The 288,358-nt window shown below is 41.8% G+C and overlaps 3 protein-coding genes and 2 pseudogenes across 4 annotated transcripts; 3 read left to right on the top strand and 2 right to left on the bottom strand.

Moving 5' to 3' along the window:
* Positions 1 to 38,089: 38,089 nt before the first annotated feature.
* On the bottom strand, positions 38,090 to 43,791 carry HHEX (hematopoietically expressed homeobox). Its single transcript, XM_050802826.1, has 4 exons — positions 43,368 to 43,791; positions 41,188 to 41,366; positions 40,981 to 41,031; positions 38,090 to 39,194 (listed from the first exon to the last, which is right to left on the bottom strand). Exons 1-4 carry the CDS (start codon positions 43,726 to 43,728, stop codon positions 38,973 to 38,975), a joined length of 813 nt encoding a protein of 270 aa, XP_050658783.1. The 5' UTR covers positions 43,729 to 43,791; the 3' UTR covers positions 38,090 to 38,972.
* Positions 43,792 to 61,850: 18,059 nt separating this feature from the next.
* On the top strand, positions 61,851 to 63,571 carry LOC126962056 (eukaryotic translation initiation factor 2 subunit 2-like; annotated as a pseudogene).
* Positions 63,572 to 78,450: 14,879 nt separating this feature from the next.
* On the bottom strand, positions 78,451 to 145,179 carry KIF11 (kinesin family member 11). Its single transcript, XM_050804441.1, has 22 exons — positions 144,792 to 145,179; positions 132,289 to 132,421; positions 131,963 to 132,060; positions 131,445 to 131,523; positions 129,086 to 129,271; positions 128,820 to 128,944; positions 124,866 to 124,956; positions 124,380 to 124,622; positions 121,248 to 121,343; positions 115,686 to 115,774; positions 108,103 to 108,190; positions 106,003 to 106,191; positions 104,052 to 104,259; positions 102,910 to 103,082; positions 99,067 to 99,192; positions 98,831 to 98,989; positions 96,470 to 96,576; positions 89,869 to 90,148; positions 86,804 to 87,026; positions 83,396 to 83,547; positions 82,861 to 82,977; positions 78,451 to 80,195 (listed from the first exon to the last, which is right to left on the bottom strand). The coding sequence occupies exons 1-22, from the start codon at positions 144,866 to 144,868 to the stop codon at positions 80,064 to 80,066; spliced, it is 3,171 nt and encodes a 1,056-aa protein (XP_050660398.1). The 5' UTR covers positions 144,869 to 145,179; the 3' UTR covers positions 78,451 to 80,063.
* On the top strand, positions 84,101 to 84,989 carry LOC126962972 (deoxyuridine 5'-triphosphate nucleotidohydrolase-like; annotated as a pseudogene).
* Positions 145,180 to 164,229: 19,050 nt separating the features above from the next.
* IDE (insulin degrading enzyme) lies at positions 164,230 to 287,738 on the top strand. Of its 2 annotated transcripts, none has more exons than XM_050804443.1 (25): positions 164,230 to 164,423; positions 198,756 to 198,940; positions 201,577 to 201,784; positions 205,005 to 205,174; positions 224,056 to 224,178; positions 228,679 to 228,791; positions 229,937 to 230,099; positions 230,613 to 230,705; positions 231,152 to 231,243; positions 232,320 to 232,400; positions 233,934 to 234,037; positions 248,493 to 248,595; positions 251,759 to 251,881; positions 255,735 to 255,817; positions 260,982 to 261,126; positions 263,776 to 263,886; positions 264,791 to 264,911; positions 269,422 to 269,513; positions 271,083 to 271,194; positions 274,245 to 274,412; positions 276,052 to 276,324; positions 278,802 to 278,863; positions 283,625 to 283,697; positions 284,379 to 284,446; positions 285,440 to 287,738. In XM_050804443.1, exons 1-25 carry the CDS (start codon positions 164,326 to 164,328, stop codon positions 285,533 to 285,535), a joined length of 3,060 nt encoding a protein of 1,019 aa, XP_050660400.1. In that variant the 5' UTR covers positions 164,230 to 164,325; the 3' UTR covers positions 285,536 to 287,738. The 2 variants fall into 2 exon arrangements, with proteins under 2 accessions (XP_050660400.1, XP_050660399.1); XM_050804442.1 differs by lacking the exon at positions 260,982 to 261,126 and adding an exon at positions 260,347 to 260,491.
* The last annotated feature ends 620 nt before the right edge of the window (positions 287,739 to 288,358 follow it).

Genomic DNA, 288,358 nt, shown 5'->3' with positions numbered 1-288,358 from the left:
CACCTCACCCGGCTAGTTTTTTGTATTTTTTAGTAGAGACGGGGTTTCACTGTGTTAGCCAGGATGGTCTCGATCTCCTGACCTCGTGATCCGCCCGTCTCGGCCTCCTAAAGTGCTGGAATTACAGGCTTGAGCCACCGCGCCCAGCCCCAAGAAGGATTCCTATTCATCAGTTATGCATGAAGACAGTGGGTATTCAAGAAAAGAAAGCTAAAAAAGATCCCAAGTTGGGGGAAGTTTGATATGTTTGAACAGAAGTCTGAGATGTGCATGGTAGGTTCTCCAGGCCAGGAGAGAGACCTAACAGGACAGACTCTTCTCCCAAAACAGGCATGCGTGGTGGTTACAGGTGTGGGTTTTGGTCTTTTTTTTTTTTTGAGACAGAGTCTTGCTCTGACACCCAGACTGGAGTGCAGTGGTGCAATCTCAGCTCACTGCAACCTTGGCCTCCTGGGTTCAAGCGATTCTCCTGCCTCAGCCTCCTGAGTAGCTGGGATTACAGGTGCCCGCCAGCACACCCAGCTAATTTTTGTATTTTTAGTAGAGAGGGGGTTTCACCATGTTGGCCAGGCTGGTCTCAAACTCCTGACCTCAAGTGATCCGCCCACCTTGGCCTCCCAGAGTGCTGGGATTACAGATGTGAGCCACTGCACCCGGCCAGGTGTGGGTTTTGAAGTCAAAAGGCAAGGGTTAAAGCCCTGCTGTACCACTTCTTTATTATATGACCTTAGGTAACTCAAATGTCAGTGTCCCCATGCATAAAATGTAATCATACCTCCTTTATGGGGATATAAAGAGAATTCAATAAAGCAACGCAGGTGAAATTCTCAGTACAATGCCCTGCACGTATCTGTGCTTACTAAGTGAAAGCTATCAATATTACTATACACAATCATAAAAACAGTGAATATACTCCCTGTGGAAAACCTCTTGGTTTATGCTGAGAGGGCTGGGCAGGTGTTAGTATTCTCTTCATCACTATGATGAGGCGATCCACTTAACACTGAGAATTAAGTCTAGGAAATAAACCACCTGAAAATTGTTACCAATTCTTCCCATTCTCTTCTATTACTTGCTGGCAAGAAGTCTCGCAAGTCACATTATGTACCCTATAAAGTGTATGCTTTTAACCACCATGCCTTTTTCCTGTGTTGAACTGACATTCTTACTGCCATCAAACCTGAAGGCACTTTGAATTCCATCCACTGAGTCCATGGGTGACATGGAGAGTACAAATGGTGAGTTTCACACATAATCCACAATTTCAATTTGACCCAGCTGTTTCAATGATCGCCCTTTCCATTCTCTTTCTAGGCTGGCCAAGAGGGCTTCCTCAAGTTCATGGGATGCCTCTGTAGCTCATAGACCCGTGGTTCCTGTGTGTCTGTTGTGGGAAGCTTGGTAGGTAGAAAAAGAGGCTCTTTCTCAAGGCTGGCAGAGCCCGGGGTTGGGTCCACCCCTTGGCAAATGGAGTGCAAGCAGGATTTCAGCTCCAGCCAGCTCCTCAACCAGATGTCTTTGTGCAGTGCACAAATTGCACAACTGAACACAGAAGACCTTTGTAGCTATCAGAGTAAATTCGAATTACATATCTGGTCCCTTCCTTTGTCCAATCAGAGATGAAAGCAGTACTGCTCCAGGATAGTCAGGAAACAGAGGGCAAGGAGAAAAGTAGAGGAGAGTGTCAGAGAAGCAAACCTCTAAATAGTGGAGTTGACTGTTTTGAACCCTCAGCGTCAGCTGCTCCATCTTACTTTGCTCATTGTAAACCCACAGTCTCAGTTGGAAAGCCAAGAGGATATTTATATAGGGTGGATCCAACCACAAACTATCTGAATTACTGTTGGAGAACCTGACTCTACTGTGCTCTGTAAGACTAGAGACAATATTTATTTGATTCACTGTTGTCTCCCCAGCTCTTCACATGGTGCTTGATAAATAAAAAAGGGTTCAATAAATGTTTATTGCCAAATTGATTTTTTATTAGGAGACTAATAAAGCCAATTGCTGCTCCTTTTTCACAGGCACTAGAGCACTTGCCCTCCAGGTCAGGCACAATAAAAATGTTTCAAACATTTAAAAGTCTGTAGGTATGAAGAAGAAAAGGCAGGTGGGAGAGAAGTGTGTTTGATTAAATCTATAAAGAGCAATGTTTGGTAGTTGAGAACATGAACTTTGGAGTCCCAGATTTCCACCTACTAAAGTGGGAACACTGCATAAAGTGACTTACACTGTATCAACAGCGTCCACATTTCTAAAATAGGGTTATAATACCCACAGCAGAGTTGTTGAGAAGATTAAATAACAACATATGTAAGAAACATTTAGGCCGGGAGTAGTGGCTCACGCCTACTAATCCCAGCACTTTGGGAGGCCGAGGCAGGTGGATCACCTGAGGTCAGGAGTTCGAGACCAGCCCGGCCAACATGATGAAACCCCGACTCTACTAAAAATACAAAAAATTAGCCAAGTGTGGTGGCAGGCACCTGTAATTCCAGCTACCCAGGAGGCTGAGGCAGGAGAATCACTTGAACCGGGGAGGCAGAGGTTGCAGTGAGCTGAGATCTTGCCACTGCACTCTAGCCTGGGTGACAGAGCGAAACTCTGTCTCAAAAAAAAAGAAAGAAACATTTAGCACATTTGCTGGCACATAGTAAACACAATGAATAGTAGCTAATGTTTCTGTGCCTTTAGAAGGCTAGGGAAAATTTTAAGTTAAAAAAGGGAAAAAAAATCATGTAAATGTGGCAAAATCTTGACAATTGGTGAACCCAGGTGATGCGTATATAAAAGTTCATTGTATTATTCTAATTTTATGTACATTTGAAAAATTTCACACATTTTTAAAGTTAAAAGGCAGGAAACACACAATTGCTTCCAAATCAACCAAATACTCAGTCTAGACTTCACGTATTCCCTCAACGAATATTTATAAAACACTGTGTGCCAGGCCATTGTGTGCCACTGCCATATGGGATGCTAAGTCTCTGTTCTCAGGGAGCTTATAGTCTAGCTGGGAGACAAACATTAAGTTATAGAAAATTCTCCAAAAGAAGTGCTGAGAAGGCCAGGCATGGTGGCTCACGCCTGTAATCCCAGCACTTTGGGAAGCTGAGGCAGGTGGATCACTTGAGGACAGGAGTTCAAGACCAGCCTGGCCAACATGGTGAAACCCCGTCTCTACTAAGAATACAAAAATTAGCCAGGCATGATAGCATGTGCTACTTGGGAGGCTGAGGCAAAGAATCACTTCAACCCAGGAGTCAGAGGTTTCAGTGAGCCAAGGTCATGCCATTGCACTCCAGCCTGGGCAACAGAGTGAGACTCTGTTCCCTGCCTCCCCCCAAAAAAGAAGTGCTGAGAGAACAGTGAAGGAAGGAATCAGCTTAGGGAAGGAAGCCAGGAAAAACCCCTCTGAGGAAGTGATATGTAAACAAAGACCCGAGGAGCTTACCTGGGCAAAGGAGTCAGCACCCATGTAAAGTGGCCATCATGTGCAAAGGTCCTGAGGCAGGAACGGTGGAAAGGCCAGTATGGCAGGAGCACAGGATGAAGAAAAGGTGGCTCAAGAGGAGGCTAGAGGCCGGGCATTGTGGCTCACATCTGTAATCCCAGCACTTTGGGAGGCTGAGGCAGGTGGATCACTTGAGGACAGGAGTTCAAGACCAGCCTGGCCAACATGGCAAATCCCGTCTCTACTAAGAATACAAAAATTAGCCAGACATGATGGCGTGTGCTACTTGGGAGGCTGAGGCAGGAGAATCTCTTGAACCCAGAGGCAGAGGTTGCAGCAGTGAGCTGAGCCACTGCACTCCAGCCTGGCAATAGAGCGAGACTCTGTCTCAAAAAACAAAAAACAAAAACAGAAGAAGAGGAGGAGGAGGAGGAGGAGGAGGAATGACAAGATGAAAGATTTTTCAATTCTTTTTCAATGTTTGCCCACAATTTTGCCACCAAGAAATTGGAAACTACAACTTTGTGCTTTCATATGAGAAATACAAAATGAGCAAAAATCGCGGCTTAGGACAGGTAAGGGATAGGTACTGCCAAGGCTTTGGATCTATGTCCACACATGTTTTTCTCCCACAGTCATCAAGGGTCAAAGATTTAATTTATTTCCTGATTCTCCAGCCCTACATTCCCCGCCCCCACCCCACTCCCCTAGCACCTGCTAGCTGAAGCACCCTCTTGAACCATATTCTTCACTTCAGCTGCCTTGATAAATTAACTTTCTAAACTGGGAAAGCAATACTCCACACCGCTAAGCAGAGGCAGTTTCACTAAGACAGATGGAAACAAAGAAATGGGACCACATTCACTTGTAGATTTGCATAGGTCCAGACACTGAAAGCTGGGGCCTCTAGAATTCAGACAAGTTGTTCTTACAGCTCCTGAAAAGTCACCCTGCCCTTGGTCCTCAGCCTCATTTGATGACTTTCCACCCCTTTAGGACTGTAACTGTGTGAACAGGGGCTGAGGACCCACCCCAGGATCAAGCTGCCGGGGTTTAAATCCTCACACTGCCAGTTCAACTCTGGGGACTTGCATAAATTTCTTCACTTCACTAAAACTCTATTTCCTCCTCTACAAAATGGGGTAATGTGTGAATTAAATGAGATAATGCACATGGCATATAGTGGATTAAGTGCTTGCAGAATGTGAGCTATTTTAAATTTCTGTAATTCTGCCACTTCTTCCTGCTACTTTTCACCTCAAATTTAAATTGCCCCCATTTAGACATGTATTTTTTTGCTTTCTCTCTCCCTCTCTCTCTCTTATTTTTAATAGAGACAGGGTCTCACTACATTGCCCAGGCTGGTCTTGAACTCCGTGTTTCAAGCGATCCTCCCTCCTTAGCCTCACAATGTGTTGGGATTACAGGCGCAAGCCACTGTGCCTAGCCTAGACGTCTGTATTTTTTTTTTTCTGTTGTTTGTTTGTTTTTGAGACTGAGTCTAGCTCTATGAACCAGGCTGCAGTGCAGTGGCTCTATCTTAGCTCACTGCAAACTCCACCTCCTGGGTTCAAGCAATTCTCTTGTCTTAGCCTCTTGAGTAGCTGGGACTATACATGCACACCACCACACCTGGCTAATTTTTGTATTATTAGTAGAGATGGGATTTCACCATGTTAGCCAGACTGGTCTTGAACTCCTGACCTCAGGTGATCCACCCCCTCGCCTCCCAAAGTGTTGGGATTACAGGAATGAGCCACTGCACCCGGCCTAGACATCTGTTTTTAATCAAAAAATATTCATTTTATTTTTGGACCATTTGGGAAATTTTGTCTGGGTTGCCTCTGAGATAGACGTCTGTCACAAATATAAAGGAGAAATAATTCCCTGGTTAATTCGCAACTTGATATTGAACAGTTGCTCAGAACAGAGTTCTGTGGATGAAAAACAAGAAGGGAGTAGAGGAAGAAGAGAAGGAAGGAGAAGATAGTATAGACCCAAGGTCTCAATGTAGGGAGGACAGATGACAAAGAAGTCAGGGAGGACTGGCACCCTGGAAGAGTTATGTGTTGAATTGTGTCTTTTTTTTTTTTTTTTTTTTTTTTTTTTGAGATGGAGTTTCGCTGTCTCCCAGGCTGGAGTGCAGTGGCGCGATCTCGGCTCACTGCAAGCTCCGCCTCCCGGATTCACGCCATTCTCCTGCCTCAGCCTCCCAAGTAGCTGGGACTACAGGCGCCCGCCACCACGACCGGCTAATTTTTTTGCATTTTTTTTTTAGTAGAGACGGGGTTTCAGCATGTTAGCCAGGATGGTCTCAATCTCCTGACCTCGTGATCTGCCTGCCTCGGGCTCCCAAAGTGCTGGGATTACAGGCGTGAGCCGGGCCCAGCTGAATTGTGTCTTAAATGAGGTGATGGAAAGAGATCAGCAGAGAGTCATAATAGGCTATTTAAGATTTGAATCTGTACATCCAGGACAGTGGTTCTCCACTGGGGGCAATTTTGTGCCCCAGGAGACATTTGGCAATGTCTACAGATCTTTTTGGTTATCACAATTGTTGGGGAGAGGGGTGCTGCTGGTACCTACTGGGAAGAGGCTACCCATCCCACAGTGTACAGGACAGGCACCCCACAACAGAGACTTATCCAGCCCAAAATGCCAGTATTGCCAAGGTGGAGAAACCTTGATCTAGAACAAGCTTGTCCAACTTGCGGCCCATGTGTCACACATGGCCCAGGATAGCTTTGAATGTAGCCCAACACAAATTCATAAACTTTCTTATACCATTATGAGGTTTTTTTGCAATTGTTTAAAGCTCATCAGCTACCATTAGTGTGAGTGTATTTTATGTGTGGCCCAAGACAATTTTTCTTCCACTGTGGCCCAGGGAAGCAAAAAGATTGGACAACCTTAATCCAGAAGATTTCCACTCTTTGAAAGAAGTATGTCCTCATCATCCTTTGCTCTTTTTTAAAAGATGAGTATTCACTGAAGTCATTATCAGTGCTTTCAAATACTTTTACTCCTGGCAATAAAGATAGTGTTTTCAGGCTAAGCTAGTAATAGCATCCTCTTTTCCTGTCACTGCTGCCGGGCCTCATCCTTACTTCCCTAATACCCCCGCCCCACAGACATGTCCTTCCTTTCAAGAAGAAAATCAAAATGCAGGAAAACAGTAGCCACATCTGTTAATGATTACATGATAGCACAATAAAATCCCAGGCCCAGTAGCCTTCTCATTAGTGCTTCTTTAGATAAGTCAAGACACTTCACCTGAATGGGCTGCTGTCCAAGCAGATTAAATTAAAAGAACTTGTAGCACACTACAAAAAAACTTATCAACATAATTAATCAGAAAGAGTTTTCCTGGCTGTTTGTTAATGCACTGCCCCAATCAAACAGCTGAGGAATGTGACTGCTGACTGTTGACCCTGGTAACCCAACACCACTGTGCTGTGTTGAATTGATAAACTAGTTTAAAAGAATGTTTACCTCCCTTTACTGTATGACCCTCTGCTTGGCATCCTTTTATAAGAGGATGAACCTGGGTTCCAAGAGTCTAGTGTGTAAGGCAAAGACGCGCTGGAGAGGCTTGCACAAAGAAACTGATCTTACCTTGGGAACTTACTGCCTCATACTCAGGAGGAGACTCCAAAGCCCCTTGAGAGCAAATGGCCACAGTCCCTTGTAAAAACTGTCCCTCTACTTATGTCCACTAAGGGAGAAAAACAAAGGCTGTCCACGAAGCCATGAATCTCTCTGGTGGGAACAGTAGGACATGCTCTCCAATCACACTCCCTTGTAGGACTCCTTGACTTCGGCAGCTAATCCAGGTTTGAGATGCACCAAGCAAACACACATGGCATTCCAGACAATCAACCATCACTGACCAGGAGTTTGAGTAAAGCAACAACTTATTGGCATTTGTAAGAGCCAGTGAATGTGCGTCGCAAGGGCTAAGAGGTAGTTCAAGAACTGACTGTTTGAAAGAAGTTGGCACTGGGGTCAGACTGGATGACTCCATGGCTAACAACACGTGGCTGCTTATTGAGCACATATTACGACCATTGTGCAAGGCACTTTCTCTCCATTGAATCAGTTAATCCTTGCAACAGTCTGTGAGGCCAGAATGATTAGACTTCCTTGATTTGCTGATGAGGAAATGGAGGCTCTGAGAGACTAAGTGACACACTGTCAGCCTTCTTTGGAAGTCTTTGAGGCGGGGTTTAGGAAAAATGCTCACAAAATTAGCATCTGTGTGGACCTGAATGAGTGGCAGGTGAGGTGAGGTACAAAGGCCTGAAGAGACTTGTAGAAGACGCTGGGAAAGAATGCAAGACTCCAAAGCTAACAAGGGAGTGGGTGGCTTGGGCATTCAAGGTATTAAGGCCAGAATAGAACCAGGTAGCGTGATTAGAAGACCATTTGCAGGGATCCAGAGCTCCAAAGAGTGGGATGTGGCTACTTTTAGCATAAGGGATCACTGTAGGCATTAAATAACAGTTGATTACTTAAAGAGGTTATTAGCTTTTTGTTTGTTTGGATTAAATCAAGGAGAAAAAAATCTGAGTTTGGTGCTAGTATGTTTTTAAAGTTTAACACTTGCTACTCCTTTTTTTTTTTTTTTTTTTCCCGAGACGGAGTTTCACTCTGTCACCCAGGCTGGAGTGCAGTGGCGTTATCTCGGCTCACCACAACCTCTGCCTCCCAGGTTCAAGTGATTCTCCTGCCTCAGCCTCCCGAGTAGCTGGGACTACAGACATGCACACCATGCTGAGGTAATTTTTGTATATTTAGTAGGGATGGGGTTTTGCCATGTTAGCCAGGCTGGTCTGGAACTCCTGACCTCAAGTGATTCGCCCGCCTCAGCCTCCCAAAGTGCTGGGATTACAGGCGTGAGCCACCATGCCCGGCCCTCCTTTATTTTTTTATTAGAGAAAGCAGGTCTTAAGTCAAGATTCTTATTAGGGAATACAGCTAGAATTTAGGAACACTGTTTTGTTTTCACTGTGTTAATTTTTATGGTTACCCTGTGTGTATGGTGAGTAATACTGGTTTCCCATTTATGGTAATAATGTAAAGTTCTCTTTAAAAATGAATCTATTTTCTTTTTTGTTGTTGTTGTTTTTCGAGATAGAATTTTGCTCTTGTCACCCAGGCTGGAGTGCAATGGTGCAATCTCGGCTCACTGCAACCTCTGCTTCCTGGGTTCAAGCGATTCTCCTGCCTCAGTCCCCCAAGTAGCTGGGATTACAGGCATGTACTGTCATGCCTGGCTAATTTTGTATTTTTAATAGAGACAGGGTTTCACCATGTTGGTTAGTCTGATCTCAAACTCCTGACCTCAGGTGATCCACCCGCCTTGGCCTTCCAAAGTACTGGGATTACAGGTGTGAGCCACCGTGCCTGGCAAAAATAAATTTATTTTCTAAGTGATTTTATATAAAGAAAGCTGGTTCAATGATAGGAAGGGTGATACATGGATATGGCAAAAACCAGGAGAGCGATATGGGAATGATTGAAGTTGCAGGTATCCGAGAGAGAGGTGCCTCCTCAGGAGAAAACTAAGACTCTAAGGGAATCAAAGCCCATTGGGAGGACTGTGAAGGAAGAAGAGAAAGATCTGATATCAGGTTAGCTATTCACACCAGAGGAGGATAGTAACAAAAGGAAAATCTCACCTTGAATTTGTGCTTGCTTGACTGTGTGACATTGTCAAAAGCAACTTAGCAAAAGTTCTCTTTGTCTTTGCAATGATGACTGGTTAAAAAGTGAAAATCCCAGTCAATTAACTGGCTATTTTGTTTACACAAAGGCAACTCATCACTTTTTTTCAACCAACAAATTGACAGGTTAAACGCACACACACGCACACACGCACACACACGCACGCACACACGCACACACACACGCCTGAATTAAGCAGTTGTTTGGCACCATTCTGAATTGCTCTGAACAGAAACTGAACATTATAACATTGAAATGGGGTTGACCTTTCCACTGCAACAAGGGAACAGCTTTACACCTGGTAGTTTGCAAGGGTAGTGTACAACTTTCACCCTCCATCAAAATGTCCTCATCACCCACAGGCAGGCGTCCGACGTGTATGCCACTTGGTTTATGAGAAAAAGTAGAAATCGAAATTAAGCCACTATCAACTGTTAATACCTCCAGTCAGACTAGTTCCAAGATGAGATCAGGAGCTCTGGAAGAACAAGTCCTTGAGGAAGGGAGGTCTTGGGTGGCTGAAGAACTTGGGAGGGAGTGACGGGGGTCTAAAAGAGGGGAGTATAGTCACACAACTGGAGGATCCTGAAGGCCATTTTGTCTGCTTACCCATTTTGATCAAGGTCACACCAGCTGGGATTAACATGAACAAATCAGCTGGCATTTATGAATGTTAGCTTAGTTTATTGTTGTTATGAAATATTTCAAATATTAAGGAAATTGAAGGAATATCTTAATAGCCAGTTAAATACTCCTCACCCAGTTAGAATAATATTAACATTTTTTAGCCTACTTTTATGAGTCATCTTTGTAAAATGTGTTAGAAGTGCAGTTCCTTGGGGGCTCTGGAGCAAATCATCTAGCGAACAAGAACTTAGATGTTGTCCAGGGCTACCCCACTGTTATGGACTGAACAGAATTCATATGTTGAAATCTTTACCCCCAGTGTGATAGAATTAGGAGGCAGGGATTTGAGAGGTGATTAGATCATGAGAGTAGAGCCCTCAGAAATGGAATTCATGCTTTTCTAAGAAGAGACATGAGCAGTTGCTTCCTGTGTCTCTCTGCTCTCTGCCATGTGAGCACCTAGTGAGAAGACAGCCATCTCTGAACCAGAAGGTGAGCCTGCTCCAGACACTAGATCTGTGAGTACCTTGACCTTGGGCTTCCAGTCTCCAGAACTGTGTGAAAGAAATGTTTGTTGTTTAAGTACCCAGTCTGTTGTATTTGTTCTAGCAGCCCAAACTAAGACACCCACCCCACAATAAGGAAGAGAACAACAGCAGGAATGGCCAAGTGCTTCATTAGTTAATAATGGTTTTTGCTTGGGGTTTTTTTTTTTTTTTTTTTTAAGAATTTAAAGATCCTTTCTTTTTATTTTTTTTTTAAGAGATGAGGTCTCACCCTGTTGCCCAGACTGGAGTTCAGTGGCACAATCATAGCTCACTGCAACCTCCAACTTCTGAGTTCAAGTGATTCTCTCTTCTCAACCTCCTGAGTAGCTAGGACTAAAGGCATGCACCACCACACGTGGCTAATTTTTTCAGGTTGTTTTTGTTTGTTTGTTTGTTTGTTTTTGTTTTTGTAGAAACAGGAGCTTGTTATGTTGCCCAGGCTGGTCTCGAACTCCTGGCCTCAAGCAATTCTTGCTCCTCAACCTCCAAAAGTGCTGAGATGACAAGTGGGAGCCACCGCACCTGGCCCTCCGTAATAATGTCAACAACAACAAGAATGACAATAGCTAACATTTATTCAATGCTCACTCTATGCCAGGCCCCCTGCTAAGTGCCTTATGGGTATCATCCATTTCACCCTCACACTGATACTATAGGGTTGTCAGTATGGTTCCCATTTTAGAAATAAGCATCGAAGCTTTGAGATTTTAAGACACAACCAAGACACAGCTGGAATGAGCTGGGATGCCGCATACTGCCGACCCCACTGGAGCATGGGTGGAGCTGATGTGCTTCGTGAGCCATTCTTCTCTTACAGCTTCGATCTCCCTATGACCTAAACCAAAGGGATTCCCAAGCCTTGCTATGCACGAGAACCACTTGGGGAGTTTGCTAAAAATAAGACGTTCAGGCCATTCACCTACTGAATCAGACTGTTCTAAGCTACAGCCCACAAATCTGTACTTCAAACCACCTTTCCAAGTGCTGCTGGTGCACAGCCGGCTTGGGAAACTGTCTAGAGCTGTTGACTTTTCCAGCCATCTGGAGCCAAAGAGTCTAGGCTACAAGACCTCCTGCCCTTCTCCTCCCTTCACAATGGGCTGCTCGTGTAGCTTCACTTTCTATACACTCATCATGTCCTTTGGTGAGAGCAAGGACACCGTGTCAGCCCAAGGATGCCTGACTGTTTAAGAAAATTCAGACCTCTGGGCCCTCCTGCCACCCACCTCCTGTCCAAAAATAGAGTTGTTACATGCAAGCAGAGGCCAGGTGAGCAGGACACAGGGGAAGACATAGCCATCAGCAGCTGCCCCACCCCTCCTTTCCCTGTCCAGCAGTTGAGGAGAGGCAGTTCTTCCCCATGTGGCCATCAGCCCTCCTAGTCAGTTGGTGTCCAGCTGGGCTGTGGGTCAGGAAGTTCACAGGAGCTTAGTCAATATCATTGAACTGACTTTACAGCATCCCAGAGGAGGCAGAACCATGGAAGGTTAGCCAGAGGAGGGACTGAGAGGCCACCTGGTCATTTTACAGATGAGAAACTGAGGTCCAAAGAGGGAAAGGAAGGAGAGGTATCCATATTTTGATCCATATTTATCCGTAAGAAGATTCAAGTCCCAAGGGATGTTGAGGGGCTTACCCAAGTCAAATAGTGTTAAATAGGCAGGTAGGTTAGTCAGTTGGTTATCCAGAACAAGGAATAGAATGGCCCACTGGAGTTTCCAAAGTAGCTCTCTGAACTGTGAGCAGATCTCTCGCCGGTACATATTGATTGGATGGGTTTGGAAATTATGACACCTGCGTCAGTAGGTACACAATTATTTGGAAAGTCATTCTCAGAAAGCAGTACGCATATTGCCCAGGGGGCAAGAAAAGAGAAAGAAAAAAAGAAAGCAGTATGCATATTGCCCAAAAACTTTTTTTTTACAAAAATCTCCTGCCCATATTCAAGACTAGAATTGATCGAACTGTCAACTCCAGGCATGTGATGAGTTCTGGGCTTACCAATACCCGGGCCTGGGTCTTGGCCTTCTTAAATCATTTCTTTTTCCATAATCTTTAATGATTGGTCATTATTAAATGGTTCTTGCACGTTGTCAGTTCAACAACTATTAATCAAATCAAATATTGCCTTTTTTTTTTTTTTTTTTTTTTTTACGTTTTAAAATGGTAAACAACCAGTGCCACAAAGTTTCTCGCCTGTGCAGTAAAAATCTCCAAACATTTCCGGAAATAATAGCCAAGGTTCAGTGAGCATTTTCTATGTACCAGGCACTATTCTAAGAACTATGTGTGCCTTCTCTTATTGGACTTTTGCAACAACCTTTTGCAGTAGCTACTATTCCTATCCTTGTTTTATAACAGAAGGAATAGGAAACTGAGAGAAGCTCTGCAACTCTCCTAAGGTCATACAGCTGGGATTCAAACTCAGCCAGGCTTACTGCAAGACCTGCCCCCTCGACTGTACTGTTCTTCATAATTCTGGAAATAGGATATGAGATATTGAGAACCATCTATTTTATAAACATTTCAATGAACAGTTTTTTAACTCTTTTTGGAGACAGGTCTCACTCTGTCACCTAGGCTGCAGTGCAGTGGTGTAATCATAGCTCACTACAGCCTCGACCTTCTGGACTTAAGCAATCCTCCCACCTAAGCCTCCTGAGTAGCTCGGAGTACTGGTGCTCACCACCACGCCTGGCTAATTTTTTTAAAAAACGTTTTGGCTGGGTGCAGTGGCTCATGCCTATAAGCCCAGCACTTTGGGAGGCTGAGGCAGGTGGATCACGAGGTCAGGAGATCGAGACCATCCTGGCCAACATGGTAAAACCCCGTCTCCACTAAAAATACAAAAATTAGCTGGGCATGGTGGCACGCCATTGTAATCTCAGCTACTTGGGAGGCTGAGGCAGGAGAATCGCTTGAACCCGGGAGGTGGAGGTTGCGGTGAGCCGAGATCACACCACTGCACTCCAGCCTGGCCACAGAGCAAGACTCCGTCTCAAAAAAAAAAATTTTTTTTTGCAGAGATGAGGTCTTGCTATGTTTCATAGGCTGGTCTCAAACTCCTGGCCTCAAGTGATCCTTCCACCTTGGCCACCAAAAGTACTGGGATTAGGGGTGTGAGCCACCATGCCCAGCCTCAATGAACATTTATTGAGTGCCTTTGATAGTGAAAGTCCTGCAGTATATAGAAGGTCGATGTAAGAGATAGCCCTTCCCCTTATAAAGAGTCAGACAGGTATTAAAATTAATGTACCAAAAGGTTCGAAATTAAGGACTACATTGGAAACAGACAAAGTACAATAAAAACACATAAGAAAGATGGTTAATAGTGAGCAGTCAGCAATGACTTCCTGGAGGAGGTGGCATGTGTAAGCTCCTTGAATGACAAAAAATGCACCACTGGTAGAGATAGAAGAAGGGCAGCTCCCAGCTGCCAGACAGTGTGAAATAGTGAGTGGGGTCAAATCCAGGTTTCATCACTTCCTAGCTACACAGCTTCATCTCTAGCCCTCGGTTTCCTCATCTGGCCAAGTAGAGGGCAATTACATGAACCTTTTGGGGGTGCTGTGGGATAACATCTCTGACAGTTTCAAATAGCACACAGTAGGGCTCACTGATGCCCTGTTCCCTTTCAGGTTCACCGAGTCATTTCAGAACCCACTGCTCTAGGGCCACCGTCCAAAAAAGCTTAGTCTGTGTTCCTCTGGGAAAACACTCTCATCAAGGCTACACTTCAAATATTCAACAGCAGGCCACTTAAACTCACAACAGGATTTGTAAAGGAAATGAGCACTGAAGCTTAACTTCAGTAGTGTGACTAGGAGCTACTGTCATAGAACAAATGGGTTGTTTATCAGCTTTCTATCTGTCCCTAACAAAACCATGTGAAATGAGGCATTCAACCCCTGTTTTTTTAAAAAGATGACAAACACTAGTTAATTTACTGGAGTAGAACATATTGAGCCAAATGTTTAGTTTTGCATTAAATCTATATCTAGCATTTTCATTAAAGGGGGCAAATTGTAGACTTTATTGATGCTTCAGTGCCCATTTCAGATTAATGCTTAACATTTAAAACTGTGCATGAAATTGCAAATGTATTGGCAAACACATAAGAAGGAGCAGACTAAGTGCTATGTGCTTATTCATAGCCAGTCATTTCTGAGGCTGCCAATGTGTTATTGCAGTGGTTATTTGCCCACACTTGCCTAGGCTGTGAATAGTTAGTACCTCTGATTACTTAGTTAAATATGCTTCTAGATGGAGAGAGGAAAGGCATGGAAGAAATGAAGGATTATCTAAATTTTGTGTAATGAACAATTAAGTCATAATATACTTCTTGATTCATGGTTGATATTTCCAGAGTAATTAGGTTAGTATCCTTCAGAAAGAGCTGTTTGCTTCCCTAATCATCATACATGGCCACATTTTAACTGATGTAGTTGAGGAATAAAAAGGACTAAGGATCTTAGAGTAAAAATAATTTTTCAAACAGAACCTTAATTTTTTGCCACCATTAAAACTAGTAAGATGAAACTTTTCCCTGTTATGAGATGAGAACTTTGGTTTATTTTGTGTAATCTTAAACCTTGACTCAAATATTGTCTGACATGTGGTTATCCAAATGACTGGAGAGAAACTCTAGTATATTTCACGATCTAGAGTGTTAAAAATTAAATGCAATGAAAAGCAATGCAATTTGGCACCAGGAAGCAAGCTAGAGTAATTTTTATGAAAGTGGGTTTTGGAGTCAGACCTCTTGGGTTTGAACCCCAGCTTTGGTCCCTACCAGCAATTACGGATAGGCAGACCCACCTGAATATAGGATGGAGGAGAGAGGTGGTGTCCCATGAGCAAAAATAAAAGGGATGTAAGGAGCTGAAAACAACAGGTGTCTAGTCTACTTCAAGGGATGGTAATGGAACTGAGGGGCACAGAGCAGAGAGACTAAATGCCCACTCTCAAATCCATGGGGCAGACCAGGGCCCAGAAGCAAAGGAGTTTAAATTTGAGGCTGAGAAATAATTTATAACTAGGATGAAGATCCACAAAACAGGTTCGCATCCAGCCCTACTATATAATAGCAGCTCCATATTCAGAGTCGGCCCCAGCCACAACAGGGTTGGTGAGGACCAGCCATCAGAGCAAGCTGTATAAACACAGGGGCCAGGAAGAGATTTCTTATTGGTTTCAGAGAGTGAGATGGGTGTGTCAGAAAGGAGAGTCCATGGAATGATCTAGAGACTTCCATTTTATTTTGACTTTGTGTCTCATTCATCCAGGTATCCTTTCTGAAGTCTTTTGTTGTTTCTGTTTTTGTTTCTGTGTTTTTGAGACAGAATCTCACTCTGTTGTCCAGGCTGGAGTGCAGTGGCGCAATCTCTGCTCACTGCAACTTCTGCCTCCCAGGTTCAAGCGATTCTCCTGCCTCAGCCTCCCAAGTAGCTAGGATTACAGCTGCCTGCCACCAAGCCCAGCTAATTTTTGTATTTTTAGTAGAGATGAGGTTTCGCTATGTTGGTCTCAAACTCCTGACCACAACTGATCCACCCGCCTCGGCCTCACAAAGCACTGGGATTACAGGAGTGAGTGACCACACCTGGCCATCTCTGAAGTTATAGCGTACAAGATGAAACACGGACTACTGACCAAGGCCATTGCTGAGTGCCTCGGTATCACCCAGAACCTCCACCCAATCTTCAGGATGGCTTTTGGTTCTAGAAATACCCACAACAATTCTGTTACTATCTTTATGGATCCTGGCTTTCTATTTTGGTTCCAGGTTCCCAGACAATAAAACATCAACATCCAGTCCTCTATTCCTAAACTGTGTTCACAGAATATTAATTCTAAGGGAAATAATGGGTGCTACACAAGCAAAGGGTTCTATGATCAAACAAACTTTAGGGACACTTTGTTAAACAAAGCTTAATTTACTTCTCTAGGCCGGGTGTGGTGGTTTATGCCTGTAATCTCAAGACTTTGGGAGGCCAAGGCTGGTGGATCGCCTAAGGTCAGGGGTTTGAGACCAGCCTGACCAACATGGAGAAACCCCGTCTCTACTAAAACTACAAAATTAGTCAGGTGTGGTGGTGCCTATAATCTCAGCTACTTGAGAGGCTGAGGCAGGAGAATTGCTTGAACCTGGGAGGTGGAGGTTGCAGTGAGCTGAGAGGTTGAACCTGGGAGGTGGAACCTGGGAGGTGGAGGTTGCAGTGAGCTGAGATTGTGCCATTGCACTTCAGCCTGGGCAACAAGAGCAAGACTCTATCTCAAAAAAAAAAAAATATATATATATATATATTTCTCTATTCTGCAAGAATTCTCAGGGTCTTTAAGATGTGAATGTACCATGTAAATATCCAGAAGAGGATAAGGCATGACAAATGTCTTAAGTTTATTCAACCCTAGGATCCTTTCTTTCTCATATCCCACACTCTGTGAGGCTGGCATACACAAGAAAAAAAATGGATAAACAGCCGGGTGCGGTGGCTCACGCCTGTAATCCCAGCACTTTGAGAGGCCGAAGCGGGCAGATCACCTAAGGTCAGGAACTCGAGACCAGCCTGGCCAACATGGCAAAACCCCATCTCTACTAAAAATACAAAAATTAGCTGGGCGTAGTGGCGGGCACCTGTAATCCCAGCTACTTGGGAGGCTGAGGAAGGAGAATGGCTTAAACCCAGGAGGTGGAGGTTGGTTGCAGTGAGCCAAGATTGTGCCACTGCGCACCAGCCTGGGTAACAGAGTGAGACTCTGTCTCAAAAACAAAACAAACAAACAAAAACCCTCAATGTGTCAAATAAATATATTAAAAAATGGATAACCTATAAGACATACAAAACCATAGTTTTGTTTTAGTTCATCAGCAAATTGAGCTATTATACAAAGCAATCAAGGCAACTGAATTCCTAAAGCTCATAAGTCCTTCCAAAGAGGGACAAGACACACCAGCTGTTTCCTCTTTTGGCAGAGAATGGGAAGAACAGACAATCATCAGAAAACTGGCTAAGAAGAAAACAAATTCTTACCGGCAAAGGATAAGCTAGCAGGGCAGTTTAGAAGTCCTGAGCATGCTGGACACAGAGAAATCCCCATCTGCTTGCCACATTTCCCACTGGCCTCTACTCGGTGTGCAGGAGAAAGACTGGAAACAGCGCAGTAGGCCTAGGAGACCCTTCCCCCTTGGTGGTACAGCCCTACAGCACCTGCCAAGGTTTTAGGGTGGAGCAGGCATACCTAGAGAAGCCCATTCATGCCTTGAGTCTTGTCTGAGGACAAGGTGGTGCCTGTCTGCCCCTGGGGGAGGGGCAAGAAACACACTCTGATATAAATTAGCAGTCTACTGCTGCCAGGTGAAGGCCAGAAATCTCTCTTGGGCCCCAGACACTCCATCAGTACAAAGTCAGAGTTCAGTAGCTATGGCAGAAAGGGCAGGAAACCTGCCTGTGCTCTAGATCCAGAACTCAGCAGGAAGCAGAGGTTATCACTAGGAAAAGCCCTGAAATGTTATTAAAAAAAAAAAAAAAAAGTTACCACTCCATGAAATTATTCATGTCAATGAAAGGGTCAAATCCAGGTAGACAGGGACAGACTGGCTGGTTGGGAGACTGGGGAGAGATACGAGGACAGTATAATGCGCACCGACGTTAGCAGACCTGGCCCAGGATCCAGGGTACCCCCTAATAGCTACGTGACTTTTGGAATGTTATCCAAAGTCTCCAAGTCTTAGTTTCCTACATGTAAAAAGGGTGAGCCGGGCGCGGTGGCTCATGCCTGTAATCCCAGCATTTTGGGAGGCCGAGGAGGGTAATCACTTGAAGTCAGGCATTCAAGACCAGCCTGGCCAACGTGGTGAAACCCCATCTCTACTAAAAATACAAAAGTTAGCTGGGCATGGTGGCAGACGCCTATAATCCCAGCTGCTCGGGAGGCTGAGGCAGGAGAATCGCTTGAACCTGGGAGGTGGAGGTTGCAGTGAGCGGAAATCGTGCCACTGCACTCCAGCCTGGGTGACAGAGCGAGTCTCTGCCTCAAAAGAAAAGAAAAGAAAACAAAACAAAAAGAGGTGAGAGTAGTGGAATCTTCCCCAGAGGAATGCTGGGGAAACTAGAGCCATGTAAAACACGTGGCATAGTGCCCGGCACATTGAAAATAATCAATTGCTTTGATTCCAGCAGTTGTTGGAAACTGATAAGGAGCGGTTGCAAAAGGCACTTTCCTATTTGTAGAGGAAATTAGTTGTTTTTACCTGACAATCATTCAGTTCCTCTTCTTCTGTTAACATCTCCCTAGTTTTCTTCCAGGGAGCCCCTTATCCACAATCAATTTACATGATTCATGTGGCACTGACCCCTGCCCATCCCTACCTTTAGGAGTAGGGACATGATCACATCCTGGCCAACCATCATGTTCCATGTCTGGGCTGTAGCGATAAGTTCAAGGATGAACACACATGTATGCCAAGGCAGCCCAATGAGAGACAGTCCTGAGACTTCTAATGAAACTCTCCTATCTCCTGAAGTTGCTAAGCCTGAAGTTGTGAGGATTGGGAACAACTGTAACTCTCAGGCACTGCTAGTGGGAATGCAACATGGTACAGCCTGAGTAAGTGTTCCCCCCAAAATTCATGTCCACCCTGAACCTAAAAATGTGAACTTACTTGAAAATAGGGTCTTTGCAGATATAATTAGTTAAAATGAGGTCATACTTGATAAGGGTGGGCTGTAAACCCAATGACTAGTGTCGTTAAAAAAAGGAAAAAACACAGAAAGACACAGGAGAGAAGGCCATGTGCAGATAAAGGCAGAGATTGAGTGACAGTTGCAAACCAAGGAATTCCAAGGTTTGCAGGAGCTACCAGAAGGTGAGAAGAGGAAGGAAGGGTCAGGCTAGTGGCTCATGCCTGTCATCCCAGGGATGGCAGCTGACCATGGCCACAGACCCAGTCCTCCTGCTCTACTGAGCAGGCAGGGGCCCTGCCCCCCTGGGTGCAGCTGCAGCCCCTGGACCCGCAGCTGCAGACCTGGGCCTCCTGCTCCACAGAGCAGGCAGGAGCCAGGGACAAGCAGAGGAAGAGGCTTCCAAGTTGGAGGGGTGGTAGCTCCTAGGGTGCAGCTGCAGCTGCCCTCCCAGGCACAGGACCCAGGCATCTCTGCAGCCTGCACCCTCGGGGGCCCAAGAAGGCCCCTCCCACCCATACCTGCAGGCCTGGGGTTGTCTGCTCCCACTGCCTGGCCTCTCTCCTCTCCCAGTGCCTGCTCCAATCTCTGAGCAGCGTGGGGGCTGAGCCCTGGGGTCATGAATGGCAGCAGAAGGCAGACAGATTCCTGCGGGGAAGGGAACACATTCCAGTAAGGCCACACCTTCAGGCCAGAGAGGGGGCTGGGTTGCCAGTCCCACAGACCAGAGTGAGGAGTTGTGGTGCCTCCTCCAGGCCACCTATGGCTGCCATGGGCCAATCAGCACATACTTCCTCCCCTCTGAGCCCTGGGCTCAGCAAGAAGAGGGCAGAGGATGGACAGACAATGGGAGGACTAGCTGCAGAGAGGAGCTACCCTCTCTGCTGAGAGCTTCAGAGACCTGCAGAGATGCCCTTAACAACCTGCCTGTGGAGAGGAGCTACCCTCTCCAGGGCCTCCTCTCTGCTGAGAGCTGAACACTCCATGGGACAACCTGCCTGCAGAGGGGAGCTACCCACTGTGGGTCTCCTCTGAGCTGTGCTAACACTAAATAAAGCTCCCCTTTGACGTCTTCACCTTTCACTTGTCTGCGTACCTCATTCTTCCTGGACACAAGAACTCAGGCAAAGGTGCCACCGGCCACAAAGGTTTCCAGGAAGAAAATCGATACCCCAAAGATCCCAGCACTTTGGGAGGCCAAGGCGGGCAGATCACTTAAGGTCAGGAATTTGAGACCAACCTGGCCAATATGGTGAAACACTGTCTCTACTAAAAAGACAAAAATTAGCCGGGCAAGGTGATGGGCACCTGTAATCCCAGCTACTTGGCAGCCTGAGGCAGGAGTATGGCTGGAACTCGGGAGGCAGAGGCTGCAGTGAGCTGAGATTGCCCCACTGTGCTCCAGCCTAGGTGACAGAGTGACAGTCTGTCTCAGGAAAAAAAAAAAAAGGAAGGAAGAATTCTCCCCTAGAACTTTCAGAGGGTGTATGGGCCTGCCAACATTTTGAATTTGAACTTCTAGCGTCACAGAACTATGAGGCAATAAAAATTCTGTTGTTTTAAGCCACCAAGACCGTGATAATTCGTTGTGGTGGCTCTACAAAACTGAAAATGTTTGGCAGTTTCTTATTAAACCTTAATTTATCCTATAATTCAGGAATCCCATTCCTAGATACGTACCCAAGAGAAATGAGAACATATGTTTACACAAATACCTTTATGTTAACTGTTTATAGCTGCTTTATTTGTAATCACCAACAACTGGAAAGAATTCAAATGTTCTTCAAGTAGCAAATAAATAAACAAACTGAGGTATATGCATACTATGGAATACTACTCAGAAACAAAGGAACTATTAATAAGCATATGAACACAGATAAACCTCAAATGCACTGTACTAAGTGAAAAAGAAAAAAAAATGCATTCAAAAGGCATGACACCACAAACCTACAGCCATTTAATCTTCAGCAAAGTCAACAAAAATAAGCAATGGGGAAAGGACTCCCCTATTCAATAAGTGATGCTGGGATAGCTGGCTATCCATTTGCAGAAGAATGAAACTGGATCCTTCCCTCTTACCATACACAAAAATCAAGTCAAGATGGATTAAAGATTTAAATGTTAGACCTCAAATTATAAGAATCCTAGAAGAAAATCTAGGAAACATCATTCTGAATATCGGCCTTGGGAAAGAATTTATGACTAAGTCCTCAAAAGCAATTACAACAAAAACAAAAATTGACAAATGGAACCTAATTAAACTAAAGAGCCTCTGCACAACAAAAGAAACTATCAACAGAGTAAATAGACAACCTACAGAATGGGAGAGAAAATATTCACAAACTGCATCAGACAAAGGTCTGATATCCAAAATTATAAGAAACTTAAATAATCCAACAGGTAAAAAACAAATAACCACATTAAAAAGTGGACAAAAGACATGAACAGACACTTCTCAAAAGAAGACACACAAGCAGGCAAAAAATGTATGAAAAATGCTCAACATCACTAGTCATCAGAGAAATGCAAATCAAAACCACAGCGAGATACCATCTCACACCAGTCAGAACAGCTATTATTAAAAAGTCAAAAAACATCAGATGCTGGCGAGGCTGTGGAGAAAAGGGAACGCCTATATACCATTGGTGGGAATTGAAATTAGTTCAGCCACTGTGGGAAGCACTTTGGAGAAATCTCAGCTTGAGTTTCCCATCCAGTGTAGGAGACTGACAGGAGGTCACAGTATTGACAATGTGGACAGCTTCAACAGGAACTACTTTTGAGCTATTGTGATAATAAATCAGATTTGTATAGTTTTCTCAAAATAGAAAATAACCTCAAAACATTCATCTGAAGAAATAAGGTCATGAAAAGAGGAAGACAAAGGAGGATGCAAAACTGAGCAGTCACAAACTTGACAAAAATTAAGTACTATATGTGAACAAGAAAAATTGCTCAGTATATCTATCAACCTAACTGTGGGTTACCAATTAAGAAACGTTCACTAGTACAAACAGATTTTTAGTCTTTTTGTTTATCTAACCTTTTGTAAACCTAAAGTAAACAACGTATTAAGTGCCAATGGTCTCTCCTCTTCGACAGAGACGGTATGTAATTCTTAAGAAAATAAGCTCAGGATCGGGCGTGATGTCACACGCCTGCAATCCCAGAACTTTGGGAGGCTGTGACGGGAGGATGACCTGAGGTCAGGAGATCGAGACCATCCTGGCTAACATGGTGAAACCCTGTCTTTACTAAAAAATACAAAAAAATTAGGGGGTGTGGTGGCAGGCACCTGTAGTCCCAGCTACTCGGGAGGCTGAGGCAGGAGAATGGCATGAACCTGGGAGGCAGAACTTGTAGTGAGCCAAGATCGCAATACTGCACTCCAGCCTGGGTGACAGAGCAAGACCCCGTCTCAAACACACACACACACACACACACACACACAAATTATCCAGGCATGGTGGCATGTACCTGTGGTCTCAACTACTTGGGAAGCTAGGCATGAAAATCCCTTGAAGCCAGGAGGCGGAGGTTACAGTGAACTGAGATCATGCCACTGCACTCCAGCCTAGGCAACAGAGTGAGACTCCATTTAAAAAAAAATTAAAATAAAAAAAAGAAAGTACAGAAATAACCCATATGTCTATAGTTAATTGATCTTCAACAGGGTGCTAAAACCATTCAGTGGGAAAAGCATAATCTCTATAAGTGGTACTAGGACAATTGGATATCGGCTTGCAAAACAATGAAGCTTTGGCTGGGCATGATGGCTCACGCCTATAATCCCAGCACTTTGTGAGGCCGAGGTGGGTGGATCACTTGAGGTCAGGGGTTCAAGACCAGCCTGGCCAACATGATGAAACCTGTATCTACTAAAAATACAAAAATTTGCCAGGCCTGGTGGCAGACGCCTGTAATCCCAGCTACTTGGGAGGCTGAGGCAGGCGAATCGCTTGAACCCAGAAGGCCAAGGTTGGAGTGAGCCGAGATCGCACTACTGTACTCCAGCCTGGGCAATAGAGTGAGACTCTGTCTCAAAAAAAAAAAAAAAAATTAAAACAAAAAGAATGAAGCTGCCTCATACTATATCCAAAAAGTAACTCAAAATGAATCAACAACTCAAATATAAGAGCTAAAATAATAAATCTATTTGAAGAAACCATAGGAGTAAATCTTTATGACCTTGGATTTGACAACTGATTCTTGACTGTGACATCAAAAGCTTGAGCAATGAAAGAAAAATTGAGAAATGGAACTTCATCAAAATTAAAGATTTCTATATAAAAAAGGACATTATCAAAAAAGTGAAAGAATGGTTATCAATAATTTATTGTATATTTCAAAGTAGCTAGAAGATGTGGAATGTTCTCAACAAAAAGAAATGATAAATGTTTGAGGTGATGGATATTCCAGTTACCCTGATTTGATCATTACACATTGTATGCATGTATCAAAATATTACACGTACCCTCTAAATAAGTACAATTGTTATGTATCAATTTTTAAAAAATGAAAAGACAACCTACAGAATGGGGAAAAAATATTTGCAAATCATATATCTGATAATGGTTCAGTATCCAGAATATGTAACAAACTCCTACAACTCAACAACAAAAAAGACAAACAACACAATTTTTAAATGAGTAAAAAATTTGAAAAGACATTTCTCCAAAGAAGGTATACAGGCTGATCTGAAGATAGTGAGTTATCTCAGTTGATTGTTCAGAGTCAGTTATAGATCGAACTCCTTGTTCTACTCTTTCCCCCTTCTCACTACTGCACTTGGCTACTCAAAAATAAAAAATAAAAAAGCAAAGAAGGTATACAAATGCAAATAGGCATATAAAAGGTGCCCAACATCATTAGTCATTAGAGAAATGCAAATCAAAACCACAAAGATATACCACTTCATACCCATGAGGTTGGCTATAATTTTTCTATAAAAGGAAAACAACAAGTATTGGTAAGGACGGAGAAACTGGAATCCTCAAACATTGCTGGTAGGAATGTAAAATGGCGCAGTGATGATGGAAAATGATTTAGAATTTCCTCAAAAAGTTAAATATACAATTGCCATATGGCCCAGCAATTTCACTCCTAGGCATATACCCCAAGTAACTGAAAACAGATACTCAAATAAGTACTTGGACACACAGGTTCATAGCAGCACTACTCACAATTGCCAAAATGTGGGAACAACCCAAACGTCCATCAACTAACAAATGGATAAACTGTGTTTTATTTATACAATGAAATATTGTCCAGCCATAAGAAAGAATGAAGTACCGATACATGCTACAACGTGGATGAACCTCAAACACATTATGCTAATGTTTTATAAATAAGACATGAAAGATCACATATTGTATTATTCCATTTGTGTGAAATGCTTAGAATAAGTAAACCCATCCAGAAAGCAGATTGGTGGTTGCCAGAAAATGGGGAGAAGAGAGAATGGGGAGTGACTGCTTAATGGATGCAGAGTTTTATTTTGGAAAGATGATAATGTTTTGAAACAGGCCGGGCATGGTGGCTCCTGCCTGTAATCCCTGAACTTTGGGAGGCCGAGGCAGGTGGATCACCTGAGGTCAGGAGTTCGAGACCATCCTGGCCAACATGGTGAAACCCCATCTCTACCAAAAATACAAAACCTTAGCCAGGTGTGGTGGCATGCGCCTGTAATCCCAGCTACTCAGGAGGCTAAGGCAGGAGAATCGCTTGAACCCAGCGGGTGGAGGTTGCAGTCAGCCGAGATCATGCCACTGCCCTCCAGCCTGGGCACCAAAAGCTAAATCAGAAAAAAAAAGGAAAAGAAAATGTTTTGGAACAAATAAAGGTGGTGTTTGTACAACATTTTGAATGTACTAAATGCCACTGAATTGTTCACTTTAAAATGGCTAATTTTATGTAATATTTCACCTCAATAAACTTGAAAATTTTTAATGAGTATGTATTAAAGAAAATATTTAACTTTACTGAGGACATTCATAAAGATTTGAAAAAAAATGCAAAAAATATAAGTCTCCAGTAAGTGTTAGCTATTGTTTTCATCTAAAGACTTTTTCTAATACACCACTGGAGTAGTATACTATAATTTAAAATAGAAATGGACTAGCAGGCAGGGCACTTGCTCCTCCGTGTCAGAGGATTCAGCCAATGATACACATAAAGCTTCCTACGTTCTGTTTCTTGAGTTCAGTGCTCTGTAGGTTCTGATAGCACTTTCATCTGCAGTGCAAGAGTCATGAACAGAAGGCCAGGCACGATAGCTCACACCTGTAATCCCAGCACTCTAGGAGGCTGAGGTGGGTGGATCACCTGAGATCAAGAGTTTGAGACCAGCCTGACCAATATGGTGAAACTGCATCTCTACTGAAAATACAAAAATTAGCCGGGCGTGGTGGCGAGCGCCTGTAATCCCAGCTACTCGGGAGGCTGAGACAGGAGAATCACTTGAACCCGGGAGACGGAGTTTGCAGTGAGCCAAGATCGTGCCACTGAACTCCAGCCTGGGCAACAGAGACAGGCTCAGTCTCACCAAAAAAAAAAAAAAAAAAAAAAAAAAAAAAAAGTCATAAACAGGAAAACCCAGATATGGTAGACTCTGAAGAGAATCTGATGAGAAGGCTAGCTATTGTTTGTTTTAAAAGCCAGCTCACACCTTTGAAGGAGAAAGCTGATTATATGTAAGAATGAACAGAAGCTCTCATCCTTCTGCTACAGAAAGCAAATTCTAGTCCGTAAGCCCAGCCACACAAAATACAAAAACAAAATTGAAAGAACATAGCAATTAGTCCAGAAACCAAGGTGTTTTTAGACATTTAATCCAGGAAAAGGGCAAAAAGGAATGATTATTGCATGAATGAAACAGTTAGGTATTTGGGGGTAATTTTTTATTTTAGTTCCTTACCTGATATTGTTGAGCAAAATGAATTTCAGGTAGATTAAGCATTAAATGTAAAATAATGAGGGGTTGGGGAGAGAAGGAAGAGTTTTAGGGGGAGGGTTTTTGTTTAATGTATGTGGATGTCCATTTGCTTTCTGAATGAGGGAATCTTTCTAAGCTTACGAGAAAAGAAAGAAATAATAAAAGAGATTGTTACATTTGACTACACAGAAATTTTCCGTTTTCCTAAACATCTTCTTAAATAACTGAGAAACATTTTTGCAATAAATAAGGCAAAAAGTTTATATCTTCCAACATAAAGAATTCAAATAAATCAGCTGGACATGGTGGCTTCCACCTGGAATCTCAGCACTTTGGGAAGCAGAGGCGGGCGGATCACCTGAGGTCGGGAGTTTGAGACCAGCCTGACGTAAATGGTGAAACCCCGTCTCTACTAAAAATGCAAAAAATTAGCCGGGCATGGGGGTGCGCACCTGTAGTTCCAGCTACTCGGGAGACTGAGGCAGGAGAATTGGTTGAACCTGGGAGGCGGAGGTTGCAGTGAGCCGAGATGGCACCACTGCACTCCAGCCTGGGCAACAGAGTGAACTGTCTCAAAAAATAAAAAAATAAAAAATTCAAATAAATCCACAAAAAGGACTAAGACATGAAAGACATTATACTAAAGAAGATAAAGAAATAAAAGGTTAGCTTATATACATTTTTTTAATTTTTGAGACAGAGTCTCACTCTGTCACCCAGGCTGGAGTGCAGTGGCGTGATTTCGGCTCACTGCAACCGCCACCTCCCGGGTTCAAGTGATTCTCCTCCCTCAGCCTCCGGAAGTAGTTGGGACTACAGCTACGTGCCACCACACCCGGCTAATTTTTTGTATTTTTAGTAGAGATAGGGTTTCACTGTGTTAGCCAGGATGGTCTCGATCTCCTGACCTCATGATCCTCCCGCCTCGGCCTCCCAAAGTGCTGGGATTACAGGCGTGAGCCACCGCGCCCAGCCAGGATATTTTTAAAATTCACCTTTGGGAATAATGAAATAAATGAAACATAAAACTAAAATACAGCATACTATTCTTCTCCTAAATAATTAAGATTAGAAAAACAGCACTTCCATTGGTGAAGATATAGAGAAATAATCCTTGTTCTCCACTGATATAAATTGATAGAACTTTCCCAGGAAGTAATTTCACAGTATTTATCAAATATTCATCCCTTTGCCTCAATGATTCATTTTCTACGAATATACTCTAGAAGGAATTAAACTGAAATGGAGGGAAAACATTCTCATTTTAGAAGATTTTATAATAACAAAACAACATTAACCCAACAAGAGAATTAAGAAACCATGCCATCTCTACCTAATAATATATTATGTGCCCAAAGGGTAGCTCATGCTTGTAATCCCAAGCACTTTGGGAGGCTGAGGCAGGAGGATTGCTTAAGGCTGGGAGTTCAAGACCAGCCTGGATAACATAGAGATCTTACCTCTATAAAAATTTTTTAAAAATTAGCCAAGTGTGGTAGTATGCACCTATAGTCCCAGCTACTTGCGGGCCCGAGGTGGAAGGATCCCTTGTGCCCAAGAGTTGGAGGCTGCAGTGAGCTATGATTATGCCACTGTACTCCAGCCTGGGTGACAGAGCGAGACCTTGCCTCTAAAAATATGTATACATATACTTTTATACATGTAAATATAGATATATATATATACACATAATGCAAACCTTGCCCAAGGTGGAGTTACCTGGAGGAAACCAGGGGAGATGGGCAGATTCACAGCCTCAATGCTAAAGGAAGGAAATGTCAAGGGAGAGATGACAGTCCTGGGTGTGGGATGCCAGATAATGCCATCTGTTGGAGACACTTTTATCGTTATTTCAACCACACTGTGTGGGAGGTGAAGTGGGCATTGACCCCAGAATGGAAATGAGGAGAGAAGAGGGCATTTGTGGGGACATGCTCTAAAAGGAGGTACACTTCGTTTCTTATTTATGACTTTGGAATGCCCATGTGTTATTAAATATTTTGCTATGGGTTGTTTGGCAAAAGTTTTGCAAGACAAACTCAAGAACTGAAACAGCATGAAATTATTATATAGCAAGCAAAATTATAATTATGCTTAGGATAAAAATAGGTTCATCCTTGAATATTGGAAATTAAAAGGATGTTTTTTCTGGTCTTCAAAGTCATCCTACTGTGCCTTATGCAAATTTATATCCCCAGGGCTTCTCATACCACTTGCCACATAGTAGGTGCTCAATAAATATTTTCTGAATGAATACTTGAATAATTTGATAGAAAAATTATAATCAACATTCGAGTTTACTTCAATACCCTATTATTTGTTTGAAAATATATGGACAGCTGGGAAACACTTCCCTAGGGTGAGCTTTTATAGGCTTTGATAGAGACTGAGCCTTGATTCAACCTTAGAACTGACCTTAAGTATAAGACAAGTCCTGCTCAGGGAGTGAACACCAGAAGGCTGGTGAAATAAAAGATTCTTCACTCCCCTCAACACCTAAAACACATAGCCACTGAAGTTTAGGGGATGAATATGTTGCTTAGAAAGATATAGAACAGAAAAACATAGCGTCTTAGTGTTAAGTGCAACATTAAAGATGACCTAGGCTGGGTGCAATGGCTCACGCCTATAATCCTAGCACTTTGGGAGGCCAAGGGGAGTGGATCACCTGAGGTCAGGAATTTGAGACCAGCCTGGCCAACATGGTGAAACCTCATCTCTCCTAAAAAATACAAATATTAGACAGGATGGTGGTGTGTGCCTGTAATCCCAGCTACTCCGGAGGCTGAGGCAGGAGAATCTCTTGAACCCGGGAGGCAGAGGTTGCAGTGAGCAAAGATTGCGCCACTACGCTCCAGCCTGGGTGACAGAGTGAGACTCCATTTCAAATAAAAAAAAAAAAAAAAAAAAAAAAAGATGACCTGGTTGAAGCGCCTCATTTTATGATGAGGAAACAGAGAGGTAAGTGACATGTCCAAAGTCACATTGCTACTTAACAGCAAATCTAGGCATAAAATCCAGCACACCATCCCATAGCAGCTTTATAATCATAAACATCAAAGCAACAGAAAATGAAAGTGGAATAGAATGCAAACTAAATTCCTAAAACTACTGAAATAAAATACTGTAACTACAGGGAGACCTATGTCCAGAATTAAAATAAAGTTGTCTTTAGAAAATTTTTTTTTTCTTTTTGGAGATGGATTCTTGCTTTGTTGCCCAGGCTGGAGTGCAGTGGCATGATCTCAGTTCACTGCAACCTCTGCCTCCCAGGTTCAAGCAATTCTCCTGCCTCAGCCTCCCGAGTAGCTGGGATTACAGGTACCCGCCACCACGCCTGATTAATTTTTTAGAGTTTTTGTTGTCGTTGTTGTTGTTTTTTGGTACTTTTAGTAGAGATGGGTGTCACCATGTTGCCCAGGCTGGTCTCGAACTCCTGACCACAAGTGATCCAATCGCTTCAGCCTCCCAAAGTGCTGCGATCACAAGCGTGAGCAACCGCACCCAACCTAGGTGATTTTTCATTTAACCCACATGAGTGGGAAAAATAAGTGGTATTTTGGTTACTGATATTCCCAGCCCTTCTGATATGTGAAAGGTTGCAGTAATTTGTTTCTTGACAGTCTAATGCTCCTGGTCTTTCTGCTGTCTTTCTTTCTCTACACCTAGGAGTCCTGGAGTCCAGTAAAATGTGAGCAGTGTCATTTTCAAATGTAAATTTTATGGTACAGTTTTTATATTTAGATGCATTATTTAAACTAACATGAAAATTCATACAATGGACCACTATGTAGCAGTGAGGATGAACAAACAACATCACACCATAACGTGGATGAATTTTACCAGCAAAAAACTAAAGGAATGGGCAGCCGGGCATGGTGGCTCACTGCTGTAATCCCAGCACTTCGGGAGGCCGAGGCGGGTAGACCACTTGAGGTCAGGACTTCGAGACCAGTCTGCCCAACATGGTGAAACACCATCTCTACTAAAAATACAAAAATTTGCCAGGTGTGATGGCAGATACCTGTAATCCCAGCTACTCAGGAGGCCGAGACAGGAGAATTGCTTGAACCTGGGAGGCAAGGTTGCAGTGAGCCGAGATCACGCCACTGCACTCCAGCCTGGGTGACAGAGCAAGACTCTGTCTCCAAAAAAAACAAAAACACAAAAACAAAAACAAAAACCTAAAAATTAAAGGAATGGGAGATAAAAGAGAAAATACTGTGGGATTTTACTTTCATAAAGTTCAAAAATTGGCAAATGAATCTATGCCATTTGGAATCAGGTTAGTGGAGTCCCTTGGAGTGGGGTTGGGGATAGTGACCTAGAGGGGGCATAAAGAAAGCTCCTTGGGATCTGGTAATGTTCTATTTCAAGATATAGATTCCAGTTACATAGTGTAGTCATGTTGTAAGCTGTACACCTATGATTTGTGAGCTTTTAAAATATATATATTATATTTTAATAAGTAGTTTCTTGAAAAAAATTGACAATCCATATCTCTTGACAAATTTTACTTGTAAAAAAAACTATCTTGTAAACATGCTTTAAAATACATTTGAAAAGTAAAACAAATACGAAATGTAAATATATGCAAAATGTAAATATATTTTAGTGCTCCATGTTGATACAGGATGGATAATACTGAATAATGGCTAAGATTCAGAACAATATATACCAGAAACTGCACACATAAATTCCCTGGTCACCATTAACATTGTGTTTTTCTTAATGCCTGAAATAACTTCTAAACAAGGGGCAGCTGCCTCAGGCAAAATGGTACTTAGGTGATTTTAAAGACCTTAATGAGATCAGGTAATTGCTTGGTGAAGCTAAAAATTTTACCTTCAATTAACTGATCAACAGCACCATATATCATCATAACTTCTCACTCCTTTCCACCTCCGTACTGTCAAGTCATTTCCTCTAGACGTCTGAACCTGCACTCAGGGTCCATTTTTTAAACACTTATTGAATTAGTCTGGTCTAATCTACAATTAATGGAAAGTCTGTAGTAATGCAGATTCCATAAGCAGCTAAGGAAAGTAAAAACTTTGAAAGAGCATGTGAAGCAAACACTTTCTGTTCCTTCTACACTTGTTTCTTTGCAATTCATAAAATACTTTCAGAAATAATTTTAAAACATTTGGATTTCCTGCTTCCATTTTCTGAATAGATGATGCTGATAAAAATAGTAGTGATCACAGCCCATCCCAAATAGTGTCATTTTTTTTTTTCCAGGAAACTGGGTATATTTTAAATAAAACTCTTGATTGAAATTGAGAAGTGTGAACTGGAAATTGAATGAAATTGCCAAGTCTGAAAGGGAAAAATGGCTAATAAAACCACAGAAGCATTTCCTCTTCAAATTTATGCTGGTAAAAAGATGGGAGAGAACATTTTCTTTTAGAGCTTGTTTAGGCTTAAATAGACCTAAATATGTCCTCCCCTCACCTGTGGCCCAAGTTGGCACCTGGCAAGTGTCTCTGTAGCACTTACAGCCCCTACCCACTATGCTTTCTGCTGTGCTCCCAAAGCCATTCAGGCAAGCTGTGTTTCTGGTGGCCAAAGAATAGGAAGTATAGTGAGAGTGCAGGGCTTGGGGAGGGAGAGAAACGGCTCTCCTTTCCTTCAGGGAGGGCACATGGCTTTCACTTTCATTCTGTAATACGATATTTATTAAAAGTTTACTGTAGGCCAAACACAGTGCTGGATGCTGGGGACACAAATAGTAAGCCATCACATTGCCATGTTCAGAGTCCCTTGTGGAACATGCCTCAATGGGCCAGATGAGAGGCAAACTTTTATATATATGGATATTTTTTATATATATGGACATTAAAAAAAAATATATATATATATATATATATTTTTTTTTTGAGATGAAGTCTCATTTTGTCTCCAGGCTGGAGTGCAGTGACCCCATCTCAGCTCACTGCAACCTCTGCCTCCTGGGTTCAAGTGATTCTCCTGCCTCAGCCTCCCAAGTAGCTGGGATTACAGGAGTGCACCACCATGCCCGGCTAATTTTTGTATTTTTAGTGGAGATGAGATTTCACCATGTTGGTCAGGATGGTCTTGATCTCTTGATCTCATGATCTGCCCGACTCGGCCTCCCAAAGTGCTGGGATTACAGGCGTGAGCCACCACGCCTGGCCAACTTTTTTTTTTTTTAAACACTTTGAAAGATATAAAGTATATCTTATAATGCTCATTTCCCCAGAAAACTGAGGGGAAAATGGTACTTCACCCAGCTTATTAGTTTCCTAATGTAATAGAATAATATGTTACATACACAGAAATTGCTTATCCCCTATACTGTATCATAATCCCTTCCAGATGTAATGCTAGACTTGAATCAAGGCAAAAGATTAAATAAGATGAGAAAAAAAAAAGCCTCAACTCTCTTCTTATAGCTAGAATTAGACTTGATTTGATACCTTCTCAAGAATGCAACAGATTCAATGAGGAATTTTTCATTACAACATTGACCAGTATGGTAATTGAGGTTTTGGGCTTAACTTCTCAGTGACAGTTTCCTTATCTGGAAAATGGGGTTGATAACAGCCTCTACCTCATACAGTCGTTGATGATTAAATGATATAAAGCAGGTGAAAGACTTACATAATATTTAGCAGCACATAGTACACGCTCAGTAATTCATTAATGTAACGTATGTTTAACAAGCACCTAATAGGTCAGGCTGAAGATACATAGCAGTGAACAAAACAGACAAAAATCCCTACCCTCATGATGTTCATATGTCAATGAGGACAAATAATAAATAAGGCAGTAAAAATATTATATCCAATTGCATTAAGTGAAATAGAGAAAATTAAATTGTTTTTGGGGATAGGAAGAGGAGGTTGGCACGTAGAAAGGTGGCAAGGGAAGGCCATGTCTGAAGTAGAGGAGGGAGCAAGCCATGAGGCTATATTTGGGGAGAAGAGAGTTCCAGAGAGAGGAAAGTGCCAATGCAAAAACAAAGAGACCTTTGTGGTGCGTAGAAAGAACATAGGTCCACAATCCCTCATTCAAAATTCTCAAATCCAAAATCTCTGGAGTCCAGTCATGCATACTCCCTGCCCTCTTTCACCTCCAGGCCTGTGTACAGGATCGTCCTTCTCCGTGGAACAGCCTTCCTTTTCCTTTTCTCTGGTTGGGAGTCCCTGGCGGACTCTGCCACAGCATCTGCTGTCCACCCCTTATTGCAGCATCTCTCTGTGTCAGCTCCGTTACACTCTAGTGCTACTGAGTGCCTGGACCCTAGAGACACAGGGATTATTACTCTTCTATTTATGTTATTTTTTTTTAATTATTTTTTGAGATGGAGTCCCGCTTTGTCACCCAGGCTGGAGTGCAGTGGCTCACTGCAACCTCCACCTCCCAGGTTCAAGTGATTCTCCTGCCTCAGCCTCCTGAGTAGCTGGGATTACAGGCACCTGCCACCACACCGTGCCAATTTTTGTATTTGTTTTAACAGAGGAGGGGTTTCACCATGTTGGCCAGGCTGGTCTTGAACTCCTGACCTCAAATCATCTGCCTGCCTCCGCCTCCCAAAGTGCTGGGATCACAGGCATGAGCCACCGTGCCCGGCCTATGTTATTATTATTGCTTGTTTTGTTTTGTTTAAAAAAAAAAAATCCCTGGTGGGATGGGAGCAACGCATTAGGACTCCAGCAACATTTCCCTCAAACAGGATTCTCACCTCAGCTAAAAGTTGAACATTTCTAGAAATGTAAAGAAAATCTTGGCCCCAATAGTGACATCCAAAGAGCGGAGATTAGTCATTTTCTATTCTAAATGGGGAAGTAAACTGAATGAAGATGAGGAATCCTAAAAGGGAAGGGGGAAAAAAGAGAAAGGGAATGAATAAGATGAGGAAGGAAAAGTGGGGAGCAAAAGGATGGAAGGGCATGAACCATGAAAGAAAAACATAAACAAGGTTATGAGCATGTCTTACTGCAAGCGTCTGCGAGCATCAGGGGAGGGATCCTCTACTGTTAACTGTTTGCCATACTTGTTCATCTATGAAGTTGTCTTCAGAGAGAATGAGATTTTTGAATACTTACGGTTTTTCAAGGACACCAAACTCACCTTCCAAAATAAAAAGGAGTCTAAGGAATGCTTAGAAAATATGTTTTAAACAAATGTTTTTAAAGTGGGAAGCGGCCTCATTGGCTTTCATGTGGAAAGTCGCCTGATACTGGCAGTGACTTTTTTTTTTTTTTTTTTTTTAAGTAGCGACGCAGGAAAGTGTTCGGCTGCTCGCGGCGACGGCCGGATGCTCCAAAGTCAAGATCCTCCGCAGACAGGAAATGCCTCTGCCAGCTCCAAGGTCCCTTCGCCGCAGCCCTCCAGAGAGATTTGTGTACATCCGACTGAATAGGTTTCCCGCCTGCAACTGCGAACCCAAGAGCTATCTCAGAAGAAGGGAATCACTCGGGCTGTCTAGCTTTTCTGACTGACACTCGGGGCCCACGGCGGGCCAGGGACGGACGCTTTCCGCTCTAGGAACTGAGGGACGTAGGCAGAGGATGCCGGTGTCCCCCGGGGCTCCGGCCAGCAAGAGAAGGGTAGGGGGTTCCATCTCCCCTGCTGCGAGCCATGCTTGTATCCACAACGGGGTGATTCTGGTTTTCCTACAGCCACATGTGAAGGGGTAACTGCTCTTCTGTAGACCTGGGGTCTCAGATCTTTGGGTGAGTGGGATGAGTCTCCAAAGTGCTTCTTATCTGGAGTTATCAGCAATACCAAAAAATACATATCAAGGGACAAAATTAGATTAGACATATACAGAGCCCAACTGGGACTTCCTAAAACTTCTATGGACTGAAAAATAAATGTCAGTCCAACCTGATTATTTTGACCACAAAATACTGAACTAATCATTTCTTTTTTTTCTTTTTTTCTTTTTTCTTTTTTTTCTTTTTTTGAGACAGAGGCTCACGCTATCACCCAGGCTGGAGTGCAGTGGCATGATCTCAGCTCGCTGCAACCTCTGCCTCCTGGGTTCAAGCCATTCTCCTGCCTCAGCCTACCGAGTAGCTGGGATTACAGGTGCGTGCCACCATGCCCAGCTAATTTTGTAGTTTTAGTAGAGACAGAGTTTCACCATGTTGGCCAGGCTTGTCCCAAACTCCTGACCTCAAGTGATCTGCCCACCTTGGCCTCCCAAAGTGGTGGATTACAGGCATGAGCCACCATGCCCAGCTTGAACTCCCAATCATTTAGAAGCATCCTGGGTGATTGTTTGGTATTCACATTCTGTCCCATATTGTAAGTAGTCACGTAAGTACCTCCAATCACAGATTTAAAGGATCATTGATTAGTAGATCTTGAAAAAAAATCAAAATCAGGAGATTTTGAGTTCATCAGCTTCCACATGCCAATATATCTGGAGTGGGAATTTTGGTGTCTTCTGTCCCTAGCAAAATGCATTTTCCCCAAGTCCAAATAAGTTTTCTTGAATCCCTGTCTGCCCCCATTAACTAAGATGAGTATTCACAGTAATGAAAACCACACACACACACACACAAGCTTGTCAGAAAAGTTGAAAGAGAAAAGGTACTTTCACTATCAGAGATGGTTTCCTCTTTTCCCACAAGATGTCTTATCAGCTTTCACCCTGAGAAAACCATAAAAAGTAAGAAAAAGAAATGTTATGCAATAGTTCTCTGAATAAAATACTACACAGTAGGCTAGTCATCTCTAAAAGTGATATTGTTTAAAGAGTCAAAGTACATCATCCAACAAAATCAATATCATATTAAGTTAGAAAGGGTTCTGAATATCAAAGACCAATGAACTGAATAACTTAAAGTATAAGTACACGACCCAGGGGATTAATCACACACTGTCATGGTGAAATTAGGGCAATTCTTCCAATCATTAACGTTTTGCTTACAAAAATGTGCTTTTCTGTTTGTCTTTCTGCTAAATGATAACCGTTTTCAAGTTGAATCTCCTGATAAAAAGAGTTAAAAACAAGACAGGAGTTGTGCTGTAAAGGTCATACGTGCTGCTTCGACATGAAATAGCCAAAAGACAAACAAATGAAAAATGCCCGGATCGTAGGAGGAATTTCTAAATCTTCATTGGCAATCTGCAATGGGGTACTTCAGAAAAGTGAATGCCTACCTGTGTCCTGAGAATATTGCACCTCCTCCAGTTAACATGCTCTTGATTCTTAAGGACATGTTTAGATTCAGAATGGGAGCGACTTGAAGAGAGTTAGGATAAGCTTGAAACTGGAAAGCAGCCTGATTTCAGGGAATTGTCAACTTTAAAACTAGATTTTACCCCTCAAATTTTCTAGTGTCAATCAATACATTAGTCTGTATTTCTCTGCTGAATAGTCATGATACAGTTACTCTCAAGAATAAACATTAACCAGGGTTTATCTCCAGAAGTGAAACACACACACAGGTTTCAGGATTACTTTAATATTACATCCATAAGCCTCCCATTCTCCAAAAATCTGATACGGACAATCCCATTTTCAGACGAGACAGATTATGACCTTTGAAACCCTGATGTAATCTGTTAGGCAGGGTCTGGAGCTTGGAGCCTACAGCTGATGGGAAGGGAAACTCTCCCTCTGGGTGGCCACTTTGGGTGCCAAGGCTGAGGAGACATGGGGAGTAGGGAGAACAATAATGACAGCATGAACTGAGTTGGGAATTTGGGAGCTGGAAGGGGTTCGTGTGGTTCAACTAGACCATCTTCATTCTACAAATGATTTGAGGCCAATAACTAAAACACCAACCCAAATCTTCCAAGTCTAACCACACCTCTCTGCTTAAGGGCTAGTACTGCTTTTCTCAGAAATCTTAATTCCCCTGCAATTCTAGGGGCCTTCTTAAAAAGGAGGCAGGATATGACAAGTCCCTAAGAGCAATGACTTTTTCACTGTCTTCATCTGAGTGTCCATATCTGGGGGTACCACAGCCCTGGGAGCCAGGCCAGGGGTAGGGGCATTCCTTCACAAGTCCTTAGCCAGGAGGTACCCAACTCTCCAACTAGAGGCCTCCATGGAGGCCAAGGCTAGAGAGAGAGATTTCCAGACCTCTCCCGAAAAGGTCTCTGTCATGGTTTACCTGGAATGTCAGAGACCTGATGGCTCAGCTAGGCAAGCAGCTGGCACAGACTAGCAATACCCTGAAGAGTCAGAAACCTGGGCCCCCACACCCACCTAACCTCAGCACCCCATTCTCCCTCCATCTCATAGTGTCCCCTCCTCCACCCTGCACCCTGGGCTCAGCCATCAAACCTCACTCCCACTAGCCTGGATAAGCCCCGCGTTCTTCTGTTCCCCCTCGCCTTTCCTTCCTCTCAGGCCTCCGCCCCAGCCTCTTGCTGGCCAGAGTTACCAGGGGGAAGCAGGTGGGAGGGAGGAGTGCCGGTCCCAGCTGCTTCTTCCACACCCCCAAGCGCTCACATCAGTGGTTCCCCAGGGGTGGTGTCTGGGCTCGCAGCTTTGGTGTCACCTCAGCGCTTGCTGGAAATACAAATTCCCTGGTCCCAGCCCAGTCCTAACAGCTCAGAACTCCAGGGACAGGGCTGGCAATGAGCTTCCACAAGCCCTGCAGGAGGTTCTGAAGTTCCCCGGGTTCGAGAACCGCTCTCAGTGCAAACCACCTCCCCGCTCCTCTCGGCCAGGGTCCCCCATCCCCCCACACGAACCTCCCCACCGCGGGCCCAGCGGTGCGGAGCCGGCTCCTGAGCCCCGGCCACGGAGAGATGACGCGGTGTTGACTCAGCCGGTCAAGGACAGCGAGGGCCAGCCCGGGGGCTGAGGCGAATCGATGGGGTCCGGACAGTCCCGCGCTTCGCAGCGTAGGGGGCCTGGGCCTCGGCTCTTCCCGTCACCTGGCGTGCCCGGGACTCGAACCTGCCCGGCTCGCCATCCGCCGGCAGGAGCAGAGCCCCAAGGCAAACGCCCCGGGAGAGACCCCAACCCACATTCCAAGCACCCAGCCGCGGTCCCGGGCCTCAGAGCGAGAGCCAACAAGATGCAGCCCCAGTCACTTCCTGTCCCCAGAGCCCAGCACCACGCCAGGCACCCAGGAGGTCAAGAAAAGGTGTGCAGATTTTTTAAATCAAAGAATTAGACTTGCAACGAGGTCAGTCGTCCCACGGACGGCTTTATTTTACAGTCAAGTTACTTATTTAAAAAAAAACATTTGGGCCATTTTTTTTTTTTTTACAGTGAACAATTCTATATACACATTATAAACATTGTTTGATATAAAACAGTATCTACAATCTACTTACATTTAATTAAGCTGTGACTTCTAGTTCATCTGCGATTAATTTTAGTCAGGTCAGTTTCTCTGCTTGAATTGGGAGGTACTATCCCCTTAACACCTTGGTCAAACAGGTACTAAGTGATAGTGCAAAACAAGCATTTAAGATTCTTATCAGCTATATCTCTGACAAAAAGAACACACATCTCTGAGACAAGAGCTCTGAAATGGTTTTGGATTTAAGACGCCAGTATAAGAATGTCATATAAAAGTAAAGAATGTTTTCATTTTAAAATACTCCAAGGCTGCCTGAAATGTAGGCACCTCTGGATTTGGGGTATTCCTTTGCCTTTCCATTAAGTGGGAGATACACAGATTACAGAAAAGACATTCAAGAAGGTCCTATTAAAACCTTTAAAGCTGTAACTTAAAAATTTAAATTTAACAAAATTACTTTTTTATAAATAGTGAAAACAACTTATTTTTTTTTAAAGGGGGATGAATTTAATCACTACAATGTCACTTTATGAAAACCACCTAAGATCGGTACATAAACTATTTGTTAAGTCAAAATCAAGGTCTCCATGTAGGTTTGTTAACTGAGCAGTGCACCAAATATTTTTAGGTTTCCAGAATACCAGAAAATTGATTCCCTTTCTTATATAGCCTTCCAGTTCTTCTATGAAGATTTTCTGTAGCAAAATATTATTCCTAAATCCAGTTTTCTGAACATGCCAATGCCAGTGGTCATCATCCAGCATTAAAATAGCCTTTATCGCCCTCAATGTCCACTTCCTGATCAGAATCCTCTGAAATCTCTGATTCAAGGTCTTCCTGGGAGGCAGGGGAGGGCGAACATTGAGAGCTATCCAAAGAAGCACCTTTATTCTGTTCACTGGGCAAATCTTGCCTCTGATCACAGGAACTGTCCAAACTTTCCAGTTCTTCTTTTTTATTGCTTTGAGGGTTCTCCTGAATAAAAGAAATGAAAATGGAGATTGGAAGGATCATAAAATATGGATAGTGAGAGGAATATATCAAAATGTCTCCTCATCTGATTCCATCTTTTAATTTTTAGTTTACTGTTTTTAGTTTATAATCTTATTCAGGAGATACATACTTGTGCTTTTCTCTCACTTTGTAAGAAAAGTTTCTGTCATATCAAAGATTATATGCTTAAAAGATGAGAACCAATCATGAATATAAGTGTGATATATTACACCAATTGAACATGAATTCTGGTTACTTAACACCAGCCCAGACCCATGGTTTCAATATTCTCAAAAGTTTAAGGGGGAAAGAAAATCCGATCTCTACAGATACACCTTAACTTCATTCTTTAATTATTTAAACACCTTGCCAATTAACAGTCTTTCTGACATTTTAAAAATAAGAATGCTAAATGGTGAATTAAGAATAAAGTTTTAAAATTATTAGACTGGATTTTTTTCATTCATTTTCTGGAGCAAATTTATAAACATCTACATGTGTAAATGTATAACAAGTTAAAAAATCATGGCAAAGAAAAAAATGTGTATCTGAAGAAGGCTGCCAACTGAGAACGTAGACAATTAGCTACAATTTACTTAAAATCTGGGGCAAATTTCTGGGAAATATCCCCATATTACATAGAAACCACTATTTTTAAGGTCTCTGGTAAACTAGAGTCAAGCCTTTGACCAAGAACTATTAAGTATATAAGCTAGTGAATTTTTAATCCTATGCTTGTCTAAAATGCATATAAATACTACACAGAAATATTACAACATCTATTTGTTATATAGTTGCAAGCCTATAGTCTCAACAAATAGATGTACAAGGTCACAAATTGAGAGTGAATCTGCAAATATTTAAATCACATTACAGTAATGAAATTACAGGAATTTTATTTTCTATTTCAAAATATTCTTTGGGACACTTTCTTTTTAATGAAAAAGTAATGATCAGTAAATTTTAAAATCCACTTTGCTTTAAATTTCTCTACTCATTGTTTCAAAGTATTTATTATAAACTGTATATACAATGACAAGTGAACAATTCAGCAATTATCAGATAACTATGGAGAATATATCCAGATTAGGACATCAAAAATGAATGTTTAGCTTTAAGTCAATAGACCTTCTTTTAAAAAACCAAATTAGCCTTTACTTTTTATCGCATATTGCGAAACAAGGTCACTGGAAGAAAGACTGTTAGAAAGTTTAAGCTACTTTTCAAACAGGCTTGAATATTTTCTTACAAGTTTTATATTTCATTTTAAGAGCTGGCATTAGATAGAAAATAATTTTTAAACTCCCTGACATTTAATTCTTCTAAAAAAACAGTGCAAACAAGACTTAAAGGTGTTTGTTTCTTTATATTTACCCTTGAGTTCTGCCTGGTTTTATTATGGCTGTGTAAATAAAAGAAACAATTTTCTCCCAAAGATAACTGCTTAAGTCATTTACTGTCAATTACTTTATCTTTCCTGCGTTAATTAGATAAACAACATATGGGATTTATAAAACAATTAGCTGGGAGTTTTACTAGCCAGTGTGTGAAAACCCAAGCATAATTGATATAGGAACCCCATTAGGTGCTTTTAGCATTACTGCCACCTGAGCAACTCATCCTGAATTTCAGCAGGACTATTTGTCTTTTTAATCAAGGTGAAGAGGTTAAATAGTCTCTTAAATGACTTTTGCATACAACCCATAACAGCCTTGCACTGAGATAACGTGATAAAAATATTTCCATAGAAACAGAACCATGTCCATACCTGTTTTAATCTCCTCCATTTAGCGCGTCTATTCTGAAACCAGGTTTTGACCTACAGAAAAGAGAGAAAGAAAACTTGCCACGAGCCCGCATCGGGACGTGCCAGAGGGCAGGGTGGCTCCTCGCCTCTCTCTCGGTGACCCGGCGACCCCTGCCCCAGAAGCCTTCCCTTCCCGGGAGGCGGCCCCAGGCCCCCGAACGAGCTCACCTGTCTCTCGCTGAGCTGCAGCATCTTGGCCAGACGCTTCCTTTCGGGCGGAGAGAGATATTTCTGCGTCTCGAACTTCTTCTCCAGCTCGATGGTCTGGTCGTTGGAGAACCTCACCTGGCCGCCTTTCCTTTTATGCAGAGGCCTCTGCAAGAAGGGGCTCCAGAGTAGAGGTTTGCCTGCGGGCGGAAAGAGCGACGCTCACCCACGGCCCTGGAGCGGCCTGGCCAGACCCGAGCTGCCGGGCCCAGGGGATGACAAAGGTTGGCCAGGAGGCCACCCAACCAGACACGTTCACATACACCCACCGGCACGTGGACCTAACACGTTCCCATCAACACATAAACATACCCAAAGTCACACCCGACACCGCAGATGCACACAGCCTTGTACACACACACAGACACACAGCCGTCACACCTAGAACTAAATCCAGACATATCTTTAAGCCCGAAAAAAATGCGCACTACCTGCTGGTTTTACAATACCATGACCCTCTTTCACCAGTGGATCTCGGATTTATACATAACTTTTTGCCCCGTTGGATCTCCCTTGGTGGGCCGCACTTTCGAACACCGGGTGTGTGCGTGTTGGGGAGGAGCGGGGCTGCTGCACCGCCGAGGCCTGGCTGCGCGGGAAGCGCTCCGGCCGGGCCGCCCGCATTAGGCCGCCCGAGGAGCCTCCAATCCTGGCTGGGGGAGCCGCGGCCTCCTCTGATTTCACACCCAGCCCGCGGGGGCGGCCAGTTAAAGCCACCCCATGGGCTATGGCAACATTTCCGTCAATGTGTTTCCTGTTGGTCTAGCTCGAAAAACCCTTTGCTTCCTCCTGCGCGGTCCCAGCAGTAACCCAAGGAAACTCAGGGCGCACTGTGAAAACGTTAGCCCCCAGGTCCGGCCCGGCTGAGGGTCCAGCTCCAGCCCCGACAGGCGACCACAGCCAGGCTCGGGCCGCATCATCAAACCCTCGAGGCTGGAATCAGACAGGATAACAACTGAAAATCATAAAAAGATGAACTAAAAATACAATCCCCCTCCCTGTAACGGCGAGAAGGTAAGGTAGAGGGCCGAGCTAGAGGCCGCGCCATAATAATGGCGACATTAAAATGCTAATTAAGACGTTAATTGTTTTCAGGGTCCCTACTGAAGCTTCTAATAACAGAGTTCATTTAAAACTCTAGAGGCGCCCCGTTTCCTTATTTACCCTAGGGCTCCAGACCTCGAAGGCGCCAAGGGTCACCCACAGCGCGGACCACGGGCGGCTTATTTCTTAGGCCGCACAGTGAGGGGACAAGCCCCGAAGTTCTGGAATATATGCCCTATGTGTCCCTGCTTCCCTTCCTAACTGGCGACCAGCAGCTGCTGCTTCCTACTCCCAAAGTAGTGTCGGTCGGTGTGTCCGTCAGTGTGCAGGCCTGCACCTCAACGCTTTGAAAGCTAGCATTGTTTTTTCGAGATTTTGCTTGCGTCAGGCTTCAGACTGGTGCAAAACAGCCTCGAAAAAAAAAATAGGAAGCAACTGGTTATTTTAGCTGCCATAAAGTCACATCCCACACAGAGGAAATGAACAATATCAGAAAAACGGATCCCGGCTATCAGAAGTCGAGTGTTTCCTGAATTTGTCTGTATTGAGGATGTCGATAAAATAATCAGCAGCGTGCACTACTCCGGGGGAAGGGTCTGCTTCATGCAGCCAGGAAAACACTTAACAGCTTCTGAAACCAGATTTACTCCTATCGAGAACTCAAGATTTCCTGTATGAACGGAAAGGGTCAGGCTCTTTCACTGCACAAGCCTGTTGAACCAGGTCCAGCCCCGTAGTCACCCGGGCCCGGCTGCCCCACGGGGGCCGGCCCAGGCGCCTCGACGCCCCTTTCCCCATCCCTCCCGCTAAGGGAGCCCCACCCCGGGTGACACGCGCGGTCCACGGCTGCTCTCGCCGCGAGGTCTATCGCCGGCCCGCGGGCCCCGACGCCTGCAAGGTGCAGGAAAACCAATCTGAGTCACGGTGCGGTCAGCCCCGGCCGCGCGCCTCCTGTCGCCGCGCGTGACCCACAGCCTTTTTTCCATCGCTTTTGCCACAGCCGTCTACGGCCTGGCCCCTTCGCTCCCTTGGCCTCCCCGGGGCTGCCACCTGCCGGGTGGCGCCTCCTCACCCCCACCCTCGCCCGGCCGCCTTACCCAGGGGGTCGTGGCGGAGCAGGGCGTGCGTGTAGTCGTTCACCGTCCGCGGGAAGGGGTAGAGAGGGCCCCCGAAGCCGCCGGGTCCGTAGGCAGCGGCCAGTGCGGCGGCGGAGTGGTGCGAGAAGGCGGGGTGGATCGGCGTGGGCTCGTACACCGGGGTCCGGTAGGGGGACACGAGGCTGGTGAAGGAGGAGTTGGGGGACGGCAGCGTGGGGGCGGGCGTGGGCGCGGCGGGCCCGCGGCCCAGGATGTCCTCGATGTAAAAGGGCGTCGGGTGTGCTGGCTGCAGCAACGGCGTGGGCGCATACAGCGGCACCCCCACGGCGCCCGCCGCCGGCCCGGGGTGCGGGTACTGCATGGCTCCGCCGCGCTCCGGCCCTTCGCAGAGCTACTAGCTCGCGCCGCGGCGCTACATTTATCCGCGCTCCGCGCTCCCGGCGATAGGCTCCGCCGGCCGCGGGGTGGGGCCGCGCTTGCTGGCCCCTTCCTGCCGCCTGGCCCTGCGGCCAATGGCGCGGGGCCCCAGGAGCTGCCGCCCGCCCCCACCCCGGCCCGCCCAGCCGGCCGAGCTCCCCGCCCCTGGGACGCGCTTGCTCCCAGGCTCCGGGGACCTGGCTCCCTGGTTCCCCGCCGCCGCCGTCGCCCCTCGGGGCTCCAGGCACCCCGGCTGAGGACGCCCTCGAGGGAAGCCCGGGGCCGCGTGCGTCGGGGGAGGCGCGAGGAAGGCGGCCGCCTGGAGTGCGGGCTCCAGCGGCCCTGTCCGCGGTCCCGAGGCACCTCTGCCGAAATTCGGGAGCGCCGTCCGGCCCCGGGACCGGGGTGGCAGCAGGCGTTTCCAGGCGGGGAGCAGCGGGACTCGGCGGGAGCAGAGGCCGCTGGCCTAAGACGCCTTCCCAGTGGGTGCGCTCCCTGGATTAACAGTGGCGCTGGCTGTCACCCCGGCCGTCTCCCGAGCTCAGAGCGGGACAGCGCCCTGGGTTCCTAGGGCTGCTCCGCGGCCCTTAGCTGCGGCTCAGCGGGGTTCGGATGGCTGGCGTTCAGGTGCTGCGGGCTCTTGGCCGCTCCACCCGGTTTCATTTGGAGGCCTCGGACTCAAGCCACTTCCGCGAGGATGCTGGCAGAAGCCGCACCGAGCAGCAATCAAGGGGAGACCCGGGTTCTACAGCGCCGGGCGGAGGCTGTGCAGTCTACAATCCAGTGGGGGCTGCTCCGTGTCTTTTCTGCCGGCTCTTGAGGGTCGCAGCTGCGCGCAGTCTGGCTCTCTGGTTTTGCACGTGTTTTCTATTGAGGCAGTCCGTACCGCTGGCCGGTATGGCCTCGGCTCTGTGCGGCTCCACTCGCCTGCGGGGCAAGGGGGCATTTTCTTGATTGACGCCCTCCTGCGGTCGTCACACCTCGCGGTGAGCGGTTTCTGCTAAGGTGCTCCATTAATCGTGGAAATGGAAAGACTTCCCAGCTTTTTCCCAGCTTTTTCTACTGAGACTTCTCAGGTTTTAAAGTTTATAATTTGGAACTATTTGTCCAAACGCAGCGGGACCACAGTAGGAAGAGGCGTGGACTGTGAGCCTGACCGCCTGTTCGAGTTTCACTTCGCACATTTTTGTTGAGCAACTAGTGTGTGCCAGCAGTGAAAAGGACAGATGTAGTCTCTCTCCTCACGGAGACAGGAAACAAATTTTAATACATGTATGTGCTAGGAAGGAGATGTACATAATGATCTAAAACCTGTAACAAGGGGACATCAGCTATCTGGGGGACATTAAGGAAGGGAAAAGCTTCCCAAGAATTGATGTTTGAAAAGTGAGTAGGTGTCAGCAAGCCCAGGGTGCTTTCACATTCCAAGTCCAGAGAACAGCATGTGAGCGTTGTTAGTTAATGCAACTTTCATCAAGTCACCATCCCTGAGTTTTTCTCACCTGAAACATTTGAGACTTGGCCTAAAGGCTCCTAATCTTTTTAGGGTAGTGTTAACAGGTATCTTTCAGAATCTAAGGACGAACAAGAGCTACAAGCCCAGACAAACTCAGAAATGTACTACACTGTCATTCGAGTTAAAGCATGTTGGGGGTAGGTAAGAATATAATTGCTCTATTATATAGTATATATAAATTATAATTTTATATATGATATAAACTATCTCTGGAAGGATAACGAACATTGGTTGACTATGAAGAAAAGGGTGGATTGGAGGGAACATGTATGGCTGTGAATATTTGGAGACTTGCACTAGATGGATGTATGACCTATTTGTCGTATAAGTAAGTCCTTGAAGAAGTGACTGATTCTAGGTCTAGGGCAAGAAAAGTACAAGGTAAGCTCAAAGACATCTTGTGCCAGAAACCGTGAAAAGAAAATAGGGACCACCTTGGAGTGGTTTCCATCGGCAAAATTTGGGGTGATTTAAGCTTTAAAAATACATTATAGATTTATACCACTTTGAATATAACAATTCGTGAGTCCGTAGTGGTACTCAGAGGGGGAAACGTGCAGTGGATGTGAAAGCTGGAAGAATGCCAGCTAACAGATGCAGAAAAATTGGTACAATCAAAAAACGTAATAATTCTTTCAAGAAAGTCATCATCAACTAACAAGTGAAATGTTGAGGATGAGGATTTTCACAAGGCCTCATAATATCATCCCAATTAACTGGATTCTAGATTTTAAAAAACTATAAAAGACATTGCTTTTTATGGGGGGATAATGGGGACAAACTATGAAGTGTATGTTAGTTGACATTATTAATCTTCTTTTAGATATGATATTGGTATTGTAAGTTACTTTGGAAAATGTCTGCGATCTTGGGAGTTGCAAGCTAAAGTGTTTAGGGGTGATGGGTCATATCTGCAGCTTACTTTCATATGCTTCAATATATACATATATGTGCACACACATCTACATGTATATTTATACACACATATCTATGTATATGCACATATATGTATATATAAAGAGGGAGATATCACAGGTTCAGTTCCAGACCACTTCAATAAATAAACATAGCAATAAAGCAAGTCACATGAATTCGTTGGTTTCCCAGTGCATATAAAGGAGGTTATCTTTATACTGTATTCAGTGTTCAATAGCATTATGTCTGAAAAAACAATGTACATACCTTAATTTAAAAATAATTTGTTACTAAAAAAATTGCTAACTATCGGCAAGGGGTGTTAGCTCATGCCTGTAATCCTAGTACTTTGGGAGGCCAAGGCCAGCGGATCACTTGAGGTCATGAGTTCAAGACCAGCCTGGCCAATATAGTAAAACCCCCGTGTCTACTAAAAATACAAAAATTAGCCGGAAATTGCTTGAATCCGGGAGGAAGAGGTTGCAGTGAGCTGAGATCATGCTACTACACTCCAGCCTGGGCAACAGAATGAGACTCCATCTCAAAAAAAAAGAAAAAATTGCTAACAATCATCTGTGCCTTCAGCAAGTCATAATCTTTTTGCTTTTGAGGGGTGTTGCCTTGATGTGGATGACTGCAGGGTGGGAGGCACAGAAGGTTGGGGTGGCTGTGGCAACTCCTTAAAAGACAACAATGAAGTTTGCCACATCTATTGACTGCTCCATTCATAAAAGATTTCTCTGTAGCATGTGGTGATGTTTGATAGCATTTTTATCCACAGTAGAACTTTCAAAATCGGAGTTCATTTTCTCAAACCCTGTGCTGCTCTATCAAGTGTGGTTGTGTAATAGTCTCTCTCTTTTTTGTCCTTTTTTTTTCCTTTTTGTAGAGAATGGAGTCTCACTACATTGCCCAGGCAGGTCTCGAACTACTGGGCTCAAGCTATTCTCCTGCCTCTGCCTCCCTAAATGGATTACAGGCATGAACCATTGCATCCAGCTATGTAATATTCTAAATCCTTTGTTGTCATTTCAATAATGTTCACAGCATATTCAGCAGAAGTAGATTCCATCTCAAAAAAACACTTTCTTTGCTCATCCGTAAGAAGTAACTCCTCGTCATTCAAGTTGTATCATGAGATTGCAGCAATTCAGTCACATCTTCAGGCTCCACTTCTATTTCTCTTGCTGTTTTCAGCACATATGCAATTACTTTCTCCACCGAAATCTTGAACCCCTCAAAGTCATCTGTGAGGGTTGGAATCAACTTCTTCCAAACTTCTGTTAATGTTGATATTTTTACCTCCTCCCATGAATCATGGCCTCTGGAGTGGTGAATCTTTTCCAGAAGGGTTTCACTTGACTTTGCCCACATCCATCAGAGGAATCACTATCTATGGCAGCTATAGCCTTACAAAATGTATTTCTTAAGTAATAAGATTTGGAAATCAAAATCACTCTTTGATTCATGGCCTGCAGAATGGATGTTGTGTTAGCAGGCATGAAAACAACATTCATCTTTTTGCATATCTTCAGAGCTCTTGGGTGACCAGGTGCATTGTCAATGATCAGTAATAATTTGAAAGGCATATTTTTTTTTTCCTGAGCAGTAGATCTCAACAGTAGGCTTAAAATATTCAGTAAACCACACAGTAAAATGATGTGCTGCCATCTAGGCTTTGTTGTTTTATTTATAGGGCACAGGCAGAGTAGATGTAGCATAATTCTTAAGGGCCCTAGGATTTTCAGAATGGCCAATAAGCATTGCTTTCAACTTAAGTGTCAGCTGCATTAGCACCTAACAAGAGAGTCAGACTGTCCTTTGAAACTCTGAAGCCAGCATTGACTTCTCACTAGCTATGAAAGTCCTAGATGGCATCTTCTTCCAATAGAAGGCTTTTCGATCTACATGTAGAATCAGTTTAGTGTAGCCATGTTCATCAATGATCTTAGCTAGATCTTCTGGGTAATTTGCTGCACCTTTTCTATCAACATTTTCTGCTTTACCTTGCACTTTTATGTTATGGTGATGGCTTCCTTCTTTAAACCTCGTGAACCAACCTCATCTAATATCCACCATTTCTTCTGCAGCTTCCTCACCTTTCTCAGCCTTCATAGAATTGAAGAGAGTTGGGGCCTTGCTCTGGATTAGGCTTTCGTGTAAGGGAATGTTGTGGCTGGTTTAATCTTCTATCCAGACCACTTGCACTTTCTCCAGATCAGCAATAAGGCTGTTTCACTTCTTAGCATTCATTTGTTCATTGGAGTACCACCTTACATTTCCTTCAAGAACTCTTCCGTTGTGTTCACAGCTTGTCTAACTTCTGGTGGATCTTAACTTTCTACATGACCTCCTTGCTGAGCTTAATCATTTCTTGCTTTTGATTGAAAGAGACATGCGATTCTTGCTTTCCCTTGAACACTTAAGGGCTATTGTAGGGTTATTAATTTGCCCAATTTCAATATTGTTGTCTCTCAAGGAATAAGGAGGCCCAAGGAGAGAAGGAAAGAGACTGGGGAACAGCCTGTCAGTAGGACAGTCAGAACACACGACATTTATTAAGTTAGCCATCTTATATGGGTGCAGTTTGTGGTGCCCCAAAACGATTACAGCAGTAACATCAAAGATCACTGATCACAGATCATCATTACAGATATAATAATAAATATTACAAGAATTACCCAAATGTTACACAAAGACATAAAATGGGCACATATTCTTGGGAAAATGGTGCCAATAGACTTGCTTGATGCAGGGGCGTCACAAAGCTTCAATTTGTAAAAAACGGTAGTATCTGCAAAGCACAATAAGGTGAAGCACAATAAAATGAGGTATGCCTGTATCGAGAATTATTAACTGGTGAATTTAGGCGAAGAGTATACAGGTATTTGTTTTACTATAATTTCAGGGTATATAAGTATTTGTTGTACTCTAATTTTAGCTTTTTTATAATTATACATAGTAATTAAATTACCATAATTCCTATAGATTTGAAAGTTTTCAATGTAAAAATGAGAAAAAAATGAAAACACCATTTCTTTTTTTAAATCTCAAATTCCTTTTTACCATCCTTTTTTTTTTTTTTTTTTTTTTTTTTTTTTTTTTTGTGACGGAGTCTTGCTCTGTCACCCAGGCTGGAGTGCAGTGGCGCCATCTTGGCTCACTGCAAGCTCTGCCTTCCCGGTTCACGCCATTCTCCTGCCTCAGCCTCCCAAATAGCTGGGGCTACAGGCGCCCGCCACCACACCCAGCTAATTCTTTTGTACTTTTAGTAGAGATGGGCTTTCACCGTATTAGCCAGGATGGTCTCGATCTCCTGACCTCATGATCCTCCCGTCTCGGCCTCCCAAAGTGCTGGCATTACAGGCATGAGCCACCATGCCCGGCCTACCATCCATTTTTTTAAAGGCAAAATGTTTTGAATAATTTGTGAAGATTGCGTACAATTTCAGGTAGTGCCTTGCCCCTGGAAACTATCAGTGAAGCGTTATTTGGGAATCATTGATCCCTCTGTGGGTCAGCTCCAATGTTATGCCATCTCCACCAGTCATCATTCTCATGAATGGCCTGATGAATTCAATGTGCTCTTCTGTGTTCCAAGGACAGAGACAAGCTCTGGGGACCAAGAAAGAACAGTTATCTGAAATTCAAACATACCTTCACAAGTTATGTTTGGGTCTTCAAAGATTGGGACCTCAGTAAACTAAGCAGAAAACTGTGCTTATTGTTTTTCTCACAAAATGTTTCCCCCTTGTTTTTGTTGTTCTCCTTTTTCCTGCCCCTTCTACTCCGCAAGTAACAGATGATGACTCCAATTCATTTAATGCTTTCACAGTAAATCACTAGCCAGCCTTTATTCCCCATCTTCAGAAATAGTATGAGTTTATGGTACTGGTTTATTCTGTGCATGATTCAACCACCAGCCAAAAGATCTAAATCTACAAATCTTTTAAAAATATATATTAAAATGCTAGGGAAATAATCACTAGCATAGAATTATTAAATAATCACTAATAAAGGAAGCATCCTCTCTTTCTTTGATTTAGCCACAGATCCTGGGAAGTAGATGGAGATCTGAGAAGGCATTGGTAAAACATTCCAACTCAGCTACATAATTCTCACTGGCAAACTGAAGCACTTAATTCTGTTAAGCTATATAACACTACCTTTTCTACATCTAATCATCAGATCCATGTTCACTTAGCTAAAGTTAAAAAAAAAATTACAACCACATTTGTGAATGTCACATTTATTGAGCTACATAATTTTTAATATCACTTGTGTACGTTTTATAGTTTGTTTTATTGTTTTAAAAGTCATTTGGGGCCCTAAAAGAACTAGATTTTTCCAAAGTTGTCCTTATGATTTTTTTTCACACAGTCAGAACTAATAAAACAAAACTGTTGTAGCTATTTAATTCAAAATCTCTTGGAGTTTCAATATTTTTTCTCTGCTGGATACTAAAACCAATAAAGCTACATGAGATTTTAATTATATTCTGAATTAAACAAGACTTTCTCCAAAAATTTGGCCCCATTTATTTTAGCCATTGCTGTTGTGCAAAAGACCAAATTTGTAAGAAGGTTCTTGTAATTTATCTAGAAGGAATTTAGGTAAACGTTTTGCAACTTACTTTTAATAAATATATGTAGAGGTAAAAATTCAAGTTAGCTATAGCTTGAAAGCATCAGTGGATTTTATTATAACAACTTGGTTCTATTTATACTTACACTAAGTTTTATCTTCAACTGTTGGGATGACTAAAGCATTTATTGAATTTCATATCAAATCATATATTTTTCAAATATTTGACAAAATCTAGTTAGTGCTTTAGTGGTTTACTAATTTACAAAATACTAACCTGATCAAACAGAAATGCCTCATCCACATCATAAATGGAATCAGAGCCCTGAAATACATAAGCAGTAGGCATCATGACATTGCTTCAGTGATGTTCTTTTTCCAATTTTTTTTTTTTTTTTTTTTTTGAGATGGAGTCTTGCTCTGTCACCCAGGCTGGAGTGCAATGGCGTGATCTTGGCTCACTGCAACCTCCACCTCCTGCATTCAAGCAATTCTCCTGCCTCAGCCTCCCGAGTAGCTGGGATTACAGGTACTGGCTAATTTTTGTATTTTTAGTAGAGATGAAGTTTTGCCATGTTGGCTTGCTCTGTCACCCAGGCTGGAGTGCAATGGCGTGATCTTGGCTCACTGCAACCTCCACCTCCTGCATTCAAGCAATTCTCCTGCCTCAGCCTCCCGAGTAGCTGGGATTACAGGTACTGGCTAATTTTTGTATTTTTAGTAGAGATGAAGTTTTGCCATGTTGGCCAGGCTAGTCTTGAACACCTGGCCTCAGGAGATCCACCAGTCTCAGCCTCCCAAAGTGCTGGGATTACACGCATGAGCCACCACGCCTAGCCTTTTTCCACATTTTACATACTACAAGGTGCATCACATACCACTGTCATGTGGGTGAATTTTACTGACCATGGAGCTTTAGGTAGAGCTTTAGGTAACTGTTCAATTTAAAAAGTGATGAAGAATTCAATAATAAAAAGAGCACCCAGTTCTTTAAATGGGCTAAAGGTCTGAATAGATACTTCTCCAAAGAAGATATACAAATAGCCAATAAGCACATGAAAAGATATTCAATGTCATTAGTCATCAGGGAAATGCAAATCAAAACCACAATGAGATGCCACTTCACATCCACTAGGATAGCTATAATAATTTTAAAAACACAAGTGTTGGTGAGGATGTGGAGATTTGGAACCCCATGCTTTGCTAATTGCAATGTAAAATGAAGCAGCAGCTTGGAAAAGCAGTCTATCAATGCCTGAAAAGTTTAAACATAATGTTACCACATGACCCAATGATTCTATTCTTGGGTATATTCCCACAAAATGAAAACATGTGTCCACACAAAAACTCGTTCACTAATGTTCACAGCAGAATTATTTATAATAGCCAAAAAGTGGAAACAACCCAAATGTCCCTCAAATGATGAATGTATATGTTCAAAGTGGTATATCCATACAATGGAATATTATTTGGTAATAAAAAGATACATCTGATACATGGATGAACTTTGAAAAGATTTATTTTCAAAAGAAGTCAAATGCAAAAGCCCACATATTATATGTATCTTTCAAGTTTGTCCAGCCCACGGCCCATGGGTCGCATGTGGCCCAGGATGGCTTTGAATGCAGTCCATCACAGATTCGGAAACTTTCTTAAAACATGATGAGATTTTTTGTGATTTTTTTTTTTTTTTTTTTTTTTTTTTTTTAGCTCATCAGCAATCGTTAGTGTTAGTGTATTTTAGTGTGGCCCAAGATAGTTCCTCTTCCAGTGTGGCCCAGGGAAGCCAAAAGATTGGACACCCTTGCTGTATATGAGATGTTCAGAATAGGCAAATGTGTAGAAATGAAAAGTGGAGTAGTGTTTGCCAAGGCTGAGGAGGTTGGGGATAAATGAAGGGTGACTGCTGGTGGATACAGGGTTTCTTTCTGGAGTGATGAAAATGTTCTAACAGTTATTGTGGTGGTTGTTACACAGCTTTGTGAATAGCTTTAATAACACTTTTTCTTCTTTTTTTTTTTTTTTGTTTTTTGAGACAGGGCGGAGTTCACTCTGTTACCCAGGCTGGAGTGCAGTGGCATGATCTTGGCTCACTGCAACCTCTGCTTCCCAGATTCAAGCAAGTCTCCTGCCTCAGCCTCCCAAGTAGCTGAGATTACTGGTGTGCGCTACCACATCCAACTAATTTTTGTATTTTTGGTGGAGACGGGGTTTCACCATCTTGCCCAGGCTGGTCTCGAACTCCTAACCTCAGGTAATCCACCCACCTCAGCCTCCCAAAGTGCTGGGATTACAGACATGAGCCACCACACCCGGCCAAAAAAAAACTTTAAATGAGTAAATTTTATGATATGTGAATTATATCTCAATACAACTGGTAGGTTTGGTTCTTTTTTTTTTTTTTTTTTTTTTTGAGATGGAGTCTCCCTCTGTCACCCAGGCTAGAGTGCAGTGGCGTGATATCAGCTCACTGCAACCTCTGCCTCCCAGGCTCAAGTGATTCTTGTGCCTCAGCCTCCCGAGTAGCTGGGACTACAGGCCTGTGCCACCATGCCCAGCTCATTTTTGTATTTTTAGTCGAGATGGGGTTTCATCATGTTGGCCAGGCTGGTCTCAAACTCCTGTCCTCAAGTGATTGGCCTGTCTCAACTTCCCAAAATGCTGGGATTACAGGTGTGAGCCACCACACCCAGCCTCTACGTAGTTTTTTTTTTAGACGATGAAAGGATATCATATGAAAGCCAGTAATGTACCCTATAATAATTTTAAACGAGGGTTACAATATCAGAAGTGAGATTTCTACATATAATCTAAATCTGTAGATATACAGCCAAACTCCTAGGCAACAAGTCCTGAGAAAGTACTATCAACATCTTTTTTTGGCGGGGGACGGAGTTTCAGTTTTGTTGGAGTGCCCAGGCTGGAGTGCAGTGGCGTGATCTCAGCTCACTGCAACCTCCACCTCCCGGGTCCGAGTGATTCTCCTGCCTCAGCCTCCAGAGTAGCTGGGATTACAGATGCCCACCACCATGCCTGGCTAATTTTTGTATTTTTAGTAGAGACGGGGTTTCACCATGATGGCCAGGGTGGTCTCAAACTCCTGACCTCAGGTGATCCGCCAGCCTCAGCCTCCCAAAGTACTGGGATTACAAGCGCAAGTCACCTCGCCTGGCCGTTTTTTGTTTCTTGAGACAGGATCTCTCTCTGTTGCCCAGGCTGGAGTGCAGTGGCATGATCTTGGCTCACTGCAACCTCTGACTCCCAGGTTCAAGCAATTCTCCTGTCTCAGCCTCCTGAGTAGCTGGGATTACAGGTGCATGCCACCACAGCCAGGGTAATTTTTTATTTTTAGTAGAGATGGGGTTTCACCATATTGGTCAGGCTAGTCTCAAATTCCCGACCTCAGGTGATCTGCCAGCCTCAGCCTCTCAAAGTGCTGGGATTACAGGTATGAGCCACCACACCTGGCCGGTACTATTAATCTCAATGATAAACCAGGACTCATGCTGTCTGGACCATGGACACCTCTATTCAAGAGGAACAGCCTGCTCCTCTTGATCCTGTGCCTTTTAATTTGCATGTTTTTCGCTAACCAGGTGCCCTTCTAATCACCACCGAGAAAGTAGGGGAAGAGGGACTTACTGCCAGAGATCTCAAAGTCTATTGGAAAACCTGGAAGCCAGTCCAAATTCTGTTCCTGATTTTAAAATTTTCACAATGTCCTCTCAGATCTTATGTCCACAAAATTCCACCATCCTTCACTTTAAGGAGCACTGTAAAGATTCCACTCTGAGAAAAGGAAAAGACAACAAATGTCACGATGCCAGGCCCACAAAGAAGTCGCAAGACCCGTGTTCTGTGGGGCTGCCAGTGTCAGAGCCCGGTTCAGACAGAGGTGGAAGGGAAGCAGTGTGGACTTTCTAAGTATGGGGATCTATGAGAGCTGAGGGTGGCCGCCTCCTAGAAAAACGGAGGCTTCATGGTAAAGACATTGTGAATTAACCTACAGGAACTCACCCTTCCGTTCCTTAAGGACTTCATCTCGTTTCAAACATAAGCTGCCTTCCCGAGACACATGTTTCCCCCAGACGTGAAATGGGCCTGAAACACTGAATTATTTAAGATTGGCTTATCGCTGGCCAGGCACGGTGGCTCATGCCTGTAATCCCAGCACTTTGGGAGGCTGAGGTGGGTGGATCACAAGGTCAGGAGTTCAAGACCAGCCTGGCCAACATGGTGAAACCCCGTCTCTACTCAAAATACAAAAATTAGCTGGGCGTGGTGACACACACCTGTAATCCCAGCTACTCGGGAGGCTGAGGCAGGAGAATGGTTTGAACCCGGGAGGCAGAAGTTGTGGTGAGCCGAGATCGTGCCACTGCACTCCAGGCTGGGTGATAGAGCAAGACTCCATCTCAAAAAAAAAAAAAAAAAAAGATTGGCTTATTGAAGAAGTCTGAGGTCATTTGGAGAGGTGTGAGAGTGGTAGGAGAGATTGCCCATGCCAAGGTTTGACCCAAAAAGGAACTCCCTGACTGAAGTTGCAGGCCTCACCAGAAACTGATAACATTGGTTGCTCAAAAGAGGGAAGCTGGTTGGTGGTGTAGACACAGTGGTGGAGAGAGGCAGGACAGAATGAGATGGGAAATGGCTTTATGCTGCCACTTTTGTACTTTGTGAATTTTGAACCCGGTTTCTAAAAAGTATCTGGCATATAGTAGGTGCACAATAGGTATTTTTGAAAAGCTGCATGAATGGAGTCAAATAAACATGATTGTTTAAAACTTTTAGTTTCAGGGGTACATGTACAGGTTGGTTCTATAGATAAATCGCATGTTGCAGGGGTTTGGTGTACATATTATTTTGTCACCCAAGTAATAAGCATAGTACCCTTTAGGTAGTTTTTCAGTCCTCACCCTCCACCTTCGGTTAGACCCTGGCATCTATTGCTCCCTTCTTTATCTCAATGTTCAGCTCCTACTTATAAGTGAGAACGTGTGGTGTTTGGTTTTCTGATCCTGCATTAGTTTGCTTAGGTTAATGGCCTCCATCTCCATCCATGTTGCTGCAGAGAACATAATCTCATTCTTTGTTATGGCTGTGTACTATTCCATAGTGTATATGTACCACATTTTCTTTATCCAGTCTACTTTGGATGGACATTTGGATTGATTCCTTGTCTTTGCTATTGTGAACAGTGCTGCAATGAACATGCAAGTGCATGCATCTTTATGGTAGAATGAGTTATATTTATTTGAGAATATACCCAATAATGGGTCACATGCAAACATGATTTTGAATTCAAGTCCCACCAATTTAACTGTGTGCTTTGATTAGTTTCCTCTTTTTTTTTTTTTTTTTGAGACAGTCTCACTCTATCGCCTAGGCTGGAGTGCAGTGGCATGATCTTGGTTCACTGAAACCTCTGCCTCCCAGGTTCAAGCGATTCTCCTGCCTCAGCCTCCCGAGTAGCTGGGACTACAGGTGTGCCCCACCACGCCCAGCTAATTTTTGTATTTTTAGTGGAGACGGGGTTTCACCATATTGGTCAGGCTGGTCTTGAACTCCTGACCTTGAGATCTGCCCGCCTCAGCCTCCTGAAGTGCTGGGATTACAAGTGTGTGCCACCAAGCCCAGCCTGATTAGTTTCTTAACTTCTTCGAGCCCCAGTGTCCTTCAGGTAGCATAGGGATGGTAATATCTTTCTCATAATAGTATTGTGATGATAAAATGAGTTGTTGCAGTAAATCACTAGCATAGAGTAAGCACTTAATAAATGGTAGTTGCTATGGTGATAATAATGCCAATGACAACTACAATAATGATAATGGAGAAAAGTAGCTCAAGGGGCTCTTCTAATTCTTTTATGGTAAAGTAGAGCATTTCTCTAGCAAATATTGCTTGAAATAAATGTGCCTTGTCTGAATTTTGGAAATCTGTTACTATAGGGAGGATTTCAGTTAGAAATTTACCCAGGGTCTATCGTGCTAGATGTAAATATCTAGTGGAGAATATAAATATTAATAGGACAAGGCTCCTGCCCTCAAGGAGCTTTGTTATAATGGTATTGGTAAATGAATGTCCTGAAAAGCTCCAGACTATCTGATTTTTGTTGGTGTTATTGTAGTGGATTTAATTATAATGAATATATAACATGAAGATTCAAGAGCTGGAAATTCAATGAATCTAATACTCTAGATTCTCTAGTCACTAGTGTGGCAATGTGCCAAATATCACATGGACAATAGTCTCATCTTCTTACCTTGGCTTAGCAACTGAATTTTTTGTATGGTGTTTATATATATTCCTGAATGTAGAAGGTAGTGTTACCCAGTAGTTAAAAGTATGGACTTTTCTCTAAACTTCCTAACTCTGTGATGTTCGGCAAGGCATTTACTCTTTCTCAGAGTGTGTTTTTTTATTGTTTTGATTTGAGTTTAGCCTTTTAAAAAAAGGCCGGCTAATAATCACACTCGTATCATATGGTTTTAAAATGTTTAGTGCTATGCCTGACCCAGTAAGTTCTCTACTTCCTTCTGTTTGAGGAGAGTCGAATAAATTTTGCCTAGTGGCAGAAAAATAGCTGTAGAAAAAACTAGTTCAGGCCAGGCATGGTGGCTCATGCCTGTAATCCCAGCAATCTGGGAGGCTGAAGCAGGAGCATCTTTTGAGCTCAGAAGTTCAGACTAACCTGGGCAACATGGTGAAACCCCATCTCTACGAAAACAAAAACAAAAACAAACAAAAAACCCAAAAACCTTAGCTCAGCCCATCTTTCCTTCTCCCATGTTTAAGGGCAAACAATTTTTTGGTTGATTGATTTTTTAACTTCATAAATTATGCAAATGCTATGAGTTGAATGTATCCCACAAAGTTTTGTGTTGTAAATGTAATCACCTAATGCAACAGTGTTGAGAGATGGGATGTGTAAAAGGTGATTAGGTCATGAATGATCTGCCCTCATGAATGGATTAAGGTTGTTATTATGGGAGTGGATTCATTGTCGAGATAGTGGGTTTGTTATAAAATCGAGTCAGCCCTCTCTCATCCTTTCCCACTCTCTCATCTTCCACCATGGGATGATGCAGCAGGAAAGCCCTCATTAGATGCTGGCACCTTCATATTGGACTTTGCAGGCTCCAGAACTCAAAAGTTTGGGAGCTAAATACATTTTTTCTTTATAAGTTACTTAGTCTTCAGATATTCTGTTACAGCAGCACAAAATGGACCAAGACAGAAAACTGGTACCAAGAAGCAGGGCTGATGCTATAACAAATGCCTGAAAATGTGGAAGCAAGTTTGGAACCGGGTAATGCATAGAGGCTGGAAGAATTTGGAAGAGCAGGCTAGAAAACACCTAGACTGCCATGAGTGGAGCACTAAGGGCAATTCTCAAGAAGGCTCAGAAGAAGAGAAAAGCTGTTGGCAAAGTTTGGACCTTCCTAACTTAGAGATTACTAGAGTGATGTTGCTTAGAATGTTCATAGAAATATGGACAGTAGTCCAGGCTCAGTGGCTCATGCCTGTAATCCCAACACTTTGGGAGCCCAAGGTGGGTGGATCACCTGAGGTCAGAAGTTCGAGACCAGCCTTACCAATATGGTGAAACCCTGTCTCTACTAAAAATACAAAAATCAGTTGGGCATGGTGGTATGTGCCTGTAATCCCAGCTACTCGAGAGGCTGAGGCAGGAGAATCACTTAAACCTGGGAGGTGGAGGTTGCAGTGAGCCCAGATCACACCACTGCACTCCAGCCTGGGAGACAGAGTGAGACTCTGTCTCAAAAAAAGAAAAGAAAAAATATGGACAATGAAGGCCATTCTGATGGGGTCTCAGATAGAAATGAGGAATAAGATATTGCAAACTGGAGTAAAGACCATCCTTCTTATACCGTTGCAAAGAACTTGATAGAATTTCGTCCATGTCCTAGGGCTTTGTGGAAGGCAGAACTTGAGTGTGATGAACTATTAATAGAATATCTGGGCTGGGCACGGTGGCTCATGCGTGTAATCAAAGCCCTTTCGGAGGCCATGGCAGGTGGATCACCTGAGGTCAGGAGTTCAAGACCAGTCTAGCCAACATGGTGAAACCCTGTCTCTACTAATAATACAAAAAAATTAGCCAGGAGTGGTAGCATACACCTGTAATCCCAGCTAATTGTGAGACTGAGGCAGGAGAATTGCTTGAACCCAGGAGGTGGAGGTTGCAGTGAGCCAAGATTGTGCCATTGCACTCCAACCTGGGTGACAAGAGCGAAACTCCATCTCAAAAAAATAAACAACAATAAAAAATAAATAGAATATCTCGTGGAAAAATCTCTAAGATGCAAAATATTGAAGGAGCTTCGTGGCTACTTTTAACTGCATGTAGTAAGATATGAGAGGATAGAAAGAATTTTTTTACTCCCACCAAGGAACTGATGCAAATAATTAATTTCATTTCTTTCTTTTCCTTTTTTGAGATGGAGTCTGGCTCTGTCGCTCAAGCTAGAGTGCTGTGGCGCCATCTCAGCTCAGCTCACTTGAACCTCCCAGGTTCAAGCGATTCTCCTGCCTCAGCCTCCTGAGTAGCTGAGATTACTGGCGTGCAGCACCACGCCTGGCTAATTTTTGTAATTTTAGTAGAGACAGGGTTTCACCATGTTGGCCAGGATAGTCTCAAACTCCTGGCTTCAAGTGATCCACCTACCTCAGCCTCCCAAAGTGCTGGGATTACAGGCGTGAGCCATGGCGCCAGGCCTGATGAGAAATAATTTAAAGATTGAATGTATCACTAAAAGGGAAGCAGAGCAGAAAGATTTAGAAAATTCACGGCCTGTCCTGGTAAAGAGTGAAAAGGCGTCTTCAGGAGAGCAAACCAAGGCCATGGCCAAGCAACAATTTGCTAAAGAGATTAGTAGGACTAGAGGAAAACCAGGTTCCGTTTATTAAGGCAAAGGAAGGATGATCGCAGAGGCATTTCAGAGCTCTTTAAGACAAGCAGGGGCCTTGAGGGCGAGGTTTCCAGAGAGGCCCCTGTGAAACCTCAACATTTGCTGCCCTGTACTGACTCCTGCCCAGGAGTCAACTCCCACCCAGGAGTTCGAGGCTGCAGTGAGCTGTAATCACACCACTGTACTCCAGCCTGAGCAACAGAGCAAGATGCTTGTCTCAAAAGAAAAGAAACACCCTCTAGCAACCTAGCCCCCCACCACACTACTGAAAACCAGAAAGAGAACACTTTGAAGACAACCAAAAACAGAAGGCACATTAAATGCAGAGGAATGAAGATAAGAATTATACCAGGTTTTTCATTAAAACTGTGCAAACCAGAAGACAATAAAGTGACATTTAAAAAATATTGAAAAAACCCACTTTTAACCAGAGTTCTATACTCAATGAAAATACTTTTCAAAAATGAAGGCAAAATAAATACTTCCTTAGAAAACAAACCAAACAATTTATTACCAACAGTCCTGTACTATAAGAAATATTGGCCACGCATGGTGGCTCCCACCTGTAATCCCAGCACTTTGGGAGGCTGAGGCGGGTGGATCACCTGAGTTCGGGAGTTCAAGACCAGCCTGACCAACATGGAGAAGCCCATCTGTACTAAAAATACAAAAATTAGCCAGGCGTGGTGGTGCATGCCTGTAATCCCAGCTACTCAGGAGGCTGAGGCAGGAGAATTGCTTGAATCCAGGAGGTGGAGGTTGTGGTGAGCTGAAATCGCACCATTGCACTCCAGCCTGGGCAACAAGAGTGAAAGTGAAACTCCATCTCAAAAAAGAAAGAAAAAAGAAAGAAAGAAAGAAAAGAAATGTTAAAAGGAGTTCTTAGGCCAGGCGTGGTCGTTCCCGTCTGTAATCCCAGCACTTTGGGAGGCCAAGGTGGATCACTTGAGCCCAGGAGTTTGAGACCAGTCTGGGCAATATAGTGAGACCTTGTCTCTACAAAAAAAAAAAAAAGGAAAGAAGTAGCCAGGCATGGTGGCGCACACCTGTAGTCCCAGCTCCTTGGGAGGCTGGGGTAGGAGGACTGCTTGAGCCCAAAAGGTAGAGGCTGCAGTGAGCTGTGACTGTGCCACTACACTCTAGCCTGGGTGACAAAGCAAGAGCTTGCCTCAAAAAAAAAAAGGAAGTTCTTTAAGCAAGAGGAATATGATAGCACAGAATCTGGTATTACACACAAAGCAAAGAAATCTACACACAAAAAATGAAGATTTCTGGAAATGACTAAAATTACATATAAAAACTTTTTTACTTTTATTTTTGATCTCTAAAAATTATTGACTTTCAAAAAGAAATATAGTGGAATGTTTTGTGGGTTTATTGCACATTTATAAATAAAATAAAAGCAATCATAGAAAAGATTAAAGAGAATAATTGAAAGTGTACTGTTATTAGGTTCTTCTTTTTTTTTTTTTTGAGACGAAGTTTCGCTCTTGTCGCCCAGGCTGGAGTGTAATAGGGCGATCTCAGCTCACTGCAATCTCCGCTACCCAGGTTCAAACAATTCTCCTGCCTCAGCCTCCCGAGTAGCTGGGATTACAAGTGTCTGCAACCATGTCCGGCTACTTTTTTTATTTTTAATAGAAACGGGGTTTCACCACATTGGCCAGGCTGGTCTCGAACTCCTGACCTCAGGTGACTGCCTGCCTTGGCCTCCCAAAATGCTGGGATTACAGGCATGAGCCACTGTGCCCAGCAGATAGTCTTTTTTATTATTATTAAAAAATTTTTTAAAAGAAAATAGTGTCCTATTGTATATCAAAGAGACATCAATATTGTTTGTAGAATTAATTAGCAGATATGACAAAGTTTTTAAATGTTACAATTTTAAAAACATTTTGCACCCGTAAAATACAGCTGTTTACACTCCTTAAAAAAAGAACCTGGTATACAGGCCGGGTGCAGTGGCTGACGCCTATAATCCCACCACTTTGGGAGGCTGAGGTGGGTGGATGACAAGGTCAGGAAATCGAGACCATCCTGGCCAACACGGCGAAACACCATCTCTACTAAAAATACAAAAAATTAGCTGGGCGTGGTGGCAGGCGCCCTGTAGTCCCAGCTACTCGAGAGGCTGAGTCAGGAGAATCGCTTGAAATCAGGAGGCAGAGGTTGCAGTGAGCCGAGATCCTGCCATTGCACTCCAGCCTGGGCAATAGAGCAAGACTCCGTCTCAAAAAAAAGAAAAAAAGAAAAGAAAGAATCTGGTATACAAGAAGATAGCCCTTGATCCAAAACCAAGAGAAAAGACAGACAATTAAAAAAATAAAAATAAAAAGCACCGGTGCGGTGGTGGGAGAGGTAACCGGCAGGAGCAGCGCTGCGCTGGGGCCTGGGGCTCACCAGCCTGACTTCCCGTCCGTCCCAAGCCCACTCGAGCCGCAGCCATGTCTGGGGAGGAGATGATTTTTGATCCTACTATGAGCAAAAAGAAAAAGAAGAAAAAGAAGCCTTTTATGTTAGATGAGGAAGGGGATACCCAAACTGAGAAAACCAGCCTTCAGAAACAAAACAAGTGGAGCCAGAGCCAAATGAGGACAAAGATTTGGAAGCTGATGAAGAGGGCACTGGGAAAAAAAGATGCTTCTGGTGATCTAGATGACTTGAACTTCTTTAATCAAAAGAAAAAGAAGAAAAAAACTAAAAAGATGTTTGATACTGATGAAGCTAAATAAAGCGTAAAGGATCTTAAGATTGAAAGTGATGTTCAAGCCGGGTACAGTGGCTCACGCCTGTAATCCCAGCACTTTGGGAGGCTGAGGCTGGCGGATCACCTAAGGTCGGGAGTTCGAGACCAGCCTGACCAACATGGTGAAACCCCATCTCTACTAAAAATACAAAAATTAGCCATGCATGGTGGCCGGCACCTGTAGTCCCAGCTACACGGGAATCTGAGGCAGAGAACTGCTTGAACCTGGGAGGCGGAGGTTACAGTGAGTCGAGATCGCATCACTGCACTCCAGCCTGGGTGACACAGAGTGACTCTGTCTCAAAAAAAAAAAAAAAAAGTGATGTTCAAGAACTAACTAAACCAGAGGATGACCGTGACATTATGCTTGGCAATAAAAAGAAGAAAAAGAAGGTCAAATTCCCAGATGAGGATGAAATACTAGAGAAAGATAAAGCTCTAGAAGATGAAGACAACAAAAAAGATGATGGTATCTCATTTGGTAATCAGACAGGCCCTGCTTGGGCAGGCTCAGAAAGAGACTACACATATGAGGAGCTACTGAATTGAGTGTTCAACATCACGAGGGAAAAGAATCCAGATCTGGTTGCTGGGGAGAAAAGGAAATTTGTCATGAAACCTCCACAGTTCGTCCGACTAGGAACCAAGAAAACTTGTCAACTTTACACATATCTGTAAACTATTACATCGTCAGCCCAAACATCTCTTGCATTTTTGTTGGCTGAATTGGATACAAGTAGTTCTATAGCTGGTAATAATCAACTTGTAATCAAAGGAAGATTCCAACAGAAACAGATAGAAAATGCCTTGAGAAGATATATCAAGGAATATGTCACTTGTCACATGTGCCGATTACTGGACACAATCCTGCAGAAGGACACGTGACTCTATTTCCTACAGTGCGAAACTTGTCATTCTAGATGTTCTGTTGCCAGCATCAAAACCGGCTTCCAGGCTGTCATGGGCAAGCGAGCAAAGCTCGGTGCCAAAACTAACTAATTTGCTAATCACTGATTTTGCAAAGCGTGTTGTGGAGATGTGGCTGGACAGGTTTGCCATCAGAGTGGATGTACCATTGTATTAAAAGCAAGATTTAAAAAGCTGCCAAGATTTTTGGCGAGTGGTTGATTGATCTGAAGTCCTTGCAAGACGCTGATGCTCAAGCTGTTGACATACTCATTGTCTACTTTAACACCTATCAAAGAAACATGATATGGGGTAAGAAGGTGCTTTTTTAAAATCGTTCCTAGACTTCTGTAAAATGCAAGTTAAATTAAAGTTATTATAACAGTGAAAAAAAAAAGCACCATACAGCTAATGGAGTTGTAAAACAAGATTTTGAGACAGGATCTTGCTCTGTATCTAGGCTGGCATGCAGTGGTGTGATTACATCTCACTGCAGCTTCAACTCTTGGGCTCAGGTGATCCTCCCACCTCAGCCTCCCAAGTAGCTAGGACTACAGGTGCATGTCACCACACCGGTGTAATTTTTAAAATTTTTGTAGAGACAAAAAGTCTCCCTATGTTGCCCAGGCTGGTCTTGAACTCCTGGCCTCAAGCAATCCTTCTACCTCGGCCTCCCAAAGTGCAGGGATTATAGGCATGAGCCACCATGCCCAGCCCAAACAAAGTTTTTAAAACTTGAATTTTCAAAAACTTTAAAGACAAGATGGAGTACTTTGGCTGAAAACTATAAAAAGTAATTGGATGGAAATTCTAGAATTGAAAAATGCAAAAAAATTGTGAACAGGGGATGGGTTTACTTACTGACTAGTACTGAAAAGAGAAAAAGACTGGGTGATAGTTGTAAGAAAATAGTTACAGTTGACCCTTGAACAACATGGGCTTGAACCGTGTGGATCCACTTATACATAGATTTTCTTCCACTTCTGCTGCTCCTGAGACAGCAAGACCAACCCTTCCTCCTCCTCCTTCTTCCCCTCCTCTTCTTCCTCTTCATCCTTTTCCTCCTCCTCAGCATGAACACAATAAAGACAAATACCTTTATGATGATCCACTTCCACTAAATAGTAAATATATTTTCCTCATGCCTTTTAAAATAACATTTTATTCCCTCTAACTTACTTATTGTAAGAGTACAGTATATAATACATATACAAAATATGTGTTAATGGACTGTTTATGTTATCAGTAAGGCTTCCAGTCAACAGTAAGCTATTCATAGCTGAGTTCTGGGGGGGGGGGTGAAAAGTTATACAAGGCCGGTGCGGTAGCTCACGCCTGTAATCCCAGCTACTCGGGAGGCTGAGGCAGGAGAATCACTTGAACCCTGAACCCAGGAGGCAGAGGTTGCAGTGAGCTGAGATCATCCCACTGCGCTCCAGCCTGGCGACAAACCAAGACTCTGTCTTAAAAAAAAAAAAAAGTTATACACAAATTTTCAACTGCATGGGGTGGGACAGCACCCCTAACCCCTGCATTATTTAAGGGTCATCTGTTACTAAGGCATGGGTAGGCAAAAGGATGAGAAACATAAAGAGGTTATGGTAAAGAAGTCTAACATACATGTAAGTGGCGTCTCGGAAAAAAAGAATGGGACTGAAGCGCTATGTATTAGTCAGCTCATGCTGCCATAAAATACCATAGAATGGGTGGCTTTTTTTTTTCTTTTTTAGATGGAGTTTTGCTCAGTCTGGAGCGCAGTGGCGCAATCTCAGCTCACTGCAACCTCCACCTCCCAGGTTCAAGCCATTCTCATGCCTCAGCCTCCCAAGTAGCTGAGACTACAGGTGTGTGCTATCACGCCTGGCTAATTTTTGTATTTTTAGTAGAGACGTAGTTTCACCACGTTAGCCAGACTGGTCTTGAAGTCCGGACCTCAGGTGATCCTCCTGGCTTGGCCTCCCAAAGTTCTGGGATTACAGGTGTGAGCCACCACACCTAGCCAGAATGGGTGGCTTGAACAGAAATGTTTTCAAATTGTGGAGGCTGAAAGTCTCGGATCAGGGTGCCAGCACAGTTGGGTTCTGGTGAGAGCTCACTTCCTAGGTTGCAGATGGTGCTTTTTCGCTGTGTTCTCATGTGGCAGAGTGGGATGCAGGGGGAAAGGGCCCTCTCTGGTATTTCTCTACAAGGATGTATTCTGTAGTACCAGAACCCCACCCTCAAGACTGCATTAAACCTTAATTCATTCCTTATAGGCCCTATTTCCAAATACATTCACATTGAGAGTTAGGGCTTCAATATGTGGACTGGGGCGTGGGGAGACACAATTAGGTCTATAGCACTGTATAAACCCTAAACGGGATACATACAAAGTCACACTGAGGTATATCATAGCAAAACTGCTAAAAACCAAAGATAAAGAAATATCTTAAAAGTAACCAAAGAGCAGAGGCAGGGGGATTGCTTTGAACTCAGGAGATCAAGATCAGCCTAGGCAACATGGCAAAACCCTGTCTCTACTAAAAATATAAAAACTAACTGAGCATGGTCATGCATGACTATATTCTTAGCTACTCAGGAGGCTGAGGTGGGAGGATGGCTTGAGCCCGGGAGATGGAGGTTGGAGTGAGCTGAAATCGTGCCATTGCATTCCAGCTTGAGTGACAGAGCCAGACCCTGTCTCAAAGAAAAAAAAAGAAACCAAGGAGAAAAAGATTATTTTCATAGGAACAATAATTAAACTGACTATGATTTTGCAACAGAAAAAATGAAGCAGACAATGGCATGATGCCTTCAAATTACTGAATGAGGTGAGGTCAGTAGGAATGGTGGAGTAAGGGCCTCTAAAAACCTATTCCTCCATAAAAGCAGTGAGAATATTGAGATAACTTGTAAAATAAAAATTTTCAGAATTCTGAAATTAACGAAAGCTTTGCAATAACCCAAAGAACTTTTTTCTTTTTTTTAAAGGCTGTATCTCAGTAAGAATGGTGAGCTTTGTGGTGTTTTAACTTGCCTTATTCTCAACACTCTCTTCAACTCCTCATTAGTCTTCAAAACCAACAGTTCTACAATCATAGTGAAGACCAGTAGCCTAGCAGCCACTTGTTAGGACAAAATGGGTTTGGAGATCCCCAAAATAGCATTATTTGAGACCTGTCCTTATTTGGCCTGTCTGACAATTCCCTGGAAATCCTCATTCACAAGACTTGCCTTGGCCAGCCACAGTGGCTCATGCCTATAATCCCATTACTTTGGGAGGCTGAGGTGGAAGGATTGTGTGAGGCTAGGCGTTCAAGACCAGCCTGGGCAACAGAGTGAGACACTGCCCCTACAACAACAAAAAAAAATTAGGCATGTGGCACACACCTATGGTCTCAGCGACTTGGGAGGCTGAAGCAGGGGAATTGCTTGAGCCCAGGAGTTCGAGGCTTCAGTGAGCTATGGTCACACCACTGCACTCCAACCTGGGTGATAGAGCAAGACCCTGTCTCTAAAGAAAATAAAATAAATGTAAATGACTAGTTAATGGGTGCAGCACACCAACATGGCACATGTGTACATATGTAACAAACCTGCACGTTGTGCACATGTACCCTAGAACTTAAAGTATAATAAAAAAAATAAATAAAATTAAAAAACAAATGTTTGCCTTTATTTGACCCAACTCAGACCATGCTCAGTGAAAATAGCTTTTCACCTGGGACATTTGTTGAAAATAATTAGTAGCATGGCTAACATGCAGCTAACTGAGGTAGTGATAACAGTTGAGGCAAACAAGCTGCCCCCCTCAGCCAAAAAAAAAAATCAAAAGAAGAGCTGAGGAATGAGGTGTCCATAAGGGGCTTTCAAAACTGCTGACATACTGCACAACTGTAATCCCAGCACTTTGGGAGGCTGAGACAGGCAGATCACCTGAGGTAAGGAGTTTGAAACCAGCCTGGCCGACATGTTGAAACCCCGTCTCTAATAAAAATAGAAAAATTAGGGGCTGGGCGCAGTGGCTCATGCCTGTAATCCAGCACTTTGGGAGGCCGGAGCAGGCAGATCACCTGAGGTCAGGAGTTGGAGACTAGCCTGACCTACATGGTGAAACCCTATCTCTACTAAAAATACAAAAATTAGCCAGGCATGGTAGCGGGCGCCTGTAATCCCAGCTACTTGGGAGGCTAAGGCAGAAGAATCGCTCGAACCCAGGAGACAGAGGTTGCAGTGAGCCGAGATTGCGCCATTGCACTCCAGACTGGGCAACAAGAGCTAAGCTCCATCTCAAAAAAAAAAAAACAAAAAAAAACTGCTGACATATTCATGGGACTCTAGAAGGCCACGCACATGCATGGGCTATGTGCATGCTCAAATCTGTCCACATGCTGAGGAAAGACCTAAGAAGGTCCGAAGTTCTTTTTTTTTTTTTTTTTTTTTTTGAGACGGAGTCTCGCTCTGCCGCCCAGGCTGGAGTGCAGTGGCCGGATCTCAGCTCACTGCAAGCTCCGCCTCCCGGGTTTACGCCATTCTCCTGCCTCAGCCTCCCAAGTAGCTGGGACTACAGGCGCCCGCCACCTCGCCCGGCTAGTTTTTTGTATTTTTTAGTAGAGACGGGGTTTCACCGTGTTAGCCAGGATGGTCTCGATCTCCTGACCTCGTGATCCGCCCGTCTCGGCCTCCCAAAGTGCTGGGATTACAGGCTTGAGCCACCGTGCCCGGCCGAAGGTCCGAAGTTCTAACACAACATCTGGCTGACCTTGAAGCACTGCAAAAAAAAAAAAAAAAAAAAAAAAAAAAAAAAATGGCAAAAGCTGTCAGCATTTTTAAATGCCTGCCTGAGTGTGAAGGGTGCCCCAACACAAACATACACAGAGCCTCTTGGAAATGGCTGGGACAGTAAACAGATTCAGTCATTTAAGTAACTATCTTTTTTTTTTTTTTTTTTTTTTTTTTTTTTTTTTTTTTTTTTTTTTTTTTTTTTTTTTTTTTTTTTGAGACGGAGTCTTGCTCTGTCGCCCGGGCTGGAGTGCTATGGCCGGATCTCAGCTCACTGCAAGCTCCGCCTCCTGGGTTCCCACCATTCTCCTGCCTCAGCCTCCCGAGTAGCTGGGACTACAGGCGCCCGCCACCTCGCCCGGCTAGTTTTTTGTATTTTTTAGTAGAGACAGGGTTTCACCGTGTTAGCCAGGATGGTCTCGATCTCCTGACCTCGTGATCCGCCTGTCTCGGCCTCCCAAAGTGCTGGGATTACAGGCTTGAGCCACCGCGCCCGGCCCTTAAGTAACTATCTAGTCACTAGCTGAGGACTAAGCTAAGTGAGCAGAGAATTCAGTGAGAAAGAAGACATACTTCACAGATTCATTTGGAAAAGCCACTAAAAAAACCCCAACATCAACAAGTCGTTAGAAGGGGAAATAGTTTGATTTCCAGAGTAGTCACATTGTATTATTAGAAATGTCAGTTTTTGGCCCAGCATGGTAGTTCACACCTGTAATCCCAGCACTTTGAGAGGCCGAGGCAAGCGGGTCATTAGAGGTCAGGAGATTGAGACCAGCCTGGCCAACATGGTGAAACCTCATCTCTACTAAAAATACAAAAATTAGCCAGGCGTGGTGGCACATGCCTTTAGTACCAGCTAGTTGGGAAACTGAGGCATGAGAACTACTTAAGTCCGGGAGGCAGAGGTTGCAGTGAGCTGAGATCGCAACAGTGCACTCTAGCCTAGGCAATAGTGAGACTCTGTCTCAAGCAGCAACAACAACAACAACAAAGAAATGTCAGCTTTCTGTATAAAATTATGAGACAAGCAAAGAAATAAAGTATTGTTCTTACACAGGAAAATAGCAATCTATAGAAACTATCCTTGAGGATATTTTAAATGTATTCAAAGCATTAAAGGAAATCATGTTTTTAAAAATGTTAAAAAGTGGCCAGGCGCGGTGGCTCATGCCTGTAATCCCAGCACTTTGGGAGGCTGAGGCAGGCTTCACGAGGTCAGGAGATGGAGACAATTCTGGCTAACAATGGTGAAACCCCACCTCTACTAAAAAAAAAAATAAATAAATAAATACAAAAAATTAGCCGGGCTTGGTGGCAGGTGCCTGTAGTCCCAGCTACTCAGGAGGCTGAGGGAGGAGAATGGCGTGAACCTGGAAGGTGGAGCTTGCAGTGAGCTGAGATGTTGTCACTGCACTTCAGCCTGGGTGACAGAGCGAGACTCCATCTCAAAAAAAAAAAGTTAAAAAATGCAATAACTGAAATTAAAAATTCACTAGAGGGACTCACAAGCAAATGTGATTAAGCAAAAACCAAGACTCGGCAAAAGTCCTTTTGGATCCATTGGATCTCTAGGAAACACCAGAATTGTCAGTGAAGAATATATTAAGTGGCTCGAGGCCTACTGTCAGGCCTATTTCTATGGCTTGACAGTAAAACTCCTAGACCTGGTTCCTGTTTCTGCAATGAGGTGTTCCTTTAGAGTCAATGATAACTCACAAACAAAACCTACAAGTTCATGCAAGAGACATCCTGAAGTTCTTTAAAAAGTCAGTTGAAGAAAAATTGAAGAAAAGTCAATTGTGATTGTCTAGTCTGAGGAACAGACAGGAAGAAGGATAAATAAAAATGAATACAACATCAGAGACCTGCGGGACATTATCAAGTCTACCACCATACACATAATGAGAATCCTAGTAGAAGAAAGTAGAAAAGGACAGAAATAATATTTGAAGAAACAATTTGCCAAAAAGTATTTTTTGCTGAAAAACAAAATAAATTTGTTGAAAAACATTTATCTCCATATCCAAGAAGCTCAGTGAACTCCAACTAAGACAAACTTAAAAAGATCCACACTTATACACATCATCATAATCAAACTGTCAAAATCCAAAGAAGAGTCTTGAAGAAAGAGAAATACAATTAATCATTTAGAAGAGCTCCTTCACATGATTAACAGCTGACTTCTTATCAGTAACCATGGAGGCCAGAAAGCCATGGGATGACATTCAAAGTGCTGAAAAAGACTGTCAACCAAGAATTTTATATCCAGCAAAACCAACCTTCAAAGATGAAGCAAAATTTAAGTCATTCCCAGATAAACAAAACTGAGACAATTTGTCATTAGCAAACCTGTCACACAAGAAATACTGAAGGGGGTCCATCAAGTTGAAATGAAGGAACACTAGACAGTAATTTGAGACCACATGAAGAAATAAAGAGCACTGGTAAAGGAAACTAAATAAATATAAAAGACCATATTAATATATTTTTGCTTATAATTCTTTTTTTCTTTTAAATGATTTTAAAGACTACTGCATAAAGTTATACTTATAAACCTGTGCTGATGGGCACACAATGTATGAACATGTAATTATGACAACATTGCAAAGAAGGGGAAAGGGAACAGAGCTACGTAGGAGCTAGATTTTGTATACTATTGATATTAAATTGGTAGTAACGTAAACTAGATCGTTAAATTAAGTTGTTAATTGTAATCTTCAAAACAACAAAGGAAATGACTCAAAAATATACATGGTAAAAAAAATGAAATGACAAAGGAATTAAAATAGTATATTAGAAAATATCTATTTAATACAAATGAGGAGAATAATGGAAAATAGAAAGGAAAAATGACATAAGACATATAGAGAATATAGCAAAATGGCAGATGTAATTCCTTCCTTAATAGTAATGATGTGAAATTGATTAAACACTCCAGTCAAAAGTAAGAGAATGGCAAATGGATTTAAAAAATGATTCAACTGTATATTGTCTTACAAGTAACACACTAGATTCAAAGACGTGAATATGTTGAAAGTAAAAGGTTGGCGGCTGGGTGCAGTGGCTCATGCCTGTAATCCCAGCACTTTGAGAGGCCAAGGCAGGCAGATCACAAGGTCAGGAGTTTGAGACCAGCCTGGCCAACATAGTGAAACCCCATCTCTACTAAAAATACAAAAATTAGCCAGGTGTGGTGGCCTGAGCCTGTAGTCGCAGCTACTCAGGTGGATGAGGCAGGAGAATTGCTTGAACCCGAGAGCCGGAGGTTGCAGTGAGCAGAGACCATGACATTGCACTCCAGCCTGGATGACAAGTGAGACTCCGTCTCAAGAAAAAAAAAAAGACGGCAAAAGCTACACTATGCATACAGTAACTCAAAGAGACCTGAGGTGGCTATTCTAATATCCCACAAAATAGATTTTAAGGCAAAAAGTGTTACCAATTATAAAAAGGGACATATTTTAATGATAAAAGTATCAGTTTATTAGCAAGGCTTAACTACAAACATATGTAATTAACAACAGAACCCCAAAATACATGAAACAAAAAATAACAGAATTGAAGAGAGAAAGAGACAATTAAAAAATAACAGTTGGGGACTTAAATATGCCACTTTTTTTTTTTTTTTTGAGACAGAGTCTCACTGTGTCCCCCAGGCTGGAGTGCAGTGGTGCCATCTCGGCTCACTGCAAGCTCTGCCTCCCAGGTTCACGCCATTCTCCTGCCTCAGCCTCCTGAGTAGCTGGGACTACAGGCACCCGCCACCAAGCTTGGCTAATTTTTTTATATTTTTAGTAGAGACAGGGTTTCACCGTATTAGCCAGGATGGTCTGGATCGCCTGACCTCTTGATTCACCCACCTCGGCTTCACAAAGTGCTGGGATTACAGGTGTGAGCCACTGCGCCCGGCCAAATATGCCACTTTTACTAATAAAACAGGCAGAAGATCAAGAGGGTAATAAAAGACTTGAACAATACTATAATCCAATTAGACCTAACAGATTTTTGTAGAACATTCCACCGAACAACAGTGTAAGATACATTTTTCTCAAGTGGGGATGGAACATTTCCAAGATAGACCATATGTTAGGCCATAAAACAAATCTCAATACATTTAAATTGATTGCAGTAATACAAAGTATTTTTCTCCAACTATAATAGAACAAAATTAGAACAGAAGGACATTTGAGAAGTTCACACATATGAGGAAATTAGACAACACACTCCTAAATAACCTGTTGGTTAAAGAAAAAGTCACAAGGGATATTACATAATACTATGAGAGGAAAGAAACAAATATACAACATATCAAAATTTATGGGATGTAACTAAAGCAGTGCCTAGAAAGAAATTTATAGTTGTACATACCTACATATATTATATAATTATACCTACATACATATATGTATGTATATGTATGTATATATTATGTATACATATATGTACATATGCAAACATGCATGTATGTACATACATATATATAACACACACATTATATATTGTATAATATACGTATATTTTATATATTTTTTTCTTTTTTCCTAGAGTCCTGCTCTGTCTCCCAGGCTGGAGTCCAGTGACACAAGCATAGCTCACCACAGCTTCAAACTCTGAGCTCAAGTGATCCTCCTGTCTTAGCCTCAGCTGGAACTACAGGTATGTGTCACCACACTCAACTAATTTTTTTTTTTTTTTTTTTTGAGATGGGATCTCACTCCATCACTCAGGCCAGAATGCCAGTCTCGGCTCACTGCCACCTCTGCCTCCTGGGCTCAAGCCATCCTCCCACTTCAGCCTCCCCAAGTAACTGGAAATAAAGGCATGCTCCACCACACCCAGCTAATTTTTTCTATTTTTAGTAGAGATGGGGGGCCCACCAGGTTGCTTAGGCTGGTTTTGAACTCCTGAGCTCAAGTGATCTGCCTGCATTTGACTCCCAAAATGTTGGATGAAAGGCGTGAGCCACTGCACCTGGCCAAATTTTTTGTTTGTTTATTTTGTAGAGATAGGGTCTTGCTATGTTGCCCAGGCTGCTCTCACACTCCTGACCTGAAGAGATCCTCCTGCCTCAGCCTCCAGAGTAGCTGGTATTACAGGCACAAGCCACCATTTAACATTTTCTAATTTTACATGTGACTTCCTCTTTGATCAGTGGGTTTAGAATTGTGTTGTTTAATTTCCAAATATTTGGAAATATTTGGGGAATTAAACTTGACTTAAAATTGAGTTAAACTTGAAGTCAATAATACATAGTTGGGGATTTTCCAACTATGTATTGTTGACTTCAAGTTGTATGACTTGGATTGACTTCAAGTTGTATGTATTATTGACTTCAAGTTGTATGTATTGACTTCATACTTGTATGATTTCAATTCTTTAAAACTTGTGGAGTTGTTTTTTAACGACTCAGAATATAGTTCATATTGTTTGAATGTTTCAAGCACTTCACAAATAATATATTCTCCTATTGTTGGGTGTATTGTTCTATAAATATTCATTAGGTCAAGTTGGTTGACAGAGTTGTCAGGTTTTCAATATCATTTTGATTTTCTCTCTAGTTGTGTTATTTAAGATGTTTATTAAAATATCATTATGTAATGTTCCTCATTATCCTTGGTGACATTCCTTATTCTAAAGTCAACTTTGGTAGTAATCTAGACACTCCAGCTTTCTTTGGATGAGGGTTTGTATATCTTTTCCCATCCTTTTCTTGTTAATCTGTATATAGCTTTTCTATCTGAAGTGGACTTCTTGTAGATAGATTATAATTACTTTTTATCCAATCTGATGATCTTTTAATTCGTTTATTTAAACCACTTCATTTAATGTGGTTATTAGGCTTAAATATATCCATTTGCTACTTCTTTTCTGTTTGTTTTCTTTGTTCTTTGTCCCCTTTCCCTCATTTTCTGTAATTCTAAAATTAACTGAGTACTTTTATGAATCTGTTTTATATCCATTAAAAATGTTGCCTAGTTATTGCCCAAAGGCTTACAAGATACATCACGAATTAATCATGGTGTACTTTCAAAAATTATTATACTGATTCATATATAGTTTAAGAACCCTGGCCAGGCGTGGTGACTCCTGCCTATGATCCCAGCACTTTGGGAGGCCGAGGTGGGTGAATCATCTGAGGTCGGGGGTTTGAAACCAGCCTGACCAACATGGAGAAACCCTGTCTCTACTAAAAATACAAAAATCAGGCCGGGCGTGGTGGCTCACGCCTGTAATCCCAGCACTTTGGGAGGCCGAGGCGGGTGGATCACAAGGTCAGGAGATCGAGACCATCCTAGCTAACACGATGAAACCCCATCTCTACTAAAAACTACAAAAAATTAGCCGGGTGTGGTGGTGGGCACCTGTAGTCCCAGCTACTTGGGAGGCTGAGGCAGGAGAATCACTTGAACCTGGGAGGCGGAGGTTGCAGTGAGCCGAGATTGCGCCATTGCACTCCAACCTGGGCAGCAAGAATAAAACTCTGTCTCAAAAACAAACAAAACAGTCTGTCACTCAGGCTGGAGTGCAGTGGTGCAATCTCGGCTCACTGTGACCTCCGCCTCCCAGGTTCAAGCGATTCTCCTGCCTCAGCCTCTCGAGTAGCTGGGATTACAGGCGTCTGCCACCACACCTGGCTATTTTTTGTATTTTTAGTAGAGACGGGGTTTCACAATGTTGCTCAGGCTGGTCTCGAACTGTTGACCTCAGGTATTGCACCCTCCTTGGCCTCCCAAAGTGCTGGGATTACAGGCTAGTTCCAACATATTTCCAACATCCCATACCCATTAAGCAGTCACTCTTCATTCCCCTCCTCACACCAGATTTAACCACCACCAGTCTGGTGATTCTATGAATTTACCTCTTCTGGATATTTCATAAAACTAGAATCATAGAATATGTGAACTTTTGTGTCTTACTTCTTTCACTTAGCATAATGTTTTCCGTGTTTATCCATATGGTAGCATGTATCTGTACTTCATTTTTATGGCTGAGTAATCTATCATATGTATATAATACATTTTGTTTATCCATTCATATATTGATGGGTTGTTTACACCACTGGGTCACTGTGAGTAGTGCTACTACAGCATCTGTGTATACATTTTTGTGGATGCATGTTTTCTTTGGGCAGACAGCTAGGAATGGAATTGCTGGGCTATATGATAATTCTGTTTATCTTTTTCAGGAACCACCAAACTCTTTGTTTACAGTGACTGAACCATTTTACATTCCCATGAACAATGTACAAGGTTCCCATTTTCAGGCTGGGCGGGGTGGCTCATGCCTGAAATCTTAGTACTTTGGGAGGCCAAGACAGGTGGATCACTTGAGACCAGGAGTTCAAGACTAACCCGGGCAACATGGTGAAACCCCATCTCTACTAAAAATATAAAAATTAGCCAGAAAAAAAATTAGCTGGGTGTGATGGTGGGCACCTGTAATCCCAGCTACTCCAGAAGCTGAGGCAGGAGAATCACTGGAACCCAGAGGGCAGGGGTGGCAGTGAGCTGAGACAGAGCCACTGCACTCCAGCCTGGCCGACAGAATGAACTCCATCTCAGAAAACAAAAAGGTTCCCATTTTCCAGCATCCCCAACAACACTTTGTTTTTTCTGTATTTTTTGTTATAGCCATCCTTCTGGATGTGAAGTGGTATCTCACTGTGATTTGGATTTGCTTTTCTCTGATGGCCACTGTCTTACTGCTTCCAAGATCCTCTCTTCAGTTTTGGACAGTTTATGTATGTCTCGACATGGATCTCTCCTGACTTATCCTATTTGGAGTTCTGCAAACTTCTTGGATGGGTACATTCAAGTGTTTTCACAAATGTGAGGTGTTTGGGGCCGTTATTTCTTCAAATATTCTTTCTGCCCCTTTCTCTCTTCTCTCCTTCTCAAACTCCTATTTTGCAAAGGTTGGTATGCTTGGTGGTAATCCACAGGCCTCTTAAATTGCTTCTTTCCTTTGTTCTTCTGCTCCTCAGATGGGTAATTTCAACTGATCTACCTTCAGCTTCACTGATTCTTTCTACTGTCTGGCCATATCTGCTATTAGAACCATTCAGTGATTATCCCCCCTTTTTTATTGTACCTTTCAGCTAATTTTTATGGTTCCTTTTTATAATTCCTTTGATAATCTCTATGGGACATTGTTTCCCTGTATTCCCTTAGCTCTTTGAGCACTTTTGAGACAGTTGATTTACAAATGTTGTCTTCAAGTCCAATGTCTATGCTTCCTCAGATAGTTTATTTTAATTTTTGCTGTAAGTGGGCTATAATTTCTTTGCATGCTTCACAGTTTTTTGTTGGAAGCTGAATATTACTTTACTATCATGTGGTAACTCTGGAAACCAGATTCTTCACTCCTCAGGGTTTTTGTTACTTGCTGTGGGTTGTAGTGGTTTGTTTAGGGACTTATATATATTTAGAGACAAGGTCTCGCTCTGTTCCCGAGGCTGGAATGCAGTGGCACAATCAGAGCTCACTGCAGCCTCAAATCCCTGGGCTCGACTGATCCTTCCACCTCAGCCTCCCAGGTGGTTGGGACTATAGGCATATGCCACCATGCCCAACTAATTAAAAAGAGAAATTTGCTTTATAGAGACGAGCTCTCACTATGTTGCCCAGGCAGGTCTCGAACTCCTGGACTCAAGTGATCCTCCCACCTTGGCCTCCCAAAGTACTGAGATTACAGGCGTGAGCCACAGCACTCAGTCCTAGTGACTTTTCTGACCTGTTTTTGTAAAGTTTCTGTTCTTTGACTTACATGGTCTGTAAGGTGTCTTCCTTTTGCTTGTGTTCAGCCAGTGTGTTGAGATTTCTTTGAAAACTGGTTGCCCCAAAAATTAACAAAGGAAGAAAAAAAACCTGTTTTTGCTGATTGGCTGTTGGGACACACCTTCAGTGTCTATCTGGGCCATTTTAATTTGGCCTTAGCCTTTACTTCCTGCTTGCACTGAGCCTACACATCAGCCAGACATGAAATCTTGGGGTCTTCTCAGGTTTGAATGTGCAGACTGAACTGGGAATGTGCATGGCTTTCTAAATCCCCCAATATACATGGGTGCTTTTGAATAACCTAATTTCTCTAAGAAATTCTCTCTGCTGCTTTCCTCTCAGGCTTTAGGCACTCCTTTGTTTACCTAAACTGTAATTTTTTGCCTCAGGTGGCAGCAGGTTGTTCATTTGTCTTACAATATTTAGAGACAAACCTGCCACTTTCTTTCCAACCCTGATTGAGTTCTGAGTTAGATGAAACAAATGCAGATGCCTTGTGTCAGTCCTTGAAGCTGCCAGACTGGCCAGAACAAGCATAATCTTTCAAGAATAAGATCTCTGGGGCTGGGTGCAGTGTCTCACGCCTATAATCCAAGCACTTTGGGAGGCGGAAAAGGGTGGATCACCTGAGGTCAGGAGTGTGAGACCAGCCTGGTCAACATGGTGAAACTCCGTCTCTACTAAAAGTACAAAAATTAGCCGGGTGTCGTGGTGTGTGCCTGTGGTCCCAGCTACTTGGGAGGCTGAGGCACGAATTGCTTGAACCTGGGAGGTTGCAGTGAGCCAAGATCATGCCAATTTGCACTCTGGCCTTGGTGAGAGTGAGACTCTGTCTCAAAAAAAAAAAAAAAAAAAAAACCTCTCTTCTCCCTAGAAACCAGGACCAGGACCCCACGCTGAGAATGTGGTCTGTGTGTCTTCAAGACTGTTGGAGAGCTGAGAATGGGGAAAAGGCAAGTAACACTGCCAAGCTTTCCTTCTCTTTTTAGGTTGCCTTTTTCTTGATTCAGCAAATGCTTAGTGCTGTAAACTATTTTCCTGGGTTCTGACAAAGTTGTTTCTGAATGTTTTTGCTTGATTTTTCAATGTTTCTGTGGAGGAAAAGGTCCTTGAAGCTACCTACTTGGCCATTTTTGCTGATGCTACTCTTGGTTACATTCTGAGGGCCCGACATTGTGTATGAAAATTGGTAGAGCTAATTTATGGCTCTGCATGTTAAAATTCTCTGGAGATTTATTTTTGCTTCTGTGAGGCAGTGAAATTAGTTGCATCAGCATTCTCAGATAACTTTTAAACAGTCATGGAATGAGATGACTTAAAACTGGACTTCAGGCTGTGTGAGGGCCTATTTCTCACTAACCTTGCACGTAGGATAGTCCCTTGGAGTGCAACTAAAACCCTGCATGTTTACTAGGCTCCTTCTTCTTTGGTGGTACCTGCATAGTTTATTTTGGGAATGTGAATGCAGCTTGCCTAACTCTCTAAACATACCCATTGCCAGAGAAGAAATAATGGAGCAAGCAGGTTAATGTAGAAACCACATTTATTAACCATGGATTCACTGAGGGCAGTTTTATTAGATATTATCCACAGCTTATGCTGACATCTGATTTTGCAGAGAAATTATAGCCATTTTTTTATTAAGATAATTCTACAAGATCAATATAGTTTCTTGAAGGAGCATATATTCTAATTCTTCAATAGGGTTTGGTTTAATTTAGCTATCAAAGTCAAATGTCTCTAAACTTTACACACTAAACTCATTGTGGGCACAAAATTTATTCTTTGTACATATTCCTTCTAAGTGCTTTGGTTCTTCAAGCTGAAACATCTCAACTTCCAGAAATATGGTTGCCAGATCAAAAATACCAGAGTCCTTCTAAGGGTTAAGATTTGAATCAAGAAAAAGATACATATACATATTTTATTATATACAAACAAGGAACAACAAAAAGTTTCATCATGTAAACAAAAGAATATAAATTATAGACATAATTGGAAGTTTCAAAAAGTCCTTAAATCATTGTGATCTTCTCCAAAAGACACAGGTCTTGGAGTGTGGGCACAGAGCCATCAGTCAGACGTCTGGGTGGTCTCCCATAATAGCAATTTATATTCTAGAGAAGTGGGCTTTTTGTGAACTCTGTCAGGGTGAATGAGTTAGGCCTCTTAAAGGAATGAAATGCTTTCACATTTGGGGCAACAAGTGAAAAATATTGAAAGAAGGGATACAACTAGGATTAGATTTATTGTTGACAGTGATTTTAGAAATAAATCACTGAAAACATGTTAAAAGATTTCTAGATAAAATTCTGGCTACCAAAAATAAGAAAGGATACCTTTTGTGGCTCTACAAATGGTTTGGTGAAAAATAAAAAAGGAAAAAGTGAGCCGAGGAGAAAGCGAAATAGGGAAGTCTAGGGAGGAGGCAAGAAAATACACAAGTCATAGCAAGAAAAAAACATGAGATGGTCCTTTCTAAGGCCAGGTGTTGGTGATATTTACCTATGTAAGCTCAAGCCTAGAAGAGTACAGTTCTTATATATTCACTACCTAATGCTATACAAGAAAAAATACTTTTCATTTGTTATGAAAGAACTACTTTATATGAAAACTAAAAATATGTATTTACATTGCAAATCCCAGATGAAACCCAATTTAATACAAAGTGAACTATAGGGATGACAGAAAAATGGGTAGATATCAAAATTCAACTAAATTTACAGTACTGCCTTATATCTTTTTTAAATTTTGTTTTTGAGACCGAGTCTTGCTCTGTTGCCCAGGCTGGAGTGTAGTGGTGTGATCTCGGCTCAACGCAACCCCTGCTTCCTGGGTTCAAGTGATTCTCGTGCCTCAGCCTCCCCAGTAGCTGGGATTACAGGAGTGTGCCACCACACCCGGCTAATTTTTAATAGAGACGAGGTTTTGCCATGTTGGCCAGGCTGGTCTCAAACTCCTGGGCTCAAGCAATCCACCCGCCTCAGCCTCCCAAAGTGCTGGGATTACAGGCATGAGCCACTGCACCCGGCTGATATATATATTCTTTTAAAATCTATACACAAGGCTCAAGTTCTGGGGTTTCAGGTTTTATTTTTAAGTTTTCTTTAAAAATAAAATTGCTAACCCCCAAGTGAATTAAAGGTTGATCTGGGCTCGCAGAGGTAATCTGCTCTTTGTCACCAAGTGCTCTGTAGTTTCTTCCACTTTAGACCTCTCCAGTGTGTTAATGCCTCTGTTTTCTTTGTCTTTTCCATGTGATTTTTTATGCTGTGGATTTAAGGGGGAAAAATTAAGTCAATATAAAGTAACATTTGATATACATTAACTACACTCTATTTTCAAAGTTCTCTGGGCTATAAGCAAGAAAACTTAAGTGTAGAAAACCAGAAAAGGTTTAGCACAAGTTTGAGCCAACAATTTGGCAAGTAGAACCAAATGCCTTCTTTATTTGATCACTACTGGAAGGAGTAGAGTGAAAGAAGTATTAATTTTCTGTGTTATTTTCTAAGACATAGTTACAGATTTTACTCCAGGGTAGTGGTTCTCATCAGGGAGCGATTTTGCTGCCACAGGGGACGTTTGGCAATGTTTAGAGACTTTTTTGGTATTACAACCAGGGAGTGCTACTGGCTTTGAGTGAGTATTCACATAGTTCACTGTTTTTCTTGTGTACCGACATAGTACAGTCCACAGGAAAGACCATTACAACAAAGAATTACCCAGTTTAAAATGCCAATAGCACTGCTGTCAAGAAACCCTGCTCTGGCCGGGCGCGGTGGCTCAAGCCTGTAATCCCAGCACTTTGGGAGGCCGAGACGGGCGGATCACGAGGTCAGGAGATCGAGACCATCCTGGCTAACACCGTGAAACCCCGTCTCTACTAAAAATACAAAAAAAAAAACTAGCCGGGCGAGGTGGCGGGCGCCTGTAGTCCCAGCTACTCCGGAGGCTGAGGCAGGAGAATGGCGTAAACCCGGGAGACGGAGCTTGCAGTGAGCTGAGATCCGGCCACTGCACTCCAGCCCGGGCTACAGAGCAAGACTCCGTCTCAAAAAAAAAAAAAAAAAGAAACCCTGCTCTAAGGAAACAAAGATTTGCTGTCATGCAGAAAAGCCAATTCTGTTTTAAGCAGAGAAACTGGTATATGGGACACCTTAAAAACAGTTTTGCTTAGTTCTTAAAAATTGTATTTTATTTTATTTGTAAAACCTATTTCATATTCCTCATTTGGAAGTTCTATTTCATTGGAATCCTACTTACCCATACAGAACATTAATGAACTGGTGACATTCATTGTACACTCAGTCATCAATGCTGAGACAAATTATAAACCAACTATTAAAGCTTTAAACCCAGAGAAAATCCCCACATCACACTGTTACTAGGGAAAAGATTTCTGGACTTCAGCTGAAGGTCTAAAACTCCATCCCAAACCCTCTCTGGTATTGTAGGGACTTCCTTGCCATAGCTGAATCACTAAGCCTAATTCAAAATGCCACAGGTAATAATAATAAAAGAATTCCTGACCAGGGATTAAGTAGTCACCAGGTTCTCTTATCCTTCCCCCTTTCCTAACTTTATAAGATAGAAGAAAAGGATAAAAACTGAAAGAAACATATATATAGTTCTCTAATAGTAAAGAATAAAGCAAAAGGTGGCAAGAATTTGGGGATAAAATTGCCCAGAGGAAAACAGGGAGGAATTTATGAGAACCTGAATTAGAACTTTGTTAACAATTGAAAGCAGTGATGGAGAATCTTTAGACCTTAAGGGAAGGACCTGTAGATCAACTAAAAACAGTTACAGGCCAAGCACAGTGGCTCACGCTTGTAATCCCAGCACTTTGGGAGGCCGAGGCGGGCGGTTCACCTGAGGTCGGGAGTTTGAGACTAGCCTGACCAACATGGAGAAACCCCTTCTCTACTAAAAATACAAAATTAGCCAGGTGTGGTGGTGCATGCCTGTAATCCCAGCTACTTGGGAGGCTGAGGCAGGAGAATCGCTTGAACCCAGGAGGCAGAGGTTGTGGTGAGCCAAGATTGCGCTATTGCACTCCAGCCTGGGCAACAAGAGTGAAACTCCATCTCAAAAAAAAAAAGAAAAGAAAAAAAGTGGGTAGAGGGCTGGGCACAGTGGCTCACGCCTATAATCCCAGCACTATGGGAGGCCGAGGACGGTGGATCACTTGAGGCCAGGAGTTTGAGACCAGCCTGGCCCACATAGTGAAACCCTATCTCTACTAAAAATACAAAAAAATTAGCCAGGTGTGGTGGTGTACGCCTGTAATCCTAGCTACCTGGGAGGCTGAGTCAGGAGAATCACTTGAACTCGGGAGGTGGAGGTTGAGTGAGCCGAGATTGTGCCACTCCACTTCAGCCTGAGTGACTCAGTCTCAAAAAAAAAACCAAAAGTGGGTAGGAGAGGTCACAGGATTTAATTACATTGGATTAGAGCAGGCAAGGTGCTCAGGAAACATGGGGCAACAGTTTACAAGAGAAGAGCCTCAGGGAGGGGAAATCACTAATATAACCTAAGCAGTCGCCAGTCTCTCAATCTTTTCAGTCACTTTGCCTTCAAAGTCTGATTATGGGCAGAGATATGTTCCAAGACTTACATGTCAAAGGTAGAAGGAAGAGGAATGACTGCTCTCAGTGTCTGAGTACATAGGAAGCAGAAAAGGAATAAATACAATAGCTAAACACTATCAGCTAAGGATGTAGATTAAGTCAAATTCTGCCTTCATTTATTCTACAGAAAACCCCTTATCAATATCAGATTTTTGTAAATAATTCAAATCATAAGCCTTAACAAGCCATCCTAAGGAATAATTGAAAGGCTTTTGTTGTTCTACTCACCACAAATAATGCCTTTATACTGAATAGTAAATGAATGACTTACATCAGATATGGAAGGGTTATCTGATATGATATACCTGGAAAAATGGAACCCCGCCAATTGATGAACAATCCACACCAGCATCTACAGATGGCTCTTGACTTAGAGGTTCTTCAGTACACTGCCCTAGAACTGCCTTTTCTACATCCACATCCTAAAAGAAGAAACTGGATGAGTGACTAAGTCCAAGGGCTTAAAAGTCATCGCAAGAGTAACGGTAGTTTTCTTCTTTGAATATAACACAATGCCCATGGTATAATATGAAAGTTAAACCTCAACAAAATTATTAGAAAGTCTACAAATTAATGAAAATAATTCCTAATATATTTTTATAGAGAGTAGAGGTTCCTATATAACAATGTTACTAAGTACAATATTAAATATTGGCAATTATTATCTACTAGCATAATTTAAAAACTAGTAAGATTAAAAGAAGCCTAAGGGCTAGGCCTGTCATTAATGAGAGGCAGGGTAAGACTGAGGAGTGAAAAGTAAAATTCTTCACATGAAGTCAACCACATCAAGAGTTCATAAGAGAGTTCTATTATAAAATTATGATCCTTTAAATTTACCGGAATTGTCTCTTCTTTGTTGTTTTCTGAAGAGTTTAGCATCATTAACAGCTCAGGCTGTTTCCTTTTCAACTGATCAAGGAGATGTTCACGTGGTTCGGTTCTTACCAGTGTTGATGGGTATAAATAATTTTTCCTCTGTGGTGTTGTACCTTTAATGGACATTAGATAAGAGGTAACAATTGAAGTATGAGATGTAAATATTTTTAAAAAGTACTAAAACTTCCTAATCAATCTTATCTTCTAAAAATATAAAATATAAAAGTATAATTGCCATATTTGAGGATCAGTCTTGCTACCTGTAAGGCAGACATTGTTTGCAACTAACAATATTTTCTAATTTGACAACAGACTTTACTATTTTCAAGATTCATCCTACTCTCTAAAACATGAAGTTTACCATCTCTGAGGATATATAAAAGATGTGTTATAAGCTCTAAAAGGAGTTGTAGTGTTCTGAAAAAAATGGCAGCATTATTGGAACGAGATTTCCCAACATGATTACTTTGATAGGAGTAATCATTTCACTATAAATGTGGAGTGGTGGTTAAATATTAACCAGTTATATATATATACTATGTTGCCCAGGCTGGTCTTGAATTCGTGGGTTCAAACGATGCTCCTGCCTTGGCCTCCCAAAGTGCTGGGATTATAGGCGTGAGCCACCACATCAGGCCCCCAGTTATATTTATCTGTAATGAGCTCATGCTTTCGTAATTTACAAAAGTACTTGCCTTTCCACTCAACATTTACATTCCTAACTTCATTGAAAAGTAGACAGTAAATCTTACAGGTCTCTTGGGGAAAAAATAAACCAACATTCTATGTAGCACCATCCCCTTTTAACAATTGGTTTTTAAATTTTAAAAAAAGAGAGTTTTGTGATATAACTGACATACCATAAAACACTCATTTTATGTGTACAATTTAGTGGATTTTAGTGAGTTTACAGGGTATGCAACCATCACCACAATCCAATGAAGAACCCAATTATTTGTGCTGTGTAAAACAGCTTGTGGCTCTCCTCGCTCGCCTTCTGGCTTTGCCACGCCCTGCTCTGGAGAGACACCCGCCATTTCACCCAGTAAGCGGCCCCGGCCTGCAGAGGAGAGCGGCTGCAGCTCCGCTTTGCCCGGCTCTCCGAGCACACCACGGCCCCCACCCGGGGCTCCGCACGGGCCGCGGGCTACGGGACCTGTACAGTGCCTATGATTACACAATACCTCCTGGGGAGAAAGCTCTTGTGAAAACGGACATTCAGATAGCGCTCCCTTCTGGGTGTTATGGAAGAGTAGCTCCACAGTCAGGCTTGGCTTGCAAAACACTTTATTGATGTAGGAGCTGGTGTCATAGATGAAGATTATAGAGGAAATGTTGGTGGTGTACTGTTTAACTTTGGCAAAGAAAACTTTGAAGTCAAAAAGTGTGATCGAATTGCACAGCTCATTTGCGAACGGATTTTTTATCCAGAAAGAGAAGAAGTTCAAGCTTTGGATGACACCGAAAGGGGTTCAGGAGGTTTTGGTTCCACTGGAAAGGATTAAAATTTATGCCAAGAACAGAAAACGAGAAGTCATGCCTTTTTATTAAAAAAAAAAAAGTTTTTGCTTAAAGTGTTTTGCACTTCTATAAACTTACTAGCTTCACCTTTGAAAAGTACTGAATTTTTTACTTTTTTTTTTATGGTCAAGGAAAAGATCATAAAAAAATAAAACACAAAGTTTTTCTTTGTGTTTGGATCAAAAAGAAACTTTGTTTTTCTGCAATTGATGGTTGTATGTAAATCTGCTTTGTGGTGACCTGATGTAAAGTGTCTTCTTACAATCAAATGTACATCAATTACAGATTTAAAAAAAAAAACCTGTATTTAACTCAAATGATCCCCCTTCAGCAACTTATATTGCTTTGTTTTAAATCTTAAGCAATATTTTGTATTCAGTAAACTTATATTCTTTCACAAGGTACAAAATCTTGCATAAGCTGAGCTAAAAGAAATGAAAATGAAAAGGAGAGATTAAAGGTATTCCTTGTTCTTCTTTCTCTTCACTAGTTTAAAAACTTTTTAATCTTAAGATTCTTTGTGATGAGGATGAGAAAAGAATCCTCAGTTTATTTTTCCACTATTAATCTTTCTTTTTATAAATCCTCTATTGACTGGATAGAGGTATGTTTGTGAAAGACATGTAACTTGGGGATTTGTTACCTTTGGTTTGTTCCCCCTGAATTTCATCTCATCAGGCAAATTGTACTAGTTGTAGCTATGAGTTTCCCTAAGTGAAGTAGCAATAGGCTGTAATCGAGAAAATATGCCATTTATAGGCATATAAATGAAATAATAAGATAAATGAAATAATATATACTTCGGCCACCAGCTTTTTCTGTCTCTCACACATAAGCAGCACTTCATTGCAGATACGGGACTGATTCTGTGGCTTAGCTTGATTAACATCTTTTGGAAGTTTCTGCTAGTGTGCTTTCCTTTCTTTACTATGTTTCTCAAATTCCTTTGTGTCAGGGTTTTTGGTGTTACTTAGGTTTTGTCCATCAGATTCTATGAGACACCAGGCATTGTTTTGAGGATGTGGGTTATATACATGGAGTGCTTCTGGAACTATCAGTTTACTTGGCCACCCAGTTTGTGGAAGCACAGGCAAGACTGTTCTTTTCTGGTGATTCTCCAGGCCATTTAATACCCTGCAATGTATTTGTCCATCTGTGGGTCACAGTTCATTAGTGAGTCATGAAATCAACTCACTGGGACATAGCCACCATTTTTGTGTACTGGGTTGGGCTATAAATTATTTCTGTTGTCAATCAAATTTAAATGTTTTTCTGCTAAAAAAAAAAAAAAAAAAACAGCTTGTTACATCTCTTCTATGAAGACCTCCCTGAATCATTACAGCCTACAATGATCTTTGACTTATCTGATCTCTCAAAATGTTGATTCCTAAATGCCAGTGGTCCACGGTGATCCCTCATCTCTTAAAACAGGGATTCCTAAATGGCAATAGTCTATGACAAAATGAGAGGAACACAGAACAAAATGCACAATGTGGTAAACTTTGCATTAAACTCGATTTAGTTAGTTACATCTCTCCAATATTTGTGGTATTAAAATGTCCTTTTACAAACAGTGCTAGGTTTGTATTTGTTTTAAAAATATCCCCTATTAACAAAGTCAATTCCCTGAATGTATGTGAAATTTTACTGAATTGTGATACCACCTATATCATGACACTTGATTAAAACTATTTTAAGGTTCCAGTTTTCCCATTTTGAGTTGATTACAGTGAGATGGTAAATTCCTGTCAGGCAACGGCAGGACCTAATTTTTCTGAACATCTGACACTACATAGAGTTGAATTCGACTTCAAAAAATTTAACAATTCTATTTCTCTTTTAAAGTACCTGTTGGGATATCCAGTTTCAGATCCTGTTCCAGAAAGCAATTAAGCTTAGTCAAACCAATTTTTATGGTTTCGTTAAGTTCTAGATTTTGTGCTATCAATTTTTCTTCATCAATAGTCATCTGACCAAGAAAAATGTTATGCTGCCTCTCATGAGCTGCCTTATGTCCATTTGATTTCTCAGTGATGTCTGAACTTGAAGCCTCACAACATTGGTTTACAACCTGTAAATGATGCAAACAAGTGTTTATTACTAAAATTAAAGTTGCCAGTGTTTTATTCAATATCATATTTCCCCTTACCTTTTCCATAAATTTTTTTTTTTTTTTGAGACAAGTCTCACTCTGTTGCCCAGGCTGGAGTGCAGTGGCATGACTAGGGCTCACTATAGCCTTGACCTCCCAGGCTCAAGCCAGGTAGCCTCCCAGGTAGCTGGGACTATAGGCATGCCTGGCTAATTTATGTATTTTTTGAAGAGATGGGGTTTCACCATGTTGCCCAAGCTGGTCTCAAACTCCTGGGGTCAAGCAATCTGCCCACCTTGGCCTCCAAAGATTATAGGCATGAGCCACCACGCCTGGCCTTCAGTAATAAAAGATTTTAAAACATATACAAAAGTAGAGAGAACAGTATAATTAATCTCCTTGTATTCATTACCCAGCTTCAACATTTACCAACAAGTAGAGTACAAACATTTACCAACAGGACTGGCCACTGAACTCCTTCACAAACCCAGGATTATTTTGAAACAAATCCTGTATCATTTCATCCATTTACTTCAGCATGTATCTCTAAGAGGTAAGAGCACTTTAAGACCACTATCACATCTGAAAATGTTAACACTGATTCCTTCCTATCAAATGTCTAGTCCATGTTCAGACTTCACCAGTTGTCTCAAATGTGTGTTACAATTGCTTTGTTTGAACCAGAATTCACCACTAGATTTGGTTTATAGGTCTTAAGTCGGTCACTATATAATTTATCATCCAAATTGGAAACCTTTTAGAGTGAAAGGGCCCATTCATAATAATCATTCGAATACAACTTCAACAAGGACTGCCTCAGGCAAACTAAGACTTAAGGACCTCTAGTCTTAAGTCTCTTTTGGTCTACAGGTTATCTTTTCTCCTATTTTTTTCCCTTGGAAAAAAACTTGTTGCTGAAGACATGAGGTCTTTACCCTATTGAACACCTCAAATTCTGGATTTGGTCAACTGCATTTCTATGCTTTATTTTCTACAAACTGGCTAGACCTAAAGGCTTGATTTAATTCAGGTTTAATTTTTTAGCAAGAATATTTCATAGGTAGTACAGCAAACACAAAATGCTTTGCTGGGTCTCTCATGTTAAGATTTATCAGTGAGTTCAGGTATGGTTAGCCTATTAATTATAAAGTTCCCCATCAGCTTTTGATCAAATGGTTTAAGCCATCATTAATATCCACAGGGGTTATTTTATTAAGAGTTGCATACTGGTGATATATTCTATCATTTCTTCTCCATTTTATTAGCTTAGAGTCTAATGAAAACTTTTCTTCATTACCCTGCTAAACCAAGATATGGAAAGACAGATGGATGCTATATTGTTTTTTAGGATGCTATATTGTTTCTTCTTCTTTACCCATTTTCAGGACAATGTTTTGCTTCCCTGGCATGATCCAAAGAAGACCTATGAAATTTTTATGAGTTCCTAAGTTTTAATATATTTGATGTGTTTTAATCCTTTATGGCCATTATTTTTTTTGATGCTCAAATTATACCACCTTTGAACATGGGGAGGTTGGCTACTAAGACCTTTTGACAACCTTGAGATGGAGTCTCGCTCTGTCGCCCAGGCTGGAGTGCAGTGGCGCGATCTCAGCTCACTGCAAGCTCCGCCTCCTGGGTTTACACCATTCTCCTGCCTCAGCCTCCTATGTAGCTGGGACTACAGGAGCCGCCACCTTGCCCGGCTAGTTTTTTGTATTTTTTAGTAGAGACGGGGTTTCACCGGGTTAGCCAGGATGGTCTCGATCTCCTGACCTCGTGATCCGCCCGTCTCGGCCTCCCAAAGTGCTGGGATTACAGACTTGAGCCACTGCGCCCGGCCCCTCAGAAATCTTTAACAGCTTTCTTACTTTCTGGTATGACAAGATCTCTAGGGTCATATATTGTACATTTCCTATCGCAAATCTGAAATTAGTTATTTGTATACAAACTCTAGTTCCTTTTAGTGAAAACAGCTTATATAGATTAAAATTTTTAATTCTTTGTAACCTACTTCCTGAGAATGTTAGTAAAATCCTTCTAATGCAAAGAAAGAAAAAACCAAGTTACAAAGGGCTTGTGCAAGTATTAAGTTTAAGCGAATCCATAAACCTATCAAGTATCCTTTGGTTACCAGAACAATAACCTAAATACTTAAAACAATAATAGGTTTGAATGTACTTGGAGAAAAGTAAAAAGCATAGATAGGCCGGGCGCAGTGGCTCATGCCTGTAATTCCAGCACTTTGGGAGGCCAAGGTGGGTAGATCAAGAGGTCAGGAGTTCGAGACCAGCTTGGCCAACATAGTGAAACCCCGTCTCTACTAAAAATACAAAAAAAGTAGCTGGGTGTGGTGGCGGGTGCCTGCAATCCCAACTACTCGGGAGGCTGAGGCAGGAGAATTGCTTGAACCTGGGAGGCGGATGTTGCAGTGAGCTGAGATCGTGCCATTGCACACCAGCCTGGGCAACGAAGCGAGACTCCGTCTCAATTAAAAAAAAAAAAAAAAAAAGCATACATATAAGTGGAGGGTATTACATATCAAAGACAGGCTGCCCTTCTTTGAAGAAACTACTAAGTCAGAAACCAAGGATAAATACAGGAAAGAAACTGTACAAATGTTAAATTAATTCCAAGATTGAGAAGACATATACCAAAGCACAAAACAAGATCATGTGTAAGCATACCAAATATTATACTTAAAAGTTTAAGTGATTATAGCTTAAAATATCATTTGTTTTGAAATCTATTCTCAGCCAAGAATATTTAATTTTCTGATTATTATTCTCCCCAAAGTAAGTTCTAGTTATAAAGTTATTACCTCCAATAAGTTCTGAAGTTCCTGTTCCCTTTCATTTAAGGAAGATACCCAGTGTTCAGAAAAATAAACTGTTCTTGTGTTCAGAGACTCACATCGCTGTTCAATCTCCTGAGATATTTTTTCCAGGTTGCCATTGAGTTTATCAGAGTGTTTTACAGACTCTTCAACCAATTTTGTACCTTCTTGGTTAAAATTTCTGAGTTCCTGTGACAAGCCATCAGAATCAGCACAAAATTTTTGACTGTGAAAAGTCATTTTGTTGACTATATCCTTAGATTTCCTATAGGAAAAGAGAATGACACTGTTGAAATGGGGAATTAAGACTCAAAGGATATATAACTTCCCAAGATCACTCATCTCTTAAGTGGCAGATCTGAACGTGGGCAGTCTGGCTCCAGGGCCCGTGATCTTAATAAATCGACATTGAGAATGGATGCCTTGGCCACTGTCTTTTCACAGCATTGCCATTAAATGACCTTTGAAAGGATCATCTTTGCTCATGAAACCTTTCACAGCCCTCCTTCAGGTACGATGCTTTCAAAATCTGTCTGCTTGTTTTATTCCTCTTACTAAGCAATGTTACTTCAAGGCATCTACTACAGCCTCTTGTCTAGTCTCTAAATTGGACAATCAGTCATTTATTCTGTTATTAAGCAGTTTCCTTTGCCTAGTATATAAAACAAATCACGAACATTACAAACGTTATGTTTAAATTAGCTATAAAGCTTTCTAATAATTAAAAGAAAATTATATTGCGGTGTGACAAATTATACATATAGAACAATATAACATAAACTTGATATAAAATTAATGTTGGTTAGACATACATTTAAAATTCACTGATAATTTCCCTCTTTGTAAGTTTCCCTATAATAGCATTCCAAGTTATCTTACAGGACAAGATTTAAACCTTGTGGAATGAAGTGACTCTTTATTACCACTAGATGGTACACCACGTGGGTAAACCAAGTGAGTCAGCCAAGATGTTGAAAACCAAACCTACAAATGAAAGTCATAATGATGAAAAAAGGGCACAGTGGCTCACACCTGTAATCCCAGCACTTTGGGAGGCCGAGGCAGGCGGATCACCTGAGGTCAGGAGTTAGAGACCAGTCTGGCCAATATGGTGAAGCCCTGTCTCTATTAAAAATACAATAAATTAGCCAGGTGTGATGGTGGGTGCCTGTAATCTCAGCTACTTGGGAGAGAGTGAGGCAGGAGAATTGCTTGACCCTGGGAGGCAGAGGTTGCAGTGAGCCGAGATTGTGTCATTGTACTTCAGCCTGGGCAACAGAGTGAGACTCTGTCTCAAAACAAAACAAAAAAACAAAACAAAACAAAACAAAACCTCACAACTTAATGGGAAGATGAGATTGAGTTAAAAATATTACAAGCCATGACAATAAATGCCAAGTGCAGTTATGTTCAGTGTGTATATAAAACATCACCTAGATTCCTGAGTGATGAATACAAAGTCCCTAGACCATACTGGGAAACACTGGTGTAGACAATAAATGTCAGGAAAGCAGGAAAAATGATTTACATGGGCCTTAAGAAACTATATCACACTTCTCTTCCTACTTCAACCCCACTCTAGTATTTCCCCCAAAGCCATGGAATGGCATAGAAATCCATCAGTCTAGATACCAGGAATAAAAAGTAGGAAATACTTTTTTGCTTCAGCATATAGGAAGAGCTCACAATGGAACACGCTATACTTAACAGGATCAAAAACAGGGTTGAAAAACAAATGATAGAAGTTAGGTAGGGATATATAAATGATAGCTACAGTTCTAGAACAGCACTGCTCAACAGAAGTATAATAGGAGCCACATATGCAATTAAAAATTTTCGGCCAGGCGCAGTGGCTCACACCTGTAATCCCAGCACTTTGGGAGGCCGAGGCGGGCAATCACAAGGTCCGAAGTTTGAGACCAGCCTGGCCAACATGGTGAAACCCCATCTCTACTAAAAATACAAAAATTAGCCTGGCGTGGTGATGAGTGCCTGTAATCCCAGCTACTTGGAAGGCTGAGGCAGGAGAATTGCTTGAACCTGGGAGACAGAGGTTGCAGTGAGCCAAGATTGCGCCACTGCACTCCAGCCTGGGCGACAGACCAAAGATTCCCTCTCAAAAAAAAAAAAATCTAGTAGATACATTAAAAAAGAAAATAGATAAAGCAATCCAAGTAACAATGTATTAGGTGTTTACTGCATATACAAACACCTAAGTAAAATATATGAAAATAATGACAAATATCAAAGACTCCCTCTCAAAACAAAAAAAAAATCTAATAGATACATTAAAAATGAAGATAAAGCAATCCAAGTAATCTATTGGGTGTTTATTGCATATATAAACACCTAAGTAAAATATATGAAAATAATGACAAATGGGAAAGAGGAAACAGGAATATACTATTATAATGTCCTTTCACTACACGTGAAATGGCAAATTATTTGATAATGGATTCAAATTATCTTAAAATGTATACTTTAGCCAGGCGCGGTGGCTCACACCTGTAATCCCAGCACTTTGGGAGGCCAAGACAGGTGGATCACGAGGTCAGGAGATTGAGACCATCCTGGCTAACACGGTGAAACCCCGTCTCTACTAAAAATACAAAAATTAGCCGGGGGCAGTGGCAGGCGCCTGTAGTCCCAGCTACACGGGAGGCTGAGGCAGGAGAATGGCGTGAACCTGGGAGGCGGAGCTTGCAGTGAGTGGAGATCGCACCACTGCACTCCACCCTGGGTGACAGAGTGAGACTCTATCTCAACAAAAAAAAAAAAAAAAAAAAAAAAAAAAATCTATACTTTAAATCCTAGAAATACTACTAAAAAGGGAAAATTTTAAAAGTATAAATAAGTCAATGGAAGAGATAAAATAAAAACATAAAAATTGCTCAATTTAAATGAGGAAAGGCAGCTGGGTGCAGTGGCTCACACCTATAATCCCAGCACTTTGGGAGGCCAGGGCAGGTAAATCACTTGAGGTCAGGAGTTCGAAACCAGCCTGGCCAACACGGTGAAACCCCATCTCTAGTAAAAATACAAAAATTAGCTGGGCATGGTGGTGTGTGCCTATAGCCCCAGCTACTCAGGAGGCTGAGGCAGGAGAATCGCTTGAACCCAGGAGGCAGAGGCTGCAGTGAGCCAAGATTACACCACTGTACTCCAGCCTGGGCCACACAGCAAAAGACTCTGTCTCAAATAAATAAATAAATCATCATAGATTATAAATTTGATGAAAAAGCAAGACCCAACTATATGCTGTCTATAAGAAACCCACTTTAAATATAAAGACTTAGACCAAAAGGGCCGGGCACGGTGGCTCATGCCTGTAATCCCAGCACTTTGCGAGGCCGAGGCGGGCAGATCACGAGGTCAGGAGATCGAGACCATCCTGGCTACCACGGTGAAATCCCGTCTCTACTAAAAATACAAAAAAATTAGCTGGGCGTGGTGGCAGGTGCCTGTAGTCCCAACTACTCGGGAGGCTGAGGCAGGAGAATGGCGTGAACCCAGGAGACGGAGCTTGCAGTGAGGGAGACAGCACCACTGCACTCCAGCCTGGGCGACAGAGCGAGACTCTGTCTAAAAAAAAAAAAAAAAAAGACTTAGACCAAAAGTAAAGAGATGGAGAAGGATACATCATACAAATAGCAATCAAAGGAAAGCTGGAGAATCTGTATTCATTTCAGACAAAACAGACTTCAGAACAAGACAGATTATCAGAAATAAAAGTGGATATTACATAATGATAAAGAGGTCAATTCTCCAAGGAGGTATAATAATCCTAAATGTATATGCACCCAACAACAGAGTTTCAGATACACGAGGCAAAAACTGATAGAACTAATTAAAAAAAACAGATAAATCTACAATTAGAGATTTCAATACTCCCCTCTTAGTCATTGAGAGAACAAATAGGCAGAAACTCAGTAAGGCCGTGGATGACCTGAATAGCACTATCAATCAACTTGATCAAAGTGACACATACAGAACACTTCATCCAACAAAAGCAGAATACAGATTTTTCTCATGTAGGTAGCACACAAACAAAGCATTATCAGAGTAACACTGCAAGGGCTCTAAAAACTAAATTGTCAGTGGAACCACAGCCCATAAAAGTGAGCCTGGATCTGTATGCTAAGCCTAAACAGGGTAAATGCCAGCTAAAAAATACTTAAATAAGATCCTGAATCTCCTAACATAATACCCAAAATCTTCAAGGTACAATATGGAATCACTTATCAAGAATCACAAAATCACAAGTTGAATGAGAAAAGACAATCAATAGACGCCAACAACAAGAAAACTCAGATGTTGGAATTGTCTGGAAAGGATTTTAAAGCAGCCATCATAAAAATGCTCTAAAAAGAAATTAAAATACTCCTGGGGAAAAAAAAATTCCTAGCTAAGAAACAAGGTATAAAAAATGCAAATGAAAATTATAAAACTAAAAATAAAAAAGCAATAACTGAAATAAAACACCTCCCTGAATGGGTTTAACAGTAGGTTAGAGATGACAGAAGGAGACTCAGTGAATATGAAGACAGATCAATAGAATTTCCCCAATGTGAACAACAAAGAGAATATATATATATCTATAAGAAATATACGTATCTCCTGAGGGACCAAAATAAAAGATTTAGCATTTGTGTCATCAAAGTCATTGGGGCAGAGAAAAAGAGAGTATAGGGCTGAAAACTATTCAAAGAATTAATAGATGAAAAATTCCCAAGTTTTGGTGAAAGGCATAAGCCTACAGATTGAAGCAGCTAAACAAAACCCAAATAGAATAAACTCAAAGAAATATGAGTAGACAAAATATAATCAAGTTTCTAAAGACAAAAAAGTTTTGAAAGCAGCTGTACTGAGATTGCCTATAAGGGAACAATTACTTGAATGGCAGTGGATTTCTCATTTCATAGTGGCCAGAAGAAGAAAATGAATAGCATATTTCAAATGCTGGAAAAAAATAATTGTCAACCCTGAATTCCATAGCCAGCGAAAATACCTTTCAGGAATGCAGGGGAAATCAAGACATTCTTGGACAAAGGAAAACAGAATTTGTGTCCAGCAGACCCACCCTTAAAGACTACAAGAAGTTCTTCACACCAAAGAAAGCTTGAAACTTTAGGAAGTTTAATTTAGGAATTAAATGGGGAAAAATAGGGTAAATATAGTATCTTTCTCCTCATGAGAATAGAATCTAGGCAAAAAAACTGAAACCTGGCAAATCTCCTATGTTATATAAAAATTTTTAAATGGATTATGAATATAAATGTTAAACCATAAAGTTATAAAATTCCTAAAAAAGAAAACATAGGTCTGACTGTAGTGTATGGTAAGTATGCGGAATTGGCAAGCAATGAGGCTACAAAGCAACCTTAAACTCTAATACAGGCCAGAACTGGCAAGCAATGAGGCTACAAAGCAACATTAAACTCTAATATAGGCGGGGGGCAGTGATTCACACCTGCAATCCCAGTACTTTGGGAGGTCGAGGTGGGAGATCAGTTGAGACCAGGAGTTCAAGACCAGCCTGGCCAAAATGGCAAAGCCCCATCTCTACTAAAAATACAAAAAATTAGCCAGGCATGGTGGTATGTGCCTATAATCCCAGCTACTCGGGAGGCTGAAGCAGGAGAATCGCCTGAACTTGGGAGGCGGAGGTTGCAATGAGCCGAGATCACGCCACTGCACTCGGGCCACTGTACTCCAGCCTGGGCTACAGAGCAGGTTGTTTGTTTTTGTCTCAAAAAACAAAATAGGGCCGGGTGCGGTGGCTCACGCCTGTAATCGCAGCACTTTGGGAGGTCGAGGCGGGCAGATCACGAGGTCAGGAGATAGAGACCATCCTGGCTAACATGGTGAAACCCCGTCTCTACTAAAAATACAAAAAATTAGCCAGGCATGGTGACGGGCACCTGTAGTCCCAGCTAGTTGGGAGGCTGAGGCAGGAGAATGGCGTGAGCCCGGGAGGCGGAGCTTGCAGTGAGCCGAGATCGCACCACTGCACTCCAGCCTGGGTGACAGAGCAAGACTCCATCTCAAAAACAAAAACAAAAATGAAAAAACAAAACAAAACTCTAATACAGGAATCAGCAAAGCCAGATAGCAAATATTTTAGGCTATTGTTCAATGACTTGGATGCAATGACTCAACTTTGCCACTGCAGTGCAAAGGCAGCCAAAGACAACATGTAAACAGATGGATATGACAGTGTCCAATGAAATTATTTGCAATAATAGGCATCCAGCCTGCTAGCCATAGTTTGCCAAACCCTGCTCTAGTTAGTAAATTTTTCATCAGTAATATAGGTTAGAAATTGTGAAATTACTTAGTGTGTTTTCTAAGATTGAGGAAATTCGAAAATATATTGTGGATAACAGCCAGGTTTTTCACTGTCTTAAAAGAGAGCACAAATATGCAATGAAAAGACATTTATATGCATGTATATATACACATACATAATAAAATATCAACAAAATTTGAAAGTACACAGAGGAATTATTTGTACTATTTAAAGCTTTTTCTTCTGAAATAATTTCAGACTTACAGAAAAGTTTAAGAGAATTTTAAAATAGCTTACTGCTGTATATCTTCCTGGACACTACTAAGTGGTTTCTGTATATTTTCACACTTTTCCTCCAAAGCACAGAATCTCTCTGTCCAAAGATTGATTAACTGGCAAAGTTCCTGTAAGAAAAGTGTGGGAAGTGAGGAGACTTAAAATTATGACACTTGAACATTTTTTATGACTGGTAACAAAACAAGAAGTATTGTCCACAGGTGTTAATTATATAAATTCTTGACAAGAGAGCTTTAACTCTACCTTTCTTCCACAGAGGAAAGCGGTGGAAGTGATATTAAAATGTAGGATTTTTTTTTTAGAGACAGGGTCTCACTCTGTTGTCCAAGCTGTAGTGCAGTGGCACAATCAAGGCTCACTGCAGCTTCAACCTCCTGGGCTCAAGGGATCCTCTTTCCTCAGTCCCCAAGTAGTTGGGGCTACAGGCATGAGCCACCATGCCTGGCTAATTTAAACAATTTTTTTTTTTGTAGAGACGTGGTCTCACTATGTTGACCAGACTGGTCTCAAACTCCTAGCCTCAGGTATCACCCTGCCTCAGCCTCTCAAAGTGCGGAGATTACAGATGTGAGCCATCACATCCAGCCAGGATTTTTTTAAAAGTAAATAATTAGCAAACTTTACTATTTTAGCTGTAAGTAACAAATTACTTTCAGTGTACCTCAAAACTACTCAAACAACCCCATATATCACATTAAGTTTAAGACCAACTTTGACAGATATATGTAGTAGCTTTTTAACTGATAACACTACTAGAAGGGAAAATTAATGTGATATACTAACGGGTCAAGCAATCCAAAAATATTATCAATTACTGGAGCTAAAAAATTTTACAGAACCTAGTTGGATCATATTAACAAAATGTAAATAGTCTTATCTTTGCTCATATTTTACATTTTTGAAAACAAGCTCTTGCAGGCATATAACATGCTACATTGCAAAATGAAGAAGCCATCCTAATGACCAAGGAAGAGCTGAAAAATACATCTAACATTCTTATTCACTGTTCAGTCTGCTGGTTGGCCAGTATCTCTGAATAACACATCAGTTGACAATACATATCTAACATTCTGATTATGAATAAAGTCTGTCAGTATTTTTACTAGTCTCAAAGGTATTATCAGATTAATAATTTGAATGCTAATGCAGGTATTATCATATTTATCCATATGTAAATGTGTTCAAAGTTTTACACAATTATTTTAATAGTGCTCATTTCAAGTTCTGGAAAACCTAAGAAATAGCTCACAAACTGAACTTGCTTCCTTAAAGCCAGGGAAGCCAAATTATTCATGCTAAGATACTTTTCAGATCAGATTTTTTTGTTTTGTTTTTTTAAACAACTGCCTAACAATTTTAAGCATTTCAAAACAGTAAATTTATAAAAAGCCTTAGATCAGCCTTAGAATATACACCTAAAAAGTTCTCAACAGGCTTAAGGGGAAATAACCTACGCAGATGTATGAGAAAATACTGCAATTTTAAGTTGCCAAGAAACACATAGAAGAGACACTCAAACATGGATGCTTTTCAGGTAATACAATCACTCCCACCTTCTGTAAGATGATCTACATACTATTAGATGCTCACAAGGTCTCAGTTTCCTCATTAAATCTGACTAGTAATAGAATTTATATCTATATTGATGGGAGGAATAAACACACAGTTAATTGCTCAATAAATGTTAACTATTACAAGAGTTCAGTCATATCATAATAAGCTTATTTAATAAAATTTTAGACAGTCATTATTAAAGTCTTAAGAATACCAGAAGCTGTTTTTCATATATCTGATATTTATAGATTATGGTTTGAAGGCTTGGTTTTGGTTTAAAGCCTCATATAATGAGGAACAGTTTACAGGGAAGATAAATCATGAATTACATTTATAATCAATAAGAATTATAAATTGTATCAATTTACTATGTTTTAAATGTCTATCAATGAGACAGAAATAAGAGAAAAGTAGGACTTGGTTTATGAAAGACAACTATCCATGCCATCCTAGAAAGAAGCAACTTAGCAGGTTTTAATGTAGATACATGTTCACTTTAAATGTTATAACCATTCTTCTCTAAAGGTATGTTTCTCCAGATTCCTCTTTCATCTTGATGTGAGAAAAGGACTGTTTTGTCATATTGTTGTTCTGCATGGGGTTCTAGATGTAGCAAAACTTCAAATATTAAGAGAAGTATTCTCGATTGCTTTACAATAATTACTGTTATAAGCAACAGTGGCTATGGTATTTTCAGGTTTCAGGTTTTACAGTATTCAGATTGTATAACATAGATTAATTATCAAGTTATATCAAATCATCCTAAAACTCTCTTTCTGTACTCCCCAAGTCAGCTAAACAACATACCTGGGAATGGGTCTGCTTTATTGTCTTCAGGTCTTCAGTTAGGTTTCCACATTGCTTTTGTGACTCAACCAAGGAAGAAATGGTATTTTCTTGTAGTTCGTGTAGATTGTTACGCAGTATACTGAGAAAGCCATCTAGTTCCTTTTTTTGATCTTCTATCTTTGAAGAAACAAAAATGAGTTTCCTTCTTAAACAACACATCAATTTTGAGATATTAAGAACATAGCATTTGTTACCTTATCGGCCACTGTCAATGAAGTCTTGAAAATATGCTTCAGTTGACTATTGATTTTCAGTATAGACACCACAGTTGGGGATAAAATCGTTTCCAGTGAAGTTAGAAGATCAGTCTTGAGTACATTCTGGTTTTAAAAATAAACAAATAGGTCTTTAAAAAGAATATTTCCACTTCCATAAACCTTTCTAAATGATATCTTAAATACTTTGGTAGCTAAATATTCACATTAAAATTCTAAATTTCCATTCTCCATTTTTTTTTTTTTTTTGAGACAGAGTCTCATTCTGTTGCCCAGGTTGGAGTACCATGGCAAGATCTTGGCTCACTGCAACCTCTGCCTCATGGGTTCAAGTGATTCTCCTGCCTCAGCCTCCCGAGTAGCTGGGATTACAGGTGTGAGCCACCATACCCTGGCAATTTTTGTATTTTTAGTAGAGATGGGGTTTTGCCATGTTGGCCAGGCTGGTCTCAAACTCCTGACCTCAGATGATCTGCCCATCTAGGCCTCCCAAAGTGCTGAGATTACAGGCATGAGCCACCGCGCCTGGCCCCATTCTCCGTTCTTTATAGTCTACATAGATAAATCAATATAATAATATAATAATTTATTATAATTTATTATATTACAATAAATATAATAATTTCTCTTTTTTCTTTTTTTTTTCTTTTTTTTTTTTTTTTTGAGACGGAGTCTCGCTCTGTGGCCCAGGCTGGAGTGCAGTGGCCGGACCTCAGCTCACTGCAAGCTCCGCCTCCCGGGTTCATGCCATTCTCCTGCCTCAGCCTCCCGAGTAGCTGGGACTACAGGCGCCGCCACCTCGCCCGGCTAGTTTTTTGTATTTTTTAGTAGAGACGGGGTTTCACCTTATTAGCCAGGATGGTCTCGATCTCCTGACCTCGTGATCCGCCCGTCTCGGCCTCCCAAAGTGCTGGGATTACAGGCTTGAGCCACCGCGCCCGGCCAATTTCTCTTTTTTCAAGCCCAGTGAAAACATAGAATTTTTTTTTTTCTTTTTCTGAGATAGAGTTTCACTCTTGTGGCCCAGGCTGGAGTGCAATGGCGTGATCTCGGCTCACTGCAACTTCTGCCTCCTGGGTTCAAGCAATTATCCTGCCTCAGCCTCCCAAGTAGCTGGGATTACAGGCACCTGCTACCATGCCTAGCTAATTTTTGTATTTCTGTAAAGACAGGGTTTCACCATGTTGGCCAGGCTGATCTCGAACTCCTGACCTCAGGTGATCCACCCACCTCGGCCTCCCAAAGTGCTGCGATGAGCTGCCGCACGAGCCAGAACAATTTCTTAATAGTTTAATGAAATAGAAGTCAGAAGAATTCAAAAGAGAGGAAAATGACAATCAATTAAGATTTCAGCACTCCAAAGAAAATAAATTTTAAAAAACCTGTAAGTATACTTTAAGAAAATAAATTTCAAACAAGTTTAGGTTACCAGTCAAAAAGGCTGAGACCAAGTAGTCATCAAGATTAGCCCTTGGGCTAGAAGTATTTAACTTTGAAGATCTGAGATGACTTATATCCTATTGTATCAGAAGAACTTGTGAAAGATATTGTTCTTGTCAAGAAATGGGAAAAATTAAGAATGTAGTATAGATTGGAAATATTTATAAAAAGAAAAAAAGTCCTGATCTAAGCTCTTTTGGTAGGATAGGGCTGAGGAAGTATAACAGAAATACATTAGTAAATACTTATAGGCCTACTGGCATTCTTTTGGAAAGAAGAGCTAGCATATCAATTTCAACTAATTTTATGACAGCAACATTCCTCTTTTCTTTTAATTCAAGCAAAAATTGTAACTTGGTAAGTAGAAATATATCAATTCAGGCATAGCTTATTTTATTGTGCTTCACCTTACTATGCATCACAGATACCAAATTTTTACAAATTGAAGGTTTGTGGCAACCCTACCTTGAGCAAGTCTATCAGTGACTTTTTTCAAATATCATGTGCTCACTTTCTGTCTCTGCATCACATTTTGGTAACTACTGCAGTATTTCAAACTTTTTCATTACACACTGTGATCAATGATCTTTGATGTTACTATTATAATTGTCTTGGGGTACCGTAAACTGTACCCCTGTAAGACAGCAAACGTAATTGATAAACGTTGTTTGTGTTCTGATTGTCCCACCAGGCTGCTGCTGGAATTACAGGCGTGAGCCACTGCGCCTGGTCAACATAACCTTTATATGCACTGGGAAACCAAAAAATTCATGACTTGCTTTATTGTAATATTCACTTTATTGCAGTAGTCTGGAAGCAAACCTGCAACATCTTTGAAGTATGCTTGTATATATAGAGACCATTTAATGAATGAATCAATATTTGAAAAGTTAGTACTGACAGGGTATCTTTTAACACTGTCAAATTTGGGTGATTGAGAAAACCTATCAAATAATGTCATCTAAGCAATGAATTGAGGCAGAGGGTCAGCTAACATTTGTAGTATTTACTTGGAAATGTTTAATAAATATTGTTAAACTGAAAAAGGGAGGCAAAGACCCTGCACACAGAAAACAAATTATATGGCTAAGAACTTCCTAGACCAACCATACAATTTTAAAATAAAGACTATATAAATCAAGTATGAAGGAGGTAATATGAAGTGCAATTAGATAAGTGACTTCCATAGAACTGTGGAGAAAAGATTTACAGTTATGGCCCAGAAGGGCACAGCCACACAGATCTAACCCTAAGAATTGTTATGTGTTCCCAGAATTCTTAAACATACTTTTCTTGCACTATTATTACTATCATATATTACTGTAGTTTTAAAATTAACTACCCAATATCCCCTTCTGGTTGGGTCCAGGACCCCTGAGGAAAGAGGGACTTACCAATTTCTGGGCCAACTAACAAATCCCTTGCTATCATGTGGTGCTAAACTTGCCCTTTAGTCATTAAAAGCCTCACTAATAACTCCTATTCCTAATGTTACAAGACATGAGTGAAAAAAGTTTCAAAAGTTAGTTCCATACATTTGAAAATAATATTTCTGGGAGAGAATAAACAGTGGAGAGATCTGTCTTTTAAAATATAGACGTACTCTCGGCCGGGCACGGTGACTCACGCCTATAATCCCAGCACTTTGGGAGGCTGAGGTGGGTGGATTGCTTGAGGTTAGGAGTTCAAGACCAGCCGGACCAACATGGTAAAACCCCATCTCTACTAAAAAAAAAACAAAAACAAAAATTAGCCAGGCATGTTGGCACATGCCTATAATCCCAACTACTCAGGAGGCTGAGGCAAGAGAATCACTTGAACCCAGGAGGCAGAGGTTGCAGTGAACTGAGAAAAGGAGAGGCTAAAAAAAAAAAATACATAAAAATAAAGAAAATGAGACGCTGGCTGGGCACGGTGGCTCACGCCTATAATCCCAGCACTTTGGGAGGCTAAGGTGGGCGGATCACGAGGTCAGGCGATCGAGATCATCCTGGCTAACACAGTGAAACCCCGTCTCTACTAAAAATACAAAAAATTAGCCAGGCGTGGTGGCGGGCACCTGTAGTCCCAGCTACTCGGGAGGCTGAGGCAGGAGAATGGCATGAACCTGGGAGGCAGAGCTTGCAGTGAGCCGAGATGGTGCCACTGCACTCCTGGGCAACAGAGCAAGACTCCGTCTCAAAAAAAAAAAAGAAAGAAAAAAAAATATATATATATGTACTCTCACAGTGACGTGTCTATGACTGCGTCTAGCAAAGCTTAAGATGAAAGAATAGCAGTTAACATTGTTTATTAAGATTTATCAAATGTAACCCTTCAAAATATTTTATCAAATACTTATCAAATGTAATCCTTCAAAAATATTTTAAAAGATATACTAACAATCCGTTCCTGTAGTACAGTTTTACTTTCTGCTGCTAATGATTGTTCTTTTAGTATCATATTAAAAATCTGAGAAACACGAGTAGACACATTTTCTGGAATAGATGTGAGAGATCCAAGTGCTACTGTAGTAATGGTATCTAACGCAGAGACACTGGAAGACAGCAGATTACCTAGAACAAACAGAAAAAAACAGAAAGATGTAAACTTTGACATAAATATATTTGATATACACATATATATATATTAAATACAGTTCAAACCATTTCAGAGAAGTTGGCAAAAGTATACCCTTGTAGAATTTGTAATAACGAGCTTAAAAGAACTGGCTCACTACATAAGCAAGGAAATATTTAAATATACATTACATATTTTCTATAGTGCTCTGTAAGCCCTTAACATATTTGTAAGTGTATCAGACCCATAACTATAATTCATAGTGCACAAAGAATTAGAATATTCTATAATTAATCTCTAACTAAAAATAATATACAGAATTATGGTAAGTTTACAGAAGAAAAGAAAAACTGGAAATCAATACCAAAATGTATTGATTGTGCTTGGCTTAATGAGACTAGAGTCTAGATGATTTTTTAAATTTTTATATTTCTAGATGTCCAAATTTTCCATAATGAAGATAGTATTTCACACTAAATAAACATACTTTTTTCTAAAGGGAGATAATAGAATAGTTAAAAACAATGAGACACAAACATATTCTGACAATATAGCAAATCATCAAGATATACATGCCCCCCCCCAATAAAAAGTTGCAGAATGTTTATGCACAGAAAATTTCTAGAAAAAGGCCCAAGAAATTTAACAATAACACCTATGGTGAATGACCCAGGGACAGGAGCCAGAGTCAGGGAAAAAGAGGACTTCTACTTCTAACGTTTATATACTTAGTTACTTAATAAATGTAACAATTTATAGAAAACAGAAGGGAGGGTGGGGAGGGAAAAAGATTTGTTTTAATTCAGAGACAGTAAAGCATTAATCTGCAGCCTGAACAAATAGTTTGTGCATGGTAGAGAGTATTGGTGACACTGTCATCTATGTTTCACAAAATTAAATTATCAGTTTTGAAATCAACATCACACTTAACACATCAAGACTAGAACAGAACAGCCTGAACTTACCAAATAAGGTCTTATGTACTTCTAGCATGGCCTTTTGTTTTGAGCTGCCATCCTTAATTAATTCCTCCATATTATTAAATAGACTATTCAGGTTTTTGCCAAAAATATCCTGAGCTTCTGCATTGTGTTGGTCAACTGCCTTCTTACGATCCAGTTTGGAATGGAGATCAGATACATCTTTTGTAGTTTCTTCAACTGTGTTAAGCAGCTGTATTTTAAAAAATAAGTGTTAGACAAAATGGATATGACGAAAGGAATCTAATGAAAATATCTACATAAGGATTTATCTTGATAAGAACTAGTAAATTTTCCAGCCTGACCAACATGGTGAAATCTCGTCTCTACTAAAAATACAAAAATTAGCCAGGCGTGGTGGTACACACTTGCAGTTCCAGCTACTCAGGAGGCTGAGGCAGAAGAATTGCTTGAACCTGGGAGGTGGAGGTTGCAGTGAGCCAAGATTGTGCCACTGTCACTCCAGGCCGGGCGACAGACAGAGAGACTCTGTCTCAAAAAAAAAAAAAAAAAAAAAAAAAAAAAAAAAAAACTAGTAAATTTTAGACATTGTATCAGAAGAAATGCTTTAACTTATGCTAATTTATCCAGATGCCCAGTAATTTTTATTTCCCTTCCTGTAGCCATCTACGCAAGCAAGGAAAACTGATTTTGTCAGTTATTGCAATAATCATGCCTCCTCAGAAATTTTTTCCCTTCTATGTTCTACTATTTCCTCAAAAGTACACCTAATGGCCGGGGGTGGTGGCTCACACCTGTAATCCCAACATTTTGGGAGGCCTAGGCAGGCAGATCACCTGAGGTCAGGAGTTTGAGACCAGCCTGGCCAACATGGTGAAACCCCGTCTCTAATAAAATTCAAAATTAGCTGGGTGTGGTGGCAGGCACTTGTAATCCCAGCTACTTGGGAGGCTGAGGCAGGAGAATCGCTTGAACCCGGGAGGCAAAGGTTACAGTGAGCTGAGATGATGTCACTGCACTCCAGCCTAGGCGACAAAGCAAGAGTCTGTCTCAAAAAAAAAGTACAACTAATAAAAAATTAAATACCTTCAACATCTTTCATCATTAGAACATACTAAATTCTTTTTTTTTTCTTTTTGAGACAGAGTCTTGCTCTGTTACCCAGGCTGGAGTGCAGTGGCATGATCTCGGCTCATTGCAACCTCTGCCTCCTGGGTTCAAGCAATTCTCTTGCCTCAGCCTCCTGAGTAGATGGGATTATAGGCATGTGCCACCATGCCTGGCTAATTTTTGTATTTTTTTTAGTAGAGATGGGGTTTTACCATGTTGGTCAGGCTGGTCTCGAACTCCTAACCTCAAGCAATCCACCCACCTCAGCCTCCCAAAGTGCTGGGATTATAGGCGTGAGATATTGTGCCCGGCCAGAACATACTCAATTCTTAATGACTAATTAGGTTCAATCATCCCCACAAAGAAAAAGCATCACAACATCACATTCTAAATGTCTACAAAACATATTATAAAGTTATGTTCTATTTTTTTTTTTTTTTTTTTTTTGAGACAGAGTTTTGTTCTTGTTGCCCAGGCTGGAGTGCAATGGCGCGATCACGCCCAGCTAATTTTGTATTTTTAGTAGAGACGGGTTTCTCCATGTTGGTCAGGCTGGTCTCGAACACCTGACCTCAGGTCATCCGCCCGCCTCGGCCTCCCAAAGTCCTGGGATTACAGGCGTAAGCCACCACGCCTGGCTAAGTTATGTTCTATTTTCCAAACTCCAGGAGCAGGAGTAGTTTTTTCATAAGTCAACATCTCCACTAAGAAAGAGATGGATGAAATAGTAAAATAATGTTTTTTAAATGGACAGAAATACCATTTTGGGTGAATAAACAGAATATCATAATTAATGCTTAAGCACAGACATTATTTCTACCCATTCTCTATTTAATATGAGTATAAATCAATACAAGGGACAAACCTTGCTGGCAGCATCATGAAGTTTCTCCTCAGTACTTTCCAAAGCTGATGTGATATATTCTTCTTTAACAAGTTGTAATTTAGTTTCTTGCAAATGTTTCTGAGTGGTTTCAAGTTCTTGTGTTTTATTTTGCAGGTCAGATTTACACTGGTCAAGTTCATTTTTATTATCCATAAACAACTCTGTAACCTAAATATAACGTAGAAATTAAAAAATGCTGATCTGGTTGGTAGGATATCTGGCTAGTTCATAAGATTAGAAAAATGAAACAAATTATTTCCATGCAAAAGCTGTAACAAGTTACCCAGTAGATTAACACAAACATGTCATCCGGTTTCTTTCTGCAATCTTACTCAACTCTTTGAGATTAAATAATAGGTTTGGGGTAGTACTATTAATTCTTCAGGTTCCTTCAACATTGCCATTGAATTTGAATAAAACAGTGTTAATGTGGCCCGGCAAGGTGATTCACGCCTGTAATTCCAGCACTTTGGGAGGCCAAGGCAGGAGGATCACTTGAGCCCCAGAGTTTGAGACCAGCCTAGGCAACATAGCAAGACTCCATCTCTACAAAAAAATAAAATAATTAGCCAGGTATGGTGGTGCATGCCTGAAGTCCAGCTACTCAGGAGGCTGAGGCAGGAGAGTTGCTTGAGACCAGAAGTTTGAGGCTGCAGTAAGATATGATTACGCCACTGCACTGTAGCCTGGGCATCAGAGCAAGACCCTGTCTCTAAAAAAATAATTTAAAATGGCCAGGCATGGTGGCTCACGCCTGTAATCCCAGCACTTTGGAAGGCTGAGGCGGGTGGATCACGAGGTCAGGAGATAGAGACCATCCTGGCTAACACGGTGAAACCCTGTCTCTACTAAAAATACAAAAAATTAGCCGGGCGCGGTGGCGGGTGCCTGTAGTCCCAGCTAGTCGGGAGGCTGTGGCAGGAGAATGGCGTGAACCCGGGAGGCGGAGCTTGCAGTGAGCCAAGATCACGCCACACTCCAGCCTGGGTGACACAGTGAGACTCTGTCTCAAAAATAATAATAATTATTATTATTAATAAATAAAGGTATTAATATGAGAGTGGCCTGAAAGGTCAGGCCTCTTGCCTACCCTAGTTATATTACTTTTCTTTAATATCCAGTCTCTCCCAATATCTGTGTTCCTTCATCTGATAAACATGTTAACAAAAATGCTTCAGCATTCACTATTTTGTAGTTTTAATAACAAAATCAAACAATTCAGTTAATTTTTTGTAATGTTTCATTAATATAAGCTGTCAGCTTTTTTTATGTGATTGATGATAGTAAAAAATCATGATATAACTTACTTTCAGTATAAGGGTCAGCAAAATAAAATCTTTTTTTTTTTTTTTTAAATAAAATCTTGGCCGGGCGCGGTGGCTCACGCCTGTAATCCCAGCACTTTGGGAGGCCGAGGCGGGCGGATCACAAGGTCAGGAGATCGAGACCACGGTGAAACCCCGTCTCTACTAAAAATACAAAAAATTAGCCGGGCGCGGTGGCGGGCGCCTGTAGTCCCAGCTACTCAGGAGGCTGAGGCAGGAGAATGGCGTAAACCCAGGAGGCGGAGCTTGCAGTGAGCCGAGATCGCGCCACTGCACTCCAGCCTGGGCGACAGAGCGAGACTCCGTCTCAAAAATAAATAAATAAATAAATAAATAAATAAATAAAATCTTAAAGAAGGAGCTGGGTGCAGTAGCTCATGCCTGTAATCCGAGCATTTTGGGAGGCCGAGATGGGTGGATCATGAGGTCAGGAGTTCAAGACCAGCCTGGCCAGCATGGTGAAACCCTGTCTCTACTAAAAATACAAAAAAATTAGCCGGGCATGGTGGCACACGCCTGTAATCTCAGCTACTTGGGAGGCTGAGGCAGGAGAATCGCTTGACCCCAGGCAGCAGAGGTTACAGTGAGCCGAGATCACACCACTGCACTCCAGCCTGGGTGACAGAGCGAGACTCCATCTAAAAAATATATATATACATATATTGAAGGAAAAAATATTAGGTCTTTCACCTTCTAAAATTTTCTTTCAATATTTGCTTTTCACATAACAGTAATTATCATTTTAAATGCTTACCCTATTCAGCTCCTCCTCAACAGCACCAATTTTTTCAATCAATTCTACAATCTGCTCTTCTTGAACAGTTAATTTTCCACTCATGACTCTAAAATAAAGTTTAATATGAGTTTAACAGTTAATATTTTTTCTAACTCCTACAAAATGTATTCCAACACAATTGTGACAGCTACACAAACTCATTTCCAACATTTATCACCATGACTTGATACCCAAGTGTCACCTGATACCCAAGTGTCACTTAATACCTAAGTGTCAATAAGCAATAAATACAAATTACAAAGAACAAATTATATTCCTTGTCTTTGTTTTATAAATGAAATATTTTTCCCTTGCCCTAAATTCTGAAACTAAGAATCCCTACCTATGAGGGGAAAAGTATGTGTGTACCCAATTTGAGAAGCTAGAAAGCTAACAGAGGACTGACTGTAACTCAAAGTAGAGAGAAAAGGGAATACAACCTAAGTGTCTATAATCAGGGATACAGAATATAAATATGCCCCACAGAATGTTGGAAAAATGTGGGACTAGGCCGGGTGCAGGGCTCACGCCTATAATCCCAGCACTTTGGATGGCCAAGGTGGGCGGATCACGAGGTCAGGAGATCAAGACCATCCTGGCTAACACGGTGAAACCCCGTCACTACTAAAAATACAAAAAATTAGCCAGGCGTGGTGGTGGGCGCTGTAGTCCAAGCTACTAGGAAGGCTGAGGCAGGAGAATGGCGTGAACCCAGGAGGCGGAGCTTACAGTGAGCCGAGATCGTGCCACTGTACTCCAGCCTGGGCAACAGTGAGACTCCGTCTCAAAAAAAAAAAAAAAAAAAAAAGTAAGAAAAGAAAACGAAAAATGTGGGACTTGAAGGCATCAGGTATCTCAGAAGGAAGGGGTAAGATTAGGGGTTAAAAACTGAGACTTAAAGTATGTATACAGAGCAATCATACCCCCTGCTGCAGCAACATGCACACACACCAGCACAAACACCACCCTCACACCACCACATAACCCTCATGAGAACAAAGGATTACTCTCTAGAGCAGAGTTTCTCAGCCTCAGCACTAGTGGATCAAATAATTCTTCATTGTGGGGATGTCCTGTACATTTTAGGATGTTCAGTACCATCCAAGTCATGACAATAAAAAATGTCTCTGGACCCTGCCAAATGTCCTCTGGGGGACAAAATCACCCACCACCACCACTCCCCAAACACCACTTCCGCTGAGAGCCACTAGTCCTCAGGAATTGCAGCAGAATTTCCAGGTTCACTTTCACTAGACACCATGGATTGCAGAAGGTTTAGGGACTAGAAATGAGCATTTAGGTGTAAATCTGCATACTAAAATGATGGGATCCTCAGCCTCCTATACCCATTCTAATCAAAAAATGTCAGCAGCTAGAAAAATCTCCAAGCAAACTGGGTAAGTCTTCTCAGGAAAGACTGAGGCCTTGTCCAAAAGAAAAAAAATCCAACAAAGAATGATATCTGATGGAAGCCCAGACTTAAGACTGAGATCACCACTTTTTCATCTGCAGTGAACTCACAGATCCATAATCCTCACCCATGTACAAAGCTTCTAATCCATCTTAATTGCCAGCCAAGTCATTAGACATTTGAAGAAAATAAATACAAATGACAGATATCACAACAGGGAAAAAAAAATCCCAAAGGAAAGAAAAACAGAAAAGAAAACATTAATAACATTAATAATGTTCCTGAGATAAGGAACAGATCTGTAAAATAAGAAGATGTTATAGTTTTCAAAAGGAGGGACAAAGATGGCAGAAAAGAGTTTTTAGAAACTAAAAATTTGACAGCAAAAATGAAATTCAACAAAAATATTAGAAGATGAAGTCAAAGTCAAAAGAAGTCATAAAAAGTAAAATAGAACAATGCTTTTCTCAAGCACAAAGCTCACAGGTCTTCCAAACCCACTTTAATGGGTCTCTGATTTCTTGAGTATTAGTAAGTTTCAGAAGTGAATGCCTGTATTTGCTCATCTAATTCTTTGATAACAACCAACAATTTTATATTTCACATTATGCTTAAATGACAAAGATTCTTCCGTGAATACAAATTCCCTTAACATATTAGCTAAAGATATTGTTGACTAAAGGAAAAGCTAGAAAAGAGCTGTAAGAGAAGAGTTAATTCTAATAGTCTTTTAATTAAATATATTAGCTTTTTATTAGAAATGGACCTTCTACGGCCGGGCGCGGTGGCTCACACCTGTAATCCCAGCACTTTGGGAGGCCGAGGCGGGAGGGTCATGAGGTCAGCAAATCAAGACCATCCTGGCTAACACGGTGAAACCCCATCTCTACTAAAAATACAAAAACAAAATTAGCAGGGCATGGTGGCAGGCGCCTGTAGTCCCAGCTACTCAAGAGGCTGAGGCGAGAAAATGGCATGAACCCGGGAGGCGGAGCTTGCAGTGAGCCAAGATCGCGCCACTGCACTCCAGCCTGGGTGACAGAGTGAGACTCCGTCTCAAAAATAAAAAATAAAATAAAATAGAAATGGATCTTTTATGCAAAATGGGATTATTTGAAATGCTTTTCTTATAGTGAATGCCAAAGGGTAAGACAATATTGTTATTGTATGGATGACATGATTTTGATATGGTTTTAAAATGTCTATTAAGCTTGGCTTAAATAAAGCATTATCCTGTTTTAAATGTTGGCTGTAGTTTTTGTGATTCTTCTCTGACTGACACTGTACTAATTCCAAAAGTTTTTTCAGACAAAACTATCTCAGATTATGCCTCATGTCTGTTAGAGAACAAACACTTAGGATTTTCACAAGGGTTTTTAGTTTTAGGTTTTACATTTAAGTTTTTAATCCATCTTGAGTTGATTTCTGTATACGGGCATTAAGGAAGGGGTTCAGTTTCAGTCTTCTGCATATGGCTAGCCAGTTATCCCAGCACCATTTATTGAACAGGCAGTTTTATCTCCATTGCATGTTCTGTCGAAGATCAGATGGCTGTAGGTGTGTAGCTTTATTTCTGGGCTCTTTATTCGGTTTCACTGGTCTATGTGTCTGTTTTTGTACCAGTACCATGATGTTGTGGTTACTGTAGCACTGTAGTAGTCAGGTAATGCGATGCCTCCAGCTTTGTTCTTTTTGCCTAGGATTGTTTTGGCTATTTGGGCTCTTTTACACTTCCATGTGAATTTTATAATAGTTTCTTCCAATTCTGTGAAGAATGTCACTGGTAGTTTGAGAGGAACAGCATTCAGTCTGTAAATTGCTTTTGGTGGTATGGCCATTTTAACAATATTGATTCTTCTTATCCATGAGCATGGAATGTTTTTCCATTTGTTTGTGTCAACTCTGATTTCTTTCAGCAGTGTTTTACAATTCTTACCGTAGAGATCTTTCACCTCTCTGGTTAGTTGTATTCCTAGGTATTTTACTGTTTTTGTGGCTATTGTGAATGGGATTGCGTTCGTGTTTGGCACTCAGCTTGGACATTATTAGTATATAGGAATGCTACTGATTTTGTACAACAATTGTGTATCCAGAAACTCTGCTTAAATTGTTTATCAGATCTAGGAGCTTATGGACAGAGACTATGGGGTTTTTCTAGGTATAAAATCATATAGGCCCGGCTGGGCACGGTGGCTAACACCTGTAATCCCAGCAGTTTGGGAAGCGGAGGTGGGCAGATCACTTGAGATCAGGAGTTCAAGACCAGCCTGGCCGACATGGTGAAACCCCATCTCTACTAAAAATACAAAAATTAGCCACGCGTAGTGGCAGGCGCCTGTAATCCCAGCTACTTAGGAGGCTGAGGCAGGAGAATTGCTTGAATGTGGGAGGCAGAGGATGCAGTGAGCCAAGATCATGCCACTGCACTCCAGCCTGGGCAAGAGAGCAAGACTTCATCTCAAAAAAAAACGGTGGTATAGGCCCTGACAAAGATTTCATGATGAAGATGCTAACAGCAATTGCAACAAACCAGAAATTAACAAATGGGAGGTAATTAAACTAAAGAGCTTCTGCATAACAAAAGAAACTATCACAGGGCATGGTGGCCTGTAATCCCAGCACTTTAGAAGGCTGAGGTGGGTGGATCACCTGAAGTCAGGAGTTTGAGACCAGCCTGGCCAACATGGTGAAACCACATCTCTACTAAAAATACAAAAATTAGCCGGGCATGATGGCAGGCACCTGTAATCCCAGCTACTTAGGAGGCTGAGGCAGGAGAATTGCTTGAACCTGGGGGGCAGAGTTTGCAGTGAGCCAAGATAGTGCCACTCTGGGCAAAAGAGCAAGACTCCATCTCAAAAAAAATAAATAAATAAAACACACACACAAAGAAATACTATTCGAGCCAGCAATCCCATTACTAGGTATATATCCAAAGGAATATAAATTGTTCTACCATAAAGACACATGCACACATATGTTCATCATAGCACTATTCATAACAGCAAAGACATGGAATCAACCTAGTTATCCATCCACAGTAGACTGGATAAAGAAAATGTGGTACATATACACCATGAAATACTACACAGGCATAAAAAAGACAAGACGGCCAGGTGCAGTGGCTCATGCCTGTAATCCCAGCACTTCAGGAGACTGAGGTGAGTTGATCACTTGAGGCCAGGAATTCAAAACCAGCCTGGCCAACATTGTGCATGGTGAAACCCCGTCTCTACTTTAAAAAAAAAAAAAAAAAAAAAAATTCGCTGGGCATGGTGGCAGGCGCCTGTAATCCCAGCAACTCAGGTGGCTGGGGTAGGAGAATCACTTGAACCTAGGAGGCAGAGGTTGCAGTGAGCCAAGATCACACCACTGCACTCCAGCCTGGGTGACAGAGCAAGACTGTCTCAAAAGAAAAAAAGAACGAGATCATGTCCTTTGCAGCAACATGGATGGAGCTGGATGCTGGATGCCATTGTCCTAAACAAACTGACACAGAAACAGAAAACCAAACACTGAATGTTTTTACTTATAAGTAGGAGCTAAACCCTGAGTACACATGGACACAAAGAAGGGAACAATAGTCTCCTAGGCCTCTTTGAGGGTAGAGGGTGAGAGGAAAGTAAGGATTAAAAAGCTATCCATCAGGTTCTATGATTATTATCTGGGTGACAAAATAATATATACACCAACTCCTGTTACATGCAATCTATCTATAGAACAAACCTGCACATGTACCCATGAAACTAAAATAAAAGTTAAAAAAAAAGAGCAAACACCATATTTTAAATCATGGGATTAAACAAACGAAAACTAAAGTTACTTCTTAAGTTCAAAAATAAAATCAGAAAGATGAAAGCCAGTAATCGATATCATTTCTAAAGATTACAGGCCAGGACTGAGTGCCTCACCAATTACTTTTTACTTCTAAAGCATCAAGAAAAGAACACCTCCTTTAGTGGTGGTAAACTGTTATCTAACCCACAATCTTACATTGTTCTGATTCTAGGGCATCTTACTCCACATTCATGGAGTACATTATGACAGCTGGAAACAACACAGAAAAAAGTAAGTTTATTAAATGATTTATATACTATTAGCGTGTTAACATCTATAAAAAAGTTCAGTAAAAGATTATACTAAAATGCTTCTGGTTATTAATTAGGTCTAATATCTTTTATCACTATTAACTTTTAAAAAATGCTCTGTGAAAGTCTTGCTTCCTACTATCTTCAAGGATAAACACAATCAAGAATTTTCAAGTTATAGTCCTTAGCATCCCTCTTGCCTTCTTCCCCTTGTTTTCTCTGTTATTATTGTTGTTTTATATAATGGGCCTCAATAAAAGCTTTCCTTTGAACAACTACTCCAGGGCTTTAAAAAGTGAACAGATTAGTGGTTGCCAGGGGTTAGGAATCATGAAAAAGATGGACTGAGTGCGACTATAGTGAATTAGCAAGAGAGTTCCTTGTGATGATAGGATAGCCTGTATCTTGATTGCAGTGGTGGTTACACAAATCTATACAAGTGACAAAATGGCACAGAAGTATATACACATGTTGATATGGTCTGGCTCTCTGTCCCCACCAAAATCTCATGTTGAATTATAATCCCATGTTGGAGGAGAGGCCTGGTGGGAGATAACTGAATGATAAAGATGGACTTCCCCCTTGCTATTCTCATGATAGCGAATGAGTTCTCACAAGATCTGGTTGTTCAGAAGTGTGCAGCGCTCTCCTCTTCACTTTCTCTCTCCTGCCGCCATGTGAAGATGTGCTTGCTTCCCCTTAGCCCTTCTACCAGGATTGTCAGTTTCCTGAGGCCTCCCCAGCCATGCCTCCTGTAGAGTCTGTTGAACTGTGAGCCAATTAAACCTCTTTTCTTTACAAATTACCCAGTCTCCGTGGTTCTTTATAGTAGTATAAGAACAAACTAATATACATATTGTATCAAGGTCAATTTCCCAGCTTTGGTATTGTACTATAATTGTTATTTATTTTATTGTTTTCTTTTTTTTTTTTTTTTTGAGATGAAGTCTCACTCTTCTTCCCCAGGCTGGAGTGCAATGGTGCTATCTCAGCTCACTGCAACCTCTGCCTCCCAGGTTCAAGCGATTCTCCTGCCTCAGCCTCCCAAGTAGCTGGGATTACAGGCCTGCCACCACGCCCGGCTAACTTTTGTATTTTTAGTGGAGACAGGGTTTCACCATGTTGGCCAGGCTGGTCTCGAACTCCTGACCTCAGGTGATCCACCCGCCTCAGCCTCCCAAAGTGCTGGGATTACAGGCATGAGCTATGGCGCCCAGTCTATTTTTTATTTATCTTTTTTTTTTTTTTTTTTTTTTTTTTTTGAGACAGAATTTTGCTCTCATTGCCCAGGCTGGAGTGCAATGGCGCTATCTCGGCTCACCACAACCTCTGCCTCCCAGGTTCAAGCAATTCTCCTGCCTCAGCCTCTGGAGCAGCTGTGATTACAGGCATGTACCACCACACCCGGCTAATTTTATGTTTTTAGTAGAGATTGGGTTTCTCCATGTTGGTCAGACTGATCTCAAACTCCCAACCTCAGGTGATCCGCCTGCCTTGGCCTCCCAAAGTGCTAGAATTCACAGGCATGAGCCACCACACCCAGCCTTGTACTATAATTATATAAGAGATAACCACTGAGGAAGACTGGGTGAAGAATACATGAAACCTCTCTTGTACTCTTCTTGAAACTTCATATGAATTAATGATTTAAAAACTAAAAGTAAAGATTTTATAAAGTGTTTGATAGCTACTTGTTAATGTCAAAACAAAATAGAAGCCTAGGCAGCATGGCGACACCTTGTCTCTACAAAAAATTGCAAAAATTAGCTGAGTGTGGTGGCTCATGCCTGTAACCCCAGCTACTTGGGAGGCTGAGGCAGGGGGATCACTTGAACCCAGGAGATTGAGGATATAGCAAGCCAAGATTGTGCCACTGCACTCCAGTCTGGGTGAGAGTGCACACTCACCCTGTCTCAAAAGAAAACACACACACACACACAAAATGAAGTATTTATCGGCAATTGATATAAAGATTTTATTTACTGCTACGTAAGTTTTACTTCAAATAGCCTGTTATCAGAAATGCTTATTCTTGGAAATTAACTCCATAGCCAAGGGCTTACCTAAAATTTTCTTCAGAAATGTACACTCCATTTTTCTCACGAGCTGCAGCAAGATCTCGTTTTAAACGCTCTATCTCCTCCGTATACTCCTACACAAGAGGAATGTTGAAGGTGTCAGTTTAGTACTTTTTTCATTCAGTTTGGGAAGGATATGCATCAAATAAAAAGTAAAGTTAGCCTTTTTATGTCTTTTAAAACATAAAGAAGCATGATAAAAAGTTATAACCATACTTGTTAATCAATATTAATTTGTATAGAAATAAAGTCTTTCAAAGCTCCTTTTTAAATGCACTCATTCTAAAAATATGGACTTCCCAAGAAAAACCACAACCTCCAGTACCCAGGTTGGTAGCAGTATTTCAAACTAAAATGAACCAGGATTCCTTAGAAAAGCATCTGATTCCAGGACTGAGGTAGGAAATACTCAAGATGAACACAGAACATCTTGTCAAATAAGGCAAGGAAAGAAGCTAAACAAAGACTACTAGGCTAATCAAAAGGACTCAAGAAGCCACCTGAAGAGATAACCCCTTAATATAGATTGGCTCTGTCTCCCCACCCAAATTTCATCTTGTAGCTCCCATAATTCCCACTTGTTGTGGGAGGGACCCGGTGGGAGATGATTGAATTGTAGGGGCAGATCTTTCCCATGCCGTTCTCATGACAGTGAATGGGTCTCACAAGATCTGATGGTTTTATTTATTTATTTATTTATTTATTTTTTGAGACAGAGTCTCGCTCTGTCTCCCAGGCTGGAGTACAGTGGCCCGATCTCGGCTCACTACAACCTCCGCCTCCTGGGTTCAAGCGATTCTCCTGCTCAGCCTCCCAAGTAGCTGGGACTACAGGCGTCCACCACCACTCCCGGCTAATTTTTGTATTTTTAGTAGAGACGGGGTTTGACCATATGGGCCAGGCTGGTCTCGAACTCCTGACCTCGTGATCCGCCCGTCTTGGCCTCCCAAAGTGCTGGGATTACAGGCTTGAGCCACCGCACCCGGCCCTGATGGTTTTAAAAATGGGAGTTTCTCCACACAAGCGCTCTCTCTTTGCCTGCTGCCACCCACGTAAGATGTGACTTGCTCCTCCTTGCCTTCCACTATGATTATGAGGGCTCCCCGGCCATGTGGAACTATAAGTCCAATAAACCTCTTTCTTTTGTAAATTGCCCAATCTTGGGTATGTCTTTATCAGCAGCATGAAAACAGACTAACATACCCCTGGCCAAAGATGAGCCAATCTGAGCATCAGTGAGGAGAAAAACTACAGTCAGTTAACACAAACAATTTAAATATATGAGATTATAATGACACTAAGAAACCTAGGAAACCAACTCATTATTCTCAAAATTGGCAAATAAAGGAAATTATCAAGCATGTGTCCTGCCTTTCCTATAAGAACTATACCTCTAAGTAGATGAGAGAAAGAACCTCTTAATAGAAGCACAGGTTGAACATCCCTAATCTGAAAACCTGAAACCCAAAAGTTTGGGTCCAAAAGTCCCAAACTTTTTGAGCACCGACATGACACCAGAAATTGAAAATTTTGCACCTGATCTCATGTGACAGGTCACAGTTAAAACACTGTCTCATACACAAAATTATTCAAAATATTGCATAAAATTACTTGCAGGCTACGTATATATGGTTCTATGAAACAAAAATGAATTTCATATTTAGACTTGGGTCCCATCCCCAATATACCTTATTATGTATACGCAAATATTCCAAAATCCAAAATATCTGAAATCCAAAACACTTCTGGTCCCATGCATTTCAGATAAGGGATATTCAACCTGAGGTTCAGCAATCAATTAAGAAAGAATAATTGAATTCAAATATTACCATATTGCAACCTTAGAAAACTATTGACCAAGTCCCTGAATATTGTCATTGCCCATAAAAAAGACAAAGAACCGGCCGGGCGCGGTGGCTCACGCCTGTAATCCCAGCACTTTGGGAGGCCGAGGCGGGATGATCACAAGGTCAGGAGATCAAGACCATCCTGGCTAACACGGTGAAACCCCATCTCTACTAAAATACAAAAATTTAGCCGGGCATGCTGGCGGGTGCCTGTAGTCCCAGCTACTGGGGAGGCTGAGGCAGGAGAATGGCGTGAACCTGGGAGGCAGAGCTTGCAGTGAGCCGAGATGGTGCCACTGCACTCCAGCCTGGGCAACAGAGCGAGACTCCGTCTCAAAAAAAAAAAAAAGAGAACCAGAGATTATATACTTCTAAATGGAAGAAGACACTACTGCTTATGAATTAGTTTTGCCAAAAATAAATAAGACAAAACTTGAATTTAATTAAGCCTCAAGATTCAGCTTCCAATTTACAGAAAATACAAAGAACAGAGGAACACGTCAAAAGATACTACGGTAAAACTCTACAGGACAAACATACAGATATTTCCACAAATAAATTATAAGAGGAAATAAATATATATATACATATATATGTTACCTATACATGTGTATGTTATATACATATCAATATGCAATATATGTATATGCTATATATACATAAATATATAAACATCAAATAAGCATGTTAAAAAGATGCTCAACATCATTAGCCTTTAGAAAAATTCAAGTTAAAAACCACAATGAGATATCTATTACCTACCACACCTATCAGAATGACTAAAATAAATAAGTTACAACACTAAATGCTGGTGAGGATATGAAGAAACTAGATCACTCATACATTATAAAATGATATAGCCAATTTGAAAAACAGGCAGTTCCCTAAAATAATAAACATTCAATTATTATACAACCCAGCAATTGCACTCTTGGGCAATTATCCAAGAGAAATAAAAATGTATGTTTACATAAATACCTATAAATGAATGTCAATAGCAGTTTTGTTTGTAATAGCAAAAAAACTGCAATCAGCTCATATGTCATTCAATAAGTGAAAAGTTACAAAAACTGTATGGTACACACTCACCATGGACTACTACTTATTACTAAAAAAAAAGATCTGCTGGGTACAGTGGCTCATGCCTATAACCCCAGCACTTTGGGAGGCCAAGGTGGGTGGATCACAAGGTCAAGAGTTTGAGACCAGCCTGGCGAACATGGTGAAACCCTGTCTCTACTAAAAATGCAGAAAATTATCTGGACATGGTGGCAAACACCTGTAATCCCAGCTACTTGGGAGAGTGAGGCAGGAGAATCGCTTGAACCTGGGAGGCAGAGGTTGCAGTGAGCTGAGATCGCACCACTGCACTCCAGCCTGGGCAACAGAGTGAGACTCCGTCTCAAAATAAATAAATAAATAAATAAATAAATAAATAAATAAGGCAATCTCAGACCTTTACATAATATATGATTCTAATCAATAACAGTCTTGAAATGATAGAGGACAGATTATTGGGTGCACTCCAGCCTGGGCAACAGAGTAAGACTCCATCTCAAAATAAATAAATAAATAAATAAATAAATAAATAAATAAATAAGGCAATCTCAGACCTTTACATAATGTATGATTCCAATCAATAACAGTCTTGAAATTATAGAGGACAGATTATTGGGTACCAGGAAAGGAGGGAGATGGTGGTAAGAAAAGTGGTAACAAAAGGGCAATATGAGGGGTCCTTGTGGTGATGGAACTATTCAGTATCTTGATTGTGGTAGTGAATACACGAACCTATACATGTGACAATACTGTCTAGACTTAAATACACATACACACACACGTAAGGAAAATTGGGAAAGATCCATGGATTGTTATTAATATCAATATCCCCGTGGTAATATTCTATAGTTCAAGAAAATGTACAAAGGATTTCTCTGTATTATTACTTTTTTTTTTTTTTTGAGACAGAGCCTCACTCTGTCTCCCATGCTGGAGTGCAGTGGCGCGATCTCAGCTCACTGCAACCTCTGTCTCCTGGGTTCAAGTAAATCTCCTGTCTCAGCCTCCTGAGTAACTGGGATTACAGGCACGCGCCGCTACGCCCAGCTAATTTTTGTATTTTTAGTAGAGATAAGGGTTTCACTATGTTGGCCAGGCTAGTCCCAAACTCCTGATCTAAAGCAATCCGCCTACCTCGGTCTCCCAAAGTGCTGGGATTACAGGCATGAGCCATTGTGCCTGGCCTGTTTTCTCTGTATTATTTCTTATAACTGCATGTGAATCTATAATTATCTCAATAATAAAAACTTTATTTAAAAAAAAAACCAAGGAAAGGAAAAAGTAAAGCCAGACTGGGAGGAAATATTTGCAAATCATATCTCATTAAGGGCCTGCATCTAGACTACATGAACTTCTTACAACTTAATAAGAAGACAAACCAATTAAAATTGGGGAAAGCATTTGAATAGACATTTCACCAAAAAAGATAAACAAATAGATAATAAGCACAAGAAAAGACGTTCAACGTCATTAGGGAAATGCTAATTAAAACCATACTGGAGCCAGGTGTATTGGCTCACGCCTGTGATCCCAGCACTTTGGGAGGCTGAGGCAAGCGGATCACAAGGTCAGGAGTTCAAGACCAGCCTGGCCAACATGTTGAAACCCCATCTCTACTAAAAGTACAAAAATGAGCTGGGCGCGGTGGTGCACACCGGTAGTCCCAGCTACTCGGAAGACTGAGGTCGAAGAATCGCTTGAATCTGGGAGGCAGAGGTTGCAGTGAGTCAAGATCGTGCCACTGCACTCCAGCCTGGGTGAAAGAGCGAGACTTCATCTCAAAAAAAAAAAAAGAAAACAAAAACAAAACAAGTGTTGAAAAGGAGGTGGAGAAATTGCAGACCTCATAAACTGCTGTAGGAAATACAAAGTGGTAGAGCTACTTGGAAAAGTTTCTTAAGCATAAACTTACTATACAACCCAGAAATTAAATCCCTAGATATCTACCCAAGAGAAAAGAAAACACATCAACACAAAAGACATGTAGAGAAATGTTCACAATGGCATTATTGGAAATGATCCAAATGTCATATTATCAGCATATAATTGAATACTATTCAGCAATAAAAAGAAATAAACTACTGATACATGTTATAAATGGAACCCCAAATGTTATGCTAGGCAAAAGAAACTTGATGCAAAAGACCAAATACTACATGATTCCATTTATAGGAAATTTCCAGAAAAGGTAAATCTATAGACAGAAAGCAGTTCAGTGGCCACATGATTGTAAAGGAGCAAAGGGAAATTGGATAGTGATACAAATTTTCTAAAACTAGATCGTGGTTATATTCCACAACTCTGTAAATGCACTATAAATCATTGAATTGTATGCTTACATTAGGGGGTGGGTGTTATGGCATGTAAATTATACCTCAAAAATGCAAATAAATAAATTTTGTAAATGTAAATAAATGAAAATTTTGTTAAGAGTACCAACTCAGTTGATAAAGTTGGTAAAGTCAACATATTAGCATTAGAAAAAAATATGTTAACACGTAAGATATTTAGTTTAAATCACTATATAAAAAGCCTTCCATGGGCAATTTACAAATGTTGTTTAACAATTATCTCCCACTTAAGTTTCTTATTTTCACATTTGTCAAGCAAGATTACATTATGCTCCAAAATTCACAGTTACCTTAATAAGAGCTTTTTTGGTGAGTTTCTGATTCACTTCAGGCTTATTCAATATGTTCTTTGCTCTATGAGCATATTCCAATGTACTCAGCGTTTCCTGTCATAGAAAGGAAAGATCAATTAGTGAAGATATTGTGAGAATAATGTAGTTCTGTTATCTAAAATATGTTATATAATAACTTAAAGTAATATTTCATAGTTGTATCTAATTTTAAAATCTAGTCATTAAGACCACTATGCCCAACCTTTAAAAAGGAAGCTGTTCAATCCTTTTTTCCCTTCTCTTCAATTTTCATAGTCTTGACCCTTAGGATAATTTCCTTTAGACTATTCTTAAACTCAATGATGGCTCACATTTGTAATCCCAGCACTTTGGAGGCCAAGGCATGAGGGTCACTTGAGTCCAGGAGTTCGAGACAAGCCTTGGCAACATAGGGAGACCCTGTTTCTACAATAAATAGATAAATATTAGTTGGGCATGGTAGCATGTGCCTATAGTCCCACCTAGTTGGGAGTCTGAGGTGGGAGCATCACTTAAGCCCAGGAGGTTGAGATTGCAGTGACTGTGCCATTGCACTCCAGCCTAGGCAACAGGTTTGTCTCAAACAAACAAAAAAACAAAAACAAAAAACCACAAAGCTCAATGAATCTACCAACTGATGAATAAACAAAATGTCCCATATCAGCCGGGCACAGTGGCTCACGTCTGTAATCCCAGCACTTTGGAAGGCCAAGGCAGGTGGATCATGAGGTCAAGAGTTCGAGACCAGCCTGGCCAACATGGTGAAACCCTGTCTCTGCTAAAAATACAAAAATTAGCTAGGCGTGGTGGCAGGCGCCTGTAATCCCAGCTACTCGGGAGGGTGAGGCAGGAGAATCACTTGAACCCGGGAGGCAAAGGTTGCAGTGAGCCAAGACCATACCATTGCACTCCATACTATAGAATATTATTCACCCATTAAAAGGAATAAAGTATTGCTGCTACAATACAGATGAACCTTGAAAACATTATGCTAAGTGAAAGAAGCCAGTCACAAAAAAACCACATATTACATAATTCCATTTATATGAAATATCCAGAACAGGCAAATCCATAGATGCAAAAAGCAGTAGTGTCCTAGAGCTGGGAGTGGGGCAAATGGAAAAGTAATTTCAATGGGTACAGGCCTTCTTTCTGGGGTTACGAAAATGTTCAAAACTTAGATTTCGGTGACGGTTGGACAGCTCTGTTAATATACTAAAATTATTAAATTAATATACTTTAAATCGGTGAATTTTATGATATGTGAATTAAATCTCAATAAAGTTTTTTTTTAATGAAGGGGAAGTTGGAGACCTTAAAGAAGCTTTTTTGTTTTTTTGAGACAAAGTCTCGCTCTGTCACCCAGGCTTGAGTGCAGTGGCTCAATCTCAGCTCACTGCAACCCCTACTTCCTGGGTTCAAGCAACTCTCCTGCCTCAGCCGCCTGAGTAGTTGGGATTACAGGCGTGCACCACCACGCCCAGCTAATTTTTTGTGGTTTTTTAGTAGAGACGGGGTTTCACCATGTTGCTCAGGCTGGTCTTGAACTCCTGAGCTAAGATGATCCACTCACCTCAGCCTCCCAAAGTGCTGGGATTACAGGTGTAAGCCACCGTGCCCGGCCTAAAAAAGCTTTTTAAAATCCATTTAGGTCAAGCGAGGTGGCCCATGCCTAAATCGCAGCACTTCAGGAGGCTGAGGTAGGAGGATCCCTTGAGCCCAGGAGTTCAAGATCAGCCTAGGAAACATAGTGAGACCTCCGTCTCTATTTAAAACAAAACAAAACAAAACAAAACAAAACTTAGCCAGGCCTGGTGGCTCACACTTGTAGTACTAGCTACTCAGGAGGCTGTGGTTGGGGGAATCACTTGAGTCCAGGAATTTAAGTTGCAGTGAGCCATGATCATGCTACTGTACTGCAACCCTGGCAACAGCATGAGACTCTACTTCTAAAAATAAATAAATAAATAAACAAATAAATAAAATTTCCACTTAAGGCAGATGATAGCAATAAAATAAGACTACATTTTACCATCTTTGTTATTTCTCTTGGTTTTTCTCTCTGTTCTCACACATCCAACACCATCTTCAGTGTTCTCTAAGCAGCCTTACCACACTAGCGAGCATTCACTTTACCTGCTCCTAAGTCCTCAATTAAATCTCCATATACCACCCACTGCTAATGACCACAGCAATTTTCTTTGAAGACTGTGTGGAAAAGCCATTGAGAAACTGGCTTTTTAAGGTTAAAAACTCTGCCAGGAAGGAAAAAGATAACTTCTTCAGGAGTGTCCTCCTGTATATGTTCATATGCAATGTCCAGATTGTTTTACATTATAGCATAGAATGAAGCAAGCTAGGCCCGGCGCAGTGGCATACGCCTGTAATCCCAGAACTTTGGGAGACAAAGGGCGGTTCACCTGAGGTCAGGAGTTTGAGACCAGCCTGGTCAACAAGGTGAAACCACATCTCTACTAAAAATACAAAAATTAGCTGGGTGTGGTGGCAGGCGCCTGTAATCCCAGCTACTTGGGAGGCTGAGGCAGGAAAATCGTTTGAACCCGGGAGGTGGAGGTTGCAGTGAGCTGAGATCTCGTCATCGCACTCCAGCCTGGGGGATAAGAGCGGGATTCATCTCAAAAAAAAAAAAGAATGAAGCTACTAAATGAACTTTTTTTATTCCACCATATATATATATATATATATATATATATATATATTTTTTTTTTTTTTTTTTTTTTTTTTTGAGATGGGGTCTCCCTCTGCCACCCAGGCTGGAGTGTAGTGGCATGATCTCAGTTCAGTGCAACTTCCACCTCCCAGGCTTAAGTGATTCTCCCACCTCAGCCCCATAAGTAGGTGGGACCACAGGTGTGCACCACCAAACCCACCTAATTTTTTGTATTTTTGGTAGAGACAGGGTTTCGGCAGATTGCCCAGGCTGGTCTCGAACTCCTAAGCTCAAGTGATCCACCCACCTCGGACTTCCAAAGTGCTGGGTTTACAGGTATGAGTCACTATGTCCAGCCTAGTAAATAAACTGTTAAAATATATAATAGCTAAATAAGAATTACAGCTACTACACTCGCAGCTTGCTTTCAAAGGGCTTACCTCAAGATTGAGAGATGCAGGAGAAATTGTTGCAATTATAGATGTTCTTGTACGCCCTCCAAGAGAATCCTGGAGGATTCTAGTTAGTTTAGATTCTCGATAAGGAACATGAGGTGTTCTTTCTACAAGGGCGGTAATAACCCTTCCCAAAGTCAACAGGGATTGATTTATATTTCCAGCTTCCCGAGCTCTCTTATCAACAGCTCCAGAACGGCCGATGTTTTCACTTCCTGCAAGATCAACCTTTAATTTCAAAAATAAAAATAAAAAGTGAGTCTATTGGATTTGGATTCAAAGACTTTCATTCTTATAGTATACATAATGTATTAAATAGCCAGCAAAATAATTTTTCTGTAATTAATAAATTTGTTCTCCCACTACAAAGCTAATCACCCAGTGACCACAAAAACTGTCTCAAGGGCAAAATTTCAAGCTGCTCTATAAGGTGTTTAAGAGTGAAACAGTAGTATTAAGGTGGATGCTTACCAAGTTCAACTTTCCAATTTTAACAAGCTCTTCTCCATCAATCGTAGTTTCTTTCATATGTATTGTAACAGAGAAAACTGAGTGGGAACGACTAGAAAACAATATCAAGTTGCCCAGTCATTATAATGTAAAACAGCATTTCCTGCTTCTGAAATACTGAAAACAGGAAAGGAAGATCTAAATCCACATGGGTAGAGAAAGATAACATCAGACAGGAGATATCAAGAATATTCTGGAAGATAGGAGATGGATAGAACAGTGATTAGGATTTTGTTTTCTCCTATCTACTGCCTGCAAAAGCGGCATCAATAAGAAGCTATCTGAAAAAAAACTCCAAAAGACTTAGAATCCTGAGGCACCTCTGAAAGCTGGATGTGGATGGGGTCAAAACATTTGCCTGGTATGTCAAGAAGAGATGGCTTGCAATCAATCTGCTATTCATAAGAACCATTTGAAGTATGTCATTACCATAAATTCAAATGGTACCAGGCAAGGCATTAGTTTACTCTTCCACCTCCCCATCCATGTCAGCTGTTGTGTACATGCACAAGTACACTTCTCTGCTTTGAGACTGTCATCAGAAATAGGTGACTCCTATCCCCTAACAGCAGAAATAGTAAACAGCATGATTACTAAAACACTACAAGATAATCACTGCTAGATTATAAAATGTTCAAAAGTCTACCTTATGCTAAATACTGATATTCAGGCCAGGGGTGGTAGCTCATGCCTGTAATCCCAACACTTTGGGAGGCCAAGGTAGGAGGGTCACTTCAACCCAGGAGTTCAAAACCAGCCTGGGCAACATAGTGGGACTGCCATCTCTACAAAAAAATTTCAAAATTAGCTGGGCATAGTGGTATGCTCCTACAGTTACAGCTACCCTAGAGGCTCAGGTGGGAGGATCACTTTAGCCCAGGAGGTCAAGGCTGCAGTAAGTCATGACTGAGTCACTGCACTCTAGCCTGGGTGACAAAGTAAGATGTTGTCTTGGGAAAAAAAACAAACAAGCAAAAAAACAAACAAAAAAAACCAAATACTCTGCTTTTATCTTAGGGGAAAAAAAATTATACAGATGACCAAAGACATTCTTTTTGTATCCAATGGCAGTTGGTGAACATTATCATGTTTGTTAATATCATTGACAGTTGACAGAGAATCTGGTAAGTTTCAATTTTCTTCTTTGTACTTTCATGTTACTTAAACAAAAAATTAATATCTTTTTTTTTTTTTTGAGACTTATTGCCCAGGCTAGACTTATTGCAATGGCTCGATCTCAGCTCACTGCAACTTCTGCCTCCTGGGTTCAAGCAGTTCTCCTGACTCAGCCTACCAAGTATCTGGGATTACAGGCACACGCCACCACGCCCAGCTAGTTTTTGTAATTTTAGTAGAGACGGGGTTTCACCACATTGGCCAGGCTGGTCTCGAACTCCGGACCTCAAGTGATCCTCCCGCCTTGGCCTCCCAAAGTGCTGGGATTACAGGCGTGAGCCATCGCGCCCAGCCAAGTAGCATTTTTATAAAAATTATTTAAATTATTTAAAATTACAGAAAAGGAGGAAGATCCAAGGAAAAGCATAAATGCAAACTATAGATCTGAATTATAATATTCATCTCCACCAGGCGTGGTGCCTCATGCCTGTAATCATTTTGGGAGGCCGAGGCGGGCAGATCACGAGGTCAGGAGATCAAGACCATCCTGACTAACACAGTCAAACCCCGCCTCTACTAAAAAATACAAAAAATTAGCTGGGCGTAGTGGTGGGTGCCTGTTGTCCCAGCTACTCGGGAGGCTGAGGCAGGAGAATAGCATGAACCCGGGAGGCGGAGCTTGCAGTGAGCCGAGATCGCGTCACTTCACTCCAGCCTGGGGGACAGAGAGAGACTTTGTCTCAAAAAAAAAAAAAAAAATACATAATAATAATAATAATAATAATAATAATAATAATAATAGGCCGGGCGCGGTGGCTCAAGCCTGTAATCCCAGCACTTTGGGAGGCCGAGGTGGGCGGATCACGAGGTCAGGAGATCGAGACCATCCTGGCTAACACGGTGAAACCCCGTCTCTATCTCTACTAAAAAATACAAAAAAAACTAACCGGGTGAGGTGGCAGGCGCCTATAGTCCCAGCTACTCAGGAGGCTGAGGCAGGAGAATGGCGTAAACCGGGGAGGCGGAGCTTGCAGTGAGCTGAGAGCAAGACTCCGTCTCAAAAAAAAAAAAAATAATAATAATAATAATAATATTCATCTCATATTTTTCGACCATTATCTACCCATTCCTAATCCAGATTAGGCAATTAATACAAATAAGCATTGGAGTTAGCTCTAATTTGGGAAAACTGAATTAGCTTCTCCTCTTTGTCACATACATTCATAAAAAGTGACCTTTATACAAGTCTACATATAAGAAAAAAGGAAAAATAGAAATTTTATACTTTAGTGAAATGTACCTAAAGAAATTTTAACTAGTCTTCAGTTCAGTTCTCAAAATTCTACATGAAATTAAGTCATAAATCAACCACAGAATAAAATTTCCATTTTATTGGAAAGCCATTAAGTGAAAATTTAATTAAAATTTTGAAATCATCCAAAATTCCATGATCTTAATCACTTTTATGTTATATTTTTCTTCTTTCTTTAAATGCAAACTTTTTTAGAGTTGTAACTATAATTGCTATGGCATTTTATAGAAATTTTCAACTACAAGCCAGCAAAGAAATAAGACTTCCAATCCTAATAATAATTTTGTAGCTCAGAGAAACTGATATGCAGATAAATTCACTTATTCACCCGAAGTCACATACTGAATTAACTGTGAAACTGAGACTACACACAAATATCTAATTCCCAATCTATTGCTTTTTCTATCACATTCTGATGTTTCCTTCAAAGACCACACACACACACACACACACACACACAAACACTTGTTTTAGTAAACTATATTTGTAGAATTTGGAATTTGTCCTGTAGGGGTCTTTACAAGAAAAAAGGAGTTCCTAACTTATGTAAATTTATGACAGGCATTTTATATTTCAATGAATAGAGTGGTAAGAGAGGAAAATAAACAATTTTTAAAAAGGAATTTTTATATTTCAGTAAAAGATACTTAGAGAGAAAAAATCATCCCTTTCAATCCATGAAAGCCAGTGTTAGTGACCATCTGTCTCCCACATTAAAATGAAGCCATTTTAAAAGACCTGACTTCTTCTAATCCTTATTAAATGCAAGGGTTTTCAAACTATATTCTAATATCAGTAGGGGGCTCCACAAAAGTGCCTCAGGGACCCCTTCATAAGGCTTAAGGAGGTAAAGCTCAGAGCGTCCCATTCTAAAATCAACTATAGCAGCCACATTTTATCCTGGGCTTCCATATATGATGTCACTAGAATAAAAGGATTCTTCTACTTCAAAAAAGTTTAGGCTGGGTGCGGTGGCTCACACCTGTAATCGCAGCACTTTGGGAGGCCAAGGCAGGTGGTTCACCTAAGGTCAGGAGTTTGAGACCAGCCTGGCCAACATGGTGAAACCACATCTCTACCAAAAATACAAAAATTAGCTAGGCTAGTGGCGGGCACCTATAATCCCAGCTACTCAGGAGGCTGAGGCAGGAGAATTGCTTGAACCTGGTGGGCAGAGGTTGCAGTGAGCCGAGATCGTGCCACTGCACTCCAGCCTGGGTAACAAGAGCGAAACTTGGTCTCAAAAAAGAAAAAAAAAAAAGTTTAATACTTCAGCTATGGTTCAACTTATCTTTGTTCTCCTTTCAACATTCTTCCAATATTGGTTCCTTCCCTATAAATCTCAAGCCAATCACCAACGACCCCTCCTTATAACACAAACTCTAGGTACGTGACTCATACCCTGACCCACCCCAATTTGATTTTCTCCAAGTCCTAATTCTTCTTAAAAGAAAATGGGGCTAGGAAAGAGACTATGGCTTTCTTACCTAGAGTATGCATTCATCAGAGTAGCTGCAGTTGTCCTTTTTGCTGCCCCCTTTTCTAAAATTTGATAGACTTCATCCTTGTTGTGTACTGTAATTTCTTCCAAACCTTTAATTATCACTCCTCTCTGACCAAAATACCAAAAGAACATCCATTAGATTGGTTAAAAAACACACACACACACATTCTCTCTCTCTCTCTCTCTCTGACTTCTGAAAGCCTCACACGTTAAAATTCAGAGACATTTCATTCTCAAAGACTGAATTACCTTGTTACGGGGATCATCAAACATCTGTAGTCTCTCAGAAACATCAGATGATGGATTAAGAAGATCAAAAAGCTCTTCATTATAGATCTCCAACAGAGACACTTTGACTGAAAATTCAGTACCATTATCAGTAAGTTTCTCAAAAATTTGATGAAGGGTACGTGGAATTATACCAGCCAAGGGATCCTGAAATTATAATAAGGACTAATATAAAGGAAGAATGCCATTTACTGTGGCAGTTAAAATACATGGGCCTCCTTTATAATATATTTAAACATAAGTATGGCAAAGCAAGTTAAAATAAAAAAAAAGAAACAACTAAGTTAATGTTAGAGAAGCCATTTACAACAATCTGTTCAATAGTAGTCTTCACACCCTCCATAAACCTGTCACACTTCTTAGCCATCTTCATGCCTGAGCATTACATAGAAACCAATGGAACCTATCTACTTAAAAAGCCAAGTTCAGGCCGGGCGCGGTGGCTCAAGCCTGTAATCCCAGCACTTTGGGAGGCCAAGACGGGCGGATCACGAGGTCAGGAGATCGAGACCATCCTGGCTAACACAGTGAAACCCCGTCTCTACTAAAAAAAAAAATACAAAAAACTAGCCGGGCGAGGTGGCGGGCGCCTGTAGTCCCAGCTACTCTGGAGGCTGAGGCAGGAGAATGGCGGGAATCCGGGAGGCGGAGCTTGCAGTGAGCGGAGATCCGGCCACTGCACTCCAGCCTGGGCGACAGAGCGAGACTCCGTCTCAAAAAAAAAAAAAAAAAAAAAAAAAGCCAAGTTCAGCCAGGCGTGATGGCTCACGCCTGTAATCCCAGCACTTTGGGAGGCCAAGGCAGGTGGATCACGAGGTCAGGAGATCAAGACCATCCTGGCCAATATGGTGAAACCCCATCTGTAATAAAAATACAAAAATTTGCCGGGCTTGGTGGCGTGCACCTGTAGTCCCAGCTACTCAGGAGGCTGAGGCAGGAGAATCACTTGAACCCGGGAGGTGGAGGTTGCAGTGAGCCGAGATTGAGTCACTGTACTCCAGCCTGACCAACAGAGCGAGACTCCATCTCAAAAAAAAAAAAAAAGCCAAGTTCAATAATTCTGCCCAATGAAACTATGCTTTAAGCCTATTCCATATCCCCTATGGTTACAATTCATAACTTTATTATCCATATATATAAAGTAAGTTAATGACTCAATTATGTAACCACTAGAAAAAAGGTTCTACCCAACTTTCAATAATTTGGAAAATTGGCTGGGCAAGGTAGTATGTGCCTCTAATTCCAGCTACTCAGGAGGCTGAGTTGGGAGGACTCCTGAAGCCCAAGAGTTCAAGACTGGCCTGGGGAACACAGTGGGACCCCATCAATTTAAAATTTAAAAAAATAAAATAATTTTTTTTTTTTTTTTTTTGAAAATTAACTAGCTTTTTGGTTGTTTTTTGAGACAGAGTCTCATTCTGTTGCCCAGGCTGGAGTGCAGTGGTGCCACCTCAGCTCACTGCAGCGTCTACCTCCTGGGTTCCAGTGAATCTCCCGCCTTAGCCCCTCGGGTAGCTGGGATTACAAGCATGCACCACCACACACAGTTAGTTTTTGTATTTTTAGTAGAGACGAGGTTTCACCGTGTTGGCCAGGCTGGTCTCGAACTGCTGACCTCAGGTGATCCACCCGCCTTGGCCTCCCAAAGTGTTTGGATTACAGGCATAAGCCACCACACCCAGCCAATTAACTAGTTATTAAACTCATTTAAATTTAAACACATTACTAAATTTAAAACTAAACTTTTTATAAAAAGTTGTAACACTTCAGCTCTAGTTCAACTTGTCTTGTTCTTCTTTCAACTTTCTTCCAGTATTGGTTCTCTCCCATAGTTATTAAACTCACTTAAATTCATGGAAATCTTTGTAAAATGTAGTATATGCTTTCCGCAATATTAAACAATACATTCATCTTAATTTATTGAACACTTAAGATCATCATGAATAAAGTACTATACTTCCCCTGGCCGTGCTAACTTTGAGACCCATTCCTACAGTACAAAGCCCTGCCTGCTTTCGAGCCTCACTCATATTCCAACTTTTCTACAATATTCTGCTCCAACAATTCTGTCGTAAATAGACCCCTCTTTTATGACATAACTGTGCCATACATATTGGTCCTTCCTCTTCCATTGAGGCTGTTTCTTAAACAGGAGTCATACCATGCACTTTAATTTTACTGTAGTAGTGGTTTATCCTAAGTTCATTTTGACATAGGTATTTTGATCTTCTCTATTTCAAGACAGAGACCCTCAAACAAGTTTTATACAGTTAAATTTCAGCCACATTAGAGATAAAAGTATATTATAAACAATAAATACCTCTTCCCAGGTATACTCTTCATTAGGTGACCTTTCACCTTCCATTGTAAAAGTTTTTCCAGTGCCAGTTTGGCCATACCTGTAAAGATTAACAAGTGTTAAATCAAAAGGAAACACACCCATATGACTCTTAGTGATAGACTAAAAAACAAAAAACAGGCCAGGCGCAGTGGCTCACGCCTATAATCCCAACACTTTGGGAGGCTGAGGTAGGCAGATCACCTGAGGTCTGGAGTTCGAGATCAGCCTGGCCAGCAAGGTGAAACCACGTCTCTACTAAAAATACAAAAATTAGCCAGGCGTGGTGGCAGGCGCCTGTAATCCCAGCTACTTGGGAGGCTGAGACAGGAGAACTGCTTGAACCCAGGAGGCGGAGGTTGCAGTGAGCCAAGATTGCGCCATTGCACTCCAGCCAGGGCAACAAGAGTGAAACTCCGTCTCAAAAAGCAAACAACAAACAAACAAAACACGCGCATTTAAGCTTTTTCATAAATCTGAAAAAACACTGTTTTACTTACGCAAAGATAGTGCAATTATAGCCCATAATAACTTCATCCAGAATTGGACAAACAACACTTCGGTAAACATCAATCTGTTTAGTAGATGCTCCAAACACCTATCAAAAAAAAGAATTAAAAAAATAAAACTCAAAATTACTCATTTTAATAATTTTGTTTTTCGTATGTTAATTAATTCATAATTCAGCCCACTAGAAGCCATCTGACAATTCAAAGAGACAACCGAAATTCCTAAGTATACACCCTTTTCCAGGTAAAATATGTATATTAAAATTATTTTACATTTATTGATTAGTGGATAATCAATAAATTGCACCATATGTTACCATGTCAAAAGTATATGTCTTCCTTGAGCTCTTGTCAGCCAATCCTCCAGTTCGTACACTAACTTCTTTTCGTATAGGATCACATTCTACTATTGAATGGGCGCTAGCTTTCCGCTCTGCCAAATTAAATGGTCTATAAAAGAAATACACAAAGTCATTCAAGAGCTCTTAGTTCTCAGGTTATCAACGACATTTTCCCTAACTACATTTGTCAAGAAAAACGCGAAGTTCTGACCACATTGTTGGTGATGGGGATTAAATCAGGACTAAATGATACTGCTAAAGCAGACAGTAAAATTATAAGTGTCTCAAGTTTCACAAATATAATTTTTTAAATGTTCAAAGATATGTAAGACATTACAATTCTGGCAGCTTCTTATGAGTAGATACTAACAGAATTGTTTTGTTTTGACAGTAGAGATTGGGGTCTCACTGTGTTGCACAGGCTGGTCTCAAACTTCTGGGCTCAAGTGATCATCCCACCTCAGCTTCCCAAGGTGCTAGTATTACAGATGTGAGACACTGTGCCAAGCCACTAACTGGTTTTAACTTGTAAAAATGCCAAACTTATTTTTCAGAATTCCATTTCTCCTATTCTTAAAATCTGATTGGCCGGGCGTGGTGGCTCACGCCTGTAATCCCAGCACTTTGGGAGGCCAAGACGGGCGGATCACGAGGTCAGGAGATCGAGACCATCCTGGCTAACACGGTGAAACCCCGTCTCTACTAAAAAATACAAAAAACTAGCCGGGCGAGGTGGCGGGCACCTGTAGTCCCAGCTACTCGGAAGGCTGAGGCAGGAGAATGGCGTAAACTCCGGAGGCGGAGCTTGCAGTGAGCTGAGATTCGGCCACTGCACTCCAGGCTGGGCAACAGAGCAAGACTCTGTCTCAAAAAAAAAAAAAAAAAAAAAAAAAAAATCTGATCAAGTTGGGTTATGATGTAGCAGAAAAAACATGTCAAGTTTGTGTTCAAAATACTCATCTGCCAGTGGATACCTGGCACAAAATAAAAAGTACATAAAAATAATGACTAATAAGCTGAGTACTTACTATGTGCCAGGTACTTATTGTTTCAAGTGCTTTACATGTGCTCACTCAGTATGTCCACACAACACTGTGAGGTTGGCAATATTATTAGCCCCATTTTTCAAATGAGTGAATAGACACAGAAGGTCTACACTGCCCAAGCCGACTGGATCAAGAGTCCTCATTCTACGGAAATGCCTGAGTAGGTATTTAGTTGAAATGGTTATTTCCTCAGGAAGTCCTTTCCATCCTACGTGCCTCCCCCACCTGCTCCAACCAAGACCACATTAAATGTTTGCTATATATTCCTACAGCACCCTTTATACACCCTTTCTAAACATCACCTCTCTTATCATCTTTTTTTTAATGTGTTACCCACTAGACCTCAGATCACTACGGAAAGAAATCCTGTCTAGTTTACTGTTTCCCCAGCAACAACTACCATGCTTAGCACACAGTAGGTTCTCAAATATTTGTTAAACCACATTACCTAATAAATGTCATCCTAAGAGGAATTATGGGAAAACTAAAAATAATCACAGTCCACAGAGTAGCATTAATAAGATAATTATATACTTAACACATGTCTGGGCCAAAGGGAGAGACATAATCTTGACCTGAGTTCATTTTTCCCATTGAGTATCATGTATTTTGGAGAAAGTGCCAAACAGGAAATTATTTTCCCCTTATCACTAGATAAACCAAGTTGCTATTTATTTAAGGATACCTTAACTTCCCCTGGCACAGCCCACTCTACTTCCGAGTGATCAGAAGACCAAATTTGTGATCCTAGGAAACTTAACTCCCAGGTAATATTTGGTAATGCTTTCATTTGCCAACTATACTAAAACCTACACAATGCATATAACCTACATGAATGTACAGTATTATTAAAACTTCAACAAAACTAAGGCAGAACCAACTTATACTGAGGTAGGCCAAGAGCATCAAGTGGAGTGATTTGCTCTCACGTGACTAAAGCTTTTCCAATTAGTCTATTATTTTTGGCATCCCCTAAACTAGTATCTTGCCTGGATGTATAAAATTAAGCTACCAAATGAATACCATTCACATTGTCAGGACTGAGTAATAGGAAATTCATACAGATCACACATTCCTAAAAGTTATCAAAATTCTCAGAGAAGCTTTAGGGACCATCTGTACTCTAAGAAAGAGTAATGCCAAGCCATTACTTTCCTACCCAGACTTCTCTAACTTATTAGAAATTGCAAAGTTTCTGCCGATCACACTAACAAATCCATCAATTTGCTGGTTTCACTATAGTTATATAAAAATTCAAACAATCAAAATGGTGAGGGAATGGAGATGGAGGATTAAAAAAACCTAAGTCCTATCCTGTGGAGAAGTGCTAAATTAACTCATTCCACAAATATTCATCAAGTACTTACTATGTGATAGGTAATTTTCTAGACACTGGAGATATAACAATGAACAATACAAAGTTAAAGGAAAGAAAAAAACACCAAAATCCTGTGCTCAGGGAGATTTTAACTTAGTTGAAGGAAGGAAGAGATAATTATCAAATAAATAAATATATTAGATGCTGATAAATTAGAAATGAAAATAAAGCAGGCCAGGTACAGTGGCTCATGACGGTAATCTCAGGACTTTGGGAGGCTGAGGTGGGCGAATCACTTGAGGTCAGGAGTTTGAGACCAGCCTGGCCAACATGGTGAAAACCCATCTCTATTAAAAATACAAAAATTAGGCTGGGCACAGTGGCTCACACCTGTAATCCTAGCACTTTGGGAGGCCAAGGTGGGCAGATCACTTGAGGTCAGAAGTTCGAAACCAGCCTGGCCAATACGGTGAAACCTCATATCTACTAAAAATACAAAAATTAGCCAGAAATCACTTGAACCTGGGAGATGGAGGTTGCAGTGAACCGAGACTGTGCACTACACTCCAGCCTAGGCGACAGAGTGAGACTCCATCTCAAAAAAAAAAAAAAAAAATTAGCCAGGCATGGTGGCTGCCGCCTACTGTCCCAGCTACTTGGGAAGCTGAAGCAGAGGCTGCAGTGAGCCAAGAATGCACCACTGCACTCCAGGCCTGGGCAACAGAGCAAGACTCTGTCTGAAAAGGAAAGGAAAGGAGAGGAAAGGAGAGGGAAGGGAGGGGGGAGGGGAGGGGAGGGGAGGGGAGGGGAGGGAGGGGAAAGGGGAGGGAAGGGAAGGAAAGGGAAGGGAAGGGAAGGGAAGGGAAGGGAAGGGAAGGGAAGGGAAGGGAAGGGACGGGAAGGGAAGGGAAGGGACGGGACGGGACGGGACGGGAAGGGACGGGAAGGGAAAGGAAAGGAAAAGAAAAGAAAGCAGTTTAAGGGGGATAGGAAGTGTTGAGGGGGGAAGATAGTTGGTTGCTATTCTAGGGTAGCTAGGGAATGCTTCTATACAGAAGATGACATTTAAGCACAACCTAAAAAGCAAGGGAGCCAGGCCCTGTAGGTATTTTGGTGGAAAAGTTTTTCAGGCAGAGAGAACAGAAATTGCAAAAATTCTGAAGTAAAAGCAGGTAGATGTATTTTTTAAATGTGTGTGTGAAATTAGCCAGGCGTGGTGGCATGCGCCTGTAATCCCAGCTACTTGGGAGGCTGAGACAGGAGAATCGCTTGAACCAGAGGTTGCAGTGAGCCAAGATCGCGCCATTGCACTCCAGCATGGGCAACAAGAGTGAAACTCCGTCTCAAAACAAACAAACAAAAAACCACACACACACATACACACACACAAATGTGTGTGTTTAAGTAACCAGGGTTCAAAGAAGATATCACAAGGAAAATTAGAAAATACTTAGAGATTAATGAAAATGAAAACACAACATACCAAACAAAACTTATGGGACACAACAAAAGCAGTGCTAAGGGGAAAATTTATAGCTATGAATGCTTACATTAAAAAGCAAGAAAGATCTCACATCAACACCCTAACTTTACAACTTAAGGAACTGGAAACAGAAGAACTAACTAAATACAAAGGCAGCAGAAGGAAAGAAATAATAAAGATTAGAGCAGAGATAAAAAAGAGAAGAGAAAAACCAATGAAATGAAAAAGTTGGTTCTTCAAGAGGATAAAATTGACAAGCTTTTAGCTAAATGGACTAAGAAAATAAGAGAGAAGACACATGGAGCTATAACCGGTAAACAGATAGACTCACTCACCAAAAACCTCCTGACAAAGAAAAGCCCTAGATCTCGGTTTCATAGGTGAATTCTACAAAACATTTCAAGATCTAATACCAGTTCTTCTCAATCTTTTCCTAGAAAAAATCTGGTAAAGGAGAAAACACTTCCCAACTCATTTTGTGAGGCCAGCATTATTCTGATACCAAAGTCAGACAAAGGCAACTATAAGAAAACTACAGATCACTATCCCTTATGAACACTGATTAAAAAATCCTCAACAAAATACCAACACATTGAACTGAGCAGCACAAGGATTATACACCATGACCAAGTGGGATTTATTCCTGGAATACAGGGATGGTTCAACATGTAAAAATTGATCAATGTAATATACCACATTAATAGAATGAAGGAAACCACAGGATCATGGCAATCGATGCAGGAAAAACATTAGACAAAATTCAAAACCCATTAGTCATAAAAACACTCAACAGGCCAGGCGCGGTGGCTCACGCCTGTAATCCCAGCACTTTGGGAGGCCGAGACGGGCGGATCACGAGGTCAGGAGATCGAGACCATCCTGGCTAGCACGGTGAAACCCCATCTCTACTAAAAAATACAAAAAACTAGCCGGGCGAGGTGGCGGGCGCCTGTAGTCCCAGCTACTCGGGAGGCTGAGGCAGGAGAATGGCATAAACCTGGGAGGCGGAGCTTGCAGTGAGCTGAGATCCAGCCACTGCACTCCAGCCTGGGCGACAGAGCGAGACTCCGTCTCAAAAAAAAAAAAAAAAAAAAAAAAAAAAAAACACTCAACAAACTAGGAATAGAGTGAAACTACCTCAACAAAATAAAAGCAACGTATGAAAAACCCACAGCAAACATAATTGATGGTCAAAGACTGAAGAATGTTCCTCTAAAAACAAGAACAAGGCCAGCACAGTGGCTCACACCTGTAATCACAGCACTGTGGGAAGCTGAGAAGATCACTTGAAGTCAGGAGTTCAAGATCAGCATGGGAAACATAGCGAGACCACATCTCTAAAAAAAAAAAAAAAAATTCTTTTTTAAAATTAGCTGGGTGTAGTAGTGTGTCCACAGTCCCAGCTACTCAGGAAATTGAGGCAGGAGGATCTCAAATAAACTAATAAAAGAACAGGAGCAAGACAAGGATGCCCAATGCCCATTTTCACCACTTCCATTCGACATAATACTGGAAGTTCTAGCTAGAGCAATCAGGCAAGAAAGAAAAATAAGGGCCAGGCATGGTGGCTTATGCCTGTAATCCCAGCATTTTGGGAGGCTGAGGCAGGCGGATCACGAGGTCAGGAGATCGAGACCAGCCTGGCTAAACTGAGAAACCTCGTCTCTACTAAAAATACAAAAAAATAATTAGCTGGGTGTGGTGGCACATGCCTGTATCACCAGCTACTCGGGAGGCTGAGGCAGGAGAATCGCTTGAACCCAGGAGGCAGAGGCTGCAGTGAGCAGAGATCGCGCCACTGCACTCCAGTGTGGACAACAGAGTTTGACTCCATCTCAAAAAAAAAGAAAAAAGAAAAAGAAAAGGCATCTCCAAATTGAAAAGGAAAAGGTTGACAGCCGAGAGCACGCCTGTAATCCCAAAACTTTGGGAGGCCAAGGCGGATGGATCACGAGGTCAGGAGTTCAAAACCAGCCTGGCCAAGAAGATGAACTCCCCATCTCTACTAAAAATACAAAAATTAGCTGGGCGTGGTGGCATGTGCATGTAATCCCAGCTACTCGGGAGGCTGAGGCAAAGAACTGCTTGAACCCAGGAGGCAGAGGTTGCAGGGAGCCGGGATGGCACCACTGCACTCCAGCCTGGGCGACAGAACAAGACTCCATCTCAAAAAAAAAAAAAAAAAAAAAAAAAAAAAAAAAAAAAAAAAAAAAAAAGAAAAGAAAAGCAAAAAGTAAAATTATCTGTCTGCAGACTATATGATCTTTTATATAGAAACCTGACCGGGTGTGGTGGCTCAGGCCTATAATCCCAGTACTTCGGGAACCCAAGGGGACTTGAGGTCAGGAGTTTGAGACCAGCCTTGCCAACATGGTGAAACCCCGTCTCTACAAAAACTACAAAAACTTAGCTAGACATGGGTGCATGCCTGCAGTCCCAACTACTTGGGAGGCTGAGGCAGGAGAATCACTTGAACCCAGGAGGCGGAGGTTGCAATGAGCCAAGACCGTGCCACTGCACTCCAGCCTGGGCAGCAGAGCAAGACTCCATCTCGAAAGAAAAAAAAAAAGTAAAGAAAGAAAACCCTAAAATTCAGCGGGGCACAAGGAGCTAGAGCATCAAGAAGAATAGCTAGTGGATGCTGGGCTTAATTAATAGCTAGGTGATGGGTTGATCTGTGCAGCAAACTACCATGGCACAGGTTTACCTATGTAACAAACCTGCACATGCTGCACAAAAAGAAAGAAAAGAAAAAAGAAAACCCTAAAATTACACACACACACAAAAAAACTGTTAGCACTAATAAGTGAATTCAGCAAAGTAGCTGGATACAAAGTCAACATGCAAGATCCAGCAACATTTCTTTCTTTCTTTCTTTCTTTCTTTTTTTTTTTTTTTTGAGACAGAGTCTCACTCTGTTGCCCAGACTGGAGTACAGTGGCAGGATCTTGGCTCACCACAACCTCCACCTTCCAGGTTCAAGCGATTCTCTTGCCTCAGCCTCCCAAGTAGCTGGGACTACAGGCGTGCGCCACCATGTCTGGCTAATTTTTACATTTTTAGTAGAGAAAGGGTTTCACTATGTTGGCCAGGCTGGTCTTCAACTCCTGATCTCATGATCCGCCCACCTTGGCCTCCCAAAGTGCTGGGATTACAGGTGAGAGCCACCACGCCTTGCCTCCAGTTACATTTTTATACACTAAGAATGAACAATCTAAAAAGGAAATTACAAAAGCAGGTCAATTTAAAATAGCATCAAAAAGAATAAAATATTAATAATTAATTTAACCACACAGGTGGAAGACTTATAAAATGAAAACTATAAAATACTGCTGAGACCAGCCAGGCGCAGTGGCTCACAACCCCAGCACTTTGGGAGGCCAAGGCAGGTGGTTCACCTGAGGTCAAGAGTTCGTGACCAGCCTGACCAACATGGTGAAACCTTGTCTCTAGTAAAAATACAAAAATTAGCTGGGCGTGGTGGCGCATACCTGTAATCCCAGCTACTGAGGAGGCTGAGGCAGGAGAATCACTTGAACTAGGAAGGTGGGGGTTGCAATGAGCCGAGATTGCACCACTGCACTCCAGCCTGGGCAACAAGAGCGAAACTCCGTCTCAAAAAAAAAAAAAAAAAAAAAAAAAAAAACTGCTGACAGAAATTAAAGGGCATAAATAAATGGAAACACATCCCTTGTTCATGAACTGAAGACTTAATATTGTTAAGATGCCAATACTACCCAAAGTGATCTACAGGTTCAATGTAATCCGTATTAAAATCCCAATGATGTGTTTTACAAAAATAGAAAAATCCATCCTCAAATTCATATGGAATCCCAAGGGAGTCCAGATAGCCAAAACAATCTTGAAAAAGAACAAAGCTGGAGGACTCACACTTCCTGATTTCAAAACTTACTACAAAGCTGCAATAATCAAAACAATGTGGTACTGACATAAAGACAGACTTATAGACCAATGGAACAGAATAGCACTTACAGATAAGCCCTCTTATATAAGGGCAAATGATTTTTAATAAGGTTGTCAAGACCATTCAATCAGAAAAAGACAATCTTTTCATCAAATGGTGCTGGGAAACTAAATATCCATATGCAAAAGAATGCGGTTGGACCCTTATCTAACACAATATACAAAAATTAACTCAAAATGGATCAAAAATGTATGTAAGACCTAAAGCTATATAAAACTCTTAGAAGAAAACATAAGGCAGAAGCTTCACAACAATGGATTTGGCACTGATTTCTTGGATATAACACCAAAGATACAGGGAACAAAAACAAAAAGACAAACTGGACTTCATAAAAATTGTAAATGTTTGTGTATCAAAAGACAGTATCCCTGTGATCCCAGCTACCTGGAAGGCTGAGGTAGGAGGACTAGTTGAGCCCAGGAGTTCACAACCAGTCTGGGCAATAAAGCAAGATACTGTATTTAAAGGGGGATTAAAAAAAAAAAAAAAAAGCCCGGGCACAGCGGCTGACACCTGTAATCCCAGCACTTTGGGAGGCCAGGGTGGGCAGATCACCTAAGATCAGGAGTTCGAGACCAGCCTGACCAACATGGTAAAACCCCATCTCTACTAAAAATACAAAATTAGCCAGGGGTGGTGGCGCATGCCTGTAATCCCAGCTACTCAGGAGGCTGAGGCAGGAGAATTGTTTGAACCCAGGAGGCGGAGGTTGCAGTGAGCCAAGATCGCACCAATGCGCTCCAGCCTAGGCAACAAGAGCAAAACTCCATCTCAAAAAAACAAAAACAAACAAACAAACAAACCCAAGCGGGGGGGAAAAAAAAAAAAAAGTTTTATCTTCCTTTTCTCCATCACGGTGCAGGATCAAGGTAAAAAAAGAGAACTCTGGCCAGGCAAAGTGGCTCATACTCATAATCCCATCACTTTGGGAGGCCAAAATGGGTGGATCACTTGAGGCCAGGAGTTCAAGACCAGCTTGACCAACAAGGCGAAACCCCATCTCTACTAAAAAAAAAAAAATTAGCCAGGCGTGGTGCACACCTGTAATCTCAGCTACTTGGGAGGCTGAAGAATAAGAATTGCTTGAACCTGGCAGGCAGAGGTTACAGTGAGCCGAGACTGTGCCACTGCACTCCAGCCTGGGTGACACAGCGATTTTCTGTCTCAACATCTGTATGGAGGAGACTGGAGATGACTGACCCCGGCAGCCAAGGTGTTGAAGCAGGTCATAAGCCAGAGCCCTGTGTTCTCCAAAGCCAAATACATTGTCAGATCCTTTGGCATCAGGAGAAATGAAAAGATTGCCACCTACTGCACAAAGGGCCAAAGCAGAAGAAACCCTGGAGAAAGGCCTAAAGATGCAGGAGTGTGAATCAAGAAAGAGCAACTTCTCGGATACGGAAACTGGTTTGGAGATGCAGGAACACATAGATTTGGGTATCAAATGTGACCCATGCATTGGTATCTACAGCCTGGACTTCTACATGGTGCAGGGTAGGCCTGGTTTCAGCACTGCAGACACATAGCACAGAACAGTCTGCACTGGGGCCAAACAGAATCAGCAAAGAGGCCATGCGCTGGTTCCAAAAAGAAAAAGAAAGGAAAAGACCACAGTATCAATGAGTAAAAAGGCAACCCACAGTAATGGGGAAAAATTTTTTGCAGATCATATATCTGAAAATACCCAAAATACATAGAAAACTCCTAAAACTCAACAACAAAAAAGCAAACCAATATAAAAATGGGCAAAGGACTTAGACATTTCTCCAAAGATATACAAAATGGCCAGTAAACACACGAAAAGATGCTCAAAATCATCACAAATCAAAACTACAATGAGATGCCACCTCACACCTAATGGGATGGCTACTCGAAAAAAAAAGAAACAGAAAATAAATGTTGGTGAGGATGTGGATAAATGGGAACCCTTATGCACTGTTGGTGGGAATGTAAATGGTCCAGCCACTGTGGAAAATAGTTTGTTGGTTCCTCAAAAAATTTAAAATAGAATTATCATATGATCCAGCAATTATAATTCTGGGTAAATACCCAAAAGAATTGAAAACCCATATTCATAGCAACTTTATTCATAATAGCCAAAATTAAGAAGTAACTCAAGTGTCCACTGACATATGAAGGACAAGCAAAATGTGATACATACATATAATACTATTCAGCCTTAAAAAAGAAGACGTTTGCTACAACATGGTCCAACCTGGAGGACATTATGCTAAGTGGAATAAGCAAGTCACAAAAGGATAAATACTGTATTATGACTCTATTTTATGAAGTATTTAGAGTAGTCAAAATCATAGACAGTAGAATGGTAGGTGTCAGGGGTTGATGGGAGAGAGAAATGGGGAGTTATTGTTTAATGTGTATAGAGTTTCAGTTGTTCATGATGAAAAGAGTTATGGAGATGGATGGTAGTAATGGTTGCAGAATATTATGTATTTAATATCACCGAACTGTACACTTAAAAGTGGTTAAGATGTTAAATTTTATATTATGTGTATTCGAAAGTGACTTTTTAAATTGGGAAAAAAATAGGGGACAGAATAGCAGGGGCATAAGAAAGATAGCCAGTAGCGCATTATGTAGGGATCTGTAAACTTTAACCTGTGAGTCAAACCTGGCCCTTGCCCTGCCAGATTTAAGAATGATTTTTACAGTTTTAAAGTGTTCTTTAAAAAAAAAAAAAAAAAAGATCAGAAAATAATGTGACAGAAACCACATGTGGAGGGGTGCAGTAGCTCACGCCTATAATCCCAGCACTTTGGGAGGCTGAGGCGGGTGGATTCCCTGAGGTCAGGAGTTTGAGACCAGCCTGGCCAACATGGTGAAACCCCATCTCTACTAAAAATACAAAAATTAGCAAGGCATGGCGGTGTGCACCTGTAATCCCAGCTACCTGAGAGGCTGAAGTGGGAAAACCGCTTGAATCTAGGAGGCGGAGGTTGCAGTGAGCAGAGATTGCGCCACTGCACTAGGGCCTGAGCAAGACAGCAAGGCCTTGTCTCAAAAAAAAAAAATAACAAACCACATGTGACCTGCAAAGTCTAAAGTATTTAAATAAAATAAATATGTATTTCTCTGGGCCCTTTTCAGAAAAGGCTTACCAACCCCTGAGGGCCTTGCAACTCATAAGTTGCCTATTTACGAAAGCTTAATAACAGACTTGCACCAGGAAGGCTATTTGAAAGAAAAAGGCTAATGTGGAAAAAAAAATCTCTTTACACAAAAATTATTGTAAATATTAGACACAAGCAAATAACTATTATATTCATTGGTGATAAAGTAAATCTCCTGTAAGGCAAGGCTTGAAATGTATGCGGATCATAAACATCAAGTTCAAGATAATGGTTAACTGTGGCTGGAGGAAAAGGGATAGAGAGGGGAAAGGGGGGGCTCCAGCAATGATTGTTTTGTTTCTTAATCTGGGTGATGAATATACAAATGTTTATTACATTGTTCTTAATAACTTTTGTAAGTCTGAAGTATTTTGTAACTAATGTTAAAAAAAGAAATCAAATAAAGGCATACGGAAAAGGTAATATTGCCTGGTTTTATTAAACAACCAAAATAAGTTTAAAATTTGCACTTGTTATATGCACAGCATTTTTAAATAAAAATTTTCAGAACAACTACTAACAGAAGCCCCAGAGTACAACAACTGGTAAGTGTCACTGGCTAGATTTAAGATTGCCACCAAATTTCCTCTCTGGCACCTCGCTTAGAAACCTAGTCATCACCTTTGATATCTACAATTGAAGTTACCAGGGCTGAGTAAACAATAGCCTAAGAAAGTTTGTTGAAACAGGTTTTTCCAAAAAAATAGCCTTTTAATTTTAGACTACTTTGGGGTTTACAGAAAAGTTGCAACAGCAACTGTTAACAGCCACAAAAACAGACACACAAAACACAAACTCAGTAAACTGTGGAGAGCCTCTAAAAAGTTGAATACATCAATTCTAACTAAACAGCAGTTTCTAGCTCATTTTAAAATTGGGAAGTTATTTGGAAACGAGTCAGGGGAGGGCCGAACACCCCTCCACATCTTCTTATCTCGAAATATCCATTTAATTTGGTCTATGAACAAACAGGCAGATAAAAGGGAAAACTGTAGCACAATCAGAAATTTACACTAGCTTAGCTTGTCTTGATCTTTTAAAAAACATAAACTCACTTTATAACTTAATTTTTAATGTTTAAAGACAGATGTTGACTTGTTTAGTAGGGATGCAGAAAATACTGCATCTAGAATAAAGAGAACAGTGGTTGATTGCTTTTTAGAGGCGATAATACCAACGTAAGTGCTAAATCATCTGCAAAACAGGTATTCAGTCTTACTTCCAAACGGACAAACTACATGAAGTAGCATATATAAGTGACACCTAAGTCTTTATTGACTATAGTTTAAAAATAACGCACTTTTCAGTATGAACAGTGATCAAACCAAACATACTATTTTCTGCTAAAAATCAGACACACACAGCAACCGGGTGTCATTTTTATTGAACAGAAAGAGGAGAACCAAGAAACTGGGACCCTCAGGAAATGCAAATAAAATCCCTCTCCCTGGACCGCGCACTAGGGGGCCCAGCAGCGAAGCTCCGGCGCTCGGAATCCTGTCAGCCCTCTCCCTACCTGCATCTCACCACCACCTGGATGTTCTTCCCCTTCTCTTCTTTCTTCTTCGCAGACGAATTTGGCTGCGACGCCATGACTGTCCCCGCCAAAAAATCAAGGCCTGGCCGCGGACTTGGGCGCTGTGAGGCGCGGAGGGGCTTGGCGGCCGACGGGGGCCGGAGTCTCCCTGGTCCCTCCCGGGCGCTGGCGTGGCCTGGAGGACCGACGCACGCAGCTCGGCGTCCCCGCTCTCTACCCGGTACTCTGGCCGTGGCGTTTATCCCGCGCCAGCCGGAGCCGCCAAATCACCAATCTCGTCTCCACCCCAAGTCCCAGAAACCAAGCAACGACTCGGCGCCTCAATTTGAAAAAGGGACCGAGTAGCCGGACCAATGACTGCGCTGGCGCGCAAGGCACCATGGGATGCAGTGTCCTCACCGGAGCCCCGCCCTCGGAGCGTGGCCTGCGGGAACTTAAAGAGTTGGGCTGTCCGCCTGCTCCGGAATTTCGTAGTCCAGAGCTGAGACTTTGGAACTAAGCGTGGAACTTTTAGCGTGGCGTGGCTCAACTTACATAACGTCCCTAGCCCAAAATTCCCTCATCTGCAGAGAGGAAATAATAGTAACCATCTCAGAGGGTTAGGATGAGAATTAATGAGCTCGTGGAAATAGATCGGAATATATGGTAAGCACTCGCCATGATTATAATTATTAGAGAATTGTAAGAGAGGGCAATAGAAGCACAGAAGAGAGGTCCAAAGCGAGCCGCCATCCCGGAGGCAGAGACCAGGATAGTCTTTTTTTTTTTTTTTTTTTTTTTTTTTGAGACGGGGTCTCGCTCTTGTCACCCGGGCTGGATCTCGGCTCACTGCGCCTCCCGGTTCGAGCGATTCTCCTGCTTCAGCCCCCGAGTTGCTGGGATTACAGGTATGTTCCACCACGCCCGGCTAATATTTGTATTTTCTTTTTTTTTTTTTTTTTTTTTTTTTTTTGAGACGGAGTCTCGCTCTGTAGCCCAGGCTGGAGTGCAGTGGCGCAATCTCGGCTCACTGCAAGCTCCGCCTCCCGGGTTCACGCCATTCTCCTGCCTCAGCCTCCCGAGTAGCTGGGACTACAGGCGCCCGCCCCTGCGCCCGGCTAATTTTTTCTATTTTTAGTAGAGACGGGGTTTCACCATGGTCTCGATCTCCTGACTGTGATCCGCCCACCTCGGCCTCCCAAAGTGCTGGGATTACAGGCGTGAGCCACCACGCCCGGCCAATATTTGTATTTTCAGTAGAGATGTGGTTTCACCATATTAGCTAGGCTGCTCTCGAACTCCGGACCTCAGATGATCCGCCCGCCTTGGCCTCCCGAAGTGCTAGGATTACAGGTGTGAGCTACCGCGCCCGGCCCAGAATAGTCTTGAAGAATAATTAATGTCGGGGCCCGGTGGCTCACGCCTGTAATCCCAACACTTTAACGGGCCGAGGTAGGAGGATAGCTTGAGGCCAGGAGTTTGAGACCAGCCTGGGCGACATAGGGAGACCCCCCCCCCCCCCTCCGCCCCCCGCTCCCCGATGCGTCTCAACAATAAACAGGAGGAAAAAATAGCCTGGTGTGGTGGTGCGTGCCTGTTGGTCCCAGCTACTCAGGAGGCTGAGGCAGAAGGATCGCTGAACAGGGGAGATTGAGGCTGCAGTGAGCCGGGATTATGCCGCTGGATTACTACAGCCTAGGCGACAGAGCAATGCCCTTTTTCAAAAAAAAAAAATAATAATAATAAGGAAGTGTTAAGAGATAGGCTACTACAGGTTCCAAATCGTGATGAAATGGACACTGGATGCCATTTGGAGGACTCTGAATTTATCCTTTGGTCATCATCTCTAAGCGACTCCAGGCAAAAAAGCAGGGTCCGCCTTGATTTTAGAACGACTGCACTGACTGACTAACGCAGGCCGCGGGCGCGCTGCGCTCCGGGTTTCCGCGCGGCGCAGCGGGCGGTCGCATAGCAAGGAAGCTGCGCAAACGTCCGCCGCCCCGGCCTACGAATCCCAGCATGCAGCGCTCGCTGAGGCCTGCGCGCCCTCAGTCACCTCTGGTCTGCTGCAGGCGAAATTTTCGGCGTCTTGGCAGTGCCTGGCGTGACTTGACCGCTGTAGGTGTGGGATGCCGCATCAGGAAATACTGTAACAGGAGCCTATTGTTATGAATAACGTTTAAAATCTTAAGGAAATGGAATACTTGAACAAAGGATTTTTAGCAAAGCAATTTTATTTTTGCGCAGAGGGGTGCCTTTTTGGCCAGTCGCCACGAGAGCACACCTGAACAAAGGGGCAGGAGAGTCTTTATTTTTGACCCAAGTCCTGCCCCTGTATATTTTTTCCCATTGGCTGGGGTCGGGTCGTATAATCTAAACTAATCCCGTTTGGCTAAACATTTGATTTTTTTTAGATAAGGTGGGCACGTAACAGAAGGCGGAGAGGAAAGGGGAAGGGATGTCTGTAATGAGCTAGAAAGTTAGTCCTCTTTTCAAATGAGGAAAGGAATGTGAGCTGGTATTGATAACGTCTGGTATTGTGGCGTGCCTCGGCATTTAACAAAGGCAAAAAGAAAAAAAGGAGAAAAAGGGAAAAAGGGGAGGGTACTATGAATTAAAGAAGAAAAGACTGATCGGGTTATTTGAAGAGAAACATCGTATCTCACACTATGTTGTAGTCGGTTCCTGGAACTGTGCTTCTGGCCCACACAACCCATGAGAACCTAAATGTCGTGTTAGTCTATTAAGTAACACCCCGGTGTAGTGGAAAGCTCTGATGTCCTTTTTATGTTCCTCCACTTGCTAATCCCCTACATGCGTCCCACCCTTCCGGCGCCCCCGCCCCAAGGAAATATCTGCATCTATAGCTCCTTCTGCTGGTCATCTCTATTTTGAGTAGCCAGCTGTCTGTTGATATCTCCTCTTAGGTGGCTCGCTGGCATTTCAAAATGGGACCTATGCCAAACGGAACTCTATCTTATCTCCACCTTAATCTTTCTCATCTGGATGCTGGAGCTAACCAGAACCTTTGATTCCTCCATGTGTAGTGGAGTCCTGTTGATTTTGTCTCCCCTGCGATGGATCACCATAGTCCAAGGCTCTTATCTTTTCCCTGAACAACTGTCATCTACCTCCTTAACAAGATTCTCTTCTGCCCTTTTCTCCTCCCCTCGAACCCTCCATTACGTTTACTCAGCAAGGGAAGTGTCTTTTAAGAAATAAGAAAATAAGACCATGCTCTTCATCTGCTTTTTAATCTTACACTATCTTCTCATTTGTATTTGGAATGAAATCCAAACTCATTACCATGCCCTGTAGGGTCCTCATGATCTGGCCCTTGTCCATACAATCAACTAAAGGCACTTTCCAAAAATCTCATTACCATGCTTCAGAGCTCCTAGCTTTTTCCTGTGGCCAGGTCCTTGTACCTGACATACCCTCTGCCCTAAACTGTGTTTGGCTCTTTGCATGGCTTACCCATTCTCATTCTTCAGCTCTCAGTTGAACTTTCTCTTTTAAAAACACCTATCCTGACCACCCTATCTAAAGCACATTGTTCATAATTTTCTCTTTTTTTTTATTTTTGAGACAGAGTCTCACTCTGTCCCTCGTGCTGAAGTGCAGTGGCATGATCTTGGCTCACTGCAACCTCCGCCTCCTGGATTCAAACAATTCTTGAGCCTCAGCCTCCTGAACAGGTGGGATTACAGGCGCCCCACCATGCCTGGCTAATTTTTTTTTATATTTTTAATAGAGACTGGGTTTCACCATGTTGGCCAGGCTAGTCTCGAACTCCTGACCTCAAGTAATCTGCCCTCCTTGGCCTCCCAAAGTGCTGGGATTACAGATGTGAGCCACTGCACCTGGCCTTCCTCTTATAATTTTCTATCCCAGAACCCTGCCTATTTTCTTCATAACACTACAGTCAATATATTGTGTGTATTGACAGTATATTACATTGTCAATATATTGTGTGTCTCCCTGGATAGAATGTAAGTTTCATTAGGGACCCTGTCTTTTTGTTCAGTATTCTTTTCCCAGTGTCTTGAACAAAGCCTTACACCAAAGTAAGGCTTTACTCAATAAATATATATTGAGCACCTGAAGGAAATTACTTAACGTCTATCAGCCTTGGTTTCCTCATCTGTAAAATGGAGATAATAATAATTACTATTATTGTGAGGATGAAAATAACATATGCAAAGTGCCGGGGATATAATAGGAAAAAAAAAAATCTTAATTTCTCCCTTTTGGCTGGGCATGGTGGCTCATGCCTTTAATCCCAGCACTCTGGGAGGCCGAGGTGGGCAGATCACGAGGTCAGGAATTCAAGACCAGCTTGGCCAATAAATATGGTAAAACCCTGTCTCCACTAAAAATACAAAAAAAATTAGCCAGGCGTGATGGTGGGCACCTGTAGTCCCAGCTCCTCGGGAGGCTGAGGCAGAAGAATCGCTTCAACCCAGGAGGCAGAGGTTGCAGTGAGCCGAGATGGCACCACTGAACTCCAGCCTGGGTGACAGAGCTAGAGTCTGTCTCAAAAAAAAAAAAAAAAAAAAAAAAAAAAATCCCCTTTTCTTTCATTTTGTTTTGGTTTTTCTGAGTCAGGATCTTGCTCTATCACCAGGGCTGAAGTACAATACACCATCACGGCTCACTGAAGCCTGGACCTCCTGGGCTCAAGGGATTCTCCTATCTCAGCCACCTGAGTAGCTGGGACTATAGGCACAAGCCACCAGATTTGGCTAATTTTTTTTCCCTTTGATAGATATGGGGGTCTCCCTATGTTGCCCAGGCTGGTCTTGAACTCCTGGTCTCAAGTAATCCTCCCACCTCAGCCTCCCAAAGTGCTGGGATTATAGGCACGAGCTACCCTGCTGGGCCGTCTTTCCTTTCTCTTTAGTAAATATTCAAACAATATATACATTAATAGTCACATGGGTTGACGCAAGAAATTCAAGAGTCTCCACTTGATAATAGATACAGCTACCGTTTATCTATGGTTTACTGTGAGTCAGATTCCATGCCAAATGCTTTGTGTGCATCATCTCATTTAATCTTCAGAACAACTTTCTGAAGTAGGAACTATTACTTTCCACTGTTTTATCAGTAAACTAGCCAAATAAGTTTGTCTGTAGTCATACAGCATATGACTATACTTACACTTTAATCATAGTATAAGGTTAACTATTGGGGAAGGAACTTAGAATTCTTTCCCATTCCAACTCCCAGGCTCTTAACTACTGTCTTTCCCCCTGAATTTTTTTCATTTGCTAAGTGTGCATGTATTCTTTTTTTTTTTTTTTTTGAGACAGAGTCCCACTCTGTCGCCAGGCTGGAGTGCAGTGGCGCAATCTCGGCTCACTGCACCCTCTGCCTCCCGGGTTCAAGCGATTCTCATGCGTCAGCCTCCGAGTAGCTGGGATTATAGGCGCATGCCACCACACCCAGCTAATTTTTGTAGTTTTAGTAGAGACGAGGTTTTGCCATGTTGACCAGGATGGACTTGAACTCCTGACCTCATGATCCACCTGCCTCGGCCTCCCAAGGTTACAGGCGTGAGCCACCATGCCTTCCTGTATCCACTTTTATCATACTGTTTTTGAAGTGCTTACTGTGGGCCTGGCAATGAATATACAGGGTGAATTATTGTACTTGCCCTCAGGGCTAGGTCAAATAGAGATAGCCAGGGTCTAATGGCCACGTGTAAGTGTTTTGTTGCACTAAGCAGTCCCTGAAATGCCATTTTACATTGCCTTTATTGAGTTCAAACTACTCAGGCTAATAATCAACATTTCTTGGCTGGGCACGGTGGCTCACACCTGTAATCCCAGCACTTTTGGAGGCCAAGGCAGGTAGATCACCTGCGGTCAGGGGTTCGAGACCAGCCTGGTCAACATGGCGAAACCCCATCTCTACTAAAAATACAAAAATTAGCTAGGTGTGGTGGCACATGCCTGTAATCCCAGCTACTTGAGAGGCTGAGACAGGAGAATCGCTTGAACCCTGGGGTGGAGGTTGCAGTGAGCCGAGATCGCGCCATTGCACTCCCACCTGGGCAACAGAGCGAGGCTCCATCTCAAAACAAACAAACAAATTAGTTGGGGCCAGGCGTGGTGGCTCACATCTGTAATTCCAGCACTTTGGGAGGCCGATTCGGGCAGATCACCAGGTCAGGAGTTAGAGACCATCCTGGCCAACGTGGCGAAACCCCATCTCTACTAATGATACAAAAAAAAAAAGAAAGGCCGGGCGCGTTGGCTCAAGCCTGTAATCCCAGCACTTTGGGAGGCCGAGATGGGCGGATCACGAGGTCAGGAGATCGAGACCATCCTGGCTAACACGGTGAAACCCCGTCTCTACTAAGAAATACAAAAAATAGCCGGGCGAGGTGGCAGCGCCTGTAGTCCCAGCTACTCGGGAGGCTGAGGCCGGAGAATGGCGTGAACCCGGGAGGCGGAGCTTGCAGTGAGCTGAGATCCGGCCACTGCACTCCAGCCTGGGCTACAGAGCGAGACTCTGTCTCAAAAAAAAAAAAAAAAAAAAAAAAATTAGCGTGATGGCATGTGCCAGTGGTCTCAGCTACAAGGGAGACTGAGGCAGGAGAATCACTTGAACTTGGGAAGCAGAGGTTGCAGTGAGCCGAGATCATGCCACTACACATCAGCCTGGCGACAGAGTAAGACTCCATCTCAATAACAGTAATAATAATAATTTAAGTCTAGTTAAACTGAATTCTAACAATGCAACATCGTTGCCCATGTGTTTGCTCCGGCACTTCTCTTTCAGGAGTATATGTACTTCTCGAATAAATTATTTTAAATTGATTTTTATTTTTCCTAAAGAAAAACACGGAGGTTGGGCATGGCAGCTCATACCTGTAATACTAGGCAGGAGAATTGCCTGAACCTGGGAGGCAGAGGTTGCAGTGAGCCGAGAGCATGCCACTGCACTCCAGCCTGAGTGACAGAGTATGACTTTGTCTCAAAAAAAAAAAAAAAAGAAAAAGAAAGAAAAGAAAAGAAAAACGTGGAAATGTTTTATAAAGTTAAATAGTTCTAAAAGGCTTGTAACAAAAAAAAAAGGTATTTTATCTGCCTTATCCCACCCCAATGCCTCTAGACCTTTACCCCAGAAACAACCAACCACTTTAGCTGTTTGTGCAGGCATTTACATATTTCTATTTTCATAAGGAATTTGTATATACTGTTATTTGTATTTATTTATTTATTTATTTTTGAGACAGGGTCTCACTCTGTTGCCCAGACTAGAGTGCAGTGGCTCTATCAGGTATCACTGCAGCCTCAACCGCTCCAGTTGAAGCAATCCTATTGCCTCAGCCTCCTGAGTAGCTAGGACCACAGGCACATGCCACTACACCCAGCCAATTTTTTTCTATTTTTTGTAGAGACAGGGTCTCACTTTGTTGTACAGGTTGGTCTTGAACTCCTGGGCTCAAGTGATTCCCCCACCTCGGCCTCCCAAAGTGCTGGAATTACAGGCATGAGCCACCACGCCTGGCCCTTGACCTCCTGGGTTCCAGCAATCCACTTCCACCTCCTGAATAGCCTCAACTGCATCAGTTGAAGTGATCTTACCGCCTCAGCCTCATTAGTAGCTGGGACTACAGGCGCACACCACCACACCCACTAATTTTTAAATTTTTTCATAGACATAGGGTATTGCTTTGTTTCCCAGGCTGGTCTCCAGCTGCTGGACTCAAGCAGTCCTCTGCCTCAGCCTTCCAAAGTGCTAGGATTATGGGCATGAGCCACCCCTGTGCCAGACCTATACCGTTATCTTTTGATTAATCAATTTTAGACATTATTTATTGACATCTTATGGTAGGTGAGGTTTAGTTCTCAAACTCTACCATTCTCTCTGCATTTCCTTCTCTATATACCCAATATTACAATTTCTGGTTAAATCAATAATCTATATTCAGGTTATTATGTCTGTTCATAGCTGAGAATTTCATTCTAGTGACTAGAAATTTTGCAATGAGGCCAGGCGCAGTGGCTCATGCCTGTAATCCCAGCACTTTGGGAGCCCGAGGCAGGCAGATCGCCTGAAGTTGGGAGTTTGAGACCAGCCTGGTCAACATGGTGAAACCCCGTCTCTACTAAAAATATAAAAACTAGCCGGGCATGGTGACACATGTCTGTAATCCCAGCTACTTGGGAGGCTGAGGCATGACAATCGCTTGAACCTAGGAGGTGGAGGTTACAGTGAGCCAAGATTACACCATTGCACTCCAGCCTGGGCGACAGAGCAAGACTCCACCAAAAGAAAAGAAAAGAAAAGAAATCTTGCAATGATGTGCCTTAGTGTGCATCTACTTTCTTTTTTTTTTTTTGACACGGAGTCTCGCACTGTCACCCAGGCTGGAGTGCAGTGGCGCAATCTCAGCTCACTGCAAGCTCCGCCTCCTGGGTTCACCCTATTCTCCTGCCTCAGCCTCCCAAGTAGCTGGGACTACAGGCGCCTGCCACCACGCCCGGCTAATTTTTTGTATTTTTAGTAGAGACAGGGTTTCACCGTGTTAACCAGGATGGTCTCGATCTCCTGACCTCATGATCCGCCCACCTCAGCCTCCAAAAGTGCTGGGATTACAGGCGTGAGCCACTGCACCCAGCCAATGTCTGCATCTACTTTCATTAATTGGGCTGAGCTTTTCAGTCTGGCAAGTTGTTATCTTCAGTCTGGGAAATGTTTTTGAATTATTCATTGAATATTTCATTTGTCATGTCTGTTCTTTCTCTCTGGAACTCCTATATATAGTAGATTTCTACCACCCAGCAATTACTACCATTAATATTTTGATGTATTTCTTTCCAGTTGTCTATTCATGTATTTTCAATAATTGAGATCATAATTGAATATATAGGGGTTTTTTTTGTCTTTTTCCCCCCTTTTTGTGGAGAACAGGGTCTCACTATGTTGCCCAGGCAGGTCTTGAACTCCTGGACTCAAGCAATCATTCTGCCTCTACCTCCCTAAGTGCTGGGATTACAGGGGTAAGCCACTATGCTCAGCCTGAATATAGAATTTTGCATCCTGAATTTCTATTTAACATAAGAATTCTTCCAAGACCGTCCAGACCTCATCTCTACAATAAATGAAAATAGTTTCAGCCATAGTGGCACTCACCTGTGGTCCCAGCTACTTGGGAGGCTGAGCTGGGAGGATCACTTGAGCCTGGGAGGTGAGGTTGATCATACCGGTGCACTCCAGCCTGGGTGACAGAGCAAGATCTTCTTAAAAAAAAAAAAACAGGGGCCAGGCACAGTGGCTCATGCCTGTAATCACAGCACTTTGGGAGGCCAAGGCAGGTGGATCATGAGGTCAAGAGATCGAGACCATCCTGGCTAACACGGTGAAACGCTGTCTCTCCTAAGAGTACAAAAAAAATTAGTGTGGTGGCGGGTGCCTGTAGTCCCAGCTACTCGGGAGGCTGAGGCAGAAGAATGGCATGAACCCGGGAGGCGAGGCTTGCAGTGAGCTGAGATTGTGCCACTGCACTCCAGCCTGGGGGAAAGAGCGAGACTCCATCTCAAAAAAACAAAAAAACACACCTTTAGTTAGTTTTAATTACTCAACAAATGTTTACTGAGTTTAGGTGCATATCCTGTGATAGTCACAAAAATGAATTTAAAAACTCCTGCCCTGCCAGGCACGGTGGCTCACACCTGTAATCTCAGCACTTTGTGAGGCTGAGGTGGGCAGATCACCTGAGGTTGGGAGTTCAAGACCAGCCTGACCAACATGGAGAAACCCTGTCTCTACTAAAAATACAAATTTAACTGGGCATGGTGTCACATGCCTGTAATCCCAGTTACTTGGAAGGCTGAGGCAGGAGAGCGGCTTGAACCCGGGAGGCGGAAGTTGTGGTGAGCCAAGATCATGGCATTGCACTCCAGCCTGGGCAACACGAGCAAAACTCCATCTCAGAAGACAAAAAAAAACAAAACAAAACAGGCAGACAGGTTCTCACTGTGTCACCAGGCTGGGGTTCAGGGGCACCATCTCAGTTCACTGCAACCTTTGCCTCCCAGATTCAAAGGAGTCTCCTGCCTCAGTGTCCCAAGTAGTTAGGACTACAGGTGCGTACCACGAAACTCGGCTACTTTTTGTATTTTTAGTTGTTTTTTTTTTTTTCTTGAGACAGAGTTTTGCTTTTGTTGCCCAGGCTGGAGTGCAATGGTGCAATCTCAGCTCACCGCAACCTCCACGTCCCAGGTTCAAGCTATTCTCCTGCCTCAGCCTTCCAAGTAGCTGGGATTACAGGCATGCACCACCACACCCGGCTAATTTTGTATTTTTAGTAGAGATGGGGTTTCTCCACTTTGGCCAGTCTGGTCTGCAACTCCTGACCTCAAGTGATCCACCTGCCTTAGCCTCCCAAAGTGCTGGGATTATAGGCGTGAGCCACCACGCCCAGGCTTAACCTTTCATATTCATAATAAACAATAGATTAGGAGTGATGTCTTAGTCATTTTTGTATCCCACCTAGTAGCAAATACAGTGCTTAGTAAACGCTTGTCAAATGCATATTTGCTGAATCTGATCAAATCTTGTGAATGTAACTACCATTTATAGGAAATATAGGAAATAAACATGTTAAGTCACATTGTAAGAATACAGTCAGCAGGCCAGGCGCGCTGGCTCATGCCTGGAATCCCAGCACTTTGGGAGGCTGAGGTGGGTGGATCACTTGAGGTCAGGAGTTTGAGACCAGCCTGGGCAACGTGGTGAAACCCCATCTCTACTAAAAAATACAAAAAAATTAGCCAAGCGTGGTGGTGCACGCCTGTAATCCCATCTACTCAGGAGACTGAGGCAGGAGAATCGCTTGAACCCAGTAGGCGGAGGTTATAGTGAGCCGAGGTCACTCCATTGCACTCCAGCCTGGGCAACAAGAGTGAAACTCCGTCTCAAAAAAATAAAAAGAAAAAGAATACAGTCAGCAAAATTTAGAACATTGGGAACACTACAGGATAAATGACTCAACTCCTTTGAGAAATAAATTGCAAAATAAAAAAGAGGAGGGAGAGGAGGCCAGGCACAGTGGCTCACGCCTGTAATTCTAGCACTTTGGAAGGCCAAGGTGGGTGGATCACCTGTCAGGAGTTTAAGACCAGCTTGACCAATATGGTGAAACCCCATCTCTACTAAAAAAATACAAAAATTGGCTAGGCGCGGTGGCTCACGCCTATAAGCCCAGTACTTTGGGAGGCTGAGGCAGGTGGATCACTTGAGGTCAGGAGATCGAGACCAGCCTGACCAATATGGTGAAACCCCATCTCTACTAAAAATACAAAAATTAGCCAGGCATGGTGGCACGCACCTGCAATCCCAGTTACTCAGGAGGCTGAGGCAGGAGAATCTCTTGAACCTGGGAGGCAAAGGTTGCAGTGAGCTGACATCCTGCTGCTGCACTCTATCTAGCCTGGGTGATAGAGCAGGACTCCATCTCAAAAAAACAAACAAAAATAAATAAATAAATAAAAAATAAGAGGTATAAACCTGTGGATTAAAAAAGATTTAGAATTGACAAGCTATGGGCCGGGCGCGGTGGCTTATGCCTATAATCCCAGCACTTTGGGAAGCCAACGCAGGTGGATCACCTGAGGTCAGGAGATCAAGACCATCCTGGCTAACACAGTGAAAACCCCGTCTCTACTAAAAACACAAAAAATTAGCTGGGCATGGTGGCGCGTGCCTGTAATCCCAGTTACTCAGGAGGCTGAGACAGGAGAATTGCTTGAACCAGGGAATTGGAGGGTGCGGTGAGCCAAGATTGTACCACTGCACTCCAGCCTGGTGACAGAGTGAGACTTCATCTCAAAAAAAAAAAAAAAAAAAAAAAGATCAAACAGGCCGGCATGGTGGCTCATGTCTGTAATCCCAGCACTTTGGGAGGCTGAGGCGAGAGGATCATCTGAGGTCAGGAATCCAAGACCAGCCTGACCAACATTGTGAAACCCAGTTTCTACTAAAAAAAAAAAAAAAAAATTAGCAGGGCGTGGTGGTGGGCCCCTGTAATCCCAGCTACTTGGGCTGAGGCAGGAGAATCACTTGAACCTGAAAGGCAGAGGTTGCAGTGAGCTGAGATCATGATGCTGCACTCCAGCCTGGGCAACAGAACAAGACTCTGTCTCAAAAAAAAAAAAAAAAAAAAAAAAAAAAAAGAAAGAAAAAGAAAAGAAAGTGAACAAACAAAAATTATTCTAAAAAATGTGGCTAAATCTCACCAGATAGTGAAAGAAAGCCAGACCCAAAAGAGTATATACTGTATGAGTGCATTTACATTAAACTGTAAACCAGGCAAAACTAATTTATTGTGTTAGAAATCAGGTTAGTGGTTACCCTTGGGGTGACAGTGACTGAAAGGGAGAATAAGGCAGAGCTTCTGGGTGTGTTTACAGGGATGTGTTCAGTTTCTGAAAATTCACTGAGCTGTACACTTATCACTTGTTTACTTTTCTGTTTGCAATACTTCAATAAACTCTTCAGAAAAAGATAATCTTCAAAAGATACAAAACAAAACAAAAAAGAAACATGTTAATCAAATGAAGTGTTTTGTTCTTATTTGGATCCTGATTTGAACAAACCCATTGTGAAAAAGAAACATTTGAGGCAATCAGGAAAGTGGGAACACTCAGGAAAGTAGGAACACTGACTAGATATTTGATGATATTAAATAATTATGTTAATGTTTTAGGTATGTTCGTGCCTGTGGATTTTCTTTAAGTCCTTTGAGACATATACTGAAATACTGAGATGAAATATTAATAATATAATGCCCGGTATTTGGTTCAGAACAATTTAGTGGAGGTTGAAGGAGTTGGAGGAAAAGATAGAACAATATTGGCCATAAACTGGTAATTATGGAAGCTGAATAATGAATGGATGCCTAGGGTATTTATTATTGACATTGTTGGCTGTGGAATTCTAAAACTGTATTTTTCAAAATGTTTTCATCCTAAATGACAGAATCTATGTTGACATTGTTGGGCTATAGAATTCTAAAATCATATTTTGCCTGGAATAGTAATATGATTTTCTTTTCTTTTGTATATGTTTGATTACTTGTTCCATAATACAAAGTTTTCTCTTTTTTCTTTCTTTTTGAGACACAGTTTTGCTCTTGTTGCCCAGGCTGGAGTGCAATGGCACTATCTCAGCTCACTGCAATCTGCACTTCCCAGGTTTAAGCAATTCTCCTGCCTCAGCCTCCTGAGTAGCTGGGATTACAGGCATGCACCACCACGCGTGGCTAATTTTGTATTAGTAGAGACGGGGTTTCTCCATGTTGGTCAGGCTGGTCTCCAACTCTCGACTTCAGGTGATCCACCTACCTCGGCCTCCCAAAGTGTTGGGATTACAGGCGTGAGCCATTGTGCCCAGCTTTCTTTTTTTCTTTTTTTTAAATGAGACGGAGTTTTGCTCTTGGTGCCCAGGCCGGAGTACAATGGCGTGATCTTGGCTCACTGCAACCTCTGCCTCCCGGGTTCAAGCAATTCTCTTGCCTCAGCCTTCCGGGTAGCTGGGACTACCGACGCCTGCCACTGTACCCGGCTAATTTTTTGTATTTTTAGTAGAGTCAGGGTTTCATCACATTGGCCAGGCTGGTCTCGAACTCCTGACCTTAGATGAGCCACCTGCCTCAGCCTCCCCAAGTGCTGGGATTACAGGCGTGAGCTACCGTGCCCCTCCCAATAAAAAGTTTTAAAATGTATATTAGTTTTAAGTATGATACTATGGTAATAAAATACCTAAAAGCAACATGAATTTTTAAAAATGTTTTATAGATAAGTGATTAATTATAAATTTGTTTGTTAAAAGTTTTCCTAAATGACTCATCTTTGCTAGCCCTTAAAGGTAAATTTGAGTTACTTTATGAGCAGTATCTATAATTCATATTTTCTACACACAGTGAAGACAACTCTCGATTTATCCATTCAACAAATATTTATGGGCCCAGGGCTTGCTTTCAATGTTGAGGATACACCAGAGAAATAAGCAACCAGGTTTCTATGCTTGTGGTATTTACATGTTAGTGAGGGAGATAAATGAGTAAATTAAGACACGTAAAGTAAGGCCAGGTGCGGTGGTTCATGCCTGTAATCCCAGCACTTTGGGAGGCCAAGGTGGGCAGATCACTTGAGGTCAGGGGTTCGAGACCAGCTTGGCCAACATGGTGAAATCCCCGTCTCAACTAAAAATACAAAAAACCCAGCAGGGCATGGTGGCTTATGCCTGTAGTCCCAGCTACCTGGGAGGCTGAGGCAGGAGAATCGCTTGAACCCAGGAGGTGGAGGTTGCAGTGAGCCAAGATCACTCCACTGCACTCCAGCCTGGGCAACAGAGGGAGACCCTGTCTTAAAGAGATAAAAAAAGGCTGGGTGCAGTGGCTCACACCTGCCCCAGCACTTTGGGAGGCTGGATCACCTGAAGTTAGGAGTTTGAGACCAGCCTGGCCAACATGGTGAAACCCCGTCCCTACTAAAACTACAAAAATTAGCTGAGCGTTGTGGCGGGTGCCTATAATCCTAGCTACTCAGGAGGCTGAGGTAGGAGAATTGCTTGAACCCAGGAGGTAAAGGTTGCAGTGAGCCAAGACCACGCCATTGCACTCCAGCCTGGGTGACAGTCAGACTCTGTCTCAATTAAAAAAAAAAAAAAAAGTCTCTTGAGACATTTTTCTTTTGAGAAAAATAGATGGCTAAAATCAATGTTCTTCAGCTGTTCATTAAAGAATTGGTGTTGCTCAAGAGCCTTAAAAAAATAATACAAATAAAAATGATGTTTATGAAAAATGTTTAAGGTCTTGTAAGAATTATTGTTTGACACAAGGTCTGGCTGTCTTGCCCAGGCTGGAATACAGTGGCATGATTTTGGCTCACTGCAACCTCCACCTCCCGGGCTCAAGCCATCCTCCCACCTCAACATCCAGAGTAGTTGGGACCACAGGCATGCACCACCATGCCCGGCTAATTTTTTATTCTGTTTTGATTTTATCTTTAAATAGAGATGAGGCCTGTGTTGCCCAGGCTGGTCTTGAACTCCTAAGCTCAAGTGATCCTCCTGTTTTGGCCTCCCAAAGTGCTAGTATTACAGGCATGAGCTACTGCACCTGCTGCCTAATTTTTTTTTATTTTTATTTTTTTATATAGACAAGGCCTGACTATGTTGCCAAAGCTGGTCTTGAACTCCTGGGCTCAAGCATCCTCTCACCTCTGCTTCCCAAATTGTTGGGATTACAGGCATTAGCCACCGCGTTGGCCCTAACTTTAAATTTTCCTTTGTTATTAACTACCTAGGTATGTTTTCTCTTTAGCTATTTGTACAAAATTTTGAGTTGGTGGATTCAGAATTCAGATTTTGATTTTGAATATATAACAATAGGCTAGATTAGTTCAAAAAACATTTTTTTTTTTGAGATGGAGTTTCACTTTTGTCGCCCAGGCTAGAGTGCAATGGCTTGATCTCGGCTCACTGCAACCTCTGCCTCCTGGGTTCAAACAATTCTCCCACCTCAGCCTTGCGAATAGCTGGGATTACAGGCATGCGCCACCGTGCCCAGTTAATTTTGTATTTTTAGTAGAGATGGGTTTTCTCTATGTTGGTCAGGCTGGTCTCGAACTCCCAACCTCAGGTGATCTGCCTGCCTTGGCCTCCCAAAGTGCTGGGATTACAGGCATGAGCCACCATGCCCAGCCTCAAAAGACATTTTTAAGTTTTATTTTTGAGACAGGGTCTCACTCTGTTACCTAGGCTGGAGTGCAGCAGCACGATCTCAGCTCACTGAAACCTCTGCCTCCCAGGTTCAAGCGATTCTTGTGCCTCAGCCGCCTGAGTAACTGGGACTACAGGTGCACACTGTCATGCCCAGCTAATTTTTAAATTTTTTTGTAGAGACAGGGTTCACCATGTTGGCTAGGCTGGTCTCCAACTCCTGACCTCAAGTGATTCACCTGCCTCAGCCTCCCAAAGAGCTGGGATTACAGGTGTGAGCCACTGTACCCGGCCTATTAAAAAAAAAAAAAAAAAAATTATTGGCCGGGCGTGGTGGCTCACGCCTGTAATCCCAGCACATTGCAAGGCCGAGACAGGCAAATCACCTGAGGTCAGGAGTTGGAGACCAGCCTGACCAACATGGAGAAACCCCGTCTCTACTAAGCATATAAAAATTAGCTGGGCATGGTGGTGCATGCCTGTAATCCCAGCTACCTGGGAGGCTGAGGCAGGAGAATCGCTTGAACTCAGGAGGCAGAGGTTGCGGTGAGCCAAGATCATGCCATTGCACTCCAGCCTGGGTGAAAAGAGAGAAATTTCGTCTCAAAAAAAAAAAAAAAAAAAAATTCTTTTTCTTTCCTCTGCTAAAACATCCAGGGGGACAAAAAATATTATTTTTCTGAACATTACCAATTAGGAAATAAATGTCAATCTGTCACCACTGGGCTTCCTTTTTAAGTTTTTTTTTCTTTCAATTCATTAGGAACTCCTGACTCAGCTCTATGGTGAACTCTATTCTATCTGAACTAATGGAAGGAACCTACAGCACAGATGAACACTAATAACACTAATATTTGGCTTCTAGTATATCAGAGTACTTATATTTGAATATGTGTCTAGTTTTCCTAAGGCAAAGAATGACTTCAGCACATTACTTTTTATGCCTCTAAAAAAGTTGTAGGCCGGGAATGGTGGCTCACACCTATAATCCCAGCACTTTGGGAGGTCGAGGCAGGGGGATCATGAAGTCAAGAGATCGAGACCATCCTGGCCAGCATGATGAAACCCCGTCTCTACTAAAAATACAAAAATTACCTGGGCATGGTGGCACGCGCCAGTAGTCCCAGCTACTCTGGAGGCTGAGGCAGGAGAATCGCTTGAATCCGGGAGGTGGAAGTTGCAGTGAGCCGAGATCGCACCACTGCACTCCAGCCTGGCAACAGAGCGAGACTCTGTCTAAAAAAAAGAAAAGAAAAAAAAGTTGTCTAGGTGATTTACACCTTATACTTGTTTGAGTGAGAGTGGGAAAGATTATACCCCAGATCTTCACATTTCCTACTTTTTCTCATCATTCTGGGGTCTGCTTGAATGTCACTTCCTCAGAGGGGCCTTTCCTGACCACCCGTTCCTTCATATCACTTACTCACTTACTTGATTATTATCTGTTTTTCCCACACAGCTAGAAGGTAAGCTCCATCAAGACAGAAACTTTTGTCTTTTTTGTCCACTGCTGTATCCCCAGCACCTTTATAGTACCTGGTATCTGTAAGGAATTCAACAAACATTTGTCAAGTCATAAATGAGATGAGCGAATCACAGCTTTTGGAATCAGACAGTCCCGAGTTCAAATTACAACTCCACTCTTTTTGTCCAATTGTTGGCAAGTTACTTAACCTCTCTCTGCCACAGCTTCCTCATCTCTGGTAGGTGGGGAAATATCCATTACAGAGGGTGGCCATGATGACTAATGAAGGATCAATGTACAATGTCAGACATAGAGTAGACCCTCAAAATTGTTACTTTTCTTTCCATCCACCTCCTTTTTATTGAGACGATAGTTATGAGACTATATTAATATTATTCTTTCTTATCCAGGACATCCACTTCAACCAGAGGGAAATTTATCATGAAGCCAATGAAGTTTAAACTTCAGGGCTGCTCACTTGCACAGGCTCCAAACTGGGATTTGTAGAGGGAAAGCCAGTTGTCTAGAAGCTCTCATTTTGTTGCCCAGGCTGGAGTGCAGTGATGTGATTTCAGCTCACTGCAACCTCCGCCTCCCAGGTTCAAGTGATTCTCCTGCCTCAGCCTCCTGAGTAGCTGGGATTACAGGTGCGTGCCACCACGCCCAGCTGATTTTTGTATTTTTAGTAGAGACGGGGTTTCACCATGTTGGTCAGGCTGGTCTCGAACTCCTGACCTCGTGATCCGCCCAGTTTGGCTTCCCAAAGTGCTGGGATTACAGGCATGAGCCACCACGCCTGGCCATCTGGAAGCATTTTTATGTAAACATTTCTAATAAATAGCCTAAAGAGATCTCAGGGAAAAAAAAGGTACTAACCTCCAAGTCTCCAGTATTTGTTGCGATGTATTTTCTCTCTATAGTAATCTTTTGACTGCTAATTCTGTATTTATAATTTGTATTTTATGTCTCAAAGAGGTCCCCCAAATTGTATATGTTTCAAGCCCTCCAAGTCTGAATCTACCCTTTACCCAGTTCATTTATAGATTCCATTAATGGAGCATAGATGTATTCAGAAAGTCTGCATTTACACTCTCAGAGGAGCTGCTTCAAGGCGATTGGCTACTCTGCATTGGGACTGGTAATTTAAAGATTCTTAAAACCACGCACTTGCAAACCCCACTAGGAGGCTTGCCATAATTTTTTACCTGTTTTCATCCAAAGGTTTGCCTTTAGGTGAAACTGCATTGTTAAAAAGACCGTGGGTACGCCTTCGATAAAGCATCAACTTGATTAAGGAATCCTCCTACTGAATTCCCATTTAAAGCAATACTTGGACTAAGGACACTGTTTTTGGTTGCAGTCTTTGGTCTACCAATCAGAAACCTAAAAGTACTTAAGCTGGGAAGTTACCATCCATAATCGCATTCTTCCTTAAAGACTCCCATAAGGTATTATGGAAAGTTAGATCCATAACAACTATTAGGCTGTTCGTGGGTGCAAAGCATTCTTTCCCACTGGGGAGAAAATTCTTTGTTTAAAAAGGAACGACTGAAGCCGACTGACACTAGTAGTATTCCTAGTACGGAGTACTAATAAGAGTAGTAGTTTCTACTCTGGATCTGAAGCCTTGTTTTGCTGTGGCGCCCGTCCCATCCGCACCTTCTTCTTAAGAGACCTGCTAGCTTCCCCAAGGATGGAAACGTCCCCCTGGGTCCTGACCTCTCTACCGCGGAACCCTGCGTCTGAATTTCCCCCACGTCGCACTCCAGCCTGGTCTCCAGCGCACGTGTGCCTTCGCGGTCCACGTCCCCACCGCGCTCTAGAGGGAGCCCGCGAGCCGCGCGCCCGCCGCGGATTCATTTTCTGTGAAGCCGCCGAGACCAGGAACCTAGTTCCGACACCTGCAGGGTCCGGCACGCTAGTCAGTGGGGGGTGCCTCAGAAAACATGGCCCCGTGTGCCCTCACTGTTTTCATGAACGGCCCCTTGCTCCCTCACAGCCAGACACCTCGCCACCCTCACAAGTGCGGCCGGTGGGACCTAACTGGGACCCTCCCCGCCTGGGAAAGTCTGGGTGCTGGCTCCTAAAGCGCCCCGGCCAGACGCCCGTCCCACCAGCCTGCCAGCTCAGGCCTCGGCAGGCCGCCGTCCCCAACGTCCTCGCTAGCGTCTTCGCCCCGTCCGGCTCCAGGCAAAACCCGGAGCGGCTGCCTCCCTGCAGCTCCCGGGAGACCGCGCGGCGCGGCGGCTAGAGCATGCGCAGTGCGCAGGGCCGGCTCGAAGCGCAAGCAGGAAGCGTTCGCGGTGATCCCGGCGACTGCGCTGGCTAATGCGGTACCGGCTAGCGTGGCTTCGGCACCCCGCGCTGCCCAGCACCTTCCGCTCAGTCTTCGGCGCCCGCCTGCCGCCCCCGGAGCGCCTGTGTGGGTAAGTGGAATGGGGCGCCCGGGCCCTCGGGCCCCGTGGGTCACGGTGGTTTGGCGCTCGGGTTGCAAAGTGGTGATTCAGCACTTAAAGCCGCCGCCGCTGCCCCTCACGCCGCCCGTCCCGCCGGCCTGGGGCCGGGACTGCCACGCTGAGGCCGCCCCAGGGCCCGGAAGAGCGGCTGGCCAGGCGGGAGCCAGAGGCCTGGTCCAGAGTCGGGGACGTCCCTCGGGCTGGTGAGGGACCGGGGCCGTTACCCGGGGCCACGGGGCGTGTGCCAGTAGTGTGGGGGCGCGGGGGCGGACAGAGTCACCCGGCCTGCACCCGGGAGCCGCGCCGCGTCACTCTGCCGGAGTCCGCCTGTGAGGGGGCCGGGAACCTGAGGCGGACTCGAGCCGTGGGGTAAAGGAATCCGGCGACTTTTGGGGGACCGCTTCTTACCTTGCCCTCAGCCCTGCCCTTTCCTCTGGGCGCTGAGTTTCCAGGACCGTGTGGAATGCCCGCGCTGGGAAAAAAAAGTTTGTCAGCCTCCCGCCTTAGTGAGAAGAAGAGTGTGGGGTTTCCTATCAGGGGACATTTAGGAGCCGAAAGATACCTCGGGATCCTCTACAGCAGCTCCCTTGTTTTGCTCGGAGACAACCGGGGCTCCGAGAGATGGCTTGATTTCCCGACAATTGCCGAGATTGTGGCAAAATCAGGATTAGGACACAGGTTTTTTGCCATCCAGTGGCGTGCTCTCCACTTCACCGTTGATCTGCGTACGCTAGGCTTTTTCAGGCTTGTAGTGAACGTTGAATATTTTTTACTACGAATGGAAGAGGATAGGCAGTATTATCTTGCCCTCCCTAGAAACATTATTTGAACCCCTCCTGGTTTTAATCAGAAATAGCCAGCACCTACTAAGTGCAGGGCACTGTGATGGACCCTCTATGTAAAGTATGTGTGTGCCTTCCAAGGAACTTTGATTTGATTGGAGCGGATTGGGATGCCACGGGAATTGAGATAGCTAAAAGGGTGTGTTGATGAGGGTCAGAAGATGAGTAGTATGGCTAATGTGTGGAGGTAGAGATAGAAAAGTGGGGGGTAGGCTGGCTTTGCAAGAAATGGCGGAAAGATTGGAGTGAGGGCTGCCGTGGGCGTAATCCAGCCTAGATATGCGGGCAGTTTGTGTTGGAACGGTGAGCCGATTAGTCTGGTTGAAGCTTTAGAGGATTTCCCTGGGGGAATTAGGAGGACACAAGTCCTGTATTATAACGGTAGGGTAATGCTGGCCTGGGTCTTGAATTCCAGTTGAGATTTTCCCAGTGCGTAGTAGGTAGGGAGCCCTTAAGTTTTTAAGCTGGGAAGTTATTGATGGAACTGGGAGTTTAGAAAAGTAGTTTGGTGGCTGTGTGCAGGATGTCAGGGAGTGGAGAGAGTCCTGAGGCAGAGAAACCTGTTGGGACTTAGTCTTTACTGCCTGTGTTAGGACGGTAGCAGTGGGGCACTAAGAAAAGCTAATACAAATGAATACTGTATGGAACTTGTTCTCCTCTGTTTTCCATTACATCACAAAATCTCCTATAATGTGCAAAAGACCCCTGAGCTTAGAGAATCAGGTGGTAAGCACAGGCAGGATGCCTCCTTTTGTCCTCTTTTGGATCAGTCCGCTTTTGTTCTAAATTCATTACTGATAGGCTAGGCTTAGCTTCATACTGTCTCCAGCATATAGCATTTGTGATTTTTAAAGAAAGCACCAATTTTAAGTTTTATATAACTAAGTGGTTTGTATGTTCTAGTGAAAATTACATTTTCTCTGTAGTTATTAAGTCCAGTCGACCATCCAGAGTTTCAAGATATGTTTTTCTCGAAGATGGAAATTTGGGAGATTCAAAGCATAATGAATGAGATGAGCCAGCTGGAAAGCTCTAGCCTAAAATGAGTGAGTGAGGCTTTTAAGGAAAATACAGGTCCAACCAAAGGGATTGGGGCATAGTTTTAGGAAGGAAAGCCCTAACGTCTGAAGCTACCACATATTCACACCTTGAAGAATGCAGTCAGCCCTACTGTACATCGTAGGAAGAATGTCTTAACCGAGATAGCCACACAGCTATTTGCTGGAAGAGCAGGGATTTAAAAACCCATGTCTATCTGGCGTCGGAGCCTGAGCTCTTAACTGTTAGGTACTTGCAAACACAAGTACTGCCTCTGCTGGTATTTGGGCATTCATTTTCTGGTCTAACCTCTTGAGACAGAGATGGTCTTAAAGCATTTATTTAAAATCAATCCATTTACAAAGTAACCTCCTTGTTCTGTGTTCAGCCATATTTTATAACTTGGGACTGTGTGGAATTATCTGAACTGTTGGGGCACCTGGAGATAATAGCCCATTTCCCTGGCAACAACTTGAGCCACCTGGGCATCAGTCATCTCACTTTGCAGGCAGCCCTACTTTGCATTTCCCTGTTCTGTAGGCTTAGGAAACAGTGGTATGTCAGTTGGGACTATCAACATTCAAGCTTTTAAACTACTTTTAATCAGAAAAATGCCTTTTAGTAGTGTAAAAGGACAGGGTATCGCTGAGTTTCTTTAATTAACCTAATCCACACATCCTGCCTGTCTTGAAAGTTAGGGTTGAGGCCAGGTGGAGTGGCTCATGCCTGTAATCCCAGAACTTTGGGAGGCCGAGGTGGGCGGATCACTTGAGGTCAGGAGTTCAAGACCAGCCTGGGCAACATCGTGAAACCCCATCTCTACTAAAAATACAAAAAAATTAGCTGGGCGTGTGGTGGTGGGCGCTTGTAATCCCAGCTACTCGTGAGGCTAGGGCAGGAGAATTGCTTGAACCCGGGAGGCTGAGGCAGGAGAATCACTTGAACCCAGGAGGCGGAGGTTGCAGTGAGCTGAGATCGTGTCACTGCACTCCAGCCTGGGTGACTGAGCGAGACTCTGTCTTAAAAAAAAAAAAAAAAAAAAATTAGATTGAGGACAGTCTTCCCAGGATGGGGAGGAAAAGTTCAGTATGTTTTCTTTTAAGTTCGATACAGGGTTTCACTCTGTTGCTCAGGCTGGAGTGCAGTGGTGTGATCTCAGCTCACTGCAATCTTTACCTCTTGGGCTCAAGCGATCCTCCCACCTCAGCCTCCTGAGTAGCTGGGACTGCAGGCTCACGTCCCCATCCCACAACTAATTTTTGTATTTTTGGTAGAGTTGGGGTTTCGTGGTGTTGCCCAGGGTGGTCTCAAACTCCTGGGCTGAAGCAATCCCCCCGCCTCCCAAAGTGTTGGGGTTACAGGCATGAGCCACTGTGCCAGGCCCCGTATATGTTTCATAAACATTGGTTTCCTTTCTGTTTTTCTGTTGGTATTTTATATCTCCTAAACATGTACCCAGAGGATCAGGCTACCTTTTAGCCAGGATGACAAGGCTAGAGCACTTTCCTTCCACAGGGGTAGATCCTCTATAGATATGTTAGGTTTTGGAGAGTTCTCAGTTGGCTGGTCTTCGTCTGTCCTCATTGTTCTGTTAGTTTAGACATTATTTGAATATCTACTCTGTAGCGATCACACACTGTGTCCAGTACTATGTAAATGCAAAGATAGCCATAAATCTTGTCCTCAAGGAGCTTTCAGTAATAAACAGTAAACTCCTTTACCTCTGACCCTTTACTAGACACCTCCACTCTTTTTTTTTTTTTTTTTTTTTTTTTTTTTTTTTTTTTTTTTGAGACGGAGTCTCGCTCTGTGGCCCAGGCTGGAGTGCAGTGGCCGGATCTCAGCTCACTGCAGGCTCCGCCTCCCGGGTTTACGCCATTCTCCTGCCTCAGCCTCCCCAGTAGCTGGGACTACAGGTGCCCGCCATCTCGCCCGGCTAGTTTTTTGTATTTTTTTAGTAGAGACGGGGTTTCACCGTGTTAGCCAGGATGGTCTCAATCTCCTGACCTCGTGATCCGCCCGTCTCGGCCTCCCAAAGTGCTGGGATTACAGGCTTGAGCCACGGCGCCCGGCTGACACCTCCACTCTTATGTTTTGTTTTTTTCAATTAATTTTGAAAAACAACTTAGTATTTTTTTTAATCACAATACAGATTACTTTTTTAAAAAGTGGGACTCACAAAATTATTTTATTCTTCTTAAAGAACTGTTTTGTTTCTTTTTGCCTATTAAAGGTATAACTTTTTTTTTTTTTTTTTTTTTTTGAGACTGAGTCTCGTTCTGTCGCTCAGGCTGGAGAGTGACAGGATCTTGGCTCACTGCAACTTCCACCTCCCAGGTTCAAGTGATTCTCCTGCCTCAGCCTCCAGAGTAGCTGAGATTACAGGTGGGTGCCACCACACACAACTAATTTTTGTATTTCTAGTAGAGACGGGATTTCACCATGATGGCCAGGCTGGTCTCGAACTCCTGACCTCAGGTGATCCACCCGCCTTGGCCTTCCAAAGTGCTGGGATTACAGGCATGAGCCACTGTGCTCGGCATAACTTTTTTTTTATTTTTTTTTTATTTTATTTTATTTTATTTTATTTTATTTTGAGACGGAGTCTGGCTCTGTCACCCAGGCTGGAGTGCAGTGGCGCGATCTCGGCTCACTGCAAGCTCCGCCTCCCGGGTTTACGCCATTCTCCTGCCTCAGCCTCCCGAGTAGCTGGGACTACAGGCGCCCGCCACCTCGCCCGGCTAGTTTTTTGTATTTTTTAGTAGAGACGGGGTTTCACCGTGTTAGCCAGGATGGTCTCGATCTCCTGACCTCGTGATCTGCCCGTCTCGGCCTCCCAAAGTGCTGGGATTACAGGCTTGAGCCACCGCGCCCGGCCTTTTATTTTTTATTTTTATTGTTTTATTTTATTTTATTTTATTTTTTGAGACAGAGTCTCCGCTCTGTTGCCCAGTCTGGAGTGCAGTGGCACGATCTCGGCTCACTGCAAGCTCCACCTCCCAGGTTCACGCCATTCTCCTGCCTCAGCCTCCTGAGTAGCTGGGACTACAGGTGCCCGCCACCACACCCAGCTAATTTTTTTGTGTGTTTTTAGTAGAAGCGGGGTTTCACGGTGTTAGCCAGGATGGTTTCTATCTCCTGACCTCGTGATCCACCTGCCTCGGCCTCCCAAAGTGCTGGGATTACAGGCATGAGCCACTGCGCCCGGCAACCTAACTTTTTAAAGTAGGACTCACAAGCTGCTTTCTGAAGGGAAGGCATCACACTCTGCCTGACACATAGTAGGTACTCAGTACATATTTATTGCATAACTTAATTGATTAATGGTCTTTTTTCAGAACGATTTTTCTCTGCAGAGTCCTTAGTTTTGTGATGTTGGTATTATCATTTTTTTCAGTTTAGTTTGAAAATCTTTGAATCTTTTTCCCTCATTGCCTATTCCCAAGACCCAATCCTCCTGAGTCTTTCATCTTAAAGACTCCTAAAGTTTCTTGGAGTGATCTTGACCCTCATCACCATCCTAGTTCAGAACGTGATCATCTTCAGTAACATCTTACATCAGTGAGATTATCTCACCTGAACAGGTTTTAGAACTGACTTTTCCAGCCTTCTGTCTCCCTACTAGTTGATTCTTATCATCACTGTCAGATTAATAAATCACTTTTCCCAAGCTGTTGTCTTGCCTAAAGATCACCAGTGGTTCTGCACTATTTCAAGATCATGTTCAAACTTCTTGACCCAGCATGTAAGCATTCTGTTGGCTGGCCTTAGCCCAACTTTTCAGCCTAACTCTTCTCCAGTCAGACTTACCAATTTGCTGTCTCCTTTTACATGACCTATTCATTCCCAATTCCGAGATTCCCTTTCTCTCTTTTCTTTATATGACTAAATCCTTTCTTATTTTTAGGCCTTGTTATACAGGTCACAAAATTACTCTTCCTTTTTCTCAATTTAATAATTATTAAAAACATTGTGAAACATCTGTTTGAGGTTTATATATTGCTTCTTGTTTTTGTACTCTCTTATTTAATATTGTACAAGCCCGAGTATATAGGACAAAGAAGAAAAACAAAACAAACACCTGTGTACCATCTACTTTAGGAAATAGAACATTTCCAGCAACTTTGAACCTGTCTGTGCTCACCTGCCCAGTTGTAACTCTATTCCTCCCCTGTAGAGGTATTATTATTATTATTTTGAGAAAGAGTCTGGCCTTGTTGCCCAGGTTGGAGTATAGTGGCGCGATCTCCACTCACTGCAACCTCTGCCTCCCGGCTTCAAACGATTCTCCTGCCTCAGCCTCCCAAGTAGCTGAGACTATAGGCGTGCACCACCATGCATGGCTAATTTTTGTATTTTTAGTAGAGATGGGGTTTCACCACGTTGCCCAGGCTGGTCTTAAACCCCTGACCTCAGGTAATCCACCCACCTCAGCCTCCCAAAGTGCTGGGATTACAGGCGTGGGCCACTGCACCTGGCTGTACTGTTCTATATTTGGATAACAATTTCCTTAGTTTTCTTTATAGCTTTATCACATTTAATACTTCTTAGGTAGTATATTGTTTAGTTTTATTGCTTTTGACCTTTAGTACAAACTTTTCTTCTCTGAGTTACTTTTTTTCATTTAACATTCATTTAACATCATTCATAAAGATGTATGAGTTCATTGCTGAATGGCAGTCATGCAAATATGCCCCGGTATCATATCGATCATCGCAAACATTCTGTAAGATAGGCCTAATCTATATTCTGACAACTTCCAAATGTATTTGTCTAGCCAGAACCTCTCCCTCAAATTTTAGGTTTAAGTAATAAACTTCCTACTCAACAGTATGAGTCACACTGGTCTCCTTGCTTGACTTGCTCTTACCTCAGATCATTTGCACTGTTTTCCCTCTGCTGAGAACACTCTGCTACTAGTAAGATTGGGGAGAGCTTGGCAGAGAACGCAGGGTTTGAGCAAGAGTCTTTGAAGGAAATATTGAATTTGGATGAACAAAGAAGGAGAGTTGAGAAAACATTTTGTTTTTTGGAGACAGGATCTCACTCTGTCACCCAGGCTGGAATGTGGTGGCACGATCAAAGCTCACTGCAGCCTTGAACTCCTGAGGTCAAGTGATCCTCTCACCTCAGCCTCCTGAGTAGCTAGGACTACAGACTTGTGCCACCATGCCTGGCTAATTTTTTTTTTTTTTTTTTTTGAGACGGAGTGTCGCTCTGTCACCCAGGCTGGAGTGCAGTGGCCGGATCTCAGCTCACTGCAAGCTCCACCTCCCAGGTTCATGCCATTCTCCTGCCTCAGCCTCCTGAGCAGCTGGGACTACAGGCGCCCGCCACCTCGCCCGGCTAGTGTTTTTTTTTTTTTTTTGTATTTTTAGTAGAGACGGGGTTTCACCATGTTAGCCAGGATGGTCTCGATCTCCTGACCTCGTGATCCGCCCGTCTCGGCCTCCCAAAGTGCTGGGATTACAGGCTTGAGCCACCGCGCCCAGCCGCCTGGCTAATTTTTTAAATTTCTGTAGAGGCAGGATATTGCTATGTTGTCCATACTGGTCTCTAACTCCTGGCTTTGAGCAATCCTCCTGCCTCTGCCTCCCAAAGTGCTGTGATTACAGGCATAAGCCACCACAACCAGAAGAGAAAATGTTTTAGATAGAAGGAATGGTATTAGCAAAGGTGCAGAAGTAGGGAAATTCACAATATCAGCAAAGGAAAGTGAAATTTTGTCCTATTGGATGTAGAGAACCTCAGATACTTTTTGAGCAATAGAGTGACATATGAAAGCTATGTTTTAGGATAATTAATCTGGCTGTTTTTTGTAAGCACAGTTTGAAATGCAGGCGGAGACTGAGGGATGAAGAAGGTAGTACAAATGACAGGGAAAGAAGAGTGTCTGCAGAAGACATGTGCAAGAAGGATTCAGCAGGGTTTAGCTATTGATTGGGTATAGGGATGATGGGGGAGTCAGAGAAGCCTGAGATCTTGAGCCAGAGTGACTTTGAGTCTAGGAAGGGCCACCAGGGTAGGGAAAACTCTCGTGGGGGAGACCCAGCTCTGGGAAGTTCAGCTATGTGAGATGTTTGTCCTGCCTGGCAGGTGGCAGGTTTTCCAAAGGCATACCAAGAGAACAGGTTGATTGGGTACAGCAGTGGGGCACAGTCTTGTAGGCACTTTTGGGCTGGCTATTACCCTCAGCTCCCATGGGGAGCGTAGAACAAGTCTGACCTGTGCTGGGGTCTAAGTGGATTCAGCTGTAATGCTGTTGCTGCCGCTGATAATGTTTTATTTTAAAAGATTTAGTAGCTAATATTTATTGAATGCCTATTATATGTTAATGTTTCTTTGGGTGGGAGGTAGTCATCCCCTCAAGCAGTTATTCTTTGTTACAAACAATCCAATTAAACTCGCTTAATTATTTTGAAATGTGCAATTAAATTATTGTTGATTATAGTCACCCTATTGTGGTATCAAATACTAGGTCTTTTTTTTTTTTTTTCCTTTGGTACCCATTAACCATCCCCACCTGCCCTCAACCATCCACTACCCTTCCCAGCCTCTGGTAACCATCGCTACTCTATCTCCATGAGTTCAGTTGTTTTGATTTTTAGATCCCACAAATAAGTAAGAACATGTGATATCTGTCTTTCTGTGCCTGGCTTATTTCACTTATAATAACCCCAGTTTATGCATTTTATTAGGAGCTTTGCATATGTCGTGCGTGCGTGCGTGCGTGCGTGTATGTGTATGTGTGAGAAACAGTCACTCTCACTCTGTCGCCCCTAGGTGGAGTGCAGTGGTGTGATCAGGCCTCACTGCAGCCTCGACCTCTCCCGGCTCAGGTGATTCTCCTGCCACCTCAGTACTCCCATGTTCCCCAAGTAGCTGGGACTAGTAGCTGGAACTCGGCACATACCACCATACCTGGCTAATTTTGGGGGGTTTTTTTTTTTTTTTTTTGTAGAGACAGGGTTTCGTCATGTTGCCCAGACTGGTCTCAAACTCCTCGGTTCAAGCAGTCCACTTACGTTGGCCTCCCAAAGTACTGGGATTACAGCCGTGAGCCACTGCACCTGGCTGCATATGTCGTTGTCTTTAATGGCCACAGGAATTCTGTGGGAGAGTGGTGGTGGTGGTGTTTTTTTTTTTTTTCTTTCAGATAAGGATATTGAAGCTCAAAGAGGTTAACTTGCTCAAGGACACACAGCTAATAAGTGGCTTAGCGAGATATGAATTCAGCTGGGCTCACTCAAGAACCTCAGGGGTGACCATTATATTATCTTCTTCCTAGAGGTAGCACGGCATCTTTAGTAGAGATGGGGATATTAAAACAGGGAGATATTTTTAGGAATAATATACATGGTAGTTGCTGATATTGAGTCTGAAGTGATTACTGGATAGCCAAGGGGAGATCTGCAGGAAGCATTTGAAATATGACTGGAACTTGGTAAGAAGGCCTGAGCTGATTTCCTAAATCTGAGCATAGAGTTGAAGACACAGACATGGATGGATATAGGAAAAATAATCTATGTTCAGATGTGGTGGGGAAGGGGCCAGCCTTGGCAATGCTTACATTTAGGGATAAGAAGGAAACATAGTTGGAGAGGTTGGGTGTTAGAGAGGTGGAAGATGACATCAGAAGTGAAATAGTCCGAACTTCTAGCCAAAGAGATTTTGGGGAGGATGGAGTCTTGAGAAAATAACAAATACCATATCTTTCTTTTCTTTTTTTTTTTTTTTGAGACAGAGTGTCGCTCTGTTGCCTAGGCTGGAGTGCAGTGGCGCTCACTGCGACCTCTGCCTCCTGAGTTCAAGCAATTCTCATTCCTCAGCCTCCCGAGTTGCTGCGATTATAGGCGCCCCCCACCATGCCCCAGCTAATTTTTTCTTTTTTTTTTTTTTTTTGAGACGGAGTCTCTCTCTGTCACCCAGGCTGGAGTGCAGTGGCGCGATCTTGACCCACTGCAACCTCCGCCTCCCAGGTTCAAGCAGTTCTCTCCCTCAGTATCCCAAGTAGCTGAGACTACAGGCATGTGCCACCATGCCCAGCTAATTTTGTATTTTTAGTAGAGATGGGGTTTCACCATGTTGGCCAGGCTGGTCTCGAACTCCTGACCTCAGGTGATCCGCCCACCTTGGCCCCTCAAAGTGTTGGGATTACAGGCGTGAGCCACCACACCTAGACTCATGTGTTTTTTTGGCAGAGGTGGGTGAGAGGGGACCAGATCATCTTTAAACTTCCTAGCTTCATGAATCTGAGACTTTAAGTTTTGGGGTTTTTTTTTTGAGATGGAGTCTCGCTCTGTTGCCAGGCTGGAGTGTAGTGGCCTGATCTCAGCTCACTGTAGCCTCCGCCTCACGGCTTGAAGTGATTCTCCTGTCTCAGGCACCCAAGTAGCTGGCACAAAGATTTACTCTTAAATTTTCTTTTAATATTTGTATTATTGGCTAGGCGTGGTGGCTCACACCTGTAATCCTAGCACTTTGGGAGGCCGAGGTGGGCAGATCACCTGAGGTCAGGAGTTCGAGACCAGCCTGGCCAACATGGTGAAACCCCGTCTCTACTAAAAATACCCAAAATTAGCCAGGCGTAGTGACAGGCGTCTGTAATCCCAGCTACTCAGGAGGCTGAGACAGGAGAATCACTTGAACCTGGAAGGTGGACGTTGCAGTGAGCTGAGATCACCCCTTTGCACTCTAGCCTGGGCAACAAGAGCAAAACTGTCTCAAAAAAAAAAAAAAAAAAAGAAAAAAAGAGTTGTATTATTTAATTATTTAGCTGTTACATGGAAGTCTTTGATCTATTTTGAGTTAGTTTATATATATGGTGTGAGGTAAGAGTCCAACTTCACCTTTTTACATGTGGATATCCAGTACTGTTTGTTGAAAAGACTAGTCTTTCCTCATTGAATTGTTTTGGCATCCTTTTTGGGGGTTTTTTTTTTTTTTTTTTTTTGAGATGGAGTCTTGCTCTGTTGCCCAGGTTGGAGTGCAGTGGCATGATCTCTGCTCACTGCAACCTCCGCCTCCCATGTTTAAACAATTCTCATGCCTCAGCCTCCTGAGTAGCTGGGACTACAGGCGTCCACCACTGTGCCCAGATAATTTTTGTATTTTTAGTAGAGATGGGGTTTCACCATCTTGGCCAGGCTAGTCTTGAACTCCTGGCATCAAGTGATCTGCCCACCTCGGCCTCCCAAAGTGCTGAGATTACAACATGCCCAGCCATCATCCTTTTCAAAAATAAATTGATCAAAAAGTGAGAGTTTATCTCTGAGCTTTCTGTTTTGTTCCATTAATCTGTATGTTTATCCTGATGCCAGTACCACACTATTTTGTTTACAGTTGTTTTGAAGTCAGGCAGTTTGAGTCTTCCAGCTTTGTTTTTCTTTCTCAAGACTTTTTTGACCATTCTGGGTCCTCTGCATTTCCAAACAAGTCTTAGGATCAATTTGTCAATTTCTGCAAAAAAGAAGTCTTAGGTGGGATTTTAATCTATTTGGGGATTACTGTTATCTTAAAAATACTGTCCTCTCATCCATGAACATGGGAGTCTTTCCATTTAGAGTTTAAGTTTTACATTTCTTTTGTTAAATTTATTCCTAAGTTTTTGTTGTTGTTGTTGTTTTTGTTTTTGTTTGTTTGTTTTTGAGGCAGAGTCTCACTCTATTGGCCTGGTAGAGTGCAATGGCGAGATCTTGGCTCACTGCAACCCCCACCTCCCGGGTTCAAGCCATTCTCCTGCTTCAGCCTCCCAAGTAGCTGGGATTACAGGCATGTGCCACCACGCTCGGCTAATTTTTGTATTTTTAGTAGAAACGAGGTTTCTCCATGTTGGTCAGGCTGGTCTTGAACTCCTGACCTCAGGTGATCCCCCCACCTCGGCCTCCCAAAGTGTTGGGATTACAGGCGGGAGCCACTGTGCCTGGCCTTTTTAGTGTGATTCTCTATATAATCACAATACCATCAAAATCAGAAAATTATCACTGATGAATAGAAGTGAGAGTGGGCATCCTCATCATGCTTGTTCCTGATTATAGAGGAAAGGCTTTCAACTTTTCACTGCTGAATATGTTCATTGTTTGCTTGTCTTCCATGGCCCTTATTGTACTGAAGTACACAATGGAGGTATTCCTTGTATACCTAATTTGTTGAGAGTTTTTACCATGAAAGGCTGTTGAATATTGTCAAATTATTTTTCTGCATCTATTTTTTCCCCTTTTTTCACAGATCCTGCATGTGGCATCTGAAAGCTGTCCGTGAAGAGGGATTTTGTTTTTGTTTTTGTTTTTGAGATGGAGTTTTGCTCTTGTTGCCCAGGCTGGAGTGCAATGGCAAGATCTTGGCTCACTGCAACCTCTGCCTCCTGGGTTCAAGCGATTCTCCTGCCTCAGCCTCCCAAGTAGCTGGGATTACAGTCATGTGCCACCACACTCGGCTAATTTTGTATTTTTAGTAGAGACGGGGTTTTTCCATGTTGGTCAGACGGGTCTTGAATTCCTGACCTCAGGTGATCCACCTGCCTTGGCCTCCCAAAGTGCTGGGATTACAGGTATGAACCATTGCACCTGGCCATCTTTTTTTGTTTTTGTTTTTGTTTTTGTTTTTGAGACACTATTGCACTCTTGTCAGCCTGACTGGAGTGCAGTGGTGCAATCATGGCTCACTGCAGACCTAAATTCTTGAGCTCAAGGGATCTTTCTACTTAGCATCCCTGAGTACTTGGGAATATAGGCGTGTGCCATCATGTCCAGCTGTTTTTGTAGAGGTGGTGTCTTGCTATGTTGCCCAGGCTGGTCTTGAGCTCTTGAACTCAAGCCATCCTTTCATTCCAGCCTCCCAAAATGTTGGGATGATAGGCATGAGCCACTATACTTAGCCTGTTTTCTACATCTGTTGAGATTCGTGTGGGGTTGTTCCCCCTTCATTCTGTTAATGTGGTGTATCACATTTATTGTTTGCAATAAGTGTGTTGATGTTGAACCATCCTTGCATTGCAGGGATATATCTCACTTGATCACGGTGAATGATCCTTTTAAAATGCTGTTGAATTTGGTTTGCGAGTATTTTGTTGAGGGTATTTGCACCAATATTCATCAGTGATATTGGCCTGTAGTTTTCATTTTTTTATGTGTCTTTGTATGGTTTTGGTATCAGGGTAATACTGGCCTCATAGAATGAGTCTGGAGTTATTCCTTCCTCCTCTATTTTTTGGAATAATTTGAGCAGAATTGGTATTAGTTATTTAAATATTTAGTATAATTCAGCAGGAAAGCCATGGGTCCTGGGCTTTTCTTAGCTGGCAGACTTTATTACGGCTTCAATCTTGTTACTTGTTGGTGTGTTTAGGTTTTGGATTTCTTCATGGTTCAATCTTGGTAGGTTGTGTGTGTCTAGGAATTTACCCATTTCTTCTAGATTTTTCAATTTATTGGCATATAGTTGCTCATAGTAGCCACTAATGATCTTTTGAATTTTTGCAGTACCAATTGTAATGTCTCCTTTTTCTTTTTCTTTCTCTTTTTTTCTCTTTTGAGACGAAGTCTCGCTCTTGTCCCCCAGGCTGGAGTACAGTGGTGTGATCTCGGCTCACTGCAACCTCCGCCTCGCGGGTTCAAGTGTTTCTCCTGCCTCAAACCTCCCTGAGTAGCTGGGATTACAGGCGCCTGCCACAACGCCTGGCTAATTTTTGTATTTTTAGTAGAGACGGGGTTTCACCATGTTGGCCAGGCTGGTCTCAAACTCCTGACCTTAGGTGATCCTGCCCACCTCGGCCTCCCAAAGTACTGGATTATAGGCGTGAGCCATCGCACCTGGCCTAATGTCTCCGTTTTTCATCTCTGTTTTTATTTGTGTCTTCTGTCTTTTTTTCTTAGTCTGGCTAAATGTTTGTCTGTATTCATCAAGGTTATTGGCCTGTAATTTTCTTTTCTTATAGTGTCCTTGTCTGGCTTTAGTATCAGGGTAATACTGATTTCCTAAAATGAGTTTGGAGGTATTCTCTCTTCTTTTTTGGAAGAATTTGAGAAAGATTGGTATTCTTTTTTTTTTTTTTTTTTTTTTTGAGATGGAGTCTCACTCTGTTGCCCAGGCTGGAGCACAGTGGCACAGTCTTGCCTCACTGCAACCTCTGCCTCCCAGGTTCAAGCAATTCTCCTGCCTCAGCCTCCTGAGTACCGGGAACTACAGGCGTGTGCCACCATACCTGGCTAATTTTTGTATTTTTAGTAGAGACAGGATTTCACCATGTTGGCCAAACTGGTCTCGAACTCCTGACTTCAGGTGATCCGCCTTTCTCAGCCTCCCAAAGTGCTGGGATTACAGGCGTGAGCCACCATGCCCAGCCTGCTTTTTCTTTTTGTTATTTATTTATATTGCTATGAACATACATTTATGTTAACTTATGGCTGAAAATTCAGTACTATCGTTCTTTGTTTTGTTGCTCAAATTATGATGGCTTTGACCCTTAGGAGTTTCTTTGTTTTGGCGCCTGTGTATTTTGAATAAACCCCATTTTTTTTAGAGTATTGTTTTACTTGTGTTCCAGACTCATCTTATATTTTTCTTGCCCTAGCCCTTGAATCAATCACTTAGTTCCTTTTATTGGAAAATAATTTTTTTTTATTTTGAGACAGAGTCTTATTCTGTCGCCCAGGCTGGAGTACAATGGCGTGATCTCGGCTCATTGCAATCTCTGCCTCCCAGGTTCAAGCAATTCTCCTGCCTCAGCCTCCCAGGCAGCTGGAATTACAGGCATGTACCACCACGCCTGGCTAATTTTTGTATTTTTAGTAGAGATGGGGTTTCATCATGTTGGCCAGGCTGGTCTCAAACTCCTGACCTGAGGTGATCTGCTGACCTCAGCTTCCCAAAGTGCTGGGATTACAGGCGTGAGCCACCTCGCCCAGCCGGAAAATAATCTTTAGAGACCAAGGTCTGGGCACTAGATGTGCTCATTGCTGCTGAGGTGCCATTGCTTCTAGTGGACAGTCTAGTGCTTCTAGTGGACAGCCACATATACACATATTTATATTTCTGTGTCTTTCTGTATCTATTAAAAATATAAGTTTACATTGATACCTTTGATTCCAACTTAGTACCACAATTTTAGCCTTTTCCCATTTCTTATTTATAACTTCTTTTTCCAACAATGAGAACACTGGATTTCATTTTCTACAATTTACTTTCTTATTTCCTCAATTCTAGTGTACACAAAGTTTCATAATTGCTAGCTCACCTGTGAGAAACACTTTTAAAATAGGTCATAATATTTACATATAGTTCTTTTTCTCTTAAGCTTTATTGCATCCAGTCAAAATCCAGCTTTCCATAGTTAAATTCTTTTCTTTTACACTCCTTCAATGTGATTATGTTACTCATTTATAGTTGTTAGGTTAGTTTGTTAGAATTTTTCTTTTTCTTTTTGAGATGGAATCTTGCTCTGTCGCCCAGGCTGGAGTGCAGTGGCTCGATCTAGGCTCACTGCAAACTCCGCCTCCAGGGTTGACGTCATTCTCCTGCCTCAGCCTCCCGAGTAGGTGGGATTACAGGCGCCTGCCACTATGCCCGGCTAATTTTTTGTATTTTTTAGTAGAGACAGGATTTCACTGTGTTAGCCAGGGTGGTCTCGATCTCCTGACTTCGTGATCCACCTGCCTGGGCCTCCCAGAGTGCTGGGATTACAGGCGTGAGCCACTGCGCCCGGCCAGTTTGTTAGAATTTTGATTCTGTTTCCCACCCCACCCCCCATCATGGTTGGTTTTATTATTGTGATAACAAATATATAATATAAAATTTATTATTTTGACCTTTTTGTGTGTGTGTATAGATGGGGTCTGACTATGTTGCCCAGACTGGTCTCAAACTCCTGGCCTCAGGTGGTCTTCCCACCTTGGCTTTCCAAAGTACTGGGATTACAAGCATGAGCCACCACACCTGGCCCATTTTGAGCATTTTTATGTGCATTGTTCAGTCGTGGTAAATACATCCACGTTGTTGTGTAACCATCACCGTCATCCAGCTCTAGAACTTTTTTCATATCACCAAACTAAAACTCTATGCCCATCAAATAATAAGTCACCATTTCCCCTCCCTTCAGACCCTGTCAACCACCAGTCTGTTTTCTGTCTGTGAATTTGACTACTCTAGTTACCTGATGTAAGTGAAGTTGTGTAGTATTTGTCCTTTTGTGATTAGCTGATTTCTTTTCTTTTTTCTTTTTTTTTTTGAGACAGAGTCTTGCTCTGTTGCCAGGCTGGTGTGCAGTGGTGTGGTCTTGGCTCACTGCAACCTCTGCCTCCTGGGTTCAAGCAATTCTCCTGCCTCAGCCTCCTGAGTAGCTGGGACTACATGTGCACACCACCACTCCCAGCTATTTTTTTTATTTTCAGTAGAGACGGGGTTTCACCATGTTGACCAGGATGGTCTCAATCTCTTGACCTCATGATCTGCCTGCCTCGGCCTCCCAAAGTGCTGGGATTACAGGTGTGAGCCACCGCGCCCAGCCAGCTTATTTCATTTAGTATGTCTTCTAGGTTCATATGGTAGCATGTGTCAGAATTTTTTCCTTTTTAAGGCTGAATAAATTTTATTGTATAAACTACATTTTGTTTATTGATTCATCCATCAGTGGACACTTGGGTGACTTCCACCTTTTGGCTGTTGCCAGTACTGCTGCTATGAACATAGCTGTACAAATATCTGTTCGAGTCTTTGCTTTCATTTCTTTTGTATATGTATCCAGAAGTGGAATTGTTGGATCACATGGTAATTCTATTTCTAATTTTCTGAGGAACTGCCATACTGTTTTCCATACTGCTGTACCATTTTTTATTCCCACTAGCAGTGTGCACAGGCTAGTTTTTCCACATCCTCACCTGAACTTATTTTATTTATTATTATTATTTTTAGAGATCGAGTCTTGCTCTGTCTCCAAGCTGGAGTGCAATGGCACGATCTTGGCTCACTGCAACCTCTGCCTCCGAAGTTCAAGGGATTCTTCTGCCTCAGCCTCCTGAGTAGCTGGAACTACAGGCGCACGCCACCACACCTGGCTAATTTATGTATTTTTAGTAGAGACGGGGTTTCACTATGTTGGCCAGGATGTGTTTTTTTGTTTGTTTGTTGTGAGACGGAGTCTCCCTCTGTCACCCAGACTGGAGTGCAGTGGCACCATCTCTGCTAACTGCAAGCTCCACCTCCCGGGTTCACACCGTTCTCCTGCCTCAGCCTCCTGATTGACTGGGACTACAGGCGTGTGCGCTACCACACCTGGCTAATTTTTTGTATTCACAGTGTTTTTAAAATAATTATCCTAATCGGTATGAAGTGGCATTTCATTTTAGTTTTGATTTGTACTTTTCTAATGATTAGTGATGTTGAGCATCTTTTTATGTACTTATTGGCCGTTTGTATATCTTCTTTGGAGAAGTGTCTTTTCAAGACCTTTGCCCTTTTAGAATTTTTTTGTTGTTTTATTGAAGGTTTTGATATATTCTGGATATTAACCCCTTATCAGATATTTTTTCCCACTCCACAGGTTGCCTTTTCACTGTATCCTTTGCACAGAAATTTTTTATTTTAATATAGGTCAGTTTATTTATTTATTTACTTATTTATTTAGTTTTTGAGATGGAGTTTTGCTCTTGTTGCCCAGGCTGGAGTGCAGTAGTGCGATCTCGGCTCACCGCAACCTCCACTTCCTGGGTTCAAGAGATTCTCCTGCTTCAGCCTCCCGAGTAGCTGGGATTACAGGCATGTGCCACCATGCCCGGCTAATTTTTTATTTTTGGTAGAGACACGGTTTCTCCATGTTGGTCAGGCTGGTCTTGAACTCCCAACCTCAGGTGATCTGCCTACCTTGGCCTCCCAAAGTGCTGGGATTACAGGCGTGAGCCACCATGCCTGGCCAATTCAGTTTATTTTTTTCTTTTATTGCCTGTGTTTTTGGTGTCATATCCAGGAAATCATTGCCCAATCCAATGTCATGAAGCTTTTGGCCTATGTTTTCTTCTAAGAGTTTTATGATTTTAGCTCTTATATTTAGTTTTTTATCCATGCCCCTGGATTTTTTTTGTACACCAAAGTTAAAGAAGAATAAGAAGAATTCAACTATCTTTTATCTAGTACTTACTGTATTGGTCAGTTCTCACATTGCTATAAAGAAATACCTGAGACTGGATAATTTATAAAGAAAAGAGTTTAATTGGCCCACAGTTCTGCAGGCATGCTGGAAGCATCATGCTGGCATCTGCTCGGTTTCTGGGGAGGCCTCAGGAAACTTTCAGTCATAGTGGAAGGCGAAGGGGAAGAAAGCACTGCTTACATGGCAGGAGCAGGACCAAGGAGGAGGGAGGTGCTACACACTTTTAAACAACCAGATCTCACTCACTATCACAAGAACACCACCAAGAGGATGCTGCTAACCCATTCATGAGAACTCTGCCCCATGATCCAGTCACCTCCCATCAGGCCCCACCTCCAACACTGGGGTTTACAATTCAGCTTGAGATTTGGTGGGGACACAGATTCAAACCATATCACTTACATAGTTTCATTTTTTACATTTTGTTTTCTTGTTTATTGGGAGTTTATATTTGTGAATGATGTTAGATGTGGATCTGATTTTGTCTTTTTCCTGATGGCAACTCAATTGTCCAGACACTATTAAAAGTCCATCTCTTTTTTTTTTTTTTTTTTTGAGACAGAGTCTCGCTCTGTCGCCCAGGCTGGAGTGCAGTGGCCGGATCTCAGCTCACTGCAAACTCCGCCTCCTGGGTTTACGCCATTCTCCTGCCTCAGCCTCCCGAGTAGCTGGGACTACAGGTGCCCGCCACCTCGCCCGGCTAGTTTTTTGTATTTTTTTAGTAGAGATGGGGCTTCACCGTTTTAGCCAGGATGATCTCGATCTCCTGACCTTGTGATCCGCCCGTCTCGGCCTCCCAAAGTGCTGGAATTACAGGCTTGAGCCACCGCGCCCGGCCTAAAAGTCCATCTCTTACACTGAATGCCACTTCTGTTAAATGCTAAGTTTCCATATGTATTTCAGTCTAATTCTCTACTTTCTAGTCTTTTCCATTGTTCTTTTTTGTTTTCCGAGCCAGAGTCTTGCTCTGTCACCCAGGCTGGAGTGCTGTGGCAACCTCTGCCTCCAGGGTTCAAGTGATTTTTCTGCCTCAGCCTCCCAAGTAGCTGGGACTATAGGCGCCCACCACTGCGCCCAGCTAATTTTTATATTTTTAGTAGAGGCAAAGTTTCACCATGTTGGCCAGGCTGGTCTCGAACTCCAGACCTCAGGTGATTCACCTGTCTCAGTCTCCCAAAGTGCTGGGATTACAGGTGTGAGCCACCGTGCCTGGCCTTTCCTTGCTATTTATTCTTGGTGTGTTTGTTTTTCCATATAAACTTTAACATCAATATGTCTCCATAAAGTAGCTTTTTGGTATTTTTATTGGCGTTCTGCATTAATTTTTAAACTATACTTGTCAGAGCTTTGGGAATCCTTGTCAGTATCACCAACACTGATGGAACCTGGAATTTTTGTTTTGTTTTGTTCATTTGGATAGGGGGAGGGTGTGAATGACTTCCTCTTCCCTTCTTGAACTAGTCATTTCATGTTATGAATTAGATTTCCATAAGATTTCAGTGGAAGAAAGCATATTTCTTTTTTAAAAAATAGTTTGAAACTTGTATCATAAAGTAGCCTCTACTTGAGTGCTTGGTGCTGTGGTACTGCTGACACAGCCTAGTCCGTGAAGACTAGGTTAGATTGTCTACATAAGCATCAGTTGCTCTCTTTGTATCTACCAACATTGAACTTAGTTTTGCCTACTGTGGCAAGAAAAAGTGAGTTCACTTTTTTACCTAATAGTCTTGAATGCTTGTGGATTGCCTTTATCGATTGGTTACAGTTTTATGGATGAGTCCATTTTAATGGTATTGAAGAGAATATAGGTGATCATCCTTTTTTTTTTTTTGAGATGGAGTCTCGCTCTGTTGCCCAGGCTGGAGTGCAGTGGCACAATCTCAGCTCACTGCAAGCTCCGCCTCCCGGGTTCACGCCATTCTCCTGCCTCAGCCACCCGAGTAGTAGCTGGGACTACAGGCGCCCACCACCTGCTAATTTTTGTATTTTTTTTTTTTTTTTTTTTTTTTTTTTTTAGTAGAGACGGGGTTTCACCTTGGTAGCCAGGATGGTCTCAATCTCCTGACTTCGTGATCGGCCCACCTCGGCCTCCCAAAGTGCTGGGATTACAGGCATGAGCCATTGTGCCCGGCCAGAGGTGACTTTTTTTTTTTTTTTTTTTTTTTTTTTTTTTTTTTTTTGAGATGGAGTCTTGCTCTGTCACCCAGGCTTGAGTGCAGTGGTGCAATCTCAACTCACTGCAACCTCCGCCTCCTGGGTTCTCTCCATTCTCCTGCCTCAGCCTCCCGAATAACTGGGACTGCGGGCGCCTGCCAAAACGCCTGGCTAATTTTTTTGTGTGTGTTTTTAGTAGAGACGGAGTTTCACCATGTTAGCCAGGATGGTCTCGATCTCATGACCTTGTGATCCGCTGTCCTCAGCCTCCCAAAGAGCTGGTATTACAGGCGTGAGCCACCGCGCCCGGCCGGTGACTTTTCATAAAGTCTATGTCTATATACGTGCTATGTATCCACAAAAAGAAAAAATAAAATACAAAGTTTATATCTAAATGAAGAAATAGAATAGCATTGGTGGTAAGAGAGTCAGAATCAAGGCTACTAAATTTCTAAACTTCCAGCAGTTATTATCCTATGTGTACAAAGAAACAAAGTGGAACCTAAAATTGACAGCAACATTGGGCCAAACTACATTAGATTAGCAGTTGAGTGAGGATGTAAGTGCTAGAATTAGGCTGTGGGTTCTGTTCCATTGTCTGCTTGAATTTTTCACCTGAGAAACCATTTAAAAAATCATTTTGGAAATTGCCCCAGTTGTGAGCTGACAAACTAATTCCTTTTTTTTCATGGTTTTTTTTTTTTTTTTTTTTAATTTTAATTTTTATTTTTTTTTTTTTTTTTTTTGAGACACAGCTTCGCTCTTGTTGCCCAGGCTGGAGTGCAGTGGTGCAATCTCAGCTTACTGCAGCCTCTACCCCTGGGTTCAAGCAATTCTCCTGCCTCAGCCTCCCGAGTAGCTGGGATTATAGGCATGTGTCACCGTGCCCGGCTAATTTGGTGTGTTTAGTAGAGACGGGATTTCTCCATGTTGGTCAGGCTAGTCTTGAACTCCTGACCTCAGGTGATCTGCCGGCCTCAGCCTCCCAAAGTGTTGAGCTGTACTTTTAACTTGGTGAAGTGTTTAACAGCATGGTGGTTTTGTGTCTAAAGACGGGTTTGAATCTTAGCTCTTCTATTTTATACCTATGTGGTTCCAACCAAATAACTTTTCTGAGCTTTAACTTCCCCATCCAGTAAATAATGGGAATAATAGGATCTATATAAGGGGTTCATTGAATATGTTATGTATATAGATAATATATTATATAATATATTTATTCCCTAAACAAGTATATGTCCTGCAAGATACTAACTGAATATTCAGTAAGCATCTGTTCTGACATAGTGGTTTTGCTTCTTTCTAAGCTTAACCCCTTCACTTGTGCACTAGATTCCTTACTCTAGGACAAGGTTCCTGTAAAGTTTCCTTCTCTCTTTCTCTTTCTTTATCAGTTTTTTCCCTCTTCATTTAAATCTTTTGTGGCTTAGATTTCGATTGATTGATTGATTGAGAAATATATAGATACATAGATGGGAGTTTGTAGAGAAGCTTTTCGTACTTTAATGAGGCTGTCTCTTGGGTTTAAGTGGATAGAATTGGTTGCAGTGATTTTCATCCATTATTTTGGGGGTAATAAAATCAGAACTATAAACTAGGGTCTTTCATCCTTAGCACTATTGATATTTTGTACCAAAATCTTTTTTTTTTTTTTTTGAGACGGAGTCTTGCTCTGTCGCCCAGGCTGGAGTGCAGTGACCGGATCTCAGCTCACTGCAAGCTCCGCCTCCCGGGTTTACGCCATTCTCCTGCCTCAGCCTCCCGAGTAGCTGGGACTACAGGCGCCCGCCAACTCACCCAGCTAGTTTTTTGTATTTTTTAGTAGAGACGGGGTTTCACCGTGTTAGCCAGGATGGTCTCGATCTCCTGACCTCGTGATCCGCCCGTCTCGGCCTCCCAAAGTGCTGGGATTACAGGCTTGAGCCACCGCGCCCGGCCATCTTTTTCTTTTTTTAAAGATACAGTCTCACTCTGTTGCCCAGACTAGAGTGCAGTGGCACAATCTTGGCTCACTGCAACATCTGCCTCCCAGATTCAAGTGATTCTTGTGCCTCAGCCTCCCTCGTAGCTGGGATTACAGGTTTGTGCCACCATGCCCAGCTAATTTTTGTATTTTTAGAAGAGACAGTATTTCAGCTTGTTGGCTAGACTGGTTTCAAACTCCTGGCCTCAGGTGATCCGCCTGCCTCAGCCTCCCAAAGTGCTGGGATTACAGGTGTGGGCCAAATAATTCTTGTGGGAGATATCTGGTGCAGTGTAGGATGCTTAGTGGCATCCCTGGCCTCTACTTACTATATGCCATTAGCACCTTCAGTTGTGACAATAAAAAATTCCTCTAGTCATTGCCAGATGTCCTCAGTGGGGGGTTGGTGAGTGGGAATAGTCACCCATTGAGAGCTACTCACTATAAACACTGGCTCATCTATTGCAATTGTAAAGGGATAATTATTTACCTGTTTTCCTAATAGTCTTATAAAGTATAATCCTATTATCAGCCTGCCTAATGAATGTTTTTGACCACCAGAGATGACAAATAACATCTGGAATTCACATGACTATGTGTTAAGAATGCTGGTAATAACATGGTGGTTATGGAGGTGGTCTGTTTGCACCTCACCCACTATGACCATAATAATGATGATGATTTTATAATAATCAAGTTACCATTCATGGATGACTGCTGTGTACCAGGAACTATGCCTTAGTGAAGTTTATATAAACATATTTTACAGTAGAAACCCTGTGAAGGTTGCCTGAGTATGATGCAACTATAGGTACCTCTGTCAATTTAATGGGCCATATATACATTTCATCTGACTTTGTTTGTTTGTTTGTTTTGAGATGGAGTTTTGCTCTTGTTGCCCAGGCTGGAGTGCAGTGGCGCGATCTCAGTTCACCGCAACCTCTGCCTCCCGGGTTCAAGCAATTCTCCTGCCTCAGCCTCCCGAGTAGCTGGGATTACAGGAGCCCGCCACCACGCCTGGCTAATTTTGGTATTTTTAGTAGAGATGGGCTTCTCTACGTTGGTCAGGCTGGTCTTGAACTCCCGACATCAGGTGATCCACCTGCCTCGACCTCCCAAAGTGCTGGGATTGCAGGCATGAGCCATCGAACCCGGCCTCATGTGACTCTTGATTGTCAAAACTAGATGAGGCCAAAATGGGCACGATGGCACACCCTCCTACTTGGGAGGCTGAGATGGGAGGATCGCTTGAGCCTGGGTGTTCAAGTTCAGCCTGTGCAACATAGGGAGACCTGTTTTTAAAAACAAAAACACACTAGATGAGGCCAGAAAATCTGGTTTGACCAGAATAGTCCGGTAGTATCCAGTACCTCAGGAGCAGAGAGGTCATTTGGTAAAGATGAAGGTATGTAATTACCGAACACGGCCTGGAAGTTGTCAGTAGATCAGTGCAGACAGTGAAGAATCATACTAAGGCAAAGTACAGGTCAAGTTTCCTGAGGCTGCATTCTCTGAGTTGGGCAGATTATCTTCTGTCAGAACCAGCATGTACATATAGGTGGAACTGAACCCTCTGTACAGAATACAGGTTGAGCATTCCAAATCTGAAAAATTCAAAATCGGAAATCCTCCAGAATTCTAAATTTTTTGAGCACCAACATGATGCTCAAAGCAGATGCTCTATTGGTAAATGTAATGCAAATATTTTAAAATCCAGGAAAATCTGAAACACTTCTGATCCCAACTATTTTTGATAAGGAATATTTATGGTTTGCTTTTTTTAGAGGGCTATCTTGAGAGAATTAGTTATAGGTCGATAACTCTTTGACCTATAACTAATTTGAATTAATCTTTAGAAGCCAGGCCAGGCGTGGTGGCTTGTGCTTATAATCCCAGCACTTGGGAAGCCGAAGTGGGAAGATTGCTTGAGCCCAGGAGTTCAAGTCGTCCTGGGAAACATGGCAAAACCTGTCTCTACTAAAAAAAAAACAAAAACAAAAATTACAAAAAATTAGCCGGGCATGGTGGCGCATGCCTGTAGTCCCAGCTACACAGAAGGCTGAGGTGGGAGGATCACCTGAGCCGGGGAAGTCGTGAGCCCTGATAGTGGCACTGCACTCCAGCCTGGATGATGGGAGCGAGACCCTATCTTAAAAAGAAGAAGAAAACCATGACAGGTGTCTTTAAGCTGCCCTTGCTCTTCTGGGTTCATGAAGCATCTAGGAGAGGTTACTCACATGTAAAATTAATTGAGTTTGAAGAAATGTTAACTTTGTATGGTATTCTTTTAATTTTGTTTTAAAAATAATTTGTCTCATTCAAATCCTGAATTAGAAGTTGTTTGGTATAAATATTGAAAGTTGTTGAGGGGAGAATTTATTCAAAGTTTAATCATTTTGCTTTTATCTATGTTATACTTAGCTCTTTATTAGTTACTGGGAGTGTCAAGTTTTATTTTTAAATCTTAACTAAAGTCTAAAGTAATTACTAAAAGCTAGTTCAAATAATACGTAATGAGTAAAGACCTGAGTTAAAACATTTAGCATACTGAGTTAACTTTGTTGACTGATACTGTACTTACATGGGCCTCCTATTTCTTGTGGCCAATCAACAGAAGTAATTGTCTCAAGACACACCTGAGAAGGTTTAATTATGTTAATTGTACTACTGTTCCTTAGTGAGCTTAGTTTAGCACCTCTTTGGTATGGGTAGCTACTTTCCAGTATTCAAGTGGTACTGTTTCCAGGATGATTTTTGGTGGTTGATATTTGTAATATCAGTAATTCATATATCTCCCCCTTCCTTTTATTTTACTGTGTTTTATGATATTTTGAAAAGCTCTATTTTTAAGAACTTTGTATTGAAAGATGTCAGTGTTCAACTTAATGCATTTTTACAAACTGAACATACCTGTATAACCAGCACATGACCTGGAACCCCAAAGCCCCTTCATTCTCCTTTTCAAATCCAATCACTACTCCCACTCCCAAGGGTTAATGACTATCCTGGAATGAAGGCATAGCTTGATTTTACTTGCTCTTCTGCTTTGTATAAATGGAAGGTTACAGTATTTACTCTTTTGTGTCTAGCCTCTTTCACTCAACCTTATATTAGTGAGATTCATGTGTATTGTGCTTTGTTCTGTATTATTCCTTTTTATTGCTGTATACTTTCCATTGTGTGAATGTACAATTTATCATTTCATTGTTGATTGTCATTTGATCGTTTCTAGTTTGGGCTATTTTGAATAGTGTTGCTATGAACATATAAATGCATTTATTTGGGTTATTTATCTGTTACTAGCGTTGTTAGGTCATAGTGTGAGCTTTAGTGTATAGTGCCAACTTTTGAAAATGGTTGTGCCCATACCAAATTGCATTTCTATAGCGGTGTGTGAGAGTTTGTTAACTTCTCTAACACTTGGTATTTGCCCTCTTTTTCTTTTTAGCCATTCTGGTAAATATGTAGTAGTATCTCAGAAAATCTTCTGTTGGGAAAGTTAGTTGCAAATTTGGGACCTCTTGGGACTTTAACCTGTCACACCAACTTCATGCCACCACTGAAACCTCAATGATATCTCTTCATCCAGTAGAGTCCCTTTGCTTAGGGCAAGCATGATCTTCAATCTGCACTCAGAATTAGCAAATATTTTCAGAGAAGAAAGTGAATGATGATTATCAGCTCACCTCAGAGGTTGCTTGCCTTTCTGGAACTAGTTTATCCAATCCTGTTGCTTGCACAGCTTTCCAACATCTTTGCAAACGTGACTTTTGTGATTTATCATGGCCTTTTCCAGTTGTTGAAGTTGAATTTGTTTGCCATGAGCTACTATATCCTACCCAGAAATGGAAGTCGTCAGTAGATTCTTGGGATTTTCTATATACATAATCATATTGCTTGAGAATCATGTTAATTTTTTTCCTCTTTCCTTTCCCATTTCTACATGTTTTGTTTCTTTTTCTTGGTTTATTTGGACTGGTTAGAACTACCAATAAAGTGTTGAAATAGAAGAAATGTTAGTGGCATCGTGTTGGTAGAGGAGGGCGTGAGATTGTTTACATTATTTGTCATGTAAACTATTGAGTATGATAATTACCGTAATTTCTGTGATATTCTTTTTAAAATGAAGAAATGTAATTCCAGTTTGTTGACTTTAAAAATATACATGAATGGTTGTTGAATTTAAATACTTTTTTGCACCTATCAAGATGATTATGATTTTCTTCCCTTTTTTTCTGATCCTGTGGTTTAATGTATACTTTTAAAAATTAAAAATACTTAAACCCATTCATGTCTACTGTAGTACTCATTTTTATGTTTCCTCTCATGCATGAGGCAGTTCTGTACATATACTCTCTCACTTTAAACCTGTTATACATTTAATCCTGCCATGTATTATGGTTCTTAGCTAAGGGACTCCTTTGGTAGATTAGAAGCATTCCAGACTCCCCCTACACCTCTGTTTTATGTGCAGAAGGAGGAGTAAAAAAACTGAAAACTTTCCTTGGAGCATTTATTTTGACCTACTTTTTGTTTCCTGGCTTTTGTTATTTGGGATTGTAAGGGAAGAAGAATGGGGTCAGGGAAGGACTGTGAGGGTGATAAACAGGAGCTGGAGAATAAACCAGTATATGATTTCCTTCAGCACCACCTTCTGTTCCTCCCCTTCCCACGCTTCCTCTTTCCCTGTAGTTCCAGCTTTACCATAAATCAGCTTGCCTTTGGGCAAGTCACTTAACCACTTACCTTTTTTTTTTTTTTCTTTTTGATTATACTTTGGTATGCAAGCACTGACTGAGCTTTTGTTTCTCATTTGGAATTGAAGAGGATGACTGTGAACAGCTGTTGTGACCCATCACTTAGGGAGAATGGAAAGATTAAAGGAACAGTTTATAAAGCACATGACACTTTAAAAAAATGAGAGTGATTGTTATGATTAGATTTGTGCAATAGTATTCTATCCTTTTTTTTTTTTTTTTTTTTTTTTTGAGATGGAGTCTCGCTCTGTCACCCAAGCTGGAGTGCAGTGGCGCGATCTCAGCTCACTGCAACCTCCGCCTCCTGGGTTCAAGCGATTCTCCTGCCTTAGCCTCCCGAGTCGCTGGGATTACAGGCATGCGCCATCATGCTTGGCTAATTTTTATATTTTCATTAGAGATGGGGTTTCACCATGTTGGCCAGGCTGGTCTCGAACTCCTGACCTCAGGTGATCCTCCCACCTCGGCCTCCCAAAGTGTTGGGATTACAGGTGTGAGCCACCACGCCTGGCTTATATCTTACATTTCTTAACAGCCCCGAAAACTCCATGTGGAAGAAGGATACTTGTGATACACTCTTGGTACCCAAACTACAAGAAACTTTCTATAGTTACCTCTCTGGCGCAAGGTCTAAAACAGAGGTTTTGTTCATTTGCTTAAACTTTATAACGTTTCTATAAAGTGTTCTGTGTTAAGCTTGTCACTTTTGGAATGAACAACCATTGATAGGCATGCATCAAACTAAAACAACATTTGCAAAAGCACTTCTCTCTAGAATGATACTGCTTTAGAATTTCTTTAAATTGCAACCACCCTACTTCATTTAAGGGTTTATTTGTTGGTCATAAACTCCTTTCCAGAGGACCAGGACATAGAGTTACAATAGCTGATATTCTGCCTGGCACAAAGGCAAAACATCAAGGGTGAATAAGATTTAACTGACAGGATTTTATTTTGTACCCAACTTTATGATCTAGCTGGTGTATGAAGTGAGGTATACATGTTCCTATAACTGAAGAGCTTTGGGTAGGTGGTTCCCTAAGACATGTTGTTATTTTTTAGTTCATGTAATATTAATAGTACTTGGGATATATGGTCTTAAGCATTAATATGTTGAGGCATCCTAGGGCTCATACCACCACTATCTTGTCACCCTCTGCTTATTTACCTCTGCCTTCTGGAAGGAAGTGGGAATGTTATGTAGTGTGGTTTTGATTCCAGGCCTTTTCTCTCTGGGTTCCTCCTCCACATGCATGAGTGCTATAGGCCTTGACTTCCACCTATGGTTTTGGGAGGGGGTGGATGGATTCCACAGAAGGGAGGTTTTGGTTTGTAATTCACTATTAATGTGATCACTCACCTGTTCAGGTTTATAGGTCATTATTTCTAAATCAGGTCTGACTTTAAATTTGTAAGAGACCAGTGGTGGTGAGTAGGAAGCAAAAAGCAAAGTAAAATTTCCCAATCTGCTACTATATTGATTGTGAAACACTTGAAAGAGAGATGAGAAAGACTGAAAGATCAATTGAATAAAAGATTCTTTGCTTAGTAAAATTTACTCTTGGTGTGGAATTTGGAAATGACCTTATATTCGGGGATTTGTTTTTGCATACCTGAAATTTAGGCCTTTACATGTCTTAGTCCATGATTGTGACCTGGAGTTCCTGTTATAGTTCATTAGCACCATGCTTCTTGTTTTTCCACTATATTCCTCATGCTTTTTCCTCATTGTCAGGCTCCGCTCACATATTTCCCTTCTATCTTGATTGATTGTCTCCTTGCCTTTTATTTGGTGTGCTTCTACTCTCCCCTCCTAGACAGGGTTAGGTGCACCCCTTCTATTACTCCCATAGTGCTCTGGGGACAATTTTGTCACCACACTTAAAAGATAATGACCTGGGCTGGGTGTAGTGGCGCATGCCTGCAATCCCAGCACTTTGGGATGCCAAGGCGGCAGTCGCTTGAGCCCAGGGGTTTGAAAGACCAGCCCGGACAACATGGCAAAACCTCATCTATACAAAAAAATTACCTAGATGCCAGACACTGTGACTCATGCTTGTAGTCCCAGAACTTTGGGAGGCCAAGGCGGTTGGATTGCTTGAAGTCAGGAGTTCGAGACCAGTCCGGCGAACATGGCGAAACCCTGTCTATAAAACAAAACAAAAAATTAGCTGGGTACGGTGGTGAGTGCCTATAGTCCCAGCTACTGGGGAGGCTGAGGTGGTAGGATCACCTGAGCCCAGAATGTTGAGGCTATAGTGAACCGAGATTGTGCCTGGATGACAGAGTGAAACCCAGTCTCAAAAAAATAGAAAAAAAAGATAATGACCTGTTTTTATATCTGACTTCATCACTAGTCTTGGTTCCTTCAAAACAAGGGCTCTGGTGTACTCATCTTTGTAACCATTTGCGTAGTGTGATGCCTGGACCTTAATAGACTTTGTTAAATGTTTGTTTGGATATGGAGGGGAGGCTGGACACAGGACTGGGAGTTAAGACTGAGTTCGATTATAACTTTTTGTTGTGTGATCTTGGGCAACTGATTTATTAAACTCCTTGTATGTATTGAGATTCAGTTTCCTTGTATGTAAGATGAGGGGATCTAGCCCACCTGGGGATCTTGTTAAATGCAGATTATGGCTCAGTAGGTCTCTGGTGGGTTCTGATATTTTGCATTTTTAACAAACTCCCAGGAGAAGCCAGTGTAGCCAGTCCATGAACTACAAAGGACTAGATAACATCTAGTGGCTCTTCCAGTTTTTATCTTCTGTGATTATAGTCATTGTTTTAAATTCTGAACAAAATGACAAAATATGGGTTGTAATTACTAAATATCTCTCCAGCTTATCAGAGTGCTGAAAAGACAATTCTGTGCCTTATGAAGTTTCCAGTGTATGACAATATCCCTAGAATTGAAAGTAATTTTATTGCTCTTAAAATTTTAACTTTAACAAGTTAAAAATATAAATGTCTGAGAAAGCATTTGGGTTAACACTAGCTTGTCATCTAAATTTCCAGTATGCTTGCTTGTTGGAGAACATTTGCTGTAAATAAAATTACTCTTGAAGGCTTTATGCTAATGATCTGAGGTAGATAGACAGGTGATCTTATGAGTATAAATACAGAGACAGGCAAGCTGTTGATGAATTCATCATCGGAGGAGGAAGAGTTCCCAGTCATTGCCTTCACTTCTCCAGAAGGTGAGAATCAAATTGCTGTAGGAAGTGTTGATAGATATGCTATAGGTAAACCCAGACTTTGTATTGAATAGGATTGCCAGAAATAGGTTTTGTTTGAAAATGTTGCTACTGTTTCTTTTGGGTTTTGCTTCCTCAAGAAGTCATGATATTTGATTAGGGAGTATTGCCACCTTGGAAATTTTTAGCTTTTCTTGATCCTTTGTACAAAAGTAGTTGGACTAATTTTTATGTGTGACTTGTAGAATAATAAATCCATCTCTTTACTCTCAACCATATCAGGAATATTAATCCAACACAACTTCAGCATCCAAGTAAGTTATATCCATGCCTGTGATGAACTCTGATAATTTTGTAAATAGTTCTTACTGGGCTGGAACTGTTTTGTCTACCTACATCCTACTCTGTGTTTTACAATTTAAATATTTTTTTGTCTGAAAAAATTAAAATCCAGATAAGGGAAATTGAAACCCTGAAAAAAAGTACAGAGTGTAGCTTATAGTTAAGGTGGTTATCTTTATTATATAGAGTTTTTAACCTCCCACATAGTAAGATAATTTATACTTCCAAAGTGAGCTATGTTTCATCTCCCTTCTACACAGTTGTGGTTTAGACAGAAGTTTTAGACCATCATCATCATTATTACACTTTAATCATTTGTAATTCTTGGTTACCTAAGTCAAACTCACTGGGTCAAGCACCACAGAGGAAATTGAGTATAACTATCACTAGAAGACCAACCCCTTTTCTCCCTGGAGTAGATTCTTGCCTGAGGTAAGTTCAGGCATTCTCTTTGGTACACACGGAGGTTCTTATTAACACTGCCGTTTTAACACTGCCCTTCTTGCTGGGGGTCTTAATGGAGGCTGCCTTGTGGCTTATTTAGTGTTATGTTGCTGCTAAGTTGGGGCTCATTTTTAAAAATCATTTAATTTATATTGAACTCAGTGTTGTTGAAACAAACTGCGTACACACTGAAGGCATTTGCTGCAGTCTAAACAGATTGTCCTTTGCCAAATGTCTTAACCAGAACTTTTTTTTTTTTTTTTTTTTGAGACGGAGTCTCGCTCTGTTGCACCCAGGCTGGAATGCAGTGGCATGATCTCGGCTTACTGCAACCTCTGCCTCCGGGGTTCAAGCGATTCTCCTGCCTCAGTCTCCCAAGTAGCTGGGATTACAGGCATCCGCCACCATGTCCAGCTAATTTCTTGTATTTTTAGTAAAGACGGGGTTTCACCATATTGACCAGGCTGGTCTCGAACTCCTGACCTTAAGTGGTCTCGGCCTCCCGATTACAGGTGTGAGTCTCCTGACCTGTTATTAGGTTCCTTGTACCCCTCTTTGGTCTGCCATTTCCTGTCACCTGGGAATTATTACTGTTTTACCGCAAACACCATTTTTTAGACTTTGCACCAAAGTGACTGGCCAATGAGATAGATTTTTTTGAGACGGAGTCTCGCTCTGTCGCCCACTGGAGTGCAGTGTGCCAGTCAGCTCTGTGCAAGGCCCGGGTTCACGCCACTGCCTCAGCCTCCCCATCTGGGTACAGGCGCCCGCCACCTCGCCCCTAGTTTTTTGTATTTTTTTAGTAGGACGGGTTTCCGTGTTAGCCAATGGTCTCGACCATTTCCGCCCGTCTGTCCCAAAGTGCTGGGATTACCTGAGGAATTTTTTTTTTTAAACGGAGTCTCACTCTGTCGCAGGCTGGAAGTGCCTTGACCAGCTCACTTTTTGAAGCGATTCTCTTGCCTCAGCCTCCCAAGTCTAGGATACATTTGCCACCATGCCCATCGTTTTTTTGTTTCACCATGTTGGCCAGGATAATCTTGATCTCCCGACCTTGTGATCTGCCCGTCTTGGCCCCCCAAAGTGTTGGAATTAAAGGCGTGAGCCACCGCGCCTGGCCAAAAATAATTGTTAATAATGGCTTTTCAGTTTCAAGTTGCTTTTGAATTTTCCAACAGTGACCTTATAGCCCCAATATGTTAGTATTATATTTTTTTTCAAGAAAAGAGTATTATTATTGACCTTTATTATGTTAGTATTATATTTTATACTTTGTTTTTCAAGAAAAGATTTTTACTATAAATAGGGCAAGACCATTAGCACTATCTGTTGTAAAGTACTATGTGATTTTTAAAACCAGTATTATACATTTAGTATGATATGTTGATCTTTAAAATTCCGTATCTTCTCTCTAAGGAAGATCTATCAGCACTGTAAGAGAGGGCGAGATAGAAAAAGAAAAATAGATCTAGGGGATCTAGGGGACAGTGTTAATAGTAACAAACCCCTTTGGTTTATCAATTGTTATGCAGATTAGAAGAATAGTTATAGGTGATTTCAGAGAGGAAAGTATAATGATGAAAGCAAACTAGATTTTTTTCCTTTCTCAATCGCTAGAGATTTTAACAAAAAAAAATTTATCTAATGTAATTGTATGCCTATTTCTTCCCCCTCTTATTTACCTTTAAATCTAGCTATCAGTCTTTAAGGAACAGTCAGATCTGTTTAGTTTGTCTTGCAGGTAAGAAGCAAATGTGCTCAGAGAGGGTTATTTTTCCTCTGTAGTTTCAGATATGTTTTTGGCTTTACTCAATTATATACTGGCAGTATATTAACCTGCCAGTAGTAGCAGGTTCAATTTTTTTTTTTTTTTTTTTTTTTTTTTTTTTTTTTTATTAAGCAATCTCCAGTATAGACAAAAGTTACATCTACCCTGCTCTCAAAAAACATGCATACCCCACACTCTGGAAAGTCCCTTCTACCCTAATACTGCCCTAATACCAGCCAACATCCCTACAAGATTCTGTGTACTGATAGTCCTTTCCCATCACTGTAATCTAGCCTTTCTAGAGAAGAAAGAAGACTGTCAGAGGAAGCCCTTTGTAAGAGAATTTTTCTTTTTTTTTTTTTTTTGAGACGGAGTCTGGCTCTGTCACCCAAGCTGGAGTGCTGTGGCCGGATCTCAGCTCACTGCAAGCTCCGCCTCCCGGGTTCACGCCATTCTCCTGCCTCAGCCTCCCGAGTAGTGGGACTACAGGCGCCCGCCACCTCGCCGGGTTTTTTGTATAGAGACGGGGTTTCACCGTGTTAGCCAGGATGGTCTCGATCTCCTGACCTCGTGATCCGCCCGTCTCGGCCTCCCAAAGTGCTGGGATTACAGGCTTGAGCCACCGCGCCCGGCCTGTAAGAGAATTTTTCTGACATCTCTGTTAAGATTGCCGGACTTTTCCTGCTCTGGCATTCAGCTCTTCAGCAGATTACAAAAATTACTTGGGGTCCTTCCAACTTTTTGTTTGTTTGTTTTATGTCCTTGTTATTGCTGCCGTCATAGGACAACACAGGTCTCTTATTTTATATTAGAACTTGGCAGGATTGTTCCTCATTGGGGGTTGTTCCCTATGGGGGTTGTTCCCTATGTTCTGAGCATGTGTATATCAGACCTACAAGTTCCAGATCTACCCTATCTTTCAATATCATCGGTTTGAGCAGTGTTTGGACTGACCCAGTAATAATTCTTACACAATATCTCACCTCACTTATTCCAGCAGATACCTCTGAAATAGTGTGAAATAAAACTCTATTCTAGGCCAGGCGTAGTGGCTCACGCTTGTAATCCTAGCATATTTGGAGGCTGAAGTGGACAGATGGCTTGAGCTCAGGAGTTCAAGACCAGCATGGGTAACAAGTTGAAACCGCATCTCTACAAAAAATATGAAAAATTAACTGGGCGTGGTGGTGAGCGCCTGTAGTCCCAGCTGCTTGGGGGAACTGAGGCAGGAGAATGAGGTCTGCTTGAGCCCAGGAGGTTGAGGCCTGCAGTGAGCCAAAATCACGCTACTGCATACAAGCCTGGGTGACAAAGTGAGACCCTGTCTCAAAAAAAAAAAAAAAAACAGCAAAAAACTCTATTCTAGTTCTGCATACAGACCAACACATGGTCTAAGCCACCCTGTCTCAAACCCCTATCCATGTTCTGTTTCAGATACAAGTAGGGTTCCATGAAAACAATTTTGTTAGCATTTCTCTGAAAGAATGAGGGGTAAGAGGGAGGAAAGGAATGACTGAACCCTATAGAGTGGCTATAAAAGTTTTCCTCCAGCATTTAAAAAAATCTGATGATGCATTATATGGGTTTAGTTGACATTATTGTTTGTCCTTAAAAATAAAGTCACAAATCAACAATTAATAATCTCTTTCTTTTCAGTTTCCAAAAAAAGACTTATAGCAAAATGAATAATCCAGCCATCAAGAGAATAGGAAATCACATTACCAAGTCTCCTGAAGACAAGCGAGAATATCGAGGGCTAGAGCTGGCCAATGGCATCAAAGTACTTCTTATCAGTGATCCCACCACGGATAAGTCATCAGCAGCACTTGATGTGCATATAGGTACAATTGAAAATTGTGAATTAAGCTTCATTTTGTTTCATTGACATAATGTTGACATTTATTAGAACTTTCCATACGTGTTTAAATACTCAGTAGTTACAGTTCTGTGTACCTTATTTTATACCAGAACCCTCGTAAAGCTGTTGGTAAACTGCAGTTGTCTCAGTCAAATAATCTTACATTTTCTAAGGACGTTTTGTTAGGTTCCCACCTAAGGTGACCTAGCAGCAAAAATTCATTGCCATTCTTTACAGTAAGAGTTATAATTTTTTTTTTTTAACCTTGGTACATTTAATAATATATTCCTTTTCCTTTTTCTGTTTTTTTTTTGTGTTTTTTTTTTTTTTTTTTGTTTTTTTGAGGCAGAGTTTACTCTGTCGCCAGGCTGGAGTGCAGTGGCACAGTCTCGGCTCACTGCAACCTCTGCCTCCTGGATTCAAGCAATTCTCCTGCCTCAGCCCCCTGAGTAGCTGGGATTGCAGGCGCGTGCCACCATGCCCAGCTAATTTTTATATTTTTATTAGTGACGGTGTTTCACCATGTTGGCCAGGATGGTCTTGATCTCTTGACCTTGTGATCTGCCTGCCTCGGCCTCCCAAAGTGCTGGGATTACAGGCGTGAGCCACCGTGCCTGACCTAATGTCATATTTCATAGGTTCTTGTGTGCACATTTCTTGTTTTTCTTTTTTTTTTTTTTTTTTTTGAGACAGAGTCTCGCTTAGTCGCCCAGGCTGGAGTGCAATGGCGCGATCTCGGCTCACTGCAAGCTCCGCCTCCCGGGTTCACGCCATTCTCCTGCCTCAGCCTCCCGAGTAGCTGGGACTACAGGCGCCCGCCACCTCGCCCGGCTAATTTTTTTTTTGCATTTTTAGTAGAGACGGGGTTTCACCGTGTTAGCCAGGATGGTCTCGATCTCCTGACCTCGTGATCCGCCCGCCTCGGCCTCCCAAAGTGCTGGGATTACAGGCGTGAGCCACCGCGCCCGGCCTCTTTTTTTTTTTTTCTTTCCTTTTTTTTTTTTTTTTTTTTTTTTTTTTTTTTGAGTAGAAGTTTCGCTTTTGTTGCCCAGGGTGGAGTGCAATAGTGCGATCTCTGCTCACCGCAACCTCCACCTCCCTAGTTCAAGCAATTCTCCTACCTCAGCCTCCCGAGTAGCTGGGATTACAGGTATGCACCACCACGCCTGCCTAATTTTGTATTTTTAGTAGAGACAGGGTTTCTCCATGTTGGTCAGGCGGGTCTTGAACTCCCGACCTCAGATGATCTGCCCGTCTTGGCCTCCCAAAGTGCAGAGATTATAGGTGTGAGCCACCGTGCCCAGCCTCGTGTGCACATTTCTTTTTTTTTTTTTTTTTTTTTTTTGAGGTGGAGTTTCGCTGTTGTCACCCATGCTGGAGTGCAATGGCGTGATCTCAGCTGACTGCAACCTCCACCTCCCAGGTTCAAGCGATTCTCCTCCCTCACCCTCCTAACTGGGAATACAGGTGCCCGCCACCACACCCAGCTAATTTGTGTACTTTTAGTAGAGATGGAGTTTCACCACATTGGCCAGGCTGGTCTCGAACTCCTGACCTCAGGTGATCCACCCACCTCAGCCTCCAAAAGTGTTAGGATTACAGGTGTGAGCCACCACGCCCTGCCATGTGCACATTTCTTACACGTTTAATGTTGCTTTAATCAGGTTGCTTTTTTTTTTTCTTTCTTTTTTCTCTGAGACAGAGCATCACTCTGTTGCCCAGGCTGCAGTGCAGTGGCGCAATCTCCACCCACTGCAGCCCCCACCTCCAGGTTCAAGCAATTTACCTACCTCAGCCTCCCTAGTAGCTGGGATTACAGGTGCCCGCCACCATGCCCAGCTAATTTTGTATTTTTATTAGAGACGAGGTTTTGCCGTGTAGGCCAGGCTGATCTCAAACTCCTGACCTCAGGTGATCTGCCCACCTCGTCCTCCCGAAGTGCTGGGATTAGGGATGTGGGCCACTGTGCCCGGGCAGGTTGCTTTTTATGTATGTGTACAGTTAGTGGGACAGTGTTTCTTTTTGTCCTCTTTGAAAACCTTTTAACTCAGTGCCATTTTAGAACTGAGGAAATAAGGTAATATTGAACAAATAACTATTGCCTACCGTAATGCTTTGGACTACCAGAGTGATTTGCAAATGTCATGTAATTTGTACTCACACAGCCCTCTTAGTTGGGTATATATTGAAGCGATTGAGCCAAGATAGGTATTGTGCTTACCATTTCACAACAGCTAGTAGAGCCGGTAACCCCCAAATGCATGCTGTTAGCACTGTGCTATATAGTCTCCTGCAATGAAATCATGACAAGAAAATTCTAGCTCTTAAAACTGTGAGTCCAGCTCTTTCTTCCTGTCCAGTATGTGGTAAAACTAATGTTCGGAGACACTAAGTAACCTGCCCAGAGTTACCAACTAATTAGTGTCAAGAGCAGGCACTAGAGACCAGTCTTCTGACTACTGATTTGCTTTCTAAATAATAGCATTTTAGGTAACTTGTGCTTAACTTTCTCTGATTATATGGTTGGAGTTGTCATACTAACAAGAACTACAAGTCATCTGTACTTACTAGCTTTCAACATAAGACAATTATTTATTATATACGTGTTTTCTCTTTCAGGTTCATTGTCGGATCCTCCAAATATTGCTGGCTTAAGTCATTTTTGTGAACATATGCTTTTTTTGGGAACAAAGAAATACCCTAAAGAAAATGAATACAGCCAGTTTCTCAGTGAGCATGCAGGAAGTTCAAATGCCTTTACTAGTGGAGAACATACCAATTACTATTTTGATGTTTCTCATGAACACCTAGAAGGTGCCCTAGACAGGTAATGCAGAATACCCTATGAATTATCCAACTTTGTGTACTTGTCACATTAATAATAATAACAATTATTATTTCTACAGAGATGGCTTTATAGCTTCATAGTTTAACAAAAGGTATTTTTTTTTTTTTTTTTTTTTTGAGACGGAGTCTCACGCTGTTGCCCAGGCTGGAGTGCAGTTCTCGGCTCACTGCAAGCTCCGCCTCCCGGGTTCCCGCCATTCTCCTGCCTCAGCCTCCTGAGTAGCTGGGACTACAGGCGCCCGCCACCGCGTCCGGCTAATTTTTTGTATTTTTAGTAGAGACGGGGTTTCACTGTGGTCTCGATCTCCTGACCTTGTGATCCGCCCGCCTCGGCCTCCCAAAGTGCTGGGATTACAGGCTTGAGCCACCGCGCCCGGCCAACAAAAGGTATTTTAACCTGTGTTTTTCCCTGTGTTTTCTGAAAAAGAAAAAATGAATGATGTCATATATATATATATATATATATATATATTTTTTTTTTTTTTTTTTTTTTGAGACGGAGTCTCGCTGTGTCGCCCAGGCTGGAGTGCAGTGGCCGGATCTCAGCTCACTGCAAGCTCTGCCTCCCGGGTTTTTACGCCATTCTCCTGCCTCAGCCTCCCGAGTAGCCGGGACTACAGGCGCCCGCCACCTCGCCCGGCTAGTTTTTTGTATTTTTTAGTAGAGACGGGGTTTCACCGTGTTAGCCAGGATGGTCTCGAACTCCTGACCTCGTGATCCGCCCGTCTCGGCCTCCCAAAGTGCTGGGATTACAGGCTTGAGCCACCGCGCCCGGCCGATGTCATATATTTACTGAGTGGTAAAGGAATAATAATGGCATGACTTTAAATGAGTCTTCAGGCCTGCAAAGTATTTTATTGAGGTATAGAATTTTTAGCAGCCCTTTCCATTCTAACTGGTGTTACATCTAAAGCATGTGATGAGGACTAACCTGATAGTGTCATTGATCTCTTTTCAGACATACTTCTGTTCCAGAATGCTAAACCTTAAATATTCGCTCCTCATTCATTTCCTTGCTTCTCAAGGATGCTTAGTAGATACAGAACGTTTTGATCTGCTATTTCAACCATGGGGATATTTTGAAAGTGTTTTCTGGAGCAAACTCCATTAGGCCAATTTAATTTCTTGGTCAATATATATATTTTTTTTCTTTAGATGGAGTTTCGCTCTTGTTGCACAGGCTGGAATGCCATGGCGCAGTCTTGGCTCACTGCAACCTTCGCTTCCCGGGTTCAAGCAATTCTGCCTCAGCCTCCTGAGTAATTGGGATTACAGGCATGTGCCACCATGCCCGGCTAATTTGGTATTTTTAGTAGAGATGGGCTTTCCCCATGTTTGTCAGGCTGGTCTCGAACTCCTGACCTCAGGTGATCCGCCCACCTCACCCTCCCAGAATGCTGGGATTACAGGTGTGAGCCACTGCACCCAGCCTTGGTCAATATATTTTTTTTTTTGGATCAATTTTTTATACAGCTAACAATTTCTAATTTTTTTGTTACATCAGCGATTTGATTCATTATTTGAAGTGTAACTTATCCTTGGTGAATATTTATAGTTTTCTCTGTGATGCTAAGGTGTAATTCAGCAACTTTTTTGATCTATAATGAAATTTGACACTTTTAGTCACTGTCAGCTTTATTTGCTTACTTTTAATAATAATTGTTATATTTTTGAAAAAACATTATCAAAGCGAGGGCGTGGGTTTATGATATGTACTGGGTCAAAGTAGTCTGTTTCCTACTTATTCTAATATTTTATGTTTCAGTCTTTAGGCAGCAGCTTTGAGGTATAATCATCTCTGATATGTATTCCCAGAGGACTTCCATTAATGAGTGCCCTGGGATCATACACTGAATTTCATTTCCTGCTTTACAAATGCTGCAGCAGATGTTCATATAGTAGATCTCTGTATGATGGAGGATGTCTGTTACTTGTCTCAAACTAAAAATCCACTTGTATAAGAGGATCATTTTAAAAACCTGATTATACTGTGTCAAACATGATCCTTTATCTGGGCCTATCCAGCTTTGGTATGTAGCTGTTAGACATTTTTCCCAGCCTCGAGGTATTGAGGTGGGTAAAAGATGTTATGTGGCCAGAAATTCTCTGTTTTCATACATCTTTGATTATAGACTCCAGATAGATAGAGTTTCCCCTTGTGGTATATGTAAAGTACTTAGCACAGTATCGTATTTACTTATGCACTTAAAGTGAATAGCAAGTAATGATAATGGCTTCTGTGACAGCTGGACTGTGAGGTGTAGTAACTGAGATGTTTATAGACCTAAGAGTTCCTTAGACCCACTGAATAAAATAGTCCTGTTCAGAGCCTCTGCTCTTAACTTCATCTAAATCAAGTCTTATTCTATAAAATGGGATGTAAAGTTTCTTAAGAATTACTACAGGAATCCTGAGTTAAATTTAACCTGATATAGAAGAGTTAATTTATTAGCTGTAGGTATCTTAAACTTTGGTACTATTATTAAGGAATAGCCTCAAGAAAGGCCTATTGGTTACTTATGTTAAAGTTACATACTGTGTTATTTACTGAATCACTGCTTATTAAAAATTTATGGACTGTTTCTCTTATAATTTCATCAAAGCCCATAATCATGTCTTAGGCAAATTATGTCATACCTCAGGTTTTTCACTGCGTTATGTTTTTTCCTACTAATTCAAGTTTGTTTTTCTACATAAGAAGAAAGAAATATTCAAATTGAGCCTGTTAAAAGTAGGTCACTTGTTTGTCCTAAGGTGCCTGAGTCTTAGTGACATTGCACCTAAAACTGTAAATTTAAGATTGGCCTCAAAACTATGACCTGCCTTTTTCTTTCTTTCTCTTTTTTTTTTGGAGAATTAGCCACATATAACAGTTTTTATAGACATGCCAAATTAAAAATCTTAAATAGACTGCTGTTGTCTCCATAATCTTCCTTTTTTGGTGTTAATTTTTTAAATTTTCACTATTTATCATCTCTGGGGTAGATCAACTCCTCTGCAGTTACCTCTGTTCAATATTAGATTTTTCTTCTGTTCCATAGCACTTATTTTGTATTCCTTTTTTCTTAGTAGCAATGGTTGTTTTGTTTCTGATTCTGCAAAATTTGCATTTCCTATCTAATAAGTTTGAAAAATCTTTTTAAAAGACCATTCTTTTAAAATGACATCTTTCAAGTTTTAATTATGTTTCATACCCTTAGGTTTGCACAGTTCTTTCTGTGCCCCTTGTTCGATGAAAGTTGCAAAGACAGAGAGGTGAATGCAGTTGATTCAGAACATGAGAAGAATGTGATGAACGATGCCTGGAGACTCTTTCAGTTGGAAAAAGCTACAGGGAATCCTAAACACCCCTTTAGTAAATTTGGGACAGGTTTGTCAACAGCTGCTTTCCTTGACCTCATTTAAACCCAAGGCCACTGCATAGTATTATATTTTATGTTTATATAAAATATATTTATGTATATATTTATGTATATAACCCATGGCATATACAGTTCATGGCATATTTTACATTTCAGGATAGATTTCAAAATTCCACATTTCTACTTATATCCTGTTCAAATAGGGTTCTAAATGTTTAAGGAGCAGAGCAGTTAGAGTTGTGAATAGATATTAACCAGCATTCCATATGGAGAAGATAATAGATTCTTTTATTCCAAAGCCTACCTTCCAAAGTACTTTTTTTTGTAAAGGCTCACTATAGTATTGTTGAATCCACTTGTCCTCATTTCCTCCACTTCTGCCAATCCAGATGCATAGCATCTGCTCTGGGGTTAACTCTGTGGGAGACAGGACACTGTAGAAGACACAGAAGATCCCTGCTCTGAAAGTGCTACAATCTCCTAGAGGGAGATAAGAAGTGGGGATAACAGGAAGTAGAATAAGATAAATGTGGAGACTCTTGACTTTATAATTGTACCTTTTTCTTCAATTTTTCATTAAAAAGTACTTGTTTAAATATTTAAACAGTAGAAAAGCATTTAAAGTAAAAATAAAAGCAGAAACACCAAGTCTGTCTATTCTTTATCTATTCCTGCCAGTCCTACTCACCAGAGGTAATCATTGTTAACAGATTGCTTTACTGTTAAAATACTGTTTTGGGTATTATAAAAGTTTATAAGAATAATGATAATATATTATTTAGTGTACTTAGAAATTTATGCTTAAAAATTAACTTCTCTGACAACATGCTTATTTTATAAATTAGTTTTGGGAACTTTTTAAAACCATAAAGACAACTTTAAGTTTGGATATCATTCTAATATGTCAAACAGCAGTCAGAGAAATTAGCATAGCTTTACAGATTTAGGAGTTTTAAAAAATTACACTTTGAAGCAATGATATTATATTCTTTAGAACCGTAGTACTTGGCACTCAATATTAACATAATTGCCAAGATGAATAGTGTGGTTCTTAGAATGTCTACATAATGCTGAATTTTTTGAGAAGTGATTTTTGTGGAGAACATCAGCATACATGGTATGTAAAGAAGGGAATGTGAGTTTTAAAAAACAAATATCAGGTCAGGCATGGTGGCTCATGCCTGTAACTGCAATACTTTGGAAGACCAAGGTGGGAGGATTGCTTGAGTTCAGGAGTTTGAGACCAGCCTGGGCAACATAGTGAGACACTGTCTCTACAAGAAAATAAAATAATTAGCCAGGCATGGTGGTATGTGCCTGTAGTCCCTGCTACCTGGGAGGCTGAGGATGGCTTGAGCCAGTGAGGTCAACTACAGTGAGCCGCAATTGAGCCACTGCACTCCAGCCTGGGTGATAGTAAGACCCTGTCTCAAAAACAAACAAACAAAAAAAAACAACTTTTTTTTGGTTTTTTCAAAAACATTACATTCAAATGATTATTTATTTATTTGAGATGGAGTCTGGCTTTTGTCACCAAGGCTGGAGTGCAGTGGCCTGATCTCAGCTCACTGCAACCTCTGCCTCCCAAGTTCCAGCAATTCTCCTGCCTCAGCCCTGTGAGTAGCTGGGATTACAGGCGCCTGCCACCACGCCCAGCTAATTTGTGTACTTTTAGTAGAGATGGGGTTTCGCCACGTTGGTCAGGCTGGTCTTGAAATCCTGACCTCAGGTGATCCGCCCACCTCAGCCTCTCAAAGTGCTGGAATTACAGGCATGATCCACCGCGCCCAGTGATTATTTGTTTTTTAAAGTAGTCTCTTTGGTATGTTAGATACTTACACAAACAATGCTACTATTGTGCAGAATATGTTGGAGCTCCTCTTTGGGAGTTGCCTTTTTTAAAATAACCTCACTGGTAACAAATTATAATCAGCATAATCAGAAAGCAGTTACACATTTTCCAGAAATAAATCCAGTGAATAAGGTGAGTAATGTTACTTCTGGTCACAAACAAGGAACATTTTTTTTTTCCTGTAGAGATGGGATCTCACTATGTTGACCAGGCTGGTCTTGAACTCCTGGCCTCAAGTATTCTTCCTGCCTTAGCCTCCCAAAGTGCTGAGATTATAGGCATGAGTCACCATGCCTGGCCACAAGAACAATCTTAAAATATTCTGTAGAAGGGTTTCAGGAATGATGGGCAAAGAGATACATTGCATGGCATATCCATATGGGTGAAGTTTCAGGGCATATTTCTTTTTATAGCCTGACAAAGCTAGGCAGTTAGTAAAGTACATGGTAATATAAACAGCTGAGAAACAAGTGAGCCAGACTCAGTACACAGTACAGAAAATGTGATATAATAGAAATGTCAAGTTACCTTCTGATTTTAGAATTATAAACTTACATTGAATTTAGAAGTTCTATGTATTTTTTTTTTTTTGAGACAGAGTCTTGTTCTGTCACCCAGGCTGGAGTGCAGTGGTGCAATCTCGGCTCACTGCAAGCTCTGCCTCCCGGGTTCTCGCCATTCTCCTGTCTCAGCCTCCCAAGTAGCTGGGACTACAAGCGCCCGCCACCACGCCCTGCTAATTTTTTGTATTTTTTTTTTTTTAGTAGAGACGGGGTTTCACCGTGTTAGCCAGGATAGTCTCGATCTCCTGACCTCGTGATCCGCCCGCCTCAGCCTCCCAAAGTGCTGGGAGTACAGGCGTGAGCCACCGCGCCTGGCCATAGTTCTATGTATTTTTAAGGTCACAGGTACATTTGAAAATTTGATGAAAGCTCTATGCCCTCATCTCAGATATTAAGCATATTTAAAACTTTGTCAAAAGTGATCCTTGAAGTAGGATCCTTTGTCAGAAATTCATGCTAATGTATGTAGATTGCTTTAGCCTCAGATGTTTTTGTGAATGTGGGCCACTTTGTTCATCAGGGAATTTGTTTTTGTTTTTGTTTTTGTTTTTGAGACACTCTTGTTCTGTTGCCCAGGCTGGTGTACAGTATGGTGATCTTGGCTCACTGCAACCTCTGCCTCTCAGATTCAAGTGATTCTCCTGCCTCAGCCTTCTGAGTAACTGGGATTACAGGCACCCACTACATTGCCCAGCTAATTTTGTATTTTTAGTAGAGATGGGATTTCACCATGTTAGCCAGGCTGATCTCAAACTCCTGACCTCAAGTGATCCCCCCGTCTCAGCCTCCCAAAGTGCTGGGATTACAGGCATAAGCCATCATGCCTGGTCTCATCAAGGGATTTTGATTTAAAATAATAATACTAGGAAAAGGTGTGTATTTTTGAATGAATAAAAACCACACATTGTATTATCTGTTTTTTTTTTTTTTTTTTTTTTTTTTTGAGACGGAGTCTCGCTCTGTTGCCCAGGCTGGAGTGCAGTGGCCGGATCTCAGCTCACTGCAAGCTCCGCCTCCCGGGTTTACGCCATTCTCCTGCCTCAGCCTCCCGAGTAGCTGGGACTACAGGCACCCGCCACCTCGCCCGGCTAGTTTTTTGTATTTTTTAGTAGAGACGGGGTTTCACCGTGTTAGCCAGGATGGTCTCGATCTCCTGACCTCGTGATCCGCCCGTCTCGGCCTCCCAAAGTGCTGGGATTACAGGCTTGAGCCACCGCGCCCGGCCTGTATTATCTGTTTTAAGAAAACTTTACAGTAAGATGTTTGTCCCTAGCATTTTTCATGCTTCAGAAATAGTATAGATTAGTGGCTTTCAAACTCTTTTTTGTATACAACTCATAGTAAGAAGGGCATTTTATTTGGCAATTCAGAGCACATATATGTGTTTGTGTGAGCAGCTGAAACAAAAGTTTTGTCAAACACTATCTTACATCATGGGATGCAGTCTGGCACTTTCCGTTATATTCTGTTTTTTGTTTTTTTTTTTTTCCTAGAGAAACTCTGGTCTGCTAATACTTTAAATGCATTTAATTACAATATAATGGTCCTGACCCACAGTTTTAGTAGTCCAAAGTGATAGACAATAAACTCTGAGCATTGGATAAAATACAGCACTCATCCGTGAACAAAAATAAACCACAACAATAAAAAACTTTTTTTTTTTTTTTTTTGAGACGGAGTCTCGCTCTGTCGCCCAGGCTGGGGTGCAGTGGCGCGATCTCAGCTCACTGCAAGCTCCGCCTCCCGGGTTTACACCATTCTCCTGCCTCAGCCTCCTGAGTAGCTGGGACTACAGGTGCCGCCACCTCGCCTGGCTAGTTTTTTGTATTTTTTAGTAGAGACAGGGTTTCACCGTGTTAGCCATGATGGTCTCGATCTTCTGACCTCGTGATCCGCCCATCTCGGCCTCCCAAAGTGCTGGGATCACAGGCTTGAGCCACCGCGCCTGGCCAATAAAAAACTTTTAAGCTGATTAAAAACTATTGTCAAACATCATGATTAATGGAGGTTTCAGAAGATTTCTGTTGAAAAAATAAGGATGCCCACTATCACTTTTTGTTTGGCTATACTTACAAGTATTAATCATTACAGTAAGGCAAGGGGAAAATGTGATTATAAAAGATGGAAAGGAAGCACCACAAACAAAACCTATTTCTTTATTTCTATATGATAGGATTGCCTCCATAAAAATACTGAAGGAAATCTTCAGATCAGTCATTACAAATAATTAAGCAAGGTTGCCAGAAAGAAGAGGAACACACTAAAATTGCGGTTGGTTTTTTTGTTTTGTTTTGTTTTTGTTTTTGTTTTTGTTTTGAGATGGAGTCTCACTCTGTCACCCAGGCTGGAGTGCAGTGGCGCGACCTTGGCTCACTGCCATCTCCGCCTCCCGGGTTCAAACGATTCTCCTGTCTCAGCTTCCCAAGTAGTTGGGATTACAGGCGTGAGCCACTGTGCCCGTTCATGTTCTTGTATCAATAGTCAATTACAGGAAAATGCTGGGGTAAAAATTATTTCATTCTCAATATTTAACAAAGCTATAAAATACTCAGAAATATGCCCCAAATTTCTCTAAATTCAATGCAGTGCCAGTTGAAAGTCCTGTAAGTTTTTTTGAGGGTTTTTATAATCTCATTATAAAATTAATAGGAGAGTAAAAGGCCAAGAATAGCTAAGATAATTTTGAAGAACAAGGAAAACTACTTCTACCAGGTACCAAGACTTATTATAAAGTTCTAGTTGTTACAGTATTAGAATTGATGCAGGGGTGCATGAAGATACCAGTAGAACAGATTATAGACCCTGGAAACATATCCACAAACATGGAAACTTGATGTAAGGAAGAGGTACATTACAAATGAATGAAAAAAATATAGTTCTTTCTTAGGACTTTATGTAGACTTTCCATAGACTACAGGCACGTGCCACTGAGTCTGGTTCGCTGCAACTTTTAAAAGAAAATATATGAGAATTTTTTTGATCTTCAGGTGGAAGAAAAATTCTTAAACACACAAAAAAAAAACCCCATAAAGATAGACATAAACCATAGGTTTAGAGATAAACTTGACCTCATTGAAATTTAAAATTCTTGTTCAAAAGAGACACAAAAAGCTAGATGTGGTGGTATGCACCTGTAATCCCAGCTTCTCAGCAAGCTGAGGCAGGAGGATGGTTTGCACCCAGGAGTTCAAGACCAGTCTAGGCAACATAGACCCTGTCTTTTTTTCTTTTTTTTTTTGAGACAGAGCCTCACCCTGTTGCCCAGGCTGGAGTGCAGTGGTGCAATCTTGGCACTCTGTAACCTCCTCCTCCTGGGTTCTAATGATCCTCCTATCCCAGCCTCACAAGTAGCTGAGACTGCACGCACATGCTACAGAACTCAGCTAATTATTTAATCTTTTTTTTTTTTTTTTTTTTTTTTGAGACGGAGTCTTGCTCTGTCGCCCAGGCTGGAGTGCTGTGGCCGGATCTCAGCTCACTGCAAGCTCCGCCTCCCAGGTTTATGCCATTCTCCTGCCTCAGCCTCCCCAGTAGCCGGGACTACAAGCGCCCGCCACCTCGCCCGGCTAGTTTTTTGTATTTTTTAGTAGAGACGGGGTTTCACCGTGTTAGCCAGGATGGTCTCGATCTGCTGACCTCGTGATCCGCCCGTCTCGGCCTCCCAAAGTGCTGGGATTACAGGCTTGAGCCACCGTGTATTTAATCTTTTGTAGAGATGGGGTCTCCCTATGTTGCCCAAGCTGATCTCAAATTTCTAGGCTCAAGTGATCCTCCTGCCTCAGCCTCCCAAAGTGCTAGGATTACAGGCATGAACCATCTTGCCCATCCTCTTCACTTCTCTACCCAGTTTCCTTCCATGTCAGGTTGATGTCAATATTAAATGAGATTGTGCTTGTGAAGCCCATAATAATGTTAAATAAATCATGTTAATAGTATAATACCTGATTGGTAGCTGTGAAAGGACAGTAGGATTCTGAAAAGGTCCTTGCCTTGATTCCATATAGATTTTAGGATTGTTTTTTTCTATTTCTGTGAAGAATGTCATTGGTATTTTGATGGGGGTTGCATTGAATCTGTAGATATTTGGATAGTATGGAATTTTAACAATATTAGTTCTTCCAGCCCATGAATACAGGATATCTTTCCTTTTTGTGTGTGCCCTCTTTAATTTCTCTCATTAGTATTTTATAGTTTTCATTGTAGAGATCTTTTACTTTTTTTTTGTTTTTCTGAGACGGAGTCCCACTCTTTTGCCCAGGCTGGAGTGCAGTGGCGCCATCTCAGCTCACTGCAGCCTCCACCTCCTGGGTTCAAGTAATTCTGCCTCAGCCTCCCAAGTAACTGGGATTATAGGCTTGCACCACCATGCCCAGCTGATTTTTGTATTTTTAGTAGAGACGAGGTTTCGCATGTTGGCCAGGCTGGTCTCAAACTCCTGAGCTCAAGTGATCCGCCCAACTTGGCCTCCCAAAGTTCTGGGATTACAGGTGTGAGCCACTGCGTCCAGGCTGAGATCTTTTACTTTTTTGGTTCAATTTGTTCTTAGAGGGTGTGTGTGTGTGTGTGCTTTGTGTTTTTTTGTGTGTGTGTTTTTTGTTTTTGTTTTTTGTAGCTATTATAAATGGGATTGCTTTCTTGATTTGTGGGGTTATTTTTCTTTTTTTCTCTCCAGATTGTTCAATGTTGGCATATAGAAATGCCACTGATTTTGGTATGCTGACTTTTGTATCCTGCAACTTTACTGAATTCATTTATCAGTTCTAACAGGTGTTTTTGGTAGAGTCTTTAGGTTTTTCTTTTTTTTTTTTTTGAGACGGAGTCTCGCTCTGTCGCCCAGGCTGGAGTGCAGTGGCGTGATCTCGGCTCACTGCAAGCTCCGCCTCCCGGGTTCACGCCATTCTCCTGCCTCAGCCTCCCGAGTAGCTGGGACTACAGGCGCCCGCCACCTCGCCCGGCTAATTTTTTGTATTTTTAGTAGAGACGGGGTTTCACCGTGGTCTCGATCTCCTGACCTTGTGATCCGCCCGCCTCGGCCCTGGGATTACAGGCGTGAGCCACCGCGCCCGGCGGTTTTTCTAAATATAAGATTATGTTGTCTATAAACAATGGCAGTTTGACTTCTTTCTTTACATTTCGGATGCTCTTTATGTCTTGTCTAATGGCTCTGGCTAGGACTTCCAGTACTATGCTGTATAAAGTGGTAAAAGTGGGGATGCTTGTCTTCTTCAGATCTTAGAGCAAAAGCTTTCAATTTTTTGCTGTTCCATATGATGTTAGCTCTGAGTTTGTCATATATGGCCTTTATTGTTTTGACATATGTTCCTTCTGTACCCAGTGTGTTGAGAATGTTTATCGTGAAGGGATGTTGAATTTTGTCAAATGCCTTTTTCAGCTTATGGTGTTTGTCCTTGATTTTGTTACTGTGATGTATCATGTTTTTGTTTTGTTTTGTTTTGATACAGTCTCACTCTGTTGCCCAGGCTGGAGGGCAGTGGTACAATCTCGGCTTACTGCAACCTCTACCTCCCGGGTTCGAGTGATTCTCTTGCTTCAGCCTCCCCAGTAGCTGGGATTACAGGCACATGCCTGGCTAATTTTTTTATTTTTAGTAGAGACTGAGTTTTGCCACGTTGGCCAGGCTGGTCTGGAACTCCTGATCTCAAGTGATCCACCCGCCTTGGCCTCCCAAAGTGCTGGGATTACAGGCATGAGCCATTACACCTGGCCCTGTGATGTATCATGTTTATTGATTTGTATATATTTGTATATATTTTGTGTTTGTTTGTTTGTTTGTTTGAGATGGAGTCTCACTCTTTCGCCTAGGCTAGAGTACAGTGGTGCCATCTCGGCTCACTGCAAACCTCCACCTTCTGTGTTCAAGCGATTCTGCTGCCTCAGCCTTTCAAGAAGCTGGGATTGCAGCACCCACCACCACGTCTGGTTAATTTTTGTATTTTTAGTAGAGACAGGGTTTTACTATGTTGGCCAGGCTGATCTCAAACTTCCGACCTTAGGTGATCCACCTGCCTTGGCCTCCCAAAGTGCTGGGATTATAGACATGAGCCACTGTGCCCAGCCTGATTTGTATATGTTGAACCATCTTTGCATCCCTGAGATGAATCCTGCTTGATCATGTTGAATGATACATATATATATTTATATTTTTCTTTTCTTTTTTTTTTTTTTTGAGGTAGAGTCTCGCTCTGTCACCCAGGCTGGAGTGCAGTGGCGCAATCTCGGCTTACCGCAACCTCCACCTCCCAGGTTCAAGAAGTTCTGCCTCAGCCTGCCAAGTAGCTAGGATTACATGCCTGCCACCATGCCTGGCTAATATATGAATGATATTTTTACTATGTTATTGAATTCAGTTAGTGTCCATTTTGGCTTTTTCTCTTCATTATTCAAATATGCATTTAGTTTCATAGTTCCTGATAAATTGGAAGCCATTTTTCTGCCCTATTTTGTTTTTTTGTTTGCCTCTTCATGGAATTAAAGTAGGAACAGTTGAATATTTACAAGTAGGTTTAGAATAGGAAAAGGAAAAACTTAGTTCTGGTTATGCCTTACTGATCTGTTTCTCCAAACATAACTCTGCCGACACTGTGGGAGCAACTGGGTTTAGTCAGCTGGGAGGGAAATAAAAGAAGGAGGTCAAAGAGTGGGTGGGAGCATTGAAACAGGTACTCCTTCATGTATAGGTAGAATGAAAGGCAAAGTAGAAGACAAGAATACAGAGGGTGGGGCTGTGTTTTAGGTGTGGGTGACTTTTTTTTTTTTTTTTGAGACCGAGTCTTACTCTTGTTGCCCACACTGGAGTGACATGGCATGATCTTGGCTCACTGCAACCTCCACCTCCTAGGTTTAAGTGGTTATCGTATCTCAGCCACCCAAGTTGCTGGGATTATAGGCGCATACCACAATGCCCAGCTAATTTTTTTTTTTTTTTAAGTAGAGACAGGGGTTTCACCATGTTGGCCAGGCTGGTCTCGAACTCCTGACCTCAGGTGATCTGCCCACGTTGGGCTCCCAAAGTGCTAGGATTATGGTGTGAACCACTGCGCCCAGCTAGTGAAAAGAAAGAAAATTTCTTTTCTTTTTTCTTTTCTTTTCTTTCTTTCAGACAGGGTTTCCTTCTGTCATTCAGGCTGGAGTGCAGTCGCATAATCTCGGCTCACTGCAGCCTTCATTTCCTGCGTTCAAACGATTCTCCTGCCTCAGCCTCTGGAGTAGCTGGGATTGCAGGCATGTGCCATCACACCTGGCTAGTTTTTGTATTTTTATTAGAGTCAGGGTTTCACCATGTTGCCCAGGCTAGTCTCAAACTCCTGAGCTCAAGTGATCTCTGACTCCGCTGCTATTTACTCTGGTATGCTTATTGCAAGTTCATAGGATTGTAAGTATAAATGAGCCCGAATTTTGTCTGTCTCAGTTGAAAAGTAATTTTTTTAGTTCCCCTACATGTAAAGTGCATTTGAAAATGCAAAGAAGTGTAACCAGTGTCATTGCACTCAAGGTGCTGAAAGTTTCGTTGGGGAAGCAAGGCAAACCCAGGATTTCATTGAGTGTAATTTTAGCTTCGATTTTCCAGGATCATCATCTCTCCTTTTTCTTCCTCCTTTTTCTTACTAATTTTTATTGAGTGCTGTGCTAAGTACTTTACATGGATTATTTAATTTCTAATAATTCTCACAGTAACCCCAGTAGGTAGATGCTCTTATTTCCATCTTATATACGTATAGATTAAGACTTAAGATAATTAAATTGCCTAGGGTCCCTCAGCTTTTAAGTGCTAGAGTCAGGATCTGAGTCCAGATTTGGAGCTTTTAAACACTATTCTATTTTGCCTGTTTTAGTGTTGCCCAGAATTTAATTCTCCAGGATCTTAGTGGAGATGCAGTTTCACTTCTGCTGAAGTATAGGTAAGATTTCCTGGCCGGGCGCGGTGGCTCACGCCTGTAATCCCTGCACTTTGGGAGGCTGAGGCGGGCGGATCACGAGGTCAGGAGATCGAGACCATCCTGGCTAACACGGTGAAACCCCGTCTCTACTAAAATACAAAAAATTAGCCGGGCGCGGTGGCAGGCGCCTGTAGTCCCAGCTACTCGGGAGGCTGAGGCAGGAGAATGGCGCGAACCCGGGAGGCGGAGCTTGCAGTGAGCCGAGATGGTGCCACTGCACTCCAGCCTGGGCGACAAAGTGAAGACTCCGCCTCAAAAAAAAAAAAAAAAAAAAAAAAAAAAAAAAAGATTTCCTTAAGCAGAAGGAAGAGCCATTCAAGGGGAAAAAGAAAAGGAATTATTATTTATTGTATTTGGCTAATGTTTTAGTCTTGCAGGGAGTACAGAGAGGAGAGAGATAGGGCGGTAGTGAAACTCTCTGTATAGGTTATGGATTTCAATTATTAAGTCAGTCTGAACTCAAAGCCTGTGTTCTTCATGATAATAATTAGGTTGACCCCCAAAACCATGACATGAAGAAAAGACCAAGGAGTGAGCCTGGTTTCTTTTGGAGAACATGAGTTAGGATAGTTTGAGTATAACAAAGGATGCCTTTGCATAGAAAAATAGGAAGGAATAGAATAAAAAAATAGAACCAAATAAAATTGTGGAATATGAGCCAGAGGGTAGTTCAGTGACTCCTGATCCTGTGGTAAAGATAATAACACACCAAATCAGACTCTAATACAAGTTCAATTACTTTTTTCTCTCTTCCCTCCCACCCTTATTTCCTCTTTCCCTTCACCATTTTTTTTCATGAAGAATTTAAAACATACACAAAAGTACACAAAATACTATAATGCCCTATGTGTGCATTACATTTCCATTCACCCTTTTGTATTATTTTGAAGAGATACTAGATATCATTTTGCTCATAAATATTTCAGTATATATTCTAAGACATAACAGTTCATTTTTAAAAACATAAAAATACCATTATTGTTACCATTAATATCAAATATCCAGTTAGTGTTCAAATTTCTAGTGTTCTTATAAAAATCATAATTTTTAAAGTTTATTTGAATCAGAGTCCAAATAAGGCTCAAGTATTAGTGATTGTTTGATATGTCCTTTATTATTATTATTATTATTATTTTAATTTTTGTAGAGAGAGGATCTCACTATGTTGTCCAGACTGGTCTTGAAATCCTAGCTCCAAGCAATTCTCCCACCTTGACCACCCAAAGTGCTAGGACCCCAAAGTGAGCCACCCAAAGTGAGCCACCACACCAGTCTGATATGTCTTTTAAGTCTCTTTTTAGCTTATGAGTTCATCCTTCATCTCTTCCTCTGCTCCTTCCCCTCACTCCCCTCTTGGAATTTATTTATTGAATAATCAGGTTGTTTGTTTTATCGAACTTCTCATAGCCTAGATTTTTTTTTTTTTTTTACTGCACCCCTAACAATGTAGTTTAACAAGTTTCCTCTGTCTTCTGTATTTCTACAAATTGGCAGTTGGATATAGAGACTTGATCAAATTTATCTTTGACTTTTTGACAAGGCACCTTCATAGGTGGTGATGTATTTTTCCATTGGGCATACGATGTCTGGTCATTTATTTGTGATGTTGCAAACATTGATTCTCAGTGCATCACCTCCCTAATTTTGATTTTTCTAATGCTAATTCTATTATTCCATCTGTTTTGGTTAACTTGAGTACTACTGTAAAATCTCTTTTTCTACTATTTGGCTAGTCAGTGGTACAGTTACTATAGGAAAGGCAGGATAAATGCTTTTATTCCATTCCGTTTATTGACCAGTTTTCAAAATAATGAATTAGTTCGTCAGCATCCTTCAAGGTGACTAATTTGTTTTTTTGAGTGTATCACATAAACTCATGGATATAAAACATTTCATATATTTTAGTCCATGTAATCATTTATTGTTCCCTAAGCTTTTCCATGGATTTTGTTACTATCTTTTTTACCCTCACTGGGATATGTGTCTACAGAAAACTAGAAATTTACTGAAAACAAGACCTGGACCAATCAAGTGTAGGAGTGTTTTCTGATGGCATTTAAGAGGTTTTTGCTTAAAATCCCCTCTTATAACTCATATCTTGTGCTTGCATATACCTAGCTGCAGAGGAATTGTCATTTTAAATTTTGTGAGAAAATTCACATATATTAAAAGGCTTTAGTCTCTCACTTCCAGGATTTTTAGAAGATTGCTATAGCAAGAAGAAAGGACTTTAAAAAAAGTTTATAATAATTCCAAGTAACTAGCTATATGTATGTTAGCCTAACTTTCAGGATCTTGGGTTTTCAGAGAATGTATACAATTAAAATGGCTTATAACTATAAAGTTGACCTCTCCCTGAGAACATACTATTGGAGCAACCTCTGGTTTCTAAGACATTTCTAAAACTTAAAACTCATTCCTTCTCAGAATAAGAAATATATTGCTGACTTCAGAATTTTCCAGGAAAATAAATTTTATTCCCTCAAAAATCAGCATTCATATACATTAGTACTGAGTTTGTAAGCTTTATTTATTCTAAACAGAATTTAAAATAGTTGTTAAAATGAAAATATAAAGTAGCACTTACTGGATTTTACAATTTACCAACCCCTCTTCACATCCATTATTACATTTCTTAGGCTTCACAAAACCCCATGTTAATACTGTGTAATTATTGTCTGATAGATGCTATGCTGAGCCTTAACATGGATTATTTATTTATTTATTTATGTGATGAAGTCTTGCTCTGTTGCCCAGACTGGAGTGCAATGGCTTGATTTCGGCTCACTGCAGCCTCCACCTCTCAGGTTGAAGCGATTCTCCTGATTGGCCTCCCCAAGTAGCTGGGACTACAGGTGACTGCCACCATGCCTGGCTAAGTTTTGTTTTTTTAGTAGAGACGGGGTTTCGCCATATTGGCCAAGCTGGTCTCAAACTCCTGACCTCCAATAATCCGCCTGCCTCAGCCTCCTGAAGTGTTGGGATTACAGGCGTCAGCCACCGAGCCCGGCAGATTATTTATATTTTATTTCTCACAGCAATCCTGTGAGGTTGGTTCTCTTATTATTCCCATTTATGAATAAGTAAAACTGAGGTGTAAGAGAGGTTAAGAAACCTGCCTGTGTCTCACAGCTAGGAAATGAAGGAGAGTCAGGGATTGAGCCCTTCCTTGCTCTTGCCAACTGGACAAATATCCATATTATCCCTATTTTACAGATGAAATAAATGACCCCTTGGAGATATTTGGAGACTTTTCCAGGGTTTCTAATTAGCACATGATGGAGTCAGGACAAGAATCCCTGAATTCCTAAATGCCAAGGCAGTGTTCTCTCCTAGCAGGCCTAGAGTGGAAGGGTCCCAGTAGGTGAGCAACCCTGATCCTCCATAATTAGGACAGTATGTGTCTAGAGACTAAACTGGTATTTATTATCCCAGTCTTATTCACGTTGTTCTCCATACATGGATTCTTAGTTGTTGGGGGGCAGTCATCTGGACCATGTACTCAGCTTCTAGCCACAATCTATTTTTTTCCTTGGTGAGTACATCTTTTTATTTAATGATCCACTCAGAAGCCAAGTGTCCTTCCTACAATTCAAATTGTAACAGCAGTAGCTACTGTTTGTTGTTTATTTTCTGTTGTTTATTCATTAAGTATTATGTTAAATACTTCAGTATTTTTACAGATGTATGATGTATGATGTAGTTGTCATACAAAGAGGTAGGTACACAGACATTTGCCAGATCATTCCCTGTCACACTGCTTAAAGAAAGAATGTTACAAATGCACTTTGAGCATCCGGTGTACACTTCAATTGCATTTTCCTCCCTGCTCCTGAGAGATAACCACTATATTCTTTAATGATTATCATTTCCGCATTTATAGTTTTATATGTTTTTATGTTTCATAGAAATAGTACTTTATTGTATGTAATCTCTGCTGCTTGTATTTTTTATTCAACATTTTGTTTTGTAAGAGTTGTCCATATTGATGAGTATTCCTCTGATAATTTTTGTATTTTATTGCTCTTTGAAAAATTCGGCCGGGCGCGGTGGCTCAAGCCTGTAATCCCAGCACTTTGGGAGGCCGAGACGGGCGGATCACGAGGTCAGGAGATCGAGACCATCCTGGCTAACACGGTGAAACCCCGTCTCTACTAAAAAATACAAAAAAAACTAGCCGGGCGAGGTGGCGGGTGCCTGTAGTCCCAGCTACTCGGGAGGCTGAGGCAGGAGAATGGCGTAAACCCAGGAGGCGGAGCTTGCAGTGAGCTGAGATCTGGCCACTGCACCCCAGCCTGGGCGACAAAGCGAGACTCTGTCTCAACAACAACAACAAAAAAAAAAAAAAAAAGAAAAATTCACTGAATGAATGTACCACTATTTATCCATTTTCCTGTTAATGAAACAGTGTTACTATGGAATTCTTGTACATGTCTCCTTGTACACAGACTCCTCTGGATACATATATCCAGGAGTGGAATTACTATGTAGTAGGATATGAACATCTTCAAATTGACTAGAATGTTTCCTGTAGCGGTTGATCCAAGATGCACTCCCTCAGGCAGTGTCTGAGTTCTCATTCTCTGCATACTAAACAACAGTTGATGTCATAAGACTTTAACATTTTTGTTAAGTAATAGTCTTACGCTTTTTTTACATGTATTTTTCTTACTATGTACTGTAAGCCCACTAATGTCAGTTTAGGAGATTGAGCCACAGAGAAGTAAAGTAACTTGTTCAAGGCTATGCAGTGAGAAGATATCTGGCCCCAGGAGAATCAATTGAACCTTGGAGGTGGAGGTTGCAGTGAGCCTAGATGGCAGTGTAAAGCACTAAGGAGCTTAAGCAAAACTCCCTCTGGAACTGTGGCTTTTAGAATCTTCATTTAGTAGAAAAGAAAGGCATCATCAATACTCAAATTTCACCTTGATATGAGAGAACTTCAAACATTCTCCAGCGAAAGGCCTTTTTTTTTTTTTTCCCTAAGGAGTTAGCACTATGGGTATGCATCTAAGAGCATCTGGACCCCTCAGGTAGAGTGAGAGAATGTCTCAGGACCTCTTTGGGCAGTAAAGCAGAACTAGGTCTTATTTATTTGTTTGTTTGTTTATTTATTTATATTATTTATTTATTTATCTATCAGTCAATCAGATGGAGTCTGACTCTGTCACCCAGGCTGGAGTACAGTGGTGTGATCTTGGCTCACTGCAGTCTCTGCCTCCTGGTTTCAGGTGATTCTCATGCCTCAGCCTCCTGAGTAGCTGGGATGATAGGCATGCCACCATATTTGCCAGGCTGGTCTTGAACTCCTGGCCTCAAGTGATGGGCCTGCCTTGGCCTCCCAAAGCGCTAGGATTACAGGCATGATTCATTGTGCCCAGCTTCAGCTCGTCTTCAGTGAGAAATTGAGAGGACTAATTAAGAACCTGGAACCAACTTGGGCAACATAGACCCTGGTTCTACCAAAAAAATAAAAAAAAAAACTGGACGTGATGGCACATGCTTGTGGTCCCAGCTACTTTGGAGGCTGAGGTAGAAGGATCTTGAGCCTAGGAGGTCGAAGCTGTAGTGAGCTGTGATTATACCACTGCAGTCTAGCCTGGGCAACAGAGTAAGACCCTATCTTTTTTTTTTTTTTTTTTTTTGAGACGTAGTCTTGCTCTGTGCCCCAGGCTGGAGTGCAGTGGCGCAATCTCGGCTCACTGCAAGCTCTGCCCCCCTGGGTTCATGCCATTCTCCTGCCTCAGCCTCCCGAGTAGCTGGGACTACAGGCGCCCGCCACCTTGCCCGGCTAATTTTCTTGTATTTTTAGTAGAGACGGGGTTTCACCGTGTTAGCCAGGATGGTCTTGATCTCCTGACCTCGTGATCCGCCCGTCTCGGCCTCCCAAAGTGCTGTCTTAAAAACAAGAACAACCTGGAAACTTGGGTGATAAGCTACGTCTAGGGAGTATGAAAGTATGTGATTACTTTGTGACTAGGAAAAGGTTAATGAGTTAAGATTAAGGTTACTTGCTAGGCTGTGTCTTGCACATTTTCTCTTCACTGGATCTGTTAAGCATTCTGGGACATGAATCTTTCTTTACTCAGTGCTGTGCAGCGCTACTGAGCTGAAGACTGAGTTTGAGAGCGCCATCTGGTGGCTTTCTGTAGACATCCAATATCATGAAAGGGACTTTCCCAGTGCCCCTGTATCAGATATTATAACAACACAAGAAAAAAAAAATTAAACCACATCAAGAACATACTCTCCCATAGTTTTATCTCTCCAGAAGAAAGACAGGATCTCACTTAGTAGTGTAAGTAGAACCAATAATAAAAGTTATTGTGCCAGGATCTTAGGATATTTCTGGTCAAGATGCCATTTTGGAGAGACACTGATCATTGGAATTTCATCTTCCAGTCCCTAATTTGCAAGGTATTATTTAGAGAATTTGACTATTTGTTTTTGACTTACATATTTTACCCTACTTGAATTAGTTATTAAGATTTCATGAGAGCTGTTAGTGGTTCACTACATACATCGCTGGAGAGTTATAAAAATAGCATTGTATCCTTTTTTTAACCAGTCTAGATCACATCTATGAGAATTCACATCACAAATTTAATGCTTTGGCCCAAAATAGTGAATTTCTTTCCACAAGTAACTTGGCAAGTTCCAAAAAAATCCCTCAGTGACTCTGTTCAATTAATTATGGAGTACATAGAGAATTGAAAATTAAAATAAGCATGAATGGAGGCCATGTGGATCTTACTTTGTCTTTTAAGCGCTCATAATACCTGCTATCTCATAGGGATTTTAAGAAGTGGAAATATAGATACAGATACAGACCTATTTTATTGAGACAGTCTCACTCTGTTGCCCAGGAGTGCAGTGGTGCGATCTTGGCTCACTGCAACCTCCGCCTCCCAGGTTCAAGTGATTCTCATCCCTCAGCCTCGCGAGTAGCTGAGACTACAGGTGCCCACCACCATGCCTGGCTGATTTTTTAATTTTTAATAGGGGGTTTCACCATGTTGGCCAGGCTGGTCTTGAACTCCTGACCTCAGGTGATGCACCCATCTTGGCCTTTTTTTTTTTTTTTTTTTTTTTTTTTTTTTGAGATGGAGTTTCCCTCTTGTTGCCCAGGCTGGAGTGCAATGGTGCGATCCCAGCTCCGTGCGATCTCAGCTCACTGCAGCTTCTGCCTCCCAGGTTCAAGTGATTATCCCTGCCTCAACCTCCCAAGTAGCTGGGATTACAGGCATGCACCACCACACCTGGCTAATTCTGTATTTTTATTAGAGACGGGGTTTCTCCATGTTGGTCAGGCTGGTCTTGAACTCCCGACCTCAGGCGATCCACCCGCCTCAGCCTCCCAAAGTGCTTGGATTATAGGCGTGAGCCACCACACCTGGCCAAATGTGTAATTTTTTTTTTTTTTGAGACGGAGTCTGGCTCTGTCGCCCAGGCTGGAGTGCAGTGGCCGAATCTCAGCTCACTGCAAGCTCCGCCTCCCGGGTTTACGCCATTCTCCTGCCTCAGCCTCCCGAGTCGCTGGGACTACTGGCACCTGCCACCTCGCCCGGCTAGTTTTTTGTATTTTTTAGTAGAGACGGGGTTTCACCGTGTTAGCCAGGATGGTCTTGATCTCCTGACCTCGTGATCCACCCATCTCGGCCTCCCAAAGTGCTGGGATTACAGGCTTGAGCCACCAAGTCTGGCCAAAAGTATAATTTTTATAAGACACTTTTAGGCCGGGCTTGGTGGCTCAGGCCTGCAATCTCAGCACTTTGGGAGGCCGAGGCAGGCGGATCACCTGAGGTCGGGAGTTCAAGACCAGCCTGACCAACATGGAGAAACCCCGTCTCTACTAAAAATACAAAATTAGACAGGTGTTGTGGCCCATGCCTGTAATCCTTGCTACTAGAGAGGCTGAGGCAGGAGAATCACTTGAACCTGGGAGGTGGAGGTTGGGGTGAGCCGAGATCGCGCCATTGCACTCCAGCCTGGGCAACAAAGGCGAAATTCTGTCTCAAAAAAAAAAAAGGCTGGGCACAGTGGCTCACAACTGTAATCCCAACACTTTGGGAGGCCGAGACAGGCGGATCACGAGGTCAGGAGATCGAGATCATCCTGGCTAACACAGTGAAACCTGTCTCTGCTTTAGCCGGGTGTGGTGGCGGGTGCCTGTAGTCCCAGCTACTCAGGAGGCTGAGGCAGGAGAATGGCGAGAATCCAGGAGGCGGAGCTTGCAGTGAGCCATGATCGCGCCACTGCACTCCAGCCTGAGCCACAAAGCAAGACTTCCTCTCAAAAAAAAAAGACACTTTTAATTCCGTAGACTATAGTTTAAAACGTTGCTGGTTTGTACTGTTACCTGTTTATTCACATAACATTCAAATAAATTTGAGTTATTATGTGTATTAGAACTCTATTTTTAAAGTTCATCTTAAGGAATAGCAGTGATAATTACAAAACTTTAAAAGTCCATATATTTTGCTTTTTCTAAAAAATGCCTTGTTCTTCCCTTCCAGGTAACAAATATACTCTGGAGACTAGACCAAACCAAGAAGGCATTGATGTAAGACAAGAGCTACTGAAATTCCATTCTACTTACTATTCATCCAACTTAATGGCTGTTTGTGTTTTAGGTCGAGGTAAGAACCCTTACAATTTTTTATAGAGTTGGATAATGTAAGTTTTTCATGTTGGCTTTTTCACAGTATTAGAAGATGGATATAAGATAGAGGTGCTTATTTGCTCAGAGTCCTTTGAAAATGATCTACTTGTTAGAGAATAATTAGGTGGGGATTTTTATGTTTAAATCATTGTGTTCCCCAAAGAAGTTTAAGTGGAGATCTGAAAAAAATACAAATTACTACAGTAATAGGTGCTCTAAGCATATAAAAGCAAGGCAAGCCCAGCCTGAGCACCATAGTAAGATCCTGTCTCTACCAAAAAAAATTTTTTCTAAATTAGCGGGATGTGGTAGTCTGCACCTATAGTCCTAGCTGCTAGGGAGGCTGAAGGAGGAAGATCCCTTGAGCCCAGGAGTTAAAGGCTGCAGTGGGCTGTGATCACCACACCACTGCACTCCAGCCTGGGTGGCAGAGAGAGATCCCATGTTAAAAAAAAAACACACACACACAAAAAGGACAAAGATTGGCAGATTTGACCTTATAACAATTCAGAAAACTGGGGGAAAAAAAAACAAAAACAGATGATGGTAAACTTGGGAGACTGTTCAGAATGTAAACAACGGTTTGATTTTTAAAATGCAAATTAACTACTAACATTGTTTCCTGCTGTTTTTAAGTAATACCCACTGCAGATGGTGTTGCTTTTTTGTATTGGTAATGGTGGTATCAGTTGCTTTAGTCTTTCTGGAGGGCAGTTTAACAATATCAGTCTTAAAAGTAAATATGCATTTTTACTTTTAAAAATGCAATCTCAGGAAATAATCAGAGTTCAAATAGGAGATATAAAAAGATGTTTCTGTCAGTATAGTATATATTAGTAAAAATTTAGCAATCTAAATGTTAATAGGAAATTTTCTAAATACTGATTTTATAATTGTAAAATAGAATATCTTATAGAAAAATAGCATTTCTTATTCTGCTTTCCATCTTGCTTTTTCTTTATAGTATTTATTAATACTTCAGGTGTTAAATGTTTGTGTGTTTTTGTTGTCCACCCTACCAAAATGTAAATTACTTGAGAGTAGAAACTGTTTTGTTCACTGCTTTATCCTTAGTACCTGGGCTTGTGCTTCGTGCTTGGCACATCATAGGTAAATGTATATTGAACGAATAAACAGTTTTATGACAGCATTTTAATATCATGGGAAGATATTCTTAATATATTCTCATATATATGAATATATATTCTTATATATGCATATATAAATATAAAACATTTTTAATTAATACATGTATATTATATATAAGAATATATTGTATATTTTTTAATGTTCTTAATATATTAAAGAGAAAACAAAAGCTGTTTACAAAAACATGTGCTATATGGTCCCATTTGGGGATTTATTAAAAATTCTAAGACATATCCCTCCCCCCAAATTTTTTAAAACTCTAATAGGGGCCAGGCACAGTGGCCCACACCTGTATTTCCAGCACTTTGGAAGGCTGAGGCAGGTGGATCACTTGTGGTCAGGAGTTTGAGACCAGTCTGGCCAACATGGCGAAACCCCATCTCTACTAAAAATATAAAACTTAACCAGGCATGGTGGCAGGCACTCGTAATCCCAGTTACTTGGGAGGCTAAAGCAGGAGAATCGCTTGAACCTGGGAGGTGGAGGCTGCTGCAGTGAGCCAAGATTGTGCCACTGCACTCCAGCTTGGGCAACAGAGTGAGACTCTGTCTCAAAAAACAAACAACAACAAAACACTAAAAACTCTAATATACCATATATGGTGTAGGTAAAAGACAAAATGGAAAAGCATGTACTAGAAATTTGATAATGTTGTATAGTAGTTAAGAACTCACATTTCACAGTCCAACAACCTGGCTTTTCATTCCAAATATACCGCTTGCTTAGCTGTGTGGCTGTGAGCTAACAAACTTACTTCAGTTTTTCAAACTTCAGTTTTCACATTTGTGAAGTGGTGGGTGGTACCTTGTACCTGTTGTGAGGTTTAAATGAAATAATAAAAACTGTTTAGCATGGTGTATGGCACATAGCAAATGCTCCATAAATGGTAGTAGCCACTCTAGCATCTTTATAATCATGAAATTATGGTAACTTTTGTTACCATAATTTAGCTTTTGTTTCTAAGTTTTCTACTGTTGGCAAATGTGACTTTTATAGTTAGAAAGTAAACTATTTTTTTAAGTTGGTAGCAAGAACCAGGGTGTAAAATGGGTTCAGGGAGAGAGGACAATTAAAAAAAGCATACTCTGTAATGCTGTGTGCTTGCTTCAGGTAGGTGGGTTTAGAATGTTAAAATATCACTTGCTGTTTACAACCCAGTCCTGGGAATAGGTAGGTGCCTAAACTGGTTTTTTTTGCTTGTTTGTTTGTTTGTTTGTTTAAATCTATGTTGTATTTGAGATTAAACACATGATTTTAGTAAGCATTTAATGGGCAAGTGACAATGGCAATAGATGAATCAAACCTGAGCCCTGTCCTCAGAATGTTCTTGGTTTAGTGGAAATGACAGAATAAGTATCTAAAAAATAAAGTGTCTCAGTTCCCTGATCCATACACATCACTCTCCCATTGTGACTGACTTCCTGTGCTGAACCCGAGAGAGAGGTCTTTACAGTACAGAGGTGTGAGGAGGAAACGATCTCTTAGAGGATTCAAAAATAATCCACTCCTTCTTTTGGCTGGAGGAGAGAGGAGGAGTAACCATGTGGGAGGATCTCTGTCACAAGGGTACAAAGAAGTTTTTCTGTTCTTGCCTGGAGCTGTTTCTCTAGCTGTGGCAGCACTAACTGTCTGAACACTTGCCACATAGGTAATCATCAAGTGCAGACACTGAGGTTTCCAAACCTTGATGATATGAAGGTCAGTGGTCTCTATGGAGCCCACAGTTTAGTGGGATAGATAGACTGTGCTGTAGTGTTTAGCTCCCTTACCTGTAAAAAGTGACACTGTGAATTTATGCTTCTAGGGTAGAAATATGCAAGAAGAAAGATTCACCTGGTAGAACCTTGCTCAGGATGTTGCTGTCACCAGCACTGCAGGCCCACAAACCTTTATTGACTGCTCACCTTGTTTCAAGTCATATGTCCCATCTGCAAAAAGATGTCTCTGACATCTCTTGCTACAGTGTTCCCTCTGCATTCCTAAATTCACTTGTCATGTAACAAGCAGCCCTGGTCTGCCTTGTATTTGGCTCTGGACATTTTGGAGTCCATCATACATGTCAAAAAATTGAGGCAAAAGTAGGTGTATTTTATAAATAAAATGCAAATGCCTACACTTAAAGGCACAGTAGAGAATTTTACACCATATAAAGGCAGCTGTCAAATAGTCATTTAGTACTCCCGAGAATTCATGGAAAAGTTCCAAATGGGTCATAGAATATCAAGGCAAGATTCTTATTTGATTCAAATGCTTACTGATAGTAACAGGTTATGAATGTTTATACCATTTATAAATAACCTGTTTTTGAGGAGACATAATCAAGATGAGAGGTTATCTTGTTTATAAAAAGATAGGTTTTGGCCGGACACGGTGGCTCACATCTGTAATTCTAGCACCTCAGGAGGCTGAGGTTGCCAGATCACTTGAGCTCAGGAGTTTGAGACCAGCCTGGGCAACATGATGAAACCCTGTCTCTATTAAAAATACAAAAAACTAACAGGGCATGGTGGTGCACACCTGTAATCCCAGCTACTGGGGAGGCTGAGGCATGAGAATCACTTGAACCTGGGAGGCGGAGGTTGCAGTTAGCTGGCATCGTGCCACTGCACTCCAGCCTGTGCAACAGAGCAAGACCTTGCCTCAAAAAAAAAAAAAAGATAGGTTTTTAAAATACTCCTTTCTTTTTAGGATAATAGTAATTTGTACAAATGGAAAAAATTTAATTCCACACAGAAAGGTATAAAATAAAAAGCAAGCTGTTCTTTATTCCATCCTATGACTGCTGTGCCCTCTTCTCAAAGACCTAACTCATTTCTTGTTATACTTCCAAAAGTAGAATTTTGCTAATATCACATATATATACACACACATATATAACATGTGCATTTTGGAGTCCTTCATACATGTCAAAAAATTGAAGTAAAAATAGGCGTATTTTATAAATAATATGCAAATGCTCACATTTAAAGGCACAAAAGATAATTTTATACCATAGAAGGCAATTCTCTATCTATGTATAAGGTGAATGTTATACTCTGCTAGTAGTTCAGTATATATGCCTGTTGATAATCACAGTCATTTTTCCAAATGCAATTAATTATTGTTTCTAATATTTGTTTTAATTTTATTATACTTGTGAAATAATATTGTGGATAATATTTTAAATGTGAATAATTTTTTAAAATGGAGATAGGTGTGAGGTGTAATCATTTTCACATTTTCCTTTCAGCGGTACTGAGACTTTGCAGGAGATCCTAAGATTTTAAGCTCTCCCTGTTGTATGTTACGATTCGCTTAAGTTCTGTTTTCCTTGTCTGTTTTCTTGTAGAATCTTTAGATGACTTGACTAATCTGGTGGTAAAGTTATTTTCTGAAGTAGAGAACAAAAGTGTCCCACTGCCAGAATTTCCTGAACACCCTTTCCAAGAAGAACATCTTAAAGTAAGTGCATAAATTTTGGTATTTTGTGTTCTTAATTTGTGGACATAATATATACCTAGTTTACCGTAGACCAGGTGAAAATTTTTGGAGATTTCATTATTTATGTTTTTTTTTTTTTTTGAAACAGAGTTTTGCATTGTCACCCAGGCTGGAGTGCAGTGGTGCGATCATGGCTCACTGAAGCCTTAACCTCCCTGGCTCAGTTGATCCTCCCACCTCAGCCTTCTGAGTAGTTGGGACTACAAGCACACACTGCCACACCTGGCTAATTTTTGTATTTTTAATGGAGACAGGGTTTCACCGTGTTGCCTTGACTGATCTTGAACTCCTCATCTCAAGTGACCCACCTGTCTCAGCCTCCCAAAATGCTGGAATTACAGGCATGAGCCACTGCACCCAGCCCCTATGTAGTTTTTTTGTTTGTTTGTTTCTGTTTTTGTTTTTTTTTGACAAGGAGTTACGCTCTGTTGCCCAGGCTGGAGTGCAGCGGTACGATCTTGGCTCCCTGCAACCTCTGCTTCCCAGGTTCAAGCAATTCTTCTGCCTCAGCCCCCTGAGTAGCTGAAACTATAGGTGCATGCCACCGTGCCCAGCTAATTTTTGTATTTTTAATAGAGATGGGGTTTCACCATGTTGGCCAGGCTGAGGTCGAACTCCTGACCTCAGGTGATCTGTCTCCCTTGGCCTCCCAAAGTGCAGGGATTATAGGTGTGAGCCACCGCACCCAGCCCCCATGTGGTTTTAAATATTTGTCAGGATAATAAAATCAATCTCACATTTATTAGGATCATGAATCACCAAAAACTTATCAATATGTTCTGGTCTTTACATGCTAAAAGTAGTTTTGGTAGCTGTAGTCTTAATAACTGTTGAAGCTGTTACCCTGTACCTGAAGATAAGCATTCAAAATCATTAATATTTAGCTGCATGGTTCAGGGGGTCAAACATGGACTATGTACCGACTGTAATGAAATTCCACTAGGAGAGTGCTGAGTCATTTATTTGTGGTCAGTGTATCATTTTCTGTGGCAATTGATTTGCTCTTAAATTTGGTATTCTTCCATGAAAATCGTTCTTCATAGTTTAGAAATATTTTCTTCAGTAGGAGTTGTATATAGCTAATCTCTGTGATTTGTTTTCTCCAGCAACTTTACAAAATAGTTCCCATTAAAGATATTAGGAATCTCTATGTGACATTTCCCATACCTGACCTTCAGAAATACTACAAATCAAATCCTGGTCATTATCTTGGTCATCTCATTGGGCATGAAGGTCCTGGAAGTCTGTTATCAGAACTTAAATCAAAGGGTAAGTCTCCTGGGCAGCAGCTTCTGAGTGTCCACCACATCTTTTCACTCTGGCTCTCATTTTCTCCTGAATATTGTCCTGTGAATGAACATTCTTAGATGTGACCATTTTGGGTTAGTGAGTGAGATGGTGGTTGTTGGCATGCTGTTGTCTTTTTTTTTTTTTTTTTTCTTTTTTAGATAGAGATGGGGTTTCACCATTTTGCCCAGGCTAGTCTCAAACTCCTGGTCTCAAGCTTGGCCTCCCAAAGTGCTGGGATTACAGACATGAGCCACCGCGCCCAGCCAGTAGTCTACTCTTGACTGGGAATTGATGTGAGGAATCTTCAGGAAAGCCCCCACTTCTGCACCATCTGAAACTGCTTTTCTGAACTGATTTTTTTTCCTCCATCTTTTTTGCAAGAGGTTCATTCTCATGTCTTAGGAATATACAATATGAATTTTAAAAATTTTTCTTAGCTTCAAAGAAGCCACATATGCAATCAATCATGTTGATTTCCTTTGAATGTTGCAGGCTGGGTTAATACTCTTGTTGGTGGGCAGAAGGAAGGAGCCCGAGGTTTTATGTTTTTTATCATTAATGTGGACTTGACCGAGGAAGGATTATGTAAGTATTGATTCACCTTTTTACTTTTGAATGAAAATTTACTTTCTATGATGTTTTTTAACTTCTTCTTGCTGTGGATCTGTTTTATGTTGAAAGCTATAACACTTTAATTCATACAACTTATCCATTGTATTTTTCATATGTAACTTGGCCTTTGTTTCATGGATGATTCTTCCCCCCTTAACAACTGATCATTATGTTGCACTTGTTAAATGTGGACTTGGCTTTTTATTTGCTCGTTTACTGCCCCAACACCCTTTCTGTCACATATCCCTGAGCCCAGAGGGCCATGTGTGTGGGACACCTAAAACCAGTCTCAGGGAGGTGAGGACTGCATTTTCTAAGAGGGACCATCTTCCACTTACCTGACTTTACCTTAGGACTGAGCTCACTGCTTTGAAGGATTCAAGGACTGAATGGTTTTTAAGTGTGCCCCTTTTTTCCAGTACATGTTGAAGATATAATTTTGCACATGTTTCAATACATTCAGAAGTTACGTGCAGAAGGACCTCAAGAATGGGTTTTCCAAGAGTGCAAGGTACTTTTGTTTCACCAAAACTTTTCTTAAGGAATCTATTTTTCAAGAACAAATACATGTGAATTAATTTAAATTTAAGGCCCAGTTAAACTTTTAAAGTTTTTTTCCTAATTGAACTCTAAAATTTTGCAATGTATAATAGTATTAGTTAAGGCTTAGTTGTACTAGTCTGATTTGCTACTTGGGGCACAACTAAGGGGAAAGGCATCATGTAGCCCTTTTTAGGATGGAAAAGAGAAGAAATCAAATGCTTTTCCATCGCTCAGAAGAAAATCAGCAGTTTCTTGAGCTAGAATCTGTCAGGGATTATGTTACTCCCTGCCTAAAGCTGCATGAGCTCTGTCATTTTCAGATCTTTAAATCTGTAGCAAACTCTCAAAGAAGTAATGAATTGTTTATGTATGATTGTGTTATTAAAAGTGATTTTATTATTGTATGTATGGGAAAAGCCCGGCTTTTTTTTTTTTTTTTTTTTTTTTTTTTTTGCATAAAACAAATGGTGTTTGTCTTTCAAATTTTTAAAAGCCTTTTTAAAATGGGTTTTTAAAAAATATGCTTTAAAGCCTATCAAGATTCTCAAATGTATTTTAGAATGAGAAACATCCTTTTTAACTAGATAAAAGTTTAAAGATATAATTTCTGCTTCCAAAAATTATGACAATAACTCCTAATCTGAGTGCTGTTCTCTGAATGAGTCACCAAAATCATCTATGGTTGAATTGTTGGATCTCACAAGGTTCTTTCACACAGTTTTTCTAAATTATTTGACTACTAGTTTCAACAACTTGGGCTATAGAGCCATATCCTGTATTTGTTATTTTCATTGAAAATTGTTTACCTATTTTGTTTTTGGTTTTAAGCCTAGGTTGATGGATTAAATTTTATACACATTAAGAAATTTTTTAAATACCCTATACATTTCGAAATCAAGCATAGCCATTTTTTCAGAAAGTGTGATAAAGTATTTATGGAGTATTTATGGAGTAGCAAGCTTATAGTGCAAGCCAAACACTTAAAAAAAAAAATGTTTCTGAATAAGGGTGGACATATCTAATTGGATTAATTTTCTATTTTAGGACTTGAATGCTGTTGCTTTTAGGTTTAAAGACAAAGAGAGGCCACGGGGCTATACATCTAAGATTGCAGGAATATTGCATGTAAGTTTGTTATTTTACTGTATACATTGCTGTGTAGAGTATTTCAGCAATCTTGTATATATTATTTTCAGTAATAAGTGAATTATTGAAGCTGAGGTATAAAACTTTAAACTTTGTAGCAACAGGGCAAATGTTGATGTCAGGATATGTTTAAAATCTTAATTTTCATCCTGAAATTTATTTTCTGTAATATTTTTGTTAAATATGCATTTTGCTTATTGACTTTAAATATATTTCAGTTCTGCAGCATGTCAAGTGCTACTTACGTGAAAGCTATTGATTGTTTACTTTTTTTTAATTTCCATTGCTACCATCCTAGTCTGAGCTATCATGATTTCTTGCTTGGGCTACCATGATAGTCTTTTACCTGGGATCCCTATTTTCCTCTTGGTCCCCATTGTAGTTTATTTTTCCAGCCTCGTGATCTTCTGAAAACTAAAATCTGAATGTTTCACTCCTCTGTCTAAATTCCTTCAGTGGTTTCCCAACAGAGTTGGCATAAAATGCAAAATTTTCCTTGGCCTACAAAGTGATGTGGTCCCAGCCTATCTGGCCATCTTCTATACCACTGTCCAGCCCATCTCTCCCATTTGCATTCCACTCCAACTGTACTGGCTCTCTAATTTTCAGACATTAAGTTTATTCCTCCCCCATTGCTATTTTCTCTACATGAAACACTTTTCTATCTGATCTTTGCCTGGCTAGATTCTTATCATTTGAGTCTCCCCTCAGATTTCTTCTCCTCAGACCTTCTCTGACTTCCCAATCTAAAATAATGCCCCTCCCCCTTTTTTATTGTTTTCATAGCACCTCTCACTAAAATTACAATATTTGTTTATTGTCTGCCTCCCTCCCAATTACAATGTCTGTGCACTTCTTGGAGGACAAAGGATTTCATGTGTCTTACCTACTGTTTTATCCATAGTGTGTGGAACAGTGCCTGGCACAGAGTAGATGTTCATTAAATATTTATTGGATGAATGAATCAGTCAGTGTGGAAGCTGCTCTTACCAATATTGGAAGTTGCTCTTACCAAAAAGCATCTTCTGCGTTGTTTTTCTACACTGGTCAAAAATATAAGCCATTTTTTTCCCACAACAGTTTCCCAAATGTTTGTCTAGTATGTTTCATAGAAATTTAGGAAATTCTGTTCATAAAAATGTGTGTACTTTATATTAAAAAATGCTGTAGGTGTCAGCATTTTATTACCGAATTTTCTTCATTAAGAAGTACTCAATTTTTGACCAGAAATATTCATGGTTTTCCGTGAAAGAAATGTGATTTTGCTCTCTATAATGGAAGTATGTTTGGAGATTAACAGTATATTTGGCAGAATCATCAAACAATATGAAACTGCTTAACAATGTGGTAGGAAAGAGAAAACGATTTAGGGCCACAGAAAATTTTTCCAATGGAGTAAAATTTAATTGAAGGGAGAAAGGGTGTACAGTAATGAATTTAATGTGTTACATATCTGCTTTAATAAACTATGTAGTAGCTATGTGTATTTATTTATATTTTCCTTTTTAAAAGTATTATCCCCTAGAAGAAGTACTCACAGCGGAATATTTACTGGAAGAATTTAGACCTGACTTAATAGAGATGGTTCTCGATAAACTCAGACCAGAAAATGTCCGGTGAGTCACCATACAGATTTTACTATTATACACTAAAGTTTCAATAGTGATTAGAATCTGAAAAAATTTGAAATTTTGAATAAAATGCTTTTAAACATTTTATCAAGCATGATTATAAAAGTAGAGAATAGTATAATGAAGCAACACCAAGCTTCAACCACTGATACATGGCCAGTCTTTTTTATCCATCCCTCTTCAGTCATCCTCCTTCCACCCTAGATTATTTTGAGGCAGTATTTCCAAAAGATGAGGACATTTTAAAAAACAAATATAATTTTATTATCATAAATAAAATAGAATAATAACCTGTCTTAACCTGACTTTATTCTAACTCAAACTGCCAAAGTATCAGCCCACCTATCTGGCTCATATAAGCAAGTGAAGACACCCTCTTTTACTTAAGGCACAGTAAAGATTACAATCTCAGAATCCTCCTGATTGACCAGTGGTTAACCACGAAATCAAAAGTCCAAACTCTTATAGCAGCAGAGATATTCTTGCTAGAGGAAAGTAGTCCCTAAAGTGCCTGTGAGCCACCACATGATATTCCTCCCTTAAAACTGAATTTCATATATGTTTTCTAAAGTCAAATGATGGAATATAATTGAATGATACGTTTTACATTTTTAATTTTTCTCCTCTGTTGGGGAAGTATTTTTGAAATTCTACTGGCAATTTGGTGATTAAGTAAATAAGTTTTGGCCGGGCGCGGTGGCTCACGCCTGTAACCCCAGCACTTTGGGAGGCCGAGGTGGGCGGATCACGAGGTCAGGAGATCCAGACCATCCTGTCTGACATGGTGAAACCCCGACTCTACTAAAAACACAAAAACAAAATAAGCCAGGAGTGGTGGCGGCGCCTGTGGTCCCAGCTACTGAGGCTGAGGCAGGAGAATGGCGTGAACCCGGGAGGCGGAGCTTGCAGTGAGCCGAGATCGCGCCACTCACTCCAGCCTGGGAGACAGGGCGAGACTCCGTATCCAAAAAAAAAAAAAAAAGTAAATAAGTTTTTTGGAACAGTTGTTTTATGAATAAGATCAACAATGTGATAGAACTTTTTGAAGAAAAAATCTTTTGGGGCTTGGCATGGTGGCTCCCACCTGTAATCCCAGCACTTTGGGTGGCCAGGGTGGGCGGATCACCTGAGGTGGGAGTTCGAGACCAGCCTGACCAACATGGAGAAATTCCGTCTCTACTAAAAATACAAAATTCCCCAGGTGTGGTGGCATGCGTCTGTAATCCCAGCTACTCAGGAGGCTGTGGCAGGAGAACCGCTTGAACCTGGGAAGTGGAGGTTGCTGTGAGCCAATATCATGCCATTGCACTCCAGCCTAGGAGACAAGAGGGAAACTCCATCTCAAAAAAAAAAAAAATCCTTTTGACAGAACTGTACTGTCAGAGTCTTTTCCTAGTTACCATTGTTTTAACTTTTCCAGACATATTATCAAAGATTCATTAGCTATAATTGCATATATATGACTTGCACCATACTGTTTAGGTTGAGAACAATAATTAATGTCCTCTAATGTTCAGGTGGGCTTGGCCTATCTATTGTGACTCCTAGGTGGTTGGTGGAGTCGGGGGATTTTCTTCTAGGAAATACTATTAGCCAGATTTTACCTGACCTCATGCTAGGATTCAGCTAAATATTCTATTTTTTTGGGAAGCCAAGGCAGGAGGATCACTTAAGCCTAGGAGTTTAAGACCAGCCTGAGTAGCATAGTAAGACCCCATCTCTATTTTAAAAAGTTTTAGTGATTTTTTATATTATGATACAGTGTTTGGGTGAGTACAAATAATTAGCTTCAAGAACAATTTTTTATAGAGATAGGGTCTCACTGTATTGCCCAGGTGGATCTCAAACTCCTGGCCTCAAGCAATCCAGTTTAGCCCCCCAAAGTGCTGGGATTACAGCCGTGAGCCACATGCGCAGCCTATAATTTTCTTTTCTTTTTCTTACTGAGCCTAGAATTTTTAAATTGGAATAAGATACCATGGTTTTGAGGTTTAAAAAATATATTAAGTGTCAAAATTTAGAAATCTTTTTCAATGAAAATAATGTGAAATTATTTAGAAATTAAATTTCCGGTTTGAGGTACCAGTAGGTTACAATGTTTCCTATGCAGTTTCTTGCCAATATGTTAAGTTCCCATTCATTGCCTAATCCTTAATTACTCAAAAATTGATTATGATACAGAAAATCATACTAAAAAACTAGAAGAAGTTACCGACAGCTATGAATTCACTAGAGATTGGTTAGTTGATCATTCTGCCTTTAACAGCAAATGCTCTTTTTCAACTCTAGATAATTTACTGAGGAATTGAAAAATGAAGAAATCTTTCGTTTTCCATTCAATGAACAACAGATAAAGTTGTAGATTAAATATTTGTATAAGCTAATATGTTAAGTTATTCATGCCTGACATAGTCTAGTGGGGGATGGCGAGATATAGTTCACATAATTTAAATGGTTTAAAGTGATATATACACTGATACACAGGGTTGTGTATGTAGGAAATCCTAAGGAATCTACTTTCGCCTGCAAAAATCTAGAAATAATAAGTGAATTCAGCACAGTCACAGGTTGCAAGGTCAATATACAAAAATCAATTGCATATCTATATATAGCAACAAAAAAATAGAAAATTAAAAGAACTATTTACAATAGCAACAAAAGCATAATATTACTAGGAATGAGTTTAACCAAAGATAAGCAAGACTTCTACATAAAAAACTAAAAACAGTAGAAGAGAACAAACAGTAGCCAAGAAAAATGAAAAAAGACTTAAATAAATGAAGAAGCATACTATATTCATACATTAGGAGACTTATTAATATGTTAGTTCTCTCCAATCTGATTCATAGACTCAGTGTAATCATAACCCAAATCCTGGTAGGCTGTTTTTCTTCTTTTGATTTATTTATTTAGAGACAGGGTCTTGCATTGTCACCAAGGCTGGACTCTAGTGGCGAGATCATAGCTCACTGCAGCGTTGACCTCTTGGGCTTAAGTGATCTTCCTGCATCAGCTTCCTGAGTAGCTGGGACTATGGGTGCAAGCCACTATACCTGTTTAATTTTTTTTTTTTTTTTTTTTTGAGATAGAGTTTCACTTTTATCACCCAGGCTGGAGTGCAATGGTGCGATCTCGGCTTACTGCAACCCCGCCTCCCAGGTTCAAGCAATTCTCCTGCCTCAACCTCCTAAGTAGCTGGGATTACAGACACCCACCACCACACCTGGCTAATTTATTTTAGTAGAGACGGGATTTCACCATGTTGACCAGGCTGGTCTCGAACTCCTGACCTCAGGTGATCCGCCCACCTCAGCCTCCTAAAGTGCTGGGATTACAGGCATGAGCCACCGTTCCGGGCCTTTTTTCTTTTTTCTTTTTTTTTTTTAAACGGAGTCTCGCTGTGTCACCAGGCTGGAATGCAATGGCACAGTCTCGGCTCACTGCAACCTCTGCATCCTGGGATCAAGCGATTCTCCTGCACTCCCTAGTAGCTGTAACTACAGGCGCGTGCCACCATGCCCAGCCAATTTTTGTATTTTTAGTAGAGACAGGTTTCACCATGTTGGCCAGGATGGTCTTGATCTCTTGACCTGGTGATCTGCCTGCCTTGGCCTCCCAAAGTGCTGGGATTATAGACATGAGCCAACGCACCCGGCTTTTTTGTTTGTTTGTTTAATACAGTCTTGCTCTGTTGCCCAGGCTGGAGTGCACTGGCGTGATCTTGGCTCACTGCAACCTCCTCCTCCTGGGTTCAAGCAATTCTCATGCCTGAGCCTCCCAAGTAGCTGGGATTACAGGCATATGCCACCAATGCCCAGCTAATTTTTAAATTTTTTTGTAGAGCAAGAGTCTCACTATGTTGCCCAGATTAGTCTCGAACTCCTGAGCTCAAATGATCCTCCCACCTCAGCTTCCCAAAGTGCTAGGATTACAGGCATGTGCCACTGCACCTGGCCTTTTTTATTTTTTTAATTTTTTTTAATTTTTTTCTGAGATAGGGTCTCACTCTCGCCCAGGCTAGAGTGCAGTGGTGCGATCTCAGCTCACTGCAACCTCTGCCTCCCAGGTTCAAGCGATTCTCTTGCCTCAGCCTCCCGAGTAGCTGAGATTACAGGTGTATGCCACCACGCCCGGCTAATTTTTGTATTTTCAGTAGAAATGGGGTTTCTCCATGTTGGTCAGGCTGGTCTCAAACTCATGACCTCAGGTGATCGCCCACCTCGGCCTCCCAAACTGCTGGGATTACAGGCATGAGGGCATGAGCCACTGTACTTGGCCAGTCAGTTGATTTTATTTTTGACAAGAGCATCAACATAATTGAGAATGGAAAATCTTTTCAACAAATGGTGCTGTTCTACCAGCTGCATATCTATATGAAAAATGATGAAACTTGACCTTTACCTCATACTATTTATAAAATTTGAGATAGATCATAGACCTAAATATAAGCACTAAATCTATAAAACTTCCAGAAAAAATAGGAAAATATCTTCAAAACCTTGAGATAGGCAAAGATTTCTTGGATAGAACATGAAAAGCAGTAACCACTGACAAAAACACATTGGCCGTGCACAGTGGTTCACGCCTGTAATGCCAGCATTTTGCAAGCATAGAGGGAGGATTGCTTGAGCGCAGGAATTTGAGACCAGCCTGGGCAACATGATGAAACCCCATCTCTAAAAAAAATATGCAAATTAGCAGGGTGTGGTGGTACATGCCTGTAGTCCCAGCTACTCAGGAGGCTGAGGTGGGAGGATTGCTTGAGCCCAGGAGGTGGAGGTTGCAGTGAGCCGTGATCATGCCACTGCACTCCAGCCTGGGCAACAGAGTGAGACCCTGCCTTAAAGAAGGCTGGGCGTGGTGGCTCATGCCTATAATCCTAGCACTTTGGGAGACTGAAGTGGGTGGATCACCTGAGGTCAGGAGTTCAAGACCAGCCTGGCCAACATGGCGAAACCCCGTCTCTACCGTAATCCCAGCTACTTGGGAGGCTGAGGCAGGAGAATCGCTTGAACCTGGGGGCCACAGGTTGCAGTGAGCCAAGATCATGCCACTTTACTCCACCCTGGGCAAAAGAGTGAAACTCCATCTCCAAAAAAAAAAACACATACACACTGATAAAATGGACATCATCAATATTAAAAACTGCTCATTAAGTGATATATGCATTTACTTACATGATTGAAATACATGGAAGAAAAATACCCAGAACACACACTAATTTTTACTTTACTTGCCACACTAATTTTAATTTACTTGCCTCATTTAGGCAAGTAAAACAGTTTAAATATTTGTATTTTCCTCAGTGTACTTATATATTCCGGGGGGAAAAAAATCAACCTAAATCTGGTTGAATTTTATCATATATACCTTCTACAAATAAAACCTCTTACCAACATGAGGAGGAAGAGCTGTAGATTTACTAATAGAACTTATTAGACAATCTGTTTTCCAGGTTCAAGCAATTATCTTGCCTCAGCCTCCCAGTAGCTGGGATAACACGCACCCGTCACCATGCCTGACTAATTTTTGTTTTTTGTTTTTTGAGATGGAGTTTCGCTCTTGTTGCCTAGGCTGGAGTACAATGGCGCAATCTCGGCTCACTGCACCTCCGCCTCCCGGGTTCAGACAATTCTCCTGCCTCAGCCTCCCAAGTAGCTGGGATTACAGGCTCCTGCCACCATGCCCAGCTAACTTTTTGTATTTTTAGTAGAGATGGGGTTTTGCTGTGTTGGCCAGGCTGGTCTTGACTCCTGACCTCAGGCGATCCACCTGCCTCAGCCTCCCAAAGTGCTGGGATTGCAGGTGTGAGCCACCAAGCCCAGCCTGTATTTTTTTTTTTTTTTTTTTTTTTTTTTAGTAGAGACAAGATTTCATCACGTTGGCCAGGCTGGTCTCAAACTCCTGACCTCAAGTGATCCACCCGCCCTGTCCTCCCAAAGTGCTGGGATTATAGGCATGAGCCACCATACCCAGCCTCACTAAACAATCTTTAAGATTCCTTCCAGTTACTAGTTTTGTGTGGTTTTGTCACCTACTACTAGTCATGAGATCTTGGATACATAATTTTTTTCCTTCAACGTTTATTGAATCACTTATGTGAAACCTCAGAGTTGACAGTCCTGAAAGGGGGACTTGTGAAAAGTTAACTTTATATAATGTCATGAATACTGGCTCTCATTTAATTTCCTTGAACCCTGTTCATCTGCAAAATGGGGATAGTGCTTTATATGATGTAAAATGTTTTAGCAAAGTCAAAAAGTGTTGTACAAACACAAGCTAATGCTATATTAAAGGTATACCATATAATAAGGTTGTGCTTTTTTTTTTTTTTTTGGTAAGAAAAAACCATGATTTAAATTCTAATTCTTGCTGCTCTAGAGCCAGTAATTGACCCAGCAACACTTTGTAGGAGTGCATTTGCTGGAGCATGTGTTTTACTTTTGAAATTGCATATTTCTAAATGTGATACCTTATGCAATTAGAGTTAAATACCTCTTTTTACTCTCACATTTAAAGAGAAAGCACTTTTCCTCTACAGGATTGGTCTCTGTGACTGTTACAATTGTAACTGCAGTAGGTCAGTGATACATGGTGCAAAACAACCTGGGATAATACTGCCAACTGCCAGGCCAGACTAGGGTGGCTCAAGGGTAAGATTACCTTCTTTAATACCCACTGAGACAAGTTTAACATTGCAACCAGGTAGGGAAATAAACAGGACACTCTTAAGAATAAAAGGAACCAGGCCGGGCGCGGTGGCTCAAGCCTGTAATCCCAGCACTTTGGGAGGCCGAGACGGGCGGATCACGAGGTCAGGAGATCGAGACCATCCTGGCTAACACAGTGAAACCCCGTCTCTACTAAAAAATACAAAAAACTAGCCGGGCGAGGTGGCGGGCGCCTGTAGTCCCAGCTACTCAGGAGGCTGAGGCAGGAGAATGGCGTAAACCCGGGAGGTGGAGCTTGCAGTGAGCCGAGATCCGGCCACTGCGCTCCAGCCTGGGCGACAGAGCAAGACTCTGTCTCAAAAAAAAAAAAAAGAATAAAAGGAACCTTAGAGGCCATTTAATCCAACTCCTGTTAGGTATACACTTGGCCCTCCATATCTGCAGGAGATTGGTTCCAAGACTCCCATGGATATCAAAATCCAAGGTGCTCAAGTCCCTTATGTAAAATGGTACAGTATGGTACTGTGTATCTGTTCTGTAGTATCCCAGCTAAGTAGTTACCAGCTTCAGTTTAACTTCTTCCAAGGATGGGAAACTCATAATATTAAGGTAGCCAGTTTCATTTTTGCCAGTCCTAATTGTTAGAAAATTATTTTGAATTTTGAGACTTGATGACTTGTTCAAAGGTGTTTACCTATTATTACTCTATGATCATTGTCACCCAGCTCCCCTGATCCTATCATTTGGTGCCTGTTTTTCCATATTAAATCTACAAAAACAGCTATAGAGTCTTTGTCATGTGCCTTCCTTTAGTCATAAATAATTCCATTTATTTGGGAGAAGTTATTCTTGATTAATCCATGAAAGTCCTAGTGGTAACAACGGACTTCTTGTCTAAATGTTTGGCAGTCTGACAGTTAACTGTAGAATATTGTCAGGGATCAATGCCTAATTTACTGGCTTCTGGTGTTCAGACTTCACTCCTTTTTTCTTTTTGAAAGTTACAGCATTTGCCCATCTCCATCTCCAGTTTTCTGCCTCATCTCGTGTTCTCCAGCATTTCTAAAAGATGATGGACAATGATTCTGTTAGGATTTGGTAGTGGCATAAGCATTAGAAATTGTGACTCATCTGTATTTGGAGATGTGATTTCTCTTTTTTAATTTTCATTTTTTTTGAGACAGAGTCTTGCTGTGTTGCCCAGGCTGGAGTGCAGTGGCACAATCTTGGCTCACTGCAACCTCTTCCTCCTGGGTTCAAAGGATTCTCCTGCCTCAGCCTCCCGAGTAGCTGGCATTACAGGCACCCACTACCACACCCAGCTAATTTTTGTATTTTTAGTGGAGATGGGGTTTTACCATATTGGCCAGACTGGTCTTGAACTCCTGAACTCAAGTGATCCACCGGCCTCGGCCTCCCAAATTGTTGAGATTACAGGCGTGAGCCACCACACCTGGCCAGAGAAGTGATTTCATACTTGGCTCATTCACCTATCTTCAACTCCTTTTTTCTGTGTTTGGTCCACCTTTACAGTTAAAAGACCCATGTTTCTTTCAAAGACAAGGTAAATAAGAGAGGGGAGTAGTCCTGCCATCTGTTAACATGAGATTAACTGATTACATTTTGCTATAGGTCATGTGTCCTATTAAATTATGAGTTTCTTCTAAATAGGAACTGTATTTTGTCTTTCCCAGAATTTGACCTGGTAAGAACTCAAAAGTTGACTGAATTTTCTCAACTTTAAGCCTTATCTTTCTTGACTTTTTTCTTACTTTAAGAAACACTTTAGTCCAGGCGTGGTGGCTCACGCCTGTAATCCCAGCACTTTGGGAGGCTGAGGCAGGTGGATTACCTGAGTTTGGGTGTTTGAGACCAGCCTGACCAACATGGTGAAACCCCATCTCTACTAAAAATACAAAAATTAGGCCAGGCGCGGTGGCTCAAGCCTGTAATCCCAGCACTTTGGGAGGCCGAGACGGGCGGATCACGAGGTCAGGAGATCGAGACTAGCCTGGCTAACACGGTGAAACCCCGTCTCTACTAAAAAAATACAAAAAGCTAGCCGGGCGAGGTGGCGGGCGCCTGTAGTCCCAGCTACTGGGGAGGCTGAGGCAGGAGAATGGCGTAGACCCGGGAGGCGGAGTTTGCAGTGAGCTGAGATCCGGCCACTGCACTCCAGCCTGGGCGACAGAGCGAGACTCCGTCTCAAAAAAAAAAAAAAAAAAAAAAAATACAAAAATTAGTCGGGCATGGTGGCAGGCACCTGTAATCCCAGCTACTCAGAAGGCTGAGGCATGGAAATCGCTTGAACCCAGGGGGTGGAGGTTGCAGTGAGCCAAGATCATGCCACTGCACTCCAGTCTGGGGGATAGAGCGAGACTCTTTCTCCCAAAAAAAAAAAAAAACAACACACACACACTTTAAAAAAAATGGTTTTTAGCATTTTTCACGAGCCTCATCACTATTTAAGTATGATTTTTGAGTCTCATCAATAGATATTTTTTTTCCAACCTTCTGTCTTCTCTGTGTATCCTTTAAAAATCTAATTTGATATCATGATAGTATAGAATTTTACTAGTGGAAGGAGAGAGTTCATCTAATTTGAATCCTTATTTAAAAATTAATGAGGCCGGGTGTGGTGGCTCACACCTGTAGTCCCAGCACTTTAGGAGGCCAAGGTGGGTGGATCACCAGTTCAAGACCAGCCTGGCCAACATGGCGAAACCCCATCTCTATTAAAAATACAAAAGGCCGGGCGCAGTGGCTCATGCCTCTAATCCCAGCACTTTGGGAGGCCGAGGTGGGCAGATCATGAGGTCAGGAGTTTGAGACTAGCCTGGCTAACATAGTGAAACCCTGTCTCTGCTAAAAATACAAAAATTAGCCAGGCATGGTGGTATGTGCCTGTAGTCTCAGCTACTCAGGAGGCTGAAGCAGGAGAATGCTTGAACCCAGGAGGCTGAGGTTGTGGTGAGCCAAGATCACGCCACTGTATTCCAGCCTGGGCAACAGAATGAGACTCCGTCTCAAAAAAAAAAAAAAATTAAAAATTAATGATACTGAGGTTTAGAGAGGCTAAATGGCTTGTGCCTAACTTAGATCTGTAATTTTGGCAAGATTTCAAAGAAAGTGATTCAGAGTATCTGCCAGAATCCCAGTTTCTTATTGCCAGGTCTGTGCCCTTTCCACTAATTCTGTTTGAATTAATCACAATTACCTATGAAGCCTCTTCTCATTCTTTGGATATCTTTTCCCTTTTCTTTGTCAGGGATCATTTGTAAAAATCTCAAGAGAATTTATTATTTGGGAACCATATTGCCTTTTAATGTCTGTAGTCAGGAGACCTTTTGTTTCCAGGTGAGTTCCATCCAGCTTCGACAGCTGCATTCCCTCCAAACATTTTTAAATGTACTTGAAGTCAACAGCATTCATTCTAGCCCACTGCTTCCTTTTCTTGCTGTTGTAAGTTTTAGTATGAAAAGGTTGTGTTTTGTCATGTTTCATTTTTAAATTTCTTTCTTTTTCTTTAATTAGAGACAGAGTCTCACTGTATTGCCCAGGCTTGCCTTGAACTCCTGGGCTCAAGTGACCCACCAGCCTTGGCCTCCCAAAGTGTTGGGATTACAGACTTGAGCCACCGTGCCTGGCCTGTTTTCTCATTTCTAAGGATCACATCATTACCATATTGGCAGCCTTTTCTTCCCCCACACTCTAGCCACATTAAAAAAAAAACTGGGCTGGGCATGGTGGCTCACACCTGTAACCCTAGCACTCTGGGAGGCCAAGGCGGGAGGATTGTTTGAGCTCAGGAGTTTGAGACCAGTCTGGGCAACATGGTGAGACCTCATTTCTACCAAAAAAAAAAAAAAAAAAAAAAAAAAATTAGCTGGATATGGTGGTATATGCCTATAGTCCCAGCTACTTGAGAGACTGAGGCAGGAGGATCACCTGAGCCCAGGAGTTCAAGGCTGCAGTGAGGTATGATCACACCACTGTACGAGATCCCGTCTCAAAAAAAAGAAACCCTATTTTTCGTATAATTAGATTTTCAGCAGATGGTCTAAAGTGCTCCAATATTTGTACTAGTTTTTCTCAACTGTCTGCGGTTGTGTATACCATAGGTATCTGTACTTCAATTATTGTTTTTCTCCTAATTCAAGTGCTCTTCCCTGTACTTTCACACTCTGGTTCATAGGTGTCTATATGGGTTTGATGTGTGTATACTCTGTCTCTACCATTATTTTCTTCCCTGTCTCTATTTATTACATCATACATTCCCTTTCATTGTATATTTCAATCTTGAATTCCTTAATGATATACTAACTGTTGGTCTGAAAGTATCTCTTTTTGTTAGTCTGGTATTTGATCTGTGCCTAGTCTGAGGAACTGTGCTTGTCTATTTCCTTATAATAACATTTCACATGTTACCCGTACACCTCACTTTGGTATATAGCTATCCAAATCCCTAAAGACTGTACTTGATGGGTCTGCCTTTTTCCCCTCCTTTTTTTAACCTGAGCATTACTGCACAGCCTTCAGTGTCTGCTTTCTGTGTCAGATAGTCATCCTCCAGAGCATCTGGCTTGGCAGCTTGTTTACTTTCTCAGAACTGAGTTTAAGGTTTTCTTGTTTCAGAGGGCAAGTCCACTCCAGCCTGGGTGTCAGAGTGAGACCCTGTCTCTAAAAAAAAAAGAAATCAAGTGTTTCATGGAAGAGTAGATGAGAAGACCATCTACCAGATTCTTCTACTTAATGTGTTTTTTAAAAGTCTCCTTGAGAATCAATCTATTCATTCTCTGAGAAATCAACAAGCCCAAGCTCCTAGGCCTGAGTCTGCATAGGCTCTATCATGTATTGAATGCCCTTAAGAGATACCATACACTCTTCATACAGCTATATGATTTCTGTGAACTCTACACATACAACTCAAAAGGGATTCTTGAACTACCAACATGCATCACTTCCTTCTGGATGCAATAATAGAACTCTTTGATCTGTCAAACCGTATGATTCCTCTGTATCTTTCTGTGGAACATATTTCTTATTTAGCATGTTTTCTAGAACTGGTAGTGGTTAGTGGCAGATAGGCCAGATCAGAAACACCTACAGCTGGAGGATTAGTCAGTCATACTGACAGGTGAGTCAGCTTGCTTTAGGATATCTACCAAAAAGCAGATAACAAGACCAAGTCCAGTCAGCCAGGTAGAGTATTTTATCTAGAATGTATAAAAAATAGATGGGGCCTGGCGCGGTGGCTCAAGCCTGTAATCCCAGCACTTTGGGAGGCCGAGACGGGCGGATCACGAGGTCAGGAGATCGAGACCATCCTGGCTAACACGGTGAAACCCTGTCTCTACTAAAAAATACAAAAAAAAAAAAAACAAACTAGCCGGGCAAGGTGGCAGGTGCCTGTAGTCCCTGCTACTCGGGAGGCTGAGGCAGGAGAATGGCGTAAACCTGAGAGGCGGAGCTTGCAGTGAGCTGAGATCCGGCCACTGCACTCCAGCCCGGGTGACAGAGTGAGACTCCGTCTCAAACAAACAAACAAAAAAAATAGATGGTAGTTCACACTACTAGCGTTGAAGTTGGGGAGGTTCTACAAGGGGCAGGTATTTGGAACAGAGACTGGGATTCTCAAAATGGATGAGTATCATCAGAGGGGAGTTTCGATTGCAAGTACTAGGCTTTCAGCTGTGAGGCCAACATTCAGAGGCTAGAATCAAACCTCTAGGGGGATAGGTGAGAACAAGCAGGAACAGATATGGACCTAGTTATTTGAATTGGGAATTGGGACTTAAGGGAGAAGTGGAACCAATAGCAGGACTGACTTTACACCAAGTTGCCCAAGCTAATTGGCTAGAATTCCTTGACCCATAAGATTCAAAATAGGACTGGTCCCAGCCTGTGGTTGAGTCCACTGGTGGGGATGTAATGATTCCAACTTCAATGATTAAAAGGCGGTAGAGGCAGAGTGTCCCTGATAGTGCTTTACAGGGATGGCTTAGAGTTCCACTGGTTCTGAACTTCTTTTGCTCCTCTAGTCTTGTCATTTTTTGTTCACTTATCTTTTGACATCATTTTATCTCTGCCTTCCCTCCTTGAACACTTTTTTTTTCTTTTCTTTTTTTGCTTGAGACAGTCTCACTGTCGCCCAGGCTGGAGTGTAGTGGGCAGTCTCGGCTCACTGCAAGCTCCGCCTCCCGGGTTCCCGCCATTCTCCTGCCTCAGCCTCCCAAGTAGCTGGGACTACAGGCGCCCACCACCATGCCTGGCTAATTTTTTGTATTTTTAGCAGAGATGGGATTTCACCATGTTAGCCAGGATGGTCTCATCTCCTGACCTCGTGATCCGCCTGCCTTGGCCTCTGAAAATGCTGGGATTACAGGCGTGAGCCACCATGCCTGTCCTTGAACACTTTTTTCCGTCTGACTTCTCTTCTGGGCTGTTTCTACTGTCGCATCAAAAAAAGCTTTTAGGCTGGCTCACACCTGTAATCCCATTACTTTGGGAGGCTGAGGCAGGCGGATCACCTGAGGTCAGGAGTTCAAGACCAGCCTGGCCAATATGGTGAAACCCCATCTCTACTAACAATACAAAAATTAGCTGGGCATGGTGGCGGGCACCTGTAATCCCAGCTACTTGGGAGGCTGAGGCCGGAAAATTGCTTGAACCCGGGAGGCGGAGGTTGCAGTGAGCTAAGATCACACCATTGCACTCCAGCCTGGGTGGCAAGAGCAAAACTCCGACTCAAAAAAAAAAAAAAAAAAAATTAACCAGGCATGGTGGCAGGCGCCTGTAATCCCAGCTACTTGGGAGGCTGAGACAGGAGAATTCTTGAACCCAGGAGGCAGAGGTTACCGTAGTAGACATTTTTTGGTCTTGTCCCTTTCTCCCCTAGTAGCAGGAAGGCCTGTGTATTTGTAGTAGATATATTTGATGCCAGTCTCTGGCAGGAAAAAAACATAGAGCAGAAATGTAGCAAGCAATAATAAAAGTTTCTTGGGTATGTGTGTCACATTTTTAAAATATCTGGATGAGCCAACAGGTTTTGTTAGTCATTCCTGTTATCATTCCTGTTAATTCTGCACTTGAGATATTCCTAGGAAGGAGTACTTTTTTGCCTTTTTTTTTTTTTTCCCAAGAGAAAAGGTTTTGATTTGTCACCCAGGCAGGAGTGCAGTGGTGTGATTCTAGCCTACTGCAGCCTCAAACTCCTGGGCTCAAGCAATCCTCCCACCTCAGATTCCCAAGAAGTTGGGACTACAGGTGCGTGCCACCCCACCTGGTTAATTATTAAAATGTTTTGTAGAGACAGGTCCCACTATTTTGCCCAGGTTGCTCTTGAACTCCTGGGCTCAAGCGATCTTCCTGCCTCAGCCTCCTAAAGTGCTGGGATTTCAGGCATGAGCCACCACATCCACAATTTCTTTGCTTTTTTTAAGGACTGTTTTTTAACTGACCTTGTTATATTTTTTCCCCCAGCTACTCTTCTTTTTAAATTTTAGTCAGTAGCAACCTAGAGGAATCTCTCCTGTGAGCAGTTTTTCACACTGAAAATAATGGACTATAACTAAAGGATAACAGGGACTATGATCAGAAACCTCTATTCTTATATTGCTTGTTTGGACTAAGCCTTACAGGATTTGCTGGGTCTTAAGAGGCCCAGCACGTTCTTGGATATTATTTATATTGTCCTTAATCAGGTTCTTTAAATTTATATATACAGTGTGAGTTTACAGGGTTTTTTTGTTTGTTTTTTCTATCTCTAGGGTTGCAATAGTTTCTAAATCTTTTGAAGGAAAAACTGATCGCACAGAAGAGTGGTATGGAACCCAGTACAAACAAGAAGCTATACCAGATGAAGTCATCAAGGTAGGGTTAGCTCATCTGTGAATAAGCCTGTGAGGAATCAGAAGGACATTGCTTCCTAGATCCACCAACTAAGACCGCAGAGTGTGGAAGACTGATGACCTAGTGTTGTCTGTACCATCCTAAGAGAAATCAATAAGTAGATAAGGAGCTGGAGTTTAGCCTTTTCATGAAGACATGATACTCTAGCCACTTTCTCATGTGTCTGTCAAACCACCAGGGTTGTGCCTCATGCCATAAAAGGTAACTGAAGTGCAGGGTACACAGGCACAGGCAGCAGAAAGGCAAGAAGAGATGGAAGTAGGAAGCATGAGAGACCAATGCAAGGGCTCCAAGGGGCTCACAGTCTTGCTGTGAACACAGGCTGAGAAGGAGGCTCTAGGATTCATACCATGTTCACTTCAGGAGATGCTATGTTTTATGCCTCATGTTATAGCACCGTTCTTTTTGTCAACATAGGGGAATTATGATTTTCAGAACAGGTATGTTAAGACAATATTTTGTCCCATTCATCAGTAGTCAGGATTTTGCTTGTGAATGTTACCTACTTATCTAGTACTTTTTCTTTCTTTCTCTTTTGATTCTCATTGGCTATGTGCCTTTGAGATTGGCTCCATTATTCCTGGGAAAAGACCAGAAAACTTTACTGACTAGATTCTAGCTAAACTCGAGTAATGGACATTTTAAAAATGTACCTGTGTAATGACATACAAAAAAGGAATTAGTTTAAGAAAGAAAATCATCACTGATACTTCACAGCTCTCTGACATATTCATAATACAGAAGGAGATCATTGAAGCCCCCCAGTGTGTGAAAATGTCCATCTCTCTAAACTGTGAGGAAAGCTGATCTTCCATGAATTAGTGCTGGGTCTGAAATAGTTCTAAAACAAGAAAGAATCCCCATGTTCACCAGATTCTGACCAGAATAAACCTGCCCTGAATGGGCTTTTTTTTTTTTTTTTTTTTTTTTTTGAGATGGAGTCTTGCTCTGTCACCAGGCTGAAGTACAGTGGCATAATCTCGGCTCACTGTAATCTCTGCCTCCCGGGTTCAAGCGATTCTCCTACCTCAGCCTCCCAAGTAGCTGGGACTATAGGCGCATGCCACCACGCCCAGCTAATTTTTGTATTTTTAGTAGAGAAAGGGTTTTACCGTGTTGGCTAGGATGGTCTCAATCTCTTGACCTTGTGATCCTCCCACCTCAGCCTCCCAAAGTGCTGGGATTACAGGCGTGAGCCACCATGGCTGGCTGGGAATTTTTTAAGAACACATCTCTCTGGGAACTCAGTAGTGAAATTACTTATTAAGTGTTTCCTAGTCCCTACTATTCAGCTGTTCTGGAAACCTAAGATACCACTTAGGAAATATGGCCAACTTGCCCAGTGCGGAAAGACACAAACACAGGAGCTAAGATAGAACCGTAAAATCTGCAAGGCTGTGCCACACCAACTAGAGATCAAATTACTGAATCCAGAAATCATAATTATTGACAATCGGTTGTTGTTGTTGTTGTTGTTGTTTTTTAATAGACAGGGCATTGCTCTGTTGTCCAGGCTGGTTGCTTTTTTCTCCTGGCCAGTTTTTTTTTTTTTTTTTTTAATGATGAAAAGCCTTATAAATTAGGTTCAACCATCAGTGGCCTGTGATCTCTCCCACTTAGGTTTTAGAACTAGGACAGGGAACAGATCCAGCCTACAGGTTGTGTGAATCCCAACCTAAATCTCAACTGTGTGTGTTTTTTTTGTTTTTTAGACGGAGTCTCGCACTGTTGCCCGGGCTGGAGTGCAATGGCGCGATCTTGGCTCACTGCAACCTCTGCCTCCCAGGTTCATGTGATTCTCCTGTCTCAGCCTCCTGAGTAGCTGGGATTACAGATGCACACCACCACACTCGGCTGATTTTTTGTATTTTTAATAGAGATGAGGTTTCACTATGTTGGCCAGACTGGTCTCAAACTCCTGACTTTGTGATCCACACATCTTGGCTTCCCCAAGTGCTGGGATTACAGGCGTGAACCACTGCATCTGGCCTCAACTTTGTTCTTAACCTTATGCTTGAACTACTGGTTCACTTAAAAGTTCACATGATCATCTGGGAGAGGTATGGGCCAGTTCTTAAGAAGTGCTGAAGGCCGAGTGCGGTGGCTCATGTCTGTAATCCTAGCACTTTAGGAGGCTGAGGTGGGCAGATTGAGATGAGGAGTTTGAGACCAGCCTGGGCAATACAGTGAAACCCTGTCTCTAATAAAATACAGAAATTAGCTGGGTGTGGTGGTGCACACCTGTAATCCCAGGGAGTTGGAGGATGCAGTGAGTGAAGATCACGCCACTGCATTCCAGCCTGGGCTGGAGTGAGATTCTGTCTGCAAAAGAAAAAAAGAAGTACTGAAGTGAGGCTGGGCATGGTGGCTTACACCTGTAATCCCAGCACTTTGGGAGGCTGAAGTGGGTGGATCAGTTGAGGCCAGGAGTTCAAGACCAGCCTGGCCAACATGGTGAAACCCCATCTCTACTAAAAATATAAAAATTAATCGGGTGTGGTGGCACACACCTGTAGTCCCAGCTACTTGGGAGGCTGAGGCACGAGAATCGCTTGAACACAGGAGGCGGAGGTTGCAGTGAGTTGAGATCATGCCACTGCACTCCAACCTGGGCAACAGAACAAGACTCTGTCTCCGGAAGAAAAAAAAAGAGAGAAGTACTGAAGTGAAAGACACCCCCTTTAGCCTGGCTTTCAGGCCATACATGGATAGTATAGCTGAAAGTATGGCTCTTATATAAATGACCTATTGTCTAGCAGTTGTGGGAATATATTCCTGGGCAGATTATTCTCCATTATTTAAAGAGCTAGAATAAACATGATCTGCATATGGACCAGTCAGCTTTTCTGTGTTCCATAGTCTCTGTTCCTCAGCTGGTCATTTTGGAGATGTGGAGAGGAAGAATAGATATATGAGCACAAAATCTTTACTAGTACTAGAAAGACCGACTCAAATTTCATGAAAACCGATCAATAGATTTGGTAGTACCTCCTTTATATATGATGGAAAACAATGCTGTGTGACATCTGTGCACTTAATACTTGCCCATATATTGAGCAGAGATACTATTTTAAACTCTTAAATCAGGCTCTTACTGCATTTGTGTGTTTCATTACTCATCCAGAAATGGCAAAATGCTGACCTGAATGGGAAATTTAAACTTCCTACAAAGAATGAATTTATTCCTACGAATTTTGAGATTTTACCGTTAGAAAAAGAGGCGACACCATACCCTGCTCTTATTAAGGTAATGTGTTTGAATCAGTGATTTTAAATTGGGGGACAGACCTAACACATGGGGGACTAGAGAAATGATTTCTTACATTTGGTACTATGTTGATTTGGGGGGGCTCACATACTGATAGATGACAAAAAAGCTGCAGAAAGAATAACTACAAGAAATATTAGAAGGTTGAAAATATTAAAGCAAGCAAACTAAACAATGCAGAATCTAGGAAATCGCTTTCTTTATAGGAGAAAAAAGTAAGTCTGAGCTGTAACTATAAGTCTGTGGAAAGGTCTGTGCCTCTTTTCCATGTCTGCTGAAGACCCAATAAGGAAGTAGGTTTGTGCTGCATCGTGGACATTAAAGATAAGAAAGGATCTCTACAGCCTGAAAGAGAGCAAGTCCAGGGGGAGCTGTTGGATTTCCTGCCCTTAAAAACATTCATTATGACATAGTGACTATATTAAATTAATGGAATAATAAACTAGTGCGAAGTGCCGTTGAGAAGTAGGGTTCCCTCCCCCTCTTTTTCAGACTATCCTTTTCATGCCATTGTTTCAGAACTTGAGTAAAGTATGTAAAAAATTGTATCAAATTATTACAGTACATTCTCCCTTCTAAACATATTTATTCTCCCTTCTAAACTGTTTGTAAACTGATGACTATAGGCACACACACGCATCTTTCTTTTTATCTTCTTCAAATGACCTGACATTTGGAAGAATTTAGATGAGTTCAGTGAGATAACAATCAGTGTTTAGGAACATGAAAATTTGTCTTAAGCAACTAGATTATTAATGAGGCAACCTTTTTTCTTTTTTTTTCTTTTCTTTTCTTGTTTTTTCTTTTTTTTTTGAGACAGCGTCTTGTTCTTGTTGCCTAGGCTGGAGTATAATGGCATAATCTTGCTCACTGTAACTTCCGCCTCCCAAGTTCAAGTGATTCTCCTGCCTCAGCCTCCCGAGTAGCTGGGATTACAGGCACCCGCCACCACGTCCAGCTAAGCTTTTGTATTTTTAGTAGAGACAGGGTTTCACCATGTTAGCCAGGCTGGCCTCGAACTCCTGACCTCAGGTGATCCACCTGCCTCGGCCTCCCAAAGTACTGGGATTACAGGCATGAGCCACCGCGCCTAGCCCATTTTTCTTTAAAAATGACATTTTAAAGAGTTTTCTATTAGCTTATGCAAAGAGAAAGTTCATTTACCCCTCCTGTTTTTTATGTATTGTTTTTATTTATTTATTTGTCTATTTATCTATTTATTTATTTATTTATTTATTTATTTTTGGAGGCAGGGTCTCTCTGTTGCCCAGGCTGGAGTGCAGTGGTGGGATCATAGCTCACTGCAGCCTCAAGCTCCTGGGTTCAAACCATCTTCTGGCCTCAGCCTCCTAAGTAGCTGGACTATAGACGCACACCACACCCAGCTAATTTGTTTTTAATTTTTTGTAGAGATGAGATCTTGCTATGTTGCCTGGGCTGGTCTGGAACTCCTGGCCTCAAGTGATCCTCCTCCTTCAGCCTCTCAAGTAGCTGGAATTATAGGTGTGAGCTACCATATCTGACTTTTACTGTTTGTTTTAAATAGGCCTTCCCAGAGCAAACTAACAAGAACATTAAACCATTTATATCTCTTCCCAGAGTTTCAAGGTAGTTTCAAGTGACTAAAGCCATTCTTAGTATAGCATGAGTGAAGTGGAGAGGCAAGATAAGTAGCTTATTTGTTCATCCTTGGCCGTGTTGGTTATCCATGGTTGCATTATTAAATTATTCCAAAACTCAGCAGCTTAAAACCACAACATTTAAGTTAGGCCAGGTGCGGTGGCTCATGCCTGTAATCCCAGCACTTTGGGAGGCCGAGGCAGGCGGATCACGAGGTCAGGAGTTCAAGATCAGCCTGACCAAAATGGTGAAACCCCATCTCTACTAAAAAAAAATTAGCCGGGTGTGGTGGTGCACGCCTGTTATCCCACCTACTCAGGAGGCTGAGGCAGGAGAATCACTTGAACTCAGGAGGCAGAGATTATGGTGAGCCGAGATTGCGCCATTGCACTCTAACCTGGGTAAGAGCGAAACTCCGTCTCAAAAAAAAAAAAAAAACGCACGCCATTTATTATCTCACACAGTTTTTTTCTTTTTTTTTTTTAAGACTCGCATTCCATTGCCCAGGCTGTGGTGAAGTGGTGCAGTCATGGCTCACTGTAGCCTCAGCCTCCTGGGCTAAAGTGATCCACCAACCTCAGCCTCTTGTGTACCTAGGACTACAGGCACACACCACCATGCCCAGCTAATTAATTGTTCAATATATCTGTAGAGGTGGGATCTCACTATGTTGCCCAGGCCGATCTCAAACTCCTAGGCTCAAGCGATCCTCCTGCCTCAGCCTTCCAAATTTCTGGGATCACAGGCATGAACCATCATTCCTGGTCTCTCACACAGTTTTTGTTTTTGTTTTTGTTTTTGTTTTGAGACAGAGTTTCTCTCCGTTGCCCAGGCTGGAGTGCAGTGGTACAATCTCAGCTCACTGCAACCTCCGCTTCCCAGGTTCAAGCAATTCTCATGCCTTAGCCTCCGAAGTAACTGGGATTATAGGCATGTGCCACCATGCCCAACTAATTTTTGTGTGTTTAATAGAGACAGGGTTTTGCTAGTTGGCCAGGCTGGTCTCAAACTCCTGGCCTCAAGTGATCTGCCTGCCTTGGCCTCCCAAAGTGCTGGGATTACAGGTGTGAGCCGCCGTACCCTATCTCACACACAGTTTCTTTTTTTTGTTTTGTTTTGTTTTGTTTTGTTTTTTGAGATGGAGTCTCGCTCTATCACCCAGGCTGGAGTGCAGTGGCACCATCTCGGCTCACTGCAACCTCCGCCTCCCAAGTTCCAGTTCAAGCAATTCTCCTGCCTCAGCCTCCCAAATAGCTGAGACTACAGGCATGAGCCACCACACCCTGCTTTTTTTGTGTGTTATTAGTAGAGATGGGGTTTCACCATGTTGGCCAGGATGGTCTCGAACTCCTGACCTCATGATCTGCCCACCTCGGCATCCCAAAGTGTTGGGATTACAGGAGTGAAGCCACCACGCCCAGCCCTCATATACAGTTTCTGAGGAGGGCCAGGAATCCAGCAGTGACTTAGTTGGGTAGTTCTGGCTCAGGGCCCGTTGTGTGGTTATAGTCAAGCTGTTGGCTGAGGCTTCAGTCATCTGAAGGTTCAACCAGGGCTGGAGGATTCTCTTCCAAGTTCAGTTATGTGGTTGTTGGCCAGCCTTTTTCACCACATGGACCTCTCTGTAGAGTTGCTTGACATGGCAGCAGGCTTCCCCCAAAGTGAATGATCCAAGAGGGAAAGTGAGTGATCAGGATGCAAGCCGCGGTGTCTTTTATAAATGCAGTCTCAGAGGTATACCATTAATTCTGTCATATTTTGTTAGTAAGGCAGACCAACCCTGGTCTAGTGTGGGAGGGGACCACCCAAGACTGTGAATCTCAGCAGGCAAGGATTGTTGTGGGCCACCCTGGAAGCTGGCTGCCATTCGCTTGCAAGGGACTTCTGCCTCTGCCTGCCTCCCAGTGTCCGGAAAGATGAAGACAGGACAGTTGGTATTGGCTTCTCTGATCTGTCTTTTTCTTCACTGTACCCCCATCTCCCTAATACAGGGGAAATAGAAGGCAGATTTCACTGTGCTACAGGAGTCTGCAGTCTTTGTCTCCAGCTTTCTACCTACTGACTCTGAGTATGTTTCAGGGCCATGGGACAGCAGCTCCAGAACAAAACTCTAACTATTGCCTGTGTTCTCCTCCTCTTGAGGAGTGATTTGATTGAACATTTTTGCTGAATGCACCTCTATTTCCCTAACCAAACTGTTTCTCCATCACAGGATACAGCTATGAGCAAACTCTGGTTCAAACAAGATGATAAGTTTTTTTTGCCGAAGGCTTGTCTCAACTTTGAATTTTTCAGGTATGTAAGATGAGTCTAGCTTATAAAGCTTCTTATAAAAATCAACAATTACATTTCCAAAAGTTATCTATTTTTCTTAAATATCCATGTCTAGAAATAAAAGGAATTAGAGTTATTTCACCTAGAAAAGGAGAGGCTGAAATAAATAAATAAATAAATAAATAAATAAATAAAAATAAAGAAAAGGAGAGGCTGGCCAGGCACAGTGGCTCACGCCTGTAATCCCAGCACTTGGGAGGCCGAGGCAGGCAGATCATGAGGTCAGGAGATCGAGACCATCCTGGCTAACACGGTGAAACCCCGTCTCTACTAAAAATACAAAAAATTAGCCAGGCATGGTGGCGGGCGCCTGTAGTCCCAGCTACTCGGGAGGCCGAGGCAGGAGAATGGTGTGAACCCAGGAGGTGGAGGTTGCAGTCAGCCGAGATCGCATCACTGCACTCCAGCCTGAGCGACAGAGCAAGACTGTGTCTCAGGAAAAAAAAAAAAAAAAAAAAAAGAAAGGAGAGGCTGTTGCTGTTAAGAGGTATTTTTTAAAAAAACGTTGTTAGGCCGGGCGCGGTGGCTCAAGCCTGTAATCCCAGCACTTTGGGAGGCCGAGGTGGGTGGATCACGAGGTCAGGAGATCGAGACCATCCTGGCTAACACGTGAAACCCCGTCTCTACTAAAAAAATACAAAAATTAGCTGGGAGCGGTGGCGGGCGCCTGTAGTCCCAGCTACTCGGGAGGCTGAGGCAGGAGAATGGCGTGAACCCGGGAGGTGGAGCTTGCAGTGAGCTGAGATCCGGCCACTGCACTCCAGCCTGGGGGACAGAGCGAGACTCCGTCTCAAAAAAAAAAAAAAAAAAAATTAAAAAAAATTAAAAAAAAAAAAAAAAAGGCCGGGCGCGGTGGCTCAAGCCTGTAATCCCAGCACTTTGGGAGGCCGAGGCGGGCGGATCACAAGGTCAGGAGATCGAGACCACAGTGAAACCCCGTCTCTACTAAAAATACAAAAAATTAGCCGGGCGCGGTGGCGGGCGCCTGTAGTCCCAGCTACTCAGGAGGCTGAGGCAGGAGAATGGCGGGAACCGGGAGGCGGAGCTTGCAGTGAGCCGAGATCGCGCCACTGCACTCCAGCCTGGGCAACAGCGTGAGACTCCGTCTCAAAAAAAAAAAAAAAAAAAAAAAAAAAAACGTTGTTAACTCTTTTTTTTTTTTTTTTTTTTTCCATTAATGAGTATACCCTTTAGCTGAAATGATTTATGTTAGCTATTGTTAGGACGACCTTCTTAGCCTTCAGGGTTTTGGATTCTGAGGAGGCCGTAGATTTACCCAGAAGACTCACTGAAGAAAGAATAAATAATTTGGGTGTTTTTATTGCTTTGGTTTTGTATTCCTGGAACTTGTCTAGAAGAAGAGGTACTAGTTACTAAATTATCCTGAGTCTTGTTTCGTCTTTTGTCTGGAGCTCCCTCTATTTCTGGCTTGATTACTTAAAAATTACTAATAAAAAGGGAGAAGATGTTTAGTAAAATTTATGAATAATGCTATTGCAGTAATTTCTCAGTGCATTTTCAATTCATCTCTGTCTTCCTTTACTTATTTGTGTGTTAATCACCCGATTCAGATTTTACTTTGTGAGTTTATACTTTTTATAATTTCATATTTCTAAAATTCAGTGGTTTATAAGATAAGCCTATCATGGTTTATTTGTTCAGTAATGTTCAATATGATAATCAGCTTTTTCATTAATTTTTATTCAGTTGGCTTGACATGAAATTAAAGGTAGATATGGTTTAAATGCTTTGGAAAAAGGGAAAAGAATCTGATTTTCCATCAACAAATATGTTGAGATTATAGTGATTATAAATATTATGGTTTTATAGCATGAGAGTTACAGATTATCTGAAACTGCTTAGAGTTTTTTTATTGTTTACACCAAACATGGGCTGTCAGGTTGTGGCTTATTATTGGTAAAGGGCATTACAAAGCTGCTTTTTATTTTTTGATATTTGAGAGTGATATTTTTAACACTGTAAGCAGCTTGTCACCACTTTCCCATTTGGCCTCTGTGATGATGAATTTCTTTAGAATACCCTTTGAGAGACCATTTTACATTTTTGTGTTCTCTAAACTGCCTAGCACATTTCCTACAATTGAAAATGTCTGCCTCCCACACAAATCCCATCCTATGGTCTGTCTTCCTAGAGGTAACCACTGTTCTGTTTCTTGTACATTTTAATTGAAATTTTCATGTGTGTGTCTATATCCTTTTCATCTTTTCAGAAATAAGATTATATTATGTGTAGTTAGCTATGGTTTTTAAAACCCTGTGATCCATATTTAAGCATATAGTATCTGGTTACAAAATAATGTATTTTTTAAATTAACACATGAACCAGAATTTAGGTATCCCAGTTGAATCCTATTATCTTTTAAAAGTTAGTTTAGTGTCTTCTCCACTTCACCAGCACAGCTGCTGTGGATACAGCTGTTTTCGTTCATTTTTTTTTTTAAGGAGACAGAGTCTTACTCTGTCACCCAGGGCTGGAGTGCAGTTACTGCAGCCTCAAACTCTTGGGCTCAAGTGATCCTCCCATCTCAGGCTCCTGAGTAGCTGGGACTACAGGCACATGCCACCTCGCCAGGCTGGATACATCATTTTAGGACACTCCTTGGAATTATTTTCTGAGCCTGAGCCATAGTGCTTTGAAACCCCAAACTTTCTGGCTTTTCACTTCCATCTGAGAAAGGTGCATAGTTACCTGTGGGGCCGACCTCTGTCATAGCCTCTCTTTTGTTTTGATGATTTTGTTTTTGTGAATTGTACCTTAAGTTTTTGAGCTGCTATTTGCCCAAAGAAGGAAATCTGTCATTGTGTATCATACTTTAAAAAATTTAATGGCAGATCATTTATTCAAATTTTCCAGTTGGAGAATATTTGGATAGCTGTAGAACTTTGTCTTTGATTTTAATTCTCTAAGTGACTACACATTTTATCCCTGTTTTTGCTTTTTTATCAGCTTTGATAAAATTGTTGGCTTTTGGCTGGGTGCAATAGCTCACACCTGTAATCCTAACATTTTGGGAAGCCAAGGCAGGAAGATCACTTGAACCTAGGAGTTCAAGACCAGCCTGGACAACACAGTGAGACCTTGACTCAACATTAAAAAACAAAATGTTGGCTTTGTTTTCAGTACATTAATTATATTTACTGTGATACAAATAGAGTGAAACTTTTAATTTGCTGCCAAACAAACCAAGCAGGCACCTGCCTTAGGCCTTTAGCACTAGCTATTTCTTCAGCCTGGGAAGTTCTCCACTCCACCCCTTAGATATCCCCAGGGCTCGCTCACTCGCCTCCTTCAGGTCTGGGTCCAGATGTCACATGATAAGAGTGGTCTTGACTGGCTATTCTTATGTAAAGCAGCAGTCTTTCTTCCCTGCTGCCATCACCCCATCATTCCTTATTCCCCTTACCCTGCTTAATTTTACCTCATAACACTGTCACCAACTAAAATGTCAAATTTAAATATATTATTATTTGTCCCCTCTAGCTAGATTATCAATTCTGAGGTCAGGGACTTTGCCTGATTTGTCCACTCTTTATCTTCAGTGCCTAGAAAAGAGCCTGGCACTGTAGTAAGCATATAATACATATTTGTTGAATGAGTGAAACTTTCACTTTCTTCTGATAAAAGGTAAGCAAGGTTGTATAGTCAGAGGAGCAGGTCGTTTAACTTGCATTTGAATCCCAGCTCTGCTGCCACACGAACTCAGGGGACCTGAAGAAAATTATGTTTCTTATCTGGGAAATGAAGTTTAGTTGATCACTGTGGTTGTTTAGTTCTTGTACTCTATAATTGTTTCTTCTTTGTTCTTTCTCATTTAACTATTTTTCTATTTTAGTTTTTTTCCCTAGTTTTGGCTGCTGTTATATGATAGAAATTATCAATTATTTTACTGACAGTTCTCTAGCTTTACTGCTTTGGGGAAAACTCAGGGATAAGTTAACATTTTCACAGGTCTCAGTTTTTCTAAGTTCATGTAATTACCACAGACACATTTCCCAGTCTTTTACTTCTGTCCACCAAGGGTGTGACTTGATTGGAGAGAGAAGGAAGACATGCAAATACTGTATGTGTTCTGTCGGCTGTGCTCCTCCCGTTAGCCTAAGCATAGCCATGCATTTTGGCCCGTTCCCACTCCTCACATACCCTGCATTTCTAACTTGTCAGTTCTGCCACACCATCTGGAGTAGGCAGTTCCTTCTCCTCCTTTGCTAACAGCAGTGCGCGCGCGCACACACACACACACACACACACACACACACACACACACACACAGAGACACATACACATACATTTCAGGCTTCTTTTTCAGACATCTTGTTTTTTTCCTCATAAGAAGAAATAACCTCAAGAATTCAACCATATCCTCAGGAAATCATATTAACCGGTGTTCAATATCTTGATCCTTCTCAAAAGGCCATATCACATTGAGAAGTAATAAAATCAGCTATTTTACTGTCAACATTTTCTTCCAGCCCATTTGCTTATGTGGACCCCTTGCACTGTAACATGGCCTATTTGTACCTTGAGCTCCTCAAAGATTCACTCAACGAGTATGCATATGCAGCAGAGCTAGCAGGCTTGAGCTATGATCTCCAAAATACCATCTATGGGATGTATGTAAGTACCCACGCCTTAGAGCCTTCCACTCATCAACATTTTTTATATTGATTTGATGGAAGCATTTTTTGATTGAGGGTATGAGTTTAATTTCTTTTTTTTTAATCTTTATGGCTAATCATATTTTCTCATTTAATTTTTAAGTTAGCTCTTATTCTAAGTGTTCAACTACATACCATTCATATTATGCAAATTTTCCTTGATTTCTTTTTTTTTTAAACGTCTTTCATCAGAATGTCATATTTTTCTACTCAAACAAAATTGGACCCTGATTTAGGTTTAGATCTTACCCATTCTGTATTTGAAATCTTGGTCTTTGGCAAAGGAAAATGAAATCTTCCTTCTTTTGTAAAACCTAAGGTTGTCATATACTATTTCCCTAGAAATCCAGATCATGAGGCTGCATATCCATACTCTTCGGTCATGTTTCTTCATTACCATGCCACTGCTTGAGGTATCAAAGCATTTCTTTTGTTTTTCTTTTTGTTAGTCGCTACATTTATGCTGATCCTCTTCATTGCAACATGACATACCTGTTTATCAGGTTATTGAAGGATGATTTAAAAGAGTATACATATGCAGCACGCCTCTCAGGTTTGAGCTATGGCATTGCATCAGGAATGAATGCAATACTTGTAAGTAAAATGAAAACCAAAGAAAAGGCACCACCCCGTTTAAGCATTATGTTGAGCTTGGGAAAACTATTAACTTCTGCATTTTTAAACAAGAAAGTTGATGGTTTTTTTCCTTGCACCTTTTTGATGATCAAAGAACTCAAATTAGTGTTAGTTCCACTAATGAATGGTTTAATAAAGTTTAGTGCATCTTGTGAACATGTATGTGTGCTACATTTATTTGCATGTTCTTCTGCCTGAGATGTTTAACATATTAATCCTGAAAGCATGTTGTTCTTTCCATATAATTGAGTATATTAACATCTGTAAGTAGAAGATATCAATAGTTGTTGTGGTGATTGAATTTTACTTATAAATAGGCTCCCTTTATTTCTGCAGATAGTAGTATAAAGTTTCTATGTTCAGATACACCTGACATTTTAATTTATTTTGTAGCATGCACCATTACCTACTTTATGTGTGTTTTAAAATAAGCATTATTAAATCCATCTAAGAAGTAACTAGATCCTTTCTTTGGAATGTGTTTTCAAGCTTGCTTATATCTCAATTCCAAGTTAACATCCCTTTTATGGCACACATTCATCTTCACTTTTCTTGAAAATGTATTGCATATTTTAGTAAAAATGAAAACGAGAGCATTTTGGGGTACTCCTTATTTAAATTCTTACACAAAAGATTTTAGGAGTTTTAAATTTTATTTATTTTCCAGTGACTTTTTTTTCTTCACATAAATAAATTCTCTGGTAACTTTTGTTTAATGTATAAGAATGTATATTAATCTAACCATTCTCAGAGTCCACAGAAGTTTGAAGCTCAGAGATCAAAATTAGCTCCAAATAGAAAAGTAATCAACTGTTTTCTCTTTTTTCTGTTGATTTTTAGTAGCATATTACCATCAAAACACATAATATTTATTTATGACAAAATGGGTTTTCTGCTAATTGTCAGTCTAGTTCCTCCAGTAGGAAACATGATGTGCTCGCCATGGCCAGTGGCCTTCCCTCCTGCTGAGGTTCTTGCCTATCATCCTGCACAGCATGGAGACTTTCATGATATTCTAGCTGCAGTGTATCCTCTACTGCTTTGGGTGCCACCATGTGAAAATATCATGATAGAAATTCTCCATTCCCCACTTTTCAAAATGTTAGGCACTTAGAGACAAAGTGAATTGTGCTGAGTTGGCTGGGCACGGTGGCTCACACCTATAATCCCAGCACTTTGGGAGGCCAAGGCAGGCAGATTGCTTTGAGCTAGGAGTTCAAGACCAACCTCCTAGGCAACATGGTAAGACCCTGTCTCTACAAAAAACACAAAAAAATTAGCCAGAAGTGGTAGTGCATGCCTGTAGTCCAGCTACTCTGGAGGCTGAGGTGGGAGGATCGCTTGAGTCCACGGAGCAGAAGTTGCAGTCAGCCGAGATTGTACCACTGCACTCCAGCCTGGGTGGCAGAGTCAGACCCTGTCTCAAAAAACAAAAAATGTGCTAAGCCAAGATCCTGATGATACATACAGTGTATCCTTCTTACACATTTGTTTTGCCATTAGCTTTTGGAACAGCAACAGAACTTATCAAATAAGCAAGTGGTTAGAATTGTGGATCCTCCGTGGCACCGTGGCTCGTGCCTGTAATCCTAGCACTTTGGGAGGCTGAGGCAGGTGGATCGCCTGAGGTCAGGAGTCTCACTATGTTGCCCAGGTTGGTCTTAAACTCTTGGGCTCAAGCAATCGTTCCATCTCAGCTTTCCAAGTAGCTGGGACGACATGTACATGCCACTATGCCCTGTGATTTTTATCTTCTTACCTCACCTGTAAAAACCTTAAGCCTGCCATTCGTTAGATATTCTTTTTGAAGAAAAAGCCACATTCTACAATTAGTTTTATAATGAGAACTTGAATTTTGATGATGTAGTATATGCCACCAGAGTTCGATGTTAGGTGAGTTTACTTACTGTTGATTTTGTTTCAGAAAAGTAAAATTATGCTTTTGGGTATAGAGATTGCTAATGGCCAGGTACTTTGGCTCACACATACAGTTCCAGCTACTTGGGAGACTGAGGCAGGAGGATCACTTGAGCTCAGGAATTTGAGTCTAGCCTGGGTACCCTAGCAAGACCCTGTCTCGAATGAATGAATAAATAAATAAATAAAATTTTTTAAAAAGATGGTTAAGCCTGGGCATGGTGGCTCACACCTGTAATCCCAGCACTTTGGAAGGCCGAGGCGGGTGGATCACCTGAGGTCAGGAGTTCAAAACCAGCCTGACTAACATGGTGAAACCCCATCTCTACTAAAAATACAAAATATTAGCCGGGCCTGGTGGCGCACATCTGTAATCCCAGCTATTCTGGAGGCTGATACAGGAGAATTGCTTGAACCTGGGAGGCTGAGGTTGCAGTGAACCGAAATCGTGCCGTTGCATTCCAGCCTGGGCAACAAGAGTGAAACTCTATCTCAAAAAAAAAAAAGATGGTTAATGTTATCTTCCTGTTACACTATATTTATATATTTATGAGACATTAAAGTGAATGTTTCATTTTTTATATGTCTGTTTTTGAATTTTCTACATGTTTAAAAATCAAGTCAAGTTGTTTATTTGGAAGTTGTTTTGTGATATTTTTAGACTTTTAATACCCTGAATTCTTTCTGTAGCTTTCCGTGAAAGGTTACAATGACAAGCAGCCAATTTTACTAAAGAAGATTATTGAGAAAATGGCTACCTTTGAGATTGATGAAAAAAGATTTGAAATTATCAAAGAAGCAGTAAGTTTTCTGAACCCTGTTTTTTTATTCATAAGATAATATTGCTATGTTATAAAAAGTTTTCATAATAGTTTTTATAAAAGAAGCAAGGAGGAAAAGAAGCATTCATAACCCTGTTGCAGTCATCTCACCTTGTCTTTGCAAAATCTGATACTCCATCCAGAAAGAAAGCCTAGTTGACTCTTGTGGACACCTGGCCTCTTCTCTGTGGGTGCCAAGAGCTCACTGCAATTCAGAGTCGCAGCTCAAAATTTCAAAGAGAAGTACTTAGTGGCTGTCAGGGCCTCCTTGAATGTTCGATCCCAACCTCCAGTTCAGAAGAACACACAATTCATCAGACTGAGGTCTGCTTTCCCACAAGACCTTGTCACAATAGAGCACACTATTTGAGTTTGACATATCTTCCACTTAAATTCAATTCATATTTGGCCCAGTAATGGAAGTACAGGATGAACAGCTCCTTCTGAAGCTAAACTGTGACCTTTTCTTGTATACCAGAAGAAACTACCATCAGTTTTCAAATAAAGATCCCATATTTTATATGGCTACTTATTTGTGTTGCTTGCTTATGGAGACTTTGGGGATGGCTTTATAGCGTAGAACCTAAAGATTCCAAAAGACATCCCTGAAAACTAGGGATAACTTTCTGAGGGACGAAAGATATCCCATAGTGAAGCACTTATAGTCCGTGTCAGATGCTGAACAAATGAAAAAGCATGCACTTTTATGTAAGGATCGGAGAGGAATAAACCCCATTCTTAATTGTATAACTTCAGAAAGGGGAAAGAAGAAAATATCCTAGTAACACATAGTTTATAGAGAATTGAAATTTGATTATAACTGGACTTTTGGAATGATTTTTAAAAGATTTATAAAGTTAATGAAAGCATGTCTCCTTCACTAGTATATGCGATCTCTTAACAATTTCCGGGCTGAACAGCCTCACCAGCATGCCATGTACTACCTGCGCTTGCTGATGACTGAAGTGGCCTGGACTAAAGATGAGTTAAAAGAAGCTCTGGATGGTGAGACTTTCTACTTAAAGCTTAATGCTTTCTTCATATTTTTCCTAAATTCATTTTGGTTTATTCTGATATTGACTGTTTATACTTTTAAATAACTTCTAGTTCTATTAAAACTGGCTGTGCCTATGTTTTATAAAAACAGTGGTGGGCAGGATGGCTATAATTAACAGTAACATATACTTTTAAATAGGTAGAAGAAAGATATTGAACATTCCCAACCCAAACAAATGATAAATAAACTTGAGATGATGGATATGCTTAATACCCTGATGTGATCACTATATGTTATATGTATATATAATAACATTATTATATACTCTATGAATATCTACAGTTATTATTTCTCAATTTAAAATAAAATAGAAAAAAAATGGTGGCTTTGAAGTGGTTTTTGCATTCAGGCAGGTTAGCCACATTTACTGTTTTTAATCTGGACCCATACCAGTTAATTACGACTATTTTTAGATTTCTGCAGACAGGCTGGGTATGGTGGCACATACCTGTAATACTAGTACTTTTGGAAGGTGGAGTTTGAGACCAGCTTGGGCAATATAGTGAGACTCTGTCTCTACAAAAAATAATAAAAATATTAGCTGGATGTGGTGGCATACACCTGTGGTCCCACTTACTCAAGAGGCTGTGGCGAGAGGATTGCTTATGCCTGGGAAGTTGAGACTACAGTGAGCCATGATTATGCCACTGCACTCCAGCTTGGATGACAGAGCAAGACTCTGTCTCTGCCTCCAAAAAAAAAAAATTTTTTTTTTCTGCAGAGTAAATGCTCTGACCCAAGTACTAACCTTGTTAATAATGAAGGTTTTTTGTTTGGTTGGTTTTTTTTGAAGACAGAGTCTGCTCTGTTGCCCAGGCTGGAGTGCAGTGGTGCAATCTCAGTTCATCACAACCTCCACCTCCTGGGTTCAAGCTATTCTCCTGCCTCAGCCTCCCAAGTAGCTGGGATTATAGGCATACACCACCATGCCCTGCAAATTTTTTGTATTTTTAGTAGGGACAGGGTTTCACCATGTTGGCCAGGCTGGTCTTGAACTCCTGACCTCAGGTGATCCACTCGCCTTGGCCTCCCAAAGTGCTGAGATTAGAGGCGTGAGCCACCGCAACCGGCCAATATTGAAGTTTTAAGGAAAGAAAAAGCTGAACTTCAAAGTCTTAACACACAATGTTCAGGCTTTTTTTTTTTTCCTGCTTTAGCATCCTTAGATCAGTTCAGTTAAAAATTGGAAAATGTATAAAGCCTAAAGAGTCATCTTTTGTTGTTTTTTTTCTAGAATCTTAAGTCTAATTTTCAGGAGTTTGGCTTGAAAATCTGAAATTCCTTGAGAGCAGTGATTATACCTTCCTTCCATACTCCTTCACTTAGTATCTAGTATAATATTATGCCCTCAGTGTGTATCTAATGAATGCCTATTGAATGCAAAGAAATTACTTTCAGGATTTCTTTATTGGGAAAAAATGTAGATTGGTATCACCCTTTATTATTGTTTTAGATTTTTTACTTCTCAACATTACCTCACCAATTAATCTCTCTTCCTGTGTGCTCAGCCATAAGCGTTAAAATACAATGAAAAGAATTCTGGGCTGGGCATAGTGGCTCATGCCTCTAATCTCAGCAGCTTTGGGAGGCCGAGGCGGGTGGATCACAAGGTCAAGAGATCGAGACCATTCTGGCCAACATGGTGAAACCCTGTCTCTACTAAAAATACAAAAATTAGCTGGGTGTGGTGGCACGCGCCTATAGTCCCAGCTACTTGGGAGGCTGAGATGGGAGAATTGCTTGAACCCAGGAGGCAGAGGTCGCAGTGAGCCGAGATCATCCACTGCACTCTAGCCTGGTAACAGAGAGAGACTCCATCTCAAAAAAAAAAAAAAAAGAATTCTGTTGAATGTTTTAATAACCTTTTATGACAAGTTCTTATACTTATGTAACACTATGCTTTTGATGTCTTCAGTGACATAAATCGAGCAAAGTACTGAAAGTCATTATTTTGTTGGTTGCCTCAGGCATTGGATGGGAGGCTAGATTATGAAAATCATTAACTAGAACAGGTGCATTTTTTATCGGGACAATTAATATGCTTTTCTTTGCAAAATGATTATGGTCATATGCAATTAATAGCAAGAATTATACCTTTAAAAAAATACCACACAATTAATTTTAAATGTTTTCCAAAACGAAGACTACTTTTATAATGATCAAAAAGCAAAGGTTTGAGGGTTTTTTTCACCCTTCGTTAGAATCTAGGTCAGATGGCATGTTAATTTTAAGCAGAATAAGCTCTATAGTATCTCAGAGGGATATGAAGGCTTTCTAAATGGATTTTATTTTATTTTATTTTATTTTATTTTATTTTATTTTATTTTTGAGGCGGAGTCTCGCTCTGTCGCCCAGGCTGGAGTGCAGTGGTGCGATCTCGGCTCACTGCAAGCTCCGCCTCCCGGGTTCCCGCCATTCTCCTGCCTCAGCCTCCCGAGTAGCTGGGACTACAGGCGCCGCCACCACGCCCAGCTAATTTTTTTGTATTTTTAGTGGAGACGGGGTTTCATTGTGTTAGCCAGGATGGTCTCGATCTCCTGACCTCGTGATCCGCCCGTCTCGGCCTCCCAAAGTGCTGGGATTACAGGCTTGAGCCACCGCGCCCGGCCGAAGATTTTATAAAGTACTTTTTTGGTTTAAATTTTTCTGCTCAAGTAAATAATTATTCCATTTTGATATATATAATCCTACAATAATCCAAAATGGCAGAATGGCTAATTTGGAAACAACTCAGTGTGAGAGGCTGCCTCTCCAGTGACTCTAAATCATTCAGCTATCCAGGTGCCAGGGTAGCAAGAACTTCGGGGTTCAGTGTGGTCCAGCAGCATTTACTGACTGCCTGCCCTGTACCCAGCCCAAGACTCCAGGTGTTGAGATTAACAAATAATTAATTAAACATGGCAAAACCCCATCTCTACAAAAAAATACAAAAATTAGCCAGGCATGGTAGTGCATGCCTGTAGTCCCAGCTACTCAAGAGGCTAAGGCAGGATAATCGCTTGAACCCAGGAGGCAGAGGTTGCACCACTGCACTTCAGCCTGGGTGACAGAGCAAGATTCTGTCTCAAAATAAATAAATAATAATTTTAAATGATCAATTAGATGGGGTTTCTTTGATGAAGGACCTCCAGTCTGGTGGTGAAGCGTAAATATGAGTAGATCATTTTAATAGAGAGAGACAAGGGGCTAAGTATTGTGATGGAAAGCTGCAGAGTGCTGAGGGAGCCTAGTGAAGAGGACTTCTAAGGCAGTACAGTGGAGTAGAATGAACATCCACTTTGGAACTGACCAAGGATCAAATCCCAGCTCTGCAGTTTGCTAACTTAATGACTTTGAACAACAAACTTAAATTTTCTTAACTTAATTTTCCTATCTTTAAAGTGGGGATAATAGTACCTACTTTATAGTGTGAAAGATAACATCTGTAAAATTCCTGATCTGTGGTAAGCACTTGTTATTTCCATTCCCGTGTTTCTCCTTAAATGTCTGTCACTGATTTTAGCATCCATTGGTAGATCTTGCATGTAGCAATTATTACTATGGTGTCCTAATGGAGAAGGGACAGCTCTTCTTTACAGAAGGATTAAATCAATATATATAAAAAGAATGAGGGAAGTAGAAAAATTGCCATTAGAACTCCATAGTAATAATTGCTACAGGCAGTAACCACTAATGGATGCTAAAATTAGTGGGTCAAGTTTAAAGAAAAAATATTTGTATAATCTCATTTATTTTTCCCAAAATAAATATTTAGTAATTACAATAGGAAAAATAGGTGTAGATGGGCAAGTGGGCTTTTCCAAATTGCATATAGAGCATATATGAGTTATTAAATTATAAACAAAAGAATAAAATAATACATTTATAGTGAGGACATGTGGCAGACACCACCTTAACCAAGTGATTAGTGTTAACATCACTAAGTACTACAACATATCAACTTCATGAGTCCTCTGATAGGATGCAGTGAGAAAGGTGCATTACCTTTGTGGTATTCTTTATAGTAATACAGACATGAAATCTAATCGTAAGAAAACACTAGATAAACCCAAATGAGGGACTTCTATAAAATAACTGAACAGTACTCTTCAAAAGTCTTAAGGTCATGAAATATATGGAAAGACTGAGAAACTGTCAGAGATTAGAGAGAACTAAAGACATATGACAGCTAAATGTAACGGAGGGTTGTGGATCAAATCCTGGAATTAAAAAAAAAAAACAAAAATGGGAAAAATCTAAATGAAGTCTGTACTTTAGTTAATAGTATATACCAATGTTAATTTCTTAGTTTTGATGGTTCTGAAAGATGTTAACATTAGAGAAAACTAAGTGAAGTGTTTACAGTAACTCTCTGTACTATTTCTGCATATCTTTGGTAAGTCTCAAATTATCTCAAATTAAAAAAAAAAAAAAAACCCTCATAGGTAGCACTCACTATGTCTTCTTACACCTTTGCAGATGTAACCCTTCCTCGCCTTAAGGCCTTCATACCTCAGCTCCTCTCACGGCTGCACATTGAAGCCCTTCTCCATGGAAACATAACAAAGCAGGTGGGTGGTTGAGGTTTTAGCAGTCTTTTGTGGATCGTTGCAAGATATTTTTTCCCTCTAGTCTTTCTCAAGATTGTTAACCAGCATGGTGTGATAAGAAACACATTAGAGCCGGGCGCGGTGGCTCAAGCCTGTAATCCCAGCACTTTGGGAGGCCGAGACGGGTGGATCACGAGGTGAGGAGATCGAGACCATCCTGGCTAACACGGTGAAACCCTGTCTCTACTAAAAATACAAAAAAAAAACTAGCCGGGCGAGGTGGCGGGCGCCTGTAGTCCCAGCTACTCGAGAGGCTGAGCCAGGAGAATGGCGTGAACCCGGGAGGCGGAGCTTGCAGTGAGCTGAGATCCGGCCACTGCACTCCAGCCTGGGCGACAGAGCGAGACTCCGTCTCAAAAAAAAAAAAAAAAAAAAAAAGAAACACATTAGAGTTTACTCAACCCTCTTGCTCTGTGGAGGAAGGTGGAGAGCACAGGGAAAGTAGAATGATGGTGATTAACTGAGGACCTACTTCCATGGCTGCCTCTTCTGCTGTTTCCTACCTTGTGCAATCATAGGAGGAAATGGGAGTAATTATCCCTACTCTGTATAGGGTGGCATAATTGTATAGTAGATAAGAGCACATGCTGTAGAATCAGACAGCCTGGATTCAAATCCTGGCTCTGCTATATGCCAGATCTGTAATCTTTTGAAAATGTCTTAACTCTGTGCTTATCTGTTTTCTTCTCTGTAAAATTAGAGTTATAGAAGCACCTACATCATGTGTGGTAAGGATTAAATAGTACATGATAAGTACTTAGCACATGGAAAGCACTACAAAATTTTCGTGGCAGTCTTGTCTCAAGATCCCTCAGTCTCGGCCTGGTGCAGTGGCTCACGCCTGTCATCTCAGTACTTTGGAGGCTGAGGCAGGAGGATTGCTTGAACCCAAGAGTTCGAGAGCAGCCTGGGCAACATAACTCTACAAAAAATTGAAAACCAGCCAGGTGTGGTAGCGCATGCCTGTAGTCCTAGCCACTCAAGAGGCTGAGGCAGGAGGATCTCTTGAGCCTAGAGGTTGAGACTGCAGTGAGTCATGATTGTGCCACTGCACTCCAGCCTGGGTGACAGAACGAAACCCTGTCTCAAAAAAAAAAAAAAAAGATCCCTTGGTTCTATCTCCGCTCCAGAACAATATGCCCAAGGTCAGATGCTAATAAGTGGCAGAAGCAAGATTCTTACCAAGGTCATTTTATCTACAATAAAGCCTATGTTTGCCTCCCTTGCTTTTCTGTGACCCCAGGTGTCTGTAGTCAGGATCATTTCACTTGGGACCGTCTTTGGCAGTGCCTTTTTTCCAGCATCAGCATCAGTGTTGATGATTGTTTGGGTGTCTGTTTCTTTCACCACTACCACATTGACTCTATTGTAAAATGACCATACTGACAAACTCAGTTTTTATCCATTTGAATAGGATCAAATGTATTTAAGATTTAAAAATCCACTTTTATGATAAACAAAGCTAGTTTATTTCACAAACAAGATATGTTTATGTTTTTGTAATATACTGGGACATATCTTTTTCCACAGGCTGCATTAGGAATTATGCAGATGGTCGAAGACACCCTTATTGAACATGCTCATACCAAACCTCTCCTTCCAAGTCAGCTGGTTCGGTATAGAGAAGTTCAGCTCCCTGACAGTAAGTAGAGATGTTGTAACTTTGGGAATGGACTACTTTGACATAACAGTGTGGGTGATTACAGGTGGGCTGAATTTGGTATAGTTTTATGCCAAAGATTTACTTGGGAACCTCTACTACTTATAGAAGTATGATTAGAGATAGATAATTCAGCCAAAAAAATTTTTGGTAGGAGGGCCAAATAAGTAAAATTGGAGGTAGGCAATAATTTTGAAGAGAATGATACTGGAATTGATGGGTACTTGAATGAATGGGAATTAGGAAGTAAAAGTATCACAGAGCTATTGACTATAAGTCATGAAATAAAATACATTTATAAAAATGGAAACTGGAATTATAATATTTAATTGGAAACCCATAGGATTCTTTGGCAGAAATAGTTTTAGGAAACCCACAGGTGCAGATAACATGTAATCATTACAAGTATACTTTTATAAGGGATTAACAAAGACTTACTGAATTTATATATTGCGGTTTACAATGTTGGATTACTTTTACATTAACAGTGGTTTCTTCTGATAAAAACTCCTTAAGCATTATTGTCGATATTGCTCAAAACTGTGTAATAGAAGGTATATTAAATGAAGGAAGAGAAGCTTTTTTTTGGCCAAGCTTGATTGTTTGGCTGTTCCCTATGCATTAACCATCTGTGCTGCCTTTTCTCCCCAGCTATTTTATCCTCCCAAAATGGTGTTCTCCTTTCCCCCTTCTTCCTCATGGGCTAGTGCCTACATCCTACTTCTCCTTCCAGGCCTATTTTATAAGCTACTTATTCCACTAAACTTTTTCTAAAACTCCCAGCTAGAAATAATCACATCTACCTCTGGATTTGCAGGACAATTTTTCTGAACCTCCCTATTCAGGCTACTTAGCACTTCTCTTGTGTTGGGATTGAAGTGCATCTCCATCTTCTTATTAGACTATACATTCCTTAAAGCCAAAGTCTGTGTCTGTTTCATTTAAGTAGCTTCTAAAGCAACTGGAACATATTATTACTTCAGGATACCTTTGTTGAACGCTTCGAGATACGTTGAGCCCAGCTCTTCTATTGTGCATGACCAGTCATAACAGATCTGGTAGTGGTTTATTTCCAACTTTTGCTAGTTTATTCCTCAGTCACTACAACCAGGGCAAGAATCAGGATATGCTGATTCCACTACAATTAGAGAAAGACTCAGGATATGCTGTGCAAGAGCCATAGCAGTTGACTTCAAAGTGAGGCCAGTCTAGAAACAATATTTCAAAGTGAAATTCATCTTTCCTACTTCTTTTGATTCCACTTCCCTCTTTCTGTCTCTTTCCTAGGATCTTATCTCTTTTGCCTCCTAAGTACCCTCCCAAATTTCTCCATGTTCAAAAATAGCCCAGTTCACAGCTCATTCTCAAAATGCTAGGTGGTAGGAAATCATTCTGAATTAGCCAACTGATCAGATGTGAATGCTTTAAATAGTTCTTCACTTAACTCTCCATGGAAAGGCTCTTACTGTTTAAAAATAAAATATTCAGGCCAGGGTGGTGGCTCATGCCTATAATCCCAGCACTTTGGGAGGCCAGCGTAAAAAGATTGCTTGAAGCCAGGAATTTGAGACTAGGCTGGGTAACATAGTGAGAACTTGTTTCTACAAAAAATTTAAAATAAAAAAAAATTAGCTGGGCATAGTGGCACACACCTGTAGCTACTTAGGAGGCTGAGGTGGGATGATCGCTTGAACCCAGGAGGTTGAGACTGCAGTGAGCCATGATTGTGCCACTGCACTCCAATCTGGGTGCCAGAGTGAGAGACTGTCTCAAGTGAAAAGGAAAATGTTCAGGCATTATAAAGGGGATGTTTTATTTATCTTTATTTTTATTATTATTTTTTGAGATGGAGTCTTACTCTGTCACCCAGGCCAGAGTATAGTGGCGCAATGTCAGCTCACTGCAACCAAGGAGATGTTTTAGAATATGTATGAAAAAGGCCAGGCAACCAGGTGTGGTGGCTCACACCTGTAATCCCAGCACTTTGGGAGGCCGAGGTGGGCAGATCACCTGAGGTCAGGAGTTTGTGACCATCCTGGCCAACGTGGTAAAACCCTGTCTCTACTAAAAATACAAAAATTAGCTGGGCATAGTGGCAGGCACCTGTAATCCCAGCTACTCGGGAGGCTGAGGTAGGAGAGTTGCTTGAACCTAGGAGATGGAGGTTGCAGTGAGCTGAGATTGCACCACTGCACTCCAGCCTGGGCGACAGAGCAAGACTCCGTCTCAAAAAAAAAAAAGAAAAAGAAAAGGGCCAGGTGTGGTGGCCCACGTCTGTAAACCCACCTTTTTGGGAGGCCAAGGCAGGTGGATCACCTGAGATCAGGAGTTCAAGACCAGCCTGGCCAACATGGCAAAACCTTGTATCTACCAAAAATAGAAAAATTAGCCAGGTGTGGTGGCATATGCCTGTAGTCCCAGCTACTCAGGAGGCTGAGGCAGGAGAATTGATTGAACCCGGTAGGCGGAGGTTGCAGTGAGCTGAGATGGCACCACTGCATTCCAGCCTGGGTGACAGAGCAAGACTTTGTCTCAAAAAAAAAAAATAATAAGGTATGAAAAAGCTAGAAGAATGTGAGGTGGGTGAGGGAGAGAGGCTTACAGGCCACGTTCCCCTCTCTCTGCTTTTTTTGTTTTGTTTTGTTTTTTGAGACAGGGTCTCACTCTGTACCACTGGAGCGCAGTGGTAGAGTCACAGCTCACTGCAGCCTCAAACTCCTGGGGTCAAGTGATCCTCCCGCCTCAGCCTCCCAAGTAGCTGGGACTATAAATGTGAGCCATGGCGCTGGCTCCCCTCCTTCTGATGAGAGGGAACTTAGTGCTGCCAATTTATAATCAGAAAGTTTGACTGTTGGTCAAAGTTGGACATGATCAGAAAAGTGAAATCAGTGAACTGTAACTCCAGGCTTCTCTACCTCCCTTTTCTATTAATGTCTAAATTATCATCCGTAAGTGTGGGCAGACATAGCATTGACTTTATTAAACCCCAAATAAGTTTTTGAACTTGCTGCTGTCTTTTTGAAACTTCCTAGGAGGATGGTTTGTTTATCAGCAGAGAAATGAAGTTCACAATAACTGTGGCATCGAGATATACTACCAAACAGACATGCAAAGCACCTCAGAGAATATGTTTCTGGAGCTCTTCTGTCAGATTATCTCGGAACCTTGTTTCAACACCCTGCGCACCAAGGAGCAGTTGGGTGAGATGAAAGTGGGGAAATAGCAGGGTGCTGTAGACTTTGATGAATTATTTTCCCTGTAAAACATTTTCACCTGACAGTGTATCAGGCGTGCTCTACTTAGACTTGAGAAAACCTTGTTACAGAGAATCCACTTCTAAAAGATAAGCAATCACTATCTTATGGACAGTAAAGCAATTCTTTATGAGATGATACTGTATATTACATACATGTCAATAAAAGGCATTTTAGGTGGGGGGAAAGGATACTAAGGACAAGCTTATGGGTAGCAAGATGAGAAACAAGCCATCCAGAGGAGCTTAGATTCACTAAAGTTTGAGTTCCTTGAGGGCAGGTATTATCTCTCATTCATCTTTATATCCCAAGCCTGGAACATACAGAAGGTACTCAGCAAGTGTTTGCAGTTTTAAACATTGTTAAAAGTCTGGAGGTCCTGGCAGATTTGATCAATGAGGAAAAAAGTTCAAAGAAGCCCCAGTAATGACAGAAAGAAACCAGTGAAAAAAGGATGAGTCTCTCCAAGTACCTGTCATTGTTTAAATACCCATTGTGCTAGGTGCTGGACATGGAAAATGGATGCTCTGGATGGTCCTTCCCTTCGAGGATGGCAGGCCTGTAAAGGAATAATTTTAGTACAGCATGGTAAATATTATTATAGGAGCTCAAACTATTGGCCGGGCACAGTGGCTCACGCCTGTAATCCCAGCACTTTAGGAGGCTGAGGCAGGTGGATCACCTGAGGTCACGAGTTCAAGACCAGACTGGCCAACATGGTGAGACCCCCATCTCTACTAAAAATACAAAAATTAACTGGGCATGGTGGTGCATGCCTGTAATCCCAACTACTCAGGAGGCTGAGGCAGAGAATCACTTGAACCCAGGAGGCAGAGTTTGCAGTGAGCGGAGATCGTGCCACTGCACTCCAGCTTGGGTGACAGAGTGAGATTCCACCTCAAAAAAATCAAACTACGAATGGCTATGTTGAAGAAAGAAACTTCCTCAGAAGTGCGACCCAGAGGCACCACAGCTGTTGGAGGTGGCGGGTCAGGGCAGGGCAGCTGAAGGAGATAAGCCAAGAGCTTGGTTTTGAAAAGGTGTTGAAGGGAGGTAGTGCATGGCCTCATGAGATAACATGGAAGTATGACTTTTAGTTAGCTTGATCTCTAGAGAGTTGCATTCTGAATGAATTGGTTTAGGAATGGATTACTTAACAAGAAATACAGTAGGATAGCCAGGTTCATATGCTGAACTTGGATGTTAAAGGAAACACAGCTAAGACTGTGACTAAGGGATGAAAATGAGTCCAGTATTTTATAGTCTAGGAGTAACTTTAGCATAAATTGAAGAGGATTAGCTAGCAGAGAATGAGGAATGACAAGATGGGAGTTTGAATAACGAATAGGATTTTTTTTCCTAAGAAGAAGAAAAAGTCATCTCCAACTTTGTAATCCTTCAGAGAGCTCTTCTGCTCTGTCCTTAGGAACTTAAACTATCTTAAGTGCTCATATTTCTTTAAGAGGTGAGTAATCTAAAACCTTAAACTAGATTTTATTTGCTCAGACAGGTTAGTTTTTAAAGGATTAAAAATGACCCAGGTCTCAAATGCCAAGGTCCTGACTGGCTGATGTCTGTGTTTCAGGCTATATCGTCTTCAGCGGGCCACGTCGAGCCAATGGCATACAGGGCCTGCGATTCATCATCCAGTCAGAAAAGCCACCTCACTACCTAGAAAGCAGAGTGGAAGCTTTCTTAATTACCATGGAAAAGTCCATAGAGGACATGACAGAAGAAGCCTTCCAAAAACACATTCAAGCATTAGCAATTCGTCGACTAGACAAACCAAAGAAGCTATCTGCAGAGTGTGCTAAATATTGGGGAGAAATCATCTCCCAGCAATATCATTTTGACAGAGGTAAGGTAAAATTAGGGCCCCAACATTTATGGCATTCAAGTAACATTTGATTAAGGCCATTCTACAAAATGGTATTCATTTTGTAGGTGATATTCCATTACCTATTTGGGGAGTTGGGGTCGGGGGATGGCTGGCACTTCTAAAGAAGTGTTACTTAATTTAACTCCAGTTTTCTATTAGAAACCTTATCTCTTTTTTTCCTCCAAACCTAGACGTGGATCTACCCATATCTCACAATAAAGTATTAATAATAATTCAACTTCATGTTTTCGTTTCATCAGTGTATCCTGAGATTCTGATCACAGATACCTAAGTATCTATTTCCCATAATACTAAAAAAATGAGATAATACCAGATTGAACCCCTTTGAGGCAAATGCTACCCTTGAGCCATAGGAGATTTGCCTATAGGAATCTCCAAAGATTTTTCACTCCTTTCAGATTTGGGAGAGCTGTGATTCTTGAAGTCTCCTGTCTTGAATCAGCTTCCTTTCACCTTGCTTCTAGAGCATAGATTAACAATGGATTGTGCTAAGCTGTACTAGAAGTCAGGGGATGTGGGTTGTGTTCTTACTCTGACACCAACAAGCTAAAATTCTTGGTCAAGACACCGTTTTTGGACCTCAGTTTCCTTACCCATAATTTTTATTTTTGTTTTGTTCTTTCAGACAGTATCTCACTCTGTCAGCCAGGCTTGAGTGCAGTGTGTCATCATAGCTCACCGTAGCCTTGAATTCCTAGGCTCAAGCAATTCTCCTGCCTCAGACCCCCAAAGTGCTGGGATTACAGGCATGAGCCACCATGTCCAGCCTACCTATAATTTATCTGGCAGTTGGATTCACTATTAATGATAATAGTATCTCTCATTTATTGAGCATTTACCATGTACTAGCATTGTGTTATTGTCATATATTTTTTTCCTAATTCTCACTGCAGCCCTATTAATTATCCCCCATTTCCAGATGAGGAAACTGAGGCTCAGAAAAGTTGAGATGACTGGCCAGGATCCAAAAGCTCATAACCAGACAGCCAGGATGTGAATCCAGGCTGGCCTGGCTCCTGAGCCAAGGCTCTTACCCATTGCACTATATCCACTTACTTTTTTTTTTTTTTTTTTGAGACGGAGTTTCGCTCTTGTTGCCCAGGCTGGAGTGCAATGGCATGATCTCCGGCTCACCGCAACCTCTGCCTCCCGGGTTCAAGCAATTCTCCTGCCTCAGCCTCCCAAGTAGCTGGGATTATAGGCATGTGCCACCACTTTGTTTTTTTTGTAGAGATGGGGTTTCTCCATGTTGGTCAGGGTGGTCTCGAACTCCCAACCTTAGGTGATCCCCCCCCCCGCCTTGGCTTCCCAAAGTGCTGGGATTACAGGTGTGAGCCACTGCACCTGGCCCTTTTTTTTTTTTTTTTTTTTTTTTTGAGACAATTTTGCTTTGTCACCCAGGCTGGAGTACAGTGATGTGATCTTGGCTCACTGCAACCTCTGCTTCCCGGGTTCAGGTGATTCTCATGTCTCAGCCTCCCCCAAATAGCTAGGACTACAGGTGCACTCCACTACACCTGGCTAATTTTTATATTTTTAATGGAGATGGGGTTTCACCGTGTTGGCCAGACTGGTCTCAAACTTCTGGCCTCGAGTGATCCACCCACCTTGGCCTCCCAAAGTGCTGGGATTACAGGCGTGAGCCACTGTGCCCAGCCAGCACCCACTTTTATTTGAAATCAAAGCAAATGGTCACTTAAAAATGTGGATGCTTGACTGGGCACGGTAGCTCACGCCTGTAATCCCAACACTTTGGGAGGCTGAGGTGAGCAGATCATGAGGTAGGAGATCAAGACCATCCTGGCTAACACGGTGAAACCCCATCTCTGCTAAAAAAAAAAAAAAAAAAAAAAAAAAAAAAAAAATAGCTGGGCATGGTGGCAGGCGCCTATAGTCCCAGCTACTTGGGAGGCTGAGGCAGGAGAATGGCATGAACCCAGGAGGTGGAGCTTATAGGGAGCCGAGATTGCACCTCTGTACTACAGCCTGGGCAACGGAGCAAGACTCTATCTCAAAAAAAAAAAAAAAAGTGGATACTTGGCCAGATGCAACGGCTCAAGCCTGTAATCCCAGCACTTTGGGAGGCTGTTGGACAGATCACTTGAGGTCAGGAGTTCAAGACCAGCCTAGCCAACATGGCAAAACGCCGTCTCTACTAAAAATACAAAAATTACCCAGCGTGTTGGCTTGTACCTGTAATCCCAGCTACTCAGGAGGCTAAGGCAGGAGAATCACTTGAACCCAGGAGGCAGAGGTTGCAGTGAACCGAGATCGAGCCACTGCACTCCAGTGTGGACGACAGAGTGAAACTCTATCTCAAAAAATATATATGGATACTTAAGAGTCTTGGAGTGAAGTATATTGTCATTTAGTGTGCTGTTCTGGGCTACTTCATATGGAAATGTTAGTAAAATATTGTTTGATTACTTTTTCAGATAACACTGAAGTTGCATATTTAAAGACACTTACCAAGGAAGATATCATCAAATTCTACAAGGTAAGTCAAATTCATATATTTAGATTTTGACTCATAAGAAAGTATTGTAGGGCTGGGTATGGTGGCCTACACCTGTAATCCCAGCACTTTGGGAGGCCAAGGCGGAAGGATCACTTAAGGTCAGGAGTTAAAGACGAGCCTGGCCAACATGGTGAAACCCCATTTATATTAAAAATACAAAAATTAGCTGGGCGTGGTGGCATATGCCTGTAATCCCAGCTACTCAGGAGGCTGAAGCATGAGAATCGCTTGAACCTGGGAGGCAGAGGTTGCAGTGAGTGGAGATCGCTCCACTGCACTCCAGCCTGGGTGACAGAGCGAAACTGTGCCTCAAAAAAACCAAAACACCTATTGTATGTGCTATATTGTGTGTTGCTGCTTTGAAGCCATTCAGGCTGGATTTATGAAGGTGTTTTTGTGGATTTAAGTTTTTTGACATAAACACTTAATGACTTTAGAATAAAGACAGTTTTTATTGAACCAAGTACTGTTTTCCTCTCCCTCTAAACCAAGTTTGCCGAACCTGCAGCCTGTGGGCCACGTGCAGCCCACATTATGAGATGTTTTGCAAAATTTTTTTTTTGTTTTTAGCTTATCAGCTATTGTTAGTGTATTTTACGTGTGGCCCATGACAATTCTCCCAGTGTGGCCCAAGGAAGTCAAAAGATTGACCCATGCTCTAAACCAAGGACTGTGACAGCCCTTCCTGACTTCCAAATCTACCTTTTTAGGCACACTTTCAGTTTCTTCTCTCTGTTCTCCACCCTACTCTGCAAAGAATATTGCTGAGCTTGTTTGGTGGGAAGGAAGAACAAAGAAAACAAAAGAACTTGAGAATCAGATTATTTTCCAAGCTCTGACAACTATAAATTGTCTTCACCCATTTAGGTGCCACTATGGCTGCTTTTTAAAATAAATGATTACTCACCTTTGAATCATGGTCAGAGATATAATAAGTTTTACATGCTTGTGCTCACTGAGGAAGTTTATCAAAAGGAAAGGGAGGCACCACCATTAAAGCCTTTCCAGCAAGCTTTAAGAGATTCACACCGGCTGGGCGCGGTGGCTCAGGCCTGTAATCCCAGCACTTTGGGAGGCTGAGTTGGGTGAATCATGAGGTCAGGAGTTCAAGACCAGTGTGGCCAACATAGTGAAACCCTGTATCTACTAAAAATAAAAATAAAAAATTAGCCGGGCGTGGTGGTGGGTGCCTGTAATCCTAGCTACTCAGGAGACTGAGGCAGGAGAATCGCTTGAATCTGGCAGGCAGAGGTTGCAGCGAGCTGAGATCGCACCACTGCACACCAGCCTGGGCGACAGTGCGAGACTCTGTCTCAAAAAAAAAACAAAACAAAGAGGTTCACACCATCTAAATCTTCCCCTCTATAAAAATTCTTAAGAAGGACAGCATTCCATTAAGTAGGTATATTAATGTGTAATAAGTATGCTAAATGCAAACATTCAAAATGTATGCTGCAATGGAATTGTACCTAAAGTGTTACATATATTTTTTGTAATATATTGGGGCCTCTAGTTTGTATAAAATACTGTTATGCCTGTTTTTCACAATAAGGAGCAAAATTATACTCTGTGATTACTATAGTACCTTAGAATTGTCCCTTAATGTTCTAGCCATTTCTGGTTTGTCATTAGGTTGTTTGGTCGGGGACTTGTCCCGCCCTGTGCCCATATCCTTTTAGAGAGATACTCTACTTTACGGTATTTTTTTCTAGGGATGTATTATAGCTACCAGCACAGGAGTCAGTGCTTACAGTTCTCATTAGAATGACTTTGTGAAGTTAGTGGTACAATGAGGCTTGATCACATTTTTTCCTATACTAGGGTTTCTAATGTTTATGTAATTCACCACTCCTAGTGCTGAGTGAGAGGATAAGGAAAAAGTAACCGTCTTTGACCAAAAGGTGCTGATTAGTTTCTTTGAGGAAAATGGTGATTTTGTATCATCCATGAGTTGGTTACACCTCTCCCCGCAACTCTTCTGCAAAAATATTTAGGCTGTTTGCAAACAAGTATTAACATAGCTGGTATCACTTTAACAATAAGAAAAGGAGATTATAGTTTCAGAATTGAGCAGCAAAAGCCGGTATTTTGAATGCATCTTTTGCAGCAATGAGATTTCACCCATTTTGGCTACGAAAATGAATGGCTAGACAAGGTATTTTCTTTACGTCATGGCTCCCTTTGCATTGTATAGAGGAAGAGAAGAGTCTCATCTAAATTACTCTTGTTATTCTGCGATAATAGCCTGTAGTCCCAGCTGCTGGGGAGGCTGAGACAGAAAGATCACTAGAGCCCAGGAGTTCAAGACCAACCTTGGAAACATAGCTAGACCCTGCTTCAAAAAAAAAGAGAGAAGGGCTGGGTGCAGTAGCTCATGCCTGTAATCCCAGCACTTTGGGAGGCGGAGGTGGGTGGATCACGAGGTCAGGAGTTCAAGACCAACCTGACCAACATGGTGAAACCCCATCTCTACTAAAAATACAAAATTAGCCGGCCATGGTGATGCACGCCTTTAATCCCAGCTACTCAGGAGCCTGAGGCAGGAGAATCGCTTGAACCCAGAAGGCAGAGGTTGCAGTGAGCCAAGATTGCACCACTGCACTCCAGCCTAGGCGACAGAGTGAGATTTCGTCTCAAAAACAAACAAACAAACAAAAAACAGAGTATTTATAACCAGGCTTCAGCTAAGTTTAGGATAGCATTTCCCTAGCTGTGTTCCATGGTATGCAAGACATTAATAGGGGTACCTAGGAAAAGGATTTCATGATCATACAAGTTTGGGAAAGACGATTCCCATTCTTAGAGAATCACAGAGTGTGTTGGTATTGTAGAAATTGTAAGAAGTCCCACAGTAAAGACTTTAGCCTGCATTTATTTAATTTTGACTAACATTTTCTAAACTGATTTCACCATGCATCCTTTTTTACACAGAACACCTATAAATATCTCCTGGGACTGTAGTGTTCCTTAGAACATATTAATAGTTTGCAAGAAGGTGCAGTTGTTTGTTTTTAGAAAAATGAGGATTTTCCAGAGTTGGTCAGAAAATTGGGAACAATCTGAAACTGGAGAGGGTATTCTGCTGTCTGCTGATGTGGGTAGACAAGCGGGTAATGAAGGTTTGGGTGACAGGAGATGGAGGAGAGATCTTTGAAAGCAAACTTTTTACTCCAGTAAGATGAAGTTCTTAGATGAGGTACTACATGTTAATAGAGGCAGACCTGGGCTGAGCTCCTGGAAAAGAGGCTGGAGAGGTCAGAGCAGGCCTGTGAGAATCTGGGCTGTTTTGCCTGCTGGCGGGGAGTAGAGCCGGGAGCCATGGGCAGGTTTGCTGTGCAACATCAACAGGGCTTCCTTGCACACAGGACCAGGCTTATTAGTAACTGCTCAGTTACTAGTAACTGATTAGCAACTGCTCAGTTACTAATAACTAATAACAGTTATTAGGAAGTATTGAGTGGATTTGGTTTGGCTGATGATTTCTCCGCTCTAAGGATATGAAACGTTGCTTATGGCTAAGACATCAGAGGAACTTTGTCACAATTTGTACCCCATTAGAAAAGACAGTAAAAGTCTGCTATTAAGGGAAAGGTTGGGACATACTTCCCCACAGGATCCACCTGCCAACCTAGCACTGCTGGCGTTCATGGTAATAACTAAGGGGAATCCCTCCAAGCAGCATGGTGGAATGGAGAGAGCAAGCAGACTCTAGCTTCTGACACCATCATCTATGAACTGTGTGACCCATGTAATTCATGTAAGGTGCTGTGTCTTAGAGCCTCTAAAGTAAGAATCATCATGATGCTTAGTTCACAGAGAATTAAGTGAGCTGACATAGGAGAGTGCCTGATATAATGCAGGACTCAGTAATTGTTAGTTTCCTTTCTCTTTTGGTAGATGAACCACAGTTTACAAGCAGAATCTGAGAAGGTTCTTAGAGGAGCAGGCGTTGTGCTTGTCCCTGTCTAAGCTCAGACCATTGTCTCTGTAGACACTAAAGATCACCAGGTACAGCCCTGCACAGCCCAGCCCAGTGAGTACTAAGCTAGGGTGTGAATCCTAGCTCAGGCACTTATCAGCTGTAGGAGTTTGAGCAATTTTTTAATCTCCTTGGATTCAGTTTTCTCATCTATAAAATTGGGTTAAGAATAATTATTTCCTTAGAGTAAGAAAAGGAAAGGGAAAAAAAAAAGAATAATTCTTGCCTGCCTTGCTAAGTATTTGTAGAGCTTAAATAAAATAACATAAGTGAGGAGAAAGAAAGGGAAGTATCTTTTCTTTCTCTTTTCTTTTCTTTTCTTTTCTTTTTTTTTTTTTTTTTTTTTTGAGACAGAGTCTTGCTCTGTCACCCAGGCTAGAGTGCAGTGGCGTGATCTTGGCTCACCGCACATGGCATACTTTGCCTCCTGGTGTCAGGCAATCCTCCCACCTCAGCCTCCCAAGTATCTGGGATTACAAGCATGTACCACCACATCTGGCTAATTGTTGTATTTTTGGTAAAGACAGGGTTTCACTATGTTGGCCAAGCTGGTCTCGAACTCCTGACCTCAAGTGATCCACCTGCCTCGGCCTCCCAAAGTGCTGGGATTACAGGCATGAGCCACCGCACCCGGCCAGAAAGGGAAGCATCTTTTCTATATTTGACTGCGTGATAGCTGAGTCTTCATAGTCATCAGAGAACACCTCAATGTAAGTTCTTTAGTGGAGCAAAAGGGTGACCCTGCTCTTCTTTCTGCCTAGGAAATGTTGGCAGTAGATGCCCCAAGGAGACATAAGGTATCCGTCCATGTTCTTGCCAGGGAAATGGATTCTTGTAAGTATTAAATATTGCCTTTTTAGGCTCATGTTGAGCCATCTGATGGTTGGCCTTTGTCATAGCTACATGCCTTATAGAACACCAGAAAGTAAAAGAGGTAGAGAACGGAAACTGGAGATAATGCCTGCAGATAATAAGGGGAAAAGAGAAATGAGGCAGTGAAGGAGAGAGCCAGTACCAGGTGACAGAATGCTGAGCTAGCCACAGTATCACAGGAAAACACAGAGGCTTGCTGTTGGGATGTCTCCAAAGAGGCTGCATGAACCACTGCATGTGGGTAGTATGGGTAAGCAAGCTAACTTCCCAGTCCTTCTTGCCTCCTGGCTTTTACTGGCCAAAGTTTGTCCTGTGGCCATTAACTCCCCTGGCTTTCTGGGCAGTTTTACTAGGTCCTTCTGGGTGGCCAGAAAGTCACATTAGACCTGGGCACTAAAACTGCTGTGGCCAAAGTTTTATGACCTCAGGAATATCATGAGCCATCATTGGGTGGCTCTGGATAGAAGGCAGGACAGGTACTTAAGGCCTTGGGTAGCAGGCAACCTTGAGAGGATCTGAGAAGCACATGAACGGGGCCTGGTGCAGTGTTTTTAATTAACTGAGTCTGGTTTAGATTTTTTTAGTTGTTCTTGTGTGATAGTATCAGTAAGTACAAAGTATTAAACCTTTTATTTCTTATAGGTCCTGTTGTTGGAGAGTTCCCATGTCAAAATGATATAAATTTGTCACAAGCACCAGCCTTGCCACAAGTAAGAAATATAAATGTTATGTTAGATTGTACTGACAGAGGACTTTCTATTTAAAAGAAACAGCTTGTTGTTTTGTTGTTGTTGTTGTTATTGTTTTGAGATGAAGTCTCACTCAGTCACCCAGGCTGGAATGCAGTGGTGCGATCTCAGCTCACTGCAACCTCCACCTCTCGGGTTCAAGCGATTCTCCTGCCTCAGCCTCTTGAGTAGCTGGGATTACAGGTATACGCCACCATGCCCAGCTAGTTTTTGTGTTTTTAGTAGAGGCGGGGTTTCACCATGTTGGCCAGGCTGGTCTTGCACTGCTGACCTCAAGTGATGATCCACCCGCCTCGGCCTCCCAGAGTGCTGGGATTACAGGCACGAGACACCGTGCCCGGCCGGAAAAGGCTTGTTCATCGGGACACTGATGAACTAAAAGTTTCAGGTCACCAGGTGTTGGAGCTTCTACTTTAGTTCTTCCCTGAACATCTAGTCACTCAGCCTCTACCCTTGTCTGCCTTTGCCTCCTGTTGGAACAGTTGTGTTATTTTACAATGTATCATCTCTGGCTACATCTGTTCCCAGCACTGAATATTGGAGAGGACTTCTTAGTCTCTCCCATGTTACCTGCATATGTTAATCATCTAGAAAGATTGACATTCACTTGCAAGAGGAGGAAACTGGCAGTGTAACTAGGCTCTTTGTGGGTGGGCACATCAGCCTCTGCTACTCTGCTGAAGCCTTGATGCTAGGCCTCTAAGTCCCTGGTGAACCAGCCCTTGTTTGCCCAGAGGAAAACCAAAAGGACTAAGGACACTTACCATAGGTTTGTACAGACCAACTCATGACCCTCCGGACCTACTGATCCAGAAGAAAAGGTCAGCAGATCGTGATACATGGGTTATTAAGTTATTAGAACTGAGGTGTGCTCCCAGTGTCCCCCAGAAAAGTCAATGTCCTTATTCTGATGTTTAGGTTAAATACACTAAAAGGAAACTTTTTTCTTTGCAGCCTGAAGTGATTCAGAACATGACCGAATTCAAGCGTGGTTTGCCACTGTTTCCCCTTGTGAAACCACATATTAACTTCATGGCTGCAAAACTCTGAAGATTCCCCATGCATGGGAAAGTGCAAGTGGATGCATTCCTGAGTCTTCCAGAGCCTAGGAAGATCATCTTGGCCACTTTAATAGTTTCTGATTCATTATTAGAGAAACAAACTGAAAAGTTGTCAAATGTCATTATGTAGAAATATTATAAATCCAAAGTAATTAAATTACAAAATCTTATAGATGTAGAATATTTTTTAAATACATGCCTCTTAAATATTTTAAAATTTTTCTTTTCATTACTGAGAGAAATTTCCCCTATATAACAATGCTTAAAATGAATGATATTCCTGTAGAATCTTCCTTCCCTATTCTGTAAAATAGTCACTTGTCCGAAGAAAGTAAAAGTTAGTTCTTTTCTAAAAGCCTCCTAGGTTGACATAGAAGGCTTCACAACATTTAGAAAGTAATACCTTTTTAAAAATTGATCCTCAAATTTGCTTTCTACTTGATGGTTTCATGTAAATCAGTGGAAAACATTACATTTGGCAGATGATAAAGCAATGTAATCTTCTTTTACTAGTGAAATTGCTGGTTATATAAGACATGGTTTTAATCTTTTTATAAAATTTGAACATGTTTTTTATTCCAACTAGTAAAATGCTAGAAAACCCTACTTATTTACAATGCTAGAAATACAGACTTACCTTACATCAATTTTGTCCTAAACCGAATTTCTCAGGATTACTGTGGTTTCTTTCATTCTGGTTGAATTATATTGACCTTCTTCTTCATAGTTGGTTTGCAGTGTTCCATGAGTTTTACTTTTCCTCATCAACATATTGCTTTAACACAACATATTTATTTAACACATACAAATAGGGTCAATTTCAGATCCTACTGAGTGTGTGACATGCTTTTCCAACATCAGCTTTTTGTAACCACCTGTATAACTTTTTATTACAGTGAAATTGCAGTCAGTATGTGAACCAAAATATCTTGCCCCTTTATGAATTTAAAAGGCAGCAAATACAAAGTCACCTTTTTGGAAATATAAAAAATAAAGCCTTGCATTCTTATATAGCAGGTCTTCATAAGACTTTAAAATTCCTTGTTGCTACCAGTCTAATCTTGCCTTAAATGTTAAGTTATTTTTTTGAATATATAAATATAAACACATACACAGATGATGACTGGAGTGGACTTTTAAAAAAATATTTTTTTCATGAGATACTATTTTAGGTGAAATTGTTACTGTAGATTTAACAGCTGTTTTGAAATATTTACTGTTATTAAAACTTGCTTCAAGAGAAATTGTGAATATATTTCCATATACAAGCACTAGTAACAGTAAGTGGCCCTGTCATCCACTAACTCAGGCACAGTAAAGAATGGCATTTTCAAAGGACATTTTACCTCCCCATATGATTTGATTGGCTAGGACTTTCTTCTGTAGAGTCGTATCTTTTCACATCTTAAGTTTTTACATTTGCCATTTTCCAAATCTCAATTTGGGGCAAGAACGACATAGTCACAACTATGGGCCTGCTTTCAAAAGCGGGGCTCCATTTCTACTGTCAGATCAGTGTGGTGCTGTGACCATGTTTTTATCCCTACTTCCAAGAATCTCCTTGTATGAAGCCTGTCTTTGTCCATCAGAAGGTGTGTGAAATCACTTCCTTCTGGTTTTATGAATTTGTAGACTATGCAGCTTTTCATTAAACTGCAAGTATATACAAGACAGATCTAAAATTAGGCCTGAGTGTTCCAATCCACCACTGTACTAGTAAATAAAAATCCACCTACCTTTTATGTGGAAAATTATGTGCTATTGAGTAACTTTTAGCTCTTTTTAAAAAGTGGGTGAAATTTAAGTGTCTTTTTTTATGAGAATGACACATGAAGAGATCTGAGAGCAATCTCATGTAGTCTTCCATGAACCTGCAATTGTTGTTTAGTATGCGTCAGCATTTTCCAGTTTCCAGGTTGGATCTAGAGCTGCTGTTGATCACTCAGGCATACTAATGGATTCATTTAGATGGGTCCAAGCTGCAGTCCATGAGCAATAACAGACTACCCCATATACTGCAGTTTACTCAGTGCTTAGTAAATGAGATTTGTGGAACTAAGTTATTGGTTACCTGAGGCTTCTTAAGAAAGTCTTCTTTTTTGACCAGTTGATGTGAAAGAGGGAGCATGTGACACAGCCAGTATGGTGGAGTGCTAGGGTTATCCTGTTTACAATAAATTGCCTGAATTTCACCTCTGGAGTCTGCATTTGTATTATTTTTCCAGTTTTAGTGAAATAGTACAGTGGCCAGTTTTCAGCCTACCTCTCAACATCTCAGTTTGACCAGATTTCTTGCTTTCATTGTTCATAATGCAGAAAGCAGTGAATTATATTAACATTTTTAAAGTGTTTCTGAGTAACAATGATTTTTGTCAAATAGAAGACTCAATTTCACAACCTTAAGAATAGATCACTTTTGTAAAACAAGAATCTCAGTATTTGATGTTGGATTCCTTGCTGTGAGTATTGTCACTGACTCCAAACCCAGAAAGATTTGTTCCTACCCTTACAGGGACAAAAATAAAACGGATAGAAAAACAAAAGATTTCTCTCCTCTACAATGAGTCCTTACATCTTCTTGCCACATCTCCAGCTGCAGGTGAGGCAGATATCTTGTTCAATCTCTGTCTTCTTGATCCCTGTAAAAATAATTTTTCTATTCATGTAGTGGCCAGCTGGCTCAGGCAGGCATTTCAAGAGGAAATCTGCTTGTTCCTCACTTTCCAGCCTAGGACAGTGGTCCAGCCCGTGCAGTCAGCATTGGGCTCAGGGATGATGCGGCAGCCCCACACAGAGGTCAAGAGCAACCCCA

The sequence above is a fragment of the Macaca thibetana genome, chromosome 9, assembly GCF_024542745.1.
Source record: "Macaca thibetana thibetana isolate TM-01 chromosome 9, ASM2454274v1, whole genome shotgun sequence".
NCBI classification, from domain to species: Eukaryota; Metazoa; Chordata; class Mammalia; order Primates; family Cercopithecidae; genus Macaca; species Macaca thibetana.
The sequence above is the reverse complement of the archived record's forward strand: the minus strand, read 5'-3'. Positions and strand labels throughout refer to the sequence as shown.

Bases quoted from the DNA above. Each gene is read 5' to 3' on its own strand.
- KIF11 (XM_050804441.1), bottom strand. From the start codon at position 144,868: ATGGCGTCGCAGCCAAATTCGTCTGCGAAGAAGAAAGAAGAGAAGGGG. The intron at 128,945-129,085 runs GTAATTCAGTCT...TATTTTGGTCAG, and splicing joins TTGATGATCCCCGTAACAAG to AGAGGAGTGATAATTAAAGG. The intron at 104,260-106,002 runs GTTTGTCCCTTG...TTTAAAATACAG, and splicing joins TTCATGATGCTGCCAGCAAG to CTGCTTAACACAGTTGAAGA.
- IDE (XM_050804443.1), top strand. From the start codon at position 164,326: ATGCGGTACCGGCTAGCGTGGCTTCGGCACCCCGCGCTGCCCAGCACC. The intron at 198,941-201,576 runs GTACAATTGAAA...TTTCTCTTTCAG, and splicing joins AGCACTTGATGTGCATATAG to GTTCATTGTCGGATCCTCCA. The intron at 284,447-285,439 runs GTAAGAAATATA...TTTTCTTTGCAG, and splicing joins AAGCACCAGCCTTGCCACAA to CCTGAAGTGATTCAGAACAT.
- HHEX (XM_050802826.1), bottom strand. From the start codon at position 43,728: ATGCAGTACCCGCACCCCGGGCCGGCGGCGGGCGCCGTGGGGGTGCCG. The intron at 41,367-43,367 runs GTAAGGCGGCCG...TTCCGCCCGCAG, and splicing joins GCTCCGCCACGACCCCCTGG to GCAAACCTCTACTCTGGAGC. The intron at 41,032-41,187 runs GTGAGCTCGTTC...TCTTTTCTGTAG, and splicing joins TGCAGCTCAGCGAGAGACAG to GTCAAAACCTGGTTTCAGAA.